The sequence below is a fragment of the Lepidochelys olivacea genome (genome assembly GCF_965140295.1).
Source record: "Lepidochelys olivacea isolate rLepOli2 genome assembly, chromosome: 10".
NCBI classification, from domain to species: Eukaryota; Metazoa; Chordata; order Testudines; family Cheloniidae; genus Lepidochelys; species Lepidochelys olivacea.
Genome location: NC_140420.1, coordinates 19,814,725 through 20,080,600, shown reverse-complemented (window position 1 = coordinate 20,080,600; position 265,876 = coordinate 19,814,725). Strand labels below are relative to the sequence as shown.

The window sequence follows — 265,876 nt, the reverse complement described above, 5'->3', positions numbered from 1 at the left end:
ACCCCCCTGTTCCCCACACTCTGACTGCCCCGATACCTATCCACACCCCCGAACCCTGATCACAGCCCCCGAACTCCCCTGTCCTCTATCCAACCCCCCTGCTCCCCACCCCCTTACCGCGCTGCCTGGAGCACCAGTGGATGGCAGCACTACAGCCATGCCGCCCAGAGCACCGGGTCAGGCTGTGGCTCTGCAACTGCGCTGACCAGCCGTCCAGAGCATTGAGCTGGCAGCGCGGCTCACTGAGGCTGCAGGGGACGGGGAACAGCGGAGGAGGGGCTGGGGGCTTGCTTCCCGGGCCAGGAGCTGGGCAGGAGGGTTCCGTAGGTCGGATGTGACCCACAGGCCGTAGTTAGCCCACCTCTGCTCTAGTAACTCATGTTCAACTGATTATCCACCAGCATCCCCCAAATTTCTTTGAGTCATTTCTTCTCAGGATAAAGTCCCCCATCTCGTAAATATGGCCTCCATTCTTTGTTCCTAGAGGTACAGAATACATTTACACTGAGCTGTATTAAAAAGCATAGTTTCCTTGCGCCTGGCTTCAGTATTTACTATTGCCCCAACTTTTGTTTCATCTGTAAACTTTTCTAGTAATGATTTTATGTTCTTTTCCAGGTCATTGATAAAAATGTTAACTAGCATAGGGCCAAGAACCAGTCCCTGCGGAGTCCAGTAGAAACACACCCACTCCATGATAATTCTGCATGTAGTTATATTTTGCATCCTATCAGTTAGCCAGTTTTTAATCCATTCAGTGTGCGCTACGGTGATTTTTGTATCATTTTAGTTTTTAATCCAACCATTGTGTGGTACAAGAGACCCGGACTGTTTCTTTGCACCTGACCAGCTGTTGGAGCCTTAGCAGAGCTGGACAAATAAAAGGGGGGTGGGGGGGGAAGAGTTATATGTGAATGGCTTATTTGAAAAACAATCACAAAATTTGTGGATGTCAGCAAATTATCTGACCAACTCTGGTCAGCGGGGAAAATTTGAACTTCCAGTGCAGGCAGGCAGGCTCTCCTTCTGTTTGCATCCTTTAGCTGCCGATGTAGGTCCAGATTCTACTCTGCCTTGCACCTTGAGTGATCATTTCCACCTGGGCAAAGTAAGAGCATAACCCCACCCAGGCTCTAGGTTTTTTGCTGCCCCAAGTTCAGAGAGCGCAATTGCCCAAGCAAAAGAAAAGAAAAAAGAGTGGCCGGAATGCCGCCCTTGGAGTTGTGCCACCCCAAGCACGTGCTTGCCTTGCTGGTGCCTACAGCTGGTCCCGACCCTACCAAAGTCAGAAAGGTAGCAATGTACACCCACTTTACACAAGTGTAAATGACTATGGCAAATCCAGGCAGAGGAAAATCAATCCCCAAATTAAAGAAAGCTAGGACCTCCTTGATAGTAAGTTATCTGCTAGGTAACTCACCCTGTATCTTGCAGTTCCTCTGCTGCTTCTTAGCTATTAAACAGAGAGGTAAAGAAAACCATGGGGCCCTCTGAAAAGTGTCACTGGATTATATAGCATTCATCAAAATTACCTTAAAATGTTCCCTACAAATGTATATAGCTGTGTCTCAAATATATATGAATTTTAATAGCAGCTTAAAAAGGAGTGGAAATTGTTCCTCCGGTTTGGTGAACTGCTGCATGCACACACGCAGGTTGCATGTTTAACAGAGTAAATGGTGGTGCGTGATGTATGATGTGATATTAAACTGACCTGGAAAGTTTACAAAAAGTTAGAGGGGGGGTATATATCAGAGTTACAACTGGAAGCCATACGTGATAGGAATTGCCACAGAGGCCGAGTTGCCAGCAAGCCATATATAAGATAAAATCTAAATAAGAAAATGTCAGTGGAATAGAATATGATCAGAGGCTAACTGTCACCTATCTCCTGAATACAAGGGCATTTACGAAACATAAATGTTGAGGCAAAATTAGACTTCTACTTTTAAAGCAAGGGATGTTGATATCCAACTATGTCCTTTTACAATGTCTTTGTGGTTTAAAAATTTTTTTGTCACCCCAGAGCCCCAAATGTAGGGTTTGCAAAAATATTTTCATGTCTATTTTCTAGAAAAAGTTTAGCTCATTGAGGAGATTGGATTTAAATATTTGACTGCTGGGTTTGCAGACCAAATATCCTGCTGCTGCTTCGGGGGGGAAAATTGGAAATGATTAGGTTCTAGGAATAAAAATGAAACTGACTAGTCTATTTTCCACTGCGCAACTTGAATGAAATGCAGAAAAGTAAGAGCATAAATAATGAAACATCAACTAAAGGCTCTAATATGTTGTAATGGCTAAATTATTGGTGGTTATACAGATTAGGAAACTTTTTTTTTAAATGACAGTTTACCTGTCACTGAGTCTCTCTTTAATCTAACAGATTTTGGGGTAGGACAGTAGTTTGTTAGGACTGGATCCTGCCAGGTGCTAAACAGTCTGCCTCCAAACCAGCAAAACAGTTAAGTATGTGCATAGTCCCAGTGCTTACTGTTGGATCAGAGTCAGAGTTCTCAATACTTTGCAGCATCAAGCCCTTATTGACCAATGCATGCAGACTGGCTGGGTCACACAGATCTAGTCTCTAAGCCACTCGGTGACCAGCTATTAATGGAAGAAGTTCTTTTAAAATATGAATACATGTTTCCAGGTTTTCTTTTTCAAAATGTTACCAGTGAGTGATAGTCACCCATCCAGCAAAGTGATTGTCTGGCTGCAGCCTGGAATAATGGGTGCTAAGGAAGGAACATGTAACTGAACTTGGGAGGTGTGCTGGCATGGATAGGAAAATTCTGTGCAATTAACAGAAGCTAATATCTCTGAAATTATATTGATGCTATGAATCCCATTAATGTAGCTTCCTCTGAATTTAAGGGACAGCAAAGATTTGGATATAAATATGTTTCCCTCTTGTGTGTAAATTGTTCTAAAGAACATTCCAGATCTGATAGCTGCATGGAAGTACTAAGGCTCCTTGTCACCTTAGTTTGTGCTATCATGCTAAGCACATAAACCCAGAATTCATTCTCTCTCTCTCTCTAGCTAAAACAAAACAAGACAAACAAAAACCCCTAGATCACTCTTGCACATAATATTCATATTAAAAGCATCCTCTTCAAAATAATTTGGAATTGTGCATTTGCTAGTAGCTGGTACTTTTAAAACCAGTTACTTAGCTATTTACTTCTATTTTTTATTTTCATTTTCTGATTTCTGTAGAAAGAACTTGGTCAGAAAATATCCCAAAGCCATCATACTTCAAGATTAATGTTACACTAGAGTAAATATATTTAACTGCAATTTGTGAAATCTGAGATCACTAATATGATCTATTTTTTAGTGCATGGAAGGTTGGGGTTTTTTTTAGGAATCTATACCTTAAGGTTTGACTTTTCAAGTACTTAATAAGAAAGCTTAGTTTACCTAAGCACGTTTTTTTTAAGGAAAAATATGAAATAAACACGTATACTGTGGAGGGAGTTGAACCTTCCCCCCACCACATCAGAATGGGGAAATCCCTTATGCACAGCATCCCTCCATGCCTGGATCTTGGTGGACGATCCATCTTTCATTATTATCAACTATTACGGTAAAATGCAAGTAGCAACACTTGTGGCTGGGCTGGTAAATGTTCATGTCAATGTTCCAAGGCTGTGTTATACAAATAAACATCACTAAGAGTGTGTTTTAGCTTTGGTTGCTACAATAATAAACTCGTCATATTCCAAAGAAAAATCAAGTTCCGTATATGTAAAAAGATTAAAGTACATACAAATTGAGTATCAGAGGGGTAGCTGTGTTAATCTGTATCCACAAAAATGAGGATTCCGGTGACACCTTAAAGACTAACAGATTTATTTGGGCATAAGCTTTCGTGGGTAAAAAAACCCACTTCGTCAGATGCATGGAGTGAAAATTACAGATACAGGCATAAATATCTGTAATTTTCACTCCATGTATCTGAACAAGTGAGGTTTTTTACCCAAAAAACCTTATGCCCAAGTAAATACAAATTAAGGGTTGGATTAAACACAAATGCTATGGCAGCTACCGCACCCCCAGATCAGTATGGAACCTCAGCATATTATTGAAGTTGGCTCCATATTACTAAACTTTTGTAAGAAAATAGCCCATCCATTTCCTTTGGTCCTAAAATGGATTTCTGGTTTGAATGCAAATTTAAATCCCCATTCCACAATTTAATGGAGTATATATGTTTAAAGTAAACCCCAATAGCCTTTCCTTTCCTGCATAGAGAGTACACAATTGTCTTTTTGGTGAGGAACAGGCAAGTACCAGCTTCACTACTGCCTCCATCCATGGGAGCAACATACATCTCCAATAAATTTCCATAAAAGTTAGTATGAACTCCCACATTGGAGTCCCCAGGCAACTTCTGTAGAAGTTGTACTGGGGGGATGAAAGGCTGCAGAGAAAAGTGCTTGTGTTGCATGGGAATTCTCCTTGTATATCTCATCTAAACCATTGGGTAGGGGAAGGTCCTTCCTGCAGGGGACCTTAACTCCTCACTCCTGACAGGAAGACATGATTGGAATTCTCAGATGATGCTTGTGGACTAAACTGAACCTCGTGTGTACACAAGAGAGTAGAATTTGGTCCTCTGGAGTTCAAACTCAGGCTTTTTAAGGTAGAAGTGCAAGGAGCATGTGATAGGGTGTCCACAGCACACAGCAGCGAAAGGGGTTAATGGAGGCCAGAAAATGGAGGTCCAATTAATCTGGTAGAATGAAGACTGAGGGGAAAGTCCTAATTAAAGAAACAGGCTCACCTGTATAAAGGCAGGAAACTGAGGGAGGGGTTGGAGGAAGTATTCTGTACCAACTCCCTGCATGGAGCGAGTTGGGAGCCAGATAGGGAAGAAAAAGTAATAAAGGATCAGACAGTACAGAGATCTTGGCTGCTTGTTATAAGGTCCCTGGCTGGAAGCGAGGGTTCGCCTGGGTTCCCTTACCAGCTACTTGGAAGTGGCAAGGGCGCTGGAGATGCCAGCCAGCAAGTCTAGAAGGACTCCAAATTCCTTGGAAGGAGAGGAGCTTTGTGATCTGGCTGGACGGCCAAACCATGAAGAGGAGACTGCAATTTCTGTAGTGAGAGGGGCTGCATGGCAAGACAGGATGGGGGAAGACCTCACTGGAGGAGGAGTACAAGTCTGGCAGAGCTAATTCCCAGGATGGCCAACAGGGAGGTGCCTCTGTGGTCAGTGGACCCTGTGAGGATAATATAATTGATATGTTATAAAATCAGGGACGTAGGGCATCTATTTTATTGACAATCCTCTCCTCTTTAAACCTGTAATTATCCTTCATGACTGTGGTTTCACATTACAGGTCACGATATTATATCCTAGTAAGGTCTTCTGAGTTCTGAAGGAACTCAAATATGAAATTGCAGAACTACTAACTGTGGTATGTAACCTATCACTTAAATCAGACTCTGTACCAGATGCCTGGAGGATAGCTAATGTGATGCCATTTTTTTTTTTAAAAAGGCTCCAGAGGCGAACCTGCAATTACAGGCCAGTACGCCTAACTTAAGTACCAGGCAAACTGATTGAAACTATAGTAAAGAACAGAATTATCAGATGCATAGATGTACATGATTTGTTGGAGAAGAGTTAACTTTTTGGCTTTTTTAAATGGAAATCATGCCTCACCAATCTATTAGAATTCCTAAAAGGGGGGTCAACCTATGTGCACAAGGGTGAACCAGTGGATATAGTGTACTTGGACTTTCAGAAGGTCTATGACAAGGTCCCTCACCAAAGGTTTTTAACCAAAGCAAGCAGTCATGGGATGAGAGAGAAGGTCCTTGCATGGATTAGTAAATGGTTAAGACAGGAAACAAAGGCTAGAAATAAATCCTCCATTTTTAGAATGGAGAGAGGTAAAGAGGTGTCCCCCAAGAATGTGTACAGGGACCAGTGCTATTCAACACATTCATAAACGATCTGGGAAAAAAGAGTAAACAGTGAGGTTGCAAAGATTGTAGATGATACAAAATTACTGAAGACAGTTAAGTCCAAAGTAGATTATGAAGAGTTACAAAGAGATCTCATGATCACCACCTGAAAGTGGGTGACTAGGCAACAAAATGGTAGATGAAATTCAATGTTGATAAATGCCAAGTAATACACATAAAATGATGGTATCATTAGCTGCTACCACTCAAGAAAGATCTTCGAGTCACTGTGGATAGTTCTCTAAAAGCATCTGCTGAATGTGCAACCGGAGTCAACAAAGCAAACAATGTTAGGAACCATTAAGAAAGGGATAGATAAGAAGACCATAAATATCATAATGCCACTACAGAAATCCATGGTACACCCACACTTTATGTGTGCAGTTCAGGTAGCGCCATCTCAAAAAAGATGTATTGGAATTGGAAAAGGTAGAGAGAAGGGCAACAAAAATGAAACAGCTTCCCATATGAGGAGAGAGAAGAAAGGCTGGGACTGTTCACTCTGGAAAAAAGATGACTATGGGGGGGATATGATAGAGGTCTATAAAATCATGACTGGTGTGGAGAAAGTAAATAAGGAAATGTTATTTACTTCTCACATAACACAGAAACCAGGGATCACCCAATGAATTAATAGGCCGCAGGTTTGAAACAAACAAAAGGAAGTACTACTTCATACAACGCACAGTCAACTTGTGGCACTCCTTGCCAGGGGACATTGTGAAGGCCAAAAGTACAACTAGATTTAAAAAAGAATTAGGTAAATTCATGGAGGATAGGTCCATTGGTAGTTATTAGCCAAGATGGTCAGGGATGCAACTCACGCTCTGGGTGTCCCTACCCACTGACTGCCAGAAGCTGGGAGTGGACAACAGGGGACGGATCACACTGATTGCCTTTTCTATTCACTCCCTCTGAAGCACCTGGTATTGGCTACTGTCAGAAGACCGAATACTGGGCTAAATATGGATTATTGGGCTGACCCAATATGGCCATTTTTATGTTCTAATCAAAAGAACACTTTTTAATATAAATGCCCACAGGTTCTAATCAGGATCAAGGCACAATTTTGTTGGGAAGTGTACGAACACAAATGAGAAGACAGTCCTCTCCTTGAGAGCTTACTAAATCAAAAGTTACCTGTGCTGCTATTTTATCTTATCTCCCCTCTCTTCACATACACTTAGGGTATGTCCACCCAGGAAATGCTACAGCAGCATAGCTGCTGGCACAGACACTCCCTACAACAACGGAAGAGGTTCTTCGTCGCTGTAGTAAATCCATCTCTCTGTGAGGTAAGTATCTAGGTCAATGGAAAAATTCTTCCGTTGACCTAATGGTGGTTACAATGGAGTGCAGGTTGGCTTAAATACATTGCATAGGGTGTGGGAATTTCACACAGCCCTCAGTGACATAGTCAAGCCAACCTAACTTTATACCATAGGTCCGCCTCAGGCTACACCAAGATAAAGGAAAAAAAAATGCAGTAAGGATCCAAATCTACAACCTTTACTCGGGCAAACCTCCTATTAATGCCATTGGGAGTTTTATTTAAATACACTTATTAATTCTGTTAAATCAAACTTGAGGCCCACTTACACAGACACATGCCTTTCAAACTCAGTTACTTATGTTTGGAAATTTAAGTACCTGGGGAAAATGAATGAATTTTCTGGGAACTGGTGGTTCACTATGTAGCTGTAGTTTTAACTTCCTCTAATTTTGATTCTTAAGCTGCTTAGGAAAAAAATAGGCCTTACAGTCCTCCCATTTGTGTGCTTGATACTAATTCCATACAATTTATAACAACTCCTACTGGAAAAGAAGACTTGACAATAGTTGTTCAATAGCATGAAGATAAATATAGTTGTGGCTTCCAGAGAAGTAAAAAAGTCAAACATTCCATCAGGCATTTTAGTTCTGTTTTCATAGTTAATTTTCCACTGATTATCTGTAGGAAGTGGTGAGGCTGCCACTTATCAAATAATGCTTAAAATATTAAGTTTACACCCTTGCAAGTCAAATGCAGCATAAAGTAAAACAGAAAATGAAGTTAGCTTTTATTCACATGTACAGTAATAGTAATTTCACAGGTGCAGAAAAAGTAGTGTAAAGTAATGAGAGTAAAGATTGAGTTAAATAGTGAGTTCTGGAATAGAATAAATACTCCTGAAAATTCTTATTTTTGTAGATGAAAACATTTTGGGCCCCTTCTTGCATAGCAGGAACAGGCCCTGAGCTAACTTTGCTCTTCCAGCAATTATTGTGGGCCTCATCCTACAGAGTCTGATTTATGAGTAGCCTTTACTCATTCAAGAAGTCCCACCAAAGCCAAAGGGACAACTTACGTAAGCAAGAACTATTCATGTGAATAAGGGTTTGCAGGATCCAGTCTTCATTGTTTAAATGAAAAATGGACAAAAAACTGAATTGTCATCTGTTTACACCCTGTAAAATTAGGGGATCTTCAATGCTAATGCCGGCCATCCTCCCTGGTTCTGGAATTGAATCTGAAAATTAATAAAAGATGTAGTATAAGTATTTATGCATCTGCAGAGTCAGGGGAGACATTTCTATGTAAATGTCATTGTCAACAAAATTTAGTAATCTGAACCTCAGTACACAGAACATTTTAAGACCGGACGAGCCTAGGAAGCTCATCCATGTCAGTTTTTGCATTAGCAGTTATGCACCATAAATTTGTCTATACAGCTATAACTTTTTGAATAAGTATTAATAGAATGAGCTTTCGGTCTTCTTACAGTTCTCAGACGCACCTTCAACTTGTACATATTGAACGTACTGGATTTATATATTGTAACATACTGTAAATTACAGTATATAGCAGGACCCCCATCATGATGTATCATGCTCAAAAGTATACTAGAACACTCACAGGACAACATGAAGAACAACATTTCTAACATGAAAAATAAAGGTCTGCTCTTCCATTGTTTAGCATATATGACTCATTAAGAGTTCTATTTATACAGAAAGGGAAAACAGATTCCAGAATGCTGAAATATTTGTTTTCTCAAGATGACTTATTTATTCTACTGGACTGATTTTGCTTCTTCATGGTAAGACTTACTGAAGAATTAATCAGACATCTGGTATCTTAAAACAATTGCTTTTTGTGGGCTCCTCAGCTGCGTTTTGCACATCAGCTTCTTCACAATACAAACAGGCTAAAGCTAAAGACTAAAGCTTCTTCTATGAAAATGTTAAGATATTCTTCTACAGTTATCATTCCTACATAAAGAGGTAGTAATGTCTAACTACTAATACCCCATCCTGTAATTGACTCCTGGTGTGGAGTCTCACTGAAATCAATGAGCTCTGCATAGGAGCTCTGGACCAGAGTCAAGGGCAAGACTGATGACTAAAGTCAGAGTTGTTTAAACTAACCAGCACAACACTGAACGTAAACACTTAGAGATAATATTGCACAGAAAGAGATGTAACTAAAATAGAAACTAGTTACTTATTGAGAAGCCCAGCTTCTGTACTGAGTGTTGCTGCTTTAGCACACTCTTGTGGCAGAAAGGAAACTAACTGTCACTGCCTCCCATTTTGACACCCCTACATGAGAAATAAATCTATATATAAAAATACAGCCTGTATACAATGTTTTTTATCTGTAGATAATGTAAGAGAATAAAACATTTCAATCTTCAGTAGGATTTTCAGGATTTACAATTAAGGGAAAGTATCAAATCTCAACGAACACATAAGTGAAATAAAACATGGCAGAGTGGCTTATCCAAGGAAAAAAATCAGGGAACAACTGTCCCTTTCACTCCCTTGTGCATAAAACACTAAGGGGGAAAATACACTGTATCTAGTCAGAATCAGTAGCAGGTGGGCAGAAAGGCTCAGATCCACAAGTGTTTAGGCCCCAACTTCCACTGATTTCAGTGAAAGTTAGGAGATTAAATACCTGTGTGGACCTGGCCAAAGTGGCTAGAAACAAACAGGAAAGTAAATACTGTGATATTACAGTATAACATGGCACGATCAGTTATGGCCTGATCTAAAGATGACTGAAGTCAGGGGAAAAACTCCCACTGATCTCAATGGGCTTTGGATCAGGCCCTTAGAGGGAATTGGGTGTTTAGGCCTAAAGGAGTAAATTAAACTTAAAGAAAGATGCCTGAACTAATGAGAACTTTCTACTGGAAATATTTTGATCAGAACATACAAATAATGTCTTTGCATAAAAATATATATTCATGTGTCTGTACCCCCAACCCTTTGAGAGTTTGGGATAAATTTTGCTCCTACTTATTCCAGCGTAAACTTGAAGTAATTCAACTGATGCTAGTAGAACTATTCCAGATTTATAGTTGTGTGACAAAGTGGAATTGGGGCCTTTTCCTCAGAAGCAAAATTGGAAAAAGGTTGTGGGTGACATTTTGGCACTGGGAGTTGGGATTTACTGATTCTCAATGCAAAATTAGTAACACTGGTAATCTTCAGCGTCAGCAAATCCTGACTTCTAAAACTACAGGAAAAATTGTACGTAACTCTTTTCCTACTATCTACCAACCAGAATAACTCATCTGTCTCTTGTTAATGAGGTTCAAGCGTTTGTAACTTTCTTAAAATTTTCATAGGCAGTAAAAAAAAACGTAACGTGTGTTTCAGTTGTCCTGGCTACTTGCAGCTATCACTGAAGACAATAGAAACCGCAGCATGCTCAGCAATACTTAACATAAGAAAGGCCATACTGGGTCAGACCAAAGGTCCATCCAGCTCAGTATCCGGTCTACTGACAGTGGCCAATGCCAGGTTCGCTCCCTCTGGGGCACCTAACAGGTAATGATCTAGTGATCTCTCTCCTGCCATCCATCTCCACTCACTGACAAACAGAGGCTAGGCACACCATTCCTTACCCATCCTGGCTAATAGCCACTAATGGACTTAACCTCCATGAATTTATCCAGTTCTCTTCTAAACCCCGTTATAGTCCTAGCCTTCATAACCTCTTCAGGCAAGGAGTTCCACAGATTGACTGTGCGCTGAGTGAAGAAGAACTTCCTTTTATTTGTTTTAAACCTACTACCCATTAATTTGATTTGGTGGCCCCTAGTTCTTATATTATGGCAACAAGTAAATAACTTTTCCTTATTCACTTTCTCCACATTACTCCTGATTTTATATACCTCTTTCATATCCCCCCTTAGTCTCCTCTTTTCCAAGCTGAAAAGTCCTAGCCTCTTTAATCTCTCCTCATATGGGACCCGTTCCAAAGCCCTAATTATTTTAGTTGCCCTTTTCTGAACCTTTTGTAATGCCAGTATATCTTTTTTAAGATGAGGAGACCACATCTGTATGAGTATTCAAGAAAGGGCGTACCATGGATTTATATAAGGGCAATAAGATATTCTCCCTCTCATTCGTTATCCCTTTTTTAATGATTCCAAACATCTCATTTTCTTTTTTGACTGCCGCTGCACACTGCGTGGACATCTTCAGAGAACTATCCACGATGACTCCAAGAGCTTTCTCCTGATTAGTTGTCACTAAATTAGCCCCCATCATATTGTATGTATAGTTGGGGTTATTTTTTCCAGTGTGCATTACTTTACATTTATCCACATTACATTTCATTTGCCATTTTGTTGCCCAATCACTTAGTTTTGTGACATCTTTTTGGAGTTCTTCACAGTCTGCTTTGGTCTTAACTATCTTGAGCAGTTTAGTATCATCTGCAAACTTTGCCACCTCACTGTTTACCCCTTTCTCCAGATCATTTATGAATAAGTTGAATAGGATTGGTCCTAGAACTGACCCTTGGGGAATACCACTAGTTACCTCTCTCCATTCTGAAAATTTACCATTTATTCCTACCCTTTGTTCCCTGTCTTTTAGCCAGGTCTCAGTCCATGAAAGGATCTTCCCTCTTATCCCATGACAACTTAATTTACGTAAGAGCCTTTAGTGAGGGACCTTGTTAAAGGCTTTCTGGAAATCTAAGTGCACTATGTCCACTGGATCTCCCTTGTCCACATGTTTGTTGACCCCCTCAAAGAACTCTAATACATTAGTAAGACATGATCTCTCTTTACAGGAACCATGTTGACTTTTGCACAACAATTTATGTTCTTCTATGTTTCAGAGTAACAGCCGTGTTAGTCTGTAATCACAAAAAGAAAAGGGGTACTTGTAGTACCTTAGAGACTAACAAATTTATTTGAGCATAAGCTTTCGTGAGCTACAGCTTATGCTCAGATAAATTTGTTAGTCTCTAAGGTGCCACAAGTACTCCTTTTCTTTTAACTGGATTCCTTTTTGTTCTTCTATGTGTCTGACAATTTTATTCTTTACTATTGTTTCAACTAATTTGCCCGGTACTGACTTTAGACTTACCGGTCTGTAATTGCCAGGATCACCTCTAGAGCCCTTTTCAAATATTGGCGTTATATTAGCTACCTAATACTTAAAATAAGGCTGTATATTTAACTTCACTGTGTGCAATTTTAAAAATGTCTGTTTTCTAGATAACATTCATTCCCATTTCAGATGAAAATTCTAACTATCAAGACATTTGATGGCAAAAACAAGATCTGTGAACAGTTTTCACATCTGCTTTCCAGTGTGTTTGGTCTTGGTAAGTCAGAAATGTATGTTTTTCTCCTACCTAGATGTTACAAGGTAATGTGTACGAATACTTCATTTTTAAAAGAGATCCATTAGACACTTTCAGAAGTGAAGGACTCTTGCTTCATAAAATTAGCAAAGATGTATGAGCAAAGATTTCTTTCATGTACATATAGCTACATCTAGTATTAATGTAGCACTTTGTAGCAGGATATATGCTGCAGCCCTGGATCTTAATATGATTAGCCAACAAGTTTTGAAAATATTAATAGTTCTATCAAAAACAATCACCACAAGAAAAACTGGAAAAACAAATCTCAGCCTTTATGCATTCTTTGCATAGAAGAGGTTATACACCAAGTGAATTTTATTTTGCATTCTGATGTGTTCCACTTTCATGTTCTTGATAACTTCATACATGCGTATAAATCAACTAGAGAAATAACTTAATATGGACTAGGCAAACTTTTGACTATAGAGATCTAGCTTGTGAATTCACTTTTACATGCAAAACACCTATGGATCTATGGCAATGACTGTTCCCAACTGTTAGCATCTTTGTTCTATAAAACCTCCATGTCAAGCTCAAAACTGGGCATGGGAGGTGGGGGGAATAGTGGTCAAGTTCTACTTGACAATACCAGATTATCTGGAATGGAGAACTCTCTCTAATAATTGTGCTAAACTACGCCCTTTTGAAGCATGAGAACGGATCAGAGCAGAGTCAGTGGTGGGCAGAGGGCACAGTGCTGGCTCTTCTTGTAGGACCTAAAAACTCCTGAGGGAAACCAAGCTGGAGATTAAGACATACACACCCTTTCGATTTCTTTCATTAGGTAGTTTGCTGAGGTTCTGTCCTGGAAACTGCAGTAAAGATCCTTTTGGAAACGTATCATGGATGTCTCCTTTACTACCATGTAAAAAATGAGCTATAATTCCATACAAGAGAGGGCTATTAAGAGAAAAAAAAAATAGTGTACACAGAATGTAAAGTGCTGAGCATAAGAATCCCCCCTTCCCTCTTTTTTTAATTTCAAAGAACATAAAGAGTCTGGGAACAGGAAAAGGCCATTTAGTCCTCAGTATTGGTTCCCAGAATGTAGACAGACAGATGTCTTCACTCTTCAGCATAACTATTTCCCAAACATTGTGTTTTTAACTCAAGGTTTATAATTCCTGTCTCAAAATTATTTAGCTTAAAACTGTCACAGCTAATGCTCTTTTTCCTTCTGTTTGTAAACAAATAAACCTAAAACACATTCCTCTAATTTTGTAAAAAGCAATCCTATTTGATCATCTTCCCTCATACAGGATGTCCTAAATCAGGGTAAGTAAAAAATTATCCTTTGATTCTTTATTCATATTTGTCAAAATTAGTAACTGTTTCTGTATTGGTAATCATTTAATTGGTTTATGAATGTCATGCCAAAGAGCACCACACAAATTCACATGTACATCTCAAAGCACAATTTTACAACTGACTTTGGAGTCAGTTGAAAGATGTGCGGAAAATCACAGCGAACAGATCTCTAAAGAGTAGCGTCTGAGGCTTGCATTTTGTGGTCCTAATGCGCAGTTTGGAGACTTTCACAAACCAGGTAGAACAGTTCAGCATATGTATTTCAGATGCTAACTGTGTATAAGTTACTACATAAATTGGTAACATGCTTGTGCAAAGCAGAATTACACCCTTGGAGCAGGTCAGTTCCTCCAAAGAAAATTTGCACGTTCCCCAAGACTTAAGACTGTAAATAGCATTTACATGGGTCTTAAACAAGTATTACAGCAGGCATAGAAAATGTGGCGCAAATACTGAATACAGTGCACTGTGATTTCAAAGCTACTTACACTGATCTTCTATTTGGATCTTCCATTATATTCAGCTCATGGACAAGAAATTGTCTATCCAATGGTACTTCAGGTTGACCAGATTCTGAGAAGTAAAATATTTTAAACATTTTCCCAAAGTTCTTAAATAACTAAACTAAAAGTTTGCTAATCTTTGTTTTGTTCGGTTTTTTTTTTTGTTTACATTAGCTCCTTACTTGAACATCTTTCATATTGCTTCACTCAACTATTTTCAATCTAATGATTGCATCTTTCCAGTTTAAATATTATTGCTCAGCACAATTGGAGCATGTTACATGTCTTTTTCATACTACATTTCAAACAGGCAACAGCAGCAATAATACCAATTTCAAATATGTATAAATATGTAGGACAGTTTTATTTTATGAACAGTGCAATTAAATAATATAACTATCATTCTAATATTTGAAATATAACCAATAGCATTAAAGCATAGGTGTAGTTGTTCAAACACCGGATTACTCCTTTTTACCCTCAATCCTACGTTTTACTGAGTATCCGCTAACCAAGCCTTGGGTGCAATTAGATAGTGTATTCATAGTACTCCAAGACATAAGACCGTCCTCCACCTCATTTGGAGTGCTAATATAGTTTGGAATCATTTGTTGACACCTGAATTTTCATCCTTCATTTATATTTCCACTTGGCACTTGACTTGATGGGAAATGGAAATATAAATGGGACTGTAAGCTTTAAAATACTCATTCTCATTTAAAAAAAAACAAGAGTACTTGTGGCACCTTAGAGACTAACAAATTTATTGGAGCATAAGTTTTTGTGGGCTACAGCCCACTTCATCACATGCGTAGAATGGAACGTATAGTAAGAAGATATTTTTTATATATAGATACACACCCCCACCCCCACCCCCATACAGTTTGTATGGCAACTTCCACCTTCTCTGTAAGATGCTAATTAATTAAGATGAGCTATTATCAGCAGGAGAAAAAAACTTTTGTAGTGATAATCAAGATGGCCCATTTAGACAGTTGACAAGAAGGTGTGAGGATACTTAATATGGGGAAATAGATTCAATATGTGTAATGACCCAGCCACTCCCAGTCTGGAGGAATTCCACCATGATTTCAACAATTTCCATCCCACCATCAACCTCAGCCTGGACCAGTCCACATGAGAGATCCACTTCCTGGACACGACTGTGCTAAAAAGCGATGGTCACATAAACACCACCCTATACTGGAAACCTACTGACCGCTATACTGACCTACATGCCTCCAGCTTCCATCCAGGACACGCCACACGATCCATTGTCTACAGCCAAGCTCTAAGATACAACTGCATTTGCTCCAACCCCTCAGACAGAGACAAACACCTACAAGATCTCTGTCAAGCATTCTTAAAACTATAATACCCACCTGCTGAAGTGAAGAAACAGATTGACAGAGCCAGAAGAGTACCCAGAAGTCACCTACTACAGGACAAGCCCAACAAAGAAAATAACGGAACGCCACTAGCTGTCACCTTCAGCCCCCAACTAAAACCTCTCCAGCGCATCATCAAAGATCTACAACCTATCCTGAAAAATGATCCCTCACTCTCACAGATCTTGGGAGACAGACCAGTCCTCGCTTACAGACAGCCCCCCAACCTGAAGCAAATACTCTCCAGCAACCACACAACAAAAACATTAACCCAGGAATCTATCCTTGCAACAAAGCCCAATGCCAACTCCGCCCACATATCTATTCAGGGGACACCATCATAGGACCTAATCACATTAGTCACATCATCAGGAGCTCGTTCACCTACACATCTACCAATGTGATATGCCATCATGTGCCAGAATGCCCCTCTGCCATGTACACTGGCCAACCAGACAGTCTCTACGCAAAAGAATAAATGGACACAAATCTGACATCCGGAATCACTGGTTTCAGAGTAACAGCCATGTCAGTCTGTATGCGCAAAAAGAAAAGGAGTACTTGTGGCACCTTAGAGACTAAGCAATTTATTTGAGCATGAGCTTTCGTGAGCTACAGCTCACTTCATCGGATGCATACCGTGGAAACTGCAGAAGACATTATATACACAGAGACCATGAAACAATACCTGTAGCTCACGAAAGCTCATGCTCAAATAAATTGGTTAGTCTCTAAGGTGCCACAAGTACTCCTTTCCTTTATCCGGAATCATAACATTCAAAAACCGGTAGGAGAACACTTCAACCTCTCTGGCCACTCAGTAAAAGACTTAAGGGTGGAAATTTTGCAACAGAAAAGCTTCAAAAACAGACTCCAACGAGAAATTGCTGAGCTTGGATTAATATGCAAACTGGATACCATTAACTTGGATTTGAATAGAGACTGGGAGTGGCTGGGTTATTACACATATTTAATCTATTTCCCCATGTTCAGTATACTCACACCTTCTTGTCAACTGTCTAAATGGGCAATCTTGATTATCACTACAAAAGTTTTTTCTCCTGCTGATAATAGCTCATCTTAACTAATTAGCCTCTCACAGTTTGTACGGCAACTTCCACCTTCTGTGTGTGTGTGTGTGTGTCTCCCTCTCTCCTTACTATATGTTTCATTCTATGCAACCGATGAAGTGGGCTGTAGCCCCCGAAAGCTTATGCTCTAATAAATTTGTTAGTCTCTAAGGTGCCACAAGTATTCCTGTTCTTTTTGTGGACACAGACTAACATGGCTGCTACTCTGATTCCCATTTCAGAAAATATTTGGACATTTCAGTGGTGGCAGTTTGCATTCCATATACTATATGTGCGTCACATGGGATTGGGCTTAACTGGCAAGAATGTTTCTCCACCTGCTATTGCAGACTGTTAATTTTTGCCTTAAAAAGCCATCCTCTCCTGTGCATCAGTTGCTACATCAAAGGATTTACCTTATGATAAGGAGCCTGGGAAATAGACACTTCTCAGAGACTAATGCCATTATTTAGCCTGATGTCTGAGGGAAAAGAGAGACGCTTACACTTTATTTATCTTCATTAACCTTCAAAAGACAAGCTGAGGGGAAGGGGGGGGGTGAGAAAGGGAAAGGGTACACACATAACCCTGAAGATTTTCTGACTTATGTCATCATTATGTAATACGATCAGATTTATTGCGCTAATCCACCTATTATACATTAAAATAGAGATTGTAACTAAAGCAGTTGAAGTCAGTAAGCCAACCCGATACCTGCTGTTAGAACAGATGCAGTGTATTTATATTTATTGTATTCCAAGTATTCACGAATTAGCTCATTGATTAGAAGATTTTCATGAGACAGTGGTGGCCGTGGTTCACTTTGGTCATCCAACGCATTAAAAACTTCAGCTCTGATTCTTGCTTTTATTTGTCCCAGTGCACCTCTCTTTTCCAACGTGTCCTTTAGTACTATTAAATACATAAAAAAGAATTTCTATTACTGCATATAGTCATAAACTTATGATTCAATACTAACCCCCAGAATCAGTCATTTTATGTAACTCAATCATTTAAAAAAAGTCAGTTGTCCAAACTATTTGGAATGGTGGTTAAGGATTATTAATTATGAAGAGAAATGCATGGGATCTGAAGCATGGACAAGGCGGCTAGCTTTTTAAGCACTGATTAGAGACCATCTCTGAGCAAAGCTCGATAACATGAAATTACAAACAATATCAGCCACTGGGAGCTCAAGTATACGAGAGTCCAGTGAAGGGCAACAAAAATGATTAGGGGACTGGAACACATGAGTTATGAGGAGAGGCTGAGGGAACTGGGATTGTTTAGACTACAGTAGAGAAGAATGAGGGGGGATTTGATAGCTGCTTTTATCCACCTGAAAGGTGGATCCAAAGAGGATGGATCTAGACTATTCTCAGTGATAGCAGATGACAGGACAAGGAGTAATGGTCTCAAGTTGCAGTGGGGGAGGTTTAGGTTGGATATTAGGAAAAACTTTTTCACTAGGAGGGTGGTGAAACACTGGAATGCGTTACCTAGGGAGGTGGTGGAATCCCCTTCCTTAGAAGTTTTTAAGGTCAGGCTTGACAAAGCCCTGGCTGGGATGATTTAGTTGGGATTGGTCCTGCTCTGGGCAGGGGGTTGGACTAGATGGCCTCCAGAGGTCCCTTCCAACTCTGTTATTCTATGATTCTATGAAGGTTCCCATGTTGCTAAAACCAGTAAGAAATTATTTCAAAACCCTAGTATAGGAAAGACCAGAGTATACTCGCATTGTATCTGATTTGGGTATTACCTATTGGCTGGTCAGCAATACATACTATGTATTGTGCTGCCAACCAAGTGTTCAAAAATCATGAGTCAGGGCCCAAAACTAATCATGATGTTGGTAAACAATAATGAATTTTGAGAAATATTTTAATGATGTCTATTTATTTGCCTTCTGGGGTCACTAGAATCCGTGTTTCCAAACCGTTCTCTGCAACATGAAGTCTAGATACTACTTTTTCAGCTATTTAAATCACCATGTGGAAGGCCTTGATTTAAATCAATTTTAATAAACTTTTTGTACTTCCTTTATTTTTCTAAAGAAAGGTGCACTCTCACTGGTTCATATAAAAATTAAAATGTTGATTTACAACTAAATAGTCTATACACTAGATTTGCTACATCTTTTTGTCACTTAAGAAGGTACACTATAATACATTTCTGCAATTATAGCTTAATTTTCAGATTCTTAATTGTACATTTATAGAATGTTAGAAAATGGTGAATATCTTGCTCATTTACTAGATAACTTTTTGCTCAAGCTGCATTAGATTGGAAACTAGAGTTACACAACAGCATATAAAATTTATTTTTTTATTAAAACCTTAAATGTTTTTGGATATGTTCTCATCAAAACATGTTTCACATTTTACAACTCAATCATTTATGAAAGAAACAGGTATTAACTGTAGTCAGTGACTGAAACTGATTTTGGGTCAGCTTTGGGAAAATTTTCCAATATGCCTAAGTGAAAGCGACTGGAGCTTAAAGTCCTAATTGCCTAAGTCTCCTGAAAATGAGACCTTTTAAGTTACTTAGGCTGTCCTTCAAACTTAAAACTGTTAGATCTCACCCCTCCCTCCTCATCTCTATTCACAGACTGTAAAAGACAAGCCTTTTTCCTGCTTTTTTTAACTCCCAATCAATTTTTCAACCTTGAATGAATTAGTCCAGATGAAGAAAATATATTTTCTGTGCCTGCAATAGAGACTACTGTGGTCAAAAGCTGGTTTAATACTTCAATAAGCTCTGTTTCAGGTGATTAGCTATGATTTCCACCAGTTCAGTAGCATGGCTATCTTTAAAACAGCAGCAAACAGCCCTGAAATGTATTATGGTTAGAATGATTGGGTGATTATTAGATCCCCATGTCATAGCTATATATTCTTTTTCAGCAATTAAGCATCTACCGTCATAGTTTGGGTTGAGAATATTGGCAAGGAAATGAGGTAGCATAGGTGCTTTATCCTTCTGCTAGTTTATGGCCTGCAATTTAACTTTGTTGTTGGCATTTCTTCAATGTCTGAATTCTTTCCACATTTCTTCTTCATCAGCAATACAGTAGCAATCTTTCTGCTGCAATTTGTCCAAGGTTATGAAAATAGGTTTCAGTACTTTCAGCATATCTTCTACATTCCTCTTTAGTCCGATGTTGACTACTTTAGGTGTAATAGTTCCATCCATTTTTGCCATTATTTTCTTCATAAAACGTCATCAGAATAGGCCAGTACTTAATAAATAGCTCAAAACAGTCAACCACTGAATTCCATCTTACATCTTAGGGGAGAATTAGCTTGGATCCTCCTGATCTTTTCAGTGAAGCAAATGAGCTTTTCAGCCATGTTACACAGTTTACAGGCTCCCTTCCTTATCTTCTAGATTTCTTCTCATCTTTACTACATCTGCATCACTGTCTGTGACCAAGTTATATACTTCACACTTGAATTTTTGCTGTTTTGTTACAGCTTTTACTGCTGCTACTTTTGAGTATTCTGCTATATGAGCATTTCCTGATGTATTGACTGTTTCTGTAAGATAGACATCACCATCTTCTGTTGCCACACAAACACATGTTACGGCATACTGTGTATATTGCTCCACTCATCAAGACTTAGGTTAACAAATTTCCTATCAATGCTTTTTGCACACTGTTCAATTTCCTTCTGATACACTGTATGCAGCAACCTTCCAGCAATGTCTGCTCCGCCTGGTGGCATGTAGCCTGGTCATGTCGATGAAATGGTCGGTCTGAACAAGATGGAAGGGCTAATTTGTTGCATAAATGAACTGAGCAATCATTTCATCTATGGAGTCTTTTATTTGCTGGCCCTGATTTATGAATTTATTCATGGCTTTACTGGAAGGAGTCTTTTTGTCGATACAGGTATTTACTGCCCGTATGTTTAGTTATAGCACTACTAGAGGTGCCAGCAGATGACTCTGAAGTTGTAGACATTGCAGATGATGGACCTTCATAACCCCTTATATCTAAAGTGGACCCTGAAACAAAACGGTAAAAAAAGTCACTCACTCACTATTACTCAGTGCACTGCTTAAAAAAAGATTGTAAATGAAAGTCTTCCTATTGCAGCTGTTTGTACAACTGTTTATAAAACTAGGTTTAGAATAAATCATATTTAAAGGAAAATGATTAAATCAAATACTCTAAATCTATTTAAACCCTTATCTGTAACAACATACCAAACAGCTTGAAATTTTTTCAAATTCACAAATGCCTAAGGAAATCTTCACATAGGATGTTTGATTATACTGAATGATAAACCATTTCAGAAGTCCAGTGTGAGAGGGGAATATAAACACTGCACTAAAAATGAAGGCATTAAAGAGCTACTCTGACCTTAGATGACCCTGCTCAGGAACACCTGTAGATAATGCTCCAGATGGAGAAGCTTAAAAGGAAGCCAGGCAACTCAGAAAGGGGCCTGACAAGACAGGGAAAGGAAGCTACCCTGGAAACTCATGAGGAGGGATGGTGTAGCAGCCTTTTCTTGGTAACGGGGAGCCTACCTGCTGGGCCCTGAGAGACTGAAGGTGCACCTAGTACCTTTTTTTTTCTATTACCTTTTTGGTACAGACTCGAAAACTTGATCAATAGAGGGAAGGTAGGAAGTGGCCCCGGGAGGGCAGCTGTAAGACACTCCTGGGTGCCAGACCTCATAGGGCACTGGACTGGCATCTAGTGTGGTGGGAGGGCCTAGGGTTCGTAAAACATTTCCCTTCTGTATTAAGCGCCTGACACCCCCCGACCCTAGCTGATGCTTCCAATAAGTACTAACCATCACATCCAGCAGTAAACAAACATACCAATTATGAATTTCAAAATATTTGTTTTCAAAATAAGTAATCTACCTAAAACATAAACTTATGACAATCTAAGTTATTTATTAGCACAGTAAGACATGGTAGGCAGCCCATATAAACGGTGCAAAAATAAGTTTACTAACCAGTTGATCCAGATGGTTCAGAAATGTCCACACCTTCAAAGTCATTGCCTTCTGAGTAACATTTTTCATAAGGTTTCATGTTGACAACCAGACCTTGCATCTTTGTTGCATTATTTACATTTGGCAGGTGTTCATTTTTAGCCAGAGGTACAGAAATTTATTGAAAATATTCCCAATTAGTGTATTTTTATGACTTGCAGCCATGGCAACTTTTTTCCTCCAGTTCCCAGGTGTTGAAATCCACCCTAGAGGTTGCATTCTGAAGAATGTTGTCCCTTCTTCAGTGTCCTGCTTTGCACCAATGCTGCTCCTTTTTGGTTAAACACTCTGCTCCTCTTCCCTTGTCACATAACTTCCCCACCGCCCACCCCCAGAAAACAAAAGAACTAACAATCCAAGACTTTTGCTTATATGACCCACATGTCTTTTGCACTGAAGTATTTTATTTGTTTAGAGACAAAAGGGAGGCCCTTAAACAAACCCGTTATTTTCTCATCTGGGTACAGATGCAAAGAGACAGAGCAAGGCCATTTACGTGAAGTGCCCAAAACTGTCCAGAAGCAAGGGCTGGTAATTACTGGGCAGATCAATTGTTTTTTTTTTTCCCCCTCCTTCCATGAAATGAGTAAGTTTCTGTGGTGGGAGGAGTCTTGAATATTCATAATTTAAGAACTGAGTCAATCATAACATAGGTGCAGAAAAAATCTAAAATAGGATTCAGAGTAGCAGCCATGTTAGTCTATATTTGCAAAAAGAAAAGGAGTACTTGTGGCACCTTAGAGACTAACAAATTTATTTGAGCATAAGCTTTCCTGAGCTCAGGAGTATGAGGCCATCCAGGCAAGCTCAGTGGATGATCCTAATGAAATAATAATGGTGTCTCCTGGAGTCTAAGGCTAGGTCCCAATGCCTGTGATGACTTTGCCAGTCTCTTGCACCCAATAGTATAGCCCCTGGGGCCCCCACCTGATCAAGCCCTTAATACAGTACATGACCTATTGTGCCATCTTTACAAAGCTTAACTTCAAATGTTAGATGTTTTTTCTCAATGTTCTTTATATTTAGTTGGTGGTGAGCAAGGGGGTTGGACTAGATGACCTTCTGAGGTCTCTTACACCCCTAATCGTCTATGATTCTATATAGAAAAAAAGCAGCCTTTAACTCAAAGATTTTGATGGGGGGGAGGGAGAACTAGATCCATGCCCTTGTTTGTTTCTATATGTATAAAGGAAACACGGTGAGGAGCTTTTATCCTATTTTTTTCTCTCCATTATAAATGCAGACTTGGTTGCCCTCTTTTTCCTGCCCAACGCTGGCGTTAGCCTCACTGCTAAGAGGTGGTGTGTTTATAACAAGGGGTAACTACTCTCTGCAAGACAGAGCGGAGAGAAGACAGACTACGGGTAGGGGGCGCAGCAGTGCCTTCATCACCTACCCCGGGGGCCTTGTCTACTCTAGGGCTAGGTCGGCCCTTGGGGCCGAGGAAAGCCGATTCAAGCACAGGCGCTGCCCACAGAGCTCCTCCAGCGGCTGTGGACGGCGGGCTGTGTCCACACGTGTGGCAACGCCCCGCCCCACCCCGCCGGGAGAGAGCGCTGTGCTACCGGGGGCAGGGCGAAGCCCCAGTGGGCCAGGCTGGGAGCGAATCTCCGCTTACGAAACCGGGGCCACCCGGCGCTCGCTGAGGAGGCGCCGCTCGACCTCCCTGGGCCCTGGCTCCAAGGATTTCCCCAGCAACGCCAGCCAGGCGCACACGCTGCCCCCAACGGCTCCCACTGCCAGCCTCTCGCCAGAGGCCGCCCCGGTGCGGGCAGGGGCTCCCGCACAGCGCGGGCGCTCCGGGAACAGCTGCTCCCTGCAGGTAGCCATTACCTGCTTTCAAATCGGCAATAGTCGCCATCTTCCAACGGCCACTACTCCGCTGAGGGGCGAGGACTAGGAGGAGAGTGAAAGGCCCCGGATGAAAACGTCACGATTAGGGCAACGGGCGCGCTGCGCAGGCCTACCGTGCTCAGCGGCAACGGGGAGGCGGAGCGAAAATGGCGCTTGTCTCAACGTTCTGTCCCTGAGTCACTCAGGGAGCGTGAAAAGAAACAGGAGGACTGGTGGCACCTTAGAGACTAGCCAATTTATTGGAGCGCATAAGCTTTCCTGAGCTACAGCTCGCTTCATGGGATGCAGCTGGAGCGTTCCGAAGTGTGGGGGGGTTTGAACGGCAGAAAGTGGCTCTCTGGGGCGGGACGGAAAGATGTTGTCCACTGAGCCTGGGGTGGAGCTGGTTTCTGCCCTTGAGTCTGGGTAGGTGGGAGGAGTGTTTGTTGCGGTGGATTTAGCCCTCTGTGTTTGTGAGGGAGGGAAGGGAAGGAAGCCAGCCAGCCCGCCCGCCCGCCCTTCGCATAAATCCCCAAGTTTTGGCTGCATTATATGAGTTTGTCATTAATCGCTTTGGCTGACAAAGAAATATACAACGATCTATTTCCTTCTGACCTCTCCGGGGGGCGGACCCTCTGCGGGGTTCAGTGGGGGAACTGGAAGGGAGGGAAGCCTAGCTACTCTTTGAGGAAGAAGAGAAAGCTAGGCGAAAGGGAAGGCCCTTTCTGGGGTGGAGGCAAGCATATGCAGAGAGGAAAAGTTCTGGAGGTCTTATTTTTAAATAATACACTTGATTATATATGCATCATGTTACTCATGGTGATTATATGCCTTTAGTGACTGACTATTCACTTTGTCTTCTCCAATAAATTGGTTAGTCTCTAAGGTGCCACAAGTACTCCCTTTTCTTTTTGCGAATACAGACTAACATGGCTGCAACTCTGAAATTTGTCTTCTCAGTTACCTTTTTTTTTTTTTAATGTTCTCTACCTGGGGGGTCTGTCCACATATATAGTCTTTGGTGTCTCTGTAGAGCCTTGGTTCTCAAACTTCATTGCAGTATGACTCTCTTCTGACAACAAAAATTACTACATGACCCCAGGAGGGACCAAAGCCGGAGTCTAGCTGAGCCCCCCTGCCTCAGGAGGGGTGGGGCAAAGCTCAAGCCCCACCACCGTGGGCAGGACTGAAGCCCCAGGACTGCCTGGAACCTGAGCCCTACCACCCAGAACTGAAGCCCTTTGGCCCCGGGCTTCGACCCTGGGCCCTAGCAAATCTAAGTCAGCCCTGGTGACCCCATTAAAATGGGGTTGGTACTAACTTTGGGGTCCTGACCCACAGTTGGAGAACTGCTGCTGTAGAGCAGTGGTTCTCAACCATGGGTCTGGGGCCCCCTGGGGGGCTGTGAGCAGGTTTCAGGGCAGCCTCCAAGCATGACCAGTGTTTGGCTTTCTACTCTGGGCCCCAGCAAGTCTAAGGCCCACTGCACGGGGTTGAAGCCTGGGACCCTGAACAGCTTAGCTTCATGGTGACCCCTATGGCATGGGCCCTGGGCAATTGCCCTGCTTGCTACCCCTTAATGCTGGCCCTGGCTTTTATATGCAGAAAACCAGTTATTGTGGCATATGTGGGCTGTGGAGTTCTTAATAGAATGTTTGGGGGGCCTCAGAAAGAAAAAGTTGAGAATGCCTGCTGTAGAGGGTCTGCCTACTCAGGCCCTGATCTTATGATTGGATTCAAGGTTGTTAGTAAAATCATATATAAAAATGATGAATATTATTGGAACAAATATAAGCGGGGACTTGCAACTATAGATTATCCCTACCATGGAAACTTTCATTTTTGGCCTCCCCCTGCCTTTTTTTTTTTTTTGTAATTGTATGGGGTGTCAATATTTTTCCTTATAAACATGGTACTGCTAGGAAGTGGATGATCTTTGCTTTTTAATTGTACCCCTTTATATTCAGTGATAAAAGGATGCTCTCTGTACTTAGGCTCACAATAAAAATGAGATTTTAAAAAACGTAAAAAGGACCTGTGAAAGTGGATGTTGTGAAATGTTGAAATCACTGGGACTCTGTGTGCATATAGAGTTCTGTTTGGTTCTCCATGCAGGATTGGGGGTGTGTGTGTGTGTGTGTAAAATGTGAAAGCAACTCAATCAGTATGGATAAATAACCTAGATTTGCTGAGATCTAAATAGATCAGTCTGCTTTTGGTTATGTGGGAACATGACTCCTTTATTTACAGTGTTTATTTTCTAAGTGTGTTGTTAAAGCAAAACATTTGTATTACACAACTGTTTTTGAACCCTACGGGTAAATCCAAACTGCCAGGGATGATTTAGCAATACCTTGAAAGGGAGGCTCTCCTCTAGCAGCAGCAAAATCACTTGAACCGTCCCTCTTTAATATGGTGGTAAAATGTCATCAACTTGTTCCTGATTGTTATAAAGAGCACCTTCTCTAGCATATTGAATTTATGCCTGATGTAAATAAATGGAGTTGCCCCATGGATGAAATTGGTCCCTTGTTTAACATGCATAGCAAGTTGGAAATCCTCGCTTTTCCCTTTGTTTGTCTAATACTTCCACCATGTGATGTGCATTTTTATTGATTACCCCTTAATTTCCAGCAGATGCACTGGCACTGTTCTCCTCCCTCCCCCCAGTACTCTCTCTTGGTCTCTCTGCCATTGATTTTTATCATTTTTTAGAAAATCTTAGAATTCAAAATAGAACTTTTTTTTTTTTCTGGTACCCCAAAGGCTATTTAATTTCTGTGTAATTTTGTGGTTTCTTTTGTATGTATTATCTTTCTGCAAAGCAGGTATAACCAACTGCTGATATACAAGTGTTTTATGAAATCCAAGTTGAAGTCCACACTGGGCTTCCCTGTAGTTCAGGATTTTGCTTTTGTATTTTTGCACTGCTTGAGTACACATTTGACCTTTTCAGTGGTTTTTTTTTTTTCTTTTTCCCCTTCATGATTTTAGTCTTTGGAATTCTATAATGCCTGTCTCTGAACTCCCCCCCTTTCATTATGGCAAAGTGCTCTGTATTTTTGGGGCAATGGTTCATTTTGGTGATGTGGTGTAGCCTATTTTGTTCAAAGTTTCTGTGGTGAATGAAGTGTATAGAAGTTTAATTTAAAGCCAGATCCAACTCCTGCTAAATCCAGCAGGATTTCATTTTCTCTTGATGCTTTTACATCTTTTATTGCCACTCATGTTGCAATACTAATCAGCCCCATAGACTTTTAAAATAATATTTAGTATACATTCTCTGTTATATTCCATTATATGTAGATGGGTTGGTTTAGATGCCATCTTCACTAAAGTTGGTACTGTCTGACAGAGAAATTTCAAGAATGCAAGCGGGTATAATTCTCAACAAATTATTTAACAATGACATAGATTTACACCTACTTGCATTCTTGAAATCCCACTGTGTCAGACTTTACCAATTTAAGCAGGATGGCATCTAAACAACCCATCCAAATATAATCTGAAAGCTGTATGGAAATACTTAAATTACACAAGAAAAAACAGGTTTCAGAGTAGCAGCCCTGTTAGTCTGTATTCGCAAAAAGAAAAGGAGTACTTGTGGCACCTTAGAGACTAACCAATTTATCTGAGCATAAGCTTTCGTGAGCTACAGCTCACTTCATCCGATGCATTCCGATGAAGTGAGCTGTAGCTCAAGAAAGCTTACGCTCAAATAAATTGGTTAGTCTCTAAGGTGCCACAAGTACTCCTTTTATTTTACAGGAAAAAACAATAATTAATTTATCAAGAAACAAAATCAGAATAAGTATAGTACTAAACTAACTTTCCTCAGATGTAGTAATAAAGAATCCAACTGCTGTAGGTTATTTAGCAGTACTGCAAAAAAGAATCCATCTATTTTGTCAAATTAGCTTGAAATTATGAGACCTATCAACCTAAATGCTCTCCCACCAAATACGATAGCACACCTGTTCCAGTTGAGAGGCTGGTGGAACAATGTACTGTCAATGTCTGTGGGGATTTTTTTATTAAATGTTTTGGATAAACTTTAGAACAACAAGAATACCGTCAACTCTGGTCATTATCATTGGTAAAATGACAGCCTGATGGTTCAAAGCAAATGGTCTTAATAAAATACTTTGGATCTTGAACATGGGCTTTGAAACTAAGTTTTGTGTAAAACCAATGAGGAGTCCTTGTGGCACCTTAGAGACTGACAAATTTATTTGGGCATAAGCTTTCATGGGCTAAAACCCACTTCATCAGATGCATGGAGTGAAAAATACAGTAAGCAGAACATATATTATAGTACCTGAAAAGATGGGAGTTGCCTTACCAAGTGGGGCGTCAGTACTAATGAGCCAATTCAATTAAGGTAGAAGTGGCCTATTCTCAACAGGGGTGAATATCAAGGGAGGGAAAATTACTTTTGTAGTGCTAATGAGGCCAGTGCAATCAAGGTGGCCCATTTCCAACAGTTGACAAGAAGGTGTGAGTATTTTTGTAGTGATGTAAGTTTTGTGTGGGCATCTTTGCATTTATGTTGTCTGGAGAGAAAGATGAGGAAAAGACAAATTAGGTATTGTCTTTCCACTTCTGACTTTGTCATAAATATAAAGGGAAGGGTAAACCCCTTTGAAATCCCTCCTGGCCAGGGGAAAGCTCCTCTCACCTGTAAAGGGTTAAGAAGCTAAAGGTAACCTCGCTGGCACCTGACCAAAATGACCAATGAGGAGACAAGATACTTTCAAAAGCTGGGAGGAGGGAGAGAAACAAAGGGTTTGTGTGTCTGTCTGTAGTCGTCTCGGCCGGGGACAGAACAGGAATGGAGTCTTAGAACTTTTAGTAAGTAATCTAGCTAGGTATGTGTTAGATTATGATTTCTTTAAATGGCTGAGAAAAGAATTGTGCTGAATAGAATAACTATTTCTGTCTGTGTATCTTTTTTGTAACTTAAGGTTTTGCCTAGAGGGGTTCTCTATGTTTTTGAATCTAATTACCCTGTAAGATATCTACCATCCTGATTTTACAGGGGGGATTTCTTTATTTCTATTTACTTCTATTTTTTTATTAAAAGTCTTCTTGTAAAACACTGAATGCTTTTTCATTGTTCTCAGATCCAAGGGTTTGGGTTTGTGGTCACCTATGCAAATTGGTGAGGCTTTTTATCCAACATTTCCCAGGAAAGGGGGGGGTGCAAGTGTTGGGAGGATTGTTCATTGTTCTTAAGATCCAAGGGTCTGGGTCTGTAGTCACCTAGGCAAATTGGTGAGGCTTTTTACCAAACCTTGTCCAGGAAGTGGGGTGCAAGGTTTTGGGAAGTATTTTGGGGGGAAGGACGCGTCCAAACAGCGCTTCCCCAGTAACCAGTATTAGTTTGGTGGTGGTAGCGGCCATTCCAAGGATAACGGGGGTAATATTTGTTACCTTGGGGAAGTTTTGACCTAAGCTGGTAAAGATAAGCTTAGGAGGTTTTTCATGCAGGTCCCCACATCTGTACCCTAGAGTTCAGAGTGGGGGAGGAACCTTGACATGGTGGCACAGTGGTGGGATTAACCTGAAATCATTTTGAGATCCAGTTGAGATTTTTTGAACTAGAAATACAGATTTTAAAAAGGAATTTTTAGGAAGTCCAGAAGGCAGCTTTGAAACTGAAAGCAGCTTGGTTTCTCTCTGCTTTGTGGCCAAGCAGAGACAAAAGGGGATTATCTTGTGAATTGCAGGTTTTTTTTGCCTGGAGGCAGGGTACTTAACTTCTGCAGGGAAATTCACAGTCTTCCAACCCAGAGGTTTTTTTTTCTTTTCTTCCTAAAAGTAAATAGGGGGTGTGTGCTCTACCCATTTGCCTGGAGACAAAAGTGGCAGGGTTTTTTTTTAGGATTTTGATTTTTTTTTGTTTTACAAGGAGCACAGGTTTGAAAAGAAATTTTTTTTTTCTTTGGGCTGGGTAAGCGGGTTTCCATATAGTTGGAGGTTTTTTGCTTTAATTTGGGCCCAGAGCAGAGACAAGGGAATTGTCTTTTTCTGTAGGCTGACAATCACTATCAGAGAATAGGTATTCTATTCCAGCACAGCAAAATTTTACAGCCAAGTTTTGTTTGTTTATTTCTAAACCTCGGGTGTAAAGTTAGTTTAAAAACAGAGAGGTTAGAATGGCCAAATCCTCGGCTCGACTACAGCTGGAATTAGCCAAATTTCAGGCTAAGGAAAAACAAAGGGAACATGAAAGACAGATAGAACTCATGCGGCTGGAGAAGGAGGTACAGGAGGCTGCCCACAAGAGGGAAATGGAGGCAAGGAAGCATGTGGAGGAGATGGAGAGGATAAAGGCCCAGCAGAATATACCAACAAACCCTAGCAATCCTTCTCCAGGTACCACTTCCCATCCCAGAAAGTTCCCCACCTACAAGGCAGGTGATGATACTGAGGCCTTCTTAGAAAACTTCGAAAGGGCCTGCCTTGGGTACAACATCTCTACTGACCAATACATGGTAGAGCTGAGGCCGCAGCTCAGTGGACCCTTAGCTGAGGTGGCAGCTGAAATGCCTAAAGAACATATGAACAAGTATGAACTGTTTAAATCCAAGGCGAGAGTCAGAATGGGGATAACACCCGAGCGGTCTCGTCGGAGGTTCCGAGCCCTAAGGTGGAAACCAGACATGTCATTTACCCGACATGCCTACCACATTGTGAAACATTGGGATGCCTGGATATCAGGAGCAAGTGTTGAATCTCCAGTAAATTTGCCCTTCCTAATGCAAATGGAACAATTCTTAGAGGGTGTTCCTGAGGAAATAGAAAGATACATCCTAGATGGGAAACCCAAAACTGTAATCGAGGCAGGAGAGATTGGAGCCAGATGGGTGGAGGTGGCAGAGAAGAAGAAAACTGGTCGCAGTTGGAGCGGAGACCAGAAGGGACCACCCCAGACCACACCCTATTACCGGGGGCCGCCCAAAGCCCCACCTACCTCCCAAAGAACCCTCCAGACCCCTTATCGTCCCACCACCCCGTTCTCCAGCAACCCACCTCGCCCCGGTGACCCGTCAGCTGGACGATGTTTTAAATGTAACGAGCTGGGACATGTAAAGGCCAACTGCCCCAAGAACCCCAACAGATTACAGTTCATTGCACCGGAATCACACCAGAGGTCCACAGGCCCAGATACCTCCCAGATACCCTTGGAGCGGAGGGAAACTGTGAGTGTGGGCGGGAAGAAGGTCACCGCGTGGAGGGACACCGGAGCACAAGTGTCAGCTATCCATGCTTCCTTAGTGGACCCCAATTTAATCAACCCAGAGATCCAAGTGACGATTCAACCCTTCAAGTCCAACTCTTTCAATTTGCCTACAGCCAAGTTGCCTGTCCAGTACAAGGGCTGGTCAGGAATGTGGACTTTTGCAGTCTATGATGATTATCCCATCCCCATGCTGTTGGGGGAAGACTTGGCCAATCACGTGAAGCAGGCCAAGAGGGTGGGAACGGTCACCCGCAGCCAGGCTAAACAAGCCGTGAGGCCTAGCTCTGTTCCGGAAACTTCTATCAGGACCCAGTCAGAGGTGATGGACCTGGACCCCAGGCCAATGTCTGCAACAGCAGTAGTGGATCCAGTCCCAGAGACCCAGACGGAACCAGTCCCAGAACCGGAACCAGCCGAACAACCAACACCAGACCCCGTGTCAGCACTGAATCCAGTACTTGCAACCTCAACACCAGAGAGCCCCACCGAACCTGAACTGGCAGCAGCCGATAACCCTACACAAGAGGCTCAGCCGGAGCCTGAATCCCAACATAGTGCACCAGCGGAGAGCGGTTCACAGTCAACAGAAACAGCTCCATCCCCTATATCGCTTCCAGAGGGACCAAGCCTATGTCTCCAATCCAATGAGGAACTGATGTCTCCAGCATCAAGGGAACAGTTCCAGACCGAACAGGAAGCAGATGAAAGCCTCCAGAGAGCGTGGACGGCGGCACGGAGCAACCCACCGCCTCTCAGCTCTTCTAATCGATCCAGGTTTGTTGTAGAAAGAGGACTTTTATACAAGGAAACTCTTTCTGGTGGACACCAGGGAGACTGGCATCCTCAGAGACAGTTGGTAGTTCCAACTAAATACCGGGCCAAGCTCTTGAGCTTAGCCCATGATCACCCTAGTGGCCATGCTGGGGTGAACAGGACCAAAGACCGTTTGGGGGGATCATTCCACTGGGAGGGAATGGGCAAGGATGTTTCTACCTATGTCCAGTCTTGTGAGGTGTGCCAAAGAGTGGGAAAACCCCAAGACCAGGTCAAAGCCCCTCTCCAGCCACTCCCCATCATTGAAGTTCCATTTCAGCGAGTAGCTGTGGATATTCTGGGTCCTTTTCCGAAAAAGACACCCAGAGGAAAGCAGTACATACTGACTTTCATGGATTTTGCCACCCGATGGCCGGAAGCAGTAGCTCTAAGCAACACCAGGGCTAAAAGTGTGTGCCAGGCACTAGCAGACATTTTTGCCAGGGTAGGTTGGCCCTCCGACATCCTCACAGATGTAGGGACTAATTTCCTGGCAGGAACTATGAAAAACCTTTGGGAAGCTCATGGGGTAAATCACTTGGTTGCCACTCCTCACCATCATCAAACAAATGGCATGGTGGAGAAGTTTAATGGAACTTTGGGGGCCATGATACGTAAATTCGTAAATGAGCACTCCAATGATTGGGACCTAGTATTGCAGCAGTTGCTCTTTGCCTACAGAGCTGTACCACATCCCAGTTTAGGGTTTTCCCCATTTGAACTTGTATATGGCCGTGAGGTTAAGGGGCCATTGCAGTTGGTGAAGCAGCAATGGGAGGGATTTACACCTTCTCCAGGAACTAACATTCTGGACTTTGTAACCAACCTACAAAACACCCTCCGAACCTCTTTAGCCCTTGCTAGAGAAAACTTACAGGATGCTCAAAAAGAGCAAAAAGCCTGGTATGATAAACATGCCAGAGAGCGTTCCTTCAAAGTAGGAGACCAGGTCATGGTCTTAAAGGCGCTCCAGGCCCATAAAATGGAAGCATCGTGGGAAGGGCCATTCGTGGTCCAGGAGCGCCTGGGAGCTGTTAATTATCTCATAGCATTCCCCACCTCCAACCGAAAGCCTAAGGTGTATCATATTAATTCTCTAAAGCCCTTTTATTCCAGAGAATTAAAGGTTTGTCAGTTTACAGCCCAGGGAGGAGACGACGCTGAGTGGCCTGAAGGTGTCTACTACGAAGGGAAATGTGCTGGTGGTGTGGAAGAGGTGAACCTCTCCATGACCCTTGGGCGTATGCAGCGACAGCAGATCCAGGAGCTGTGCACTAGCTACGCGCCAACGTTCTCAGCCACCCCAGGACTGACTGAACGGGCATACCACTCCATTGACACAGGTAATGCTCACCCAATTAGGGTCCAACCTTACCGGGTGTCTCCTCAAGCTAAAACTGCTATAGAACGGGAGATCCAGGATATGTTACAGATGGGTGTAATCCGCCCCTCTGAAAGTGCATGGGCATCTCCAGTGGTTCTAGTTCCCAAACCAGATGGGGAAATACGTTTTTGCGTGGACTACCGTAAGCTAAATGCTGTAACTCGCCCAGACAATTATCCAATGCCACGCACTGATGAACTATTAGAGAAACTGGGACGGGCCCAGTTCATCTCTACCTTGGACTTAACCAAGGGGTACTGGCAGGTACCGCTAGATGAATCTGCCAAGGAAAGGTCAGCCTTCATCACACATCTCGGGCTGTATGAATTTAATGTACTCCCTTTCGGGCTGCGAAATGCACCCGCCACTTTCCAAAGACTTGTAGATGGTCTCCTAGCGGGATTAGGAGAATATGCAGTTGCCTACCTTGACGATGTGGCCATATTTTCGGATTCCTGGGCAGACCACCTGGAACATCTACAAAAAGTCCTTGAGCGCATAAGGGAGGCAGGACTAACTGTTAAGGCTAAGAAGTGTCAAATAGGCCTAAACAGAGTGACTTACCTTGGACACCAGGTGGGTCAAGGAACTATCAGCCCCCTACAGGCCAAAGTGGATGCTATCCAAAAGTGGCCTGTCCCAAAGTCAAAGAAACAGGTTCAATCCTTCTTAGGCTTGGCCGGTTATTACAGACGATTTGTACCGCACTACAGCCAAATCGCTGCCCCACTGACAGACCTAACCAAAAAGAAACAGCCAAATGCTGTTCAGTGGACCGGAAAGTGTCAGAAGGCCTTTAACAAGCTTAAAGCGACACTCATGTCTGACCCTGTACTAAGGGCCCCAGACTTTGACAAACCGTTCCTAGTAACCACAGATGCATCCGAGCGTGGTGTGGGAGCAGTTTTAATGCAGAAAGGACCTGATCAAGAATTCCACCCTGTAGTGTTTCTCAGCAAAAAACTGTCTGAGAGGGAAAGCAACTGGTCAGTCACTGAAAAAGAATGTTATGCCATTGTCTACGCTCTGGAAAAGCTACGCCCATATGTTTGGGGACGGCGTTTCCACCTGCAAACCAACCATGCTGCACTAAAGTGGCTTCACACCGTCAAAGAAACTAACAAAAAACTTCTTCGGTGGAGTTTAGCTCTCCAAGATTTTGATTTCGACATCCAACACATCTCAGGAGCTTCTAACAAAGTGGCTGATGCACTCTCCCGTGAAAGTTTCCCAGAATCAACTGGTTAAAATCGTCCTTGAGATGTGGAAAATATTGTTAGTCTTTATGTACTTGGTAGTATATTTAGAGATGCATGTGTCTTATTAACTCTGTTTTCCTAGAGCTCCAGGAAGAAATCCCAGCCAGTGTTTCACCCTAGCTGAGATTTGGGGGGCGTGTCATAAATATAAAGGGAAGGGTAAACCCCTTTGAAATCCCTCCTGGCCAGGGGAAAGCTCCTCTCACCTGTAAAGGGTTAAGAAGCTAAAGGTAACCTCGCTGGCACCTGACCAAAATGACCAATGAGGAGACAAGATACTTTCAAAAGCTGGGAGGAGGGAGAGAAACAAAGGGTTTGTGTGTCTGTCTGTAGTCGTCTCGGCCGGGGACAGAACAGGAATGGAGTCTTAGAACTTTTAGTAAGTAATCTAGCTAGGTATGTGTTAGATTATGATTTCTTTAAATGGCTGAGAAAAGAATTGTGCTGAATAGAATAACTATTTCTGTCTGTGTATCTTTTTTGTAACTTAAGGTTTTGCCTAGAGGGGTTCTCTATGTTTTTGAATCTAATTACCCTGTAAGATATCTACCATCCTGATTTTACAGGGGGGATTTCTTTATTTCTATTTACTTCTATTTTTTTATTAAAAGTCTTCTTGTAAAACACTGAATGCTTTTTCATTGTTCTCAGATCCAAGGGTTTGGGTTTGTGGTCACCTATGCAAATTGGTGAGGCTTTTTATCCAACATTTCCCAGGAAAGGGGGGGGTGCAAGTGTTGGGAGGATTGTTCATTGTTCTTAAGATCCAAGGGTCTGGGTCTGTAGTCACCTAGGCAAATTGGTGAGGCTTTTTACCAAACCTTGTCCAGGAAGTGGGGTGCAAGGTTTTGGGAAGTATTTTGGGGGGAAGGACGCGTCCAAACAGCGCTTCCCCAGTAACCAGTATTAGTTTGGTGGTGGTAGCGGCCATTCCAAGGATAACGGGGGTAATATTTGTTACCTTGGGGAAGTTTTGACCTAAGCTGGTAAAGATAAGCTTAGGAGGTTTTTCATGCAGGTCCCCACATCTGTACCCTAGAGTTCAGAGTGGGGGAGGAACCGTGACAGACTTCATACTAGGTTTCCCTTCCCTCTGCTTGGAAATGCCTTCCTCCTAGTAAGGCATCTCCCTCTTCGTTGGAAGACCTGTCATCTCCATGAAGCATTCTGGCTATATCACCCTCTTGTCTGTTTGTCCTGCAATGTATTGCCTTATATTGTACCCACATGTGCCTTTTGATTGTAACCTCTTCAGAAGAAGGACTATTATCTTTTCAGCATATTTTACCTATTTTACAGTGCTATTAAAATAATAAATTACAAACTCCAGAACCTCAGTGTTTTCAACAAAAAGAAAAGGAGTACTTGTGGCACCTTAGAGACTAACCAATTTATTAGAGCATAAGCTTTCGTGAGCTACAGCTCACTTCTTCAGATGCATATTGTGGAAACTGCAGCAGGCTTTATATATACACAGAGAATATGAAACAATACCTCCTCCTACCCCACTGTCCTGCTGGTAATAGCTTATCTAAAGTGATCATCAGGTGGGCCATTTCCAGCACAAATCCAGGTTTTCTCACCCTCCACCCCCCCACACAAATTCACTCTCCTGCTGGTGATAGCCCATCCAAAGTGACAACTCTTTACACAATGTGCATGACAATCAAGTTGGGCTATTTCCTGCACAAATCCAGGTTTTCTCACATCCCCCCCACCCCCATACACACACAAACTCACTCTCCTGCTGGTAATAGCTCATCCAAACTGACCAGCTGCCTGTTTCCTCTTGTTTTTTCCTACCCCCCCCCCCCGATGTTCTGGTTTAACTTGGATTTAAACTTGAAGAGTGGTCAGTTTGGATGAGCTATGAGAGTGAATTTGTGTGGGGGGGGTGGAGGGTGAGAAAACCTGGATTTGTGCTGGAAATGGCCCACCTGATGATCACTTTAGATAAGCTATTACCAGCAGGACAGTGGGGTAGGAGGAGGTATTGTTTCATATTCTCTGTGTATATATAAAGCCTGCTGCAGTTTCCATGATATGCATCTGAAGAAGTGAGCTGTAGCTCACGAAAGCTTATGCTCTAATAAATTGGTTAGTCTCTAAGGTGCCACAAGTACTCCTTTTCTTTTTGCGAATACATACTAACACGGCTGTTACTCTGAAACCAGTGTTTTCAACTTAATCCTTAGTAGTTGTCAGTATTATTAAGGTGTATATCCTTCGTGGAGCAGCCACCACAGAGAACACATCTAAAACCATTGTAGTAGGGGCTCGTAGTACATATACACATTAAGTACTACTCTGTGCCCTTTTTTTTGGATATGGGTCATGGTAGACATGGAAGGGTTAAACAACTTCCAACTAGTTTTTAATATCTTAAAGAAAGAACAGGATGTATGAAATCTGATTTAGAAATATTTAATTATACTAAGTCCGTCAAAAGTTAATATTTAAACATTCGATTGTGGTGTGAATGGACCATTTTAGTTTTGTGTAAAGTGAATAAAGAACAATTACAAGTATAATGAGCTATGTAAATTCTGCCATTTGACTCTGCTGTGAAGGAGAGCTACATATCCTGGCTTCTACTAGAGTCTGTCAGTAATTCTTCTGCCTTGAAGAGCAGTAGGTGTGATAGATCACTGTGTACTGAATGCATACTCTCAGCCCTCCTGAGGTGGAGAGCTTGTGTGTGTGCCTGCGTGTGTGGGGGTCCATCTTGACCTTCAAACACGTTGCGTGGGACAGTAGCGTTCCATTGTCTGTCTGTGGTTATACACTACATCTCTATTTCCCCCGAAGGGTTTTGAGGCTATCTAAGTATAAGACAAGTAAGGGGAAACCAAGATATGGTATGTGGTGCTGTTGGAGAATACAAAGATTTCTGATTAACTCCACTTGTATTACCTGTAGTTAATCTGTGTTTTTACACAACCTTATTTAGCTTAACTATATAAGACATTACAAGGAAAATTAAATGCAGGTTCATTATGGGACCTGCAAAATAAATATTTCCAAATATATATTGCTTAATCACAGTAGTGTAGTATGTATGCTTATCACCCTTTCCTGCTGGGTATAGTGCCATTGCTGCCCAGGGATATTTTGCACTACATGTGCTATAGACTGTACACATTATCAGTTGAACACTGATACCATGCCTAAGAGATACTGTCTGAGCCCTACACCAGCTCTGCATATCAGATGTGTTTCATATAGTTGCTGGCTGTATAGTGTACATAAGGTAGCGAAGAAAAGTGGCCACATAGTGTGTGCTGTTCTACATGTTATGTACTCAAACATCTTCAGTGTTGCTCATATCTTCTTGCATTCACTATTAAAAACATGGTAACTACAGCACTTGCTTGCACTGAACATTTGGAAATGTAACATGGGGAAAGTATATGCATATAGCTGTGTTTTAGGCCAGTATTTGGTCTGTTTTGAAAAAAGTGAGGTATATGAACGACACTGGTTCATGCGGGGCCTGATCTAAATCCTCATCAAGCCCCTAGAAAGACTTCCCCTAGCTTCAGTGGGAAGTGGCCTAGGCCCTTAATTTACTCCTCCCAATAGTTCTGTTTCTCTCAACTGAAAATAGGGAGCACCAGCATCCTCTGACCCACTAGCTCAGGGTAGATCATCAGCAAATGCTCTGCAGCCCGCCACTGCGCACAGTTAGAGAACTTGTTACACTGCACTTATAGTATGTCATCTACACCTGGTAAATGTAACGTGCACCATGGGCCCTATAGCAGTGTAGAGTAGGTTACACTAGGGCAGAGGTGGGCAAACTACAGCCCGCCGGCCACGTCGGGCCTACCAGACCATTTAATCTGGCCCTCAGCTCCTGCCGGGGAGCAGGCTGGGGGTTTGCCCCACTCCGCATGGCTCCCAGGAAGCAACCGGTGTGACACCCTCCCCCTGCCCCGGCTCCTTCGTAGAACACAGATGCATGGCCAGGTGGCTCTATGCGTTGCCCTGTCCACAGGCGCTGCCCCCACAGCTCCCATTGGCCACGGTTCCTGGAGCTGTGGGGGGTGGTGCCTGCAGCCGGGGCAGCGCGCTGAGTCGCCTGGCCATGCCTCGGAGCCGGAGGGGGGGACTTGCTTCCTGGAGCTGCTTGTGGTAAGCGCCACCCAGAGCCTGCACCCCTGAGCCTGCCCCGCACCCCATCCCCTGCTACAGCCCTGATCCCAGACCAGAGCCCCCTCTTGTACCCCAAGCCCCTCAGCCCCACCCCAGAGCTCAACCCCCAGCCAGAGCCTCCTCCCCCCCCGTGCCCCAACAGCCTGCCCCATCCCTAATCCTGCCCCCCTCCCCGCCCTCTAAACCCATTGGTTACCGCCTGGAGCACTCTCTTGCACCCCAAACCTCTCATCCCTAGCCCCACCCCAGAGCATGCACGCAACCCAGAGCCCCCTCCAACACACCCACCCCGATTTTGTGAGTACTCACGGCCCCTCATACAACTTCCATACCCCGCTGTGGCCCTCAGGCCAAAACGTTTGCCCCCACCCCGCACTAGGAGCTGTGGCCCATGGGGGGGGGTAGTAATGACGTGACGCCCCCTAATGCCTATCGAGTCAAGGCTGCGTGGATCACTGCACTGCCCGGAGGCATTAAATCGCTTGACGCTGTAGCTGGGCGGCGCCTAGGCAGGGCCGGCCCGCGAGAAACCGCGCCCTGTGGAACGCGTGCGCACTGCACCCCCCGGGCATGGACAGCGGGCTCCCGCAGACAGCCTCAGCATCCCCGTGACCGAGGAGCCAATCAGGGAGCCCGGCAGCGGCTCGCCCGGCCGCCTTTCCCCACTTCCCTGCAGGCGCCGCCGCCGCCGCCGGCTGGGGAGGGAGGGAGAGCGAGCGAGCGTGGAGTGCGGGCAGCCCTAGCCGTCGCCGCGCTCCATGGCGATCCAGGGCTTGTGCAGCGCGGGCGGCTCGGAGCCCTTCTGGGTAAGAGCGGCGCGGGGTTTGCGGCTGCGTTTCCCCTGCCGCCGCGTGCTCCGCGGCTCCCGCACGCCGCCTGGCTGGGGTCCCCACGGGGAAGCCGGGCTAGGGTGTTCCTGGAAGGGATACAGCCTTTCCCCGGGTCAGGCCCTGTCTGGGAGGGTGCAGCCCCCTCTTCCCTTCCAGGAAGGGGGTGCCGGGAGCGGGGTTGCAGGGCCCCAGAGGGAACAGGTGTAGGGCCCTTGGTCTGAGGAAGGGGTAGAGTCTCTCTCGCCCATCCAGGGGAAGCGCCAGGGTACCAAGAGCTTGGCTGATGCCCGTTAGTTCTCTCGCCCTGTCAATCGTTATGTCAAGGGTGGTGGGGTTGATGGGCTGGGAAATGGGTTTGTGACTGATTAGTGTGGAGGCTGTGCCTTTCTCGGTGGTATAGGACTGTCTCCTAAACGTATTTACTCACTGCGAGATCTTGATAATCGCACCTAGGCTAAGCTTAGTTTCAGTTTAGGTAGCTCCGAGGTGAAAACGGGCGGCTCTGGCCCCATGAGGTGGTGGTGAGTCGTGCAATTGTATGGTACAGGCTGCTTTACAGGCAGAGCGTGAGGATGCATCACCTACATAAGGCTTATAGACTAACAAGCCCACAACTAAAGAGATTGTGAAGCCCACAGCACATGTTTATTGAGTAACAAACAGAGCTGCCTGTTCTGTGCTATGGCAGTTGTGACACCTGTTAAGAGAAAAAGTGCTTTTAATTGTTTTCTGTCTCATCAAGGTTAGATTGTGTATGTTAAGTAAATAAATTAGTATGGGTGGCTCTTTGTTGTGGTCTCTCAAAAGTTAATTAGCAAAGGTTCTTCTATCTTTATTGTTGTGGTTTTTGTGCCCCAAACTCTGATTCTCCTTCCACTTCTCTGTAAGCTACAATCTTATGTTGAACTGCACTTTGTATCTGGATATTTGAGTAGTTAGGACATGGGCTACATTCTGGTTGTCCAAATCATGTAGTGGAATGTGCTTTTCTTACACTATGGTTGGTTACATGGTTCTCTGCTTTGTATTGTTTTTTAAATATTAATATTCTGGTAGCAAGTCAGAATCGGGACTCCATTGTGCTAAACGCTGTACAAACACTTATATGTACATGGTCCCTGCTCTTAAAGCTGTTGTTAATGAATTTTTCTCTGGTTTTGCTTTCATTTGGTCTCTTTAATAAGACATGTAAGCTCACTTGCCTTGTCACCTTGAATGTAATGTAAACAAAGTAACTTTGGGTGTGAATAGAGGTTTATGGGAATGTTCCTCTTTATACCTGAGATTAAAAAAAACACTTGCTTTGTGGGTCAAGTGGAGCCCTAATCCTGAATGGGGCTTTCACTTGCTACTGCAAATATAGAATCCTAGTTTCTAGTGACACTTGAACCTGTGCTTTCTATGATTCCAACTTACGTGATATCTTGTTGACTAGATAAGTATTCAGGGTACTAGCCACAAAATAGAGTGGTGGATACATGTGGTCATTGTAATAACTGTTTCCTGCTTTGGTCAGATAAACTACAGCTTTGAATTCTCACGTTTTCAGTTACTTCAGTCATATAAATAGATATAGCTGACATGCTTTTTGTTGAAGGTTTGTAAATAGTTAAGGGTTTACTTGTGCTGGAACTTGTAATTCATTGTGCATTTACAAGTTGGGAACTTGCCTTGCTTACTGAAAAACAGTTCTTGTGCAAGCTGGAGCAGTTGTTAAACCAACTTGCTTGAAGTGAGAGAGAGTTCCTGGGAAGATACATCGTTCTGAAGTAGTAATCTGTGTTACTCATCAGACTATAATGGTAAGATTCATGATTGCTGAAAATGTTACCGGTTTGCATTAAGTGCATTGGATTGTTTGTAGATGAGTTCAGAGGACTTTCTCTGGGCTGACTTGTAGTAGCTATTGAGCGCTTGCTTTATTTCTACTTTTCCTGAAAATTTTGAGAGGTATTAAAATTTGTGACTGGGGCTTGAAAAATCCATTCTCCCGTGGCAGATAGGAGGCTTTCCCTGGCTTTTCCTTTCTGCAAAACATAAGTTTTCATTTTTAAAAAAAGGCTCCAGTTCTTATTGTTGTGAAGGTAACCTCCCAAATGTGAGCCACTTGTGTACAATGCAGTGTGTAGGTATGGGGTATATCTTGATAAATATGAAGACATACCACTTCAGTGCCTTTTCTGCAGCTTTATAGGTTTCCATTGCAGCAGAGAGGGAGCTATGAGAGGGGTTGAGTAGCAGAGACCCAACACGCATGCCCTTGTAGCAGCTAGGAGGCTACTTTTCATATTGGCCTCTGGCTGTTGCCGTGCTTTGTTATTGCTATTGCTCCGGCTGTTGGGTGTCTGGTAAAATTTCCAAGTGCAATGCATGGATTTGGTCAGAAAGGGTGGGAAAGAGACTGACGGGTATAAATTGGAGAAGTGAAGTACAATATATAGAGAACATGGAAAGGAGGCGGTAGAATGGACAATGTAGGAAAATAAAGGAAGAGAGAAGTGGGAATTCAGGGAGAGAATATGGAAAGAGGAAAACAGTGAAGGAAGTGAAGGAAAAATATATTGACGATTAAAGCAAAGAGAAATATAACAAAAGGAAGATATATTAGTAAGTAGGGATGGTTGAATAGAACTGAAAAAAATTCCATTAATTTCACATATCTGCCAAATATTTAAACATATAATAAGCTGATTGGCTACTTCAAGAGAGAATTTGTAAGATAAGTAATTCAACAATACTCATGAAATTTATTTGTTTGTTCTTTAGTGGTGTTGATCTTGCTCAATAGGTATTCAGAAACTATTCAGCAAATATGTTATCTATGAGTATTGGTGACATTCAACAAATATCTTGTTTTGTTTCTCAGCTATCCAAACATTGTTGCATTAGAAAAAGTTTATTGACAATATTACAGTTAAGCATATATGTAATAAACAGCACGCAACTGTTTTAATTAAATAGCAGGAGATGTGGTATGGTGGCAAAGCAAGGGAGTAGCTTTGGCAGGGTATATATTTCCCCCCACCTATTATATTTGAGTAAATAGATGTTGGGTACATTTTTAGAGTTTGTTGCCTGATTCAGTTTGAATAGGCACGTGCATACAGTGTGTGAACTCTTTCTTTTTTCTTTTTCAGGTTTCTAACTACCTGTTGGCTTTTCTCGTAACTTAAAATATCACAAATGCGAAATGAAAAATTCAGTTATAGAGCTTATTTTCAAGATTGATATGCCTTTGTATCACTTTTTACTAATTAGTTGGGTAACGCGCAATCACTTTGAGGATTTCAGACTCCCATTGTTCTTGGGTTTGTTCCAAAGCATGAGTACAAGAACAAATTCTTTCTTCTTGAGCTAAGCTGTGATCTGGTGGCCTTAATTAAAAAGGTAAAGGTTGCGATCATATACTTTTTAGAGTTAATTTACAGTCCTTCTAAAATTAATATGGATTGATTAATGAATAATAAATTATGAATAGTCAATTTTTTTTGTGAATAAAGGCAGATTTCTTTATTTCTTTAACTCTGCCATTGGTATGTTTATTTGGTGAGATTCTGTCCTTATTGTGAAATCCCTGACTTGAAAAATATGTGCAGTCTTTTCGGTGTTTTTCAAAAAATACAGTTGCCCGTAGGGAAAGGTTGATTCTTAGGGGCTGACCATTAGAAAGAAGCCTACTGGAATAGAATTTGTAGATCAGATAATTTTAGGAACCCACCCCTCTCCCCCACAAAAAATTTATAGGTCATATCCTTTCTGTTTGAAAGCTCTCGTAAAACATGAGCCCTGTTTGTGCACTTGTTTGTTGTGAAACAATTTGTCGCATTTTTTCTTCAATTACTTCAGGGGGTGAAAACTGAAATCAGGTTAGGAGACCAAGTGAGTCATGCCCCTTTTACAAATACATTGCTTCACAAAGAAACAAAAGATCTGTAATATATTTTTAAATAACATCTTTGTTCCATAAAATATAAAAAAGAATGCATCCGATGAAGTGAACTGTAGCTCACGAAAGCTTATGCTCAAATAAATTTGTTAGTCTCTAAGGTGCCACAAGAACTCCTTTTCTTTTTGCGGATACAGACTAACACGGCTGCTACTCTGAAACCTATAAAAAAGTAGTAGTTTAAAATGTCCTGTCTTTCATACAAACAATTAGTAATAGCGATTCTAATTCTAAAGTATTTCAAACTGTATGCGGAAAATCATACAACTTTTCTGAAATGTAGCCACTTCTTGGGAAGAGGCTGTAAGTCACTAGTGGATGCCACAATGTACTGGAATTTTTGTCCAAGCTGATGGATGGTCTAGAAACAAGCAGATAGGTAGATCATTACCATCTTCTTTCTTCCTGAGAATTAGAAATCCGTTGCAGTCTTCCTAACGTATCTTTGCACCATCCATTTCTGTGGTGTGGCCACCTGCTTTTTGGATTCTTCTTCTATAGAAGAGCCTCCTTAAATAGAAGGACTGTGTGCCCTTAGCTTCAGTTGCCTTCAGTGGCTGCTGTGATGGGGTGTCCTCTCCACACTTGCACTGAAAGAATTAATGCAGGCCAGTGGGGCCGATTAGCCTATAAGGCGGCAAGCTTGGGGGAATTAAGATTCAGACAGAAGCCTTCATTAGCAGAAGCTCACATCTGCAGGAACAGTGTGGCCAAGAAGCTGACAACAAATGGGGCTGCTGGGACAGGCTGCAGTTGGTCTCTGGGAAGAGGGAGGAGTGTTTGGATGCTGCACAGATATGTAGCTTGCAGTTGCTCCCTGGGAGGAGGGAGTGCTGAAGCTGGCAGACCCAGAGAAGGAAGGGAGAGCCAGAAGGTTAAGAAAGGGCTCAGGGAAATGCAGAAAGGTATGGGGTGGAACAGACTTGCAGTGGTTCTCAGCCAGAGGTCTGGGGCCCCCTGGGGGGCCATGAACATGTTTCAGGGCATCCTCCAAGCGTGGCTGGAATTAGACTCGCTAGGGCCCAGGGAAGAAAGCCAAAGCCCCACTGCGTGGGACTGCAGCCCAGGGCCTCGAGGCCCAGCACCCAAGGCTGAGGCTGAAGCCTGAGCAACTTAGCTTCGCGGTGCCCCCTGTGGTGTGCTGCCCTGGGCAATTGCACTTGTTGTGGCACAGCTTTTTATAGCATGTTGGGGGCGCGGGGGAGGGGACCCTCAGAAAGAAAAATGTTGAGAACCATTGGAACCTGCAGTAGAGGGCGGGCCTGGGCTCCCCAACCAGTGACTGGGAAGTGGCAGCAGCGGGGCAGTGCATAGGAAGACTGCCTGAGCCTGTTTGGGGGAAGAGACTCTCCTCCTCCTCTTCACCCCTCCCCCCCCCCCCCACAACTGAAGGGGAAAGCATGATAGTGACCTAGCCTGTGGGCTGCATAATGAAGAGGCCAAAGCAGCTCCTGGAGTGAGAGGGGACTGCAGACAAAAAGACAGAGGTGGAGGGATGGCTTTGACCTGGTGAGCTATTCCCCAGAATGGCCATGAGGAGGCGCCATAACATGTGATAGAGGGATATTCAGTACCCTTTGCAATAAAGCACATAGAATTCCATTTCATCTCCCTTTTGCACTTGTCTTCGGTATCTCTCCTCATTTCTACCATTGCTACCCACTGACAATAGTGTAAGACCAGGGTAGTCACTTGACCGGTATTTTCACTGCTCTGTTTTGCCGCATGGTAAAAATGTCTGGGCTCTGAATACACTAGTGCTCCCACCATTGTTGCCACCCATAAAGCTGAAATGGTGGTACAGTAGTGCAACACTGGGAAACATCCCTAAAATATTAGTGTAGAGGCTTTGTAAGTAACTGTCACAGTTATTGAGCAAACTGCACCTCTGATCTCTCTTGCTCTCATTGAATGCATCCCTCGTAGGTCTCTCTCCTTTATGGTTACATGTACGCAGCATGCAGCAGCCTGTGTCGGTGAGTCTCATAGTGTGGGTCTACAGGCTTGTGGTTCAGTACGAAAAAGAGCTGTGTAGACATTCAGATTCTGAAGCCTACGAAGGGGGACTGAGCTTTAGATCCCAAGCCTTGAACATCTACACAGCTCATGAGCCCTGCAATCCTGAATCTATAGACCCAGGCTCCAAGACTTGCTGTCAGGGTCCCTGCTTGCTGTTTAGACGTATCTTAACTGTCACCTGGCTCCAGATGAAATTAGAGTCTTCCACACTGACTGGGCCCTGGGTTGCAGTCCCGTGGTACTAACTGTGATTACATCAGCAGGTCAGATTTAGGCTAACACCCAGTAGTTCTGTTCCTTCAGACAAGATCCTTGAAGCTAACAGCTTGTCCTGTTATCTTTCAAGTATATTGCTGGGGAATCCTTATCTAGATCTATTGTGTTGCTTTTCTTTTTCTTCTTCCCAGAGCCCCCTATTAAGTCGGATCAGTAGTCATACAGGAAATTCTAATAACCCACCATAGTTAGACAGTAACTTTACCTCACTGACCAAAGTCATTTAAAAATATTACATATCGATATTCATATATTAATACATAGTAATTCACAGCAACCATACTGGAAACATGCATATAACATTTTGTAAATATTCAAATACTGCCACTTTAAACTCATACTTCTAAATTCTAGGTTGTATCATTGCTTGACTGTATACATTCACCCTGTTCTTTGTTTGAAAATTGGCTTTCTCGCATTTCTGTTGGTAAACTGGGGCCATGTCTACACTAGCACTTGTGTCGACAAAACGTTTGTCGCTCAGGGGTGTGGAAAAACACCCCCTGAGCGACACAGGTTTTGCCGGCATAAGTGCTCTTGTGCTCAGCGCAATGTCGGCGGGATAACTACTGCTGCTCGTTGAGCTGGTTTTATTATGTTGACAGGAGAGTTCTCTCCCACTGTCATAATGCTGCTACATATCAATATAGCTGTGCCACTGTAAGCTTGTAAGTTTAGACATGGCCTCCCTAAATGGTGTAACTAAAGCCCTCCCTAACCATTGTTTAACTGCAGCTTAAATGGTATTTACATAAAAACTTGACTAAGATAAAAGGATATTTCTGGCTTCTGGGAATCTGAAATCTGACTGTCCCAAGTGAAGTTTGTGGTTCAGTTGTCAGTAAATTACAAGAACTTGAGGGATGATAGTACAGAAAATACTACAGATTAATAAATTGTAACTGCATTATTTTCCGTGAAAGGCTGAAAGCCTGAATTGATTCTGTCAGGTTTTTAATCTTATCCAGGCAGCCTACATCTTCCTTGAAAATGAAATAATAGTTGCAAAGCTAAAATTAAAAATGAACATGGAAAGACAGATAATGGTGTATTGGAAAGGAAGAAAAGATAGCCAGAGTTGCAAGAGTAAAGGTGCTTATACAGGATTACTAGAGGGACTTAAAGAAATCAGTGCTAGTTGGAAGAAGAATCTAGAAATATACTTTTATATGTGCTTGTATCTCCACATTTGTAACTCTGAAAACTCCCTTGAAAATTGCTTTGAATACATTTGGATAATCATCTTAATGTTAAACAGTTTAGATAGTTTGATGTCTTTTTGTTGGTAAAAGTTATGTTCTTTCCCTCTGAAAGCCACTATTTAAGGACCATGTTAACTAACCTTAAGGAATTTTTTGTCATGTTAGTTTGTCACAACTTTAATCCTATTTAAATGTGGAAAGTAATTTCCTAGTTAATAAATACTATTTTTCTGGAGAGTAGACAATGTGTGTGTAGGACTGGATAATAAGGTTACACAACATTTTCCATTATGAAGCTGTGTGTTTGATTGCTTTGCCAAACTTCAAGTGTGTGTTGAAATTTTGCATGGCAGATGCCTCAGGCTTTTTTAATTTTGTGTAGGTCCCATCATACATTTGCTTTCAGCTTGATCTGAGCAGCCTCTGAAGGCCTTTCAGGTTAAGATGGAGCATTGTGTGCTGGGAAGCATTCTCGGTAGGGTATGCCTCAATAGTAAAGATGAGAGTAGCTGCAAACTGCTTCATTCTGTGGAAAATTAGGAGCCTGAGAAGAGTACTGTACTGTCAAGATGCTGATGCAACCTTTATTTTGGCAATGTTTGCTGCTTTAATAATAGAATTCTGATCTAAATATCTTGGAATTTCTGCACTTTTAGATAAGCAAATGTCCTCCTTAATTTGCATGTTAATAATCCTTCTGAACATTGCCAGCTGCTATTTTTCTGTACATTCAAGTAGTGTGTTAAACAGGATCAGTTTTCAGTTAATGTTCCATCTTTGAAACCTCTCCAGATCATACCTGTTCTTTATCTTCCTGTTTACTCTTTGCCATTTTCATTGTTTAACTCATCTTTGTTTAACCACTCAGCTTCTTAATTTTTACTTGTATCCAACTTAGCTTGCAGAACTCAGTGTTTCTCCCTCACTTCCCCTCAGACCAAATTCCCTTTTCATAAGGGCACTGTTTCTTCCTTACTCTCTTGCTTCAGTCAGCATTTCAAAGCTTGCAATGAATAATATAAAAAAAGGCAAGACTTTGTTTACAACAGGTAATTTTGCTTCTCATTTTATATAATTCTACACTTGAGTAAAAGGATTACAATACATTAAAAACTTAAAACATGCTTGGAGTGTGAATTTAATCAAGTTTCAGCTCTGTCATTTTTTAAGGGTCCTGTTAAACTGAAAATCCTGTTTGTGCTTTGAGATGGCTTTTATTATAGTATCATTAGTTTATGAATGCAGTTTAACTTTTACTTCATTATGCAAGCAGCAGCTCCCCTTTGCCTTTAGATGTTCAATACCAGCAGTATTATCAAAGCAGATCTAGAAGTTACTGCACACTGTGTAGCTGCTGACCTAGCTCTGTGTGTATGCTAAGTGAGAGCTCACAGTTGAGACTGTCTCAGTACAGTTACATTTTTAAATAGCTACTATGTTTAATTGCCTCCAACGTTATTGTCTCCAGTTTTAGTTTAACAGAGTTTAATTTTTCTATACATTTTTGTTGTGATCTATCAAATAACATTTGAGTCAAATTATTTACATTTTAAATCGTCTTGCATTTGGTGTGTGTGTATTGGAAGGGAAAGGTAAAAAAATTACCTCTGGCCTTCTCATGCCTGACTGACTTTCATATTGTTTGAAAAATTAAATGGTGGATAGGGCAACTACTAACCTGAGCCTTTTCCCAATATCTCCCCTTCTGCTTTTGCCATTAACAGTACTGGAGTCTCAACCTATCCATCCTAAGAAGCAGAATCTGATAATTTGCCTGATTTCCTAGGTTGAATTTAGGGGAGGAAAAAGGAAACATTACTTATTTTACGTAAGGACTACTTAGGTTATTCACAGCCAAAAGTATTTAATCAAAAAAGAGACAAGACAGAAGTTTATTTCTAATTCTTCTTCACTTTGGTGGGAACTTCCTGGAAATACAATGTCTCTGAATATGGTGGGTCCTCCGCCACAGTTTGTATTCATCAGAAGCATGAAGCCTGCCAAACAATCACTGGGACCACTAAAGAAGCACTAAAGGAAGAGACAACACCATTGTGAAGAAGCTAAGTGAATTCTTTGCATCCATCTTCATGGCAGAGGATCTGAGGGAGATTCCCACACTTGAGCCGTTCTTATTAGGAGTCAAATCTGAGGAACTGTCCCAGATTGAGGTGTCAGTAGAGGAGGTTTTGGAACAAGCTGATAAATTGGACAGTAATAAGTCACCAGGATCAGACGGTATTCACCCAAGCATTCTGAAGAAAATCACATATGAAATTGCGGAACTACTAACTGGTATGTAACCTATTGCTTAAATCAACTTCTGTACCAGATGACTGGAGGATAGCTAATGGGAAACCAATTTTTAAAAAAAGACTCCAGAGGTGATTCTGGCCATTACAGGCCAGTAAACTTAACTTCAGTACCAGGCAAATTGGTTGAAACTATAGCAAAGAACAGAAAGATTAGACACCTAGATGAACACGATATGTTGGGGAAGAGTCAAAACATGGCTTTTGTAAAGGGAAATCATGCCTCACCAATCTACCAGGGGGTCAGCAAACATGTAGGCAAAGTGATCCAGTCGACATAAAATACTTGGACTTCCAGAAAGCCTTTGACAAGGCCCCATACCAAAGGCTCGTAAACAAACTAAGCAGTCCTGGGATAAAAGGGAAGGTCCTCTCATGGATCAGTAACTGGTTAAAAGACAAGAAACAAAGGATTGGAATAAATGGTCAGTTTTCAGAATGGAGAGAGGTGAATAATGGTGTCCCCCAGATATCTGTGCTGGGACCATAGTGCAATTCAACATATTCCTAAATGATCTGGAAAAAAGGGGTAAATAGTGATGTGGCAAAGTCTGCAGATCGTACAAAGTTAGTTAAGATAGTTAACTTCATAGCAGACTGTGAAGAGATACAAAGGAACTCAAAGTGTGTCACTGGGCAACAAAACGGTCAATAAAATTCCAAGTTGATAAATGGCAAGTAATGCTTATTGTAAAACATAATCTAAATTGTATATACAAAACAATGGGATCTAAATGGCTATTAGCACTCAAGAAAGTCATTGTGGATGGTTGACTGTATCTTTTTCAAGAATGTGTAGTAGCAGTCAAAAAAGTTAACAGTGTTAAGAACCATTAGGAAGGGGATAGATAATAAGGAAGAAAATATCATAATGCCATAAGAACGGCCATACTGGGTCAGACCAAAGGTCCATCTAGCCCAGTATCCCATCTTTTGACAGTGGCCAATGCCAAGTGCCCCAGAGGGAATGAACAGAACAGGTAATCACTGAGTGATCCATCCCCTGTTGCCCATTCCCAGCTTCTGGCAAATGGAGGTGCCAGGGATACCATCCCTGTCCATCCTGGCTAATAGCCATTGATGGACCTATCCTCCATGAACTTATCTAGACTTTTTTTTTTAACCCTGTTAGTCTTGGTCTTCACAACATCCTCTGGCAAGGAGTCCCACAGGTGGACTGTGCATTGTGTGAAGAAATACTTCCTTTTGTTTGTTTTTAAACCTGCCTATTAATTTAATTTTGGTGACCTCTAGCTCTTGTGTTATGAGGAGTAAATAACACTTCCTTATTTAATTTTTCCACACCAGTTATGATTTTATAGACCTCTATTATATCCCCCCCTTCGTCATCTATTTTCCAAGCTGAAAAGTCCCAGTTTTATTAATCTCTCCATATATGGCAGCCATTCCATACGCCAACCTTTTTTCTTGCTCTTTTCTGAACCTTTTCCAATTCCAATACATCTTTTTTGAGGTGGGGCAACCACATCTGCACATAATATTCAGGATGTGGGTGTACCATGGATTTATATAGAGGGAATATGATATTTTCTGTCTTATTATCTATCCCTTTCTTAATGATTCCCAACATTCTGTTTACTTTTTTTGGCTGCCGCTGCGCATTGAGTGGCTGTTTTCAGAGAACTATCCACAATGACTCCAAGATCTCTTTCTTGAGTGGTAACAGTCAGTTTAGACCCCATCATTTTATATGTATAGTTGGGATATGTTTTCCAATGTGCATTTCTTTGCATTTATCAACTTTGAATTTCATCTGCCATTTTGTGCCCAATCACTCAGTTTTGCCACAGTAAGTGCACATCTTAAATACTGTGTAAAGTTCTGGTTGCCCCATCTCAAACATATATTAGAACTGGAAAAGGTACAGAGAAGGACAACAAAAATAATTAAGAGTATGGAACAGCTTCCACATGAGGAGAGACTTAAAAAGGCCAGGACAGTTCAGCTTGGAAGAAAGATGACTTAAGGGAGATATGATAAAAGTCTATAAACTTGATTGGTGTGAAGAAAGTGAATAAGGAAGTTATTTACACCTCACACAACATAAGAACCAGAGTTCACCCAATGAAATTAATAGGCAGCAGGTTTAAAAAAAGCAAAAGGAAGTATTTCTTAACACAATAGTCAACCTGTGGAACTCATTGCCAAGGGATGTTGTAAAGGCCAAAAATATAACTGGGTTCAAAAAATAATTAGATATATTGTGAAGGATAGATCCATCAGTGGTTATTAGATAAGATGATCAGGCTTGTAGCCCCACACTCTGGGTGTCCCTGAGCCTCTGACTGCCAAAAGCTGGGAGTGGATAACAGGGGATGGATGACAGGGCTATCATTGTCCTGTTCTTTTCCTTCCCCCTGAAGCACCTGGCATTGGCCACTGTCAGAAAACAGGGTGCTGATCTAGATATAGCACTGGTCTGACCAAGTATGGCTACTCTTATGAGTGGGGCTCTAAGAGTGATTAGCTGAAGTTTGCAAAGCTTCATAATAACTCTGTGAGGTAGGTGGGTATTGGTCCCATTCTTCATGTAGGAACACTGGATAAGAGAGAGAGAAGAATTTTCCTGATAAATATTGTCATAAAGGACAAATAAATGTCTTCAGTTTTTGTCTTATTTCAGATTTCATGGTGGATTTAAATTGAAAATATTTGTATCGTAATTTGTAGTAGTAATTTCGTTTAATTAGTTAAGTTCAACCCTAGAGTTCCAAGATAAGTGAGCTGCTCTTGGTGCATAGCAATAACCTTCTATTACTTATAGAAATAGATAACATGTCTGCCATATCAGATAATAATGTTTGTATAAGCAGCTATTGCACAGTGAAGCGTGGGGACACATTCACAATAGTAGGCTGCCAATGTCAAACTTTCAGGCACAAAAACAGCTGTGGTTTAAAACGGCCATAGCAAATGCTGAATTTAAAATAACTAACTAAATGTCCAAAGCAAATGTGTTCACAGTACGTGAAGTACATTTGGCTTTAGTCTTCGAGATAAAATCAATGTTTGTTGTGGAATGGGGCACCCTAGTTCCGTGAGAGAACCTGATTCAATATTGGGGGCGGGGGAATGACTGCACACCCCTAGCTGTCACCTACCCACCCCTCCCTGGAATCTTTATGGGATATCATCAAAGAATTACAACCTAATTGGGAGAATTACTCAAAGGAGAGCACATCCTGAAAGAAATCTTTCCCAAACTTCCTCTTTTGGCCTTCAGACAACTCCCCAACTTCACCAAGCTCATAATCAGAAGCAAACTCTCCAGAGACCATTACACACCAATACAAAGTGGCGCCAGACACTGCTGCCATAACAGATGCAAAACCTGCAGTCGTATCTCCTGTACTATGATGATCAATACCATCCACAACACCCCTTCCAAGATCCATGGGTGCTACATATGCCTATCAAAACATGTGGTGTACCTCAGCCAGTGCATCAAATGCTCCAACAACTATGTGGGTGAAACTAGACAATCACTACGCTCTCAAATGAACTCACCCGGAAAAATGATAAAAACACGCTATTACCTGTGGGTGAATGTTTTCCACAAAACAATCACTCCATATCTTACCTCTCAGTCCTTGCTTTCAAGGGAAACCTGCACAACACCTTCAAAAGATGAGCCTGGGAGCTTAACTTCATAATTCTGCTAGATACCAACAATTCTGGGCTCACTATAGATACTGGTTTTGTGTCTCATTTCAACAATCTGTAACCCACCCAACAATCTGTAAATTCTTTGTTTTATGACTGCAGAGGTGTTAATTGCCCACTTCATTTTGAATGCATCATGTTTCAGCTCCTTATGTGTAAAAAATCTGTTCCACTTTGTGTTTAGCTGTGATACTCTGATTATCTTTCCCAGGCCTGAAGAAATCATAGAAATGTAGGACTGGAAGGGACCCTGATAGGTCATCTAGTCCAGTCCCCTGAGGCAGGATTAAGTATTGTCTAGAGTCTGTACCACCCATGACAGGTGTTATGAACATACTGGCCGCTGCTTCCAGCAGCTCCCATTGGCCTGGAGCAGCAAACCGTGGCCACTGGGAGCCGTGATAGGCCGAACCTGCGGACAAGGCAGGTAAACAAACTGGCCCGGCCCGCCAGGGGCTTTCCCTGCACAAGCAACGGAACAAGTTTGGGAACCACTGCTCTATGTGATTATCCAGATCAGTTATGAATATATCAAAGAGAATTGGGCCCAGGACAGATGCCTGTGAAACCCACTCAATATGCCCTTCCAGCTTTACTTTGAACCATTGATAATTACTGAGTACAGTTTTCCAACCAGTTGCGCACCCACCTTATACTAGGTTCATCTAGGGTGAATATATTTCCTTAGTTGATTTGAGCAGGTCATGTGAGATGGTATCATAAGGTTAACTAAAGTTGAGCTATACCACATCTACTACTTCCCCCCGCCCCATCCACAAGGCTTGTTACCCTGTCAAAGAAGATTAAGTGGGTTTGATGTGTAGAGTCGTGCAAATCTGCAGATATCCATGGACCATGTTTGCTGATTGTGGATAGATGTGGATCCAAATTTTATATCTAGAGTCCCGCAAATCTGCAAACAGCCACTTTATATCTGCAGACCATGTTCGCGGATTGGATGTGGATAAAAATTGTGTGTCCAAGCAGGGTCTATTGACCTGATTTGTTCTTGACTGTTGACTTCCATGTTGTCTTCATTCCCCTTTTTATAGATATAATATATAGTACCTATGTCCTCTTCCAGTCCTCTGGGATCTCCCCTTGTCTTCCATGAGTTCTCAAAGATAATTGCTAATGGCTCAGAGATGTCTTCAGCTGGTTCCTTAAGTATTCTAGGGTGTATTTTTGTCAGGCCCTGCTGACTTGAAGACATCTAACTTGTTAAAAATTATGGTACTTGTTCTTTCCCTATTTTAGTCTCAGATCCTACCCCATTTACCTTGATGTTCCCTATGTTAGTCGTCTGACCACTGCTAAACTTTTGGTTGAAAACTGAAACAAAAAAGGCATTTAACGTTTTGGCCATTGCTGTGTTGTCTGTTGTCTTTCCCTTCTCAATGAATAATGGGCCTACCCTGTCCTTGGTCTTCCTCTTCTTGTAATGTATTTGTAAAACGTTTTTCTGTTACCTTTTATCTCCCTAGCTAGGTTAATCTTGTTTTATGCCTTGGCCTTCCTAATTTTGTCCCTGAATGCTTGTGTTGGTTTTTTTTTTTTTAATATAACCTTCATATAACTTGACCCAGTTTCTACTTTTCTGGTATGACGCTTGAGCTTCAGGTGGTTGAAGATTTCCTGTTTAAGCCAGAGTGGTCTCTAACTGTACTTACTATCTTTCCTACTCATTCGGCGCTTGGTGGAGTTTGAAAGCTGGTCTCATATACTAGGACCAACACAGCTACAACAACTCTGCAATAAACTTGTTCGACATGCTGGAAGGATAAAAGGAGTCCTAAGCAAAAATAGCTGTAAATAGTAATGATACCTAGCTCTCCGTCAGAATCAGCTCAATGTGCTTAATGCAGTAGCTCAGAAACACTATCCCCATTTTATAAATGGAGAAAAGGAGGCACAGGTAGATGAAATTGACTTGCCAAAGGTAACCCAAGAGGCCATTGGCAGAACTGGGAATAAAACCTAGGTATCCAGAGTGCTGGTTCACTTGTGTGTTGTGCTATTGTGGGTTATGAAGGTAGACCAGTATCAAGGCAGAGGGAGAATTGGAGAGTAAAAGAGATGCATATAGATATCTGAATGGAGAGGTATGTGTACCTTTTTATAGACTAATATGTGATAGATGTAGAGAACTCAAGGTGGAAAAAGAGTTCACACAGATGTTTTCATGATGGAATAATTATGTCAACTCATGGAGAAACTTCCTGTGATGGTGTCCTAATAACAGGACACTAATAACAGGGCCTAATAACATCAGCCACACTATCAGAGGATGTTCACCTGCACATCCACCAATGTGATATATGCCATCATGTGCCAGCAATGCCCCTCTGCCATGTACATTGGTCAAACTGGACAGTCTCTACGTAAAAGAATAAATGGACACAAATCAGATGTCAAGAATTATAACATTCATAAACCAGTCGGAGAACACTTCAGTCTCTCTGGTCACGCAATCACAGACATGAAGGTCGCTATCTTAAAACAAAAAAACTTCAAATCCAGACTCCAGCGAGAAACTGCTGAATTGGAATTCATTTGCAAATTGGATACTATTAATTTAGGCTTAAATAGAGACTGGGAGTGGCTAAGTCATTATGCAAGGTAGCCTATTTCCTCTTGTTTTTTCCTACCCCCCCCCCCCCAGATGTTCTGGTTTAACTTGGATTTAAACTCGAAGAGTGGTCAGTTTGGATGAGCTATTACCAGCAGGAGAGTGAGTTTGTGTGTGTATGGGGGTGGGGGGGATGTGAGAAAACCTGGATTTGTGCAGGAAATAGCCCAACTTGATTGTCATGCACATTGTGTAAAGAGTTGTCACTTTGGATGGGCTATCACCAGCAGGAGAGTGAATTTGTGTGGGGGGGTGGAGGGTGAGAAAACCTGGATCTGTGCTGGAAATGGCCCACCTGATGATCACTTTAGATAAGCTATTACCAGCAGGACAGTAGGGTGGGAGGAGGTATTGTTTCATATTCTCTGTGTATATATAAAGTCTGCTGCAGTTTCCACGATATGCATCTGATGAAGTGAGCTGTAGCTCACGAAAGCTTATGCTCTAATAAATTGGTTAGTCTCTAAGGTGCCACAAGTACTCCTTTTCTTTTTGCGACTACAGACTAACACGGCTGTTACTCTGAAAGATATTCTCCGTATCTTTATATCTACAGGATTATATCCTGCAGTCTTCGACCAGGGGACCTACCTGAAAATTTAGTAACTTGATTTTATTAAACTCTGGCTAATGTAAACAACACTGCAGATCTAGATACCACTAGTTTAGTTATTGGAAACAAGAAATCATTATATGGAATGGCTGCTAAAATTGAACACTTTCTTGAGCATACATAACCTGGAGATGTCTAATTTACTTTCTAGATCATTATTTGGCTTCATGTCTAAGTGAAATAGTAGTAGTACATTAATGCATTAGTAATAATGGTCTGGAGAATGAATATTTGGTCTCAATTGGGTTGTGAAAGGCAAACGGACTGGAAGAGCTAGTAATTCCACTTAATGAGGGCAATTCCTGCAAAAAGATGCCTCAAGGTTTTGTTTAACTTTAGTAGTAGTAAGATACTACTTACTTTGTACGATGGTGATTTCTGTGTATGCTAATTTATGCTGGTTTATTTAGTAATGTTTGATGTAAGAGGAGATAAAGTAATGAGAGAGCACTTTGAGATTGAGTTGATGTCTCTTGTTGTTTGTTTTCACTTGTCTCAGTGATTTTTGTATCATTTGGGTTCAAACTTGTTTGCAGGTCTGGGTGGGGTGGGGAGTTTCTGCTAAATATCTACACTAGTGTTTGGTGTTTTGATGTGTGTGGTGAAGTTACTAGTGCAGACTGAGTAACTTTGCCTGCTTTAGTGGTGGTAGGGTTTGCCTTTGTAATGTCTTGCACTGTGCAGCTGATAATTTGTACTGCTTTTAGACAGCTCTCAAGCAGGGTCCAGGCCGCCCCCCCTCCCCTCCCCCAGGGGGCTGCAAGCAGATTGCAGGGAATCTGCCAAAATAAACCAAAGAGCAGGGCCGGTGTTAGACTCTCTGTGGCCCGGGATAGAAAGATGAAGCTCGAGCCCCACTACCTGAGGCTGAAGCCGAAACCCGAGCAACTTAGCTTCGAGGGGCCACGGGCAATTGCACTTCTTGCCATACCCTAACATGGGCCCTGGGTTTTAATCTACTGGATGTGCAGAGAAAAAGTTGCTGTGGTGTTGCTGGGTTGTGGAATTTTTATAGCAGAGTAGAGAGCTCATAAAGAAAAAGGTTGGTTACTGCTGTTACACCATTTACTTCAGCCGACGGTAGAGGCTCAGATGTGCCCATAATTTGGGACCAAGACCAAATACAGGACAGTCTTTATTTTAAAAAAAAGAGAGAGGGAGGGAGGAGACTGGAAGCTTTAAACAATGTGGGGCTACCTTTATCATAAATAATTTTTTATAACTCATTCTCATGACTCAGTTGTTGGTTTTTACAGTCATGAAAGCCAGTGGCAGGATAAAAGATTAGTGTGGGATGGAAGCAAATTAAGTTTAAATGTGGGGAAGGTTGAGAGCTATATCACTACCACACCTGTCTGAACTGCCTTAGCTGAGAAACCAAAGATTTGAGCATGCAAAGAAATTACTATATCTCTGTCAACGTAGAGGTAGATTACTCCAGGACAGGAGTGGGGAAAGTGTAGCTTGATGCCCTTCTTCCATCTGTACTGTTTTAAGTTGAGGAGATCAGTCTTTATGGCCTTCAGTTCAAATGAGCACTTTCAAGATCACTCCAAAAATGCATAAGAAAAAAACATGTCCTGGCATATCTCTCTAGCTGCCAGTGCTCTGTGTGTGTGTGTGTGTGTGTGTTTAAAAAGCCTTGCTAATTCTGGCTTGGGTGAAAGTTATCTAGGCTGCAGTGAGGTTGTTCTGGGCCGTGTCTCAAAAAAGCTTGCCACAAGGGCTGACCTTTTCCTTACTTTTGATGGGCTCATATTATCATCTGTTGGAAAGAGAAGGGGAAAATAATACTGGTCTGGTAATAGATCACTTATACATTTAGGTCCTATAAACTACCTCTTCCTTCCTTCTGTCACAAGAAGTTACAAAAACTTGAAGCCCACTGTATAGTCTGACCTCAAGACTTGGTATCTTCACTGTCACTTTAGTTACGACATGAGAGAGGCTAACCCAAAAGACTGTCTTAGATGCAAAGTAATGAAGGCACAACTTATTTCGTATGTCTTGAATTGATCGTGGTTTAAAACCAAAGAGTTTCCTAGAATAATTAAAAGAAAGTCCATGTGGTTCTAAAAATACAGGCCTTAAATGACACAAGAATGACACATGGCCAAGTGTCTCCTCTAGCTGTACCATCAGGCAGCAGGATGTGGGGCTGTTAAACTGTCCATAGCTGGAGGATAAGTATTTATATTTTGAAAGTTTGTAAGTATCTTTTGTCACAATTTCCCTGCAATTAAGAACACACAGTGGACCAGAGGCTTTTTGATTCCTGGATTACAATGGCTAATTTTAGTGGCATGTAAAATCATGGAAATTGCTCTTTCTGAAACTTTTTAGGCATCTACTTCCCATTTTTTCAGCTTGGCTAAGCAAAAAATGCTGCTTTTTTATTAATTATTAGTTACTATTTCAGCAGATGTAATATTTTCTGTCACAGGAACTTGTAATCCTTATTTCTTTGGCCCTACATCAGGACCAAAGCAGAGTATGAGGAGTGCTTGATGTTTGGGCTCTCCATGAAAGGAAGTATGCTCTAGTGGTTAAAGCACAAGACTGGGAGTCATGAGATGCATGTTCTATTCTTGGCTGTGCTGCAGACTTGCAGTGTTAACATTATGCAAGTCCGTACTTTGGAGATCCTTTTTCTGGAAGGAGTTCTTGAAGTGTAAACTTACTTCTTCATTTATAATCTTCAAAATGCAATAAGGGAACCCGTAATGGTAGAGTCTTTTATAAATTTCCTGTTCCTTGGAGCACTTGTAGTGAAAGTAAACTGTAATAGACCAGATGGAGGTTTCAGAGTAACAGCCGTGTTAGTCTGTATTCGCAAAAAGAACAGAAGGACTTGTGGCACCTTAGAGACTAACCAATTTATTTGAGCATAAAGCTTTCGTGAGCTACAGCTCACTTCATCGGATGGAAGTGAGCTGTAGCTCATGAAAGCTTATGCTCAAATAAATTGGTAAGTCTCTAAGGTGCCACAAGTACTCCTTTTCTTTTTAGACCAGATGGATTATTTTTTCCTATCTCTTGCCATACACCATTTTATATTTCTGTTGGAGCACGGCTGATATTTGTTTTCCTTAAGCATTTTAGTTTTGGTTTGAAAGACATTAATGATGAGCCTTGTTTCTGTGTTTAGAGACACTCTGTAGTCCATGTGACAATATTAAAAAACAGTGAAAATAAACAATAGAAGTCTCTAGACTTTGAGTTCAGAGTGACTCAGGAATGTGGAGGTGGATGGGATGAAGCTCATCCCTCAACACCTTCTCTCTGTCTAAGGCCTGGTCTACCAGGGCGGAAATCAATCTAAGTTACGTAACTTCGGCTACATACTTAGATCTACTCACCAAAGCGTCTTCACTGTGGTAAGTCGACTGCTGCTGCTCCCTGTTGACTCTGTCTGCGCCTCTCACGCCAGTGGAGTACAGGAGGTGATGGGAGAGCTCTCTGGGGTCAATTTATCACGTCTAGACTAAATGCGATAAATCAACCCCCGCTGGATTGATTGCTGCCTGCCGATCCGGCGGGTAGTATAGTCCTACCCTGAGGCGCCTGAACAATTGCACCCAGCACGCCTATCAGTAACATTAAGGAGAATCAGCTGGAGGGCTTGCTCATCAGTAACACAGGCCTTGTCTTCGCTGCCACAAAGTTGGTTTTACAGTGAGATAACTATCACAGGTTAGTTACCTTATCATAAAATCCTAAATGGAGACTTCAGATACTTGTCCGGTTTACTGCAAGGTAGCTAGGTGAAGCCAGCACTGTGCCCCCAACCGTGGCTGACCTCACCTTGTTTTCCCTCTGGGTAAAACTACAGTGCCTTGTCTCCATGTTTCCGGTGTGAGATAGCCAAAGTGCATTAGTTACCATGTGGTAAAAACACATCTATTTTTATTTTTTTGGTCAGTGAGGACATGGTCTGAAACTCTCATGGTGGCTTAAACTTGAAACCCCATGTGCCATTAGAGAATCACCCTATTTTTAATTACTTAAAATGAGAAACACTCATGGCAGTCTCGCTTGTGGAAGCTGGGGAGTAAACAGGGAGAAGTAGGTTTATCTAAGCAGGCTGTTACCAGGGTGATGGGCTGTTTGATAATTTGGTGGAGGTGTGACTTTGAAGGCTATCTATTCAAAACACTCTGCGTGTGCGAGCATATGTGGAAGAAGCCATCTGCATATTTCATAGAGAAAAGGGGGACCCTACAAAAAGTCTGACCATCAGATCAGCAGCTAATCAGATGGAGTGTTGGTCCACAGGTTTACTGTATGTGATCAGTACTATAGTTCTACATAATTGCATAATTGATCATGAGTAAACAATACAGAATCTTTTGGAGATCTGGGAGAAAACTCTAGTGTTTGGGTGAATAGAATTCTTTTCTGTATGCTTTTAAAAACAAGAATGTTGTAAATTACTCCTAATGCCTGCTTCCCATACCCTTCTTACACATAATATGTAGCTATAAAAATGCATTTTTAAACTGTGTATAAGTATCTTAAACACTTCCTCTACTTGTCTAGGTAGAGACTTGAATATCTGTTATAAATAACCTTCTGACTCTTAGTAAGCTGCAGTCAGTCTTTCTTATTGCATATGGTTGGTATAAACAGAGCACCATTCTTCTGTGTAAAAAGGTTAGTCAAAAGATAATGTTGCCTTTAAAGAGTTGTCATTATTCTATTATTCCTTTGTCGTAAATATAAAGGGAAGGGTAAACCCCTTTGAAATCCTTCCTGGCCAGGGGAAAGCTCCTCTCACCTGTAAAGGGTTAAGAAGCTAAAGGTAACCTCGCTGGCACCTGACCAAAATGACCAATGAGGAGACAAGATACTTTCAAAAGCTGGGAGGAGGGAGAGAAACAAAGGGTCTGTGTGTCTGTCTATATGCGGGTCTTTGTCGGGGATAGACCAGGAATGGAGTCTTAGAACTTTTAGTAAGTAATCTAGCTAGGTATGTGTTAGATTATGATTTCTTTAAATGGCTGAGAAAAGAATTGTGCTGAATGGAATAACTATTTCTGTCTGTGTATCTTTTTTGTAACTTAAGGTTTTGCCTAGAGGGGTTCTCTATGTTTTTGAATCTAATTACCCTGTAAGATATCTACCATCCTGATTTTACAGGGGGGATTTCTTTATTTCTATTTACTTCTATTTTTTATTAAAAGTCTTCTTGTAAAAAACTGAATGCTTTTTCATTGTTCTCACATCCAAGGGTTTGGGTCTGTGTTCACCTATGCAAATTGGTGAGGCTTTTTATCCAACATTTCCCAGGAAAGGGGGGGTGCAAGTGTTGGGAGGATTGTTCATTGTTCTTAAGATCCAAGGGTCTGGGTCTGTAGTCACCTAGGCAAATTGGTGAGGCTTTTTACCAAACCTTGTCCAGGAAGTGGGGTGCAAGGTTTTGGGAAGTATTTTGGGGGGGAAGGACGCGTCCAAACAGCTCTTCCCCAGTAACCAGTATTAGTTTGGTGGTGGTAGCGGCCAGTCCAAGGACAACGGGTGGAATATTTTGTACCTTGGGGAAGTTTTGACCTAAGCTGGTAAAGATAAGCTTAGGAGGTTTTTCATGCAGGTCCCCACATCTGTACCCTAGAGTTCAGAGTGGGGGAGGAACCTTGACATCCTTAGAATATTGCAGCAATGAAAATGAACTTGTGTTTTTCAGATACAGAATCTGGTGCCCTGAAGAGTGTGCAGTCTAGGTAACATAACAGATGACTGGCTTTTGTGTCAACAAATGTAGACATTTAAAAGCCTTTTTAAAAACTTTTTAAGAAGGATTAACTGGTTTACAAATCCTTGTCAAGTTAATATCAGAAACAAACAATCATTACAACAATGTAATGTTTAAAGAGACACACAGGAAAATAGTAATCTGGTCTCTGTTTAACAGGGAGACCATATTGAGAGTCATTACATCACCTATAACATCATTCCTAGTGATATATATATTTTTTTAAAAGTGTAATCAGAGATTTCACTCAATTAACAGGCCAGGTATGTCTGTCAAATGTTAATATTTTAAAAAAATATATTTATTTATTTTTTGGCCAGTGAACGTATGTTGTGTGAGTTTTGAATAAAAGGTAACCAAACATGTAAGTATCTATTTGCCCTCAGTTTATTTGGCAGGGTATATAATCACAACCCTGTGTGTATGGTTGTGGGGTGGGTTTGTTTGTTTTTATTTAACCATTCCTCTGTGGTTGGACTATTTTTCTTTTTCCAATGAGACTATATCAATAGCTGAGCACCTACAAGGTGAATTCCGCATTTCCTTTTGGGTGACCCCTCCTCCCCCAACAAGTCCCAGGAGAATTACCAAAGGATCATTTGGTAATAAATAATTTGTAATATCTGATTACAGATTTAATAACTAGACATGCCCACCATATATGCATAAAATCCCTTCATCACAATTTCTCCAATATTTGTCCCTATTCAGTGTCTATTTTTTAACCTGACTGGTGTGAGGTACCATTGAAACAGTATCTTTAAATAAAGAATGTTTTGGTTGGGTGTTTTTTTTTTTTGTGTGTGTGTGTGTGCCACAGACTAAAGTTGCTGGTCCTCTTTTTCCAGATCAAACTCCATTCCTCTGGGGAAATTTGCATATGCAGGTCCTCTTCCCAGTGTGTCATATATGCACATCTTTCTTTAAAAAAAAAAAAAAAAATTGACTGCAAAGACGTAAATTATTTTTTGTTTCAGACCTGACCAGACACCATTGCTTCTATTAAAGTTAGCTTTCTGTATGAAAGAGGTTTTTCAAGAAAATTGAGAAACAGAATGTCTCTAATTTGAAAGTACTGATACCATGGGAGAGTAGGCAAGGGAAAGTTAGTTTTTGATCTCTAAATGGGAAAGAAACTTTTCTAACTTTAATCTTGAAAATTCTTTGGTTTGATTTGGTTAAGATCTGGATTATTTGCAATGGGTATCATTGGTGAGAGAAAATAATTTCTCTAGTTCTATTCCAAATCCAGTGTCTCCTTTGCTAAAGGATGTGTATACGTTTCTGGAGGGTGTGATTTTTTTTGTTGTTGTTAATCCATGGTAACCTAGCAGTGTTTACACTGTCACAATTTTCTTGTTCAATAAAGACCCAGAGTTTGGCTGGTTTAGAGCACCCCTAATCCACTACCGATTTGAGCGGTCTGTCTTAATAGTACCATAGGTATGTGGAACGGCTAGTGCACCCAGTTTAATGGGTCTGTACAAAGTATCTGCACTCACCTTTGGTCTTTTCTTATTCCATATAAATTCTAATATCCTCTGTATTCCTGCTAGGGTTTCATCTGGGATGATCTCAAGAAAGACTTTGAAACAGGAAAAGTGATCCTTGGCAAAACATTAATTCTTCTCAAGCAAAAAATTGCATCTGTCTCTCAGCACGCCATATCTTTTTTTCATCTGCTGAAGTAGTGGTTTGACATTTAAATCAAAGAGCTCTTCTAGATTAAGATTTGAATTTACTGCTATCTAATAGAACATAAAAAGAAAAGGAGTACTTGTGGCACCTTAGAGACAAATCAATTTATTTGAATATAAGCTTTGGTGAGCTACAGCTCACTTCATCGGATGCATACTGTGGAAAGTGTAGAAGATCTCTTTATATACACACAAAGCATGAAAAAATACCTCCCCCCACCCCACTCTCCTGCTGGTAAGAGCTTATCTAAAGTGATGACTCTCCTTACAATGTGTATGATAATCAAGTTGGGCCATTTCCAGCACAAATCCAGGTTTTCTTCTCCCCCCACCCATAACCCCCCCACTCTCCTTAACAATACTGCTGGGTGGGTTTACAACACACACTTTGCTTCTCTACAAAAGAAAAAGGACACTAAACTTTCTAAACTACTACATGCCACAAGGGGCCACAGCAATAGTTCCCTCAACCCACCCAGCAATATTGTTAACCTATCCAACTATACTCGCAGCCTAGCAGAAGCAGCTGTCCTATCTCGGGGCCTCTCCTTCTGCCCCCCAACCCCCACAAACATGATACAGTTCTGTGGTGACCTAGAATCCTATTTTCAACGTCTCCGACTCAAGGAATATTTCCAATATACCTCTGAACAACATACTAATCCACAGAGACCTCCCTACCAACACTACAAAAAGAAGGATTCTAGGTGGACTCCTCCTGAAGGTCGAGACAGCAGACTGGACTTCTACATAGAGTGCTTCCGCCGACGTGCACGGGCTGAAATTGTGGAAAAGCAGCATCACTTGCCCCATAACCTCAGCCGTGCGGAACACAATGCCATCCACAGCCTCAGAAACAACTCTGACATCATAATCAAAAAGGCTGACAAAGGAGGTGCTGTTGTCATCATGAATAGGTCGGAATATGAACAAGAGACTGCTCGGCACCTCTCTAACACCACTTTCTACAAGCCATTACCTCTGATCCTACTGAGAGTTACCAAAAGAAACTACAGCATTTGCTCAAGAAACTCCCCGAAAAAGCACAAGATCAAATCCGCACAGACACACCCCTAGAACCCCGACCTGGGATATTCTATCTACTACCCAAGATCCATAAACCTGGAAATCCTGGGCGCCCAATCATCTCAGGCATTGGCACCCTGACAGCAGGATTGTCTGGCTATGTAGACTCCCTCCTCAGGCCCTACGCTACCAGCACTCCCAGCTACCTTCGAGACACCACTGACTTCTTGAGGAAACTACAATCATCGGTGATCTTCCTGATAACGCCATCCTGGCCACTATGGATGTAGAAGCCCTCTACACCAACATTCCACACAAAGATGGACTACAAGCCATCAAGAACACTATGCCCGATAATGTCACAGCTCACCTGGTGGCTGAACTTTGTGACTTTGTCCTTACCCATAACTATTTTACATTTGGGGACAATGTACACCTTCAAATCAGCAGCACTGCTATGGCCCCACAGTATGCCAACATTTTTATGGCTGACTTAGAACAACGCTTCCTCAGCTCTCGTCCCCTAACGCCCCTACTCTACTTGCGCTATATTGATGACATCTTCATCATCTGGACCCATGGAAAAGAAGCCCTTGAGGAATTCCACCATGATTTCAACAATTTCCATCCCACCATCAACCTTAGCCTGGTCCAGTCCACATGAGAGATCCACTTCCTGGATACTACAGTGCTAATAAACGATGGTCACATAAACACCACCCTATACCCGAAACCTACTGACCGCTATTCCTACCTACATGCCTCCAGCTTTCACCCTGACCACACCACACGATCCATTGTCTACAGCCAAGCTCTGCGATACAACCGCATTTGCTCCAACCCCTCAGACAGAGACAAACACCCACATGATCTCTATCGAGCATTCTAACAACTAAAATACCCACCTGCGGAAGTGAAGAAACAGATTGATAGAGCCAGAAGAGTTCCCAGAAGTCACCTACTACAGGACAGGCCTAACAAAGAAAATAACCGAACGCCACTAGCCGTCACCTTCATCCCCCAACTAAAACCCCTCCAACGCATTATCAAGGATCTACAGCCTATCCTGAAGGATGACCCAACACTCTCACAAATCTTGGGAGACAGGCCAGTCCTTGCCTACAGACAGCCCCCCAACCTGAAGCAAATACTCACCAACAACCACATACCACACAACAGAACCACTAACCCAGGAACCTATCCTTGCAACAAAGCCAGTTGCCAACTGTGCCCACATATCTATTCAGGGGACGCCATCACAGGGCCTAATAACATCAGCCACACTATCAGAGGCTCGTTCACCTGCACATCCACCAATGTGATATATGCCATCATGTGCCAGCAATGCCCCTCTGCCATGTACATTGGTCAAACTGGACAGTCTTTACGTAAAAGAATAAATGGACACAAATCAGATGTCAAGAATTATAACATTCATAAACCAGTTGGAGAACACTTCAATCTCTGTGGTCATGCAATTACAGACATGAAAGTTGCGATATTACAACAGAAAAACTTCAAATCCAGACTCCAGCGAGAGACTGCTGAATTGGAATTCATTTGCAAATTGGATACAATTGACTTAGGCTTGAATAGAGACGGGGAGTGGCTAAGTCATCATGCAAGGTAACCTATATCCCCTTGCCCACTCCCCCAAACCCCCCCCCCCCCGCGACGTTCTTGTTAAACCCTGGATCTGTGCTGGAAATGGCCCACCTTGATTATCATACACATTGTAAGGAGAGTGATCACTTTTAGATAAGCTATTACCAGCAGGAGAGTGGGATGGTGGGAGGTATTTTTTCATGCTTTGTGTGTATATAAAAAGATCTTCTACACTTTCCACAGTATGCATCCAATGAAGTGAGCTGTAGCTCACGAAAGCTTATGCTCAGATAAATTGGTTAGTCTCTAAGGTGCCACAAGTACTTCTTTTCTTTTTGCGAATACAGACTAATACGGCTGTTACTCTGAAACCTAATAGAACATGTTTTTCATTTGTACCCTAACGTTTTCTGGCAAATTTGTAGCTAGCATTTGAGATCTGGTATACTTTACCTTAATTCCAGACGCATTGTCAAAATCATGGACTTCTTTAAAGACTAATTTTGGGGAAATATTTGTTAGATTTAAAAAAAAAAAAGACCTCATTTGCATCTAAAGCTGTTAACTGATGTGCTTCTGCAAGAGAGATTCCTGTGAGATTCATTGTTCCTTATCTTCTATGCAAAAGGCTCTGAAGCCAGTGCAAAAAGTAAAGAAAGTGGTGGACTTCCCTGCCCAGTCTCTCTCCTTTTAACTCTCAGGGTATGTCTACACTATGGAATAAGGTCAAATTTATAGAAGTCGGTTTTTTAGAAATCAGTTTTATATATTCGAGAGTGTGTGTCCCCACAGAAAATGCTCTAAGTGCATTAACTGGGCGGAGCGCTTCCACAGTACCGAGGCTAGAGTCAACTTCCGGAGCGTTGCACTGTGGGTAGCTATCCCACAGTTCCCGCAGTCTCCGCTGCCCATTGGAATTCTGGGTTGAGATCCCAATGCCTGATGGGGCTAAAACATTGTCGCGGGTGCTTCTGGGTACATATCGTCAGGCCCCCGTTCCCTCCCTCCCTCCGTGAAAGCAAGGGCAGACAATCATTTCGCGCCCCTTTTCCTGAGTTACCTGTGCAGACGCCATACCATGGCAAGCATAGAGCCCGCTCAGGTAACCGTCACCCTATGTGTCCTGGGTGCTGGCAGTCGCGGTACGGCTTTGCTGCACAGTAGCAGCAACCCATTGCCTTCTGGCAGCAGACGGTGCAATACGACTGGTAGTCGTCCTCGTCGTGTCAGAGGTGCTCCTGGCCATGTCGGCTGGGAACGCCTGGGCAGACATGGGCGCAGGGACTAAATTTGGAGTGACTTGACCAGGTCATTCTCTTTAGTCCTGCAGTCAGTCCTATTGAACCGTCTTATGGTGAGCGGGCAGGCAATACGGACTGCTAGCAGTCGTACTGTACCATCTTCTGCCAGGCGGGCAAGAGATGAGGATGGCTAGCAGTCGTACTGTACCATCTTCTGCCGAGCAGCCATGAGATGTGGATGGCATGCAGTCCTTCTGCACCGTCTGCTGCCAGCCAAAGATCTAAAAGATAGATGGAGTGGGTCAAAAGAAGAAATAGACCAGATTTGTTTTGTACTCATTTGCCTCCTCCCCTGTCTAGGGGACTCATTCCTCTAGGTCACACTGCAGTCACTCACAGAGAAGGTGCAGCGAGGTAAATCTAGCCATGTATCAATCAGAGGCCAGGCTAACCTCCTTTTTCCAATAAGAACGATAACTTAGGTGCACCATTTCTTATTGGAACCCTCCGTGAAGTCCTGCCTGAAATACTCCTTGATGTACAGACACCCCCTTTGTTGATTTTAGCTCCCTGAAGCCAACCCTGTAAGCCGTGTCGTCAGTCGCCCCTCCCCCCGTCAGAGCAACGGCAGACAATTGTTCCGCACCTTTTTTCTGTGCGGACGCCATACCAAGGCAAGCATGGAGGCCACTCAGCTCACTTTGGCAATTAGGAGCACATTAAACACCACACGCATTATCCAGCAGTATATGCAGCACCAGAACCTGGCAAAGCGATACCGGGTGAGGAGGCAACGTCAGCGCGGTCACATGAGTGATCAGGACATGGACACAGATTTCTCTGAAAGCATGGGCCCTGCCAATGCATGCATCATGGTGCTAATGGGGCAGGTTCATGCTGTGGAACGCCGATTCTGGGCTCGGGAAACAAGCACAGACTGTTGGGACCGCATAGTGTTGCAGGTCTGGGATGATTCCCAGTGGCTGCGAAACTTTCGCATGCGTAAGGGCACTTTCATGGAACTTTGTGACTTGCTTTCCCCTGCCCTGAGGCGCATGAATACCAAGATGAGAGCAGCCCTCACAGTTGAGAAGCGAGTGGCGATAGCCCTGTGGAAGCTTGCAACACCAGACAGCTACCGGTCAGTTGGGAATCAATTTGGAGTGGGCAAATCTACTGTGGGGGCTGCTGTGATGCAAGTAGCCCACGCAATCAAAGATCTTCTGATATCAAGGGTAGTGACCCTGGGAAATGGTGCAGGTCATAGTGGATGGCTTTGCTGCAATGGGATTCCCTAACTGTGGTGGGGCTATAGACGGAACCCATATCCCTATCTTGGCACCGGAGCACCAAGCCGCCGAGTACATAAACTGCAAGGGGTACTTTTCGATAGTGCTGCAAGCTCTGGTGGATCACAAGGGACGTTTCCCCAACATCAACGTGGGATGGCCGGGAAAGGTGCATGATGCTCGCATCTTCAGGAACTCTGTTCTGTTTCAAAAGCTGCAGGAAGGGACTTTATTCCCAGACCAGAAAATAACTGTTGGGGATGTTGAAATGCCTATATGTATCCTTGGGGACCCAGCCTACCCCTTAATGCCATGGCTCATGAAGCCGTACACAGGCAGCCTGGACAGTAGTCAGGAGCTGTTCAACTACAGGCTGAGCAAGTGCAGAATGGTGGTAGAATGTGCATTTGGACATTTAAAGGCGCGCTGGTGCAGTTTACTGACTCGCTTAGACCTCAGCGAAACCAATATTCCCGCTGTTATTAGTGCTTGCTGTGTGCGCCACAATATCTGTGAGAGTAAGGGGGAGACGTTTATGGCGGGGTGGGAGGTTGAGGCAAATCGCCTGGCTGCTGGTTACGCGCAGCCAGACACCAGGGCGGTTAGAAGAGCACAGGAGGGTGCAGTACGCATCAGAGAAGCTTTGAAAACCAGTTTCATGACTGGCCAGGCTACGGTGTGAAAGTTCTGTTTTTCTCCTTGATGAAACCCCCCGCCCCTTGGTTCACTCTACTTCCCTGTAAGCTAACCACCCGCCCCTCCTCCCTTCAATCACCGCTTGCAGAGGCAATAAAGTCATTGTTGCTTCCCATTCATGCATTCTTTATTCATTCATCACACAAATAGGGGGATGACTACCAAGGTAGCCCAGGAGGGGTGGTGGAGGAGGGAAGGAAAATGCCACACAGCACTTGAAAAGTTTACAACTTTAAAATTTATTGAATGACAGCCTTCTTTTTTGGGGCAATCCTCTGTGGCGGAGTGGCTGGTTGGCCGGAGGCGCCCCCACCGCGTTCTTGGGCGTCTGGGTGTGGAGGCTCTGGAACTTGGGGAGGAGGGCGGTTGGTTACAGAGGGTCTGCAGTGGCAGTCTGTGCTCCACCTGCCTTTGCTGCAGCTCAACCATACACTGGAGCATACTGGTTTGGTCCTGCAGCAGCCTCAGCATTGAATCCTGCCTCCTCTCATCACGCTGCCGCCACATTTGAGCTTCAGCCCTGTCTTCAGCCCGCCACTTACTCTCTTCAGCCCGCCACCTCTTCTCCCGGTCATTTTGTGCTTTCCTGCACTCTGACATTATTTGCCTCCACGCATTCGTCTGTGCTCTGTCAGTGTGGGAGGACAGTATGAGCTCGGAGAACATTTCATCGCGAGTGCGTTTTTTTTTCTTTCTAAGCTTCACTAGCCTCTGGGAAGGAGAAGATCCTGTGATCATTGAAACATGCAGCTGGTGGAGACAAAAAAAGGGACAGCGGTATTTAAAAAGACACATTTTATAAAACAGTGGCTACACTCTTTCAGGGTAAACCTTGCTGTTAACATTACATACATAGCACATGTGCTTTCCTTCCAAGGTTGCATTTTGCCTCCTCCCACCACGTGACTACCCCCTCAACCTTCCCCCCTCCCTGTGGCTAACAGCGGGGAACATTTCTGTTTAGCCACAGGCAAACAGCCCAGAAGGAACGGGCTCCTCTGACTGTCCCCTGAAGAAAAGCTCTCTATTTCAACCAGGTGACCATGAATTATATCTCACTCTCCTGAGGATAACACAGAGAGATAAAGAACGGATGTTGTTTGACTGCCAGCAAACACACACTGCAATGCTTTGTTCTACAATGATTCCCGAGTACGTGTTACTGGCCTGGAGTGGTAAAGTGTCCTACCATGAAGGACGCAATAAGGCTGCCCTCCCCAGAAACCTTTTGCAAAGGCTTTAGGACTACATCTAGGAGAACCGCAAATGCCAGGGCAAAGTAATCCTTTCACATGCTTGCTTTTAAACCATGTATAGTATTTTAAAAGGTACACTCACCAGAGGTCCCTTCTCCGCCTGCCGGGTCCAGGAGGCAGCCTTGGGTGGGTTCGGGGGGTACTGGCTCCAGGTCTAGGGTGAGAAACAGTTCCTGGCTGTCGGGAAAACCGGTTTCTCCGCTTGCTTGCTGTGAGCTATCTACAACCTCCTCCTCCTCATCATCTTCTTCGTCCCCAAAACCTGCTTCCGTATTGCCTCCATCTCCATTGAAGGAGTCAAACAACACGGCTGGGGTAGTGGTGGCTGAACCCCCTAAAATGGCATGCAGCTCATCATAGAAGCGGCATGTTTGGGGCTCTGACCCAAAGCGGCTGTTCGCCTCTCTGGTTTTCTGGTAGGCTTGCCTCAGCTCCTTCAGTTTCACGCGGCACTGCTTCGGGTCCCTGTTATGGCCTCTGTCCTTCATGCACTGGGAGATTTTCACAAAGGTTTTGGCATTTCGAAAACTGGAACGGAGTTCTGATAGCACGGATTCCTCTCCCCAAACAGGGATCAGATTCCGTACCTCCCGTTCGGTCCATGCTGGAGCTCTTTTGCGATTCTGGGACTCCATCATGGTCACCTGTGCTGATGAGCTCTGCATGGTCACCTGCAGCTTGCCACGCTGGCCAAACAGGAAATGAGATTCAAAAGTTCGCAGTTTTTTTCCTGTCTACCTGGCCAGTGCATCTGAGTTGAGAGTGCTGTCCAGAGCGGTCATAATGGAGCACTCTGGGATAGCTCCCGGAGGCCAATACCATCGAATTGTGTCCACAGTACTCCAAATTTGAGCCGGCAACGTCGATTTAAGCGCTAATCCACTTGTCAGGGGTGGAGTAAGGAAATGGATTTTAAGAGCCCTTTAAGTCGAAATAAAGGGCTTCATTGTGTGTACGGGTGCAGGTTTACATCGATTTAATGCTGCTAAATTCGACCTAAAGTCCTAGTGTAGACCAGGGCTCAGACCTCCTTTTGGGCTGGTGTAAAGAGCAGTTATCTGTTTAAGGAGTTGGAGGCAATGTCCTTGTGGGATAGGACTTGAAACAGGACGTTTTAGTCTGTTGCATCAAAGGCTTTCTCCGTGTGAAGTGAGAACAAAAGAAAAATGTCTTTTTTTGATCAGGCGTTAAGGATGATGAGGTCTGCAGCTGACACCGGAAATCAGTCTCTTATAACTGATGTGACTATGCATGTATTTGGCTTTTAAATCCAAAAATAAAATCATAGTTTGGGGTCCGATTTACATGCTGCTGTGCTTTTCTGAACCCCAAACCCTTGTACTCTCCCATGAACCACTTGGACATCTTCTCTCACAACCGAAAAGGTACATTCTCCACCTTTGGGACCCTAACCCCCGTTCGTAGGGGTAGATTAGCATCTGATCATTTGAGTTCCAGGGGGAGGATTTCCACAAAACCACTAAGGGATCTTCCTCATCTCCTCTTTATTTTCTTCAATCTCCTCCATTGCTCAGACTCCCCCTTATTGTCCTTTTTCCCCCCTCTACTTTTTAAAATACAGAAACCAGCTATCAGAGTTGTGATCACCCCAGTTAAACACACTTCATACTAGTTTCTTTATAACATTAACATAGTTACACTTTGCCTGTTTCAGAGTAGCAGCCATGTTAGTCTGTTTGCCTGTTGATTCTTGGTGACTTCCAGGAAGTCCCTTCTAGTTAATCTTTAGGCTACTCCGCAGGTGTCTGAGTTCTCTTGTTCAGCTTCACTTAATCATAGAATCATAGAATATCAGGGTTGGAAGGGACTTCAGGAGGTCATCTAGTCCAACCCCCTGCTCAAAGCAGGACCAATCCCCAATTAAATCATCCCAGCCCGGGCTTTGTCAAGCCTGACCTTAAAAACTTCTAAGGAAGGAGATTCTACCACCTCCCTAGGTAACGCATTCCAGTGTTTCACCACCCTCCTAGTGAAAAAGTTTTTCCTAATATCCAACCTAAACCTCCCCCACTGCAACTTGAGACCATTACTGCTTGTCCTGTCCTCTTCCACCACTGAGAATAGTCTAGAACCATCCTCTCTGGAACCCCCTTTCAGGTAGTTGAAAGCAGCTATCAAATCCCCCCTCATTCTTCTCTTCTGCAGACTAAACAATCCCAGTTCCCTCAGCCTCTCCTCATAAGTCATGTGTTCCAGACCCCTAATCATTTTTGTTGCCCTTCGCTGGACTCTCTCCAATTTATCCACATCCTTCTTGTAGTGTGGGGCCCAAAACTGGACACAGTACTCTAGATGAGGACTCACCAATGTCGAATAGAGGGGGACGATCACGTCCCTCAATCTGCTGGCAATGCCCCTACTTATACATCCCAAAATGCCATTGGCCTTCTTGGCAACAAGGCCACACTGCTGACTCATATCCACCTTCTCATCCACTGTCACCCCAAGGTCCTTTTCTGCAGAACTGCTGCCTAGCCATTCAGTCCCTAGTCTGTAGCGGTGCATTGGGTTCTTCCGTCCTAAGTGCAGGACTCTGCACTTGTGCTTGTTGAACCTCATCAGATTTCTTTTGGCCCAGTCCTCCAATTTGTCAAGGTCCCTCTGTATCCTATCCCTGCCCTCCAGCGTATCTACCACTCCTCCTAGTTTAGTATCATCCGCAAATTTGCTGAGAGTGCAATACACACCATCCTCCAGATCATTTATGAAGATATTGAACAAAACTGGCCCCAGGGCCGACCGCTGGGGCGCTCCACTTGACACCGGCTGCCAACTAGACATGGAGCCATTGATCACTACCCGTTGAGCCTGACAATCTAGCCAACTTTCTACCCATCTTATAGTGCATTCATCCAGCCCATACTTCTTTAACTTGCTGACAAGAATACTGTGGGAGACCGTGTCAAAAGCTTTGCTAAAGTCAAGAAACAATACATCCACTGCTTTCCCTTCATCCACAGAACCAGTAATCTCATCATAGAAGGCGATTAGATTAGTCAGGCATGACCTCCCCTTGGTGAATCCATGCTGACTGTTCCTGATCACCTTCCTCTCATGTAAGTGCTTCAGGATTGATTCTTTGAGGACCTGCTCCATGATTTTTCCAGGGACTGAGGTGAGGCTGACTGGCCTGTAGTTCTCCGGATCCTCCTCCTTGCCTTTTTTAAAGATTGGCACTACATTAGCCTTTTTCCAGTCATCCGGGACTTCCCCCATTCGCCACGAGTTTTCAAAGATAATGGCCAATGGCTCTGCAATCACAGCCGGAAATTCCTTTAGCACTCTCGTCCGGCCCCATGGACTTGTGCACGTCCAGCTTTTCTAAATAGTCCCTAACCACCTCTTTCTCCACGGAGGGCTGGCCATCTACTCCCCATGCTGTGATGCCCAGCGCAGCAGTCTGGGAGCTGACCTTGTTTGTGAAGACGGAGGCAAAAAAAGCATTGAGTACATTAGCTTTTTCCATATCCTCTGTCACTAGGTTGCCTCCCTCATTCAGTAAGGGGCCCACACTTTCCTTGGCTTTCTTCTTGTTGCCAACATACCTGAAGAAACCCTTCTTGTTACTCTTGACATCTCTCGCTAGCTGCAGCTCCAGGTGCGATTTGGCCCTCCTGATTTCATTCCTACATGCCCGAACAATATTTTTATACTCTTCCCTGGTCATATGTCCAACCTTCCACTTCTTGTAAGCTTTTTTTATGTTTAAGATCCGCTAGGATTTCACCGTTAAGCCAATCTGGTTGCCTGCCATATTTACTATTCTTTCGACACATCGGGATGGTTTGTCCCTGTAACCTCAACAGGGATTCCTTGAAATACAGCCAGCTCTCCTGGACTCCTTTCCCCTTCATGTTAGTCCCCCAGGGGATCCTACCCATCCGTTCCCTGAGGGAGTCGAAGTCTGCTTTCCTGAAGTCCAGGGTCCGTATTCTGCTGCTTACCTTTCTTCCCTGTATCAGGATCCTGAACTCAACCAACTCATGGTCACTGCCTCCCAAATTCCCATCCACTTTTGCTTCCCCCACTAATTCTTCCCGGTTTGTGAGCAGCAGGTCAAGAAAAGTTCCCCCCCTCATTGGCTCCTCTAGCACTTGCACCAGGAAATTGTCCCCTACCTTTTCCAAAAACTTCCTGGATTGTCTAGGCACCGCTGTATTGCTCTCCCAGCAGATATCAGGAAAATTAAAGTCACCCATGAGAACCAGGGCGTGCGATCTGGTAGCTTCTGCCATTGCCAGTACAGTCTCTAGAGTCTTTTGTTTTTTTCTTTTTCTCTCTTCCTTTTTCTTAGGTTTCATAGTCTGCTTAGAGTTTTTCAGCAGCTTGTCTTTAGTTACTACTCTGGAATATCCAAATGCACGTCTGAGATTTGAATTTGTATTCTAAGTGACTGGAGTGTATTTTTTGCTTATTTAAAGTCTCTTACTTTATAATAATGATTTTGGAAGCTGCGTGAGAGTTTAAATCCCCATCAGTAGAGGATATTTGCCACCTTGAGTGTTGCTGTAGTTTCCCTCTGCTCTTTTTTCTTTTAAAGTAAGGACAGAATTCATGGGGAAATTGCAGCTTGTGCTAGCACTCGTCATGCTAGAATGCTCCAGAGTGCCATTCTGGCACTTTTTGGGGGAACCAGAAAGGTGTTTATGTACTTCTGGTAATTTGTCTTTCACCTTTACCTTGTAGTGTGCCTGGCTGGGCATGTCTGTGGGCGCTCTGGTCAGTGACTTGACCTGTCAGTCTGAAATCATGCATTTTGCATGCATTCTGGCCATTTTTTTTTTTTTTTAAGGACTTGAGCACTGGCTTGTGGCCTTTTGAGTATGAGCTCTGAATGTTCTCTGGCTTTTTTCATAATTATTTCTTCTGCTAATCATGACATTTAACAATTACATCTTTGGGTCTATTACAAGGCCAAGGCAGGGAGAGCACCACTCTGTGTGCTTTCTCTGCTTTTACCTCTTCCTGAGAAGTCAGATGTAACAACTCCACAGTTAGTTTTTTACATACCAGATCGGATTTCTTCCTTCAGCATTTTCAGGCAGTCCTTTAGTTCTGGTGGTGATGGATTTTTTTTTTCTTGCTCTGTAAAAGCCTTTTTTAACGAAAAATCATGTGTTCAGGTAAGATGAAATGAGACACCAGGCTGCCTTAATTCAAACTATTGTCTTTAGAAATTTGAACTTCTGTCTGGCCTTTTAAGTAAGGCATGCAACAAGGTTTTGCGTGCAAGGCATGATCTAAAAAATGGCATTCTCCGTGCAGTCTGGCCTTGTACACACTGTGTGGAAGAAGCAATTTTGTTTTACCTGTATGTTTGGGGGCTTGGTGGAATCAGATCCAGTTGGGCAACTCACAGCCAGTCAGGCTTCTGTTGCCAAGGGCTTTCCGGTTGCAAGACTAAAAACATCAAGATCATGTTTGTTACGGCATTGAGGTCACTGCACTATAAGGTAACCAGAATTTTTGAAAGATCCTAGTACCATTAGGTGCCCAACTTACTTGGAATGAGGAACTTGTCTTTGTGCGTTAGTACCATGCCTCGAACTGATTCTGATGTTGTTGGAGGGAGCTGATATAATTGCTTAATACACCTGAAAGATGATAAAGCACTTTAACTTTCAATGCAATATTTTAAGTGTCTAATGACAACTGTACAAGAAATTGTGAAGGGGAGGGTGGGATGGGGTGGGGAGGGAAGAGCTATGGTAGTCTATAGTGTGACATACAGAGATTTGTGTAATGCCATCTCCACTAATGCTGCTTATGGGATGAATGTCTGCTTCTTACACGTGAGTACTAGTAATGAAACAGCAGAGCCTTTTTAGGCAGCAGATACAGGTTAGCAAATTGTATGGAGTTTTTTCTCTTCTGTGTCTGGAGCCTTTTCTATCAAAACATGATTAAATTCTAATATCTATCCACCTGTAGCCTCTTATAATTAACTTAAATAAATAAGCATTTTAGGGCAAGGACTTTACTCTAAGTTTCTAGCATCTTGCGTGATGGGATCCTGATCCCTAAGTGGGACCACTAGGTGTTACTGTAATACAAAGCCAATATCAAACCTTGTGAATGTTCCAGCATGTGGGATAGAAGCTCATCTCTTGGCCATTCAGTCTCCCTGCCCACTTTTTCTTCTCACCATTGCTGCTGCCCCTTGCACACTCGTGCCTCCTTGTCCAGTTTACTTATGGCCTGTAAGCTCTCATTTTAGACCGGGGTGGGCAAACTTTTTGGCCTGAGGGCCCCATCGGGGTTCCAAAACTGTATGGAGGGCCAGGTAGGGAAGGCCGTGCCTACCCAAACAGCCTGCCCCCATCTGCCCCTTGACTTCCCCCTCAGAACCTCCGACCTATCCAACCCCCTGTGCTCCTTGTCCCCTGACTGCCTCTGCCTAGGACCCCCCTGTGCCAGCTGCCCCCGCCTGGAATCCCTTCATCCGATCCCTCCCTCAAGCCTCTTTCGGAATGCAGCCCTGTGAACATGGGTGGAGGACTCAGGAGGAGCAGGGGCAGCCGCACAGCCGGAGAGAAGCGGTGGTTTCCCCTTCAAAGTGCCGCTTCTCTACGGTCGGCTGTGTGGCCACCTGCTGCTCCTCCTGAGTTCTCCGCCCATGTTCCTGTACGCAGCTCCTGCCTGCTTCCCTGAGGCTGCCTCCCTCCCTGCTCCTGCAGAGCAGCCCCCCTCTTCCCCCCCGGCGGAGGGTGTGCTGGTGCTGAGCTGCCCAAGTGGCCGGCCATGGGCCCCTCTGTTGTTTGCAGGGCCTGTGCCAGGGCACCCTGTGTTTACTGGTAAATCCGCCCCTGAGCTGCGCCACCCAGGCAGAGCCAACCACGCCGCCACACTGCCTGGCAGGAGCTCACAGCCCCGCTGCCCAGAGTGCTGACGGCACAGCGAGCTGAGGCTGCTGGGGAGGAGTGCCAGTGGTGGAGGGGCTAGGGGCCAGCCTTCCCGGCCTGGAGTTCAAGAGCTGGGTAGGATGGTCCTACAGGCCGGATGTGGCCCACGTGCCGTAGTTTGCCCACCTCTGTTTTACCTGTGTATAATTGTGTATATACTTGTGTATAATTTTTGAAAGCGTAAATCATATGCACACAACAACAAAACACTTAGGCTTCGAGCTAACAAGAAGAAAACTGAATAGGAAATTGAGTAGTGAGGGTGCTGAAAACGCCTGCCTGAGGCCTGGTCTATACATAACCGTTACATTGACCTAGCTATGTCACTCAGAGATGGGGAGAAATTGTGTCCTGTGCCTGATGTCATTTGTGTCTACAGTGGGGGTTAAGTAGACCTATTAGACCGCTGGAAGAATTCTTCCAGTATCAACCTAGCTAGTGTGTCTCAGAGAGGTAGATTACCTACATCAATGGAAAAACCACTTCCGTCGACATAGGAAGTGTCTGAACTGCAGTGGTACAGCTGCAGCAGCGTAGCTGAACCGCTGTAGCCATACCCTAAGACTTAATGGGGGTGAAGACTAGCCAGGGGTGTGTAAAGAAATGTATAATGAACTTAGATAAATGTATATTAAATCTTGAAGTAGGTATTCTATATTTAATAATGTTATAAGAAAATGTAAAAGGGAACTTTTCTTGTTGACACAGATTTCAAAGGTTGTTTTTTTTTAAAAAAAAACAAAAACAAAAAATACCAACCCTGAAAATTGGTTTGAGTCTTCTCTACTGTGGATTCTTGGTCTGTGGAGATAACAGGGCAAACCAAACCAGACAGTGTGATTTACTAGCCAGCTTTAGATCTCCCTAGAACGACAGAAGAGGGAGGATGGGTACTGACTGAACAGAGCTAGCCAACCCATAACTCCAAGGCCACAAAAGCAGATAAGTTAAAATAAGACAACTGTTGTAAGAAATGAAAGGACAGCTGGATTGAATGAGGAGGAGGAGGATAGCGAGGGTTAAAAAAATATAGATAAGGAGGCACCAATTACATTTTGACTTGCCTTCTAAAACTCTGTCAGTTAAAGGGATTTTGGATTAGGGGGTGTGTGAGGATATTTAGAGTAGAATGTTTTAATAGTTTTAATAATCCTGTGCCTATGGAGACAAGGTATAAAGGATACGTGTTTAACAAAGGGAGGGTGAAGCAATGCAGGAACCCCCACCAGATCAGCAAGGATTTAATGATAGAAACAGCGTACCTGTGCCCCAAGACAGAATAATTGATCCTGCTCTTTGTTTATTTATGCTTTATGCTTAACTAAGGTGATAAGAAAATTTTAGGACAATATGTTAAAGCTTTAAACTAGTTAACTAGTTAAGTTAATAGTTCGTGCAGACTCTGTTCTTCACTCAACAGGTGTCTGGAGTGGAGTTGTCCAGGAAGCAGGACTAAGGGAAGCTGTTGAACTAACCCACCAACAGGATCAATATTCTTCCGGCAAAGAGAGCTTTATCCAGTGTTCAAGCTTATATGCCTTGCTCTCAAAGCTTTCAGGCTGCTGTGTAGCTGTTTCAGATCTTTGACACACTTACTTTCAGTTCAACAATACTATCCTCTTCTGTGCGTTTGTTGGGAAGGATATAAGTATGCTGGTAGAGTGGAGTTTGATGGTAGAGGTCTAATGCTCAAATTGGCATGGTGTTACATAGGAATGTTGCCTTAATTTAAAATACCCTTTGTTTATATTGTTCGGAATTAAACTTGAGGTATCATAACTCAGATTTAGCAAGTGTGTGTGTAAATAGATGTTTGTTTATAAACCACTGCATTTCTAGTTTAAACTGACTTTAAACAGTGGTGGCTTGAGATATTTAAATCTCAATTTGTGTTCATCACAAAGATTTATCTAATGTGGAATTTCAGTTTTAAAATGTTTCTCCATTTAAAGTAGCTCATGAAACATGGCACTTATAGCATACCTGGCAGCCTGCACCTCCAGAGCACTAGCTCACTTTCAAGCCTGCTGTGTGCAAGTTTAATTTTTTCCTCTCTGACAATGGAAACTTTGAACCACGGCATATTTTAAGAAGGATTATTTACATGAGAACAGTAGGCATGTGGCTGCTCCTTTAACAGCAACTGTTGCATGCCAGGGATGAAGTCAGCCAGCTACAAAGTCAGACATAGTTTTGAATGTTTATTCCCAAAATTAGACATATTTAGGACACAACTTTCCTTAGTTTTTTCTCCCATCGATGGAGAGAACATTTCATAGGGCTTGTCTACACTGGCAAGTTTCTGTGTAGTAAAGCAGCTTTTTGCGCTTAAACTGCAGATGTGTACACACTGCCAAGCCACTTTGTGAGCAGAAACTCCTCCGTTGCAGCGCTGCAAAAAAACCATCTTGATGAGAGTTGTAAGGCTATTTGTGCAGAGGCTCCAGCGCTCTATTGCCAGTGTAGACACTTGATTGCTTTCTGCGCTGTAATTGGTCTCCGGAGCTGTCCCATAATGCCTCAAGTGACCACTCTGCTCATTGTTTGGAACTTGACTGCCGTGGAGACATGCACTCCTCCCCTTTCCAAGCACCATGTCTGACAGCCATTGAGTGCTGTGCTGATCTGCTCCGGGACACACATACTGGACACAAACCATTCATGTGGAATTCTCTTGCTGTTGAAAACTGTGTGTGTGTGAGAGAGAGAGAGGAAGAGTCTGTGCAGAGAGCCATGGGAAGGAGGCGGGAGCTGATGTTGGGGTTTCCCCCTCCCCCTGCCTCAGGATTGGTTGCTTCCTGTTGCTGTCTGAACTTACAAGACAGCATGTTGACACACTGTGTCCGTCCCCCGTCCCCCCCCACTTCTTCCCCCTCACCTCTCTTCAGTTGAAAAACAGCATGCCCATGGAACAATGGGATTGGGAAACCTGCATCATGTGATGCTGTGCCTGCCCCATGAGGCATTGCAAACCCTTCCCAGAGCCCCCTGCGGCCAGCTGCACAGTGGGATAGCTACCACAATGCACCGCCGCCTTTGCCATTGCACAAGGAGCACGGTGGATATGCAACAGCGGTTTAATTCTAGCGGTTTAATAAATGTAGTATAACTTGTGGCACAGAAACTTGCTAGAGTAGACATACCCTTAGTCTTGCTGCCAGCACCACCATCTTATCAGTCTAGGAAAGTTCAGACAGGAATTGCTTTTAAGTGAGTTGGTATTATAAGCATAGGCTTTATGGGGGAATCAACTATCAGAAGGAAGAGTTCAACACTCACGTCTGAGGAAATGCTTAACCCTTACTTTTTCAAACCTTATGCAGTTCCAGGTTTGATTAGTAGTAGTTAGTTTTTTCAGTGGGTCCATGTGAACGCTGGGTACCTGGTGCCAATTTCATTTCTTGCAAGGGTACTTTTTACTTAAATTGTGTTTTTGTTTTGTTTTTGTTTTGTTTTTGTTTTTTTTGAGGCCTTTTATGCTTGTGGAAGGAGCTATTACTTGGCCCCAAGACCTGTTTTAATCTCCGCCTGCATATTGTGCTCAGTATTAGTACCGACTTGGGACAGTATTTTTTGCAACCATAGAGCTAAAAATGTAACTTTTAAAACGGGTTAAAGAAATTGGTGGTAGATTTATTAATAATCAATATATAAGAAGTACTTATCTACTATTTTGCAGGGACTTTGACATTTTATTAAAATAATACAATAAAAACAAAACCAGCAGCCATCTCCAGAAAAACTGCTGCAAAATTCAATGCCCAATGCAACCTAAGAAGTGAGGTTCCACACTAGACTTCCTTCTCTTTTGACCAGTGGGTTCCTTCTGCCCCTATTTTTTTCCATGGGACAGTAATTTCAATTTGCAAACCACTTGCAACAGCTTCAGTCAGAGCACTGCAAGCTACAAAATTGCTGTTTTTATGAAGTAGTAATTCAGCACGCATGTGGAGCTCTTCGTTGTGCTAACAAGTAAATTTTTTTCACTTGAAAAATAGAAGCATTAAGTGTCATTAAATGGGGTGGGAAAAATAAGAGCTGTTCATCTTTGTTGGTACCCGCATGTGACTTGTTTTTGAGTAGCTACTGCCTCATTGCTTTTCTGAATCCAGCAGTAGAAATGCCATTTTCATATTTCACCGTTATTACTAACTTTGTCTTTAACTTCAGTTTATTCCACTAAGTTTTCTTTTTCTGCTACACTTTTCCTGACTTTTTTAGAGTCTTTGATTTGCACTAAGGATGTGAAACTATGAAACTGACACGGACTGCAAGAGGTATAGATATTTTATGATTGCCTGACTAACATCAATGGGTTGAATTTAAATCAGCTGCTTGCTTTTTTTTCATCCTCTTCCCCACATTATTAAATTCTCATGCTGTATTGCTCCTGTCCTCGCACCCAAGCCTTTAGCTGGAAGGAAAACTATTGCAGCACTCAGTTGCCCGCAAATCACAGTGATGATCTAGTATTAGTGAGGAAACAGACTAGACCGGGCGGGGAGCAAACTTTTTGGCCTGAGGGCCACATCGGGTTTCAGAAATTGTATGGAGATCTGGTTAGGGGAGGCTGTTCCTCTCCAAACAGCCAGGTGTGGCCTGGCCCCCTCCCCCTCGCTTCTCACCCCCTCTGTTCCCTGACACCTCTTCCCCCCCATAGGACTCCTGCCCTATCCACCCTACTCTGCTCTGTCCCCTTACTGCCTCCCTTCCGCCCCCCCACCCCCCCCCGACCCATCCAACAACCCCTTCTCCATGACCACCCCCGGAACCCCTGCCCTCATTCAACCCCCCTTTTCTCCGCCCTCTGACCGCCCCTGCCCTCTATCCAACCCCGCCCCCTTACCACGCAGCCTGGAGCACCAGTGGCTGGCAGCGCGGCTGCACCAGGACAGGCAGCTGTGCCGCCCGGCTGGAGCCAGCCACACACTGTGCAGCACAGAGCACCGGGTCAGGCCAGGCTCTGTAGCTTCGCTGCTCCAGGAACTCACAGGCCCGCCGCCCAGAGCATTGCACCAGTGGCGCAGTGACCTGAGGTTGCGGGGGAAGGGTCGGGGGCTAGCCTCCTGGGCCCAGAGCTCAGGGGCCGGGCAGAACAGTCCCACGGGCTGGATGTGGCCCGTGGGCTGTAGTTTGCCCACTTCTGGACTAGATTTACTGCCCTGGTTGAACTTCCCAAGGACTGAATGTCCTCACTGACATTATGGAGCCTTTCCTTTGCTCAGCTTGTTAAAACTGGCCTCTGGATTAAGGACTTTCCTGACTTTTGCAGCTGGGAAAAGCCTTCAGGAGTGAAGAAAAAACAAATTGGGATTTCCTTGTTTCACAAATGTCTAAAGTGTTAAGACTTCCCCATAATCCAGTATTTTGGTATTTCTTTGCTTAGTTACACTTGTCTGCCTAGTTCCTCGTTTTCCTCTGTGCCTTTTGCCCTGTCATTTTATAAATCTTTTATTTTGCCTGTCTTGTATTTTCTTTCTCAACCAAACTGATTACGGGGTCTTTTTATAGCCATTTCAGCGTTGGATAATTCTTCGTGAAAATACTTTCATTTTCTCCCTCCCTGGGGGCCTGATGTCAATGGGAGTATATGGGCTTTGAATTCAGCCTTGGAAAATGCATTGCTATTACAGCTGGTAACTTCTAGTAGCAGTCTAGCTCTTTCCTGAACCGTCTTGCCTTGCCTACGCTTTTCTTGTTTACTCCTTTGCTTGACTCTCACTAACTGTATTTATCTCTAAAGCGGTGTTCCCTTGCGTGATGTTTTGGGGATCACCCAACCAGTAAGGGGTTCTGTCTCTGCCTGCCATGTAACCTTGGGTGCCTTTTACTATACAGCTTTAGTCCAGAGCCCTGACACTACTAGCCTGTCCACAAGCACAAGGTCGCACCCTGGCTTCCACCAGCCTAGTGACTCCTTGCAGCGTGACACCGACAGTCCCTCCTTCAGAGTCTCCCCAAATCCATCCGTCCCCAGGCTGTTAATTACCAGACAATTTGAGCATTTCCCTTCTGGATCATCACTCCCGAAAGCATGAAATCAGCCCCACAGACACCAGCTTACTTTGGTGTGTGTACTCCGTGCAGTTTGCACACCAGAGACTGCTTGGGACATAAATAAAAGGTTTATTTAATAGCAAAATCTGATTCAAAGGTAGAATAGTAAGGAAAATAAACCTCAAGATGCAACCTTAGGCTTTACATCTCTATACTGAAGAAAATCCCTTTTCTAATACAAGTTACCGATTGCCTTGGAACAGTTTTCCAGCATAACCCCTTATCCCAGAGGAGATGGAGCACTTCAGAGGCAGCCCCCACCAAGTGACTGTTCCTCAATTTCTGGATGAAGACCTCAGTTTCAAGCTTTTTTTTTTTAAAGGGCTTTTTTTTTCTTTCTCTCTGATAGTGACTCATGCTTATTCAGAGTGGGAAATTTTAGCTGTCATGTCTGTCTCTTTCCGCTAACTCTGATGGCCCATCGTTTGTCTGCTCCTAATTTTGTACGATGCTAGGTGCTTGGAACTAGTCTCATCTGACTGGGGAGGCAGCCTGTCCTGCTTGACTGCACCACAAGTTCTGAGCGCAGTTTTCTATATACACAAACACATGCATTAATAATCACTGTGTACACATCTCAGGAGGTCGCGAGGTTATTACGTGGGGGGTGCGAGCTGTCAGCCTCCACCCCAAACCCTGCTTTGCCTCCAGCATTTATAATGGTGTTTATAAATTAAAAACCCTTTTTTATATATTTAAGGGGGGTCGCACTCAGAGGCTTGCTATGTGAAAGGGGTCACCAGTACAAAAGTTTGAGAAGTTTTAGTTTAGCTGCTTATTTTTTGGCAGGTGCGCCCCTCTGTTCTCTCCTTGGAGTCTCTGGGCTCTGATTGTCATACCTTGAATCTTTTTGCAAGCTATTTTGAGGTACAGCTGTATGAAAGACAAATGAAAATATAAAGGTCAGTTGAACTAAAAATTACATGCATGTTTTCAGAATAACCTCCTGCCACTGTGTACAGCAATAATGCATGGAGCACTTTCTGTCTGGTCAGTGACTTGGCAACAGTACAATGATTGGCTGCTAAGAAACCACTTTTCTGGTATGTTTCGTGGCAGGAGAAAGGTCAGATTTGTACAGATTATACCTTCCTCCTTTTTCGCCCCTCCACATGATATGTTTCAGAAATTGTGTTATTGAGGAGATGAAATAGATGTCAATGCCAGTTTTAGATACTTAATCCTTAATTATAGGTTTCAGAGTAACAGCTGTGTTAGTCTGTATTCGCAGAAAGAAAAGGAGTACTTGTGGCACCTTAGAGACTAACCAATTTATTTGAGCATAAGCTTTCGTGATCTACAGCTCACTTCATCGGATGCATACTGTGGAAAATACAGAAAATGTTTGTTTTTATACACACAAACCATGAAAAAATGGGTTTTTATCACTACAAAAAGTTTTCTCTCCTCCACCCCGCTCTCCTGCTGGTAATAGCTTATCTAAAGTGATCACTCTCCTTACAATGTGTATGATGATCAAGGTGGGCCATTTCCAGCACAAATCTAGGGTTTAACAAGAACGTCTGAGGAAGGTGGGGGGTTGGGGAGGGGTTAGGAAAACAAGGGGAAATAGGTTACCTTGCATAATGACTTAGTGACTCCCAGTCTCTATTCAAGCCTAAGTCAATTGTATCCAATTTGCAAATGAATTCCAATTCAGCAGTCTCTCGCTGGAGTCTGGATGTGAAGTTTTTTTGTTGTAATATTGCAACTTTCATGTCTGTAATCACGTGACCAGAGAGATTGAAGTGTTCTCCAACTGGTTTATGAATGTTATAATTCTTGACATCTGATTTGTGTCCATTTATTCTTTTACGTAAAGACTGTCCAGTTTGACCAATGCACATGGCAGAGGGGCATTGCTGGCACATGATGGCATATATCATATTGGTGGATGTGCAGGTGAACGAGCCTCTGATAGTGTGGCTGATGTTATTAGGCCCTGTGATGGTGTCCACTGAATAGATATGTGGGCACAGTTGGCAACGGGCTTTGTTGCAAGGATAGGTTCCTGGGTTAGTGGTTCTGTTGTGTGGTATGTGGTTGCTGGTGAGTATTCGCTTCAGGTTGGGGGACTGTCTGTAGGCGAGGACTGGCCTGTCTCCCAAGATTTGTGAGAGTGTTGGGTCATCCTTCAGGATAGGTTGTAGATCCTTAATAATGCGTTGGAGGTGTTTTAGTTGTGGGCTGAAGGTGACGGCTAGTGGCGTTCTGTTATTTTCTTTGTTGGGCCTGTCCTGTAGTAGGTGACTTCTGGGAACTCTTCTGGCTCTATCAATCTGTTTCTTCACTTCCGCAGGTGGGTATTGTAGTTGTTAGAATGCTCGATAGAGATCATGTGGGTGTTTGTCTCTGTCTGAGGGGTTGGAGCAAATACGGTTGTATCGCCTAATAACATCAGCCACACTATCAGAGGCTCGTTCACCTGCACATCTACCAATGTGATATATGCCATCATGCGCCAGCAATGCCCCTCTGCCATGTACATTGGTCAAACTGGACAGTCTCTGCGTAAAAGAATAAATGGACACAAATCAGATGTCAAGAATTATAACATTCATAAACCAGTCGGAGAACACTTCAATCTCTCTGGTCACACGATTACAGACATGAAAGTTGCAATATTACAACAAAAAAAATTAAAATCCAGACTCCAGTGAGAAAATGTTGAATTGGAATTCATTTGCAAATTGGATACGATTGACTTAGGCTTGAATAGAGACTGGGAGTGGCTAAGTCATTATGCAAGTTAACCTATTTCCCCTTGTTTTTTCCTACCCTCCCCCCCCCCCCCCCGATGTTCTTGTTAAACCCTGGATTTGTGCTGGAAATGGCCCACCTTGATTATCATATACATTGTAAGGAGAGTGATCACTTTAGATAAGCTATTACCAGTAGAAGAGTGGGGTGGGAGGAGGTATTTTTTCATGCTTTATGTGTATAAAAAGATCTTCTACACTTTCCACAGTATGCATCCGATGAAGTGAGCTGTAGCTCACAAAAGCTTATGCTCAAATAAATTGGTTAGTCTCTAAGGTGCCACAAGTACTCACTTTCTTTTTACATAATGAAAGTGGTAGGTTTTATTTTTCCCCCACTGGGAAAATGGTTTGTATAACTGATCACGTCTGAGGTGGTTGTTCATAAAATCAGGTACTGCTGTAACTGTCTCAACTGTTTTAAGGTCTGTAAATTGCTATCCAGTTTAATGAGAGATACTGTATTCTCTTGACTATTGTATGGGGAGCAGCAAAACTGAAATCTTTAAAGCAGGAAACAGTTGTGTGGTGGCAAAGCATGACTAAGCTGAAAATCCCAATGGTATGCAGTGTTGTTGTAGCCATGTTGGTCCCAGGATATTAGAAAGACAAGGTGGGTGAGGTAATATCTTTTATTGGACCAACTTCTGTTTGTGAGAGAAACTTTTGAGCCACAGAGACCTGAAGAGCTGTGTGTGGCTTGAAAGCCGGTCTCTGTCACCAACACACATTGGTCCAATAAAAGATGGGGTCATTCAGGGATAAGGAAATATATAAGCATGCTAGCTCAATGACTTTCACGTATAGCAACTGCATTCTCATTATAGCTTCTGCAGAATCATCAAAGGAGTTGTTTGACCCAGTGGTGCAGGGAGATCTCTTAACACAAATACACACACTGGAAACATAATTAGGGATTCAGGTTTTCCAGTTTTGAGATTTTACTTACTGTCAAAACAACGGGGAGTTCCTGTGGCACCTTAGGCTCTAACTCCTCATTGTTTTTGCTCATACAGACTAACATGGCTACCATTCTGATACTTATTGTCAGTGCCTGTTCTTTTCACTACTTCCTAGGAAAATCTGTGTGTGTTTATGTATTTACATTGAGTATGTATTTGATCAGAAACCTGTTATTTCACTGCTAACAAGATATAATTTTTTTTTTTAAAAAGCCTCATTTTGTTACTTGTTCTATAGTCCTGCTGTGTGACAGCCAAACATATCACTTTTTATGTGTAACCAAGAACTGAACTCTGAATAAAACAAAACCTTTCAGGCTGTGACTTGTATTAGATAACTGAAAAGGGTACAAATGTTGAATGACTCTCAAATGAGCATTGCTTCCTTCTGCTCTCTCTCTTCAGCTCCATGCTTAGGTTGTTGGTTTTGTTAAACACTAGTTCCTGAAGAATTAGGATAATTGCTTTTGGTTTAAACTGGAATGTCTCTATACTTTATAGGTTGTTTTTTTTTTTCCCCTGTAGAACTTTCTGGAGGAATTGAAAGTTCATAAAACAGCAATATGTTGTATGACACAGCACTTAAAATGATAGAGATTAGAACCCTGTAAACCTGGTACCTAGCTAGTCTAAAAAAGATGAACTAAAAATATTTCCGAGGTTACATCAGCCTCTGAATTCCTTCTGCCATTGGATAGGGAAGAATTTCAAGGTGGTAGTGTGGGCTGTTGACTAGTGGCCTGGGATTCAGGAGGGCTGAATTCTGTTCACAGCTTTGCCAGTAGATTGCTTGGTGGCTTTGGGCAGGTCACTCCACCTCCCTGTGCCTCAGTTTCCCCATACTATACAAAGGAGGTAAAGTGCTTTGAAATTACAGATAAAATGCTATGAGTTGTTGAATGAGACTATAGTTACTGACTTTCTACACAATGCTGTAAAATGTGAAGTCAACGGAAAACAAAATATTTTTTCTCTAAACTGTTAATTACAATAATCTTAAGTGTTGTAGTAATTAAAAAAAAACAAAAACGGATATGTGAAATATTGACCGTAAAACTCTAGCTGGCAAGTGTCTTTAACTGTAGCATACTCTGTTTTACTTTTGGCACAGCATTTTTGTCCTGCTGTATCATTCTGTATGTGAAAAAATTCAATTTTCAAAACAGGAAGTAACTGGTCTCTTCAAATATTTGAAGAGAAACTATCTGCTGCTGAATTAAATGCTATTTTCAGTTTTATAATGCTACTGTAGCTATTTACTATCCCAATACTTGATTTTGTTCATAATTCTATTTTCATCTTGGTAGTGATAATCATGTATGATTTCCTGCATTGTAGTCTCCTTTTCCTTAATTCAAACTAATGAGTTCTCCTGGACTAGGATTTCCTTTGATAAGGAGTATGTGTCACTTTGTATATAGCTTTGTGGTCAGTAATGAAAATGGTATCAGACTTCAATTATTGTGATGGTCAGTATTCTTTTGGCTTCTGTACAGGGTATCTTTAGATTAGACTCTGTTTATGCACCATGTTCAGAGCATAAGAAAAGTAACATCAAAGTGCACAACAGAACTTCTAGCACACTGTAGCAGTCACGTAGTGTCCACCTGGGACGTTACTATGTGGCAAGTTAGCGCACTGTTGATTTAACACCTTGGCTTGTGTCCCATGTGGACAAACTCTTAGGGGTATGTCTACACTACGTTTATGGCGGGGTGGGAGGTTGAGGCAAATCGCCTGGCTGCTGGTTAGGCGCAGCCAGACACCAGGGCGGTTAGAAGAGCACAGGAGGGCGCGGTCCGCATCAGAGAAGCTTTGAAAACCAGTTTCATGACTGGCCAGGCTACGGTGTGAAAGTTCTGTTTGTTTCTCCTTGATGAAACCCCCCACCCCTTGGTTCACTCTACTTCCCTGTAAGCTAACCACCCGCCCCTCCTCCCTTCAATCACCGCTTGCAGAGGCAATAAAGTCATTGTTGCTTCACATTCCTGCATTCTTTATTCATTCATCACACAAATAGGGGGATGACTACCAAGGTAGCCCAGGAGGGGTGGTGGAGGAGGGAAGGAAAATGCCACATAGCACTTGAAAAGTTTACAACTTTAAAATTTATTAAATGACAGCCTTCTATTTTTTGGGCAATCCTCTGTGGTGGAGTGGCTGGTTGGCCGGAGGCCCCCCCACCGCGTTCTTGGGCGTCTGGGTGTGGAGGCTGTGGAACTTGGGGAGAAGGGCGGTTGGTTACACAGGGGCTATAGTGGCAGTCTGTGCTCCAGCTGCCTTTGCTGCAGCTCAACCATACACTGGAGCATACTGGTGTGGTCCTGCAGCAGCCTCAGCATTGAATCCTGCCTCCTCTCATCACGCTGCCGCCACATTTGAGCTTCAGCCCTGTCTTCAGCCCGCCACTTACTCTCTTCAGCCCGCCACCTCTCCTCCCGGTCATTTTGTGCTTTCCTGCACTCTGACATTATTTGCCTCCACGCATTCGTCTGTGCTCTGTCAGTGTGGGAGGACAGCATGAGCTCGGAGAACATTTCATCGCGAGTGCGTTTTTTTTTCTTTCTAAGCTTCACTAGCCTCTGGGAAGGAGAAGATCCTGTGACCATTGAAACACATGCAGCTGGTGGAGAAAAAAAAGGGACAGCGGTATTTAAAAAGACACATTTTATAAAACAGTGGCTACACTCTTTCAGGGTAAACCTTGCTGTTAACATTACATACATAGCACATGTGCTTTCGTTACAAGGTTGCATTTTGCCTCCTCCCACCACGTGACTACCCCCTCAACCTTCCCCCCTCCCTGTGGCTAACAGCGGGGAACATTTCTGTTTAGCCACAGGCAAACAGCCCAGAAGGAATGGGCTCCTGTCAAGGTTCCTCCCCCACTCTGAACTCTAGGGTACAGATGTGGGGACCTGCATGAAAAACCTCCTAAGCTTATCTTTACCAGCTTAGGTCAAAACTTCCCCAAGGTACAAAATATTCCACCCGTTGTCCTTGGACTGGCCGCTACCACCACCAAACTAATACTGGTTACTGGGGAAGAGCTGTTTGGACGCGTCCTTCCCCCCCAAAATACTTCCCAAAACCTTGCACCCCACTTCCTGGACAAGGTTTGGTAAAAAGCCTCACCAATTTGCCTAGGTGACTACAGACCCAGACCCTTGGATCTTAAGAACAATGAACAATCCTCCCAACACTTGCACCCCCCCTTTCCTGGGAAATGTTGGATAAAAAGCCTCACCAATTTGCATAGGTGACCACAGACCCAAACCCTTGGATCTGAGAACAATGAAAAAGCATTCAGTTTTTTACAAGAAGACTTTTAATAAAAAATAGAAGTAAATAGAAATAAAGAAATCCCCCCTGTAAAATCAGGATGGTAAATATCTTACAGGGTAATTAGATTCAAAAACATAGAGAACCCCTCTAGGCAAAACCTTAAGTTACAAAAAAGATACACAGACAGAAATAGTTATTCTATTCAGCACAATGCTTTTCTCAGCCATTTAAAAAAATCATAATCTAACACATACCTAGCTAGATTACTTACTAAAAGTTCTAAGACTCCATTCCTGGTCTATCCCCGGCAAAGACCCAGCATACAGACAGACACAGACCCTTTGGTTCTTTCCCTCCTCCCAGCTTTTGAAAGTATCTTGTCTCCTCATTGGTCATTTTGGTCAGGTGCCAGTGAGGTTACCTTTAGCTTCTTAACCCTTTACAGGTGAGAGGAGCTTTCCCCTGGCCAGGAGGGATTTCAAAGGGGTTTACCCTTCGCTTTATATTTATGACAGCTCCTCTGACTGTCCCCTGAAGAAAAGCACTCTATTTCAACCAGGTGACCATGAATTATATCTCACTCTCCTGAGGATAACACAGAGAGAGAAAGAACAGATGTTGTTTGAATGCCAGCAAACATACACTGCAATGCTTTGTTCTACAATGATTCCCGAGTACGTGTTACTGGCCTGGAGTGGTAAAGTGTCCTACCGTGAAGGACGCAATAAGGCTGCCCTCCCCAGAAACCTTTTGCAAAGGCTTTAGGACTACATCTAGGAGAACCACAAATGCCAGGGCAAAGTAATCCTTTCACATGCTTGCTTTTAAACCATGTATAGCATTTTAAAAGGTACACTCACCAGAGGTCCCTTCTCCGCCTGCTGGGTCCAGGAGGCAGCCTTGGGTGGGTTCGGGGGGTACTGGCTCCAGGTCTAGGGTGAGAAACAGTTCCTGGCTGTCGGGAAAACCGGTTTCTCCACTTGCTTGCTGTGAGCTATCTACAACCTCCTCCTCATCATCATCTTCTTCGTCCCCAAAACCTGCTTCCGTATTGCCTCCATCTCCATTGAAGGAGTCAAACAACACGGCTGGAGTAGTGGTGGCTGAACCCCCTAAAATGGCATGCAGCTCATCATAGAAGCGGCATGTTTGGGGCTCTGACCCAGAGCGGCTGTTTGCCTCTCTGGTTTTCTGGTAGGCTTGCCTCAGCTCCTTCAGTTTCACGCGGCACTGCTTCGGGTCCCTGTTATGGCCTCTGTCCTTCATGCCCTGGGAGATTTTCACAAAGGTTTTGGCATTTCGAAAACTGGAACGGAGTTCTGATGGCACGGATTCCTCTCCCCAAACAGGGATCAGATCCCGTACCTCCCGTTCGGTCCATGCTGGAGCTCTTTTGCGATTCTGGGACTCCATCATGGTCACCTGTGCTGATGAGCTCTGCATGGTCACCTGCAGCTTGCCACGCTGGCCAAACAGGAAATGAGATTCAAAAGTTCGCGGTTCTTTTCCTGTCTACCTGGCCAGTGCATCTGAGTTAAGAGTGCTGTCCAGAGCGGTCATAATGGAGCACTCTGGGATAGCTCCCGGAGGCCAATACCATCGAATTGTGTCCACAGTACCCCAAATTCGAGCCGGCAACGTCGATTTAAGCGCTAATCCACTTGTCAGGGGTGGAGTAAGGAAATGGATTTTAAGAGCCCTTTAAGTCGAAATAAAGGGCTTCATCGTGTGGACGGGTGCAGGTTTACATAGATTTAACGCTGCTAAATTCAACCTAAAGTCTTAGTGTAGACCAGGTGTAGACCTAGTGATCCTTCTCCTGTTTAGAAGTTGTCAGCTTCATACAGGGAGCAGGAATCAGGCTAAAAGGGAAAGTATCTTCCCTCTTAGTTGTACAGATTATCTTGGAGAATTCTCAAGGATAGAGAGAATTTTCATGCTATTTAGTGATGCCCCGTGAAGCTGGCTTTACAGCAGCACTTTCAAGATTTCTTATTTAATCTTGGATTTTTAATCTTTACATATGTTTTTCACACAAATATTAAGTAATATTTCTGAAACAGGTGTAATGGGGACAGGAAACTGCTGCATTTTTCTATGGAGATATTTCTAAAATAACTAGTTAGTGAAGCTAAAGGTCTCAGTATGCCAGTTGAATAAGAAGATTGCTCAAGAAACCGCTATCAAAAAAACAAACAGGTAGTTGTTCTCTGTGCTGGTTTCACAACAGCTACCACGGCAATGTGAGGTGAAGCAAAACTTTAAATATTCTCTAGTCCTGAGCCATTTGATCTTAAACTAAATCTGGATTAAAGATTAACAGTCCAATAAAAATAAGACTCCTCAGGCACAAGTGGGTGGTGAGGTGTGTGGGGTTTTTTGTTTTTTTGTTGTTTTTTTGTTTTTTGTTTTTTTTTCTTTTTTAAAGGGGTGAATTTTTGCTTTTTCATTCACTAGTTATCTATTTTGTTTCCTCAGGATTGGAACCTGACCTGGCACACAGAAAATCCAGATTTCACTAAGTGCTTTCAGAATACTGTCCTTGTCTGGGTGCCTTGCATTTACCTGTGGGTTTGCTTCCCAATATACTTCCTGTACCTCCGTCATCATGACAGGGGCTATATCCAAATGTCTCATCTCAACAAAGCCAAAACAGTAAGTGTCTTTTACTTCAGAGTCTGTGTCATGTATTTTGGTTTTATTTTCAGGTTTGTACCAAATTGGCTTTTTGTTTTTAAATTGTTTAACTCCATGAAATGTTTGTACTGGGATGGGGTCCATTAATACAATTCACCTGAATTTGGTTTCCAAGTTTTATGCTGTCATGTCAATGGGCTGCCTGAAAATAAGTATGTCAGGTGTAAAAAAAAAAAAAAAAAAAAGGCGCCTATCCTTCAAGGTCCTTGAGTGTGCGCGGATACGTGTTACTGGCCCTTGGATACAGCCTCCACAGAGTGTTCCATGCCCTGAAGTTGGGAAGTACCTCATTGCATTGGCCACCTTGATCCTGAAGTTTCAACCCTTGAAATATAAGGATTTTATTAAACTAATCAGGTTTTTGACCATAAAGCATATATAATAGTGTATCTTTTTAGAAAAAAGAAAAGGAGGACTTGTGGCACCTTAGAGACGAACAAATTTATTTGAGCATAAGCTTTCGTGAGCTACAGCTCACTTCATCGGATGCATTCAGTGGAAAATACAGTGGGGAGATTTATATACCTGAAACAATGGGTGTTACCATACACACTGTAAGGAGAGTGATCACTTAAGGTGAGCTATTACCAGCAGGAGAGCGGGGAGACACGACCTTTTGTAGTGATAATCAAGGTGGGCCATTTCCAGCAGTTGAGAAATGGTGGGGGAATAAACATGGGGAAATAGTTTTATTTGTGTAATGACCCATCCACTCCCAGTCTCTATTCAAGCCTAAGTTAACTGTATTCAGTTTGCAAATTAATTCCAATTCAGCAGTCTCTTGTTAGTCTGTTTTCGAAGTTTTTTTTTTTTTTTGAAGAATTGCAAATTTTAGGTCTGTAGTCGAGTGACCAAAGAGATTGAAGTGTTCTCCAACTGGTTTTTGAATGTTATAATTCTTGACGTCTGATTTGTGTCCATTTATTCTTTTACATAGAGACTGTCCAGTTTGACCAATGTATATGGTAGAGGGGCATTGCTGGCACATGATGGTATATATCAGATTGGTAGATGTTCTCTATGTATATAAATCTCCCCACTGTATTTTCCACTGAATGCATCCAATGAAGTGAACTGTAGCTCACGAAAGCTTATGCTCAAATAAATTTGTTAGTTTCTAAGGTGCCACAAGTACTCCTTTTCTTTTTTCAGAATAGCAGCCGTGTTCGTCTGTATTCGCAGCCTATCTTTTTAGAGTAATTCTATTCATCCTGTTCCATTTCTCTCACGCAACTGGCATTTAACAATCTTTTAACAGAGTTTGTTTCTCTGTAAAACAAACAAGAGCCTTTGAGAGGAGCTGTGGTACCTTTTAATAGGTATTTTGGGGGATTTCTGCCCTGCTTGTAAACCTACAGTTTTTAAAGCGTTTCTTCCCAGCCTAAGTTGAGAGATACTCCAATCTTTTGCTTTGTTAGCGTGTGATATGACATTTAGAATAAATCTAAACTATATAACACAGTAATCTAAAATTCTTTTTTTTAATCGGGAACCTACAGAGAAGATTATCTTTTTACCTCATGTACTGCATAAATTGTGTATAGTTGGACTAATTTTAATTGCATAATAGGACCACACACATAGGGCAATTGCATTTGACTGTGTATGTATTAATTTGTTGTACCAAAAGACATTTTGTTACACTTGATAAGAGTTCACTTTCAATATTTATTCATACTTTTATGTTCCAGGCCTTGGGCTTACTATTGTGGATAATCTGCTGGGCAGACCTTTTCTACTCTTTCTGGGAAAGAAGTCAAAATATTTTCCGACCTCCAGTTTTTATCATTAACCCTACAGTTTTGGGCATAACAATGGTAAGTATAAATCATTCTACTCCGATTCCTTCTGTGATGCGAAATCATGACCATTAATTGGTCTTTCTCAATTGTACATGTTGCCTTTTTTTGCAGCTGCTTAGCATTTTCATTCCATTAGGTACAATCACCATTTGCAGATTTCACTTGATACTGAACTGAAATGCTGATTTTTGATTTATGTAAAGCAAACTGTGCGCTGAAAACTGCGTATCAGCATGTTGAGAAGCATACAGACTAGCTCTAGACATTTACACTTTTTCTGAGGTTAGAGGTGCCATTTACTCATGCACATGCTTGAGAACTTGATTTAATCCGGGGGCAAGTAACTCTAAATAGAAGTTCTTAAAACCATAAAATATAGTCAAGAGAGTTGCCAACGTTACTTAACTTTAAAAACAAAACTTCAAATTGTTATGAATATTTGTAATAGACCATTGAGTTCTCTGGGTCTGACTGAACTACTTGTGGTGTTCATGCTCAAACTCTTGATGCTGTGATAGAAAGTGTTAAAAAGTAAGTTTTCTGTGCACTGGGTGCTAGATGTTCAGGACTAGGAAGCTGGGAAGTGCAGGTACTATCCTGTTAGCTTTTCTTAAAAGCTGATTGCATTGTGCTTCTTCAGGAAAAAAATCAACTTGCTCCTTACTAAAGAGAGGTTTTTTTCTTTTTCTTCAGCCCAGGTTAGGAATAATACAAATTTAAAACTCAGTTAAAACAACACACTTGAAAAGAATAACCCAGGCCCATACCTGGCCATAATGTAATGCCAGGTTAATGATGTGACTAAAATAGGAAACCTTGGACCCATTGTAAACGTGCTTTATGCCACACGAGGGATACATGAGTTTCCTGAAGTGTACAAAAATTCCTCTAAACAGTGTGGAAATGGAAAAAAACAAACATACATACATCACATTGGTTAGTGTAACTTTATTTTAACAAGTATGAAAGATGAACTCTTGCTAAGACAGCTTTCAAGCGCTTAGCCCTGTGAAATCCCTTGGAAAGGTTAAAATACTTTCATAATTAGACATGGTTGTGTATGTTGATTTGTGACTTTTTTCCCCCCCCCTTTGGACGCTTTGAACATATTTTTGTCTGGTGCTCTGCTTGTAGGTACTATCAATCACTTTTCCTCTCTCTGTATTGTGTTTTTTAAACTGACACCCTTTGGAGTAGGAACTAGCTTTGTTATGTTTGTCAAGGGCCGAAGACACTGAGACATAGTTGGAACTTCTGAGTGATTCTCGAATAGAAACACTAAATCATGGTCTTGGATAGACATGCTTCTGCTTCATATATTGTGCTTGCTTTGTGTATTGTTTTATTTCTTAACCTTTATGAACATAACCTGCTTATGCTATCTTTTTATCTGTCTGTAGTTGCTTGCCACATTTTTAATACAATATGAGCGAATGAAAGGAGTCCAGTCTTCAGGCGTAATGTTGATTTTCTGGTTCACTGCACTGCTGTGCGCCACAATAATTTTCAGGTCCAAAATACTGCACGCCTTAAACCTGGTAAGTGATTACTTTTCAGTTAAGGTGAGTTAAGTGCTGCAATAACAGTGGCTACTTGTTTAATGATTTAATCTGTATTGCCCATCATTGCTTCTTAAGACACTGAGCAAGTTTATGATCCATTAAGTGTACTTTCATTCCTGAGCTTTTAAGCGCCATTAAGTTATGCTTGTTTTAATTTTTTTTAGTTTTCCATGTTTGAAACTAATCTGAGGTTTGGGCTTATAAATGTTGGCAAGGCAGTTTAAAAGCAAAACATTTTTACTGGAACTTCTAGAAACATTCAAAACCTATTTGAATGGAATGAAGGAGTGTACGGTTACATCTGAAACAATGCAGGCTAAAGTTTAGTTCTTTTTCCTGTTTATACAGAGGATTTCCTGAAGCGCTTGCTTTGATGGTAGCTCTGTTTCATGTGCCCATTTGGTCAAAGTGTTCTCTTGTATAGTTAGAATATTTTAGATCTTGCTCTGGTTGGGTAATAAAGAAGTTACCCTTGGCTAATTCATTAAATTATTGTGCTGGCTGAAAATGGAATGTAATTTTCTTGAAAAAGTTCCTCAACTTTGTGAGGTTTTTGGAAAAATTTGACCAGCTCCTATTAAGTTGGTATTGGATTTAGTAGTGGCCCTGTGCTTTCTTCAGCCTAAGTTGTCTTTACTTTCTTTGGGAGCACTGGATTGAGCTGTGCTGTGCATAAGCATAGGAAGAGGAAGCTGTGGTGACTGAACACAACATGGTGTAGTGGACTAATTTTTAATCCCAGGTCTGATACGTACTTCCTCTGTGGGCTTGGTCAAATCATGTACTGCTATGCTATGAAACGCCTTGTGATTTGATCCTGGCTTTAAACTGGAGTGAATTGCTCTGGTTCCAGTAATGGCTTAAACACCACATCTGTACTAGGTGATTGTACGTGTCGCTACTCCAGGGGCTGAAAACTCTAGTGTAGACAAGGCCTTAAAAGAAAAAGAGAAGGAGAAACTCAGGAATTCTGTTTGTGGTGTCCTCAGATGAACCTGGTGCAAAAAAGTTCCACAAAGATAAAGCTGTTCTCCTGTAATGTTTTGCATAGAAGTGGAGAGACAAGGTGGATGAGGTAATAGCTTTTATTGGCCCACCTTCTGTTGGTGAGAGGGAGGCAAGCTTTTGAGCTTTACACAGGTCATCTGAAGAAGAGCTCTGTATAAGCTCAAAAGCTTGTGTCTCCTTCTTTCCCTTTCACACACCCCCCCCCCCACCACCCAACAGAAGTTGGGCCTGTAAAAGATATTACCTCACCCACTGTGTCCCTCTAATATTCTGGGACCGACATGGCCATAACAACAGTGTATTGCATAGAGATGGCCAGACATTCTGTTTTATCCAGGCAAGTCCTAGAATGTTGTCAGTGATGCGTTTAGCCTAGAATGCCCAATATTCTCCTAAGGAATGCTTGCTGCTTTGTGGCTCCGTTTGACCAGCAGCACAGAACCCACCTTTTGCTTGGTTGACAAGAATATGTACTTCCTCTGATGCTTAGATGCTTATTTCCAAATAAAAGTATTTGCTACTTGGTCACTTGTTGTACATTAAGCAGTTGCTTTACATCTTCTAACCAGAATATCAAATCTTTTTTTAGGGTGCTGAAGTTGATGTATTTCGTTACGTTACCTTCTACAGCTACTTCGTCCTGGTGCTAATACAGCTTATACTGTCCTGCTTCCCAGAAAGACCGCCTCTGTTTTCTGAAACAGTTAATGATCCTGTAAGTGTTCAGTAATGTTTTTGCACAGGAGTAGACTGGAATATAGTGTCCTACCTGTAATATGTTTATAGTGAGTCATTGGGCCTGATTCTGGACAATGTTGCATAATTCAATTCCCATTTAATTAAACTGCAGTAGAAGGCACTTGCTGTACTTTTTTTAATTCTACCCAGTGCTTGTTTTTTGTTACTTGAACAGTTTCACATATATTTAACTCCAAGTCTGACTCTACATGTCAGCTACTCAAAATGGATTTTCAATGATAAAAGGGCATTTTCTTCCTTTTGCTGCACTGGTTTTTGGCAACACTTTATGCGGTGACACTAAAGATCTAGGCCTACTTGGCAGAGGGAGGAAGTAGGCTAACAGCATGGCTCCAGCTTCTGGAGACTGCTATGGGTTGTAAAGTGGAAATATTACGGACCTCTTCTGTGTATGGAAGTGCTACAGTCCTTGAGCTAGTAATGGCTGATGTAGTACGTCTGAAATTGGCGAAAGAAGGAATTGATATCACAGCTTACTGTTTTAGCTGCACATTACAGCAGTTGCTATCTTTAAAAGTTGCCATTTACCAAGTTACCACAATTACTTTTTATTTTAAATGCAGGGTGTAACTGGTATCTCAGGTATCACCCTTGGCAAGTGCTGACTTCATATGCATAACTTGTTGGGCGACATAATGCTGCTGATCCTTTGAGGTCTCCTAAGCAGATCAGCAGTCCAGGTCTTTTGGTCAATGTGACCACTCCAGAAAAAGAGATCGGGGTAAAGTAATACAGGTGGATTAAATGTCTGTTGCCATTAGGTTTTGTAAAAGGCTGAAATTGTAGCTCTAGATGTGAGCACCAATTGTGTCCAACAGAAGGACTAAATGTTGTCATTTTGTTCTCTTGTCAACTTGAATATCTGACAGACTGTGCCTTGGAAATGTTTTCTTCTCTGCTTTGGTCACAGTTGTCGTGTATAAAAGCTTTTCTCATAATCCAAGAGCTTTAAGAATGTACATGGTAATTAGTGAGCAGTAGGTATTAAACAAAACATAAGCCTATTTTTAAAGACTATTCTCTTTTTGAAATACTGTAACGCATTGTGCATATAAGTAAATGGTTTATCTTTTTATAATATTTCTTCCTAAATGCCCAGCATTTATTGAAGGGGAAAGGTTTGTATGTCTATTTGTATGTCTATTGAATAATTGACAATACTGGGGGATGCCAGGGTCTCTTCCACCCCCCCTTCCCCCCGTGGTGGCTGGGGGTGGCAGAGGTCCCCCTGAGCACGCACTCCCCCCCACCCGCAGCCAACTTTCTCAGGCAGTGGGGGAACCTTACAGCTCCCTGTCACTGCAGGAGGCAGCAGGACCTTGCAGCTCCCAGCCACCAGAGCTGAAGTCACGGAGGTCTTTGAAAGTCTCAGATTCCGGGACTTCTGCGACCTCCGTGACAAAACCGTAGTCTTACTTATAAGTAGACTGTAGAGATACACAGAGAAAATCTAATACTTTCCATATGCCTTCTTGAGTCAGTTTAAAACTGCCTTTTTTCCAGGAAGGCAGAGTGCTTCAATTGCTTGCAAGTAGCATTGTTTTTGATCTGGCAAAGTGCTAGAAGTGTTTAATACTTGGGAACTGTCGAGTTCCTTATCCCTCCCCCAAATGCAGTCTGTTTCATACATAAATATACTATTTTTATATTTCTCTGTGTGCTTCTTAACAGTATTAATTTTTTCTCAACTTCAATAGTTCATTTTTTCCCCTCCCCCCATAGGTCAGATGCTCAGCCCTTTGTAAGGGGGAAGAAATGCAGATCTGTTTCGTGCTGCTTTGTTGTAACATTTTTAGAATGCAGTTTAATGGAGAAGTTGAGTGAAACAAACATGAGACAAATATTAATCCTAAAAAAATTCAACTCTTGTATTTTTCACGTCATCTCTGTAATGGTGACAGATGACTTTGTAGGTGAAAGTGCATGAGCTGCTCTAATTTTATAATACACTGTGTTATGGTTATTGGTTACATGTGTCAAAGGAGTGGCCAACTGCGTTCTTGATATGCCGATGGTTTTGAGGGGGAACAATAGAGGGAGGGGAGTGTATAATTTCCTCTGGAATTTTGCACTGAATCCACAGTATTGCCTTTGAAATTCTTTCAAGATTTCTTTTTAACTTAATGCAACTACTGATATTTTTTTTTAACTAGCTAAGGCTAATGTTACACTTGATATAAACGGATAGAAAACCCAAACTAGGAATCCAGTGCTGACTTTGTGATGAGTCAGAGGGTGGAGACCAGCATAACTTCGATTGTGGTATTTCTATTTGGAATTTGCATATGTGATGTACAAGAAAACTTTCTTCATGGGTAACTTAATTTTCTTTGACCAATTGCCCTCTTTCATTCCTCAGGCTTGGGCTTTTTTGGGGTGAAAACCATGTTCTAATGTGGTTCTCGTTCTAAGAAGCCAGTTTTCACAGACTTAATGAAAGTCTGCTAGCTACTTGGGGGGGGGGGGGGGAAATGTATGAAAGATCAGAACAGTTGACTTAAAAATGGCCATGCACCAATGACTGCCTTAGTTTAAAAGCAGTTTCAGACCACATCACCAAAATCACCATCACAAGTGGCACACTGAGCAATATCCTTGCAGATAGTCTCAGCAGAGAAGCCATAAGTTCAATAGGCACAGAGACTAAACTAGCCACTTGCCCTAAGAGGGCTGAGAGACTTCAGGATTATATGCTGCTAGCCAGTGCTGTATACCTTGTTTTTAAGTCCTGCAGTCTCTAGGACAATCAGTTTTGGCACCTTTTGCAAGCACTGCAACTGCTTAAACATACATTTTCTCCTTGTTTCAATTAAATTTGCCAATTTTTTAAATAGGTTTTTAAAAGTGGAATTGTGGTGCTCAGATGCCTCAATCATTCCATTGTAGGTTTTCCCCATAGCTCCACTCCATCACCAGACTATCTTCTGCTAGTTACTGAGAAATAACATAGGAGGTTCTGCTTGGTTGTCGAGAGCAGGGGTTCTCAACCTTTTTCTTTCTGAGGGCCTCCCCCCCCCCCCAACATGCTATAAAAACTCCACAGCCCACCTGTGCTACAGCTACTATTTTTCTTCTTATAAAAGCCAGGCCTAGCATTAAGGAGTAGCAAGCAGGGCAATTGCCTGGGACCCCATGCCACAGGGGACCTGTGAAGCTAAGTTGCTCAGGCTTCAGCGCCGGGTGGCAGGGCATCGGGCCTTGCGATTCAGCCCCATGTGGTGAGGCTTTGGTTTTCTGTCCTGGGCCCCAGCAAGTCTAATGTCAGCCCTGCTTGTCGGCCCCCCTGAAACATGCATGTGGCCCCACCAGGGGGCCCTGGACCCCTGGTTGAGAACCACTGGTCTAGAGGTATATGTGTTGTAAAGTTCATGTAACTTCTTGATATTGTCTGAGTGTATTTTGCATTGGTCTGCGTCACTGAAATAGATTAAAGCTATTGTGCTACATTCTAGTAAACCATTGGCATCCTTGATGCCGTGCTATACCCTGTGAAGAATAACCTGCTTGAGGAAGGATGTTTAGGTTAAGAAAGGGAGACTTAATCCTGCTGAGGAATTGTTACAATAAAGTTGTAAATTTCATAAGGATAAAAGTAGTATTTTTTAATTTTCAATAGGTTTTATTTACATGGCTGACATCTTTCTCTCTCCTTTCCTTTAGAATCGCTGCCCAGAGTCTAATGCATCCTTCCTTTCCAAAATTACATTCTGGTGGATTACTGGGTAAGAGAATAAGTCATTGTATAATGCAGCAATCAAATGTCAACTTATTGTGCTTTCAGAAGATACCCAAGGCTCTCCTGACCTGTAGAGATTTTTAAGATTGTTCAATAGACACTTAACTACAAGAAACTGATAGGTGAATAATTACTTTTATTCTCTAATGACAGGTCTCTCCAATCTCTTGAATTCTGCTGATGTTGCATATGTAGCCTCATAAACATATATCATTAAGTGATGCATTTTAATGTTTGATGAATAGGAGTGGTGGAGTGGAAACAAACTTGCATCATTCTGACTGTTGAAAGATTCCTTTTTTCAAAGCCAATACACTGATCTATTTTTTAAAAAAATATCTTGGTTATCTGTAGTTTCGTTTTATTTATCTTCAACTGTGCTTCCTTTATTGTGATCAAATCCGCTATCTTAAGCTGTCTGATACCATTATTTGGATGGGAGAGCACTAAGGAATATATAAACACTTAAAGCATTATAGGTGATTAAGCAGGTGGTAACTTCTTTCTTAATCAGAATTTGGCCAGTGTCTCAGCGTGGTCTTAGGTAAAGGTAAAATGAAGGCTAATAAAAATTCTATCGTTCAGTTTATAAAATGAGTTTTAATTGCGTTGCTAAATTCCAAGTGGGATAATTTCATTCTGCTTCCTAAATTCTCCCTGCAGTTTCATTTAAACACTATATTACTACTCATCCTAATTTTTCTGTGCATTGTTAAATAAATTACTGCATCTCGCTTTGAGGCTGGCTGCATTTTGGGGGTGGATAAACATTTCTCTGTGTTACGAAATTAGATATACAGGGTATAACTTGCTTTGGCGCTCTCTGAAGAATGCTACTGCTGATGACGATCCTTTCCAATATAGGCTGATGATTCAGGGATATCGGCAACCATTGGAAGCTAAAGACTTGTGGTCATTAAACAAAGAGGACACATCTGAGGAGGTAGTGCAAGGTTTGGCTAGGTACTGGGCGAAGGAGTGTGCAAATACAAAGAAGTAAGTTCAGTTATGCTAACAGTTATTAATACAAAGTGGTAGCTAATAGAATATAGTGAACTTGGATGGTGTTGGTCAAGATCCATTTTATACAGGAACTTTTTCTTGAATTCCATTTATGTCAAGAAAACTGAATATGAAGGGGGAAACTATTTTTTATTTTATTTATATGTAAAATAAGCTGCTAACACTGAGAAATACTAGTGAAATGCAACTGATCACACGTTATGCTAGTGTGTGCTTTTATCCAGTCAGTTAATTCCATTTGCTATGGAAATATTTTTATGAACATGTTCCAGAAGTCCTTGACAATCAAAGTATCATAAAGCACCTAATGAATCCACTTGCCCATTAATGCCTCAAGGATAATAGTGAATAGGATAATAGTAAATAAGATAATATTTGGTTCTTACCCAGACAAATTTCCATAAGCTCATTAGACATTTCCTTGAATAAGGATCTCAGGATTTGCCCTTAAGTGCTTAGACACTGAGGAACAACCTTGTGAGTATATGTGTGAGAGAAGAAGGTTTTTTGTTTCTTTTAAATTTAGATTTTCTCACCTTGCAAATGGACTACAACCTTTGCAGTATTTTGTTTTGTATCATTTTCAACCAATGTTCATTTTGTCTACAAATTTTTCTCATGCTTATGTCATCACGGCATACTGAAGTCACTGTTCAGTGAAGGAAAAACTCTTTAAGTTCATACATTATTCTCAATTTAGTTAGGTGTATAGCAGGGGTGCTGGAACAGTTTGTATAGTGGGGGTGCTGAGAGCAATTGAACCAAACTATAAACAATGGAAACCACTTCAAGCCAGGGGGTGCGAGAGCACCCCTGGTTCCAGCACCTATGGTAGATAGTATACACAGAAACATAGTTTTACCTGCAGCCTGTTCTCACATACTGGGAAATATGGTTTGGCATACACCAGATGCATTAACTTAACTATGGTTTCATTCTACTCATTAGGGATGATTTAGCATCATTCTTTCTTAGGTTGTAAACTCTTAAGAACAGGGACTGTGTCTACTAACTCCATTTGTACAGTGTCTAGCACAGTGGGAATCTTGACTAGGATCTATGGCTTCTACAGTAATATAAACAATAAACTCATGTTTGAGTTTGCAACTCACATATAATTGTACACCTAACTGAGTATTCCATAGCTATAGGGTGTGGTTTTTAGGAACGTTTGTTCCAAGGAAAAAAAATCCACTTCTGAAGTGCTGCTCAGTTAACCGAAGGCTAGTAGCTTCTGATAAACAGATCCCTCCATAATGTTGTGAAACACTGGGTTACCAGTCCCAAAAGTGGCTGGTAAATTACCATCTCGGATGCAGGGACACTTGGAGCTACAGACAGGAATGATGGCAAATATCATGATGACTGCAAATCCCTGTGGTGGCAAGTATCTAAGGCTATGTCTACACTCATGGTGAAGTGTAGAGTACATGCACAGTTACACGCTGCAGTGGAAAGGCTCCAGCTGCAGTGAGCTGCCAGAGTGTTTCCCTGCTTACCTCCGTGCTGCTGGAGCCTTTCCCTGCTGTCTCCCCTGCCAGAGCCTTTCCCCACTGCTGGAGGAGTTCACTGCAGTGAGAGAGGCTCCAGCAAGAGGACACTGCACTGCTAAAAATAAAATGCTAGACGTGGGAGGCATGGCTTGGGCAAGTAGAGAGTCTGGGTAGGGTATATACCCTGGGATTCAGCTGTGTACGGCACTCTACTGTACCGTACCCATCTAAGTGCACCTCACCGACTACATTGCTATTTAAACTTGCACTAGCTGGGCATGCAGTGTTTGTACTCTGGACATCACAGTAAGTGTAGACATATCCTAAGCTAGTTTTTCTTGGCCACTGGAGTAGACTTCTCATTTTAAGACTCTTCATTCTTTTGTTCAATTTTACAGAAGTCACCTTCATTCATTTTAAATAGTTGTCAGTGCGATTCAATAGAATGTCCTAATGATTTAAAGAAATGTTTCATTATTATTATTTATTATTGTAGGCAACCCATAAAAATAGTGTATTCACCCAAAAAGCAAATGAAATCAAGCAACTCAGATGGCGATGTGACAGAAGAAGTTGAAGCTTTGATTGTAAAACCATCTCAAAGGAACTCTGCACCTTCTTTGTTGAAAGTGTTGTATAAAACCTTTGGACCATACTTCCTCATGAGCTTCCTGTTTAAAGCCTGTCATGATCTTATGATGTTTTCTGGCCCGGAAATCTTAAAGTAAGACTTCCTTTAATGCTTTCTTCAGTTTCTCTGTTTACGAAGTACCTAGGTAGATCTCTTTGATTCCTTCTTGCTATTATGAGGCTACTCTACCTTTAGCTGTGACAGCTGACAAGTTGCTTCCTTTTGCACTAGAGTTTTCATGCAAATGACTTTGCTTCACTGGTTTCCAATTTGGGATCTAGCATTCCAATTCCCTTCTGATACTCTGAGAGTGACCTTTCTGACAATGGAAGTTCAGATGCAGCAGGAATGCAGCTTCATCTAAGCTAATGTTAATCTATGACAGTTCATGGGATCACAGAGAAAGTCTAAAGGCTCCTGAAGCAAAAAGTAACCCTTAAAATCTGTAGTTGAAGCCTTGGAAGGGTGAGGGGGAAAGGTGTGCTGGTATAATGAAAGGGAAGAAGTGGAACACTAAGTGGAAATGATGTACCTTTAGTTTGGATGGTGATGAAACAATCCTGTGGCAGTAGCTCTGAGTCAGTGCAGAGCCTATGCAATATATTGCGCTCATTCTCTTTTTGAGATAGCCATGCACCTTACTAGTGATCACTTCTGTCAGTGCATCGAAGAAGACCTATATTAGAAGTTTCCAAGAAGGTTTGGTAATTCAATCTCCCAGATTATAGCTTGGGACACTTGGGAATGGGTGGTGGGATAGGAAGGTGGTGTGTGATGGGGGAATTTGGGGGACGTCTCAGTTACAAAGTCTGGGTAAAAATCTTGTGACTTGACTGAGGCCATACCCTAGTGTTCGCTATTGCCAGTTTGGTGCGTTTGTTGGGATATCGTGTCTGGAATAATCTAGTCATTGTCTGGAAATTTGATAAGCTCTGACACTGTGTATTAACCTCGCCAAATCCTCTCTTTGCAGGTTGTTAATTAATTTTGTGAACAATAAAGATGCCCCAAATTGGCAAGGCTATCTGTACACAGGGCTTCTGTTTGCATGTGCCTGTCTGCAGACGCTGATCCTCCACCAGTACTTCCATATTTGCTTTGTTACGGGAATGAGGCTTAAAACAGCTGTCATTGGTGCAGTCTACCGCAAGGTATGCATGTTTTTAAATGTTACATCATCACCAGGGTAATGGCGCCTCTGAAAATTGGAGCGGAGGAGCTGCAATAAAATCTTAATGATGAATTTGAGTAAATTACATAATTTTAACGAGTTGGAATGCTTTGCGCAGGCTAGTATCTAATGGTAAACAGAATGTAAGAGACCTCCTTCAGCCCACAGCTGTAAATTAAAGATACTTTCAGTTAAGAAGCTGCTTTTATTGATCATGTAGAACAAAACCCCAGCCTGTTTCACATCTTACCTTGGAATGGGAACTAAACTTCCATCTGCACAGAAATGGGACAGAGGTCAGTATAATGAGAGGATTATTAGCAACCAAGCAGGCACCAGTATGCATAGTTTCAGCCTGAAACAACCTGGAGCTATTTAAAAAAGCTTTAGACTAGCTGCTCTGCAGGAGGTGAGGCAGGAAAGCATATGACAAGAAGCCAGCACTCAACCCCTGGCACTAAAACCAAACAAACCCCAAACAGAAACAATTTGCTCATGTGTTTAACCCTGATTAAAACTGCATATTCAGTATACAGTGCTTTTTAGACATGCAGGGGAAAAAATTAGTACTGTACGCGAGAGAAGCATTGCCTGTGACCACAAATTAAACTCCAGGAAAAACTGTTCATGTTGCAGTATGAAATAAAGGCAAATAGAAGCTGTTTTGCCAACTATATTCAATGTCTTCCTTTTTATCTACACGCAGGCATTGGTTATCACAAATTCTGCAAGAAAGACCTCTACTGTTGGGGAGATTGTAAATCTAATGTCTGTGGATGCTCAGAGGTTCATGGACTTGGCTACCTATATAAACATGATTTGGTCTGCGCCTCTGCAAGTTATATTAGCATTGTATTTATTATGGCAGGTAATTATGTCATGCTTCTTGTTTCCTGTTTAATTATGGTAGGTAAAAGCAACTAGTGGCCAGGTATCTTCTTCTGAAGTTCAAGACTATAGATAGCTAATGTCAGACCATTGGAGGGTGTAGAGCAGGAGAGAGTGAGAATGTGCTACTGCATGGAGAACCACTTGGTGCTATATGCTGCCACTGTGAAGGAAGAGAGGAGGCAGAGGGCTCTCAATTGCAAATCTAGCCCAAGCCTCCTCAAGTACCCTGCTGGGACAAAGGCTTCTCTTACCCATTCCTTGTGTAGAAAGTGAGTGTCCTGTCAACAGCCCTTCCTTCACTCAGCAATCTTGAGCCCCAGTGGCTGGCCAGCTTGGCAACCCTTTCATATGCCATGTGAATTTAGGTGTCCTGTGCTTCCAGAGCACCCAGTTAACTGTTGGGACTCTGCTTACCCTGTGTCACTTGGTGGAGAAGTGGGCAGATGAAGGACCTCTTCATTTGATTCATCATCCCGACACCCATCATGCTGGGATAATGCCTGCTGTTTCTAGTCCAGGCACTTATCAGAAGGGCAGCCCCAGTTCTGCTTACAGCCAGGAAGTTAAGGCAGGATCTTAGAAACTCATCCCCCTATATTCTACCTTGAAAGAATAGCCCCAACAAAAAATTGAGAGGCATATGGGGAAGGACCTTGCATTTTAGCTTTCAAGAAGCAAAGATCATAATTATCTGCATATGTCCTTAGTCAAAAAAGGAGGGAGGAAAGGGATAGAAAAATACAGAAAAATTATATGTACACATGGGGTTTATGCTACATAGAATACTTTGATATAAGATCTTTAAAGGTGTATTCTAACATTTTCTAAATAACTAGTGTGTGTATTTTGTTTTTTCCTCTTAGAATTTAGGTCCTTCTGTCCTAGCAGGTGTGGCAGTCATGATTCTTTTGGTTCCAGTAAATGCTGTGATGGCAATGAAGACAAAAACATATCAGGTATGACGCTTCATGTTTGTATGTGCATATGCTTTAAGACATGTTACTATTTTACTATTCTATGTGACCCATTCGATTCTTGAAAGCTTACTGTTCAAATTCTTGTTCTGCTTGCCAGGGTGTCTTTTATAATGGGCCTGCCTGACAGTAGCCTTCCCACCAGTGACGAGCAAAGCTAATGCATAAAACACTTCCAAAGTAAAAATGCACCGATGTCCTGCAGTGTTGTGTTGCAGTGGGGGTTTGTTTTTTTTGAAGTCACATATAAAATGCAGTAACTTCCGATACAGTGGTAAGGTACCGTTATCCAACTCAACAGAATGCCTGAGATGATGGATTAAACACTTAACAGCACACATTTTAACTGGCCTTTAGCTGACTGTTCTAAGAAATGAAGTGAGAACTTGGTTCGATATGTAGTAAGCAGTAGTCCATTTTATGTGTGAAATATTTACATTTCCAGGATGATGCTTGTAAACATAGTTTTCTCTTTGTCACTGTGTGGGTCTGTTCTGTTTTTTTTTCTGTCCACAGATGGCTTTCATTTTCAGTGTTAGCAGTCCCTTTACTTCTAAAACCACACTCACACCCAGAAGTCACTTCCCCTACTGATAAACACATTTTGTTACAAAACTGATTGCTTGACAACAGGGGTGCTGGAACAGTTTGTATAGTGTGTTGCTGAGAGCCATTGAACCAAACTGTAAACTCTGCATATAACGGAAACCACTTCAAGCCAGGGGGTGCAATAGCACCCCTAGTGCCAGCACCTATGCTTGACAACTTTGTTGTATGGACTCTGACACAGATTTCTCTGATAGGCAATTAAACTTGTTGTTAGAAGAGGATTTTTAAGATACTGCCCCCTGTGGTGAGATTAATCTGATATAATTATTTTGATATACCAGAGTGTTTGGATCAAGTGTATTACTGAATTTGGGTCACCTACAAGCATCCCAAAGTTAAGTTTAACAGCATTCCAGTAGACTACTCTTCTTATGTTAATGTCAATCCATTAACAAACCTTAGAATACTTCCTGACACTCAGTTTTGGTTTTCAAACTAATCAGGACAAAGAATATAAATCCATTTAAATATGATCATTTTTTTTTGTGAACTATAGTTTGAAAATTAAGCCCAGAATACGAAATAGCTGAGATTTCCCAGGTATCAGTCTGGTTACTGTGGGTAAATGTTGACCCTTAATGGGGATCATTGCATTGAATCATATGACCCTGCTGCCACCCAAATAAAGTGAAACTCCTTTGAATTTTGCACTTGCATAGTGCATTCATCCAAGCCTCTTCAAGTGCCACATTTCACTGATGAAGCTTCCCAACGTTCCTTTGAGGAATAGTAGGTAGGTATTTTCCCTGTTGTAAGATGTCCTTTATGATGAAGGTAGTATCTGCATAATTTACTTATAAATAAGATACAGGTTTGATATGTGACTGGCCCAAGGTGACATAGTGTGAGTAGGTGGCGGAGCTGAGATTAGAACTCAGTATTCCTGACTGTTTTATGCTGAATCACATTCCATCCATGCCTAGAACTGTACATCTTTTCAAAGGTTCTTTTCCTTAATTTGGAAAGGCCTCTAGGAGGAAGGAGGCTTCTGAAGTGAACATATAAATGGTGTAGTGGAGGGGAAAATGCTCAAAGTTAAGTAACAAGAAGGGAAGGTGGTTTTGTTTCCGCTGCTGATTGGAAGACTTATCACCTGTTGGCTCATAGCCAACAGGAGTCTGAACAGAATGAAAAGTGTGTGGGGTGGCCGAGGGTTAGATACAACTCGTACATCAGTGAAGCTCAAGGGTATAATGGAGTTACTTTTTAAAACTGCATTTTGTACATAAAGTCAGACTTTTTAAGGCCAGTAGAGACCATTGAGTTCCTGAATTCTACAAAGATGTCTACAACTTTATTTTTGTGAAATTGTGTGTTTGCCTTTCCCCAAAACCACCCCTAATTAGTTAAAATATTTGTTTAATTCTGCAATTCTGTGTGTGATGGTAAGGTGGCACTTTTGTTGTTCGCTTGCATTTGTCAGTGGTCTTTCCCCATAATAATTAGGTATACTTCACCTACATAAAATATACAGTTAAGAAATTTGTATGGGCTAAATTGGTTTATTCAAATGGCTTTGTAGACATGCCAAGTATTGTGCTATGCTGATGACTTGTTTCTTTGTAATGGGATTTTAGGTAGCCCATATGAAGAGTAAAGACAACAGAATTAAGCTGATGAATGAAATTCTCAATGGAATTAAAGTGCTGAAACTTTATGCTTGGGAATTAGCTTTCAAAGAGAAAGTATTGGGGATCAGACAGGAAGAGCTGAAAGTGCTTAAAAAGTCTGCTTACCTTGCAGCAGCGGCTACGTTCACTTGGGTGTGCGCTCCTTTTCTGGTAAGTAAATCAGGTTTGAAGTTGTGCTTTTCTGGGTGGTAGAAGCCCAAAGAAACAGTGAGAGCGAAGTCCTGCTTTCCTATTAGTTACTGTACTGGTCTTTCACTATTCAGAGAACTCAGTCTTGTAAACAGAACTCTATCCACAGCAACATGCAGTTCAACAGTCAGCTTTTCAGCACTTTCAGAAAAGGTATTTCTCTACACTTTTTTTAATATTAACAACGTCCTCCAAGTTAAATGTTTCCTGATAGGCAGTGACTTGGTTCATTCTTGGGCTTTCATAATCACCAGTACTACAAATGTTGTTGAAACTTAAAAGGAGTAAATAGTAGTAATAGTAATTTGGTCACAAACCAGAACAAAATGCCCTCCAGGAGGAGGTTATTATATATAGATTATCTAGGTAGCGCCTCTTAGGACCTCCCTTTACATTAACATTTATACTTTGTAATTTTTTTCCAGAAAAATTACAATATTATAGAAGTGCATGCTACACAGATTCCCAGGTGAGAGCCTTGATCAAAATGAATATTCTGCATCTCCAACCACACCACATATTAGTCTTACATAGATGTGTGTGGATGCCTCTTTTTTCCCACCCACCCTGGTAAAGCTGATTTGGCCGGAGAGAGCTGTTCTGTAGCCTGGGATCATTCTAACTTTTAAAAAGGTTTTGTTCCACATTTAAATATTGTCTCTGACTATTTGTGACTAGTTTGAATTTGCACGGAAATGGAAGAGAGGAGACAAATTGTATTACAATTTCTTGTGGCCCTGATAGAACAAAGGGCAGTTGCTCTCATCATCTGGCAGAAGCAAACAAACCATGCCTACATTAGGGTAAAATATGTATGTTCCATTTGAAGGTGTTTAAGTGTTCTTTCCACTCATGGATTCCTTCCTTCTAAGTGCTGTTCGTGTTTACATGACATTATAGGTATGATAAAAGGCAGAAGAAGCAGCATCCTGCATGGGAGAAGTCAGAAGCATTCTTTAGTGAATGTTTTTCTAAAAGAAGGCTGAGATGGCTATTTTTAAAAGTTGATTTACTAGGTTCCTAAATACAGCTCCGTAGAGGGACTTTCCTTATTTCAATTTATCTCTGTTGAAGCCAAGAAGATTAATTTCCGTACCCAACTACCTAAACGTCAGTGTGTTTATGAATGTTTGTCAATGGGCCTGTTTGCATAGAAGTTAAAGGGAGTGGTGTCACTAGGCTTCTACAAGAGCAGGATTGGACTCTGAAGGAGGGGATATTTTATAACTTTCTCTTTCCCCGGTTTTTATCAGTCAGGATACCAACTTATGAAGAACTATAGGATTTTCAAATTGGTTCATTTCTTTCCCACACACCCTTTTCTTTTTTTGCCCTGCTTTGTTGCTCTTCTAACCAGGGATCTTTATAAAATTGTTCAGTATCTGTTTCATGAAACTGGTCACTTCATTGTATCTTTTTATGGCAGTGTGTGCTTATAACAGTGTATTTTAGCATAGATTCCAGTAACATAGGAGTGGGCAAACATTCTGCCTTTAAAGTTATTGTTTGGACCCGTCTTTGTTTTTAGTTCTCTCTACAGGAGGGCTTTTTTCTCTGTAGTAATCGGTCTGAATAAACGAACATATAAACAAGCTACCTTACCATGCACAGTTGAGTCAGCAGGCATAAGAAAAACAGTACAGGCCTTCATAGCAGTTAAATAGGTTTTTACATAAGTTTTTAAATAGACCTTATGCAGAATTAAAACCAGTCTATTCACTGTGCATTAAGTAAATAAAGTGGGGTTTAGTCTTTCTAACTAAATGTAACATTGTTGGCACTTTGATGTCTCAAACTGGATAGCAGGTGATGATTTTGCTGGGAAAGCGTTATTGAGTCCTGCTGATGTACTGAGGTACATGATTTATTATACTGCCTTGGTATAAGGCATGTGGGAGTGGCTGTCAGGGAGAAGAGGAGCTAAAAGGTGAGCTGAGCAGTCTTAAGGGATGAATTTTCGGAGCAGCCATGCTTGGCTTTGTGCCAGTCTTTGTTATCTTACTGTTTTCTTTGTTAGTACATAATGCCTTAGCCACACTATATGTTTAAATGTGGTTGATGACATAGTCAAGCATATAGTTTCTTTAAGTACGCACCCGGATGCTGGAACAATTGGTATAGTGGGGGTGCTGAGAGCATTGAACCAAATGGCAAACTCTGTATATGATGGAAACTACTTCAAGCCAGAAGGTGTGGCAGCACCCTTAGCACCTCTGGTTCCAGCACCTATGTGTGCACAGTAATTCTCTTCCTGAACTGGGTGGGATACTGTAGAGTTTTATTTTCTAGTATGCTTAAGAACACATTTTTTAAATGATTCTTCTACCCCCAGTTATGGAAGCTATGCTTGTGAAAACCAGGCTTGTTGGTAGTCATCTACAAAATGTAGTGTGGGCAAGATCTAAATCTTGTTAGTTACATTAGCTGTGCGCCCACCTTCAGAGCTGTGGTACAGTGCAGTGATTGTAACTAGCAGAGGGAAAAGGGGAGACTAGAAGGCAGAGAAAGCAAAAAATAAACACACAATCTGGTACACCTGAGTTAATCAGCATACTTTTTTCTCCTTTGCCTTGTCTCACCTTTGTTCTGTAAAGAGAGAGACACTTTCTCAGTTTTCCAAGAGAAGCCAGCAGCTGTTGAATAACAAAACAGTTAAGACCCAATACTTGTTTTGCAAAGGCTTATTCTGATTATTTTTTTGTTCTTAAGAATGAGTTTTTGTTTAATTGCCTTTCAGTGTGTAAATATGGCTCTAGTTATAAGAGAAGACATTGTATTTGAATTTAAAAATGTGAGAGAAAAGAATACAAATCGTGATTATTCTGTCTTTGTTTTTAGGTTGCTTTATCCACCTTTGCTGTTTATGTACTGGTAGATAAGAACAATGTCTTGGATGCTCAGAAAGCTTTTGTTTCATTAGCCTTATTCAACATCCTCAGGTTCCCACTGAATATTCTTCCTATGGTCATCAGCAGCATGGTACAAGTAAGATTTTAATATTAGTGATTGATCAACTCGAAGTGATATATCTATATATAGTGGCTTTTTTGAGGTGTGAATGCTTTAAAGCCTTACAGTCCTATGTGCATATAGAAGTCTCTACCCACCACTGAAATGCAGTCACCTTAAAAGGTAAAGTTTTTGGGTCTCTTATTTTCCTGTGTGTTTTGGCTTGATCTACACTTGAAAGTTACATTGACGTAGCTATGTTGGCATAGCTCTCCTGACCAACATAACCCCCAGTAGAGGCATAGCTACGTTGATGGAAGTGCTTCCATCAAGGTAGCCAATGTTGTTCAAAGAGGGGATGTTACTACACTGACAGAAAAACTCCTTCCCAGGTGTAGGCTGCATCTGCACTGGAGGCTATGCCAGCGTAGCTATGTTAACATAGGCATGTTGGTATAACCTCGTAGCATAGGTGTACCCTTTGTACAGTGCCTAGCACAATCAGAACCCAATCCTAGTTGTGCCCTCTGGGTGTTACTGCGGTACAAATAAACGCATGTCTGTTTTTTCCAGTCTGAGGAGGGGGTGGGTGAAGTGGCTTGTGGTGGCTATAGTAGGAGGAATATATTGGATTTAACATCTAGTTAAAAAAGCAAAATGAAACCGTATTTTTTATAAGCTGTGTGTAAAATAGTTTTTCAATTGTTTCATGTCTAGGCAAGTGTTTCCTTAAAGCGTCTCAGGTTATTTCTCTCGCATGAAGAGTTAGAGCCAGATAGCATAATCAGAGGTTCTATCAAAGATGGTAAGTCCTTATTTTGTATAGTTTTTATTTGCTCCTAGTTTGTGCTATGAACTACAAGTACTGGAGCCCAATAGAGCATGTTTTGAGAGGTTCTAAAGTGTCTTTGTGGGCCTTTTAAAATAATTTTTTGCAATTTGTGGGAGTTATGTATCTGGCAAGAGAGATCTGTGGGTTTTTCAATTCAATTTTTGTGCAATTTTTTCAAGTTTTTTTTCTTTTCTTCCTTCTTGTCTGTAGTATAAAATGCACATGTCCAGCGTCAGTAAGAAACAAGGAGGGTTATTGTAAAATTAACCAGCTTTAAATGGACACAGTGGACACCTTGCAGAAAAGTAATTTTCATTTAGCAGTCGGTGTAGGTCAGAAGATGGCAAAAGCATTCCTATATAGAAAACCCCTAGTCACTTTTGTGGAGAGCATCTAAACTCCACTCAGAAAGAGTAAGTGTCTCCCCCAGCATAGTGACACATACCTCTCTTCATTTATGGAATTGCATGTAGTCATCCAACTCTGCTTAAATACAATTAATACTACTACACTCCTCCAGTCTCCCATTCTATGCAGGGACAGTTATTCATTATGTTTGTACAGTATCTAGCACTGCAGGGCCCTACCTGGTGGTGACCTTTAGGTGCTGCTGCAATATAAATTTATGTCTCTGTGGATTTGTCACAGAACTGTAGGGTTTTGTAGAATCTTAATACCCCATGTTGTAAAATGCCCTGCTCTTATAGCTGGTTTAAACCTTGATAAGTGATTCCCTAGCCATCCTTTCTATAAAGGTAATACAATATTCTCTCATTCATGTTTTCTCTCTCTCTCTCTATGAATGCATTCAGGTGGGTTGTCCATTACTAGATCCACTTGGTTTTCCTGTCAGCAGAGTTTCATGCTATGACCCTTATTGTCTGCCTTCTTCCTTTTTTCAGTTGAATCACATGTCCGAATAGAATCCAGCTTCCTCAACTGGATTCTTTGTTGGCTTTACAGTGCTAAAAGGAATAAATAGTAACATCTCGATTTTTTTCTGCTCTGCTAGGATTGGTGGATATGAAAGTGTGTCCCTCTAAAGTAGTGGTGTCCAACCTTTTTACACCCAAGATAACTTTTTGAATTTAAGGGCAACCCAGGATCTACCCCACCCTTCCCTGAGCCCCCGCCCGACTCACTCCACACACACCCTCCCCGTCGCTCGCTCTCCCCCACCTTCACTCACTTTCACCAGGCTGGGGACAAGGGGTATGCTTTGTGAGAGGGGGCTCCAGGATGAGCCTGGGGTAGGGGGTTGGGTGTAAGCTCTGTGAGGGAGTTTGGGTACAGGAGGGGGCTCCGAGCTGGGGCAGGGTGTTGGGATAGGATGGGGGTGCAGGGTGTTGGCTCAGGCGGGGAGGGGGAGGTTTCATGGCTGGAGCAAGGGGTTGGGGTGGAGGAGGTGGTATGGGGTGCTGGTTCTGGGAGAGGGCTGGGGTTTGGGGTGCAGGAGGGGGTTTGAGGTGCTGGCTCTGGGAGGGGGCTGGGGGTCGGGATGCAGCCTCTCGCTGAGCGGCACTTACCTCAGGCCCCTTAGCTCCCATTGGCCACAGTTCCCTGCCAATGGGAGCTGCAGAGGGCGGTGCTTGCAGGCAGAAGCAGCATGCTAAGATGCCACAAGGCCGCAGTGGCCGCTTCCGGGAGCAGCGTCGGGCCAGGGCAGACAGGGAGCCTGCCTTAGTTGCACCGCTGTAGATTGCGATCAACTGGGAGAGTCCCCAGGATCGACCAGTCGGTGACCACTGCTCTAAAGTCTGAAAAGTGAATGTGCAATGTGGCATTGTAGGAACAGACAAATTGCTCCGTTTAAAAGTTAGGGCTGCTTTTTCTAATGTCAGTTTTGTTAACTCAGCCTTTAGTGCTTCCTTTGAATTGCATGTCCGAATAGAATCCAGCTTCCTCAACTGGATTCTTTGTTGGCTTTATAGTGCTAAAAGGAGTAAATGGTAAAATCTAATTTCTTGGAAAAGGAAGCAGCTTGACACCCTGTGTGTATTCAAAGTCCTGTCAGTTGAGTATCAAGGTAGTATTTTGATATTCTTGCTATACCTGTACTATGACCAGCAAATGATTGTAACTTGAAAACCTCAGCCCTGTTTGTAGAATCAGTCAAAAATGGAGCGTGAGCTATTAACGAAAACAGAGTGCTGGAGTTCTGTTCCTAAAATAGCATTGGACCTGCCTCTCTCTCTCTCTCTCTCTCTCTCTGTGTCTGGATTTACTTCCCATGGCACAGTGCAGTGTACATCATACAACTGTTTCCTTATTGGCCTGCATCTAAACATAATTTTTTTTTCATTATTTGCTAGCTGGAGGAAGCATTATTGTGAAGAATGCAACATTTAGTTGGTCAAGAAATGATCCTCCCTCACTGAACGAGTAAGAATTGGTATCCTAATTAGTTCTGGCTTATAATTGCACTAAATCTTTATCACTTTAATTATTTCTGTAGAGCTTGAAGTGTGTGCATCACTGCACAATAAATAAGCTCTGCTAAAATGGTAACTCTGTGCTCCAAACAGTTTACAACCTTGAAGGAACAGCAATACAAACCCATTTCACTTAGACATAGATAGGATGTTTCATGCTTTATAAGGTGTGTGGGTTTGGAGGGGAGGGGGGGCATGAGGAGAGAGAGACTGTTGAATGGGAATGGAGCTTTTGCATCCTCTAATTAGGAGTCTCTTTCAAGCATACAGGTTGGTATGAAAGAAGACCAAGTTATTAGTGGGGTAAGGAGTCAAAAGGAATAGCCAGGAGAAAATCTGGTGTAGAGCATGTGCAGGGCTAGGGTAGAGGAAGAGAATAAGAGAAGATGGAGGTAGGAGCAGAGTTCTCCGGAGGCTCAAAGTGATGAGAATGGTTTGTAATTAGTACAAGCTGCACAACTAACGAGCCCTTCTTGTTTTATGACTTCAACCATGGGGCTCCTTATACCTATATCTGCTTCCCTGCCATGCTTCCACCCTATCCTCCAAGTCTCCCCTTTAAACATTTTATCTGTAGCCCTCTTCTTTCGAGTACTGGGGATGGGTAGGAGAGGAACTTTACAAAATCCTCAGGATGCACACTGTGCTAACCAATGGACCTGCAGGATGTTACTGCTGGAAGCCTTCCCTTCTCCCTATCCTCTCCCTTAATTACGCTTGTTCTTTATCATATATTTTCTAGGACACAGACATTGTCTGGTGTTTATAAAACACCATGCATATTTATAGTGCTGTATAGACAATATGAGGCAAAGCTGGTGCAGAGAGTTTCAAGAAAGGGTGAGAGTATCAGACTGGTCGGCAAGAAGGATGGTCTTGGCAGCTGCTTTTTGGAGGACTGATCACATACTGAGACTATATGATTGTTTATGTATAAGCAGAGCTGGGCACATTCTGCATATAGAAGGTTGAATTCTCAGTCTCACGTTCTTGTTAAAGAATCAATGAACTATTGCAATTGTCAGCAGCTATAGAGTGGGTGTTCTGATTGTATCTGGTGTTTCTCTGTATTTGATACTACAATAAAATGCTCACCATTATTTGTGTGTGGTATTGTACCAAGGGAGGCTGAACTGTGTGTGATTTATTTCAGCATTAGTTTCACTGTCCCTGAAGGCTCCCTGATTGCCATTGTTGGACAGGTTGGCTGTGGAAAGTCTTCATTGTTGTCTGCCCTTCTAGGAGAGATGGACAAGAGGGAAGGATATGTGGCTGTCAAGGTAGGAATGTCTGGATAACAGTTCTGTTTGTGGGCACTTCTGAAGTGATGATACTTCCATAGCTTGGGGAGGGGGGGAGCCTCTCCAATTAACAAGTTTTTTTTATGCGTGTGGGGGGAGGAATTGTGCTTGTGCTGCATTATGATGTACATAGAGGCCTGAAAGTGTGCATGGTATTTAACATTTTGTTTTTATCATAGAAATATCGGGAATATAAAACTTTGTTCCTGTTTTTGCAGGGGGTCTTTGTGGAGGACCTAGAGAAATTATTTGGAAGCACTCTCAGCCCTAAACTGAAAGGGAGAGGGCAGGGTTGAATCTCTTACAAAGACCTTTTTTCAGCTGTAAATTTGTTCTTAATACAGATTTCAGTTGAAAAATCCAAAGTTCTTAAATTATCTGAAAAAAATCACTTCCCCTCTTAATTTTTTTTGACTTTCATTTCCTTTGTGCCTATGATGTAGTCTTATTAATTCTGTCATCCTTTGAATCTTCCTGGAAAAACAAAGTGGACAAGACATGAATTCTCATGTTGCAACCCCCATTCCCCTCTCTCCTCTTCTCCCCTTTTTTTTAACAAAATATATTCAATACAAGCCATCTTTTTCCTTACAGCTTGTTGTATGTGATGGGGAGAAATACTCCAATCTTTCATTTAATAATTCAGCAGTGACATGCATTTCTGAAGCATTCTTAGTCAAGATATGAGCCTGACTGCCTTTTTAGTAGGGCTGTCGATTAATCGCAGTTAACTCACACGATTAACTCAAAAAAAAATTAAGCACGATTAATCGCAGTTTTAATCACATAGTTAAACAGAATACCAATTGAAATTTATTAAATATTTTGGATGTTCTTCTACATTTTCATATATATTGTATTCTGTGTTGCAATTCAAATCAGAGTGTATATTTTTGATTACAAATATTTGCCCTGTAAAATGATAAACAAAAGAAATAGTATTTTTCAATTCATAGAATCACAGATGATTAGGGTTGGAAGAGACCTCTGGAGGTCTAGTCCAACCCCTGTTCAAAGCAGGACTAACCCCAACTAAATCAAAATTCATCTCATACAAGTACTGTAGTGCAATCTCTGTCATGGAAGTGCAATTTACAAATGTAGATTTTGTTCTTACATAACTGCAACAATGTAACTAAAAACTAAAAGTAAAACTTCAGAGCCTATAAGTCCACTCAGTCCTCCTCCTTGTTCAGCCAATTGCTAAGACAAACAAGTTTGTTTACATTTACAGGACCTAATGCTGCCTTCTCCTTATTTACAGTGTCACCAGAAAGTGAGAACAGGCATGTGCAAGGCACTTTTGTAGCCAGCGTTGCAAGGTATTTACATGCTAGATATGCTAAACATTTGTATTCCCCTTCATGCTTTGGCCACCATTCCAGAAGAAATACTTCCATGCTGATGATGTTCATTTAAAAAAAATGAATTAATTTAAATTTGACACTGAACTCCTTGGGGAGAATTGTATATCCTCTGCTTTATCCGCATTCTGCCGTATATTTCATGTTATAGCAGACTCGGATGATGACCCAGCACATATTGTTTATGTTAAGAACACTTTCACTGCAGATTTGACAAAATGCAAAGAAGGTACCAGTGTGAGATTTCTAAAGACAGCTACAGCACTTGACCCAAGGTTTAAGAAGTTGAAGGGCTGTCAAAATCTGAGAGGGATGAGGTGTGGAGCATGCTTTCAGAAGCCTTAAAAGAGGAATGCAGAAACTACAGAACCCGAACCACTAAAAAAGGAAAATCAACCTTCTGCTGGTGGCATCTGACTCAGATAACGAAAATGAACATGCGTCGGTCTGCACTGCTTTGGATAGTCATCAAGCAGAACCTGTCATCAGCATGGACGCATGTCCTCTGGAATGGTGGTTGAAGCGTGAAGGGCATACGAATCTTCAGAGCATCTGGCATGTAAATATCTTGCAACACCAGGTACAAAAGTGCCATTAGAACACCGGTTCTCACTTTCAGGTGACATTGTAAATATGAAGCGGGCAGCATTATCTCCTGCAAATGTAAACAAACTTGTTTGTTCTGAGTGACTGGCTGAACAAGAAGTAGGACTGAGTGGAATTGCAAGGTCGAAAATTTTACATTGTTTTATTTCTGAATGCAGTTTTTTTACATAATTCTACATGTCTATGTTCAACTCTCAGGTTCGAGATTGCACCATAGTACTTGTATGAGGTGAACTGAAATACTATTTTGGTTTTTTACAGTGCAAATACTTGTAATCCAAAAATAAATATAAAGTGAGCGCTGTACACTCTGTAGTCTGTTATAAGTGAAAATTACAAAACATCCAAAAATATTTAAATCAATGGTATTCTATTGTTTAACCATGATTTTTTTTTAAAATAAAATTGTGGTTTTTTATTTTGATTTTTTTAAATCACGCCACAGCCCTACTTTTTAGCACTCTCTACTTCTATAGAGCACGTGTGTTTGGATGGAGAATTCAGCAAGGTGGATGTTGGGGGGGAAGTGTCTTCCATTTGAAGACCATACCCCAAAACATACTTGTAACATGATTACATGGAAGAGAGGGCATGGATAACCAAAGCTGCCACAGCCACATGCTGTTTTAGCAGGCTAGCTCTCTTTAGCTAGCCTATCTATTTGCCTGCACTGGGAAGCACACTCCCAGCTGCACTATAAAACATACACTATCGCTGTTTGCCCAATTGTACGATGGGCCTCATACATATCTTACAAGGGTGTTGAGCGTAGATTATTGTTTGCATGGTGCTTTGAGTATGTCTAAGATGTTTAAATAGAGTGAAATCTGAATAGCTGACTTTTGTTTCTTATAGGGCTCAGTTGCCTATGTTCCTCAACAAGCCTGGATACAGAATGCAGCTCTGAAGGACAATATTATCTTTGGGAGGGAGATGAAAGAGAGCCACTATAAACGTGTAATTGAGGCTTGTGCACTTCTACCTGACATAGAGATTCTTCCTTCGGGAGACAGAACAGAAATAGGGGAAAAGGTATTGAGATACACCCCTGCATCCGAATGGATGCAGTCATTGGAGTTAAAGACACATACTTTCCATTCTAACTCCCTGTTTAGAATTGTACAGAACTTGAAAACCTTTTGGGCAGAAATCTTCCAGACCGGGTCTCCACCTGAAAGTGGGTTTTGGGTTTTTGGGTTTTTTTTCTCTCTCTCTCAAGGTTGAGCAAAAGTGGTGCTTTTAGAATGCTAGGAGAGCTGGGGAAGAGAGCCTGTCCCCATTAATAGATTGATGTAGTTGCAAGGATTTTCATTATTATTATTATTAAGCAGTCCAAGAGCTGAACCTTGACGAACAGTACGGAAATCACCCTCGTTGCTGCATGTTCCTGTGAAAACTGGTTCTGATTTTCAGAGTACTGACCCTTAGCACAAATTTAATTAAGTGTTGAAAAATGTGTAAACATATGTTAACAGGGACTGAGGCCACCTATGCAATTCGCCTGGAGTGACCATAGTTGTGGACTTGCTAAGAAAGACAGCTTGATGTTTCACTGGGCAGACTCTTTCCAGCAGCTGTCTCATTGGCCCCAAAGGCCCCTGGTGCCCGTACAAATCCACTTTCCAACCAAACTAAGCTAAGCACTCATCCAAGTACAGCCACCCCTCACCTGAAAGGAGCAGGCAGCTAGGTGAATTGGGCTGTTTGTCAATGGGGAAACAGGAGGAGAGCCCTTGAAAAGCCCTTACCTAAGCCCCTGCACACCATGCAAAGCATACAGCGGTGGAGGGAAGGCGCCTGCATGCTTTGTAAGGTGTACAGAAGGCGCTCCCACACTGGTGCATCCTGGGAGTATACAGTGTCTAAGGAGAGTGCATAGGGCTCACAGTTCTGGTGTGGGCTGACCAAATAGTTCCAGATTATGGAGTGTACGTGATCTGTCGCTAATTTTGCAAGATAGAGTGCCAGACCACAGAGGAGAGGATTTTTAAACAGGAATTCTGCACTTCTGTCTCTGAATAAGGCCCTTGCAAAACCTAGGGCTAGTCGTGCTTTGGCTTGCTCTCATGATAACTACAGAACTGAGTTTGCAAATGGATTATTTTTCAGAGTATATTTATTAAGCATTCCATTTTTCACTTGTAATATGAAATAGTTCCTATACAATCAAGAACTCCTCTTTTCATCATGGATACTAAATGCTTGTTTATCAGTACAGCACTGAAGTGGCTTCCCATCTTAGTAAGAAAACTAACTACAATCATGTTTAAAATGCTTTCCGAGCTCTGGGCAAAATGTAGGAGGTGCATTCCATTCACAAAACTCCCACTTTAATTCATGGAACTCCTGTGAATGTAACAAGTTACAGGACATGCAGTAGAGATGATTGTATTACAGTGGTGTCAAAAGTCCCTATCTGGAACTTCTTCCCTCTTGTGAGAGGTATTCTAGAGACCGATAGATATGGTCCGTGCCACTCTATGGTGTTTCACGTGTTTAGAGGCCTGGACAGACCTTAATTAATGTCTAGATTTTCCAGACATATCAGAAAAGGAGGCATTAGCCCGCGATTTTAAACACTATTAAGCTACTGAAATAATGTCTAATATTTGGTATGTTTATCATGAAGCTGAAGCTCCTCTAATGCCTTCACAGAAGCCTTCTATGACTTTTACCCTCCTTCACAAACTGAAACAATGTATTTTACTATAAAACCTAACAGCACTTCATTACCTTCCTCTCCAGGGCGTGAATCTCTCTGGAGGACAGAAGCAGAGAGTCAGCCTTGCTCGGGCAGTTTACTGTAACACCGATGTCTATTTATTTGATGATCCTTTATCTGCTGTTGATGCCCATGTTGGGAAGCATATTTTTGACAAAGTTATTGGACCAAAGGGAATCCTGAAAAACAAAGTAGGTATTTTTAAATGATGCTTTGGATCGGGGTGACTTTTCTGTGGAATGATCCTTTCTGTGATTTTTAAGGTTGGTTCAAAAGTGTCCAAGAACTAGAAAGCTCCTTTCAAACAATTTCATCCATTTTACTTCCTGGTTATCATCATTTTTATTCCTCAGTTCTATTTCCAGTTGGATCTGACTTGTTACATGATCTTGTGAAAGTCACATGAAACCTCTGACCTTGCTTTACTCATTTGTCAAGTGAAGAGAGGTGAAGATGTAGGCCCAGATATTTAAAAGTATTTAGGTGCTACTCAGTTCAGCATAGCAATGCCTAAGCCTTACTTTCAAAAGTGACTTAGGTGCTTATGTGCCTAAGTCCCAGTGACTTTCAGTGAAACTTAGGTGCCTAAGTCACTTTTGAAAATGAGAAACATGCTCCTATGTGAGATGTTGGAATACTGAGCAGAGCAATAGCTTTAAAAATCTGGGCTTAGTGTTTATTAAGTGCTTTGAGCCTCTCTGATGAAAGATACAGTAGCATCCATGCAAAGTATTATGAGAGAGTTCAGTGACTCCAAAGGCCTAAGATGTAGGTCAGCTGGAGAAAACAACAATTAAAAAACGAGAACTAATTTTTTCTAAAAATTACCATGTGCCTGTTGCGTGTGTCCTTATGCACATAATTAAAATCTGATATGCATCACTTACTGCAAGAATTTAACACTTAGTTACTGTTTAAAGAGAGCCTTGTGCTCAAAATATATATAATATATTATATTTTTAAATCTAGACTCGGGTTTTGGTAACCCATGGGGTCAGTTATCTCCCTCTCATGGATACAATTATAGTGATGACTGATGGTAAAATATCTGAGATGGGATCTTACCAAGAGCTGCTAAAGCAAGACGGGGCCTTTGCCGAGTTTCTTCGTACATATGCGAACGCTGACCAGGATGTGGAGAATGGAGGTAAGTTTACAAAGAAACTCCACTGAGCTAAAATGATGTGCTGCTTGCTAGTGGGTTTGTGGTAGCATACTTCCTCAAGTGCCTTTCCTTCCCCATGGTAGATCAAAATAGTCAGGGATCCTTGTTTCATGAAGGTATCCATGATTGGCTGGTAGAATTGAAAACCAGGTATTCAATATTCAGCATAACAGGTGAGGTCCGTTGGGCTGTAGAATAATCTCCTGTGGAAGCCCAATCGTTAATCCTTTCAGATTGTCCAATACAGCTCTGAAGTCAGTCTAAGGCTGGGCACCTGTTTATTTCTAAAAGTCGTGGAATCTCTGACTTCTTATCCACACAGCTGGTGAGTCCCGCACGTAAATAGGACCTTACTTAATCTGAGAGCAGGAAAGAGCAGCTGTTTCTTTTCCCGGCGCTTCCTGTTACAACACAGCTGCTTCCACACTTAGAGAACGTGGGGAATCTTTGTAACTTTCTAGTATTGCACCTTGTCTGCAAATCTCAGAAGAAGGATCTAGGCCTCCCAGTCTGATTTCTTACAAGACCTGCTCAAATTGTTTTCTGGCTCTGTTCCCTGCGTTAATGCTCAAATACAAGCAGTGTATTTAGTGTGCTTGGCTGGTGTTCTGCTGATATTCCCTCTGTGTGCACATAGGACGTGTTCTTTGGCATGCACCTTCTGCTGATGCTCACAAATGGCAGGTTTTGCAGGAAGTGGATTGCTCTTGCTGTTTTTTGCGTAATTCACACTGTCACCTGGAGTCCTGCATGGGTGCTTGGAGCTCTAATCCTCATCCTGCCTGAACATTACCAGTAGAATATGAGCAGTGCACTGAACCACAGAACATGAAAGAAGCTGTCAGAGAAGCAGTAGAGCTGTACTGACTTGCTGCCTGTTCTCTCAGCCAGGAGAGAAGTGAGAGTAGTTTTCTGCACTCTACCATGGGCCAGGAGAAGGAAGTGCAGTGCATGCATCCCCTTTCTGGCAATGGGAGAGGTGAGTGGGAAGGGAATGACAGGTGAAGAGAGGCTGAAAAAGAGGGTGACTTGGGAACAGGGTGGAGAGTGAGATCAGGTGAGAGGGTCTGTAAGGTAGGAAGCAGAGTTGCCCTATTTAGGCCCTGTCCTTCCCAGCCCGTAGAAAGCTATGACAGTGCCCCTCTGATTATTGGAGAAAGCAGAGCAGAATGTGCCTCCTTGGTGAGAGCATGTATTAATGCGTAGAAGAGCTCAGCTTGTCTTCTGAATGTGCTTGTTGAATCTGCTCCATTTAGGTTTGCCAGGTGTCCGGTTTTTGACTAGAACATCCGGTCAGTACCACTCAGAGTCAGTGCCACTGACCGAGCTGTTAAGTCTGGTTGGCAGGGCTGGCAGCCTCCTCACCTGGCTTCGCGTGCCTCCCAGAAGTGGTGATGTGTCCTTCTGGTTCCCAGGCAGAGGAATGGCCTGTGGATTTCTGCACGCTGCCCCTGCCCTGTGTGCCAGCTCTGCAGCTCCCCTTGACTGGGAACCACAGCCAGTGGGAGCTGCGGGAGTGGCGCCTGTGGGCAGAGGCAGCACACACTGCGCAGAGCCACCTGGCCATCCCTAGGCCTAGGAGCAGAGGGACAAGTCGCCGCTTCCAGGGAGGCGCCCCCCCCCCCCCCCCCCGAGTCAAGTGCTACCCGGAGCCCACAACTGTCCCATACCCTAACTCCTTGCCCCAGCCCTGAGCCCCCTCCTGCACCAAAACTCCCTCCCAGAGCTTGCATCCCACACTCTCCTTCCATATCCCAACTCCTTGCCCCAGCCCTGAGCCCCCTCCCACACCCTGAACCCCATCCCATGCCCCAACTGTATGCCTCAGCCCTGAGCCATCTCCCACACCCTGAACCCCTCAGCTTCATCTCCCAGCCTAGAGCCCCTTCCTGTACCCCAAGTCCCTCATCCCCAGCCCCATCCCAGAGCCCGCACCCCAACCCCCTGCACCAGCTCAGAGCCCCCTCCTGCATCTTGAACCCCTCATTTCTGGCTCCACCACAGAGCCCGCACCCGCAGCCGGAGCCCTCACCCCCCTCCTCTGCCCCAGCCCACTGAAAATGAATGAGTGAGTGAGGGTGGGGGAGAGCGAGTGACAGAAGGAGTGGGGATGGAGTGAGCAGGGTGTGGGGCCTCAGAGAAGGGGCAGGACCTTGAAGGGGTGGGGCAGGGGCGTGGCAAGGGTGCTCACTTTTGTGCAATTAGAAAGTTGGCAACCCTAGTTCCACTGGACCTTTTGTAGGCACTGGCGTTCTGGGGGAGGTATGATCCTCTGGCTAACGCGCTGAGCCGAGACTGTGAAGATCGGTCTTCTGTCCCTGTCACAGTATGATTTTGGGCACGTCACTTAATCTCTGTCTCAATTCCCATTCTCTCATGCTGGGAGAGCTGTGGGGCAAAGTAAAGATTGTGAGGTTCTCACCTACCACTGGGTCAAGTGCCACAGAGAAGCCTTTACAATAGAAGAAATATGGTTAACTTGCACACTGTATAGAATTAAAGAAATAATACTTTAAGTTTAAGCAGCTAGATGTACTCTTATTTAAAGGATAGCTGATACAGACTTCAATGTATGAGCAGACTTCAAAGAGAAGGATTAATCTGTCTTTTTCTTTTGTAGTCTCAATAAAATTTAATACTTTGCAATTTGAACAGGTATTTCCTGTAAGTTGCTGGTTCTAGCCTTTGTCAGCTCACCTAGGCAGTTTTTTTTTTCTTTTTTGAAGGCTTTGTACATGTAAACGTGCTTGACAAGTATGCCCTTGCTTTTGTTGGAAAGTCTTTTCCCACTGGTGTGTTGGGTATCTTGTTTTGGAAAGAAATCCAGTATTTTTAGTATGCTGCACTGATTTGCCATCACTGCATGTAATTCTTCTTAATTACTATGACCCAGATGCACATGGGGCACCTTTGTGGTGTTTGCTAGTGCAATGTAGTATCATAGTGTTTGATCACTATTTGTCCTTTAGTTTTGGGCAAATCTCTTTATCTCTGCTTTAATTTTTCCCTATCCATAAAATGGAGGTATTGCTCTCTCTACTTAGTTCACATGGACTAATGTAAATTAACAGGGCCATATAAACGAGAAGTCTTCATTTCTAAAGTCAAATTACTGTGTATCTCTATCTGTAGTCACATAGGCAGACTGTATAGGTCTATGGAAACTAACAAAAAGGAGTCACCACTATATAAATAAGTGTTCTAAACTCCCGAGGCCTTAGTACTTGTCTGCCACCTCCAAAGCTCAGTTTGGCTGCCTGTCCTCCCATGTTGTCTTAATGCTGTCTCAGCCTTACACAGCTTTCCGTCCACCCTCCCATAGTTTCTTTCCAATTTACCTGTTTCCTGCTCCTCTGTTGGTGCAGTAATTGGGCTACCCATTAGTCTAACCTCTTCACCTGTTCCTTCCACCCAACTTGACTTAGAATAGCATAAATGTCTCATGCTTTCATCTCAACATATTTATGAAGGGCTCCAGCATTAACTCTGAATTTTTCTTTATAAGCCTGCAACTAATTTTGGAAGGTTGGGGGCAGGGCAGCTGTTTTAGTAAACTTTCATAGCAAGTAATCATTTTATTTTTTTTAAATCCCACTCTTTTTACCATTCTCTTCTTGCTTCCATTAATATACAGCTGCAAAGAAAGGAGAAGGTTTGTCTGAGTCTTATTTTATAGCCTTTAACTGTTTCATCACCTTCTTCCCCCTTTCTCCCTCTCCCTCCCCCCCCCCCCAATCCTGAACACAGATCCAAAGACAGGAGAAGACAAGGAAGGTTTGTGTTGGTTTGCTCAGGTGCTTTTCTGCATGTAGATAGTGGAAATAGTTGACTGTGCTATAAAAGATGTGCATGGTTTTGGAAAAGTCAGTGTATACGTTTAAACTCGAAATATTCATTACAATACCCCCTTCCAGATGTTAATGGCCCCTCTTAGTCCATTTCACAATGAGGAAGATTGGTATGTTTCTAGATCTGGTGAGAGTAAACACTGTAAAAAGTCTTAAACTTTTACTATTAGGTTTTTAAGTTTATTTCAGTGCAGCCTAATCTTTTGGCAGGGTGGGAAAATAAATATGAAAGATGGAAATCCTTATTGAATATCCCATTGACAGGGTGAGATGGGTCTTGTCTCTTAAACATCAAACCTGTCAGGAATAGAGAAATTGAGGGCCCAATCTTGCAAATGTTTATGCATGTGAGTAATCACATGGAATTAAACGAGACCACTAACATGCATGAGAGTTTGCAGGATTGGTGCGTTAATGATTCCTTCATTTCCTTTCTCTAATGCCTGTTTAGTATTCTAACTATATGACCTTATGATTTGAAAAGGAATTCTTCAGTGGTGACTAAGACATGAAATAAGGATAGTTGTTCGTGAGTTTGCATCCTCACTGGTATGGTGCCAGATTAATTATACTTCTGAGAGCTTTCCTTGTTTCTCAAATACTGTATTCAACATGCGCAGAAATATTTATTGTGTACAAAATTAAATCGGACTTTGAAGAGCTGTTTGGGAGCTGTGGGCTTTTTTAAAGTGGAATAAGGGTTGCCATTAAATTCAGTGTTTGCAATTGAAAGGAATTTTGAATGCTTGAAGTTCTCCTAAAAAAATACTGTCTGGGTAAAACCCAAAAACTTAAAATATTTTCTCACTTTTAAAAACGTCATTTGTAAATTTCTTAGTTTTAATACTGTAAAGTTTTCATTTATGCTGTTTTATTCACTGTTTGCACTTCACTCATGATGGACAGTGAAACAGCACCAATCAGTTTAGCTTTCTGACTTTCTGGCGTTAGCACAATGTGTCAGTGTTTCATTTGCAAACGCAGTAGAGAATGCCATAAGTCAAACAGCTGCGATTCAGTGGAGTTAGCTGTTTGTTGTTCAGAAAAATAGTTCATGGAAACAGTTAACATTTTCATTTTTAACAAAGCAAACATTTTTAGGTCTAAATAATTGTCTCCCTGTTAAATGCTTTTTTTCCCCTAATAGGTACAAACTGACTATTTTTGGCTGTATTCAGCCTCTTTAAGATTGTGTGTGTGCAGAATTCCTTCTGGGTTAAACACTGAACAGCCCTGCATACATGGAAACATTATTGCCCAGACTAAGAGAAGGTACTTCTTTAAGGGAAAAAAGTTGTTTGATTTGTGTGTGGAAAATGGTGAAATATAAATGTCAGGAGCTAATAGCCACACTAGACACTGTTTCATAGAGTTTCATTAAAGAATCCCAAAGAAAGCTTTGAAATTAATTCTTGTTGTTTATCTTTACTGTTTCACAAGCTACATAAACTTCAAATTTTGAGTTGGTTTTCTAAGAGTTTCGGGTTAACTTGCCTAAATGCAATACTGCCTCTTCTTAATAGAATGGATATATATAGATGTATTAAGGGGGAACTGAACATCTATTTTTTGCTTAATGTTAGATTTATAGAAATGCCTTTCTAGTTACTCAGCCTCAGTAGCATGTACTTGATTAATCCTGCTGGAAAATTTGTTGCCTGCTGTGTAGTGTGTGTGGTGTTTTAGGGTGCTGAAGGAAAGCTAGCATTCTCCAAGTTATTCTGAACGTATCTTCTACCTCTGCACTAAAAATCCAGAAAAAGCTTTTGTGTTATTTCTGGCTTGCTCTAAAATAGTAACTTTTTGCCTTTTTATGAATAGTCAAAGCACGAATTCTTGAAGAGTAGAAAAAGCTTAGAGCATCCTCTGAATTAGCCCTAGCATGTACTGTACTATGAAGTTGATGTGTGCTTTAGTGTCAAACACTTCTCTTAACTCTATTTCAAACTATTAAAATTAGTGTGCATTGAGTAGGGAAAGGAGCATAATATTCTGTTGTCTTTGCATTTGCTCATAAGATTAAGATTCAAACTAGTGCTAAAAAGTATGATTGTTAAAACCTATTAGAAGTAATTATCATATTGAGTATTAATTGCTTAATTGTGTTCTCCCCTTTGGGTGCAATTTTGGTGTGAAATATTTGACTGGGTTTTGACTGACTTCTCTAGCTGAGGCCAACTTTGTTCATTTTTGCTTTTCCTACAGATGCAAACAGCCCAACTGTGAAAGAAGGAAAGCATATGGAAAATGGTGTTCTCGCAAATGAAGCAACAGGAAAACCGATACGTAGGTGTGTAGTTGTTTCAAAGTAGAGTAGGTCAAAGTGCACTAGGGAACTGTTAGTGCGCAGCACGCTAGTATGTTGTACATTTACAGCCCAGTGTTCTGTGCACTTTCTCTTCACCTAGACAAGCCCTTAGTCTTTTACTTCTGCTTTATGCTGGACAGTTTGCAGCCTACTTTTACTGTGCAAAGTACAGTATTTCTGCTCTTCATGAGAATTAAGATTTTTAATCATTTAAGGAAACTCAATGTCTTTTGACCTGAGCAAAGACCTGGAAAATAGTCTCTCTCCTTCATGCTTCCCAAAGAGAACATCTAAGGTTGTTTTGTTGTTCCGTAGTGTAAGCCTTGCGCTTAGGAAGTTCACGTGCCAGCAAAAATTGAATATCCCATGAAAATCTGAGCCTGTTCCATGCATGGGTTTGCATTTTGTAGGGAAGCTTCAATTCAGGATACCCACAAGTCATTCCATTTCTCCTTTAAACATCATAGAGATGAATATGCCCATTTCTGGAAGTAGTTTGACTGCAAATTTTGAAGACTGATGAGTAATGTATTCAATGTATTTAATTTTCCAGTCCTGCTGATGATGGGAATACTCTTGAATCCGTGCATCTGCACAATACAATGGCAGGATACAGAAAGGCTGATCATTTTAAATCAAGGAATCTTTCTTGCTTGAGTTTGATTGCTCAAGCAAGAACCCCTCTCTGGCTTGTTAGTCCATCATTTTGTACTTATTCTGAAGCATTTGTCTTCAGGTGGTAAGGAAGTGCAATCAGGTAGAGAAAAGTGGGTTATTGCTGAACACTCTCTCATGCATTCTCCTGCTAGGGAGGTTTCTGTCTGGCTCAGCGAAGCACAGAGTAAGATTGTATCCAGACTTGTAGATCTAGGTCATTGAAATCCATTTGCCAAGTAAACAACTGGTCCCTGTTATGATGGCTTGTTTAAAAATGTTTTTTCAGACAACTCAGTAACTCATCAACTTACAGTGGAGAAACAGGGAAGTCTTTGAACCAGACTAGTACAACAGAGCTTCAGAAGGCACCAGCAGAAAAGAATGCTTGGAGACTTACAGAGGCTGATACAGCAAAGACTGGGAGGGTGAGATTTAATTATTTCTTTTCATTTCCAAATTTAGTTGATCAAAAATCCGTATGATTTAGGAGACAATAGCATTCAAACGTACGTGCTGGAACTAGCAGTGCTTGGGGTGTGGCAGCACCCTCTGGCTTGAAGTGGTTTCCATTATATACAGCAGGGGTCTCAAACATGCTGACCATGGGCCGCATACAGCCTGTGGGATTCTTCCCTGCGGCCCGCCAAGCTCCCTGCACCCCCCCCCACCCACCCCCAGTCCCCTCCCCAGCGCGCCGCATCCCCAGCCTCCCTCCAGGCCAGGGGTGGGCAAACTATGGCCCCGGGCCAGATCTGGCCCCACAGGGCTTTGGATTTGCCAACCCCGTGATGCTGAGGGCCCCGCGCCGCTCCGGAAAGCGGCAGTGACCCTGTGACCACGGGGGGGCGGAGAGGGAGCAGAGAACTCCGTGAGCTGTTCTTGCCTGTGGTTACCTCCCCTGAAGCTCCCATTGGCCAGGAACGGGGAACTGTGGCCAATGGGAACTTCAGGGGAGGTATCCACAGGCAAGAACAGCTCACTGAGTTCTCTGCTCTTCCCCTTCCCCCTGGGGCTGCAGGGACAGGGTGCCTGCCGCTTCCTGGAGTGGAGCGGCACGGGGCCAGGTGTAAGCGGTGCTGGGCCAGAATCCGAACCCCTCCTGCACCCCGGACCCCAACCCCCTGCCCTGAGCCCCTTGCCACACTCCGAGCCCCTTGCACTGCACTCCCTCCTGCACCCCAAGCCTCTGCCCTGAGCCCTCTGCTGCACCCAGCAGGCAGGGGCGGGGATGGAGTGGGGGTGATGCGGCCCTTGGGCCAACGTACGAGTCTTCATGTGGCCCTCCTGGTGATTGGAATTTGAGACCCCTGATATACAGGGTTTACAGTTTGGTTCAGTGCCTCACAGCACTCCCACTATACAGATGGTTGCAGCATCTCTGCAAAGAGCAAGTAACTAGTTTTGGGAAGGAGGGTGAACACACTTTTTTAGTTGACTTCATTGTAACTTCATTGATTGTTTCTATGCTATTAAACCTGTGTCCCAGGTTTGTTTGAAGGCCCAGAAAGGGCAGAGAGGGAGGAAATGAGAGCTTCACTTAAACTGGTGTGGCTGGCACCATTACCTGGCAAGCTGGAAAAAATAAGGTGAAAATTTCAGCTGCTAATTATAACTCTATTGCGGTCACTTCTTGGAAAGAGGCTACAAGGTTGTGACCAGCTCTGTGACCCGAGCCACACTCTAGAGGGATTGGAACTGACAACTGGATGAAAACCAAGTTTCCACTGTCAGATCGAAGTGCTGAATCCCAGCACATGGAGGGTTTTTGTAAGAGATCTGTAAGCTAGTGCTTTAAGGGGAAAATACTTCTCTGCTACAGCATAGATGACAACTATTTCACTTGAATATTTCTCTAAATGTAGCTTATAAAAAGTCCAAACCATACATATTGGGAAGTAACCTTGGGCTCAGTTTTTCCTTTGGTTGTGGTACCCCCATCTGCCTATGGTTGGATCCTCCGGTTAAAAGGTGGGAGGATTTTATGGCTAAAGCCCAGAAACTGAAATTCTATTCCTGGCTCTGCCATAGATCTCCTGTGTGAGCTTGTGGAAGTCGCTTAATCTTTGTGTTGCTTTCTCCATGTGTGTTAAGGCAGCAGTGCCTACCAACATCCCAGGGCAGTTGTGGGTCACTGAGCTAACCTTTGAAAGGCATTCTGTTAGAATGTGCACTGGTGCTGCCAGGCATTATCTTTCTGGGACAGGACTCGTAGGTATTTTGTGGCCCGCCATAAAGATGTAAACTGTGTAATCAGTATGTTGACTTCACCATCCTGTAGGTGGTGTTTACATATGAGTGTTTTCATATGTGGGTGTTTTAGGCCTTACACTTCCTGTGTAAAGTGACCTTTATTTTTTTCCTCTTGCATCTTTAGGTAAAGGCGACAGTGTACTGGGAATATATGAAAGCCATTGGACTCTTTGTCTCTTTTCTGAGCATCTTCCTTTTTATGTGTAACCATATAGCCGCCCTGGCTTCCAACTACTGGCTAAGTTTATGGACAGATGATCCCATTATTAATGGGACTCAGCAGCACACGCACGTCCGGCTAGGAGTGTATGGAGCACTGGGAATGTCTCAAGGTTTGCCTGGAATTATCTGTTAAGCTATTTTAAAACTAACTGACTGGTTCAAAATATTAAGCCAAATGTTAAAAAGATCAGTGACTTGGTGTGTCCAGCACTGCACAAAGGCTTCCTCAGGAGTCTTTCGCTGCCATGAATTTTATTTTGCTTTTTATGGGAAGGTTTAACTAATGGCAATAAACTATTCAGTTAGTGAATTTGGTTTTCTTTTAATGTAAGAAACAAAGCTAGAATGCATATGGTTGTGGGATCTGGAACCTTTAGCCTCTGGGTGCCTGGTTCAAATCCATCCCAGGTCTGTGATGACTGAAAGTTACCGCCATCCGATGGCTCTTTGACCTGTATGAAATGAATTGAGTCTGTCCAGTTCCCAGTGGTCAGGAGCTGCCACACCTTTTGATCTTCTTTGGCAGCCTTACTGGTAGTTCTAGAGCAGCAGCTAAGGATTGCCAGAGCCATGTGGACTACTAAACTATCCTCTCACTGCTACATGGGTCCTGCCACCTCAGGATTCAGACACGCTGACAGAGTATCCAAGAGAAGCTTGCACAATTGCTGCCTGTTAGGTCTGTTCTGTGCATAAATAGGCTTTGTCTGACCTGAAATTAAGCACACGATATCCCACTTATCTTCAGAATTGCCTCATCCAGTCTTGCAACAAGAAATAAACAGCTTTTTAAAGTGGAGCAGAGTGTAAGCAGGCCACGTGTGCAAATACTCTGAAAACACATGTTGAAAGGCAAACACTTCCTTCAGATGAGCTTACCTTTTTCACTGAAGAGTCTTTTACTGCTCAGTCCAACTAGATCAGATCACCATCTGCCTTCTTCAATGAGGATTGATTGATTTGAATTTGTGTTGACTAAATTTTACTATGGTTTAGATTTCATTGATTACAAACAAAGAATAAACATAATTAGGAAAAACGTTTCTGCTCAGGGAGGGGAAAAAAAGTTGTCAACTTGGTTTTCTTTTTCAGGTATTGCTGTGTTTGGCTACTCAATGGCTGTGTCAGTAGGGGGGATATTTGCCTCACGACACCTACACATTGGCCTGCTTCACAGTGTCCTTAGGTCTCCAATGAGTTTTTTTGAACGAACACCCAGTGGGAACTTAGTGAACCGGTTCTCTAAAGAGATGGACACTATAGACTCTGTGATTCCTCAGATAATTAAAATGTTCATGGGCTCACTGTTTAACGTCATCGGGGCCTGCATCATCATTCTCTTGGCCACACCAATAGCTGCCATCATCATTCCGCCGCTGGGACTTGTCTACTTCTTTGTGCAGGTAGGGAACGTCGGCCATTGAGCTCTCTCATCAGCGTGTCTCTCTCCTCTCCTTTTGTTACTTAGGTTTTAGATTTTAATGTGTCTTGAGTCCATGTTTGACTGACCATTTTCGGATACTATCTGAAATGCACAGTGCATGGCAGGCCCGTCAGCTTGCTGGATTTCCAGTAGCTGAGCATTCTCTACTTGTCCTGTCTGAATAGGACACTGGAAAGAAACTCCTATAATTCAAGCAGTGAGTGTGTGCTTTGGAGAGGCACAGCTGTAGAAAGTGCAGGTATAGTCAGAAAAGTGAGCCTAAAACAGGGAGAAGATAGGATTGACAGCAGCCTTTTTTACTCTCCAGTCTTGCTCCCTGTGTTTGTCATTCCTGCTTACTTTAGTGGCAACCCCCCCAACCCCCTCCCCCCCCCCCAAAAAATCACTTCATTGCTTTACTCTGGTGATCCCTGCAGAGCCAGTACAGCCATGGGAAAGGGAATTGGCTTCTCTTTTGGCTCCTGTATCAGTGGGTTTGTTCGCCAAGTTCCAGTTGTGGAATCCTTTTTTTCCTGGTGGTGGTGCCTGAGACAAACAGAACTCAGCTTGACTCTCAGATCCCAGACTGAGCTTGCAGGACTGGCATTTGAGGGGAAAATAAATCTTCCTGGTGTGAGGAAAATGTGATCTTGGGCCATTTGGAGATCACAAACACGGGCCCCCACAATACTATTTTTACCATGCTTCTTAAAAGCGCAGTCAGACTAGATAATCATATGGTCTCTTCTGGTTTTAAAATCCATGAATCAGTGCATTTTCATAGAAGCAAATTGGATTTCTCTAAGTGATATGTAGTACTCTTATCCAGAGTAATAAGGGTGAGAGTTGGCTGCCTTGACTCCCTGTAGTTGAAGTCGTGTCCAGGCTGTGCTGCACCTTTGAACTTAGTGTTCTACTCAACTTGATTTCCAGAGATTTTATGTGGCCACCTCTCGCCAGCTGAAACGTCTTGAATCCGTCAGCCGCTCTCCAGTGTATTCTCACTTTAACGAGACTCTCCTGGGTGTCAGTGTCATTCGAGCCTTTGAGGAGCAGACGCGTTTCAAACAGCAGAGTGACTTAAAAGTGGATGAAAATCAGAAAGCGTACTTTCCCAGCATTGTTGCAAACAGGTAGATGGGCGTGAGTGTTGGGTCAGCACATAGACAGCAGCGGCATAGTGAGGGTGCAGTTGTGCAGTCCTCGCTCCATTACTCAGGTACAACCCATTGATTTCAGAGGAAGTTTTGCTCCTCCCTTCACTTTCTCTGCACATTGTTCATTTAGCTGAACTGTGGCTGTGTTGGGTACCTGAGACCCCACATTTTCAAGGTTAAAACAGGAATTTCTGCCCCTAAGAGTTAGTTTCATGTGCTTCTGTGCCCCATGCTTCTGGAAATGATCAGATAGCTCCAAATGTGTCAGTTCCCATGTCACTGGCAAAGAAGGGGATGAGTAGATGTAAATGCCTCAGTGTAACCATATATTTAAAAAAAAATACGAATTTAAGCATGTTCACCCTGAATTTTTGTTTGTTTAATCAGATATTTCTGGAAAATGGAATCACTTGTCTGTGTCTTGCAGGTGGCTGGCTGTCCGGCTAGAATGTGTGGGGAACTGTATAGTCCTCTTTGCGGCGCTGTTTGCAGTGATTGCTCGCAACAGCCTCAGCCCTGGATTAGTTGGACTGTCAGTGTCCTATTCATTGCAGGTAATATACTTCAGGAAATCTTTCTGCACTTTTAAGACCACATCCACCCGGTATCAGGATATAAATCTGTAATGGAATTAGAGTTGAGAATTGATTTGTCGTCTATAGTCATAAATAGGCTTTGTCAGTACTAACTGAATCCCCATATACTTCATGAAACTAAACAAGTCCTGGAGAGAGAACTGATACGTGGAGCATGTGATGGGGAAAATGTTTACAGATGAGATTTGAAAAGAGATTTAGAGCCCAGGTGGGATGGGGCTTTCTTATGTGGGAGGGGCTGAAAGGAGAAACCTTTTGAAATAATGAAACAAAATTGTGATGTGAGACACTGACTCCAGCAGGACAAATGGGGAGCTGGTTTCGGGGTCACACTAATGGCCAAGTTCTGCTCTATACTTATACAGCTCCCATTGCACATGTGTATCTGAGGGTAAAAATTGGTCCTAGTTGTATTTCATAAATGGGCGCGTTGTTCTCATCCCATCCAGGTAAAGCCAAGTGGTGTGTTGTGCGTTTAATGAGCAGATGGCACTTCGAGTTTTCATCTCAGTATTGCATGCTAAATGTTCTTTTCTATGCTGATGTCCATTTGTATTGTAAATGCTCCATTTAGGAATTTTCTGCAGGTTACAACATACTTAAACTGGCTGGTTCGCATGTCATCTGAGATGGAAACTAACATTGTCGCTGTGGAAAGAGTCAAAGAATACTCTGAAATGGAGAAAGAGGTACATTGTGGCTAGTAGGTTGTATAATTACGTCTAAAGATCTTCCCTGCTATTAACCAATGCTTCAGGCTTGCATTGTACTGTCACTGCCTTTCTAATGGGACAGAAGGGGGACTTTCTTTCAAATCAGTCAACCTGCCTCCTAACTGGCTAGACGACAGTATTGGTTTCTGAACAGAAGAATTTACTCTAAGATGTTTCTTGCCATTCTGCTAGTGGGCTGAATTTGCTGCATTCATGGAATCTCAGCCCTTACTGATATGGGAATCCAGAGATACTTGTACTTGGAATTTGTTTTTTAAGAGCTAGTTGTTTTCTTCATCCTTAATGCTGAGAGTGCCCCCTAGTGGCAGAATGTTAACTTTGCAGGTATTTTTCTTCACTTCTGGCATTTGTTTCCTCTATCACTATATGCACTTAATTTGTAGGAAGCCTTTGTCATCTGTCTAGTCCATATTAAATTAACAAATGGAGCTATGCAAAATTCATTTTCAATCTGATGATGACTCATGTAAACTACTTTTGGTCATGTGTGTTTCTCCTCTTAACCTTCTTCCCCCACGTTATTTATTTTGGGCAATGTGTTCATAGGAAGCCCAAACCCTCAAATCAAAACCCAGCCCAGTGTGAGTTATGTCTGGGGTGGGGTACAAACCAGAGAGTTCCTCCTCCCTCCTTTCCACTTGTGGTTCCTCCAAACTAAAAACTTTTGGAAAATTTCCTGATTTTAAGAATGTTTGTTTTTAATTGGCTCTAGTAATGAACCCACTGGGATCTCTGCTTTAATATAACTGCTGATTAGGGTGAAAACCCTGCTCTGTTTACACACCCACTGAAGTCTGAGTCAGAACTCATTCATTACCAACATGCAAAGTGTTCAGTTTCCTCTGTCTCAGGCAAGCTTCTTCTAGTTCTAAACCTGGCTCTCTGGGTTGGCACAACAGTGTGTAACTGTTGCATGACCATTTTTTAGAGTGGTAGCCGTGTTAGTCTGTATCAGCAGAAAGAATGAGGAGTACTTGGCTTTAGCCCACGAAAGTTTATGCTCAAATAAATTTTAGTCTCTAAGGTGCCCCAAATACTCCTCATTCTTTCTGTTGCATGACCAGTTTGTCATAATATTTGCTGTCTGCTGTTCTCACATCAGCAATTGTAGAGAGACTTATCCCGGGAGGTGAGGCTTGTTTTAGTCAAGACACACATTTTTCATAGCTTTAGAGTCGAATCTTGCCCTTGATTATACCTTGTAACCTCATTGTCTTCGATGCAGCCGAATTTGCCCCTTTGATTTTCCAGACAGCCCTTTTTGAAAATGAGACTTCTGCCTCTTCTTCCTTATTCAACCCCTGGTGGAGCTATTTCTTCGTTTGCTCAGTCAGATGGGTCAAAAGGGTAATAGATCTATTAATGATCTAGCTGAATGGGTGGGCAATTGTTCTTTCAGGCTCCATGGTGTACTGAGCAAACTGCTCCACCAAACAACTGGCCTCATGAAGGCAAAGTGGAGTTCAGAGGCTATGGCTTACGTTACCGGGAGGACTTGGATTTAGTTCTGAAAAACATAAATGTTACTATAAACGGAGGAGAGAAGGTAAGTAACATGGCTTGCTGTTTATATCCACACTGCGTTTTATAAGCTATCATATATATATATAGCACTTCAGCTGACAATGGGATTTGAGCCCTGAGACTTTCAGCACTAAAAGGATGAGGTTCTACCATTGGAGCTAAAAGAATGAGTCCTTCAGTGGCTGGTCTTTATAAGACAATAAGAGCCCACTACAGCTGCCAGCTAAAGTGGGACAAGACCCCTGTTGTGGGTTGCACGTGCTCACTGTTTTCCTGGGCGTGTGCTCTTCTGGTATAGAAATACAAAGGACTGTACTGGAGAACGTGACCGTAACCAGTTGCCCTTTTTATTCAACACAAGCAAAATGAAATGGCCAATTGATGAAGTTTAAATTGCACTTCTAAAAACCTAAGTCATGTACCACATTTTACTGACTTGTGCATCCTTTTTTTATGTAGGTTAGTATGTATTTTATTTAAAAATAAATACAAGGCAGTTTATATTAGTATGCAAGCACAAATCCAAAAAAGGCACAAGCTTATGTAACTTCCTAATCAGACATGCAATTGTGTATTATGTTAATGAGCACAATTGTAGCCTGAATTCAGGTGGAAAAACAAGATCAAAACCTATAGCTCCACAACTGTAACTACAAAACACATACAAAAGAAAGGAACAGGTGTGATCTGAACTTTGTCAGCACTTCCTACTTCACATTTTCACCACAATTCCATTTTCCTGTCCAGAAAAGTCCCAAAGCTTTTCTAGGTGCACTGAAATTTCGATGTGCTGTTTGAAGGATATTTTCATTTTCTGTATATATGCACCATCAGTTGCTTGTGCCAACTTAGTTCTCCATTTTCTTAACATAGTTGCTTTGTACTGGGTAAATGTATGGATTACATCTGAAATTGTGTCCACTTCAGGAGATTCTCAGTGGCACTTTGACTTTATCCTTTCCCGCAGAATTATTAAATGATAACTTCTTTCTGTGTGCCTTCTAATAGGTGGGAATAGTTGGAAGAACAGGTGCTGGAAAATCCTCCCTTACTCTGGGTTTATTTCGAATCAATGAATCAGCAGAGGGAGAGATTATTATTGATGGAGTTAATGTGGCAAAAATAGGGCTCCATGACCTGCGGTTCAAGATCACCATTATTCCCCAGGTAGGTGCAAAGTTCCTGCCAATACCATAATTGATTTCTTAAGGCTATTGAGGCTTTAATCAACTGGATGCGTATTTTATTAATACCTTATTAGTGTCTGATTCAGCACCCAGTGGAGTTGATGGGACTCCTTCCATTGACTTCAGTTGACTTTGGATCAGACTTTTGTGCTGGCTTAGGCATGTTTCCTTTTCTTTATGTAACAAATCAAACTTGGATCTGAATTGGTTTGCTGGCATGGAGGCAGGATCCAGGGCGTTCTGAAATTATGAACTCATTTAGTTAACGCCTTGTAATAGATTTTCAATAGTCACATAGGACCTGATGCTGCGAATTGCTCAGCATGAGTGTGGAGGTCTGACCAGGTAGTGCAGCTGGCATGATGTGGGCCTTAGTAGGTTTAGAACCCTCTAGCTCTTCTGGACCAATAGAGGACATATATAGACTGCATATTACAAGGTGGAGACTTCTCACTACAATTACACAAGGACACAATAAATTTCACTCTGTTTTGACAATAACTTGGCAGATCAAGTCTGGTCTCCGCGGTTCACTTCTGTTTAGGAACAGTAAGAAACAACGTCAATCATATGGAGCTATGCCACAGGGCACTCTAGTTTTGAGGGTTCAGGCTCATGTTATTGTTTTGGGCTTGATGTCTGCTTATCAAATTGCCACGTGACTGAGTCAGTTCCGCATCCTAGGCTTGGTGGTCAAATGTCTTTGAATTCAGTTTTTAAAACTATTATGTTAATAAATTACTTGCTTTTAGTGTACATGCTTTTCTGCCTATTTATAGTAATGCAAGAAGGAACTGGATTTAAATAATTGCAAAAGTTTTTCTGCAATTCATCTGTCTAGGATCTGGTTGAGGTTTGAGGTCGGGGATTATATTGCTTTTGCCCTTTTTTGATCATTCCATATTAGATTTCAGCTTTGCTATCACTAATTGCCATAAGAGGAAATGGAATAAGTAGATTGTAGACACCATGCATTTACTGATGCAGCCAGTTTGGACTTTGAATCTTGTGGGAGTGTATTTTGAAGTTTGTTTTTCACATGCCATTTTATTTGAAAAAAATGTTTTGGCATTTAAATTGAAGCTGTTTCTATGTATTCTTTGGTATTGCAACTAGTCTGAGGATCTTTCTGCAGATTCATTTTCCAAGAAAGAAACGAGTCACTTTATTTAAAAACAATTGAACTCAAAAGATCTTTTGTTATAATTAATTATATTCCTTGGGTTGCTTACCAAATACACCATTTCCTTTGCCATTTTAAATGAAATCTCTTGAACATTTGCCATATTTCTTTGTATGTAGAAGTGTTGAGTGCATGTTATTTTCTGACTAGGATCCAGTATTATTTTCTGGCTCTCTGCGTATGAATCTTGACCCTTTTGACAAATACTCTGACGAAGAAATTTGGACATCTTTGGAATTGGCTCACTTGAAAAATTTTGTTTCGTCTCTTCCTGATAAACTTAATCATGAGTGTTCTGAAGGTGGAGAGAATCTAAGGTACAATAAAACTTTTCAGTGAAAATTTTCTGTTAAAGCTAAAACTTTTGACAGCATATGAGAAACGTATGCTTGTATGTTCTTCCCACTTTATTTCAGACTGCAGGTTCAATTTTACTACTTGTGACGTGATTGGTGCAGTACAAACATGAGATCACTGACCCATGGACCTTAAAATACATCTCAGACATCAAAACAGACCTAAAAATATAAATATTGTAGTTTTTATTCACTGCATAAGACTGGATTATCTTGTGTTGGGGAAACAGAGAAATTTTAATGTGAAATTGCCAAAGAGACAATTAGGTGTTTTTTAAAAAAAATATTTTAAGCTTTAAGCCACGTAAGTGAAAGTACATACTTAAGAAATAGTAAGTTAAATATATTAATATTAATATTAAATATATAAATATATTAAATTGGCTTGGGCAATTTTGGGAAATTTTTGGTTAACTTCAGGCTGCTGTAGTGCTTATAATTTGGAGAGAAAATTGTACCTAACGAATGCAGGTTTCATACTGCAGCTGTAATATAACTGCAGTACTAATCTTAAATACATTTAATCTACTGATTGTAAATTGGCCACCAAACCAGTTCAAATTCAAAACTATGGAGAACTTTGCCACAGTCTGCACTGTTTAAATACTATAGTCTGGTGTACTTACACATTACAAATGGTTTCCATGTACCTTTTTAAAAACAAAAGTTCTTCAAAAATTGAAGAATTAGGAAGCTGTAGTAAGACACCCTCTGTTTATAGAGAAGAAATAACAGAACTTGAAGTTAATTCCATATCTAAAGCTTGCTAGACTCTCGGCACCTAAAATTCACAGAAGATTGTGCAGGTAACAAAGTTAGGATGTGAAACAAAATACAAGTTTCTTCTTACAGTTAACTTTTTTGTTTTTTTTACAAAGTGTCGGACAGCGTCAGCTGGTGTGCCTCGCTCGGGCTCTACTTCGGAAGTCCAAAATCTTGGTTTTAGATGAAGCCACTGCTGCTGTTGATCTTGAAACTGATGACCTTATACAGTCAACAATAAGGACTCAATTCGAAGACTGCACTGTTTTAACTATAGCACATCGTCTAAACACTATTATGGACTATGAAAGGTAAAGTGATGCAACTTTTGCAAAGGGAGAATGGTCTTTAGTGTCCGTATCTTACATGAATAGGAATTGATGTTAACCAAAAATGGACACCAATCAACTTTTAAAAATATTTTTTCCTTACGTTTGTTAGATCTGTTATCAGCTGAAATTTGTGAGTTTGTGTGTGTCTGTATTGCTAGTGTAAGTATGCTGAGGGTGAAGTTCTGTCCTGGGTTATGGTTGTGCAACCCCATTGTCCACAGGATGCTTGCACAGATGTGGCTGAGGGCAGCACTTGTTCTTACAATTGAAACATAGATTTATAATGTTACCTCTTTCTCTGAGTGGGGGGAGGAATCAAAATTTGATAAGCCCCTGACTCAGGTGTTCTACTCTTCCACTTTTTCTGTGACCCCTGTAATTGGACTGGGAAGCCACACTATGGATGGGACAAAGCAGGAGAAGTGGGCATTATATCCCCACCAAACTTGCAGTTGTTCACCACCTCTATTAACACTCACTCAGTACTAATTCAGGCATTCCAGCCATTCATGCAGCGGAAGCCCCCCCACATTTGGTCGATGCTCCCTCTTGGGGGTACTAGCAGTATTTTTCTCCCAGCTCTCAGCAAGTTGGGGGTAGCATTTCGATTCTGAACGCTGGGTTTCCTGACTTCTTAGAGCTTGCTTTCACAGCCTTAATGTTACAGTAACACTGTTGCTTCGCTTAGGCAGTCTAAGCACAGAGTAAATCGGTGCATCTGCGGTAGGATTAGTGAGGTTGGGGAAAAATTTCACCTTTTGTGAAAGCTCTTGCAAATAACCATGGGAAAATAACGCAGGCTGAGATGCTATGCTAAGATGGCTAAAATTCCAAATAAGTCAGTATTTTGACCATTTTCTCTTTTCTTGTTTTAGAGTTATAGTCCTTGATAAAGGTGAAATTGTGGAGTGTGATTCCCCAGCCAATCTACTTCAGAAGAAAGGCATTTTCTATAGTATGGCCAAAGATTCGGGTTTGGTATAATACAAGAACTTAGCTTGTATGTGTGGGGGAAAAGGGGTGGAAATTGACTGACTATACACATTGAGAGGATTTTGAGAATTCTGACTTCCTTTGTTCTGCTACTCAAACCAAACGCTTTCACCTCAGACCCGGAAAAATCTAAGTTTAGCATGAAGAAGATAAAAGTAACAAAAATGCAAGTCTTTTTTCTTAAGGATTTATTTTGCAAGGAGTAGAAGTTCTGAATGTACTGTGCTAAAGACCCAACTTAGACCTGTTTGATAGATTTGAGGCAAAAGATTAAACTGCAGTCCAAAAAATGTATGTTAGGATTTTTCTTGCTTTCAGAAGACATTCTTTTGAGTTGCTTATGTTCTGAAGGTCCATTTTGTTTGAAAAATCGTTGTAAAATACTACCTATTTGTTCAGTTGAGAACCATCTGGTGTGGGATGCACTCAGGACATTTTATGGAATAGCAATATGGCTCAACGTTTTTATTCCTTATGAAATACTGTCATGTATCCGGTCTTGTCTTGGCACTTATTGTATGTGGTCAGTGCTTTTATGCATCACGTTAAAGTTTTCATATGTGTTCATACTTTATAGCAGCAAGTTTGCAGAAATATGTCCATCTCATTGATGTGAAAAAGCACAATCATCGTCAGAAGTCACTATAACATCAAACTCTTGCTTGAATGCAAAAATGAATGTATTTCAATATTAAGTACCCAATTCTGTACTCTCTGTTCACTCAATGATTCTTTCTTATGTGAAAAGTACCAGTGGGGGCAGGGTTATTCTTATGAGTAAGGATTTACCTGAGTGAAGGCTTCAGAGTCAGTTATATTATAATTTGGTTGTAGTATTACTGGTCATTGCATTTCACTGTCTCATTTAATACAGAAGCCATGCCACATCCAGGACTGTTAGCCCTATGGAAACGGAGAAACCTTCTCTAGAGACTGCTGCTGCTAATAACTGTTGTGCAAAATGCTCTTACTGTTCCAAAAAATATACATATTTTTACTAATCAAAATGCGTGGGTTCCAGAGTAGCTTGACAGAGCTTAATTCACAATAGAGTCTAGCTCCAACTTAAGTGTGTTCTGTTTTTTTTGTTTTTTACTTAGTAGGAAAAAGAAAAGTTCCATACAGTCTTATTTTATAGAAAGATTGCTGAATTACTGTAGTTTGAGTTGAGATGGATCCAAATATCTACCACTCTGGAAATGTGGACTTTGGAAGTTATGTTGCCGACCTTAAAACTAGACAAGTGTCTCCCCTTAGAATAAAAGCTATTTATTTTTTTGTAATTTATGATTCTTTAAAATTGAGTATGCTGAAAATTCCTTTGGTATTTTTTGTAACGACTATAATGGAAATAGGAATATTTGCAAAGAACTTGGAGTAAATTTTCTTTGGTTGAAAATGATTGTCCCGATTTTTATACTCCTTTTGTAATTTTTTAATGACAAAAGTGTTTGCGTCATTATTGACAAAGGGCTTAAGGCCTGGAGAGCTGTGGGTGCATCGGAGATTGATGATCATGCCTTGAAAACTAAGCCTCTAAAATATCATCACCAGTTAAAGAATTAATAGATGAGAATAATCAGCCTTGTTCTGAGGCCTGTTTTGAGAGGAATGTGGGGAAGTGTGTGCTTTGGATGAGCAGATCATAGTACTCCGATTACATGGTAACTCTGTTACCATGGCAGTACTACAATGTGAAATAAGCAGAGAGCGCTTCTCAGAAGTGGCACGTAAAAAAGATTGGCTCCCCAATGTGGGTGCTTTGCAGTGCCCAAGATGTCCAATTGATGATTGCTGCTCTTTTCAGGTGGCGCTTTCACTGCATAGCTGTTCCATTAAAATAACATTTTCAAATAAAGGTGGTTCTTCTGGTTACCAAGGGCTGACTTTTAGACTAAGGGATGTGGTCATTGATCACCAGGGGTAGTTTCCAAGGCCTTTCCTGGATTTTTACCAGACCTCCCTGCTCTACAGCCCGGGAGCTGTTCTCCTACGTGGTCTGTTGGTGAATTACGCTCTGAACACGCTGGGCCAGACATGAGTGGTGTTGCCACCCCATATGCCAGGTCACTACAAAACTCGCTCAAATTTGGCCCGGCTTGCCCATCTGTCATGAGGAGGAATGGCCGGGCCAAACCTGAGTAGAGCCTACATCTCAACAGTACCTAATGATGTCACACACTTTAAGACTTAGTTACCTATTGGTGTGTCTCGCACACATCTGATGTTAATTATGACTAGAAAGGAGTGTCATAAATGTTGAATCATGCAGCACTGCTTAAAAATAACTACATCCCATGACATGTCTAACTTTCTCGATTCCCTTTTTTGGGTTTGCTGAATGTTTTTTTGTGTTGCTCATGCAAGCATGGCCTGGGTGAAAGATACATTTTCCCACTTCACCGCCTCTTTCTTTTGATGGTGGTTGGTAAGCGGGCACAGTCCTGGCATAAGGGGGTGAATTAGAACAGTACTGTTTGTACTGTTTGTTCTGTTCCCTTGATTCCGAACACCCACTGCTAACTTTTGTTCCTGTGTAACGCATACCGTGTTTGGTCTCCTCCTGTGGGGCTGTTGCCTTGTAAAAGTCTCATCACATCTCAACTCTGTTCTCTCTTGGCAGCATATAAATTTCACTACAGCCACTTCTGTTTGTTGCTTGGAACCTATGCCAAGACCTGTTTTCTCCATGGAGGAAGAGACAATCCTATATGCGCTACTAAAAAGGCCCAACCTTGTTGTAAAGCCATTAATGTTAACTTCTTTGGAGGGGGGAAGGTTCTCCATTTCTAGGGGGGATTTTTCCAATTGGTGTGCATTTTGATGGGGCTGGGAGCTCCGAATAACCCCCCTTTCTCTGCGGAGCAGAGGGAACCATGTTTTGAGGCAGACGAGTCACCATATCAAGAGAAGTGCAGGATCTAGAGGATGAGTTGCCACGTGAACCAGGAGTGTCTGTCAGTACTGTGCAGTGATAAGACAAACCAAAAACTGAATAAAACAAAAGTTAATATCTTAGAAGTTGGGATCCAAACCTACAAGAAAAACTCAATAAAAAGACCAGTAGATGTTTCTGCACTGGCTGCTCCAAGAGTGAGACAACCCACGCAGAAGTAACGTTTACAGTATAACCTTTTGTTTTGAATTTGCGTCTCCCAAATTCACCGCACCTGTGGAGTGTAGTAATAATAATAATTAATAAAAAATATCCAGCTCCATGCTGCCCTGTCAAACCCCTTTTCATCTTGCTGCTTAACTCCTTGACTTCTCACACACACAACTGCAGCAGAACATGGTGGCATCTTCTGCAGAGCTGGGATTGCGACACAACATGTGTGGGGCAGCCCTTGAAGCATCTTGTTCTATGTACCATTCATGAATTCTGCTGCATTCAAGTATCCTCCTTAGCTTACACACTCTCATTATAGCGTGTTAGTTGCTCTTATCTGTGTTCCACAACCTCAAAGCAATATTACACACCATAACCTATAAAGTCCTATCATCATATTGCTTGCACCCTTGGTGCAAACTACTGTTTGTTCACTGCTTTAACAGCTGAGATCAAATGGGGGTGCTCCTGATTTGAAAGTGGGAGCAGGAGTCTTATCCTCTGGAACTGGCTTCGCATGCAGCTCCAAGGAGCTTGCATCAGTTCTTTGGGGCACATTTAAGATATTTGCTAGAAGGGATTGACAGGGTAATGTGTCAGGTGGGAGGCTTTCAGGATGTGTTCTAAACATCGCTTGTTGGAATGGAACAATCTGTTTAGTACAAGCTCTTGGAACATATTTCTAACTCTTTTCATAGAATTTAAAGCCACAAAGGACCAGCAGTTCATCTACTCTGACTTCTTGTAATATCACAAACTACCCATGCTAGCTGTCCATTCACCTTTAGGATTCCTACCAAACCATCTCCAATGCATCTGTGAAATTTGTAGTTTCACATGCAGTTGATTTAAAAGAAAAAAATGAAAGGAATGCAGTACGTGTTCTATGAACTAAGTACCAATGGCCTATTAAATGCAAGCTTGTAGTAAGAAAACTATCTACCTTTCAGATGCACAGCGATATGTAAATATATAGGAATAATGTGAGATAGGGTCATGTTAATGCAGGCCTTTGCTCTGGCTATTTTTAGAGTTCTTGTTAACTACTAACAAGTAAACTGCAGATGAAAGCTTGAAATAAGACTAACTCTGAAAAACAATCCTTCCGGATCTTGTCTGCACACAAATCCAAAAGCATTTTGCATGTAGTGGATGGCAATTACTTTTCATTATGATGGCTTTGTGGCTTAAGTGATTCAGAAAAAATGTGGGTAAGTTAGTTTTGTTTGTATTTAGTGTGACCAAATCATGGAATGAATTTTTTCAAGTTACTTCAGGCTTTCAACGTGGGTTAAGAGTCTGACAAAGTCCTGTTAGTTTTTTTTGTACTGAATCCTTGTTACTGTATCAGAATAACATGCATTGCTAATAGAAATCTTACACATAGTGAGGGTTGACTTTTACTTCATCTATTCTGTATAAAGCTCATTCTAATCCATATTGCAAAGTTACTTAAAGGTGGAATGACTTGCCCTGTTTTCCTTTGTATGTAATCCTTTTGTGTACTTTTGAGTAGAGAAAGCAAAGCAGTCTACACTGCCCTGTGGTCTGTACTATAGGGGTGTGAATAGAAGTGTGCGCCCAAGTGCTATGCTGTAACTGTGGGAGTGAATTAAAAGGTTCCTAGTTCAGTGTCCTCTTCAGACAGAATTACATTTATGTGAACCTTTTAGTCTGTGCCCTCAGCATCCACATGGGGAAGTTACTTGGGTTTGCAGTGCAATTCATGCCCCCATAGTCCAAACTACAGGGTAGTGTAGACATAGCCTTAGATTGTAAGCTTCTGCCATGGGACGAAGTGCATTGGGACAGAAGGGGAGTCTGTGCAAGGCACAGGGGAATCCGCAGCTCTTGTAGCTGCTCCCATGGTGCTGGCTCCCTCTGGTCTTGCACACCTTCCAACTGTGCTATACCTGTTCTCCTTCGAAGGTGTCTCATAGTGAGATGTTTCCTGCTTTTGGGTGGACACCTTCCTATGGCATTTGCCCATTAGATTGGCTTTTACTACTTTCATGTTTCAGTGGCCTGTCAACATGGGACAATGTAAAAAATGAAAGGCCATGCTCTTGTACCCACTGGCCTAACTGGGTTGGGGGGAATGTAGTTGTTCAGTGCTAGTAGGATGCCAGCCACTACCATTTTAAGAGTCACTGAAGTCATTTTGGCTGATCCTTGCCCTAAGAGGTTAGAATCAGGGTTAATAGATGACATCAAGACCTGTTTTCTGTACTTCCTAAAATACATGCAAATATTTTGTGTATGCCTTCAGAGTGGTCCTGGCTGCTCTGAGGGGATGTTCCATATAGAACTGGGGTAGAACATTCCCTTTCCACACAGAAGTATAAACAAACTTGGGCTCTGATGGGCCAGTGGTGAAAGCTAATTCCAGAGACCCATGAATACCTTCGTCCCCCCCATTGCGGTGAGAACACCCAGCCCCCATTCCAGGAACTGTTGGCAAGTGGGTGTCTGCAGATCTCTATTCTCAGGATGGAGTGATGAGAAAAGAGGTAGTCTCCAGTTCAGCTTTGAAGTGATCCTCTTCTTTGTTTAGTTCCATTGACCAAACAGTAGCCCAGGTGAAGTGGATTACTGCGGAGCAGAAGCAGCAAGCTGATGAAGCAGAGATTCCCCAGAAAAGCCAAAGGGTTCAGTTGGGTCTGTTTTCACTTCTGCAGATCCTGTGTAAAGTATTCAGTGCTCAGTACCTGAAGACCTCACTCTTCATGGCCCTATACAATGTGCTCTTGTTTTGCAGTCTGTATTTGAGGATGTAATTCATGCAGGTCAGTAGGCCACAAAAGAAATTCTGTTTTAAGAAAAAGGAAGTAAAAAGGTTTTACTGTGAGACTGAGTCAAGTTCTCAAGCTTGGAGACGCTGATCCCACTTCTTTTTTGTGCGGGTGAGTGTCAGGTTACAAGGAGCCAATCCCCACCCTGTGAGGAATTGGGGCCATATCTGTACAATTGATGAAAGCTGATTGATATTGTGAAATTGTATTATGAAAAAAGTTGAGGTATGAGTCTGTGTCTGTCTCTCTCTCTCAAAATGTGGATTCATATAGAATGTATGTGGATCCACCATTGTTGATAGGACCTGTAGCATGTATACCCCAGATAAATAACACCCCAAAAATTTTACATTAAAAACTCAGTATCTTCTCCAGACTATATTGAGCATAGTGCTTTATGAGCGCAACTCGTATTTTCTTATGGTTGGATCGTTCTTCATAAAAGTCATCTCCCAGGTATAGAACATGAGTCAATTAATCCCATGAAGAATTTCATTGGTCAGGTTGATTATGGTATTCTTTGGTCTCACCTGTCATTCCTGTCAGAAAAACTCATATTTCAGAAATAAGCTGAACAGGTTGAATTCTAATTGCAGATGAATACTTGGACAGCTCTGCTAAGCTTAATGCAGCCATTTAGCACAGGATTTAAATGGTCCTATAACTGAGATTGGAATTAATCCTCATTCTCTCTGAGTAGTAACCTAGAGCCAGTAGAAACCCACAGCCAGCTGAAAGATCAACCCCTATTTTAAACCCCCTACCTAGCAGCCCCTAAAAATTCAATTCCCCTGGAGGCAGGATGAACATATCTGCACGCAAATCAGGCCACTACCAATAGAGTCAGCATCTTGAAAAAAGACATTATTGTCCTCACCTGCTGGAGCATCTGTATTGCCACAGCTCTGATCGGAGGCCTGGACCAAGAAGGCACCACAAGAGTTCATCAGTTTCTGCACATCGGAGATCGGATTTATAGTCTCTGCAGAAGGTGAAGTCTGTCTTGCTGCTTTTATAATGACCAAGGACTGCAGGAAAATAACTTGAGGTAAAGTTTAAAAAACAAAGCAGCAACCCTAAATGCATTCTTCATACCTCAGTCTACTGCTTTTTGTGCACAGGCTACATAGCTATCCAGTGGATAACCATGAGTCCTTCATTACCCTGAAGTATGAAGGAAGTGTCAGCTAGCTATGCCTCTGCCAGTTGTTCCTCCCTGACCCCCTTTATGCACTTCATTAACCAGACCAAGAGCACAGTGGGCTAAGAGGGCAAAGGCCAAGCTATTACCTCCTGCCGCTGAATTTCTTTCTTTGTGAACACCTTGCTCTCGCGGTGTTTGGAGTGCACGTCTATAGCATGTATATTAGATACAGAGACAACCTTAGTTACCCTATTGTTTGAGTCCCTCATGCACTTCGGTGCTGTTCACTAAAAGTTTTGTACATGGACGGTGGGTGCTCGCAATGCTACGAGTCCCTGTTTTCTTTTTATTTTTTTGGTTTCTATAATGTAACCTGCTGGCACAATTTTTTCCCCTCCTCAAGTCATTTGTCTCCCTGAAGTGTCTGGCTGAATTTTTCTTGCAAGATGAATTATTACTGGATGTGGTGGATAAAGGCTTTGATGTGGACAGCGGTCATCAGAGTTAAATAGGAGGGAAGCTGCTCTGTTTAACTGATCTCAATAGCCTCAGTCCAGCAAAGCACTTACGCTCCTGCTTAACTTTAAACCTAACTACTTCGAGCACGTGAGTAGTTCTACTGAATGTAAGCACATGCTTTGGCGCTTTGTATCCAAATCTTTGAAAACCTGTTTCAGCAGCCAAAAGATTTGGGGACAAATATCTGAGGAAACAACTGGATGGCACAAAAGGGTGTCTGAAATCCGTGCAGTTGACATGGATGGATGTGGGATCTTTCAAAAGACACCTTAAAACTGGGGTGATGTCTACTTTTGCATGACTGTAGGATTTTTTGAAAGAATATGCTTTCAGCCTAGTGCCCTCATTAAAAACAAACCAACTTTCCCTGCCTTGGTTTTGAGCTGATGTTCTGCTGGGCTGCCCTCGTTCACCCCAAATCTGGTCGTATGCTTACTTAGTGCCCAGTCTGGTTTCCACCTGGCAATCAATAGGCATTTTTACTTTGAGGTAATAGTTTGTAAGGTACTTTGGGATCCTGTGAGGGTAAAAGACGTACATTAATGTAAAAGCCTGTTACTGTAAAAACCCTGTTCTCCATGCTGTGCTTTTATTTTCACCTTTGACTGTTTCCATTTGAACAGGTGAGTGCTATAGAAGATGGGACATTCTCTTGGTCTTTGTTGGATTCTCCGTGTCTCAGAAGGTACTTCCGTGCTGTCACTTAAGGGGAGATCTCTCAATTAGTTACAGGCAAAGAGCAGCTACTAGCAATCATGGAAGTTATGCACCTACATATAAATGATTTTCAGCCCAGCCAATGGTCAGGCAGAAGTCAGACTTCCTTGGTAAGATTAACAATAATAACTAGGACCCTACAAAATTCCCAGTCCATTTTGGTCAATTTCATGGTCACAGGATTTTTAAAATGATACATGTCACTATTTTGGATATTTAAATCTGAAATTTCATGGGTGTTGTAATTGTAGGGGTCCTGACCCAAAAAGGAGTTGTGGGGGATCACAAGTTTACTGTAGGGTGGGGGGGTTGTGGTACTGCTATCCTTCTGTGCTGCTGCTGGCAGGGCCCTATCTTCAGAGCTGGGCCCCCGGACAACAGCCACCGCTCTCCAGTCACCCAGCTCTGAAGGCAGTGCAGAAGTAAGGGTGGCAATACTGTGACCCTCCCCCGCAAAATAACCTTGCGACCCTCCCCCTTCCACTGCAACTTCCTTTTGGGTCAGGACCCCCAATTTGAGAAATGCTAGTTCCCCCCATGAAATCTGTATAGTACAGTAACTCCTTGCTTAACGTTGTAGTTATGTTCCTGAAAAATGAGACTTTAAGCGAAACGATGTTAAGCAAATCCAATTTCTCCATAAGAATTAATGTAAATGGGGGGGGTTAAGTTCCAGGGAAATTTTTTTCACCAGACACAGACACGCACGCTTTTAAACAAACCATGTAATACTGTGCACAGCAATGATGATTGTGAAGCTTGGTTGAGGTGGTGGAGTCAGAGGGTGGGATATTTCCCAGGGAATGCCTTGCTGCTAAATGATGAACTAGCAATTGGCTGAGCCCTCAAGGGTTAAAACATCGTTGTTAATGTAGCCTCACTCTACGATGCAGCACGAATGGAGGGAGGGGAGACAGCATGGCAGACAGAGACGCACCCTGTATGTGTGTGTGAGAGAGAGAGAGAGAGAGAGAGATGCGCATTGCTCCTTTAAGTATGCTGACCCCACTCTTAAGTACATTTCCTTTTTAAGTAGATCAGCGATCTCCCTCTGTCCTGAGTCCTGTCCTGTGTCCACCCTGCTCTATGGAGATGGGGTAAGCAGAGTGCAGGAGTAGGGGGGAGGGAGACACCCTGACATTAGGCCCTCCCCACCCCAACCCACACACACCCACATGCAGCAAGCAGGAGGCTCCCGGGAACAGCTCCAAGGCAGAGGGCAGGAGCAGCACACAGCAGTGTGGGGCGGGACAGCTAAACTGCCAGCAATTGATAGCCTGCTGGGCAGCTGCTGCACAAGGAACTTAAGGGGCTGCTGGTCCACCCTGGTTCCAAGCCCCCCCAGCTAGCTCCACCGGGCTGCTCTTTCTGCAAGCAGTGGACAATGCAGGCGGCTGCCAAATGTTATAAGGGAGCATTGCGCAACTTTAAACGAGCATGTTCCCTAATTGATCAGCAACATAATGAAACAACGTTAACTGGGACAACTTGAAGTGAGGAGTTACTGTGTAGGGTTAAAGCAGACAAAAGACCAGATTTTATGGGGGGAGACCAGATTTCACCATCCATGACGTGTTTTTCATGGCTGTGAATTTGGTAGGGCCCTAATAACTGACCGCTGCCTCTCTTCCAAACCACTCTGCCTCACTTTTACTAGCACTAGAGAAGAGAAAGGGGTCTGATTCAGGAGACAGGTAAAAGAATAATAAACTGAGTGCAGGCTGAAGGGACCTGGGCTGCTGCTGCTAAGTCAAATTAAATCTTCCTTGAATATCATCTGTTTTCTTAGTAGTAATAATAATAGCAAGTTCTTAGTGCCTTTTACATATCAGTGGATCTCAAAATGCTTTACAAAGGTCAGTATTTTACAGATGAGGAAACTGATGTACTGGGAGGTGAAAGATTTGCTCAGGCCGCGGCAGAGCCAGGAATATAAACCAGGTTTCCTGAATCCTAATCCAGTATTTTAGCAAGTAGGCAAACCTGCCTCCTATTTAACTGGGTATGGCTAGCTTGCTACAAAACCCTAAAACACAAAGTGGAATTTTTCCCCCCAGGTGTAGAAATATTTTATTGTTTAATGGAAAATGTTGCTTAGAAATTGTTAGCATTTGTTGAGTGGCATGTATTTTATGAAAGAATTTGAACCTATGGTTTTGACAAATTGTTGGGCTAGATTATTTCTTGACACCACTCCTCTGCCAGTGCGGGGGAAAAGGGACTAAATTTCAGTTGAAATGCAATGTCAGGAACTATGCACTATATCAGTCTTACAAATAAAGAGTTTGACAAAGCTACCAAAATTAATTTCCTTAGTCTTGTAACAAAAAGTATAATCCTATCTTCTTACTAGAATCTACATATTCATGAATATACTTCCCTGAATTTCCTGTTTCAATATACTCCTTGTTGCTGTATTTTTGATTGAAGAGACTATACCTATTTCATTCTTGCTAGAAGTGAGAATAATATATCATCTTAATTTCTTCACTGGGATTAAAGAAAATGACCCTGAAAAGCTACTTTGTAATCAGAGGAAATGTAACAATTCAGCCATATCTCCAGAGTAATAAATATTCAGTACAATAGTTCAAGCTGAAATGGTAAATTGAGGTTGTGCTCACAAAGTATAGTGATAGTAACGCTGCAAGGATCTGAAAGAGTTTTATTAACTTGTAAGGAAGATAATTAGTCTAAAATGTCATTGTTTGTTAAATGTTAAGCAAAAATAAGCAATGCATGGAATCCAGATTTGTGTGCTCCTGTTAATTAGGCTGTTCTGGGGTTCAGCACAGGAATACACTTCACTTAACCTTTTTATTTCTTTTAAATGTTCCATTTGGTAATTCCTGCGTCACTGAAGCTGTTCTAGTTAGTGCACAGCACAGAAATCTGTTCTGAAGCTGGAAAACAAAACTGAAAAAAGAATAACTCAATCTCTAGGTCTCTCTCCGGTATTTGCCTGAGACATCTTTCTTAGGAAAAGGACATGAACATCACCCAACAACCCTGTCCTCTTAAACTTTCCTTCCTGCTTTTTCACCCAACCTTCAAGCCATAATAAAATTTCAGTAGTACATAAACTGCTTTATACACTTGGTTTAACTTTTGTATGCAACAGATTTAAGTTCCTTATTTATGCCTAGGTAGTGGCGGGGGAGGGGGCGTTTGTTCACATTATCAGTAGGGTCATAAAATCAGGCACTTGTATTTATTTTAAAAATGGTGTTTCATCACCATGATCAACCCCTTCTCCAAAGTCCCTTCTTTTTCAACTGTTCTTTTCCTAGACTCTTGAGACCTAGTAGTATTTGGTCCTGCTGCATTCGCCAAACCAGTTAGAATATCTGTTCTGCTTTCAAAAGCCTGGTCGCCTCTGTGAGTCACTGGGCTACAAACCTGCACAGATTAAAAAATTACACAGTTGAGAAAGATTCGTTTTTATTTCATATGGGAGAGTGTTAGGTGAGCAGCTTACGGACATTTTTTAAATGACTAACATATTCATTAAAATCTGCATGGGATTGAAAACACTTGTGTCGTCATTTGTTACCAATAAAAATGCTATTCATTGTCCATTAGAACATTACCTGTCTAGTATGATTTTTTTGGCATTCCTAGAAATATCCACAGCACTCCCATAAATGTTGCAATGTGTATTTTACCATTATTTATATTCTAAACAGAGCCGATTGGAAAGCTCAGTTATTTTGCCATAAATGCGTAAGATGTGAGTCCATATTTTTTATGCCTACTTTAGAATTCTAACGGGCTCATCTGATTAATTGGACATAACTGAGTTTTTGGTATTTCATTTTGAAAACTAAGCCAATTAATTTGGAGCTGCATAAAACATTATACAGCATTCATTGCTCCCTCGAGAGAGTGACGACAAACTTGGTAACTAACATTCAGTTGCAACCATAATTTAATATGCTCCAATGACTGAATGTGAAAACAGGACTCTTTCTCCATAGCCACCATCTCAGCTATAGCCTGTGATATACACCGGCATAGATGTATTATTTTCCAAATACACCAAGGCAGTTTCCCTTCACATATCCAGTGTAGTTTGGGGCTCAGTTTCAAATAAGATTTGGTTACATATCAGGCATTTTCTAGCCAAACCGATGTAGCTGAATTAAGAACAGATCTGTTATCTCAGATGATGCTGGTAGTATAGTGTCTTCCTTGGGTGACAATCAGACAAGGCCTGATTCTTCAACCAGTCTGTAGAACAGTCCCTTCTGAGCTATTAATTTCTCTGGAGAATCAAATTCAGCAACCTGACCGTTTTCCAAGACACAAATCCTGTGAATATTAAAAAAGCAATGTAAGCACTAGGATACACAACAGTCACACTGAACTCAAACAATATCTAAGCTACCATTATTCGAGCATGCCTCAGTTCCACCCCTATACCCCCCAGGGTTATTTCTTGGAACCATTTGTAGGATAGTGGGCTTCTGAAGAGAGCTACTCATGATGGGATACTCCCTTGGAGAGACTAGGAATGGAGTAAATCTGGACTTTAATTCTTTGGTTTAACTCCAAACCACCGAGTTGTAACCGAGCAGGGGAGAGGAGCTCCAGTGAGGAGACATTCAGCAGTTATGATTTATCTGTGAGTGGGCAAAAAAGGGCTATGTAGAGCACAAAATGGACACGGATCTCACTTTCCCTCTGATTAACCCGTGGTTAATGGCAAGAAGGCCCATCCTAAGCAGAGCCTTGGATGAGGTAAACAAAAAACAGACAGAAATGAGACCTAAGTGGCTCCAAGGAGATGTCACTCTCTAAAATGCTACAGGTTCTGTCCAGTTTATAAAGCCTGCCTCTGTCTTTCTCTAGCCTTGTGAAAATGAACGTGAACAACTATGCCAGTGAAAGGTTACCTGTCGTAATCTAGAATGGTGTTTATACGGTGAGCTATTGTTAACACAGTCCACTCTTTGAACTGAGTCCTTATGGTCGATTGAATCTGAAGATCAATTTCCAGATCCACCGCTGCAGTGGCCTCATCTAGCACCAGGATTTGGGCTTTCCGCAGGAGTGCCCTGGCCAGACAAACGAGCTGCTTCTGACCAACACTGAAAGCAAGAAGGGCAGGTGGTGAACTAACAGGCTGTTGCTTTTCCTCGGGTTTAATCATAGAAGATTAGGGTTGGAAGAGACTTCAGGAGGTCATCTAGTGCAACCCCCTGTGCAAAGCAATGATGAGTCTGAAAACAGCATAGCAGCTGCTGGCTGCCTTTCTCCAGTGAGGCAGGTGCTGGGAATGTCCGGAGTGCACCTGGTCTGGTTCTGGGGCGAAGACCGAGGGGCCCCATGTGCAACACGTGGTGCTGGTAGCACTGCAGAGAGCAGCATGAAGCGAGCCAAAGAAACGAGGGGATTATTTGTATTGCAGTAGCATCCAGGAGCCCCTGTCCTGGGCCAGGAGCCCACGGTGCTAGGTGTTGTACAAACACGGAACAGACTGCCCTCCACCCCCAAGAGAGTTTACAATCTAAGCAGTTCCACAGTGCTAAGGATTATACTGCTATAGCAAGATGGCTCTGTGCTGACTATTGCTTTTACTAAATTAGATTTTTCTGTTTAAGTGGTTTAACTTAATTTAGGACCTTTTACAAATTGTGCACCCTCCGACACAATGTGCACTGCCTTTCTCTTTTTGCATTTATGGTACCTCAGGTTTTCCCCTCGCTCAGAGCACTCATGGTTCAATTGATCAGGCAGCTCCAAAACGAAGTTCTTGAGCTGAATCAGTTCCAAAACTGTCCAAATGGCTTCATCCGAGTGCTGGTTAAAAGGATCGAGGTTCATTCGTAGAGAACCAGCAAACAAAACTGGATCCTGAGTAGAGAGACAGCATAAAAGATTCTTGAAATGATTGTTACAAAACAACATAGCTCCTTAACTTCCTTCCACTGCAGGAATCCCAGGGCAAAATGCTACAGCCAGTGTTATGTGGAAGATCTCAGTGTGGTTACAGTGGTTACTTTTACCTTTTAAAAGCAATGAATTTACCTCTCTGTGACCTGTTTAAGCCTTCCTGCGTGTCATGGACATAAATGGAAATACCCTACAGAATTGATAAATGCCTTTAGAAATTAACTTCATACCTGGGGGATAATAGTTATTTTGGCTCTAAGATCCTGGAGGCCTATTTGGGCAATATTCACTCCATCAATTAAGATCTTGCCTTCTGCAGCTTCTATTAATCTCAAAAGACCCATGGCAAGAGTTGATTTCCCAGCTCCTGTTCTTCCAGCTATGCCAATCTAAAAAAATACAATGAAGGTTAGAATCAGAGAATATCAGGGTTAGAAGGGACCTCAGGAGGTCATCTAGTCCAACCCCCCCTGCTCAAAGCAGGACCAATCCCCAACTAAATCATCCTAGCCAGGGCTTTGTCAAGCCTGACCTTAAAAATTCCTAAGGAAGGAGATTCCACCACCTCCCTAGGTAACGCATTCCAGTGTTTCACCACCCTCCTAGTGAAAAAGTTTTTCCTAATATCCAACCTAAACCTCCCCCACTGCAACTTGAGACCATTACTCCTTGTTCTGTCATCTGCTACCACTGAGAACAGTCTAGATCCATCCTCTTTGGAACCACCTTTAGGTAGTTGAAAGCAGCTATCAAATCCCCCCTCATTCTTCTCTTCCGCAGACTAAACAATCCCAGTTCCCTCAGCCTCTCCTCATAAGTCATGTGTTCCAGTCCCATAATCATTTTTGTTGCCCTCCGCTGGACGTTTTCCAATTTTTTTCCACATCCTTTTTGTAGTGTGGAGCCCAAAACTGGACACAGTACTCCCAGATGAGGCCTCACCAATGTCAAATAGAGGGGAACCATCACGTCCCTCGATCTGCTGGCAATGCCCCATCTTATACATCCCAAAATGCCATTGGCCTTCTTGGCAACAACAGCACACTGTTGACTCTCATCCAGCTTCTCGTCCACTGTAACCCCTAGGTCCTTTTCTGCAGAACTGCTGCCTAGCCATTCGGTCCCTAGTCTGTAGTGGTGCATGGGATTCTTTCGTCCTAAGTGCAGGACTCTGCGCTTGTCCTTTTTGAACTTCATCAGATTTCTTTTGGCCCAATCCTCTAATTTGTCTAATTTGTCCCTCTGTATCCTATCCCTACCCTCCAGCATAACTACCTCTCCTCCCAGTTTAGTGTCATCTGCAAACTTGCTGAGGGTGCAATCCACATTATCCTCCAGATCATTAATGAAGATATTGAACAAAACCGGTCCGAGGACCGACCCTTGGGGCACTCCATTTGATACTGGCTGCCAACTCAACATGGAGCCATTGATCACTACCCGTTGAGCCCGACAATCTAGCCAGCTTTCTATCCACCTTATAGTCCATTCATCCAGCCCATACTTCTTTAACTTGCTGGCAAGAATACTGTGGGAGACCATGTCAAAAGCTTTGCTAAAGTCAAGGAACAACATGTCCACTGCTTTCCCCTCATCCACAGAGCCAGTTATCTCAACATAGAAGGCAATTAGATTAGTCAGGCATGACTTGCCCTTGGTGAATCCATGCTGACTGTTCCTGATCACTTTCCTCTCCTCTAAGTGCTTCAGAATTGATTCCTTGAGGACCTGCTCCATGATTTTTCCAGGGACTGTGGTGCGGCTGACTGGCCTGCAGTTCCCAGGATGATCCTCCTTCCCTTTTTTTAAAGATGGGCACTACATTAGCCTTTTTCCAGTCATATGGGACCTCCCCTGATCACCATGAGTTTTCAAAGATAATGGCCAAGGTTTAGGATGTATGTTTTACACCATTTGGCTCATAGCCATAGTTAAATTTTAGGACCATGGAATTGCCAGGTAACAAACTGCTGGTTAAATTTGTCCAGCCTTTGACCATATCAGTTAGAGAAAAACACCTCATTAAGCACTTATTCCTTCAGTTCCATGCCCTGGATACAGTGGTGGTGCTGACACATGGACTTATAACTTTCCTTTGCATTTTTCAACTACAAGCTATTCTCCCTTCATCTGCTGCTCTCCTTGGGCCTCTTTGAGAGCCATCCAATATCTTTCATCAGATTACAAAGTAAAGGCACTATTCCTTTGCTTAATGGTGGAGAAGACAAGTGGATCTGTGTCTAACAGCCTATCCTATGTAGATCCTGGGTGCAATATCTGCCAGTCTTTCCTGTTCCAGGCCAGGGGATTTAATTCCTTTTCAATGCAGCCTCATGGAATAGCTGTTGAGGACTGGCATGAATTGGCATCACTTTTGGTTACAGTTTGGGGGTACACATGATCAGCCATGTGGATTCCAGCATAAATTCAACACACAGTCATTAGGACCAGGACACATGTGAGTTGAAGGGATCTGACTGTTTCTCCAAGAACCTTTGGCCTCACATTGTCAAAATATTCACCTAACATTCTTACAGTTGGGTAACAACCCATAGGGAACTTTCCAATTGTTTTTTATTGGAGAGGGAAATCATTAAAAGCCTTAAATGGAGAAAAAAACGAATAGCTGCCAAATATAAAGGAGCTTTGATGTTATACTAGATTAAAATAAACATCAAATTCCTTTAGAGCTGCTCTGCCAACTTCGTATAAAATAACAGGATCTGACTCACCAGAATTCCTAACACACAGCATCAAAACTGAAAACTAAGCCATATATTAAGAAGGGGTTCCTCAGTGCGCTAGGAGACTATGAAGGCCAAACATCCTGTGTGTTCAAGCCCTAAACTCTTTGAGACAGGGGTTGTTTTCAGTTTTGTAGCAGCTGCCTATTGTAAAGCACTATTTACACTTGCAGCCCCAAAGAAATAAATGGCCTTGCTTACCTTCTCTTGCCCATTTATTTTTAGATTGATGTTTTTCAGTGCGAACTCTAAATTTGGCCTGTACTGCACACTATAGTTTCTAAATTCAATTGCTGCTGCAGTTGGCCAAGCCTGACTTGCAGAATTACTGCCCAGAGTCCAGGGAGCCTGTGTAAAAGAGAAACAAACAGCACCTTCGTAAGCTGTTTTAAGACTTCAAGTAATATGGCTATAATCAAAATGGAAAACTTCTCAAAGCATGCGTGTCAACATTCTTTCTGGATCTCTCTTTACAAGCTTCTTTAGAGGCAGCATTTATTCTTCATACAGGAATTGTTGAAATTAAAATTAGTTTCTTTATGCAAAAATCCAGATTACTTTATTAACTGAAGTTTGGGTATCAGCATTTGTATATACATCAGATTAATTACAGGTTTCAGAGTAACAGCCGTGTTAGTCTGTATTCGCAAAAAGAAAAGGAGTACTTGTGGCACCTTAGAGACTAACCAATTTATTTGAGCATAAGCTTCAAATAAATTGGTTAGTCTCTAAAGTGCCACAAGTACTCCTTTTCTTTTTGCAGATTACATTATCAGGAAACCATACAGACCGTTCTAACTATACTCAGATTAATAGATCCTCACAAATGTCCCTTTGTGAAAATCTGCTCTGACACTCTCAGTTCAATCTGTGGTGATATGATAAACATGAAGAGATAGTACCTGTTCATTTTTAATGATTGAGATTCTCAGTCATTAAAAGGCCAGCAACTGTCAACACTTAAAACATCAGATCTGAGATGCCACAATTAGCCCCTATTCTAAGCATGGAGAAAACCTTACAGTGTATTCCACGGATGTGATAACTGTTAACAAATTATACTTTTTTTAAAATGCCAACTACAGCTTCACTGGTTTAAGGAAATAAATTAAGCAGAGGTTATAAAGAACACCTAGTTATTTTAAAGTAACCTAACCGGGTCTCTGGGAATTTAAAATGGGGAGGTGTTGATCCTTCAAATAGAAAAATTGCTGATCTGGTTTGTGACAAATTCCAGTTCAAAGGGTGAGAACAATGGTTGGTTAGTTACCTCTTTTGGAGTTTTTGAATACTCTCTCACTCTCTCCACGGAAACAATGTTGTTTTCTATTTCTGTCCAGGAGCGCACCATCCAGTTCAAAATGCCCGTTATCTACAAAAGGAAAGAGGACTGGCTAGAAATGAAATACAGACTTTGACCCTGTTCTTACAAAGTACTTGGCACTTTGTAGGATCAGGCCCAGTGTTTGCACAGGGGACCTCCCGGGATAAGCTATTAAGAGAGTGTCTACAAATTTGTTTTGCAAGACAAAATAAAATAAAATAAATCCTGATGACACCAGGCCTCTCTGGAAAAGGGAACATGAAATTTTGCCAGGCCACGTTGGAGGAGCTTTGTCAGCTCGCCCTGACGCTACCTTAGTGCCAATTTACCAAGAATTAGATGTTACTGCCTGTCTGTCTTCCAGCTCTTAAAAGATTAAAACAGTTCAAGATAATCTGCAACTAGTCACATGAACATGGAAAATAGACACTGAAGAAAACCATTTGGCTGTTAAACTACAGTGACCATTTAAGCTTAAATTCAAATGAACAAGATGGATGTTGCATGTATTTGAGACTCGTGTAAGGTCCTATAGTCTATAAATAATAGTGACAGGGTTACTGAGACTAAAAAAATAAGGAAGTCTATAAAAACTAGCTTAATATCTGGAAAGGAATAGAAATATTTCCAAGCTTTTTTTCAAAAGTCAATGGAAGCATCTTGTTTAAAATAATAAAAAATTCCCTTCCAGTATTTGCAACTCAAATGTTGCACAATTGTGCTGGTACTTGAGAGTTTGATATTGCCTAGGAAATCTTAAGAGTAGGAGGCTGGTTAATCTATTCTCATTGTCCAAGCTGAGAAATGTCCAACATAAACGGCACAACTAGTGGAAAGGAAATTAGGGTCTTTAAAATTCTTCCAGTTTTAATTCTCTAGAGCCTGATGCTAGCAATCTATGTGCTAATCAAATGACTGAGGGCTGCAGGATTGGATCCTTACAGAGTTATCTGTGATAGAGGTAAGGATTTTAAAAAATGATTTGTAACCTGACAGTCCCTTCTGATGAGATAGCAAAATCATGCACTGCTGCTTTGCATTACCTGAAGAGCACCCGAAATGGAAAAGCCAACAATCCCTGGACTAAGATGTGTTTTGCTAATCACAGCAAACAGGGCTGCAAACAACACGATACCATTACCTAGAAACTCTAGGTTTGTAGCAAGCCACCTGCAAGCAAAGAGGAGAGGATTTAGCCCACCTCCATTCTCTTTACGTTCTTGTTTCCTCTCAATTTCATATACCATCTGCAACTATTTTTGTAAAATGGTTTTGGAGCCTTCTCCGGAAAGGGTGTTAAATAAGGTCATTATGATCATGGGGTTGGCTTTTTCCCATAACCACTAGCAAGCCTCTGGAATTGACAGCCGTGCTGGTCTGTAAATGGCCCATGCTCTGTGCCACAGCTTTTCCACTGAGCAGCTTTGGTTCAGAGCCTGGAATTGTTGCTCTGAGCCTGGCACCAGTCACGAATGGCTCATCCCTTGGCGTTAGTTCTGATGTAAGCTGGGTCTGAAGGAGTTCCCCCCCGGCATCTAGTGATGCACTAGGGGTGGGGGGCGAGACTTCAAGATCAGAGCTTGTTTGCATAGACATGCCTGCTCTGCCTCAGTGCCCAGCATGATGGAGCTGCTTTGCCAAAGTGATCAATTTTGGCTGGTTTGGGTTACAAATCACTCTAGTATTCAAATGCAGGGATAATGAAATGTTGTAATCCATATTGTATGAGTAAAGGGCAGCAGAACTGTGCTTAGCATGCCCTGATTGAGGGGATCACCCTAAACTGAACCTCTCTTGCTAAGCAGGGGGTAGGATGCCAAATTCCAGTGATGAGTGGATGAGGACAAGTGTTCCTAACTGGTAGCGTGGACGCTGCCTAAAGAGTCCTAGACACTTTTTGACCTTCCCCTCTCCAGCGTTTAATGACAGAGCTGCTTAGACTCAATTAAGAGGCCTTGTTTCCAGGTGGTGATTCCTAAAGCTTGTCCTCACTGCTGAGCAAGTGTAAGGCTAAGCCCTGGATCTTGTGTGGGAACAGGTAAAGGCAACACAGAAACTGCCCTGGCAGTGAGGTTCCCTGCTACCTGCTGAAATCACTGAGAGCTGGGTGAAGTGGTGGAACCTCAGAATGTGACATTGCAGAAGCTCAGCAGCACCGAGATGGCGGACAGTGGGAGTGGCGGCAGAGAGTCAGAGGTAGCAGTGGGAGGCGACTAGCAGCAGCAGAGAGTGGTGAACCCCACCCCCTCATGAATGCACCTCTGAACTCTGGGTCTTTGCTAACCAAGGACCATCAACTGTGAGTGGGGTGCCAGGGAGGGAAAGGGGAGTGGTGTGTTAAGGGACATTTGTTCATTGGACTTTGTGACGTTATCTGATTAAAATATGACCATGCAAAATCACAGTTGCTACCATTGTTATATAATTGCAACGAATCTTTTATCAAGTATGACACGTGGCCAGATAGGGTTAAGCAGCTTGCAAGATAAATGGCCCAAAGTCAACCATTAGAGACGTGTTAAAGTATGTGAAAGGTAATTAGGGCCACTCCATGCTAGATAAGCTAGAACTTTGAAATGCAAACCTGTATTATTAGAGAATTGGAGGTGATACTAAACATATGTGTGTACTTAAGTCTTGTAGCATGTTAGCCATGTAAACAGACAGTTCCTGTCTGTCTCTATAGCTATTGATTCAGAGCTCAAAAGGACATGTTAACATTTAAATGAACTGTAAACATAGTAACATCACTGTATTCATCGCTCTTTGAAATGTATATCAAATCATCTGTTAATCTGTGTGGCTAATTACCGGCAATGTTTAAGAAACAGGTCTACTTCAAAATCCCCATGATTGCCTATTGTTCGCTGAAGGACGCTGACTGTCAAAGAAGGCCTGAAACGGTCTAAAGATGCCTTGGGTCCCAATCCTTTGGATCTCAGATCTGCTTGATGCTTCATGCAGGGGAAGTTTAAGCCCAAAATTGAGATCTCCAGTCCTAATCTGGAATCACCCTGAATATGAACATTGGACTATAACCTATGGAATATTTCTGAAAGAACTCTTTAACTACAAAGCTCACCATCTCTGCTATGAATTTGATCTCAAGAACGGTACTCATGTTTGTATGTATACTGATCTTTTAACCATACTCTTTTCTTAATAAATTTTAGTTTAGTTAATAAGAATTGGCTGTAAGCGTGTATTTGGGTAAGACCTGAAATATTCATTAACCTGGGAGGTAATGTGTCCGATCGTTTGGGATTGGTAGAACCTTTTTATATGATTTAAGATTTTCAGTAATCCAAATCAAATGTGATGTGGTATCTGGGTGGAGACCTAAGGCTGTGGTGTTGGCTTCTGGGTAACCAGCGAGGTATCATAGAAGATGTTTTATGCTGGGTTGGTGAATCTAAGCATTGGAAATCCACCAGCTTTGGGGATTGTCTGCCCCATTCTTTGCTGTTCATCCTAACTGAGTGACCTCAGTTGGCTCCCCTGGGACTCCGGTCACAGATTTTCACACCACAAGGGGAGAAACTGAGGCAAAGGATGCTGCCCAACACACTGTGGGGGGAGTGTTTGCATATGGTCACATGCTTTTGTATTGAGGTTGTGGTGGTTTCCCAAATTTAATGTTGGACCCTCTTTTCCCTTTTAATCAAAGTTGTATTTTGTTGTACACAGACTCAGTGCTGGTGTGACAGGGTGACAACTCACGGCTGTGGCACCTCCTGCTGGTTGTCCCGAGAATTAGCTCTCTTCAGCCAGGAGCACCCTCTGCTGGTCGGTGTCTCGCCTGCCGCTGGCCCTGTGCCCCTCCTGGACCCCGGTGCCCTTCTAGATTAGGGTTCTGCCCCCTAGCAGTGCCCCCTCAGTCTGGGTATCCCCTCCCCGAGAAACCCTCCTCAACCCCCATCCCTCCCTTGTCTCAGTGGCTACTGTAAGTCATCATCTGGCCCCCGCTCCCTGGGGCGGACTGCAGTCAGTACCACTCATCATTGGCAAGGGGGGTCGAACCACCTGCCTCTGTCTAGGTCTGGGCTGCTCCTCTGCAGCCTTAGTACCCTTTCGTGGGCCTTTCCTTTGGCCTGCAGCCTGGGACTCTACTAGGCTGGAGCTCCCCAGCTCCTTCTGCCCTTCCCCAGCACTAGGTACCCACCTTAGCTTCCCAGGCAGCCAGGTCCTCCTCTCTCCATGTAGCTAGAGAGAGTCTCCCTCAGCTCCTGGCTAATAGCCTTCTCATAGGGCCAGCTGTGGCCTGATTGGGGCATGGCTCCACCTGTGGCTACTTCCCCTGATCTGCTTAGCTTTCCTCCAGCTACAGCCCTCTTACAGCTGTTTTAAGCCCTTCGAAGCATGGTGGGGTGATCACCCTGCCACAGCTGGCGAGAGGGGAAGTACCGCCACTTAGAGGCACCAAGGGGGAGTGGTGTTTAGCTTTCCCAGATTACTGAGTGGGGACTCAAGCCAGTTCTATTGTCTTTTGTTAAGAGAAACCCTGTGATACTGAACCCAGCCCTTGTTGCTGTCGACTCCACCTGGCAGAAGGGTTGCACTAATCTCTAGCTTCATGAGAATAACATGATTGTGTTCCCTACATTTGCAGCTCCATACCTGTCAGCGACGACCCCAGGGAAGCATGTTCTCTGGTTCTCATCCACTCTGGAATCATTCTGTAAAATAAACCTCGGTTGCTCCTTGTAAGCACGAATCACGCTGCTCCCTTGGAACGTCTCTGAAATGTGGGAATAGACGGGCGAGCGACTCGCAGCTTCCAGGCGTCTCAGCTGGCGGGAGGTGGCAACGTAGAAGTTCTGAGACAGAGGGAAATGGAAAGGATATGTGATTACCAGTATGTTTCCCCCACTAGGCTAATTCATCAGGCGAACTGATCATGTTCAGAAAATTAGAAATGATGCAAAAATACAGCAGTGCACATTAACCTGATGTTACAAAACCTAATGTGCGGGCAGCATGTGTTTATTGGGCGAGATAACGTGCCTTTAAGAGGCACGGCGTAGAACTTGTAGCCTGGGAGACTGGGGTATAAGGAGGCCTTTGTGTCCTTGGGGGCACTGTCTAAGTTCTGGCAGCCTCTCCAGGTTGCCCTATGGGTTGCAGCATTACCTGGAATCTCCACAGTGCTGCATGCTGCAGTCCCATCCCCCTGGCATGCCCCCTGTCATAAATATAAAGGGAAGGGTAAACCCCTTTGAAATCCCTCCTGGCCAGGGGAAAGCTCCTCTCACCTGTAAAGGGTTAAGAAGCTAAAGGTAACCTCGCTGGCACCTGACCAAAATGACCAATGAGGAGACAAGATACTTTCAAAAGCTGGGAGGAGGGAGAGAAACAAAGGGTCTGTGTCTGTCTGTATGCTGCGCTTGCCAGGGACAGAACAGGAATGGAGTCTTAGAACTTTTAGTAAGTAATCTAGCTAGGTATGTGTTAGATTATGATTTCTTTAAATGGCTGAGAAAAGAATTGTGCTGAATAGAATAACTATTTCTGTCTGTGTATCTTTTTTGTAACTTAAGGTTTTGCCTAGAGGGGTTCTCTATGTTTTTGAATCTAATTACCCTGTAAGATATATACCATCCTGATTTTACAGGGGGGATTTCTTTATTTCTATTTACTTCTATTTTTTATTAAAAGTCTTCTTGTAAAACACTGAATGCTTTTTCATTGTTCTCAGATCCAAGGGTTTGGGTTTGTGGTCACCTATGCAAATTGGTGAGGCTTTTTATCCAACATTTCCCAGGAAAGGGGGGGTGCAAGTGTTGGGAGGATTGTTCATTGTTCTTAAGATCCAAGGGTCTGGGTCTGTAGTCACCTAGACAAATTGGTGAGGCTTTTTACCAAACCTTGTCCAGGAAGTGGGGTGCAAGGTTTTGGGAAGTATTTTGGGGGGAAGGACGCGTCCAAACAGCTCTTCCCCAGTAACCAGTATTAGTTTGGTGGTGGTAGCGGCCTGTCCAAGGTGTAATATTTTGTACCTTGGGGAAGTTTTGACCTAAGCTGGTAAAGATAAGCTTAGGAGGTTTTTCATGCAGGTCCCCACATCTGTACCCTAGAGTTCAGAGTGGGGGAGGAACCTTGACATGGTGGCACAGCGGTGGGATTAACCTGAAATCATTTTGAGATCCAGTTGAGATTTTTTGAACTAGAAATACAGATTTTAAAAAGGAATTTTTAGGAAGTCCAGAAGGCAGCTTTGAAACTGAAAGCAGCTTGGTTTCTCTCTGCTTTGTGGCCAAGCAGAGACAAAAGGGGATTATCTTGTGAATTGCAGGTTTTCTTTGCCTGGAGGCAGGGTACTTAACTCCTGCAGGGAAATTCACAGTCTTCCAACCCAGAGGTTTTTTTTTTTTCTTTTCTTCCTAAAAGTAAATAGGGGGTGTGTGCTCTACCCATTTGCCTGGAGACAAAAGTGGCAAGGTTTTTTTTAGGATTTTGATTTTTTTTTTTGTTTTACAAGGAGCACAGGTTTGAAAAGAAATTTTTTTTTCTTCTTTGGGCTGGGTAAGCAGGTTTCCAAGTAGTTGGAGGTTTTTTGCTTTAATTTGGGCCCAGAGCAGAGACAAGGGAATTGTCTTTTTCTGTAGGCTGACAATCACTATCAGAGAATAGGTATTCTATTCCAGCACAGCAAAATTTTACAGCCAAGTTTTGTTTGTTTATTTCTAAACCTCGGGTGTAAAGTTAGTTAAAAACAGAGAGGTTAGAATGGCCAAATCCTCAGCTCGACTACAGCTGGAATTAGCCAAATTGCAGGCTGAGGAAAAACAAAGGGAACATGAAAGACAGATAGAACTCATGCGGCTGAAGGAGGAGGAGAAGGAAAAAGAGAGGAAGCATGTGGAGGAGATGGAGAGGATAAAGGCCCAGCAGAATATACCAACAAACCCTAGCAATCCTTCTCCAGGTACCACTTCCCATCCCAGAAAGTTCCCCACCTACAAGGCAGGTGATGATACTGAGGCCTTCTTAGAAAACTTCGAAAGGGCCTGCCTTGGGTACAACATCTCTACTGACCAATACATGGTAGAGCTGAGGCCGCAGCTCAGTGGACCCTTAGCTGAGGTGGCAGCTGAAATGCCTAAAGAACACATGAACAAGTATGAACTGTTTAAATCCAAGGCGAGAGTCAGAATGGGGATAACACCCGAGCAGTCTCGTCGGAGGTTCAGAGCCCTAAGGTGGAAACCAGACATGTCATTTACCCGACATGCCTACCACATTGTAAAACATTGGGATGCCTGGATATCAGGAGCAAGTGTTGAATCTCCAGTAAATTTGCCCTTCCTAATGCAAATGGAACAATTCTTAGAGGGTGTTCCTGAGGAAATAGAAAGATACATCCTAGATGGGAAACCCAAAACTGTAATTGAGGCAGGAGAGATTGGAGCCAGATGGGTGGAGGTGGCAGAGAAGAAGAAAACTGGTCGCAGTTGGAGCGGAGACCAGAAGGGACCACCCCAGACCACACCCTATTACCGGGGGCCGCCCAAAGCCCCACCTACCTCCCAAAGAACCCTCCAGACCCCTTATCGTCCCACCACCCCGTTCTCCAGCAACCCTCCTCGCCCCAGTGACCCGTCAGCTGGACGATGTTTTAAGTGTAACGAGCTGGGGCATGTAAAGGCCAACTGCCCCAAGAACCCCAACAGATTACAGTTCATTGCACCGGAATCACACCAGAGGTCCACAGGCCCAGATACCTCCCAGATACCCTTGGAGCGGAGGGAAACTGTGAGTGTGGGTGGGAAGAAGGTCACCGCGTGGAGGGACACCGGAGCACAAGTGTCAGCTATCCATGCTTCCTTAGTGGACCCCAATTTAATCAACCCAGAGATCCAAGTGACGATTCAAGTCCAACTCTTTCAATTTGCCTACAGCCAAGTTGCCTGTCCAGTACAAGGGCTGGTCAGGAATGTGGACTTTTGCAGTCTATGATGATTATCCCATCCCCATGCTGTTGGGGGAAGACTTGGCCAATCATGTGAAGCAGGCCAAGAGGGTGGGAATGGTCACCCGCAACCAGGCTAAACAAGCCGTGAGGCCTAGCTCTGTTCCGGAAACTTCTATCAGGACCCAGTCAGAGGTGATGGACCTGGACCCCAGGCCAATGTCTGCAACAGCAGTAGTGGATCCAGTCCCAGAGACCCAGACGGAACCAGTCCCAGAACCGGAACCAGCCAAACAACCAACACCAGACCCCGTGTCAGCACTGAATCCAGTACTTGCAACCTCAACACCAGAGGGCCCCACCGAACCTGAACTGGCAGCAGCCGATAACCCTACACAAGAGGCTCAGCCGGAGCCTGAATCCCAACATAGTGCACCAGCGGAGAGCGGTTCACAGTCAACAGAAACAGCTCCATCCCCTATATCGCTTCCAGAGGGACCAAGCCTAGGTCCACAATCCCATGAGGAACTGATGTCTCCAGCATCAAGGGAACAGTTCCAGACCGAACAGGAAGCAGATGAAAGCCTCCAGAGAGCTTGGACGGCGGCACGGAGCAACCCACCGCCTCTCAGCTCTTCTAATCGATCCAGAGAATTAAAGGTTTGTCAGTTTACAGCCCAGGGAGGAGACGACGCTGAGTGGCCTGAAGGTGTCTACTACGAAGGGAAATGTGCTGGTGGTGTGGAAGAGGTGAACCTCTCCATGACCCTTGGGCGTATGCAGCGACAGCAGATCCAGGAGCTGTGCACTAGCTACGCGCCAACGTTCTCAGCCACCCCAGGACTGACTGAACGGGCATACCACTCCATTGACACAGGTAATGCTCACCCAATTAGGGTCCAACCTTACCGGGTGTCTCCTCAAGCTAAAACTGCTATAGAACGGGAGATCCAGGATATGTTACAGATGGGTGTAATCCGCCCCTCTGAAAGTGCATGGGCATCTCCAGTGGTTCTAGTTCCCAAACCAGATGGGGAAATACATTTTTGCGTGGACTACCGTAAGCTAAATGCTGTAACTCGCCCAGACAACTATCCCATGCCACGCACAGATGAACTATTAGAGAAACTGGGAAGGGCCCAGTTCATCTCTACCTTGGACTTAACCAAGGGGTACTGGCAGGTACCGCTAGATGAATCTGCCAAGGAAAGGTCAGCCTTCATCACACATCTCGGGCTGTATGAATTTAATGTACTCCCTTTCGGGCTGCGAAATGCACCCGCCACTTTCCAAAGACTTGTAGATGGTCTCCTAGCGGGATTAGGAGAATATGCAGTCGCCTACCTTGACGATGTGGCCATATTTTCGGATTCCTGGGCAGACCACCTGGAACATCTACAAAAAGTCCTTGAGCGCATAAGGGAGGCAGGACTAACTGTTAAGGCTAAGAAGTGTCAAATAGGCCTAAACAGAGTGACTTACCTTGGACACCAGGTGGGTCAAGGAACTATCAGCCCCTACAGGCCAAAGTGGATGCTATCCAAAAGTGGCCTGTCCCAAAGTCAAAGAAACAGGTTCAATCCTTCTTAGGCTTGGCCGGTTATTACAGACGATTTGTACCGCACTACAGCCAAATCGCTGCCCCACTGACAGACCTAACCAAAAAGAAACAGCCAAATGCTGTTCAGTGGACCGGAAAGTGTCAGAAGGCCTTTAACAAGCTTAAAGCGACACTCATGTCTGACTCTGTACTAAGGGCCCCAGACTTTGACAAACCGTTCCTAGTAACCACAGATGCATCCGAGCGTGGTGTGGGAGCAGTTTTAATGCAGAAAGGACCTGATCAAGAATTCCACCCTGTAGTGTTTCTCAGCAAAAAACTGTCTGAGAGGGAAAGCAACTGGTCAGTCACTGAAAAAGAATGTTATGCCATTGTCTACGCTCTGGAAAAGCTACGCCCATATGTTTGGGGACGGCGTTTCCACCTGCAAACCGACCATGCTGCACTAAAGTGGCTTCACACTGTCAAAGAAACTAACAAAAAACTTCTTCGGTGGAGTTTAGCTCTCCAAGATTTTGATTTCGACATCCAACACATCTCAGGAGCTTCTAACAAAGTGGCTGATGCACTCTCCCGTGAAAGTTTCCCAGAGTCAACTGGTTAAAATCGTCCTTGAGATGTGGAAAATATTGTTAGTCTTTATGTACTTGGTAGTATATTTAGAGATGCATGTGTCTTATTAACTCTGTTTTCCTAGAGCTCCAGGAAGAAATCCCAGCCAGTGTTTCACCCTAGCTGAGATTTGGGGGGCGTGTCATAAATATAAAGGGAAGGGTAAACCCCTTTGAAATCCCTCCTGGCCAGGGGAAAGCTCCTCTCACCTGTAAAGGGTTAAGAAGCTAAAGGTAACCTCGCTGGCACCTGACCAAAATGACCAATGAGGAGACAAGATACTTTCAAAAGCTGGGAGGAGGGAGAGAAACAAAGGGTCTGTGTCTGTCTGTGTCTGTCTGTATGCTGCGCTTGCCAGGGACAGAACAGGAATGGAGTCTTAGAACTTTTAGTAAGTAATCTAGCTAGGTATGTGTTAGATTATGATTTCTTTAAATGGCTGAGAAAAGAATTGTGCTGAATAGAATAACTATTTCTGTCTGTGTATCTTTTTTGTAACTTAAGGTTTTGCCTAGAGGGGTTCTCTATGTTTTTGAATCTAATTACCCTGTAAGATATATACCATCCTGATTTTACAGGGGGGATTTCTTTATTTCTATTTACTTCTATTTTTTATTAAAAGTCTTCTTGTAAAACACTGAATGCTTTTTCATTGTTCTCAGATCCAAGGGTTTGGGTTTGTGGTCACCTATGCAAATTGGTGAGGCTTTTTATCCAACATTTCCCAGGAAAGGGGGGGTGCAAGTGTTGGGAGGATTGTTCATTGTTCTTAAGATCCAAGGGTCTGGGTCTGTAGTCACCTAGACAAATTGGTGAGGCTTTTTACCAAACCTTGTCCAGGAAGTGGGGTGCAAGGTTTTGGGAAGTATTTTGGGGGGAAGGACGCGTCCAAACAGCTCTTCCCCAGTAACCAGTATTAGTTTGGTGGTGGTAGCGGCCTGTCCAAGGTGTAATATTTTGTACCTTGGGGAAGTTTTGACCTAAGCTGGTAAAGATAAGCTTAGGAGGTTTTTCATGCAGGTCCCCACATCTGTACCCTAGAGTTCAGAGTGGGGGAGGAACCTTGACACCCCCTATGCCAGGATTTGTGAGAGAGTCCTCGGAGAGCAGCTGTAGGGCTGTGCTCCACATACCTGCATTGGGGCAATCTCTGGGTCCTAAAAGCCCTGGTTCTGGCTGTTTTAAGCGGGAGCAGGGGGTCAGGATCTCACCCATCATTTCTATACTTCCTCCATTTTAAAATCTCTCCTGATCTCTTAAACTTTGCCTCTAGTTCAAGACTGTAGATTGGTTCTCCTAAGCTGTAGGTTGCTATTCACCCAGTGCAACAGACTATGCCCGAGAGCAGGGTGTCTTGCTGCAAACTGAGTGTACCAGGTCAACAAGAGCTCTCCAGAAAGAATAGTCTGTTGAAGTGCTGCATGGCGCTGTGACGGGGCAGGAAATAATCTGGCCCATTTCATTATGTCCTGTGTAACTGGTACACCGATAGCAGAATACCATGGTGTGAATGGAACTGCAGGGTGGTACTGACTGCTTCAATCCCATCCTTCCCTGCTCAGGTGGGATTTCTTGATGAATCCCTTGTTGTTTACCTGCCTTAGTCATTAAAGTAGCAAAGCAGACTGATCTTAATTTACTTGTTACAGAAAAAGTACTCAAGATTTTTGATATTCCCCCAACGAACCCCCTCCTCTGCCCCCAGTCCTCCCTGGCAAAGTTACGACATTTCAGAGAACCAGACTGGGAGAATAAATGGGTGCATTGAAAAGCAGCTGCCTCTCTGACACACCTTTTATGTTAAAGGTGGCACGGGAAGACTGAAGAAGAGGAAAAACACTTTGGGCCTTAGTCTGATCTCCTTTACACTGATGTCAATCAGGAATCTCCACCATGTTCCATCATGATATCTCAGGCCTTCTAGTAAGGCTTTGGAGACCGATACTGAGAGCCTGGATTCTGTGGGAAGACTCTCTTCCTAAGATTAGTGACTGGTAGTTTTGGTTCTGGCATGAAATCAGAGGTGAAAAAACACTGACTGAAAATTTCAGCCCCTCAGAACAGTCTTGGTCTGGTTCAATGGGAGCAGGTTCCTGCAGGAAAGGGTGTAGGTGGTTTAGATCAGCCATGTATCTCAAAATCCTACCTGGAACACGGCATACAGCACTGTCAGTGGAATTATTGCCACCACCGCTATTGGCGTGGCCACTAGAACAACTATGTAGATCTCCAGTAAACTGAACAAGAATCCCAGCAGGGACTTCAGTTTATCGGGGATAATGGAATCAATGGCATCGGTTTCTTTGGAGAATCGGTTCAGCAAGTTTCCGATGGGCGTCTGCTCAAAGAACATCATTGGGGATCTGGCAACGTTCTCCAGTAACTGCTGAAAGAGCTTGTGTGATGCAATCACTCCTCCTAGCAGGACGGCTGCAGTTGATCCGAATTTGCCAATGGCTGCAATGGAAGGGAAGGGAAGTCACACAACCTGGACTCTGATTTCTCACCTGAAAGCACGTTAAGGGGAGTTTTTTTTGAATGTGACTTTGGTGCTGGTGAAAGGTGCTGGTCTATTATTATTGCTATTTTTTTATTTATATTGAGTTGGTGTCTCGGAGCCCCAGTCATGAACCAGGAGCTCATTGTGTTTGGCAGTGTGCAAACACAGAACAAACACACAATCCCTGCACCAAGGGGTTTACAGTCTAACAGTCACTCCAGAGCCCAAGGGCTTGTGTCTGCAGAATAGCTATAAAATGGGCATCAGCACGTGTAAATTTGATTGAACAGTTAGTTCTGTCTCCTACCAAACAGCCCTGAAGATAGATAGCCCTATGTTCTCCAGTGAATGGTGCACATAACTGGGATTATGCTGAATTAAATTAACTCTCTTGAGTTGGGTAGACTCCCATGTATCCAGTTACAGATTCACTATTACAGCAGGAACAGTGCTATAGTTAAGGTTGCCTAACAGCTTCTATTCTAATCCCCTGTTTTAACTAGTTCAAAACTCTCATCACTTGGGCTTACATTTTTCAGATTTTGTTTCTGCCCTAAACTGATTTTTTGTTGTTGAAAGTTTCAGCAAAACATTTTAGCTATATTTCATTAGGAGAAGAATTAAACAATGTACACATTTCAAATAATACAAATTTTTGCAGCCTTTTTCTAACAACTTTTTAGATCCAAAAGGCCTAGGGCTGTAAAAAGATTAAATCTGGCCCTCATTGAGAAATGAGATTTTAATTTGGCTAAGTTATGATTTGAGTGAAGAGAGGATGGGAAGGGAGTAAGAGGAGGGGAGGGGAGATAAAGGGGGAGTAGTGAATGAAATTGGGAGAGATGGAAAAGTGAAACTGACATCATAGTCTCCCCCAACATGTGAATTTTTCATGGGTACCGGATCATACAGTTCTGACAAAGAGAGGCAGGCTGGCTAAAGATGGGGGAACCACCCATCATGCTCAGTTGCAATGCACACTAGAGAGAAGAACTCAGTGCACACACAAGCAAGCCAGAGTTTTATGCAGTGACACTGGGAATATTGTTCAGATACCGTTACAAAAAAAAAAAACCATCAAAAAAATCAGCTCACATTGTGCAAATGTGTGTCAGAACCTGTTTTTTTAGGTTCTGTGCCAAGCCTTTTCATTTGTTGCCAAAAGCCCAGCAGACTAGCACCTCTAGGACATGCCTAAGTTTGTATGATGGGAAAATTTCCTGGGAATGGGAAAGAGGGAGGCAAATGATATGCAGAAGAATTAGGTGACCAGGTCAAGCAAACCTTGAAGGACTCCAAGAACACCGAAGACTCCAACTCGCAGCTCTGTGTGCTGCTGCGTTCTGTTATGAACAGGGTCATCTGCCCACATGCTGAGCCAGTAACCATGACAAAATGAGGCAGCTTGCTGACACGTGAACAAGAGCACAATGTACAAACAGATCAGAGGCCCTGTGGTCCTCAGGTAGTCCAGATAAATGGAAATATTGACCTGGAGTGAAGCAATCAAAAAGAAGGAGGGAAGGAAGAGTCAGGCTTATTAAGCGGTCTGTTCCTAAGCGAAGGAATGCTGTATGGTGTATGTTCTCTGTTACGCATCGCATACCATGACAGCCTAATTAATCTTTGTCCTATCAATGCAGGATGAATAATTTGAAGGCATATTGACCAAGCTCAAGGCTTTAACCAAGGTATGCAAACAATGCACAAATGCTTAGTGGGCTGAAAGTATCATTATTTGCAGTAACGAATGTTACTATCTCTTTGAGCCATATTATGATCCACTTTATTCCCATTTGTGAGTGATTATTTGACAAGACCCATTAACTACTCATGTGAGTAACTGATCACCAGCAGGAGTGCAGGGATTGCCATCTGGCCCTTAAGGTGAAAGCAACATCTTTTGAATGTGCTTCCCTCGGACACGACTCTCCTTAAACACAACTCCATCCCCCTTTGGTACTTAGACCTCCCATTTGCCTCTGTTCTCTGTAACTGGGTTTAAACCTTTGACCCTGACTATTCTTTCCCCTCCCACATCTTCTAAGTCTCCTCCTCATCACCCCCCCATAGCCCGCATATACCGTCCTCTGGATTCCATTTCTGCTGAAATCTTCATCCATGCTTGCATCTTCTCACCTGGGTTTTGACCTCTACAAGACCCATCTCTACCTTCACCCGCAGCCATGGAAGAGCAACATCATCACTTCTAACCATACATTTCAGGACATGGTTCAACTGCCCTCCATGAACCTTATCTGACCTTATGAGTCTCCTGTCACTTGCCTCACCACTTCCCCCCGGTTGACTCAAAAGACTTTCCCTCTGCAGCACAAGCCACTTGAAACAGCCTTGTATCTCTCCACCCATCATAATGGAAAGACTTTCCTCCTCATCTCTACAATTTTCTCTCCCTCTCTTGCTGTTTTATTCTAATTTTCTAGATACACTTTAGCTCTATAAAGCATTTTTGGGGATACGGCTTGTATGAAAGATGCTACACAAAACAGAATTGAATAGGACCAGACCTTCAACTGGTGCAAATTGGTGTCACTCTGACTTGCATGGTGTTATGCTGACTTATACCAGATAAGGATCCTAGTATAAGTTCCTGTTGCAGTGACAGGTTTATTGTACATTTCATTACTCTAACAAGAAATTGCTGCAGTTACCCTGCTGGTTTGAACTTTCTCCCCTTCTGTTAATCTTCCTACATCTTTTGGGGCTGCAGCAGCTGTGCAGTCTTGATTTATGGCTTGGGCTCCATCTCTCATAATAGAAGATCTGTCAATTTATAAAAGCAAAACAAACACCATTATTTTTTATCCCAGACCATGAAGTTTTTAAGCCTTACTTAGAGGGCTGTGGTTTCTCTGGTTCACGGAATTACTCAGAGCATTCCTTGCATTCAGGGCACACCTCCAGCAGTGTGAATCCGGAACAGATTGGTGATGAACAAAACTTCTTAGCATCCAACTGTGGATTGGATTAAATGTTTGGTCTCGGTCTGTTTCCCAGTGGACAGATGTTCACATTCCCCAAACTCGCAGCTACTGTGGAGTCTCAGCAGAGAGGCCAAGGATTAAATGGGTACAGAGACTGAATACTCTCTCACGCAGGGAGGTGGCACATTGCATACAGAGAAGCTTGCAGTGCTGCTGCCAGTGCTTTTACTGTTCTGAGGATAATCTACGAGACTTCAGCCTTTAATGCTGTCAATCCAGCACCATCCAAAAGCAATGAAGATTTAGTTAACTATGTGATGCACCACATAAGTGAGGGCTAATGACCTTGGCGAATCAAATATTTCAGCAAACTTTACTAATAACAAGTATCGGGGGGTAGCCGTGTTAGTCTGTAAGTCTATCTTCAACTTATCCTAGAAAATGATCCCTCGCTCTATCTTTACTAATAACAGTTCACTTGTTAATGGGGTCTGAACCTGCCTCCTACCGGAGCTGTCTGTCAGTTACTGTGACTGACAACCCACTATGGCTTCAGTCAAAAATGTGTACTCCTTGTTTACCTTGCCATCTCTTACCTCCCTTTAACAGCTGCTAGTTGATCTGTGGTTTTAATACTAGAGGAGTGACTCTACCAACCTCATGGTATGGAAGTGCCCATCATCTGAACTCTGGGGAGGAAACTTACAGCTCCCCTTGGGAAGTATATAGAGAAAATATTATTAAAAGTGCTCAGGTGGTGGTGCCTGTTCACAGCCATGCATTCCATCCATGTGCACATCCTATTCATTTACAGCCTGGTCCAAACTCCACTGAACTCAGAAGGAATCTTTCCATCGACTTGAAGGGGCTTTGGAGCAGGCGCTTGCTTTGGTGTCTGAGGCACGTCTACACTCACCTGCAGAGTTTTCCTGGGGACACAGCATTTCTGGCAGCGATGATGTCCTTGGTGCTTCCTGCGGCTGTGGAATAAATATTCTTGTAATACCTTTCATCCTCCTTTGTTCTGTTTAGCCTCTGAGAGAACGAGGGGGTCATTGGAAAGAACTCCCGATAAACGTAAGTGCAAAGCTGTAGTGATGGCGCAGGCATTAAGTAAGTCTGTGTTAATAGCATTATCCTTGCCTAATAAGATGGTAGCATTCATGCATTGTGCATAATTAGCCCCATTTAGTGGGATGCATCGCAGTATGGGATCTCATAGGAAAATGCCTGAGATTCCATGAATAGGAAAAAGCTAATGTTTGATTGGCTCTTCCTGATCTGCTCTTTCAGTTGCTCTTCCCCTGTGTGAACAGTAGTGGATCCCCACTGAGACAACTTTCATTAATCAGAAAACACATGAGAGTTATTCAGTTGGTGTACCTTGTAAATCACAGCCCTCTTTCTCTTCTGCATTGTTATATGAATGGAGAAAGTCTGCAAAAGCCCCGTTTCTCTGTAAAAGTTCTTGGTAGGAGCCAGTTTCGGAAATCTCTCCATCCACCATCAGAACAATATTGTCCACTTGGGGCAAAATGTTGATTGCATGAGTCACCAGAACACGAGTCTACTTTAAATAAATAAATACCAGTTATGATTGCTCCAGCCTTCTGCTGCCCTGCGCAGCCTCTCTTGTCTACGGAAGGGACTGCACAGGTGAGCGCCTCTGGCAGTGTGATTGATCTAGTCAGTTTCACCACTGATGTTACCACCAAGGCTGAACCTCTCAACTTGGATGACATTCCTCAGATTCTGTGTCAGATTTATTATCACTGACTTGAATGTCTTAGAGCCCAATTCATCCCTTCTGCAACTCCATTAACTTCAGTGAAGTTACACCTGGTATGAAGTTTCCCTTTGATTTGAAATTCCAAGGATATTTCCACACAACTGTATGTCAGTAAAGTCAGTAAAGATTTTTTTCAAAATAAGACTCGACCATGTCTCTCTTTCTAATATATAATCAAACTCTTTGCGAGTGCTGACTAAGTATAAAGTCAGTTCTATGTGTGTCTTTCTGAATTTCAATCTCATAATTACACTGACAGGCTGATAGATCTAATTGTGAATACAAATTTGACATTTGTAAGCACTGATTGCTTGTTTTAATATAGCTTTTAACTGAACTCTTACACTAACTGGACTAATAATCAGCACTTCCAGAATCCATTCTACTTACACATTAATGTTGGACTTTAATCTTGGTTTTGTCAGAATGCTCTTCTCCATATTTGTCCAATTAAAAAAGAGTGCAAACCAACAAAGCGCAGGCACTTAGAACTTACATACTAATGAAAGGTTTCAGAGTCGCAGCCGTGTTAGTCTGTATTCGCAAAAAGAAAAGGAGTACTTGTGCCACCTTAGAGACTAACCAATTTATTTGAGCATAAGCATCCGATGAAGTAAGTTGTAGCTCACGAAAGCTTATGCTTAAATAAATTGGTTAGTCTCTAAGGTGCCCCAAGTACTCCTTTTCTTTATACTAATGAAACAAAGTCCATGCCACAGCATAGATTGCAAAACTACCCTACAACCGACCAGTTCTCCACTCTACTGCACTGAGAGGTGATATTCAGATTGTTTCTGACAAGAATAAGGACTGCAAAGAGCATCCTTCAGAAAGCAGAAAGAGAAGAGAAACACTTAGAATAGATATTACGACAAAGTCTTTAACGCACAAGCAATCGGGCTGTGGGAGTGGTCAAGGTTCCATCGCTGTAGATATTCAACAAGGGCATAGAGCAAATAGATATGATCTAGTGATTATTCCTACCAAATGCAGGCATTGAAAGAGGCTGGATGACCAAAACCATTTTTTTTCATTTATTATTGATGGTGGGGGATATTAATTTGTTTACATACCCTGTCCTTCAGTAAGCCATTGGGTCCAATGACGTGTTCAAAAATATGCTGTCCAACCTCGGCATCCACAGCTGAAAGGGGGTCATCCAGCAGGTAAACCCCTGCCTTCTTGTACACCGCCCGAGCTAGGCTCACTCTTTGTTTCTGCCCTCCAGATATGTTTATCCCCTGTTGAAACATAATGATGTATTTCATATGCTCCAGTATGTGTTTTGACCCTTTTCACTATCTTACACTGAGACTTAACGAGTTTAATGGCACTTTCTACATTTCCTGTATGAAGTGCTGTCATTACTAAAGGCAGAATCAGTCAGCCCTGTGTGATCAATAAATGCAGCCATGCGAGAGGGGACCCTATAACAGCTTGGAGTTATTGATTTTGGCCTACGTTTTCAACCATTTCTCCAAGTTTGGGGTGCCTCAATTTTCAGGTGGCCAGTCTGACACCTTTAAATTAGAGCCTGGTTTTTCAGCAAGTGCTGAGCACCTGCCCTCTCCCTCAAGCTGGGCACCCACACTCACTAGGCACGCATGGAAAGCTTGGCGGGAGATAGTAACTGGTCAAATACCTTCTCTCCTATTTCACTTTTACTTCCTGCAGGGAACCTCTCCAGGTCTGGCTGCAGTGCACAAGCATCAATCACGCTGTTATACCAGCTTTCGTGCATCTCTTCTCCAAAGATGATATTCTCTTCCACGGAAGCATTTTGTATCCAATCTTGCTGGGGGACATAAGCTACTGTGCCCTATAAAATGGAAATGGGTGAAATCACTAATGCATTTCTCTCTTTCATAAGCAAAAAAAATATATGTTCGATAGAGCAGAAATATGGTGTTTTACGATCACCTCCCTAGATTTACCTTATTGCCATTGTGTAATGTAAAAATATGAGAGCCCAAGGACTAACAGTAAGTGGCTCTTACAGCGTGCTATTTCCCCATAGATCTCAAAGCACTTTGCAAAGTAAGGGAAGTGTCATTAGCCCCATTTTACAGATGGGAAAACTGAGACACAGAAAGGTGAAATGACTCACCCAAGCTGGCACAGAAGGTCAGTGCCAGAGCAGAGAATAGAACCCAGCCCCCCTAGTCCCAGGTCATTGTCTAAGTCACTGGAGGAAATTGACAGGCAAACTTGCAGCCAGCCCAGGGCTCCTTGCTCAGCTGCCCCTCCTCCCTCAAAGTTTGGCAGAAGACGGATTTTCACCAAATATCTGTAACTCCATGTGCAACCTTGTCAGCATGGTAACTGTTCATATGTGCTAACTGGAAGCAAACACTCAGGGAGAGCTTTACCTTAATAGCCACGTAGCCATCCAACTTCTGCAGCTCACCAAGTAACGCATACAGCAGGGAAGACTTTCCAGCTCCCACCTGGCCAACCACAGCAAGTAGGCAGCCTTGGGGAATGGTTAGATTTATCCTGCAAAGAGACCGCCCCGCATGTCCCCAAATTAGTACCTTTTCAGATGCAGCGTTTGCAAGGGAAACTAGCCACATTTTTGCTATTGTCTCTTAAAGAGAGAAGAAAAAATTTGCTTCCTTTTCCTTCTGTCAGTTGTCAGGCCCCTGTTATACAGGACAATCGAACTACCTCCTTCTTCCACACTAACTTTCCATCCCTTTCTACTGACAGCTCAAAACTCACCCTGTCAAAGCTGTCTCTGGCCAGGACGCCACTGTCCCATTCTGCTCACTGCTGCTTTTTATCATCTAGAGATGGGCTCTTCTAAACAAAACCTCAGCTCTAACCCTGTCTGAGGCTATTTGAGATCTAGATTTTAATGTTAAAACAGGCCCACCTATTTGTGATTGGTCTAAGCCAACGTTGTCGTCGTCATGTTCCCCTTGTGCCTCTGGCGTTTAGGGCAGTGAGGAAGCTCCTCCACTCCTGTCTGTCTCTAGTAAGTCTTTCAATGGTTCCCCAGCTGTGCCCCAGGTTTTTCAGCTCGGCCAAAGTACTGGATCTTTATATCCTTGCACTTTGGCATGCTCAAAATCAGGATTCAGATCCAAATTTGTTACTTGAGCCCATCTCAGCTACTATCAGCTTCTTACATCCCCCTCTTCCACTGCATACGCTTAACTCTTTGTTATTACATTTTATAATATTATCCATTTCTGGAACTGCTGTGCAGTGTGAGGTCAGTGTAAGCTGATATGGAATGGCATAAAATGGATTTCACTGTAAAGGAAAGACACATGACTGTTCTAGTTTTCAAAGGAAGCTGTCTTATTAAAGAGACAAGGTGGGTGAGGAAATATTTTATTGGACCAACTTCTGTTGGTGAGAGAGAGAAACTTCTGAGCCACACAAAGTTCTTCGTTGGGTCTGGGAAAGGTACTCAGAGTGTTGCAGCTAAATGCCAGGTGGAACAGATTGTTTAGCATGCTGTCTTAAGACACCTGAAGCTCATCTTTGGACAAGTGGGTGTTTGGGCAGATAATTGCCAGTCTGACACACCAATGTGCCTAGTTGAGAATCCAGCTATACAGTTGGGACATCCTACTAGTGTGTCCACATTTGGACTGGACACAGGTATCATAAATGTCCTGCACGACTTGATTTTGCAATTTAATCTGAACTATGTTTAGAAAAACAAAATGTAGGAAATTTAGATCTGAAATCCCTCTAACTATCCTGTACTGGCCTTGCTGGATTCACTCTGCAGGGCTGTTGATCAGCACGGATGATGATCACTGCATCGCTGGAAATATTTATTTGAAATAAAAGCCTGTACCTTTTAATGCAAGGAGAGCTTCCTCTGCACCAACTGAATGTTCCATTCCTTACCGTGATACTATCCTGTACTAACAGATAAAGAGACATGAAAGGCATATATGCGTATTTAGAGATGGGTACATAAATGTACCTGTTTCTATTTGCAGATGAAAAAAATCAATAGCTTAAAAAGATAAATGCAGTTCCATTATCACCAAACTGAGTGCACACAGTAAACTGGATATACACTAGCAACTAGAGTGGGATCACCAAACCAATAGATAAAGTGCATATCAGCCAGGGGCTAGATTTGTCCTAATGACTTAAAGACAAGATTCTGTTGGTCTGGTCCTCAGCTGGCTAACTATCCTGATTCACACTAGCCGAGGATGTGGCATGCAGGCCTCTCACCAATTCCTTGAGTTATTCACTGACCCTTAAGGGCCGCATTCTAGGAAGTTAATTATTATAATTAAGACTATTTTAATGTTAACGCTATCAAATCTTCTCTTGGGAAATACACATGGAGGATAAAAATTGTGTCTGTCAAATGATCAATATCCAGGAGAGAGAACCGAATGAAACTAGTAGCTCTAATGGCAATGCAGCCACATTTTACACGGCGCACGCTCCCTGTGCTGTGTGTAACTAATGCTAGTGGAAGCTGAGTGCTATGCGTTCCTCATGGAGGGCAATCACCCTAGGTCAATGCTTACAGTGGTCCGAGGTAACTGTGCTCATGTTGTTTGGATCCAGCTCTTCAAGACTAAGAAAGGCACCTAAACGGCTTAAGGAAACCTTGGCCTGAAATTAAAAACACATAAATCAGCCAATGGATGTAAAATAGTAAATGGTCATGGAGTGGGGTGGGGTGGCCACCCACTACTGCCATGAAGGGCTTGAAATCAGCCCTGGGAGAGGGCTGAGGCTGTAAGAGGGCTGCTGCTAGGAAAAGCAGCAAGCCTTGGCTGATTGGGGAACCAGCTGCAGATGCCGCCACACCCCAATCAGGGCCCAGCTGGCCCTTATAAGAGGGCAGTGGGCCAGGAGCAAACAGAGTCTCTCTCTCGATGTGGAGAGGGATGGGCCTGGCTGCTAGGAGCTAAACCAAGACTGGAGCAGGGCTGGGGGAAGGCCAGAGGACCTATCCCTAAGACTGCCCCTGATCTTAATAATCCTTGTTGTTCCATGTGAATGAATATAAATCCAAATAAGTTACATTACATTACATTACGACAGCCCAAACACCATGAAAAAACTGCTCTTGCTAACCCCCTCAATACACTATGAAACATTGACTACACAGCACTACCCAGAAGGCTCCATGCATTTGGATGGCTGCATGCCCTCATGCTCCACTCCCCAATTCCCATGCCCTTCCCCACATGACCTAAGGTAGGAGTGTCCTGCTCCTTAAGAAATCCCACCTCGCAACAGTGATGTGCAAAAGAAAGTAACAACCAAGCAAATGAGAACGTAGCCTGCAACTAACCTGTATAGCAGCATTTATGGAATACGGCAGGAAAGAGTGAGCAGTATTGAGAATGTTGATCAGCGTCAAAGAAACAAAGGCTTTCTGAACATCTAGGACATGTTGCTCGTCCACCAGGGTGTAGACCGCAAACATGACAAATGCAATCTGCAAGGGAGCAAAGGGACAGCAAATTAGTATTCACAGACAGGCAAAACAGTGCTCAGATGGTGCACCGTTCTCCCAGGACTCATTTTTGTAAAACCCCAGTGGCATCAGCCACACCCATTCACGTTGTTCTGTGAGTTCTAGAAGCAAAGTTTTTATAATCTGGTGACAGTGAAGGCAATCTGATTATGTGCCATTTATTGTGCTTTTGAGATTGTTGCAGCACTGCAAATACAGTGAGATAGTGACATGAACATTCCCCTCCAGAGAGAAGGCTATCACAGATAGTGTATGTTGCTGGGCTGGGACAGCAGCAAATGCAACAGTGCATTATAAAAAAATACTGAGGCCCTGATCCTGCAGTGAGCTCCATGTGGGTGGACCTCTGGACTTTCACATAGCCCCAGGGCCTCGTGGGCTCTGTATGGGTGTAGGGATCGGCCTGCAGGGAACCCATTGCTGAATCAGGCGAATAGACTATACATTTCTCTGGACAGGCATCTGTCTATTGGATTTGTCTATCAAGCGCCATGCACAGCTATGGTGCTGAGGGAATAACAGGCTGTGTGCTATGAAGGAGAGTGAACTGCTCACCAGGAATGTAGATGAGTGGAAGGAAGACAGAGACAGCGAGAAGAGGATCTGAGAACTTTTTAAAGCTTGAAGCTCTTGCTTTCGGATACAGAGTACTTTCTCCATAAAGGCTTTCTCCCAGCCATAGAGTTTGATGATCTTAATGTCACTGAGGATGGCATTGGTGAGTCTCGCTCGGTTATCTTTATGGTTCATCTGGTCCTCCTAAAATAAAGGCCCATTGAGGCTGTCATTAAGAATGCTGAAAATGTCTCTGTTCCATCTTTGTGAACACCACTTTGAACCTGGCTGTAAATTCGGAATGGATCTCTGGGCAATTAAGTAACATGTGGGCCCTTTGCTTGTAGTTGGATATTTACTTTTGGAGCTTCAGGCAAGTTAATTGTTTAGTAGTAGCGGAAAAACATTAAAATTTTGGTCTATGAACCTGCAAAATACAATCCTATTAGAGAGCTCTATAAGCAATCTTCGGAGGCTTTGAATGTCTGGGATCCTTTCAAACAGAACGATTAGCATGGATAAACACTGAGCGATCACTTAGTCACATCTCAGAGCAATGCATTCTGTTACAGTATACCTACATGTAATCACCTCTGTTTTGTTCCTTATCCTTGGGCTCCATGGGGCCCTTACTTGGGTGAGAATGATGGGATTTAATCTGTGATACTAGACCTTGAATCCCAGAAATTCACATGCCAACAACATTTTGCATTTTTAGGAGGCAAAAAAGTACCTGAAAGTGACTTCTCTTCTTGGTGATCACAAAATTCAGAGGCAAAAGAATTAAAAATACAGCAATTGCAGTCAAGGCAGATGGTCCCAGGAGCTGCCAGGAGAAAAGAGGTGAGACTGCTATAGAAACTCAAGAAACGTTGGTGAAATATTTGTAGAGATGCTAGTTTTCCTGGTCACCTTGTTCTTTGCCTGTTTTCCCACTTAAGGCTTGTGTCTAACACCCCTTTGGGTAATCCTAGAACTTTCCTCCTCCTCTGCCTTCAGGAGTATTTTGATTAAGACACTGTGACCAATTCATCCTTCTGCCGCCTCCACCTTCCAGGAGAATTCTGGAGTGATCATGGTCCTTACTCAACTGTTCTGATGCAAAGCACCTGAGTACTGAATTCACAGAGGCAAATCCTCCTCTCACATACCCCACGGTAAGCCCATTGAAGCCAATGATATGGGTGGAGATTTGGCCCAGTGATTTTATTTTCATAGACTGTCTCATAGGTGGTAATGTTTTTTATTTTGCTGAATTATATTTATTTCCCTGAAGGAACAAAGTCATGTCTGTGAGAGATCCAGGAACATGCTTGAGAACAACACTTCATTGCTAATTCCTCTAGCACAGGGGTGGGCAAACTCTGGCCCACGGGCCGGATCCAGCCCGCATGCCTTTTTAAGCTGGCCCCTGAGCCATACCAAGCAGTTGCAGCCCCGCTCTGACTGGTGCTGGGTCGGGGGCCGAGCCCACAACACGCGGCTCGGCCCTACTTCATGGGGAGCTGGGTCGGGAGCCACACCCCTGAGCCTCTCCCCATGCCCCAACCCCCTGCCCCAGCCCTGATCCCCCTCCCGCTCTCTAAACCCCTCGATCCCAGCCCAGAGCACCCTTCTGCACCCCAAACCTCTCATCCCCAGCCCCACCCCAGAGCCCACATCCCCAGCCAGAACCTGAACCTCTTCCCGCACCCCTGCCCCAGCCCTGATCCCCCTCCTGCCCTCTGAACCCCTCAGTCCCAGAACAGTATCACAATGATCTCTCTCATCAAATTGCTTCACTGTCTCACTGACTTCATGAGAATCAGCCTTTAGGATAAAGTGTAGGAAAGTTCACGTTGCAGGTCATACTCATTGCTATGTTTTAAGGCTGTGCCAGATAACTGAACACCAGAACCCTGAAAGTCAGAGAGCTGAAAACAGTTATAGTATTTGTGACGGTGCTCCCCATAAGGCTTTATGGAAATATGCTTATGAATATATATGACATAACTGGAATATGTTCTATGCTACATATGCCATGTAACATATCTATGTAAAGGTTATGATCTACTGAATCTATTAATCCTATTTGTGTGCATATATTATTTTTGTATTCAAAGTTATGAATATTGGCCGTGTACTGGCTTGATTTCCTAATAACCTTAGTAGAGCATTTAGTCAGGTCCTGGAGAAAGGAATTCGCAAAGTTAAGTGCCCGATCAAGAAGCACTTAAGGAACAATGCATCTTGGAATGCTCCAATCCGCATAAGAAGTCTTCCTGGAGACATTCAAGATACCATGTGGCTTCTGCCTGTAAAAACGGTGAGTCATGCATGGACATGTGACTTGCCCAGGTGACTCCAGAACTCCATCTTGGAGCTGGACTTTGCATAGGAGAGAGGAGGAGGTCTCCACCCACAAGAGAAGGTCTATTTAAGCCCATGGGAGACCCCTCCATTTGGTCTTCAGCTGGCTAAAGAAAGAAACTGGAACAAAGGACAATAACTACAGGGGGTGTGAGTGATTGCTGGACCCGGACTAGAAGGAGATCAGTCTGTAAAAGGAAGCTTACTGGAACTGGTGAGGTTTTGCCTGTATTCAATTTTATTAGACATAGACTTGAGGGTTTTAGTTTATTTTGCTTGGTAATTCACTTTGTTCTGTCTGTTACTACTTGGAACCACTTAAATCCTACTTTCTGTATTTAATAAAATTACTTTTTACTTTATTAATTAAGCCAGAGTATGTATTAATACTTGGGGGGGGGGGAAACAACAGCTGTGCATATCTCTCTATCAGTGTTATAGAGGGCGAACAATTTGAGTTTACCCTGTATAAGCTTTATACAGGGTAAAGCGGATTTATTCAGGGTTTGGGCCCCATTGGGAGTCGGGCATCTGAGTGTCAAGGACAGGAACACTTCTGTAAGCTGCTTTCAGTTAAGCCTATAGCTGTTAGGGGACGTGGTTCAGACCTGGGTCTAGGTTTGCAGCAGGCTAGTGGGTCTGGCTCAAACCAGTCAGGGCACTGAAGTCCTAAGCTGATAGGGCAGGAAATCAGGAGCAGAATTAGTCTTGGCACATCAGGTGGCAGCTCCCAGGGGGTTTCTGTGATCCAATCCGTCACAGTATTGATTGTGAAAGGACAACATATTTTTCTTCTAAATGGCACCACCAGAAGGAGAGCCGATGCTAAAAGACCCCCTTTTTCCATGAGCTGGTTGTAAGAACAGTCACACACTGTCTTTATCTAGGAGATCAGACTGAACACTGGAATCACAAAAATTAAGCCAGGACCTGTGTGTTGTGTGGATGGAAGGATGAATCAAAGCAAGGCATCTAGTGAAGAATAACAAACAACAATGAAAAGACACATTTAAATGTGTGGGGAAACTCATTTATCCTTCTAATGAGTGTGTGTGTTTGTGTGTGTGCGCTTTATACCACAGAGCTCAAAGATGGATGGGAAAGGAGACAGATGGAAATTTCAGATTGTTCTGGGCAGCAAACTTCACACCTGACTCTTAACAACTTCTCTTTGCCCTTGATCTCATGAACAGGAATGGTTAGATGTGACCATCTCTTACCTGCCACAGGAAGACAAAGCAGATGATGATCCGAATGGGAGCAAGCCAGGTCCCATTAAAATATATAATGAGATCCATTAACCTCTGCACATCGACACATACCAGATTGACAATTTCTCCTACAGTTGCTGCTCTCCTTGCTGCATTTGACATGACCAAGACCTGGGGGTGGGATGGGGTGGGGATGGGAGAAGCAAGAGCCCAAACAGTCAAAATCAGCTTCTGTTCAGAAAATAAATAACCAACATTCATGCTGAGGTCAAAGGGAAGAAGGATCAGCCTCATAAAGAGGCCAAGTCCTAGTCACCGTAATATCAAGAACGAAAACATCATTCAGGATCATGTGACTTCACCCTGTAGATGAGTCTATTCACTGCCCAACAAGAAATGAAATGTCTAGCTTGCTTGGTAAAGCACAGCTTTCACCTCCTGCTCTTCAGTCCATTTTTTAGATGCAAAAGCTACTCCATGAACCTCACAATAGCAAATAGGACAATGCTTTCCCCAGATCTCATGGAGATTTATGCAGCTGCCCTTCACATGCAGTGTAACCAAGGAATTATTTGCTAAAAATAGCTCTTAACTATTATTCATATTTGGGGTAGCAGTTATTAAATACCATCTCTTAACACATTAGTGGTTGATAAGAAAATCAACTCCCAAAGGGAAAAGCTGGCTTACCTTCCTATACACTAGGCCTGTGACTGCAGTCTTCAGCCTCATTCCCAATACAAGACACATGTACATGTAACGTTGTTCAAACAGAGTCTGGAGGCAAGCTAATAGGAACAGTAACGTTGCATAAAAATAACCTTTCCAGTCTGGAGCTTCTCGGTCTGTGATGAACTCCAGGAAAAGGCTGCAAGAGAACTTTAAGCAGGTGGATGCAAACTGAGATGACAAAATACATGGCCCTTAGAGCAGGCAGTATTTTTAGAAAGGCCTAAACAGTCGGGATATTTTGTCTTGTCTTTAGCAAGGCTTCGGCTTTGTAATTCTCACTGGCTGATATTTGTCAGTAAATCAATAGAAGGCTGGACAAACAGCTCAGCATCCTAAGTATGTACAATGGCAGCACGCAACCTAATTTTTGTTTTATTTTACTGCAGCTCAGAACATTCAACCGCTCCTTCTCATGCTGGAGAAGAGATGTCCTAGCTTAACAATCTACTACATTTAGGGCTGTTGATTAATCACAGTTAATTCACACTATTAACTCAAAAAAAGTAATTACAATTAAAATAATTAATTGCAATTAATCACAGTTTTAATCGCACTGTTAAACAATAGAATCCCAGTTGAAATGTATTAAATATTTTTGGATGTTTTTCTACATTTTCAAATATATTTACTTCAATTACAACACAGAATACAATTGTATAGTGCTCACTTTATATTATTTTTTATTACAAATATTTGCACTGTAAAAATGATAAACAAAAGAAACCGTATTTTTAATTCCCCTTATACAAGTACTGGAGTGCAATCTCTTTATCATGAAAGTGCAACTTACAAATGTAGATTTTTTTTTTTTTACATAACTGCGCTCAAAAACAAAACAGTGTAAAACTTTAGCTCGTACAAGTCCACCCAGTCCTACTTCTTGTTCAGTCAACCACTAAAACAAACAAGTTTGTTTACATTTATGGGAGATACTGCTGCCTGCTTCTTATTTACAATGTCACCTGAAAGTGAGAACAGGTGTTCGCATGGCACTTTTATAGCCAGCATTGCAAGGTATTTACGTGCCAGGTTTGCTGAACATTCATATGTCCCTTCATGCTTCAGCCACCATTCTAGAGGACATGCTCCCATGCTGATGACGCTTGTTAAAAAAAAAAAAAGTGTTAGTTAAATTTGTGACTGAACTCTTTGGGGGAGAATTGTATGTCCTCTGCTCAGTTTTACTCACGTTCTACCATATGCTTCATGTCATAGCAGTCTCGGATGACGACCCAGCACATGTTGTTCATTTTAAGAACACTTTCACTGCAGATTTGACAAAATACAGAGAAGGTATCAATGTGAGATTTCTAAAGATAGCTACAGCACTCAACCCAAAGTTTAAGAATCTGAAGTGCCTTCCAAAATCTGAGTGGGACGAGGTGTGAAGCATGCTTTCAGAAGCCTTAAAAGAACAACACTCCGATGCGGAAACTACAGAACCCGAACCGCAAAAAAAGAAAATCCAACCTTCTGCTGGTGGCATCTGACTCCGATGATGAAAATGAACATGCGTCGGCCTGCTTTGAATCGCATCGAGCAGAACCTGTCATCAGCATGGATGCAAGTGCTCTGGAATGGTGGTTGAAGCATGAAGGGACATATGAATCTTTAGCGCATGTGGCACGTAAATATCTTGCGATGCCGGCTACAATAGTGCCATGCGAATGCCTCTTCTCGCTTTCAGGTGGCATTGTAAACAAGAAGCAGATAGCATTATCTCCAGCAAATGTAAACAAACTTGTTTGTTTGAGTGATTGACTGAACAAGAAGTAGGACTGAGTGGACTTGTAGGCTCCAAAGTTTTACATTGTTTTATTTTTGAATGCAGGTTTTTTTGTACATAATTCTACATTTGTAAGTTCAACTTTCATGATAAAGAGATTGCACTACAGTACTTGTAATGGAAGAATTAAAAAATACAATTTCTTTTGTTTTTTACAGTGCAAATGTTTGTAGTAAGAAATACATATAAAGTGAGCATTGTACATTTTGTATTGTTGTAATTGAAATCAATATATTTGAAAATGTAGAAAACATCCAAAATATTTAAATAAATGTTGTTCTATTATTGTTTGACAGCGCAATTAATCGCGCGATTAATCGCACATTTAATCACGATAAATTTTTTTAATAGCTTGACAGCCCTAACTGCATTTCTTTTTTTGTTGCATGAGTTGATTGGAAATCACAGAGAAATCAGTGGCCAAATTCATTGCTGGTATATATAAAAGTAGTATAAATGCCACTCTACTGCAGTCAATGGTATTTCAATCTCTTATTCCACCTGTGAACTGGGTTTGACTCATCTGAAGTGATACTATAAATGCATTTTGGTGCTGAACCAATACTGTTCATGCAGCAGAAAAATACTTACCCGAAGAAGGTTTTTGGTTTTTTTTAAAACAACTGTAGGGGGGCATTATTTTACTATTTATAATTTATCGTCGGATACAGAGCACAGAGTCATTCAGTTCTACAGTTACAAGTGTGTTGTCTGCTCCCACAGTTTCATATGGAGTTTCATGATATCTGATGTGTTCCTTAAAGCCCCAGCTCCTGGAGTCATACAATTAAGAGCCTCGGCTTTCATTTTAAAAATAAGGAGTAAGTTTCTAGTCCTCTGGTCACAGAGGGAAGCTTGAAAACATGACCTGAGTGCACTGCACCCTAAAAGCTCAAATCCCACAAGCCAAATAAAAAGAAACCTAAAGATATTAGACATGATTTTTACAACAATTTCCTTAAATTTAGGAGCCTGACTCATGATTTTTAAAGACTTGGATTTGGCAATGCTGCAACAGTTTGAATCTTGTTCCTATCAGTGTTGACTAAAAGTCCCTGCCATCTGATGGCTGTTTGGCAGCCTGTTTAAAATCACTTTTGTGATGTGCATGTACTACACTGAGACCATTATACTGGCTCTAACTGCCACCTTAACAAAGAGGCCAACCATTTTCAGGACTTAGAGGTTTAAGTCTCTCTCTATGTGACAGAGATTGGAGTACCCTGGCAGAAAAGTGCAAGGAACCTTGTGTTATGTGGCCAATACCACATTTGCTTAGCAAATAAACAGAGGATTTAATGATCCAAGGATGCCATATCTGACCCCTTTCATCAGCACAAAAAATTAACGTAAGGAAAAAGTAGCCAATCTATGGGTATGAACATTTGGGGGAAGGATAGCTCAGTGGTTTGAGCATTGGCCTGCTAAAACCCAGGGTTGTAAGTTCAATCCTTGACGGGGCCATTTAGGGATCTGGGGCAAAAATTGGGGATTGGTCCTGCTTTGAGCAGGGGGTTGGACTAGATTATAGAATATCAGGGTTGGAAGGGACCTCAGGATGACCTCCTGAGGTCCCTTCCAACCCTGATATTCTATGATCTAATGTACAGCATTTCCTTCTAGACAGTCATTCCTGAATGTGCACGTACCTCAGTATCTTTGGGACAGAAAACAGGAAGACGTCACAGATGACTAAGCTGAGGGTACCAAGAAGGAAATAGGTTCCAAACATGTTCCAAAATGCTTTCAACAGTGGCTCACTCTGACTCTGTTCTGGCTGCACTAGAACCTGGGTCTCTTCTGTCTCAACCAAACCAGCTCCACTTTGTTGATCCTTCTTGTATTTGATGGATTCTGTGTTTCTGAAGAAACAAACACAAAGAAAATTGGCTGCAATCCAGAGAAGGCCAGAAGTGTTTGACTTGGGCTGTCAACAGCACTTTAAATACCCCACACTTGGAATCAGGGCTTCCAAAGTGGCCTGAATAGTGAATTACTTATTTATATTGTGGCAGCACTTAACAGCTCCAGTCATGGAACAGGACTCCTTTAAAAATTCAGAACAAAAAGACGGTCCCTGCCCCAAAGCAGTTCTGGTCTGGATATCTGGACATTAAAGGATGTCCCCCAATAGATTTCAACATAGTTAAGGTCAGATTTAGGATCTAAATGATAAACAGCCAAAAGATCACCGGGCAGTGGAAAGAGCCCAAGGGAAGGGAAACTCCACAGAGTTCTCCTTGCCGAGTGTTCTGTCCACAGGGGCTGCCTTCCACTAGTTGAATGAGTTGAGAATTCAATGGCAGTGACTCCATTGGCCATTCTCTTGTGCAAATAGGGAGCACAATGGCCCTGGGGCTCCTTCATCTCTGAAGCTATAGAAACAGCAGCAGTGCAGCTTCCTTGGCACCCTACCGCACTCAGTCTCCCCCTCCCGGTGATCTCCAGCACACAAGCCTTCACATGGGCTGATTCCTGACATCCAGGATTTGGCCCTATCCGCATAAACCCCATGATCTAGTCTTTAATGAGAACAAGATGGTGTCAAATGGGGCTCTGATGTGGTGTGTTAGCACCTGGGATGTTGAACATGCTAGCTCTGGACTAGCTAGAGGAGAAGCTCCCACCCTCTAGAACAGGTACTTACTGCTTGGCTCTGTTACAGTACTTTTTCCATTCTCTTTCAAGCTGGGAAACAATTTCCTCAGAGGAGTTTTCTTTCATCAGTGACCATAAGTCGTCTGCTTGTAATGGCTGCTGATAGCCTTTCCAGACTAACCTGTAAAATAAACGGTTAACACACAAGCACAGAGCGATGTGTGTCCTAGAAAAATGTTCAGTTGATTGGCCTTAAATTAGTCCTACATATTGAGCCTAATTCTCAGTTATTCCGTTCTTGAGCTTGGGGCAGGGACAGAAAGGTGGGGACAAAGATGTCTTTAAGCCCACTGTGCAACTTCCATATTCTTGGGGCCATTCAGGGGCCTTGTCTCCCCTCCAGCATAAATTAGATCAGCCCTGAGGTTGTTCAAACTTGCATTCTGCTTCCCATGACTCCTGTGAAACAGAGACAGGGCCTTGGCATAACAGAGCGGGCCCATTGTATGCGTGTACCTGGCAGTGTCCTTCCATTCTGCATGGTTGCTGGCTGCCTCACCCCCTAAACAGGCCAAGTGTTAACATACAAGAATATTTGAAGTATTCTCAAAAATTTCAGGAACCACTCTGCTCATGAAAACTAAGCAGCAGGATGGTGCAACTTCATGATCTCTAGCCACCCTGGTGCCCCGTAGAGATTGGAAGAGGCTCTCCTGGCAGAAAGCTGGGATGTTAGCAGGATTGTAGTGATCATTTTGAAGAATGGCTGGATTTTAACACGTCACAAAGGACGTTTAAAAAAAAACCAGTTACCTGGGGAAATTCTACACTCAAGTCCCCTTCAAATCCAGGTATGAAACAGGCTTCTACTGCGCTAGTGTAACTCAGAGCACAGTTTGAGCCACGGGGAGTAGAATATAGGTGTCTGAGGAAAGAATTACACTTGTTGCAAGGAGCTTTGAGCTTGTCAGCTTTGCCACTATCCCTTACACTTCAGCCCAGACCCTAAAAAGTATAGAGGTGACTGTTTCCCATTTAATTGAAAAGGAGCTAGGTGCCTAAATACCAGCAAAGATCTAGACCCTTCTGCCTTAGGCTGATGGAGCTTATCTGATAGTTTAGAGTAAACATCGCTTGCTTCTTGTTTTCTTACCCAGAGAACCACCAGAAAGTGATTTTGGAAACAAAAGAGGCACCAAGTTCTGGACATGGATTCTGTGAGAGGAAAAACAGACAAGTTTCAAATGTAGAAATAGCCATATACTGCATAAACACAATACAGTACCCTGCTTTTGCCCCACCAAGAAATGATGTGCAACTTGCTTGTGTTAAGGTATTAAGACCAGGACTGCTGTAAGCAGCAGATCTTTACTAATTCAAATCTGAATAAGGCCTGAGCTGGGAGCAAGCAGTACTCTTTTCTTCATACTATGACCCACAAACACTAATTTCATGCATGAGTTGGGCTCTGACTTGTTTACAAAAGATCAAGTATATCTGCCATGATTGTAGTGAAGGGAGATGCAATGCTGGCTGCACTGGGAAGGCATGTAGCAAATGTCAGCACGGTATGGTAACAGCACTGAAAATGGAGGTGTGTGGATAGGGATAGGTCACTAGTTTTTCAGAAGGTACATATGAAGCATCAGTATGCCAGGTTCAGTCCAGGCAGAGACATGGTCCTGTGGCACTGGTTTTATATTCTGTCTGGGCATTTGTACTGTAAACCCTTTTCTCCAATTTGTCCTGTGCAGGGCAAAGTGGAAGCATGTTAAAAAAAATACACTTGATTCTGAAAAAGAAAAGGAGTACTTGTGAGCTGCTCACGAAAGCTTATGCTCAAATAAATTTGTTAGTCTCTAAGGTGCCACAAGTATTCCTTTTCTTTTTGCGGATACAGACTAAGACAGCTGCTACTCTGAAACTTGATTCTCAGGATCAATTATTTCAGGGAGTGACTTTCCGTACTCTCCCTGTGGAGAGATCCACTTACATCTCCCCCTGTCATCTCAGATCTTCCTGAGCAAGGCAGTGAAAATAACTTGGAATGCGCCTCAATTTGCCATCAAGATCTAATTTTGCACTTTTAGTGAGAGCTGTTGTTTCTAGATAATTGCCTCTATTCCGCTACATTAATCTCATATGTGGGACTATATATAGAATTGGTTAAAGCCGCTTTGTTTTGGCTGTCAGACACAAAATGGAATCCTTCATCATACTCTGTGTGTACAGTACAGAACATATGATGCTAGTAGGAATAACACTTGAGGCCCATTTCTACTACTGCAGGCTGACATGCAACCTTCTTATATCAGATAATTTGTTTTAAATTGCCTCACTAGCCAGTTCTGTTGTTTGTAATATTTTATTACAGAACTACTGAGGAATTTCATGCAAGTGTCAGGGCCCAGATACAGGGAAGAAGTATAAAACCACAATCCTCACCCCAATGAGTTCACAATGTGAATGCAATAGGGTGCGAAAAACAGACAAAAGAAGGGTTGATGAATCAATAAGAGCGTTTAGCAAAAATTTTAGATGTATGTTTTCAACCATGTCACCTGCCTTAGACTGCCTTTGTTTTTCGGTACCAAACTGAGATAGCTCGGGACTGCATCTTAGAGCTGCAGAGCACTTGGAATTCCAGTTGAAGTCAATGGGAACTAGAGGTGCTCAATAAGCTCCAAGGGCTGCAAGTTTAAGCTGGTCAAATTTATACTAGATATAAGGTGCAATTTTGTAACGGAGAGGTTAATTAACCAGTGCGACAAATTACCAAGCGTGGTGGTGGATGCTCCATCACTGGAAATTTTAAAATGAAGGTGGGATGTTTTTCTAAAAGACACGTTCTTGTTCAAACAGGCATTAATTCAGGGAGGTCCTATGCTCAGTGCAATGCAGGAGGGTAGACTAGATGATCATAGGTCCCTTCTGGCCTTCTAATCTATGAAACCTCTGAAAACCAAGCTGGGGATCCAGAAATCCTGGCATGCCAAATTACTAGTTAAAAACTAGTCTGTACGTAAGCTGCCACATTTTCATCTCAGACATTCATCTGAACTGCCCATTTCCAGTGGGTTTTAGACAAGGGACTGATGAGCTTTTAAGAAGTCAAATATACTTACAGAGTCATTGACAGCTTTTGAAAAGAAGGGAGGCCAATCAGTAAAGAAGAACAGTATGACCTCTACTAGCAGCAGGATAAAATAGATGTAAGAGGTGACATGACGGAAGGGGTCCTCTGGGAAGCCCTACAAAAAAGAGAATTGCTGAGGTTGAGGTAAAATACTTCATGTGAAATCACTAAAGAAAGGTGGATTCACACACTGTATAAGCCGTAAGCTCTGAGTGTTGCTGTGGATGTGTGCCATGTGTATCTCTTGCACCAGTTTCTTAGAGTGTACTATATTAGAGTTAAATTACTGCTATTGATACAGAAAACTCACGCAATTGCAAAATCACAACACATGTACTAATAAACCACTGAGGGGAACTGGAGTGTAACTGTAGTTTAGAGTAAAGATTTCAGCTTGAGGTTTTCCAAGGAGCCTAAAAGAGCTAGATGCTGGAATCCCATTGTAATTCAGGGGGATTTGGGTGCTGAACTCCCTTAGCCCGCTTTGAAAATGGCAGTGTGAGGTTTTGACCTGGCAGATTCCAGTAAATGTTTATGGCTGCTTAATTAAACTAAGGCAAGGGGTTGAGTCCTGTGAGGATATAAATTCCCCATTCACCTAAAGCTCTGGGTAGACTTCAAAATGGAAAAAGGCTATTTCCTAGTTTTATTCTAAATAGTGTGTTCTGGAGCTGGTTGGGGAACCTCCCCTTGGGCCTCATAATCAGTTCAGTGGGGAAGAATGACCTGAGTGGGAAATTATATCATGGCAATAAAAAGAAGATGGGAGGTCAAATGCCTAGAGTGTGGGACTAATTAACATTAATTAATTCAGTCACTATTAATTCAATACAGTAGTGAGTTCCCACCATCTTCGTCTCGTGGGAGTGTATCATTCTTCTCTCTGTCCATGAAATATAGGTGCTGATTTGAACCTCTGATCATTCCCTGTTGTTACAGAAAGATTCACCTGCTGGGTTTATCACGGAGGAGAATGACCAGTACTGATAAGTATCAGATCCATAAATCTACCCCAGTGAATTTTAACATATAAATGCTCATCCTAATGAAACCAAAACAGCTGGTATAAAAGATCTACAGCAGAAGTGGCTCTCTGAAATCAAGTTGATCTGCCTTGTCTACACACACACATGTTATACCTCCTTATTGATAGCAGTATAGTTAATACAAAAAGAAAAGGAGTACTGGTGGCACCTTAGAGACTAACCAATTTATTTGAGTATAAACTTTCGTGAGCTACAGCTCACTTCATCGGATTGCATCACTGTAGCTGTTATAAATATAAAGGGAAGGGTAAGCCCCTTTAAAATCCCTCCTGGCCAGAGGAAAAATCCTCTCACCTGTAAAGGGTTAAGAAGCTAAAGGTAACCTCGCTGGCACCTGACCAAAATGACCAATGAGGAGACAAGATACTTTCAAAAGCTGGGAGGAGGGAGAGAAACAAAGGGTCTGTGTCTGTCTGTGTGCTGTTTTTGCTGGGGATAGACCAGGAATGGAGTCTTAGAACTTTAGTAAGTAATCTAGCTAGGTATGTGTTAGATTATGATTTCTTTAAATGGCTGAGAAAAGAACTGTGCTGAATAGAATGACTATTCCTGTCTGTGTGTCTTTTTTGTAACTTAAGGTTTTGCCTAGAGGGATTCTCTTTGTTTTGAATCTAATTAGCCTGTAAGGTATCTATCATCCTGATTTTACAGAGGGGATTTTTTTAATTCTATTAAAAGTCTTCTTGTAAGAAAACTGAATGCTTTTTCATTGTTCTCAGATCCAAGGGTTTGGGTCTGTGGTCACCTATGCAAACTGGTGAGGATTTTTACCAAACCTTTCCCAGGAAGTGGGGTGCAAGGGTTGGGAGGATTTTGTGGGGGAAAGACATGTCCAAACTATGTTTCCCAGTAAACCCAGTTAGAGTTTGGTGGTGGCAGTGGAGATCCAGGGACAAGGGATAAAATTAATTTGTACCTTGGTGAAGTTTTAACCTAACCTGCTGAAGGTAAGCTTAGGAGGTTTTCATGCAGGTCCCCACATCTGTACCCTAGAGCTCAGAGTGGGGGAAGAACCTTGACAGTAGCTCAAGAAAGCTTATGCTCAAATAAATTGGTTAGTCTCTGAGGTGCCACAAGTACTCCTTTTCTTTTTGCGAATACAGACTAACACAGCTGTTACTCTGAAACCTATAGTTAATACAGTCTCTCTAGTATGGACACAATCATACTGGTATAAATGTGTTTATACAGGTATAGCTATTCCCAAATGGGAAAGGGAATAAGCTTTAACAGCGCTGTGGGGCCTGGAGATTAAATTGCTCTTTTCACCCATAGAACAGATGAAGCCTGGGTAGTGGCAGTGCTTGTTTCTTTCAAATTGCCTGGCCAATGCTTCTGAACTCTAATTCAGTGTGGCTCCTTGGAGAGAGCAATTCAGTCTACTGCCCTCTTTCATTCTTGGCCTCATGGCCAAGACTGCAAACAAGAGGGCCAAATGGAGCCATGCTGTTGTTAAGGCTATGGCTACACTACGCTTTTGTTGGTAAAACTTTTGTCAGTCAAACTTTTGTCGGTCGGGGTGTTAAAAAAACATACACCCTGACCAACAAAAGTTTTACCAATGAAAAGCGCAGGTGTGGACGGTGCTTTGTCGGTGGGAGATGTTCTCCTGCCCACAAAGTTACCGCCTCTCACTGGGGATGGTTTTATTTTGCTGGCAGGAGACCTCTCGTCTGCCGGCAAAGAGTGGCGACACGGGAGACCTTACCAGAGGCACATGCTGAAACTAGAAAGTTCTGCTTACCCCTTCCAGGACCTGTTGAACTTTAGAACTAACAGTCACAGTAGCAGCCAGGAATGACAGCAGCCAAAAAATCAACAAGATGCCTGAAGACTGAACACCTTTCAGCCTCTCAAACTGGGTGAGAAACACTGCAGGGATCTGGGAAGAAGAAGAAAGAAACAATGAACAGTTTCAAGTTAATGGTCAATAGAGTTTATTGTCCGCTGGTGTCAGATCAGTTTAATGTTAATGGGCTGAGCTATTGTTCCCATAATGGTGACATTTAATTCACCACATGTAGGCTGTGGGAAATGGAATCCTCTCTCCTGTTTGCATGGGGCCACTCTGCAGTCACTACCGCAACCTCAGGGATGCCGTAGCCTCTGCTGCATCAGCTCCCACGTGGTGTTTTGGGTCAGTGGAGCCATACAGGTGCGGATTAAGTGACCACACCACTATGCCAACCCGGGCCTGCCACCACTTCATGCAGCACCATAGGGGAAGCCTCATAGAGCACAGCTCCACAGTGCACAAGGTTTTGCAGACAACCCCAGCTCGCCTATAGAACCCCATCAGTCCTGCTGTCTGTTGGGTCTTCTGCACCCACCGATGGTGAGGGGGAAGAGAGCCAAGACCAACTTTGCCCCATAATAGTTAAATTGAAACTTATGTTTATTAAAAAAAAAAAGGAATTACCATTGTAATCCCCAGAACTGCTGGGCTAATGAAGAACACTGGAGCTCGCAGGGTTCCTTGATTTGTTTCCCAAAGGGTGTAGAATAGGTTCGAAAAACACAGTAATATCAATATGAATCCAAGTACCTGGGACAAGGGAACAAACATGCCAGAATGGACTGTAAAGGGACAAGTATGATAACAGTAGTCTGTGTACTGTAAGGTATCTGAGTATTAAAGGGGCGTTTGGGACACACTGTGATTGGAAGCAGTTTGGGAAGTAGAGGCAGGCTAAGATGGAGAGTGCTACAAGGATTGTTGTTCCATTTTAGGCCAGATCCTGAAATCCTTACTCACTCACTCCTTGGCTCAGTGATCTTACCTGATTAAGGAGTAAAAACTAGGTAAGGCTCTCCGGTTCTGGCACTTATATGGGAGAACCACAATCAGACAAAAGCAATGTAACCTATGCAGTCATACTAGCCACCAAGCAGGAGAAGGACTGGGGGATTCAAAGGATATTATCAAGACAGTTTTAATCATTATGAAAAATAAAATTCTTCATACCAGTCACAGTAAACTTAGCATCAAAAACTCAGCCTCTAATACTAGATAGTGTGACCCTAGTGGAACAAGCACCAGACTGGGGCTCAGGAGATCTGACTCTGCACTGGCCTACTTAGAGACCTGGGTCAAATCCCTTTACCTCTCTGTGCCTCCGTTTCTCCATCTGTAAAATGGGAATAATGATATTGACCTCCTTTGCAAAGTGTTTTGAGATCTACAGATGAAAAGTGCTATATTGCATAGCTAGGTATTATTTTTATGATCATTACCATTTTAGTTTTGAAGAGGTGCGACATTCTGATATATCCTCTGCTGTTGTGCTCAAGAAACAGGTAATAGAATGGAAAACAGATCCAAAGATAGGCACAGGGAATCCAAGCAATGACTGTATTCTGAAAGCACTGGGTAAAGCTTGGGTTACCTGTATACCACGTCTGATTCCAGTCCTGCAACAACACACACAAAGAAATGGTTTAGCACAGCCATAGCCTGCTATCGACCATACCCCTATCTTGAACTGTAAGGAAAGACAGAGAGAAGGGAGCAGATCCTCAGCTGGAGTAAATCACTGTAGCTTGGTTGAGGACTACACTGATTTACACCAGCTGAGGAGCTGTTTTTAAACATTTACAATTTAAAAGGAGTTTGAACAACAGAGATTCAAGGGGGCTGGGGGAATGACATGGTTAAAGAGATGGGAGAGAGAGGTGGATTTAGCATTAGCATTTTAGATAAACTGGAGGTGGGAGAGGAGGGAAGGCTAAAAAGGAGAGATTGGTAAAACTGGGACTTTTCAGCTTGGAAAAGAGACCACTAAGGGGGGAGACGATAGAGGTCTATAAAATCATGACTGGTGTGGAGAAAGTAAAGAAGGAAGTACTATTAACTTCTTCTCATAACATGAGAACTAGGGGTCACTAAAAGAAATAAATAAGCAGCGGGTTTAAAACAAATAAAAGGAAGTATTTTCTTCACACAACGCACAGTTAACCTGTGGAACTATTTGCCAGGGGATGTTGTGAAGGCCAAAACTATAATAGAGTTCAAAAAAGAACTAGATAAGTTCATGGAGGATGGCCACTGTCCAGGATGGACAGGGACGGTGTCCTTAGCCTCTGTTTGCCAGAAGCTGGGAATGGATGATGGGATGGACCACTTGATGATTACCTGTTCTGTTCATTCCCTCTGGGGCACCTGGCATTGGCCGCTGTCGGAAGACAGGATACTGGGCTAGATGGACCTTTGCTCTGACCCAATATGGCCGTTCTTATGTTTTTGAGAGAGCTCCAGAAAGCAGAGTAAGAAATAAGCAGGGAATGGCCAGGAATTTTAGCAGTTGAGATAAAGGACAGACTGTGGCAAAACTAGAGAGGATTAAGGACAAAACTGGATGTGGAGGAGAAAGAGAGGTTAGACTCAAAGATTACTCCAAGGTTGTGAACCAGGGAGACAGGAAGGTCTTGTGGAGAGCTCTCAGTTAAGGAGAGGGATTAAGAGGAAAGATAAAGTCTGTTAAATTCAGTCTATAAACTGCATTCTGTTACTTCCTTTCCCCCCACCCCGTGAAATCTTAAATGTATAATCTCATGGAATGTATTTTTAAAATGCCATGATCAGATAGTTAGATGTAGGGAGTTAGCGTAATGAAATTGAAAGAAGAATGATTTTTTTTTATATTTGAAAAATTTTAAGTATGTGGATTACAAAAATTGCACAATAACAGCAAAGGTTCCTTCCCACAGGGATCTACAGGGAGAAATAACTGCCAGGCACGCTGGGGACAAGTCTGAGCATGTGGTATCTGAAAGGGGTATTCAGCAGGTAACTGCTGTGCTAGTCAGATGCTTACACTGGATAATGCTTTGCTTTCATGGGCCCTGGTGTTTGTACAAAAATTGGGCCTGAAGGTGGGAGGAAAACTTTACACAGAGAAATAAAACCAAAACTTTTAAATCTCAGCGACTGAACAGAGGCTCCCAAATCTGTATTTAGGCACCTGAATAAAAGTGGCCTGATTTTCAAAATGCTGAACATCTGCAGTTCAGAGTTGCTAATTTTGGTTGGATATAGATTCATAGATACTAAGGTCAGAAGGGACCACTATGATCATCTAGTCTGACCTCCTGCACAATGCAGGCCACAGAATCTCACCCACCCACTCCTGAAAAAACCTCTCGCCTATGTCTGAGCTATTGAAGTCCTCAAATCATGGTTTAAAGACTTCAAGGAGCAGAGAATCCTGCAGCAAGTGTCCTGTGCCCCATGCTACAGAGGAAGGTGAAAAACCTCCAGGGCCTCTTCCAATCTGCCCTGGAGGAAAATTCCTTCCTGACCCCAAATATGGCGATCAGCTAAACCCTGAGAATATGGGCAAGATTCACCATCCAGATACCCAGGAAAAAATTTTCTGTAGTAACTCAGATCCCACCCCATCTAATATCCCATCACAGGCCATTAGGCTTATTTACCATGAATATTTAAAGATCAATTAATTGCCAAAATCATGTTATCCCATCATATCATCTCCTCCATAAACTTATCGAGTCTAATCTTAAAGCCAGATAGATCTTTAGCCCCTACTGCTTCCCTTGGAAGGCTATTCCAAAACTTCAGTCCTCTGATGGTTAGAAACCTTCGTCTCATTTCAAGTCTAAACTTCCCGATGACCAGTTTATATCCATTTGTTCTTGTGTCCACATTGGTACTGAGCTTAAATAATTCCTCTCCCTCTCCGGTATTTATCCCTCTGATAAAGAGAGCAATCATATCTCCCCTCAAACTTCTTTTAGTTAGGCTAAACAAGCCAAGCTCCTGGAGTCTCCTTTCATAAGACAGGTTTTCCATTCCTCGGATCATCCTAGTAGCCCTTCTCTGTACCTGTTCCAGTTTGAATTCATCCTTCTTAAACATGGGAAACCAGAACTGCATACAGTATTCCAGGTGAGCTCTCATCAGTGCCTTGTATAACGGTACTAAAACCTCCTGATCTCTACTGAAAATACCTCTCCTCGTGCATCCCAAGACCGCATTAGCTTTTTTCACGGCCACATCACATTGGCAGCTCATAGTCATCCTATGATCAACCAATACTCCAAGTTCCTCCTCTTCCTCCTCCTGTATTCCTGGAGGTTTCATCATATGACATAATCTTTAATTAAAGATTAATTTTTAATTCCTGGAGATTCCAGGACAATCCTGGAGGCCTGGCAATCCTACTGCAGCTCTCATTGATATCTGAGAGATTTGTGGGTGTTCAGCACCTCTGAGAATTGTGCCCCTTTTATTAAGATATCTAAAGATACTTTTAGAACCCTAATTTTAGGCAGCCATGTTTGAAAATCTTGGCCTACATTGCTTGAAGCCTTCCTGTTCTACCTTCTTCCAGAGTAGAACAGATAGGACTGGGTGGATATTTTTGGTTCTCCTAGAGCTTTTAGGGGGTAATGAATAGGAGGAGAGAGAGAGTTATGGCAGATTCCAGGCTGGTGCTCAAGTGACTGAAGGATTTAATGTTGAAGCTTTTGCTGCTAGATATGTCTCTGGGATTGACAATCCAGCAGTCGCCTGCATTGCTCATATTCAGTGGATTTGTTTCAGGTTGCTGCGTCTATGATTCCCTAAGCCCCTGAATGGTCTTGGGTCTTGATCCTGTGTTGTGATGTGCCCAGCTGGAGGGATTCCATGTGAACCCATCAATTTATTTGTGTAGGTCACACTACAGTGCACAATTGGGGCATTAACTATTAAGAACAGCCACCTGCACTAGTTGGACCTGTGCTTGGGTTGGTTTCAAAAGACCTGTGCTAAGATCATTTTCACAGGATTAGAGAGACAGGTGTGGATATAGATGGGAAATCACATAAATTTGTTTTAGCTCCATGCAAGTGAAGTCTGTTATCTTGCCTTTAGCAGCTTGTTAGGGTGGTATCAGTGCTTTCATCAGTTAGGGGGCTACTGACACCTGATAGAAGGGAAGGCTGAGAAGAAAGCAATCACTTGATGAGGAGAGAAAGTGGATGATGGTTTGTTAATTACTATGAGGCTTTATCAGTTTTGAGCAAGGAGACTGTAAAGTGTGTCCCTTTAGGTTTCTATTCCCCATAGCCCTTTTAAAAGTATTTCTCTTATGAATAAATAACATTACAGGTATATACTGAAGTAAAGTTAATATAAGGAGGGCTAAAGACATTTTAATATCCTTCTGTCATAAATATAAAGGGAAGGGTAAACACCTTTAAATCCCTCCTGGCCAGAGGAAAAACCTTTCACCTGTAAAGGGTTAAGAAGCTAAGATAACCTTGCTGGCACCTGACCAAAATGACCAATGAGGAGACAAGATACTTTCAAAGCTGGAGTGGGGGGAAACAAAGGGTTCTGTGTGTGTGTGTGTGAGATGCTTTTGCCGGGACCAGAGCAGGAATGCAGGTCAGAACTCCTGTAAAGAGTTAGTAAGCAATCTAGTTAGATATGCGTTGGATTCTATTTAGTTTAAATAACTGATAAAATAAGTTGTGCTGAAGGGAATGTATATTCCTCTTTTTGTAACTTAAGGTTTTGTCTAGAGAGATTCTCTGTGTTTTGAATCTGATTACCCTGTAAGGTATTCACCATCCTGATTTTACAGAGGTGATTCTTTTACTTTTTCTTTAATTTAAAATTCCCTTTTAAGAACCTGAGTGCTTTTTTATTGTTCTTAAGATTCAAGGGTTTGGGTCTGTGTTCACCGATGCAAATTGGTGAGGATTTTTATCAAGCCTTCCCCAGGAAAGGGGGTGTAGTGCTTGGAGGGGGGGGATATTTTGACGGGGAGACATTTCCAAGTGGGCACTTCCCCTGTTCTTTGTGTAACACTTTGGTGGTGGCAGCGTTTAATCTAAGCTGGTAAGAATAAGCTTAGGGGGTATTTCATGCAGGTCCCCACATCTGTACCCTAGAGTTTAGAGTGGGGAAGGAACCTTGACACCTTCCATCCAAGGACTCCTTGGACCTTAACTCTAGTTAAGCCCTACTGAATGATTAGTGTAATTCAGAAAATAATAAAAAAGGAGTACTTGTGGCACCTTAGAGACTAACCAATTTATTTGAGCATGAGCTTTCGTGAGCTACAGCTCACTTCATCGGATGCAGTGAGCTGTAGCTCACGAAAGCTTATGCTCAAATAAATTGGTTAGTCTCTAAGGTACCACAAGTCCTCCTTTTTCTTTTTGCGAATACAGACTAACACGGCTGCTACTCTGAAACCTGTCAGAAAATAATCTGGCCCATTATATATTGAGGGTGAAATTCTCCCCCATTGAAGTCAACTTCAAACTCCCATTGAAGTCAATGGGAAAGGGTTTCATCCTTAATATTTTGATACTGTTTTTTGTAATATTAATGTGTTTATTTCCAACCACCATTATATAAAAATTGTGGTACCTGTAGCTCTAGTTAACAGTAATTTCAGTGTCTTGGGCCGCTACACAGTTAGTTTGATGTAAACTGCCTTGCATGGGTGGGAGCCAAATGTAAGTGAAGACACTTCCACAGCTAGGTCGATGCAAATGCCTCTCTACACCGACTTAATAACATCACCTCCCTGAGTGGTGCAGAGTCATGGTCCATGTAACTAGGTCAACGAAGTGTCAGTGTTGACACTGTATTACTTACATCGATTGTTACTGGCTTTCAGGAGCGGTCCCATAATGCCCAAGGCTGACACTACAAGCAGGGGTGCTGGAACAATTGTTTTAGTGGGGGTGCTGAGAGTCATTGAACCAACCTGTAAGCCTGTTATATAATAGAAATCAATTCAAGCCCATGACAGCAGCCCCAGCACCCCTAGTTCCAGCACCTATGAGTATAAATGATCCTGGTGTCAGCTCACTGCTGACCTAAGAAGCCAAGCGTGTGCACATTCAAGCGATTTAATAATTGCAGTGGCTATATGCTGATGTAAATTAAGTTGACAATTTTGTGGCGTAGACATGGCCTTATACATTAGAAGGGTTGCAAATATTTTTGCCACCAGTCATAGGTAGAGACAATGTATGATGCAACCAGCATAACACTTTATTAAAGATTTTGACTGCATTCCACCTATGGTTGTTGTAGCTTATATTTTCAAATATTAAAGTCCAGAATGGTGTATTAGCTTTGGACCGTGCCCAAAGCTAAGGGCTTCTGGGAAAGGGTTTCAGCTTCCACGAGTCCAAAGTTTCTTGAAGCAAGGAAGGTCAGTGAAGCGGACAGGTGCCATCTATGAATGGGGGGAGCTCTATAACACTGCTGGGCAGGTGTGGGCGTTTTTTTCACTCTCAGCTCTAGTTCTCTTTGTTGGATCTCTCCCACACGCTCCAGCAGTTGTTCTCCCCCCTTCAGGTAACTGTAGTTTGCTTTCCTCCCACCCCCCGCGGCAAGGGGTAATGAACCATTTGCCTACAATGATTGAGAGGAGAAACGGCTGGAGAGTGGGCAAAGGTCTGGACTCTGCAGCTGGCGATAAACAGGGCCCTGTCATATAACACTGCAAACGGGGAAACCCGAGAGCGAGAGAGAAAGAAGCCAGCGAGCCCTGAGTAGCTGGGAAGTTGCCGCACTTCTTGCAGGGCTAGGCAGAGGGAATGGTCCCCTTCTCCAGGCACGAGGCAGCGTTTAAGTGCCCCACCCCCACCGCACAGACCCCAGTGACGGACTATGCACAAGCACTGCAACCGAGCTACCAGACGTAGCTGCTGTTGCCACCTGGAGCCTGCTCTCAGATCCGAATCGTGCCCAGCGGCAGCTGCAAGATCCGAATCGTGCCCAGGGGCAGCGCGGGGCGGGGAGCGGCTGGTGCGATGCCCCGCTGCAAAACGAGCAGCTGCCGCCTGGGGGAAGGGGGATTTTGGGAAACCGCCTCCGCAGCCGGGGGCGCGGGGAGCTCACTCACCCAGAGGCCCGCGAAGCCCTCTCGGGAGCCGCACAGCCAGCCGCCCCCGGCCATGGTGCGTGCCCCGGAGCGCGGCGGGGGCTGCGGCCGGCCTGGGCCCTCCTGCGCTGGCTCCGGCCGCCCGCGTGGCTCGCTGGCCAGGGTGGTTAATGTGTGACGAGAGCCCGGGCCTGTTCGCCGAGCCAATGGCCTTCGGGGTTGGGCCTGGACAGACCGGCCCCGAACCCGGGGAGAGTTTGGAGTGGAGGCGGCGTCCCGCGGGGAACGTCCCCTAGAGACTATAAAGGCCTCGGTCCCAAAGGGCAGATCCAAGCGCGCGCCCAGCTCCAAATTAGCAGGTTTGGGAGTCAGACTCCACTCCCTGCTCCATTATATCCACCTACCTATCTCCCTGACTGCTGGGGAGCGACAGACCCCAAAACTGCCTAGGATTGGCCCCCAGGGTCAGATTTCCAAGGCTAACCTCACAGCCCAGAGCAAGCTGTATCAATTTCACTAATTAACACTAATGACCCCTTTTAGGTCTGTGTACACTGGAAAGCTATAGCAGCATAGGAATGTCGGTTCGAGCCCAGGGTGTGGAAAAACCACACCTCTGAATGACTTTGCTGTGCTACATTAACCCCTGTGTAGATACAACTGTGTCAATGGAAGGGGGCATCTAGCAACTAGTTAACTTCATTCAGCAACCTGGTGTTTCTACACCAAAACCCTCTTCTGTTGGTGTTGGCTCTGTCTATGATACAAAGCTCTGCAGGTATAATCTCTGCGGTGTAGACATACCCTTAATTAACTCAGGAAGGAATCAAACTAAATTGCTCTAAAGCACTGTTAATCTGAAATCCATGGAGGTTGCGCTGATTAAACTAAATCAGTTTCTAAGGGATTGTCTACTACACTTAATATGCTACAGCTGTGCACTGTAGCACTTCAGTGTAGACATTGCTATGCTGATGGTTTTTGAATGTTATAATTCTTGACATCTGATTTGTGTCCATTTATTCTTTTAGGTAGAGACTATCTGGTCTGGCCAAATCAGATGTCAAGAATTATAACATTCAAAAACCAGTCAGAGAACACTTCAATCTCTCTGGTCACTCGATTACAGACCTAAAAGTGGCAATTCTTCAACAAAAAACCTTCAAAAACAGACTCCAACAGAGACTGCTGAATTGGAATTAATTTTCAAACTGGATGCCATTACATTAGGCTTGAATAAAGACTGGGAGTGGATGTATTATTACACAAAGTAAAACTATTTCCCCATGTTTATTCCCCCCGCCCCCCTTCTTGTCAGCTGCTAGAAATGGTTCACATTGATTATCACTACAATTTTTTTCCCCCACCTCTCCTGCTGGTAATAGCTCACCTTACCTGATCACTCTCCTTACAGTGTGTATGGTAACACCCATTGTTTCATGTTCTGTGTGTATATAAAGTCTCCCCACTGTATTTTCCACTGCATGCATCTGATGAAGTGAGCTATAGTTCAGGAAAGCTTATGCTCAAATGAATCTGTTAGTCTCTCAGTTGCCACTAGTCCTTTTCTTTTTGGGGATATACTAGGATCCTGGGGTGGAGGGGGACAGGGCCGATTAGGGGATGGGGATGGGGCCGAGTCCGGGATCTCAGGCGTGGGAGCCCTCCAGGCCAGCAGATGGCAGCAGGCTGCGGTTTCAGGTCCTACTCCGCGGCCCTTCGGGCCCTCTCCGCGAGCCGCCTGTCGCAGGGCCGGAGAGCGCGGCTGCGGGGCGTGTGTCAGCGGCGCTCCGGTCCCGGCGCGCGTGGGCCGCCGGCAGGGGGGCGGGATGCGGCGGGGCTGGGCGGCCGCGCTCTGCTGGGCCCTGTGCTGGGCCCTGGCGCGGGGCTCCGAGGACATCGTGGTGGGGTGCGGGGGCTTCGTCAAGTCCGACGTGGAGATCAGCTACTCCCTGATCGAGGTGAGCCGCCCGGGTCCCCGCCTCCGGGGCGCCCTCTGGGGCCTTCCCTGCTTGAGCCCCCCCCCCCCCCCCCAGGGAGCCTTCCCCCCAGGGATCCTCCTCGCCCCCCAGCCGGGACCCCTCCCATAAGGGAACCCCCCCGCAGCCGGCCTCACCCCCAGGCGGGGTCATTCCTCCCGGCTGTGAGGTTCCCCCAGGCACCCCCGAGGCGCCCCTATGCCCAGCCGTGTGCCCCGTACTTCCCTAGCGGGAATCCTCCCCCACGTCCCCGGTTCTCCTCAGTGCCGGGGTCCCTCTCCTCGGAGCCCGGCTCGGAGAGCAGCTGGCACATGCCTTCCCCTTTGCCCCACTCTCCGGGCAGCCAGGCCTCCGCGGGGGGCAGCAGGGTCCGCCCGTTGCCTGGGGTTGTGTGTGTCACGCTGGAGAGCCTGTATCTGAACTCGCCCAGAGCTGGAGGGCAGCTGGTTCAGGCCCATTTGTGGTTCGAATGGTGGATTTCATCTGCCCATCGAGGTTTTTCCAAGGTCACCCAGCGCCCCTGTGTCAGCGCCTTCCGTGTAAAATGGTCCCAAAGTTGTTCCTCTCCCGAGTTAGCGTTAGGGTGTTTTGGGAAGTTGGCGGATGCTGGTGCGTTTGGAAGGATTGTTACGATTCTTTTTTAAATGGGCTTTGTTGTCTTTAAATCCCATGTGTTTCTGCTGTCTTTAAGGTCCATCTTATGTTGCGGAGAATTGTGTGGGTTTTAAATCGCCGTTTAAAGGGAGGCTGTCAACTTAAAAATCAAACTTTGCCTGAATGTTTTTGCCCACCATAGTTAGTAAGACCTAACCTTGTTTGAACTGACAGACTACAGAGATAATATTTTTTCCCATTTTGTGCATTTGACAGCTTTTTGTGTTTAGCAGGGTTTGTTGTTTTTCCCTGAATAGTCAGTCAATTAATTTCCATTTTGTTTGTCAGTTTTGTATCACGGGGGTGGAGAGAGCAATTAAAAAAACCCCAAAACCCTAGGAAATTGTGATTGTAAAATCACAAAAGAGATTGCGTGGGAATTTGTGGATTTGTGTGAAACTACTTTAACAATTTTTTTTATGTTGACTAGATTTCACGTTGACAGTATTCCTTTAATGTATTTTCCTTCTAAGCTGGGTTCTTTTAAAAACATTCATCCATTTTTTCCCAAGTCTGAGATTCACCTTTTTGTGTGATTTTTATTTATTTTTTTTCCCCCTGTAAATTTTCCCTCTCTTATCCCCAGGGAACTGTGCAATGGTTTTGTGGTGCAAAATCCACTGGGAATTCCTCTTTCAGATTTCACTTACATGTATATTTTTCAGAGACAACTTTTCATCTTTTTCTGTTTCTTGTAGATTAAATTATATACAAAGCATGGGACTCTGAAATACCAAACAGATTGTGCCCCAAATAATGGCTACTTCATGATTCCCTTGTATGATAAGGTAAGAAGCCAGAGCTGTTGTGCTCTCTTGCCATGCAGTAACATAACGGGCTAATTTAACATTCAGTCCTGTTTGCAGAATGAAATGTCTTTTTAGAGTTTGATGCAAAGTTACACTGGGAAAGCTGATGCTTACATTTGGGGAAAAAAAATGGAAATCAGCCTCAAATGTTCTAATAATAGCTTAATGTTTTTTAAAAAATTTAAATTAAATTATCTAAATTAACAAAAAATACCCCCCTTCTCCTCATAACTTGAAGGCTTTCAGATTTCCAGTGTTTAGGCCCTAATCCTACAATGAACACTGCACAGGTAGACCCGTGAGTGCCTGTCATACCCTGTTGACTTCAGTGGGGTTCTACATGGATATATGGGTCTATCTGCATGGAGCTCATGGCAGGACTGTGGTCTTAGTATCTTCCATAGGCCTCCTGGGGGTACTGTCACTGAAATGGAAGTCCCTGTTGAGAGAGGCCCCTGACCTATTTCCTGAATGGTGATGCTCAAGCAGTCACAGGGATTTTGAAAATAATGCTTTGGATTTTTTAATGTGTTCTTAAATACTCTCTGCAACATTGAAACTGTGCACTGAATGTTTTTCTTTAAGCTAGCTGATTCCATTTAAATCAACAGGTCCTCGTTATGCTCTTTTTCTAGGGGGATTTTGTTCTTAAGATTGAGCCACCTCTTGGCTGGAGTTTTGGTGAGTACTTGGTCTGCTGTAGAAATGGTGCAATTGCACATGCAGCTGTTCCACTGCCTCCTTTAGACTGGCTCTGATTTGTAGGCTGGAAAAAGCAATTGTTTCAAATGAGCTAAGCTCTACTTAGGTATGTCCTAGTTATGGTTTAAATGTCTAAAATGTACCTTTCTGTGAAAATTAGTTTGGTTTCATCCCAATCCTTATTGTTCACATAACAAAAACCACCTACTGGACATTCTGGTCACCTGTATGGGCTAAGCCTAGTACTGCTTTAGGAGGGTGGGGTTTTGGATGGAAATTAGAATGGTCAGGGGAATAGGGTATTTTTATTTTTGGGTGGTTTGCCTTGGCTAAGGATTAGGCTGCTGGATTTGTTATATTTTGCATTGGTTGAAATGCATGGACTGTATAGGCCTGACTTTCAGAAATGCTGAGTGCCCATCAATTAACTGAGGTCAATAGGAGCTGTGGATGCTCTGTACTTTTGAAAATCAGACCATGTCTTTTTTTAAAGATGTCAGAAATGTCTAGAGGTTGGGATAGGAGCTTCTTATTTATATAAAAATAAATGGTAATAGGGCAGTTTTGAGTGCATTGGCAGAAATAGTGACCATTTTAGAGTGTTTGTGGCATCTTGAATGTGTTCAGTGTGTCCTGAAACTCTTTTAAAGCTTAACTGTAGAAAGAGGGGACTACGGAACAGCAACACATAACGTGTTTTTTAGTTCTAGTTTATAAAGATGTTACTCTTCCTGCTTCTGGGAAGAAAAATTTCCCAGAAGACACTGAGATCTTTCATTTTATAGAATTAAGGTGCATGGAGTTTTGGAGCTTGTAATAGAAGTTTGAATGAGCTGTGGGTGAGGGAAGCGGTTCATGAGGCTCTTACTATGGGCCTTGCTTTGGGGTGGTTACTGCTATGGACTCCTTCAAATGTTGAAAATGGCTGCTGCAATATTGGCACTCCAGTGAAACACTGAATTGTAGGTTGAAGAAAGAACATAGAAACTAGCATTAAGGATTTTCAGTAAACAAAATAAGTTTGGTTTTCCTAATTAAATATCTTGCTATCTAAAATGAACTCCCAGACTGAAGCTCCAGCCACATGACTTTTCCCTTTTACCACATTATAGGAAAACATGCACATTGACTTTAACTGTATTCCATTGAAGAAACGTAAGTTGCTAGGTGGGAGAGGGAAGAAGACCTACTAGCTTGATTCTAATGTGCCTGTGAGGTGGATATTTTCAAGGCAACTTCAAGTGGTTGACAGTGGCGGGTCTTTATATTCTAGCACCTCTCTAATTAGAAAGTTTTATGACTTCATTATTCAGTCTCTTGTTTCTGAGAAGCCAACCATTTAAATGATTTGCTTTTTAAAGAAGCTTACAACATTTCAGTAAATACAATCAAACAGTAAAAGTAGTGTACGAAATAATGAGGCTATTCACTCATTTGCCCGGGGAAAGTAACTTTTTGATTGGTGAGTCAAACATCTGTAGTTTCTTCACATGGTAAGGGTTGGCAAGCTGATATTGGGCTTGGGCTAGTAAATTTCCATTATGATTCTGCAAAGCTGCAGTAAAATAGACCCACAATTCCCATGTCACTAATGTAGTTTGCGATTTCATATTTTTTTTTTTTTCCAGAGCCAACTAGTGTGGACATCCACGTGGATGGTGTTAATGACATTTGCACAAAAGGAGGAGATATTAACTTTGTGTTTACAGGGTTTTCTGTGACTGGAAAGGTTAGACTCCTTTTATGTTCTTTTGCCACATCTCAGTTTAACAATGCATGTCTATTTCATAGGAGCAGTACACTGCTGCTTGGCAAGTTACTGTTTGTGCCTCTTGACAGGTTCTCAGCAAGGGTCAAGCATTAGGTCCTGCAGGAGTCCAGGTTGTACTGAGAAATCCTGGTACTGAAGTAAATATACAAGCTACTGTGACCCAAGCTGGAGGAAAGTGAGTTTTGTGTGCGCACGCGATTGATTAAGTTTATACTGCATTAGTAGATTTGGGAACAAAATATTTTAAATTATTTGGGATTCTTGCTAATGATTTTGGTTTTTTGCTTAAATATTTTTTCTAATGTATGCCCATATCTGGTTGTTCTGTGAATGTGCTGGAAATGCTGAGAAAAAATAACATTTCATGTTGCACAGGTTTGCTTTTTTCAAAGTGCTTCCTGGAGAATATGAAATCTTTGCATCTCATCCTACCTGGACGTTGAAAGAGGTTAGTGCCCAGAAAGCACTGGTAAAAGAGAGGTGACTTTCGGCTTATTGCTGGTGTATATCGATTAGTGCACCACTCTGTTTTAAGTAATTAGGAATGAACATGAGAGAAGATCTGAATCAGTGAAAGAAGTTTAGATCAATGTTTTTTGTAAATTTCACTTAGAGGGTGGTGGGAAACAGCCTTGTCAGGCTGGGCTTGAAAGATACAGGACTAGCAGGCTGAATGACTATGCATAATGAAAAATGCATGTGCACAGCCTGCACCTTCCTACTTGTATTTGTAAACAGAAAGTTTGCAGTCCAGTCTGATGTTGAGATCGCCAGTGGTGACCAGGCCTTTGTAGTAGTGACAGTTACTTCCCATGGACTTATGTCCATCTCAATCTCCCGTTAAAGCAACTTAATGGTGGTTTTTCAGCGGGGTCCTTTGTCTGACACATTGCTTGTTGCTGTGTTGTCATCTTCACCCTGAATAACGATGCTGTGGATTAGAAATCCTTTCTGAATATTATGTATGTAATTGCATCATTGTTTAGCTGTCTTGCTTTTGTTTAATGTTGTGTCTTAGTGGTAGTTATAAAAGGCATCCTATTATTATTATTTGATTGCAATGTATCGGCTTCTACATTTCAGGCAAACACAATGGTGAGAGTGACCAATTCCAATGCCTACGCTGCTGGCCCTCTAGTTGTTGCTGGCTACAATGTTTCAGGCTCTGTGCGGAGTGATGGGGAACCCATGAAAGGGGTCATGTTTCTTCTTTTCTCCTCCTCAGTCACCAAAGAGGTAGTGTAAGATCAGACACATTGTATTCGTAATAAGGATGTGAATGGAGAACATTTGTAGTCTGATAATGAATAATGCTCCTTTAATTATTCTTTTGCAAAAAGGCCCTGATTTTATGCACACGTCTGCATGTGCTTAACTTTACTCGCATGAGCTCAGTGAGACTGAGCATGTGCGTGAGCTCTAAGGTTGCAGTACATACAAAACTAAGTGTTCATGTTTATGTCAGAGTCGTAAGATTTTTGTTGGGATGGCAGGGAGGGGGATTTAACCACCTACATTTTTCTTAAGTCATATTTGTCCAGTTATCTATCTCTGCATGCTAAGCTCTGGGTGACAAATCCTGGGTTTCTCCAGCAATGCAAAAGCTCCACAGGGGTCAGGAAAGAACTTCTGGCACAGCATTGTGCAGTGCTAGGGTTTTTCATCTTTCTGTGAAGCATCAGATCTTAGCCTCAATTGGAGGCAGGATACCACACTTGATGGACCTTGATCTCATCTGGTATGGCAACTCCAACACCACCCTCTTCCCTCCCCCGGTAGCATAGGACTAGGAAAACTTATGTTCTGGTTCAGAAAGCATTTGTTCTTAAGTGTTTATTTTCAAGTGCTTATCACTCTTCAGGGAGAAAAACACCAAAACGCACCTCTAGCCTAAAATATTAATCCTGTCTACAGTATTACAGATAGCACTGTACAGACATGCAGTGCAGCTGTTAGATATTGAATTTCTTGATTCTTTTGCCTTTAAACTTGCTAGTATATCATTTCATTTATGTAGTATTCTCTGGTGTGTACACACTTTCAAACTCTGCCCCTAAAGCCACGCACAATTCTCCTGTCACATTTAAACATTCCCCCCCCCCCAAAAAAAAAAAGTGTGCACAAGAACTTGGGGTGCAAATTTGCAGTTTTAATTTTAGAGGCTGCTTTTGAAAATCTATCCCTTTGTATGAAGTGTAACTGTTTTTCTCCACTCAGGAGGATACAGAATGTATGGGAGAAAGAAATAATATTGCTTTTTATTTGCACAGGATATTATGGGCTGCAACATTTCTCCAGTTGATGGGTTCCAAGCAAGAGACGAGTCTCTTTACTATCTGTGCAATGTTATATCAAAAGAGGACGGATCTTTCACCTTCCTGTCTTTACCAAGTGGGGAATACACTGTGGTAGGTAACTAGAAAGTTCATCGCTTTTTTGTACACTAGATTGCTGTTGGGTTTCTTATTTTTTCTAAACCAGAATTCATAATTTTATAGCTGCCAAAACAGCGCTAATGGAAGCTTTCTAAATTGGATGAAATAGCTGGAAAAGAGCTGTGCAGTGTAAAAAGTTGGGCGCTGAAGTAAGTTGGGGTGGAAGAGCTATGTGGTTGTGTTTCTGAGGCTGATGAAGCCAATCAAGTTCTCATCTGGATAGCTCAGCTGGTCACAGACCACCCCTGAAGCTTGGACTGGGCTGGAAAGCTGCAGATAGTCGCTGCTGGATTGCATCCCTAAAGTTCTCCTCTTTAGTTCACTCACAACTCCTAATAAACATATTCACTCTCAGCCAGGGAGGAAAAGTCCTTGCAAGTCTTCTAATTAGGTCTCATGCTAGGCCTGGTATAGAGCATTTTGGCATTGCAATCTGTAAAATGGTTGGACTGCACCATGTATCCATTCCCTTACCTTTTTCTAGTGGTGTAGAGGCACCTGCAGTTGTGATTGCACTAACACTGTACTTTCCTGTCAGGACATATAAGTGAGGCAGCTGCATCAGTGCATTTGATCCTCCCATTGTAATCCCAAAGCATCCCTGCCCCACTGACCAGCGATTGTTCTGACAAGCATCTGTCACCTGCCAAGCCTCTCCCCTTGGGGTGAACTAAGCCATGAGCAGTCACGAGACTTGGGCGAGGTATCCAGAGTGTCGGTGACAGAGGTGAAAAATAGGATGCAGAAGTCCTGGCTGGTTCCCTCCTCTCACCGCTAGAAAGTGCGGAAATCCAGTCTTTATCCAAACCCTGGCAAATCTTCAGTGCCTCTCTGATTTTTGTCCACCCAGATAACTTCTTGAAAAGTTGTCGGACTGACGACTAGGACAAGATCCATCCTAACCTGAGGGCAAACAGTGAGGAAATGACCCCCTTCTGTATTTCCTCTTTACAATGGCTGCTTGCTTTGTAGCTGGGTGTGTTAGCAGGAAACAGCAAGCATAGTATTCCCACAGTATTCTTGCCAGCAAGTTAAAGAAGTATGGGCTGGATGAATGGACTATAAGGTGGATAGAAAGCTGGCTAGATTGTCGGGCTCAACGGGTAGTGATTAATGGCTTCATGTCTAGTTGGCAGCCGGTATCAAGTGGAGTGCCCCAGGAGTTGGTCCTGGGGCCGGATTTGTTCAATATCTTCATAAATGATCTGGAGGATGGTGTGGATTGCACCCTCAGCAAGTTTGCAGATGACACTAAACTGGGAGGAGTGGTAGATACACTGGAGGGTAGGGATAGGATACAGAGGGACCTAGACAAATTGGAGGATTGGGCCAAAAGAAATCTGATGAGGTTCAACAAGGACAAGTGCAGAGTCCTGCACTTAGGATGGAAGAATCCCATGCACCGCTACAGACTAGGGACCGAATGGCTCGGCAGCAGGTCTGCAGAAAAGGACCTCAGGGTTACAGTGGACGAGAAGTTGGATATGAGTCAACAGTGTGCCCTTGTTGCCAAGAAGGCCAATGGCATTTTGGGATGTATAAGTAGGGGCATTGCCAGCAGATCGAGGGACGTGATCGTTCCCCTCTATTCGACACTGGTGAGGCCTCATCTGGGAGTACTGTGTCCAGTTTTGGGCCCCACACTACAAGAAGGATGTGGAAAAATTGGAAAGAGTCCAGTGGAGGGCAACAAAAATGATTAGGGGACTGGAACACATGACTTATGAGGAGAGGCTGAGGGAACTGGGATTGTTTAGTCTGCAGAAGAGAAGAATGAGGCGGAATTTGATAGCTGCTTTCAACTACCTGAAAAGGGGTTCCAAAGAGGATGGCTTTAGACTGCTCTCAGTGGTAGCAGATAACAGAACAAGGAGTAATGGTCTCAAGTTGCAATGGGGGAGATTTAGGTTGGATATTAGGAAAAACTTTTTGACTATGAGGGTGGTGAAACGCTGGAATGCATTACCTAGGGAGGTGGTGGAATCTCCTTCCCTAGAAGTTTTTAAAGTCAGGCTTGACAAAGCCCTGGCTGGGATGATTTAGTCGGGGATCGGTCCTGCTTTGAGCAGGGGGTTGGACTAGATGACCTCCTTAGGTCCCTTCCAACCTTGATATTCTATGATTCTATGAAGCAGTTGCAATGAGGCAATCTTCTCAGTGTGTGCTGTAATTCGTCCTCTGCACAAGACGCCAGGACTACCAGTGAAAATATTTTGGCTTGAATGCCAGCTTTTAAATACCTAAGAACAGAGTATAACATTTATATAACCATTTGTATTTGCTGTTCTTGACTGTGTGGACAACGCTTATCAATTCCCTGCCATGTGTGATTGCGTGTGAGTCTTACAATGAAGCTTGGGTTGCCTGATTTAATTTCTCCTCTATTGTGCTTAAATATAAGACTGCCACACCAAAAAAATTCTGAAAGGTTAACTCATTCCATGCCACTATCCCTCTGAATTATTTCTCCAGCAAATTTTCAACTCCATTTCAGAAAGGCAACAAGGGGTGCCAGCTTTGTGCAGCATAACTTTGTCTAATGTGCCACATAGGACACAATGCCTTGATTATACCACAGCTACATAGGACTCAAAGAAATTTATCTTCTTCCAGATACCATTCTACAGGGGAGAGAGAATTACCTTTGATGTTGCTCCATCTAGACTGGACTTCTTGGTAGAACATGACAGTCTGAAAATTGAGGTAAGGGGTTAATTTCAGATATTTACAGAGAAAAACTTCCCTGTAGAGTTATACCTATAACAACTGAATTTGTTTTAGTAGAAAGCAGATTTGTTCCACCAGAGTTTTCTTCCTAATGATCAGTGTTAAGCAAATTCCTAATGCATGTTTGGGTAGGTAGCAAACTGTAGAGCATGTAATCTGATAATGGGGAGGATCAAGCACATTTCATGTCCCAATGCTCTGACATGGTGTTTTGACACTTGAGGCTGGTTTTAAAGAAAAAAGCAAAATTGGGAAAATAATCCTACAGATCAGTGAACTTGTTCTCTCCCTTTTGCAACTGCACAGTAACCTTTTAAATTGGTTGTGTGAGCTCCTTAAATGGTAAACTCTTTGGACAGGGACTGTCATTTTGTTCGGTGTTTGTACAGAGCGTAGCGTAGTGAGTCCCGTTCCATGACTTAGAGGCACTACAATAGTAAAAGAATGAACTGAAAACCATCCTGCTCCTGCAGCTGTTGATATAAGTTGCTTTGATTTTGATCTGAATTTATGTAGCAAACACATCAGAGAGATTTAGTTCTAAAAGTGAAAATAATTTTTTTTCTAGATTCCCTGTGTTAGGACATACAGAACAGATTGTTTTTAACTATAAATGTACAGCCAAACACTGTTATATGGTGGATACAAATGTTAAGCTATTTTTTTTTCCTCCCCAACAGCCTGTTTTCCATGTAATGGGCTTCTCGGTCACAGGCAGAGTATTGAATAGCCCTGAAGGAGAAGGTGTTGCTGATGCTATTGTGACACTGAATGACCAAATTAAAGGTGCACAGTGATCTTGATTTGTGGTGCTATGGGGAAGTCTAAACTATGGGAATAGGGCCTGAGATTGAACTAAAGACTAGAGGGCAATAAGGTACTTTCATTGTGGTTTATTTGGCAAGTTAAAGGGATTTTCAGTCGCTGGATTAATTTTCCATTTGCGGTCTGTTGTTATCGTATTGTTTTGCTTTTTTAAATCTTTGTCACAATTTCTCTTGTGACACTTGCCAAATCAAGGACAGAGCTGTAAGACATAGAAACAAAAGCTGTGTTAATAAGAAACCCTTTAACTATTTCTTGCCACACAATGCTCGTTAAAAGTAACCTGGAGCTTTGAAGGCCATTTCAGAATTTTTTATTAATGCGGACAAGAAAATACACTTTACACACCTTTTCCTCACTGTCTTGTCTTTTTGTTACAGTAAAAACAAAAGCTGATGGCTCTTTCCGCTTCGAAAACATAACAACAGGCACATACACTATTCATGCACAGAAAGAGCACCTCTTCTTTGATACCATTACAGTGAAAATTGCACCGAACACACCACAGCTGGCTGACATCATAGCAACAGGGTGAGTACGATGTTAAGGGTAGAAATGTGAATCAATTTAAAAAAAAAAAAAACAACCCAAATCTTTAATAGACAGGTTTAGATTTTCAAAGTTTTGAGTGCATGACCTGTAGTACCAGAGGCATAGATACTGCTTAGCATTGTGCGAACAATGAGCTGTTGTAACCAAAGAGAAATGTGTTCAGTGTTTAGTTTTGGGAAACACTTATCTTATTATGGGATGGTGCAGTTCAATTTAAAACATACATGTTAGGCAGTAACTGCATGGTGACTCCATTAAGAATAAAGTTGATTATACAGTAACTTGCATTAATGCTACTGGATTCTCTTGTGGTAACTAAGAGGAGTGCACTGCACTGAACATCTGTCTCTCCAACTTAGTGATATTTCTTTTTTAATGGGGTTTGAATGCACATGTTTTACATGGGATCTGTGTGTTCAGGCTAATGGATGGCAATCTCATTTGTAGATTCAGTGTGTGTGGTCAGATCTCGGTAACTCGCTTCCCTGACACAATCAAACAGTTCAATAAATACAAGATAATCATGATGCCACAAGACCAGGACAAAGCATCTTTGGTTACAACAGAGACTGACCCTCATGGAGCGTTTTGTTTTAAGGCAAAATCGGGTACATACAGCATCCAGGTGAGAGCAAGCTTCAGTTTCTCCTTTTCCAGTGAAAAGCCAGGTTATTTTCTAGACACTAAAATATTGACTTTTTTGGGATGTTTTATTTTGTGTTTAAGAAGCTGAAAAGGTGTCTTCCCCAGTCCTTTTATCCCCTTTACACTGGGGAAAACAATGTTTGCTGTATTCTAATGGAGTTGAAGTTCCTGTGGTCCTTTTTGCTTACAGCTGGTAAAAGTAGGAGACCAGACTACACAGGATGCATGTTGTTTTTTATCTGTCTTTGGTTTGAAATCCTGTCTGCTACTCCTTGTCCTGTTATATTGCCGTGTGAGTGAGAGTTGTCAGACAGCTTGTTGCATCTGCCTCTTCCTGCTCTCTATGGCCTTCTCCACACTGGTGATGGTGTGTAGGGTATGTGTAGCTACGTGCAGCAGCGTAAGGCTCTGGCAGCAGGGAGGCAGTGGGGAAAGGCTCCAGCAGCTCCCTGATTTCACTTTGACAGGGAAAGGCTTCAGCAGCGGGACACAACACTGCTAAATATAGTGGTTTAGCTGTGAGAGGCACTGCTTGGGTGTGCAGAGAGCTGCGTAGGGTACATATCCTAAGGTTTTGGTACGGCTTTACTTGCCGAAGCAGTACCTCACTGTCTACACTGCTATTTATACCTGTTCTGGGGGAGAGCAGTGTATGTACTCTACACACCAGCATAAGTGTAGACATAGCCTAAGCATCTGCTTGCAACTAAGGCTGACGCACACCGTGATTCCCTTCCAGCTGAGAGCTCGGGAACTTGCAGCTGTTTCCCACTGGAAAAGGATTAGGAAACATGCTATAAGGAGATGGTTGGAGACTCATAGGTATAGGCTGCCCTAGTCCTCACAGAGTTGACACTTACCAAAGTGGTGGTTCCTATCAGTTGCCACTTGTGGGATTGGCAGGTCATCAGGACTGAACTGTTGGGAGGGTTCCTGGCGCACAGGTATTCCAGACGCTTTTAGGAGGCAGCTAGACTGGATAGTGTAAGAAAGAGGAAGCTTTCTTCCAAGCGTTTTCCCCAGGGTATGACCTCCCTCTCTCTTATCTGTGTCTCTGTAGAACTGTATATTTGTCGTAGTGACCAGATAATCCTGAAAAGCAAATGTACCGAACGGCAAGTTCTGTTTTCTCTGAGATGTACAGTACATTTCCAGCCACTAACCCCTGAAAAATGAATTGTGTGCAGTACAATTACTGTAGCATTTAAATAAAAGCCTCTGGTGCTGTGATGTACCCTGCAGGTAATCGTTCCGGAGGCTGAAAGCAGAGCAGGACTTGCTTTGAAACCCAAAATGTTCCCTGTGACGGTTGCAGACAGGCCAGTGATGGATGTGACCTTTTCTCAATTTCTAGCATCAGTTTCAGGGAAAATCTCCTGTTTGGGTAAGACCTGCCTTGAAAGTAAAAGCATCGGTGGTGACTTTTTAGCAGCATACATGGTCAGTGTGATATCCCTGCACCTGAGCAGAACATGAGCATTGTTGTAATCAGTACTAGTTACCAATCTGCAGGCAGAGCTAACCCAGGTAAATGCTGACTTCTTACTGTTTGGCGCCAGGGGGTGCTTCGTGTTGTGCAAAACACTGATGGAGATAATCTCTGCTCTGAAGACCTTACAGTCCAATAAGACTCCTCTTTGATGGGCCATTGGGGTGTCTTGCATTAGTAAAGTTATGTATGTACTTAAGTGTGTGCAGGATCAGGGGCTCTTTGTCTATGTGTCCTGTACTGCACCAAACACACTGCCAGCACTAATTAGTTTATCTTTTACCTTCTGTAGCCCCACCAGTTGATAGATGATAATAAGTCTTGATTGCAGGTGTGTATCTTTCCGGTGCAAGGATAGTGTATTGAATGTAAATGCTGCCACAACAACAAACTTCACAAATAGTTACTTGTACACATGAGTGTTTGTAGGATCAAGGCCTAAGCCACCGACAAGCGTACTTACAGAGTACACAGTTGTTAGACTGTGTCCCTGTTCCTCCCAGCGAGGTCCCTCAAGCCTGCACATGGTGTCCTGAGATTCCCCTTAAATCCCCCTCTCCTCCCCTCTTTCCCCCCCATCCCTCCATCTTCAGCAACTTCATCAGAAAGGACTGGGGTCAGAACTCTGTGGAATTGGTCATAGTTGCACCTAAATTGTTCCCCATGGCCTTCCCCAGGGACTGACCATTCTGTCTCGGCAGTGTTTCTAGGCCCTGCAACTTGTGTATAGAGGCTGAACCCAGGAGTCTAATCTGGGCCTCTGCTTGTCAGCTCCCAGTAGATCAAAAGCTGGTCCCCAAGAATATATTGTGGTTTAATGAACTAAAACTTTCTCAAAAATACAGCAAAGATCTGGTAAATGAGTGCCCAAGAAATAATCCCCTTAAAAGATTAATTTCCTGAAGTTATAGTGCTCAGAAAGTGAAAAACGGGTTTGGTTTGCAAACTAGAAGTCATTATAATTCCTTTGTCTGTCTTGCTTGTTTTCACAGACTCCTGTGGTGATCTGATGGTGGCTCTGCAGTCTGTGAGCCGCCAGGGAGAAAAGCGCAACCTCCAGCTCTCTGCCAAGATGGACTCTGTGGCTTTCACATTTGAGAATGTGCTACCTGGCAAATACAAAAGTAGGGATTAGAGAGAATTTCTCAATACGCTAGTTCAGTAACTAAATTTGTAACTGTAATCTGCTTCCTTTCCTTAAACTGGCTCTAGTCCTTAAACTGGCTGTACTACAGTATTTGCCTCACAAGTCAGATATACGATGTTTGAGAGTAGTTGGAAAATATTACAAATAAATATCCTCAACTTTTCTTGCCGTTTTTATCCAACCCTGAAATCAATCTACAATCAAAGACCCATGGGCTCTGGGAATTATACATGCAGGTCTGGGTCTTTAGCTGGTGTAAATCAAAAGGCCATTGACTTAAATGTAGCTATGCCAAAACTGATAGCATTGATCAGGCCCTAATTCTTCCACCTGTCACTCTCCCAACTCCTGTAGTGATTGAGTGACTATCATTAACAGTGTTTTAGAAACCCTTACCAGGCCACCGTAAAATGTTTGCTCTCTGATATTTCCCTCTTAAACCTGGCACTGAAACGTAGTCTTATAAGGAGAGATTTTCAAAGGATCGCAGCTCCTCTAGGCACCTTTCACAGTGTCACACCCACAATGAGATCAGGACATTGGAACAGCTTGGAGGTTTTGCTGTTCAGTTTTTCAGTTGCAAAATGTGCTTGGATTAGCAGTGATGCTGCATGGCTATGTGCTGCTGGTTAGGTTGCCCCAAACCTATTGTCACATCTCTGGGCAAGTTTTTGTTGGGGAGCAGAGTCATATGAGACATCCATGCAACAAGGACAACCTTTGTTCCCACCATTATAAATCACAAAGAGTTTCTCTGTCGTGCATGTTTTCTAGTAAGCATTGTACATGAAGACTGGTGCTGGAAGAATAAATCTTTGGAGCTGGAAGTTCTGGAGGAAGATGTGTCTGGAATAGAATTCAGGCAGACTGGGTATATGCTGAGGTGTTCTCTTTCCCATGCAATTACACTGGTATGTACATGACACATTCACTTACATTTTCTTACAAACACAGTTTAACAGTCTGACGTGTATGCAGTTTGGAATCTCTGCAGTTATTCTCCTGTTTGAAAGCTCTGTCCAGCATATTTCACAGGTGTTAGAGTATTAGGTAGACTTGTGTGAGGGTCACTGTGGAAAGTGGAAGCCCCCTGCCCTTTGCAAATAGCAGTAGCTGAGGTCTGCATTAACCCATTCTCTTTTGATCACTGATCTACAAGCACACTATCAGAGAGCTTGGGTTTCAGTGGGGAGCGAACCGATCAAGGCTTTTGCAAAGTGGGTGGTAAAGTTTTCCCAAAAAGTACACCATGGTCCTATGGCTAGAGCGGCCACATTTTGGAGGTTCTAGGGACTCTAGGATATGGTTACATTGACTTGGGTCTGTGCACTTCAGTGTGGATGCCAGATCCCTAGGTTTGAGCATGAGTTAGAAAAGGCTTAATGTAGGGTTAAAATACAATGTAGATGATGCTCAAGTCCAGGGTTCCCTAACCATGGGTCCACTGACTTGAGTCCCACTAACCCTGGGTTTACATTGTAGTGTAGACATACCCATAGTTGCAGCGCAGGAATGGGAGTCAGGAGATCTGAGTTCTGTTCCCAGCTATGCTACTGACTTCATATGTGACAGTGGCAAATGATCTCTCTTCCTGTCACTGCCCCTCTCCCCGGGATTGTAAAATAAGGACAATATTTAATTCACAAGAGTATTTAGGTTTAGAGCTCTTTGAGATTTGCCTCACAGCATTTGTAAAGGGCTTAGAGATCTTTGGTTGGAAACTGTTGTAAAAGTGCTATAATTAGTATTTGCCATGTAAATACTGTTGTGTTGGTACCTGCTGATAATCTTTTGTATTGGGGTCCCTCATTCAGGAATTTTACCAGGATGGAAATGGACCAGAGAATGTTGGTGTTTATAACCTGTCCAAAGGAGTTAACCGATTCTGTCTTTCAAAACCAGGTAGCTTCTTTATAATGTTGATTTTAAAACATTGCTGGAAGTTTAACATTTTTTTAAGGCAACTAATCTTCTGGGGTCTCTCAAATCTCTGAGGGGTGTTTGCTGTAGTCCTGTTCATATAGAAATACATTGTAAGGCTGATGAAGTCTCTCATACTATTTAGTTCTTCAGTTAGGGGTAGTGTATTCTTCACAAACAAATTGAGGTCAGAAACTTTCATTGAACTGGATCAGAAGCACCGATCTTTGACCATTTACATTTAGCAGGCTAAAGGTTCATATATTTTGTTCATAACTGGGCTTTCCCTTACTAGAATGTGACATCACAAATCCCATAGGTCTCATCGCAATCCAGGGTATATTCTGGGATAGGTTTGAAATAGAAGATACCAAAAAATTTTCAAAGCAGAAAAAGGAACTTCAGAAAGTTTGAATTAAAGCTTTTTTGTGCTGAATGCCCTAATAGCCTGATTAGTAGGGACATCAACACACAACTCTGGGTTTAACTCATTGTTGGGCTTTGATCTTCAGTTGTCTTATTGATACTGCAGTGGTCAGTAACCAGTTGGAGACTGGTCACCTTAATGGGTTACAAGTAACCCTGTTCAGTTTGCATCCACACAAGTATCACAACAGAATGTGCATGTCCCCACCTGCCATGCTGCTTAATTTTGTTTGTATCAGTGTAGTCTGGGAAAATCTGGGAACTAGCCCATAGTGCCTCTCTAGTGAGATATTCAAGTGAGATAAAACAATTTGTTAGTGCCCATAGAAGGGGTTTCGCTGATTTAACTAACTGCTTTAAATGGTGCAATTTTGGCTATAAGCTGTCCTTAGAATTCTGCTGAATATTAACATAAAAAACTTCAGTCTTTTCAGTGCTTCTGTCTTTGACTCTTCAGGTGTGTATGAAGTGACCCCACGTTCCTGTCACCGGTTTGAGCACGAGTACTACACTTATGACACGTAAGAACAAATGTTACCCGATGTATTTGACATGTATCTTCCATAATACGCTTTCAAGATGCTTTCCTCACCAGGGACTTCATCAAATCAAAGCTTAAAATGTTGACAGAGAGTAATTTTAACCAGTAGAGGGAGTCCTTATCACAACAATGTTCGAAAGAGGCGAGACACATTCATGTTCATTAGATATGGCCAAAAACTTGCCTCATCCATATTTTAAAACTAGTAAGCTTTCAAAATGTTTTTGTCATTTTAAACTGATATTTTTTACAGCTTTGTTTCTCTGAATAATGATTTTTTTTTTTCTTCGTAACAAACATCAAAATGGCTTTTTACATAGAACATTGATCACTTGTCAGGATTGGCATGCAAAAGATTTGTAACAAAGTGCACGAGAAGATGAATTGCGCTCTGTGTAACTACCCATAGTGTTGTGACTAAATTCCAGCCGTGGTAGTTACATTCTACCTCCATTGCTTTTGCCTGCTGTCTTTATTGAATAAAGTATTCACCTTAAACTGCTGTTGTGTAGTGGTGAGCTACCTGAGCTGATTGTGCCTGGCTGGTGGGTGGAGTAGTTTTACTCTTGTATTCCACTCGCATCCAGAGATACTAACCAAGAGCGGGACACCATTGTGCGAACGCATAGTGGGAGACCTTGGTTCCAAGAGCATACAGTTGAAATAGACGAGACAGACAAAGATTGGAAGGAGGAGCAGAGGCCCAGAGTGAGGCAGTGACTTGCCCAAGGTTATAGAACAGATCAGTGACAGCACTGTGAATAGACTTCCAGACCAGTGTCCTATTAGCTAGACCTCATTGCCTTTCCTATATTAACTTGTATTCCTAAGTTTGTAAAGTGCATGGGACTTTTGGGGGAAAATTCAGCTAAATGAGATGCTTTTGTTTCAGTTTTTTAAAAGGGGAAGATACTTAGTTCACCTCTTTGCTGCTTTGATTTTCAGGTCTTCTCCCACTATTCTGACACTCACTGCAGTTCGACACCATGTCCTGGGAACAATAACAACAGATAAACTGATGGAGGTGACTGTTACAATTAAGTAAGAACAGAGAAATCTTGGGGTAAAAAAAGGACATCTATTGCATAAAGTTTTATTCAGCTTTTTAATACTGCATTCTCTAGCACAGCAGCGTGACTGACTGCTTCTTGAGTGATCCCACTTTTAGCCACAGAATTCTTGAGTGGCAGGTCGTGCTGTGTGCTTGGGATTCTCTATGGATGTATAAGTGTTTATTGATGCATGTTTTGAACGTTATCTCCTGATTTCCATTTAGCCCCTTTATACTTATTTATACCAGGGTGTAAAAAACCTGGATTATGTTTTTCCAAGAATTCATATTTTTAGTGACTTGCCCCTTAGCTGGAATCTAAAGGGGAATTGACATATTAGCCTGTTCTGAACTCTCTAATCCTGGGATCTGTTTTTCTCTTTTAATACTTCAAAGAGAGAGTCTTCTGTTTTAGAGGCCTGTTACTGATGTAAAGAGGGCTATAAAAAGAGAACCATGCAGAGTGATTACACACTAATGTGCCCATTTATGTTCAGCTAAACACACAGTGCACAAGGGAGCACTGATTTGTGAACACTGGTAATTGTTTGAGGTGCCAGATCTGGCTGGATGAGGCTGCTAATGATCAGAGCTTTACCAGAGCTTTGCTGATATTCACATGTTCTAGACTGGGGTTCTTAGGCTTTCTTATAGTATGGAAATCATCTTAACAGAGAGTGCTTTTCCCTGCAGGGCCCCACCTCTCTTAGTATAACAAGCCTGTGGCAGCTATAGCAACGACTAACATGGAAAAGTAACAGCAAAGAATTGTTAGCTTTTTAAAATACAGTTCTTAGCAGCCACAAACAAGGAGATACAATACCATGCAACCAGCCAGCTTGCCATAGACCACCAGCAAGTGCTCTGCAGACTGCTGCTGGTCCACCCAACATGTCTGCTCTAGTCTGTTCCAAGCTTTCTGGCGAAAGTGCCTTTATGAAATGAAGGAGAACATGTCCCAGATCTTAAAAGGACAGTTCTTATGTTAAAAACCATCTCTTTGTTTTAACAATTCCTACTTCCTGGGATCTGAAGCATGGGCAAGACTACTATAATGGAACTAAATGTAAAAGAAGGAATTGACTTTTCACAGTTACGGTTTGCTTTTTCCTATGTACATTTTCTTCAGCTTGGAAAATAAAAGTAGACTAGCCAGCTCAGCTTTCAGGTTCAAGCTCATTTTCCACGAGGGAATGATCATACAGTGCTGTGTCTAGTTCTAAAGCACCACCATATGCACCCAGAATGCTGTACAAATGTTAATGCTACAGTGTTTGGGATTCAGATGCTGCAGGGGATTGTATTGTTTAAATATATAGTGCATGCATATATTGTCTAAATAGAAACGTTTCTATTGATCTTAATTTCTGCCAAGTTTGTTTTCACAACTTGAACAGGGGGCCAAACCTGACTTGAAACGTTGTTTATGAAGACTAGTTACTTGAAGTTATTGGAGCATAATGACGAAGTGGGTATTCACCCACGAAAGCTTATACTCCAATATGTCTGTTAGTCTATAAAGTACCACAGGACTCTTTGCTGCTTTTATAGATCCAGACTAACATAGCTACCTCTCTGATGCTGGAAGTTACTGTCCTTCAGCATCAGCATTTGGTCCCCTTGATTTTAGTTTTGTAGCTATTTTGCCCATGCACGCTTTGCACCTCTAAGCAGGGCTCTCACTAAGGTTTTTAAAGTTTCAGAGCACTGGCAAATGAAATATGAGCTCTCACAGGCTTGCATTTATTCTGTGTAACAGAGCTGCTATGGCCAAGTAGCTTCAAAATGTGAAGCCTCAATCTTTCCCCATTCTAGAGTAAACCAGGCAATTTTTCTCTAGGCCAAGTTGGTGGTAAGCTTTCTGTGTCTTTTGTGAACATGCATGTCTAGGACTAGCTGGCTGGTATGCGGGAGGGAAGTTGGTTCTGCTTTTGAAGTTGCTTTCGTTTTGCTTGCACTTGGAATAGGTAGGAGCATCAAAGGAGGATGGATAAAGAAAATGAGGGAACTGGAGAGATTTGAGCAATATCGTAACAAGCACATGGCCTCAATTCCAAAGAGACTGTTTCGTTTTTCTATTTCCACTTTCAGGTCTTCAATTGACAGTGAACCTGACTTAGTTCTAGGACCCCTGAAGTCACTGCAAGAGTTGCGTAGAGAGCAACAGCTGGCAGAAATTGAGGCTCGCAGACAGGAGAGAGAAAAGAAGGGTCTGGAAGAGGAAGGAACAAAGCCACCAGTACAAGAAATGGTGGAGGAACTTCAAGGGCCATTCTCATATGAATTTTCATATTGGGCAAGGTACTAAGGCACACAGATGAGCAGCACCATTTTCTTGGTGCTATTATCTAATGTTATCCAACTTGCATCCTCCCACACTGTGTGTGCAACCACTGTCATCTGGGTGGAACGTGTCCAAGCTACTTAAGTGCCTGTGGTAATGTTCTGTGGCTGCAGCCTAAAGAGGAAATTGTACGACAGTGTCGGTGTTTAATAGCTTACTGTTAGTTGATTTTTCTAAAGTCTCTTGATGGGCATTATAATCACTAGGCAGTGTTATGAGAGCTGCTAATTTTGGTCTTGTTTGAGTTGTCTAGGTCTGGAGAGAAAATCACTGTGACACCTTCATCAAAAGAGCTGCTTTTCTATCCACCCTCTGTGGAAACAATTGTCAGTGGAGGTAAATATGTGTAGTATAGTAAAAAATGTACAAGGTATAGCCAAGTCACGTTCCCACAGACCGATTTATAAACTGTTGTTCTAGGGTTGTTCTGGCATTACATAGCCCCTTTTAATTGCAGCACAGTTTCTATATGGCCTAATTTCACTTACTGAACATTGAAAATGTTAGTGTTTGAGCTACAGGTTCATAAAGAGAGATGTTTTTCCTTCAGGAGTCCTTGTTCCTACCCACTAGGTGCTATAACAATATCAATAATAATAAATTGAAAAAAATGGGTGCAAGTTGTGTTGTAAGGTAGGGTTACTAAAGCAATAGCTGAATGTCCAGGTCTTTTTCTTTCATTATACGGATGAGGAGAGAATACATCTGTAGTGGAATGGACTTTAGCTTTTGATCGTGATTAGATCTATCAATTAGCTATTGATAGATTTTTATTCTGTTTCTATTTTTTCCTTCATCTTACAGTTCAACTGGCAAATCTCAGTTTCTGTTGCCAGAGATTGTTTGTAATGAATTAATAAAAAATAGTCCTCATGAAACAAATCCGTTTATAATATCATTGCCATCTACAGGTAGTTTGCTGTACAGTTACAAATTCTCTGCCTAGGCCCAATATGCCATGGGTTCTTAGGTGAATAGCTTCTGATATTTGATACCTCCAAGAAAGTGTTGGACTGCCTTTGTGTCTCATACACATTTGAATGCTGTCGCAGGCTGCACTGTTTTTGATTCTTGCGCACAAATGGGTTTAGACTCTTTTTTCCAGATAATGTTGTTCTTAATGTGGCATGAGGTGTCTCCCTCCCTCATGCTGCCTCCTCCCCACCTCCCCCAAACAATAAATGCTTGCCAAGCTTTGAAATACTAAAGTCACTTGTGGGTGTATTATGGCCTTTTGATTCCTCTCCAAGCCTGTATAATACACAGTGCTTTATCTAAGAGTTAATCTAGTAAATCTAGAACTTCAGAGTTGGGTACATGTGGGTTAAGTTTTGAAATTCAGTTAACTGATTTGAGCGTGGGCAATGTTAATAGAATCTAAGGCCAGAAGGGACCTTGACGATCATCTGGTTTGACCCCCTGCATAACTCAAGCCAAAGAACCTCAGGCAGTGACTTCTGTTGATGTTGAGATATTGCTGTTACTGTCTGTTTTCTTTCCTTTCCAAGAAAGCTGCCCTGGGAAACTGATAGAGATTCATGGAAAGGCAGGCTTATTTTTGGAAGGGCAGATTCATCCTGAGTTGGAAGGCGTTGAGATTATCATTGGTGAAAAGGGAGTGACTTCACCCCTCATCACAGTTTTCACTGATGACAGAGGTGCCTATAGGTAAATAGCACAATTGTTTGTGTCTTTTGGGTTGTCCTAGTTTGAACGCTGCGGGGACTATAAAATTGAAACTGTGTGTGTGTAGTATTTGAATGCTTCTTGGTAGTTTTTTTTTTTTTTTTTCTTTTTAACTGGTTCTTGTTTCCTTTTTACTTGCAGTGTTGGCCCACTCCACAGTGACTTAGAATATACCATTACTGCACAGAAAGAAGGGTTTGTTTTGACTGAAGTAGAGGGAACAGTTGGGGACTTCAAAGCTTTTGCTCTTGCTGGAGTGACTTTTGAGGTAATGTTCTTCACGCTTCAAGTTCCTCACAAGAGAGTATGCAGTCAGAGCCTCGAGAGCATAAAACCCAAATGCAGATGCAGAGAAATAATTGTGGGGTATGGGCAGATTTTGCCCTGGGATGATTTTGGTGTCACTAATCAGTGGAACAAATCTCCCTGGTGGACTGACTTGCCATGCCGAAATTATATTGCATGTATTACAGTGAAGGTGTTAGAATCGCTTACAAAATACTGGCTTTGTGTGTTTTCCTAATTTAGGCCATTGTTTTCATCACTACTTTGATACTGTCAGTAATTTCCTGATGGTGTTAATGCCTTATGAAGTAAATTGCAGAGTTCAGTAGCATTGCTAATGTTCATTGATCACTGCTGTTTTTTAAAAACAGATTAAAGCTGAAGATGACCAGCCTCTTGCTGGAGTGCTCTTATCCCTTAGTGGAGGGGTGTTCCGGTCTAACCTCCTTACCCAGGACAATGGCATGCTGACCTTTTCCAACCTGGTAATGTTCATGCAGTTACGCATCCACAATAGAGAAAATTGTATCTGTATGTCTGTGTTCAGTCGCACCTTGCCCTCCAAAATGGAGATGTTAGCAATACCCCTCAATACTGGGAGCCCATATTCTCTCTCCACTTGTCTTACCCATCCATGATAGACATGAGTCCCCCAGCAAGTGGTGAGTTACAATTTTATAAGCAACACCCCAAATTTCAGTGAGTGGAATGGGAGAAAACTAACCAGGAAAGACTGTGTTTCTTGACACCTACTATGGCCCTCCCCACATAGCAGGCAGACTAGGCTGGCCTGCAGTTCTAGATGCAGCTTGTAAACACAAAACAACCACATTAGTTTATAATACTCTTGGATTCTTTGAGGATAGAATCCAGTTAGAGTATTGTCCACACCAGTATTTACATCATGGGTGGGCAAACTTTTTGGCCTGAGGGCCACATCAGGGAATAGAAATTGTATGGCGGGCCAAGAATGCTCACAGAATGGGGGTTGGGGTGCCGGAGGGGGTGAAGGCTCTGGTTGGGGGCATGGGCTCTGGGGTGGGGCTGAGGATGAGGAGTTTGGGGTGTAGGAGGGTGCTTCAGGCAGGGATCGAGGGGTTTGGAGACCGGGAGGGGGATCAGGGCTGGGGGAGAGGCTCAAGGGGTGCAGGCTCCGAGCGGCGCTTACCTCAAGCGGCTCCCGGAAGCAGTGGCATGTCCCTTCTCCATCTCCTACGCGGAGGCGCGGCTAGGCTGCTCTGCACGCTGCCCCATCTGCAGGCACCGCCCCTGCAGCTCCCATTGGAGCATGTAGGATCTGGAGCGGGGACATGCTGCGGCTTCCGGGAGCTGTGTGGTGCGGCCCCGACCCTGCACTCTGGCTGGAGCACCGGAGCAGGGCAAGCCCCAGACCCTGCTCCCCAGCGGGAGCTTGTGGGCTGGATCCAGCTCGCGAGCCATAGTTAGCACCCCCTGATTTACACACATGAGCCATGTTTCCTCCCATAAATCTCTTTTTTTCCTGGTCACTCACCTGTTGCTGAGGTCTTGTAATAAAGGTGACACTGCAGTTCCGTCTCACTTTGTATTTCACACTCTTTTCCAGCAGAGCTGCATTGGTTTATGGTCCCATATGTTCCCTGTTCTTCTCAAGTGCTTCTCACGTTTTTCTTTTTTGTTCTGAAAAGACAGCATGGCATGTGGCTGTTGGGGGGAAACCTTACCCTATATAGCATGGAACTCTTCAGAAAATGCAATTGGTAGGAGCCAAGTGAATTATTATGGGTATATTAATGGCATTAAACTGAAATTGTTTGATGCCTCTTTGCAGAGCCCAGGGCAGTATTACTTTAAACCTATGATGAAGGAGTTCCGCTTTGAACCGTCATCTCAAATGATTGAAGTGCAGGAGGGACAGAATCTTAAAATCACAATAATGGGTCACAGAACAGCTTACAGGTGAGTAGAGCTGAGATACCTTATTGTCCTGCTTAGCTTGTGTACCCAGAACTGCTCCCAGGTCTGCATGGATGGTCATGAAGCCAAACTTTCACATTTTCTCCTGACGTACCTCTATACCAGTTGCTTATGGGGGCTTTTCAAGGTAGAACTTAACTTCCTCACACTGTGCATCATAAAAGCAGTTTTCATTTAAAAATGCATACTACATGGATGTGGTTTCATGATTGAATGAGCATGGGTTGAAGCATTTCTAGGAAGGGCATTGCTTTGAAAGAGTTTTGGCAATTGCAGTGCATCGGGTTTGCACCACAGCCAGTGGGAGACAGAGATTTGTCTGTTAAACCATTTCCTTTTAAGATGTGATTCCCATCAAGAAGCTTGGAACCAGCCCAAGTAAATGATACAACAGATACACTATTTCCTTTGGATCTTTGTAATAGTGGAGTGTCTTAATGTGTGTGTCAGCAGCAGCAGCCCCACACTTGTAGTAATGGATCCACCTTTTCCACCCCTAGCTGCTATGGTACAGTTTCTTCTTTAAATGGGGAACCTGAACAAGGAGTTTCAGTAGAAGCTGTGGGGCAGAAAGAGTGTAATATCTATGGAGAAGACACAGTAACAGACGAAGAGGGTAAATTCAGACTTCGTGGACTTCTGGTAAGGATTGTAATACATCCAGCGTTGTTTACTTTTATAGTGTTGTGTGTGAACAGAATTATAAAATGCATTTTATAGTTAGTCACAGCTTAGTATTTCCCCATCACAGTTGCCTGATAAGACTCCCTTGGCTCTGTCTGTGGTAGGAAACATGGAGGTATAGTAACTGTTAACTCTAGTAAAAGAGAAATGTTCATTAGTGAGTGTACATCCTACAGAACTTTCTGTCCGTATCCTCTGGGGGCCTTGGGAGAATCCTTTTGCACTTCCCTTGTTCAGCTAGAATAACACACAGTATGTGTGATATATCTAATGGGTATGACTATACACATGGATAGTACTAGTATCCTAGGCAAAGAGAGTGATTACTTTCTTATCTGAAATTATTACCACAGTAACATATCTGTCTTATCAGGCTGTTGTTCATGCATATTTTAAATACAGTAAACTGTTCTGGATGAAGACCTGAAAGCAGAAGTTTTGGACTAGCATGTCTAGGATCAGCTATAGAATACTGGATCATAAACAGAAGCCTTGCTTCCTGTATTTTGTCATGCATTGCACAGCTCAAGGTGTGCTGTCCTTACTTCATTGATGGCAGCTTAAATTAACCTGACATAGTTATGCTTTTCAAAAGTCCAAATTGCAGAGTGTTTTTTGAATATAGACAGAGACTATTTGATCTGTTTTTAAATCTTGTCTAATGCATTTTCTTTGTAAGTAAAATGTTGCACAGCAGACAGTTCCTTCTAATAAACCACTGGAAGTAAAGTCCTGGGCCTTTAAAACTTCTCTTGTCTCTGCAGGAAGGGAGCCTCTCTTTTTAGATAGTGTTATTCAGTGACATTTTTATTGCAGGGCAGTACTTTCAGTGATTAGGGCTGCATCCATTTATGGTGGTGAATTATGAACTAAATGTGCTCAACTTTTTAAAGCCCTTTGAGTATCTCAGTTCTGTTAATGATAAAGGTTCTAACGTAACTGAACAATGGGATTTGTCTGAATTTTGTTTTTTAGCCTGGTTGTGTGTATCATGTCCAGCTCAAAGCTGAAGGCAACGATCATATTGAAAGAGCCTTACCACAGCATCGTGCAGTTGAGGTAATTTCTTCTGGCATCTTTTTAAACCTGAACCTTTCATTAAAAGGCATCAGAGTTGCTGGTTGTCTCTGCTAGGTTTCATTTAATGTTGGATATTTCAATGGGAGCTAGAGTCTTACCCTACTGAGGTGCATTTGAAAATACCAATAGGGGCCTATCTGCATCTTTAGGCACCGCATTAACTTTGAAATTCTGGCCCTAGACCTGAATTTTAAGATGGCACATTGACTCAAACTGAGGCAGTCAGCAAGGGATTATATTCAAGAGAACACGGTTTATAACCAGAAATAAAAACAAGGTAACATAAATACAAATAGAAAAGGAGTACTTGTGGCACCTTAGAGACTAAGAAATTTATTTGAGCATAAGCTTTTGTGAGCTACAGCTCACTTCATCGGATGTACTCCTTTTCTTTTTGCGAATACAGACTAACACGGCTGCTACTCTGAAATAAATACAAATAGTACCTGAAGTTCATCACCTCCATCCCTGAAGTTAAATGCAACCCTATGACTTTGGATGTGGAGTCCAGCCTTCCCAAAGGGCTCTCTCCCCTCTGAATCCATTGTAACCAAACTGTAGTCCTTCCTTTCCCCAGAGCATCTGTATAAGGAAATAAACAAAAGGTTGATCTTGGCTCATTAGGGATCAGGTAGGTCACTTGCACTTGGTCACTGTAATAGGTCATATTAGAATAACAACAGTGCCGGGAGAATTCTTCGATAGCTCTGCACACTGATCTGGAATCCTGGGTCTGTCCTTGCTTGCACTTTAAGAAAGTTCAGATCTCTATATGAGCTGTACACATCTTGAGTCTGTTTTGGTATTTGGCATGTCCTCCATCAGTGGAGTATCTGAGTGGACTCTGTTTTAAACCATAGGGTTCAAACAAGGTACCCTCACCAAATCCATGTCTTCATGCTGGATATTGGCACCAAAGCTTAAACTAAATGAAGCCCCAATAGGAACCAAGTTTGAAATAAGTGATCTTCAGTCACCAAGTACCTGAGTCTAGGGAATTAACACAGGACACTGTTTCTGGATTTTCTTTACCATAGACAATGAAACATTAGCTAGCAACTCTGAAGGATTTTGTTTCTTAGCATGTGCAAGTCTTCAAATTATTTATTGTATGCTTATATTTTACACTTAATTACACATGGTAGATATCTTTTCTGTTTTCGTTTGTTTATGTGGTCCAAATCATGAAGTCCTCATGCAGGCAAAATTACCAGTTCAGCTCTGTAGATCTTCATAAAATTTAATAAAAACCTCCTGAATTTAAAACTTATCAGATTTCATGAATATTCCTCCATTGTTAAAGATTCAGATTAGTTGCCTCTCATTTATCTCTTGACATCCAGCAAAGGTTAATTAGCCTGCCATTAGTTGTTTAAAATCTTTATGTGGAGATGGTCATTACTCAAGCTAAAACGGTTGCCTGACCAGGCTTTCCTTCACTGCAGCAAAAGAAAGGAGCAGAATTCTTTAAGCATTTGCACTCTTCATTCTAATTGTGCCTGCTCCTTAGGTGGGAGGGAAGAGGCCACCCAAGTTATAGACAACAAATCAGTGCTAGTGTGCTGTGAATGATAGCCAATGTACACCAATGTGTCCTACTCTCATCTTAGCTAGCATGCTATTTCCTTCCTGCTGGAGAAGAGCTCTGGGTTCTGTCTTTCAAACGTATAAGACCCTCTAGATTCCGCCTACTCATGATATAGCTAGTTTTGAGGTCTACCACCCCTTGACCAGTGTCCCTTTTTGATATGGAAAACCAGAAGCACCCGTTCTACACACAACCACTTTTTTTAATTGAGGTTATTTAGAAAAAATATTTTTGTCTCACATCAATCAGAATCTGGTGTTAAAAGCACATAGTATTTAAATTTTAACTCTGCTGGAAAGGCCTGGTGGAGAGGTCATGTCCAGTCTTGCTTTGCTGCCTCTCCCCCCCCCAAAGAGGTTAGACTGTTTCAAGGATGGTGGTCTTACAATTTAGCCTACATGTTCTATACTTCTCTATGCTGGTCCTAGTTTAGTAATACAGTGCTTGTTACCATGGCACCAAGCAGCCTTATGCTGATAATGCATGGCCCGGTATTTATAAATGAGCATGCTGTGCTCAAGCAATGGAGAAAAACCAGTTGTGATTGGAAACAGATTTCAAGTTTCCATGGGACTATGATAGTAGGAAAACCAATGTTTGTTTCAAATTCTGAGCAGCATCTGTGTTCTGTTAATTTTCCCTCCTAGCAGTGTAAATGTTCCAGTATTTGTATATTGCAGGTTGGTAACAGTGACATCGATGATGTGAATATTATAGCATTCCGACAAATTAACCAATTTGATTTAAGTGGAAATGTGATCACATCTTCAGAGTATCTCTCTACATTATGGGTAAGTGTAAAGTCAGCCCTTTGATCTTACTCCAGCGTATTTTCCTTCAACTCCAAGATAACTACGTCTTAGGTCGCTAGCAATTGGTCAGTAACCAGACTATAAATTATATTCGGATTAGTAGTGACTCTCCAACTACTTACTAAAGGTGAATTTGCACCAAATGCACAGAACAGGAGTAAAGGAAAAATGCCTTGCTCTATGGCTGTGTGTGTGAATGATTCTCTGCTCTTTCAGGGGAATTCATAACCTACAAGTTAGTCTGGGTGACTAAGGCAGCTTATTCTAGAATGAAATATATTTTCAAGTTTTTAAGCCTGCACGTATGTTCTGTTGTTAGTTTTGATCTTACACCCTTTGATTCTTGCATGCATCCTGCAGGTGTGGGTGACTATAGCTCTTGTATTTTAATGCAGAGGTTTTTATCCTGGAGAGAGATGCATTCAGGATTGGCATAAACACAAGTCAGAGGTTTTGTGACCTCAGTTTAGCCTGTTGTGGATGCATAAGCTGACAGAACAGCCGGCAATCGCTGCTCTGGTTTGAGTTGAAATCTCAGAGATAAAGGGCGGAATTGATGAGAATTAGCTGTCCTGCATCTGAAAGGACTGTACATGGCCCTTCCAACTGCTTGGTCAATGGAAAAGGAAGAGGTTATGTTTGAGCATGCAAAATTCATTAAATTGTAAGGGGAAATATAGAAAACAAATTACCGTGAAGGTGCAGAAGTAGTTTTTATAAAAATATATAAAATCCAAAGCCCTAGTAGGTACTTAGGAGCAGACGAGCTTTTACAAGCCTAGAGATCTCAGGTTACAAGATACCAAGCCAGTTTGTGGGATTTTAAACTTCTGTAGTTTGACAGTGCCAGGTGTTCTAAATTGCTGGGTTGCCTTCAGCATTTTCTTTTAAAATCTGTGCACTGTACTTTGAAGTGCTGTTCTCCCTTAATACAGGCGACGTCTACAATATTTATCACAGTACACCCTCGTAACTGTCTTTCTCTTCTGCTTTTTCCCCCTCTCCCAGGTGAAGCTTTACAAAAGTGAAAATCTTGACAACCCAATTCAAACAGTCTCCTTAGGCCAGTCCCTATTTTTCCATTTTCCACCACTGCTCCGGGATGGAGAGGTAATATTAATGATTAATTATTGGTTTTATTCATTTCCGTTTTTTGTAAAGATGTTAGCGTTATTTCCCAAGTGCTTGTGGAACAAATGCGATCTGTGCGTGGTGCTGGAGCAAAAGGTGCCTCGGAAGGCTTGCGGCTTGTTAAACTGACTCTTACATTTGAATCTTCTCCTGGCTGTGAACCTGATATTTTCTACTGGAGCTGGCAGTTGATTTTATTTTTTACACCCAGAATTATGTGGTGCTCTTGGATTCCACACTGTCCAAATCCCAGTATGATTACACCCTACCGCAAGTTTCGTTCACGGCCACTGGATACCACAAACACATCACTTTGGTCTTCAGTCCCACTGTAAGTATCTAGTGTTCTAACTTTTTCATTTCCAAAGTTGAACTTGAGGTATTGTGCCTGGGTATTGCAGCTCGTACGCTTCTCTAGACTTCCATTGAAGCCTATGGCAAGACTTTCATTAATTTCGTTGTCTCCCGTGGAAGTCTTGCCATTGATTTCAGTGCAAGTTGGATCTGGTGCACAGAGGAACATGCGTACATATGAGGCCTCAAACGACAAGTGACCTAATACTTGTCATATAAGCTGCCATACCTAGCGCCTGTGTAGTAAGTGATGGCAGTGGCATGAAAGAGTTGCAGCCATGACACTGTAATTCAGATCTGCTAATGGCTGAAATGTGTTGGGGTTTAAAAGGTAAAGAAGTTGCCATAGTAATTCCACAATGACTCTTAGCCGGGTAAGGAGTGCCACTTAGGAGAGTCCTTAGTTATCACTGGTAAAGAATGTGACTTGGAACCAAGACTGTCGGTTAAAGCGGGGGGATTCTCCAAACTAACATGGAGTAAAACTCCCTCCCTCCTGGGCGGGGGGGGGGTCTTAAAATGTATGATCATGCTCTGCCTCTGTAGTCATGTTTTCTGTGTGTGGTACTTAAATTGATGGTTTCTTTTCTGCTTTAGTGTACATCTAGACCCCAGTGGAATAAGAGGGAAACATGAAATGACAGTTTTGGGTGAAGGATGCAGGTGTGCCTGAATGCTCCTCTGGTAGTGTAGTTGTTGTAGAATAGTCCATGCGACTGGCGATATTTAGGTATTGTGTCAGGTAAATCACAATGTACCTTGTTAAAAGCAGTGTAGTGACTCACCTTAATGCATGAGCTTTAAAAACAAACTCCCCAGCTAACAGGTGAGCTGAGCTGAATGAAGATTGCTTCTACACTGGAGGACGTAGTCCTCCTACAATGTCACTTGAACAGGAATTGGTCACATAGTAAGTGGTGAACAACTCTATTGTCAATCCAGTTTTTAGTCATTTAAAGTTGAGAGATTTAATAGGTAAAACAGCAAGAAACTTTCTGAAAACCAGTGGTCATTGTGGTTTGCAGAGAAAGTTGCCTGAACAAGATATTCCCCAAGGATCCTACATTGCATTGCCTCTGACACTGCTCCTGCTGTTAGCTGGTTACAACCACGATAAGGTAGGAAATGTTCTGTTTTTTACTATTCTAATACTCCCCAGACCATTTTGTACTGCGTTGCGTAAAATGGGGGTACGCTGATGTGGATGTCTCGATAGAAGTAAGAAAACAGAGTTAAATGTCAGTCAACAAAAGAAACAAAATGCTTTAGAGTTTCTTAAATACCTGCATATTTAATTTTAGTGCTAGTGTTTTAGTCCCTTTGCTGCTTCTGTGTTTGGGTCAGCTGGTCTCATGATAGTCCTGGAAAGAACAATGCCAAGTAACCAGTCACAGCTGTCCTTGATGTAAGTTTATTGTACTTCCTTCATAGTGACCAAAACCTCTCTTCTCTTTGGGATCAGAACACCAATGCCGTTACATGTTTTGCTTGTTGGAATTCAAAGTAGGCATTAATTATTTAATTTCAACTAGACAGAAACAATATTTGAGCATTTAAGATTTCCAGGAGGTTTGGATTAGACCCCTTCCCACTCAGCTTACCATGGTCTGGTCTTTGAACCTATTGCACAAAGGGCATGTCTACAGTTTGTTTGTAAAAATGCTTGGCTGAGAATTACTACAGTGTTATAATTCTAAATGCATATACCATCATAATTATGTCCTGCTTCCCCTTTCTTTCCCAGCTTATTCCCTTGCTGTTACAGCTGACAAGTCGACTGCAAGGAGTGCGGGTGCTTGGGCAGACAGGTTCAGACATGGGTGGCCCAGAGGATGCAAAGAGACAAGCAAAAAAACAGAAAACAAGACGGACGTGAGGTGAAAGGAATGATTGCATGAAGTGACACTTCTGTCAGGTTGGAGCCCAAGGAGTTTGAGAAGCATGGCCACTAAACCATATTTTTGATGAATCTGTGGACTTTATTGACTTGAAATTTTTATTATACTATGTGAGCCCTTTGTCAGTCACTACATTTTGGCTGTAAATTTTCTATGGCATCTACAGATTGTCTTGTTTTAAAATAATGAATTGAATGGCTCTGTTGTCACTCTGAGCAGTTCTTCCATGGCGAAGACCATTTTTGTCTCCTTATTGGAAGCCTCCTGGTGGTCTAAAAATGTAACAAATGAATCTTCACAGATAACTTTGAAGGGACAGTTCTAATAAAAATGGTTTTGATTTACCTCTCAGCCTTTATTATTGGGAGGGGACGGGGGGTGTCAGCTTCCTTATCTTTCCACCCAGCCACTTAATTCTATTAGATCAGCTATTTGGGAGTTCTGTTAAATCAGTAGCTCCATGAAATATGAAGTTTATATGGATCTGTATGAACTGGAGAACTATATCTTGGGTGTGTAAATAGCTCAAAAACTCAATTTAAGGTTAGCTGTCATTTGCACAGCAGTGTAATCAATGCTTGCCCAGTGACTAAATTATCTTTAGTTAAATGCCAAATATTTGCCTGGCAAAGATGAAGACAGTGCTTGGCTTGATGACTAGTGTTAATATCTGATATATATGCCCATGTTCTCACTGCAAAAGTTGTGTAAATCTCAAGTTTATGTACATAATAAACCCAGGGTTGTGAGTTCAATCTGTGCCAAAAATCTGGGGCAAAAATTGGGGATTGGTCCTGCTTTGAGCAGGGGGTTGGACTAGATGACCATCTGAGGTCCCTTCCAACCCAGCTATTCTATGATAACATCTATGATAATGTGAACTGTGTAGACCTCCAGTTTTTCATGAAGTGAATGCAGCAAGTTATACCTTCCTTCCTGAAGCATGCATCATAACTGCATCATAACTGCAATATGCATGGCCTATGGTCCTGCCTTTTCTGAAACTCTCATGCCACATGTGACCGTTTTGCCAGCTGGAAGGCTGCCTTTAAGTTGTTGTAATTGTTTTATTTATTTATTTAAATTAGAAGAAATTTGAACTGTTGGAATTCTCAGACAAATGCAGTCCTAGTAAAATAGAGCACAATAATTAACTCCTACTTCTTGATGACTCTCTCTTCTGATTCTTGTTTGAAGTGGGCAGTTAGGCATATAGAGTTTAAATGTTAACGGGGCTTTTTACTGACAATTACCATAAAGGTTTAGAGCTTTTGAAAGATGCACATAAACATTTCTTAATTGTGCACTGACATTGATGCTGCCAGTGAGTGGCGATGTTCCTCTTTACAGGACTTGAAAGAAAGTTAGGTTACATTAAACATTTAAACCCAAAAGACATTACCACTGTCAGAAGAAGAGATCTGGATGCTAAAGGTTTCAGGATAGTTTTGTGAATACTTTTTACATTAGTGTGGGCCGAAGTAATTAAAGTTCAGTACATTCAGTGAACATTCTCCGTCAGCTACTGTCATTGCAACACACACACAGCCTCTCCTTTGGAGAGAACCTGTGTTAAGAATATAAAATGAAGAATGTTGGGAATGCGATGGGAAAGTGGTTTACAGCATTTGAACTTTTGGGATGCATTTTCAATAAATTATGCTCTATTTATTGACCTCTTACTTTATATTGCCATGATATATAAATATATAGATATCCTTTGTTTTCCTATATAACTTATTCTAAAAGCAAGCTTGAATTGTTAACATTTTGATTTTTGTTTTTAGTGTAGTAAATATTAACTTATGAAAGGCTGGTCTGGGGAGGACAAAGATGCAGATTTAAAAAATACCCGAGGGAAGTTTAAATGTTCTAATTTTGGTCTTGTGGAATTTACTGATGGATTGACATTTTAAGTAGTATCCACTTGCCTCAGCCAAATAGCTCCTATCTTAGGGTAAATCTACACATATGATTGAAAATGTGATTGTAGCACAGGTAGGCAGCCCCTGTCCTAGCTTTAACCTAGTTAGCATGGGTAGCAACAGTAGTGTAGGTGGGTTAGCAAGCCAAGTATGTACCCAGATTTCCTGCATACTTGTATACGTGCAGCTAGTCCATGCACCACGTCTTCACTACTATTGTTACCTATGCGAGGCAGGTTGAAGCTGGCACAAGTGTAACGACCCATGCTATAATCACATCTTTACTTGTAGTCTTGACATAGCCGTAGGCCCAACTCTGGCAAAGGACTTACATTCAAGGCTCTAGGATGCCATGAGGAGGACCATGTGAGTGCAGTGTATGGGTCTGTCTCTACACTCTACAGCCCTCTTCCCAGGATTGGGCCCACACTAAGTTTATACATAGATCTTTCATTGCTGGGAACTGTAAGAAAAATCTAAATGCTACTAGCGTTCTCCGATTATATGAACACATCTTAGAAGGGCAAACCTGATGTTGAGAATACGAGACTCACGAAAATTACAGCTTCAAATCGAAGGAGGCTTCATTCTTTTAAATGTATTCTGTTGTGGGGGGGTCTTTCACGTGACTCCTCAGAGAGAGGCTGTCTGTTCTGTACGTCACCAGGCTCTCTGGTAAGGAGGGGTATGCCCCAATGTCCATGACCAAAATTCCCTCTCCTCTTCCCTTCTTGCAGCACATCAGCTGCCTATTCAGCTTAAAGTGCTTTGGAATGAAGGGTGCAGCACAAGTGTGAAAAATTAATTCTAATGAGGATCTAGCTCTCTCTTTTCAGGTTGGCAGAAAAGTCAGAATACATTTGCAGAATGGGAAAAAATAAAGCGTGTACTAAGAGCCAAGACTATTTTCAGAAGCTCACCTGACACACTAAAAGCAAGGAACTGGTGCCCTAGGTCAGTGCCTCAAATTTCATGCGGAAAACCTGCCATCAAATTTATAACAGACTCAAGGAGAAGACTGTTTTCAGTTGAGTGTTGATCAGAGCTCTTTGCATATTGACTCTCCATCTCTCTCATTTACACTGTATGCAGATATTATAAGGTTTTTCAGAAATTCACAATTCAAATGCAGAAACCAGTGCGCCAGTTTAGGAGTATACTTCGCATCTGAGTGCTTAAATAGACTTCCATGGTACCAGGTCTGCCTCTTTCTGTAGACTTAAATATGGGTTGGATTGGACCTTTGCCCTTACCTTCTATTGAAAATGTCAGTGTTGCACATGGGTGTGAGCTCCTAAGTGGATCCCTGTTTGACAGTTTGCATGTAGCACAAGTGCATCAGTGTACTGGCAACTGTCAGACTGATGGATGGGTCATGTATTTAAATCATCAATAGGATGTGTGAGCATATTTCACTTTAAAGATCTGGTTATCAAAGGACTTCTTTAAAGAATTGTATCCACATACATGGGAACAGACGATATAGACTTGAAAATCTTGGATTCCCCCTCTCCCAACCAAAGAGATGACTATACAAATATGCTGCAAGTTATGACTGATATAATACTTCTCCAATTCATTTTACATTAACATAAGGAATTAAAAACAACATGGAAAAATAACACACAGGAGGTATATCTTACTAGGGAAAAAGTCATCTGTTTTTCTCAGATACCAAATCTAAGACCTAGCTAATTTATTCACTCTGGTTACTTGAAATATGACAAATGTCTGAGTCTTAGTGGCAATGGGACTTAGAATTAGAAGTGGTCTTCAGTTTTGTTTTTTTCCATAACATTTTTTTCCAACTGCAGCATTGGTTCCTGTATATTATTTGTGTGATTCTTCAACAGTGTAGCACATGTGCTTAAGATTCTGTTGTTTAAAAATGAAATGGATCATTAAGATTGAATGTTTACAGTGTATTATCTCAATGATTCAGTTTAAATCATAATGCAGCCTTTTTATTACAGATGACAAATCAAGGCATATTCCAAAAGCAAAAAATACTTTGTTTCAAAAATAGCTAATGTTGATTTAGTAACACCTGTGTAGTTGTGACAGATAAGGATATTTACAGGAAATCTCCCTGAAAGACCTTATTTCATATAATTTATGTATTATATGGGCCAGGATTGTATGTAACTTCTCTAGGGAGGACATGTGAGACCTGGGAGTTGAAAAGACTATATTGAAAATGTGTCCAGACAAGTATGGACTTCGGGGATAATAAGTGTTAAGTGGATTTCCTGGGGAATTCTTAGGGAGAGGTTAAAATTCCCCAATTTGGATTATGCAAAATCCAGCCCTTTGAAGGCTGAAGACAGAGTAGTTGGCTGCTGATTACCTGTTTCAGAAGACCAAGATCAAAGACCTGAGCTTTATACAGAAATGGCTGATCTGCCTAGCCTTTGTTCTGGATCTAAGAGGGATGAACATATAACCACAGGGAAAACTCAGTTGTAGGGTTTGAAGGACTAAAACCTACCAGAGCCATAAGTTGGAGTTGAGGGTGACTGCGGGTAAGATTTTAGCATGCCTGTAGGTTCTATTATTGTTGTTAATGTTATCTCTGTAATGCTTTTTACCTTTAGAAGAAATATGCTTTTAAGGAACGATGTGGTAACATCACTGTGGGCAACACACACTGGTCATAGCCCTCAGAGAGAAAGCAAAGTAGAGGCGCTGGCTTTTTAGGCAGTCTGGCTTGCTAGGGCATATCACAGTGTCAGGAAGGGAGCTGTGCAGCATTAAAACTCCCCAGTCAGCCAGTAGTGAGAGACAGGTCTCCACTCAAGAGAGATGGCTGGGAGCCAGTGAGTGTCCACGAGACAGCACCGAGAGGGCATACAGGTGCAGTTACCCTGAAACTGTGATTGATAACTATTGTTATTTATAAAACAAAAACACTTTAAAAGCAAGGCAATGAATAGTTAAAGATGTCAAGTCTTGCAATGTCCATGAAATAAGTATACGTTTTAATCAAGTATAAAGAAATATATATTTCTTAATAGTCCAGTAACCTTAACTCCAATCTAAGGACTTTAATGTACTCTCTTGATCTGGATTTCAATATCAGAATGTTTTCTAAATGAGTTCCCATTGACTAGGGGAGAAATACATTTTTCAAATGACTATTTTTTGGATAGCAATTTCTTGAACATTATATATGTAGGTCAGGAGGAAAAGTAAGATTAGTGATTTATGCTCAAATGCGGTAGGTATTTCTGAAGTACAGGGTAAAGAGCTGGTTATAGTGATTGATACACAATAGGACATCCCAGCTTTACCTAGGCTAGGAGATCCCACAGCAGGAAATGAGGGATCCATGCAAACCTGCCAAAACAAGAGAGAAAGATAAGGGAAGAAATGTGAGGCCAGCCCAGGCTGACCACAGATGTCCTATGTGACCTGGATAGCCAGAGTTGTCCTTAGGTGTTTTGATTTCTGCTGGCGGTATGTGAACAGGAAGGTGTGTTGTTAGTGCAACACCCTCCTCCATTTATCTCAGACTCCCATTTGAATCATGCTGTACTTCTCTTCTTTCATTGCAGAAATCATATGCTCTGCAGAGTTGAAGTGTAGCTAGAAAATTTGCATTTATTAATTTGAGAAATTAAAAGGCCCCCTCCCCAGCTCCAACCTGCTGAATTCAGGACTAGATTCCATACTACTGGTCTTAGAAATTCTACAGAATCTATAAGAAATCAGTGAGAGTTAGGCACCTAGGCAGTTTTGAAAACCCCCCCAGGCACCTATTGGCATTTTTAGGTGCCTAAATACCTTTAAAATCTGGGTCTAAGAGATTTACTCAATCAGAGAGAGTCTGGGGCAGAACAGGGAATGAAACCCAGACTAGCCACCTAATTACTGAACCATCTTCCCTCCATCAGTGCGGGAGTGTTCCCTACAGTGTGTTTTGCCTGTACATTTTCAACCTTCAAGTAATAATATTATGAGCTGGGTGAAATTGTGTCATTTCAGGAGGTCGGTTTAGATGATCTGGTGGTCCCTTCGGGCCTTAACCTCTATGACTTGTTGAGATTGAGAGGTGTGAGCTCATCTTTCTGTTAACCTAACTGTAAGGATAAGCCCACACCTAGGACAAAAGAAGTGAGTGAACCTGCGCAGGAGTTTTTGCTGAGTATTGGGGCGTGTGTATGTAATTCCTGTATATGGATAATGTGTTTATCGCCTAGCTCCTTTGGCTTCCATTATCATTTTAACTCTTTGTTTTTACTGGAATCAACATTATTGCCCTCTTATTTAAATAATCTTCCATTGTCTTCCCCCTCAATAGTCTGTGGCTTTTGAGGTCATTTGAGCCTAAGAATTTCATTTCACTGGACAATTGTCTGAAGCCTTTTTTTTCCCCCCATGGTTCGTATTTTATGTTCCCTTTATAGCTTAAAACTATGTTTACTTGAAACCCAGTGATATATTATGATAAAACATCAAACACTCACCAGAGGTTACAGAATTTATCCTATCTAGAAGCTCACTAAACAGTGAACAATAAACCTGTTCTTTATTGCCTCCAGGAGCAGGCCCAGTGACTCTTTCTTTACTACTTATTCTTGTGGACACCAGTGAAATTAAACCTCCACCACCAAGATTCTAGCTCCTTTGCTTACCACTGTGAGCTTAGTCACTTTGAATTTATAAAAACATGTTTTTTGTAAACCATTAAACTGCCTCCAAAAGCTGCCCTAATATCTGGCAGGGAAAAAAATCACAGGCATTTTTATTTAAAAAGGCAATTATTTTGGTTTTATGGTCTCTAGTTTTTTCTACATTATAGAATATCCTGCAAATCCTAAGATTTCAATTAAAGAAAGTTAAGATTCCCTCCAGTTCTACAGTGGGAGGCATGGGGGTGAACCTTCTTAGATGGTCTTGGAGCTTCATCTAGGCCCAAGGGTCGGCCTCTGCACATCTCCTTGCAGGATCAAGGCCTGGATTGCTTTCTGCTGTTAAGATATGTGGGCCAACTGGCTCCAGCCATTCTAGTACAGCAGCACTGTTGGGACATGGAGACTTTCTTAAAAGGAGAACTTGCCTTTGCTTAATAAACAAGGAAACCAAATAAAAAAAATTAATGTCAGAAAAAGTGTTTGCATTCTGCCCACAGCTACTGTTGTGCACCCCATTAACCTTCACTGGGGACTTGGATTGGATAGTACTATAGTCAATAAGGGCAGAATGTAGCCTGCAGAATCTTTGTTACTGGTGATGATGAATGGGAGCAGGGAAAAGCCACCTTGACTATTAGGCCTCAGTGCTGCTATGAACTGCATGTGAAGCCTACTGCTATCAAATAGGTGCTGTGTAGACACAGGTCCACCCACGTATTGCTCATGGCAGAATGAGGCTCTTAGAATCTAGAAGGAATTTGCTGTCACTTTCCAAGTGAAAAGGATGGCTTCTCAAACGGAGACAAACCATGTCATAGTGACACACAATAAAACTGGAACTTGTGATGCCACTTTGCAGAGGAGAAGCACACTTTAAATGTTGTAGTTGTCTTTTTTCACATGTGTATATATAAAATCTGCCAGGGCCTGTGCCTGTCTATAATTTTCCTCACCAGCTGCATAGCTGGTTATCTCCACCTTCCACATCTTCCGTCATGCCTCATCTACAGTAACATGTCATTTATCTCTGCAGCCCTGTTGAACAGTTTGAGCCTCCACTTATGGCTGTCAGTAACTCTCAATGTAGTACTTCGTTCCTTTATATTTAGATACCTGAACCTTATCTTTAGTTTATGGAGGTGATGGTATGATGGGACTGCCTGCAATGGCATGTAGTCAATCTGAGACTGCTAGCAGCAAATAACTTCAGTGGTTGGTGATGGGACGCTAGATGAGGAGAGCTCTGAGTTACTACAGGTAATTCTTTCCCAGGTGTCTGTCTGGTGGGTCTTGCCCACATGCTCCAGATCCAACTGATCACCATTTAGGGTCGGAAGGAATTTTTCTCCAGGTCAGATTGGCAGAGAACCTTGACGGGGGGGGCCACCTACCTCTGTAGCATGGGGATTGTCTGCAACTTGAATCATGATTTGAGGACGTTAGTAACTCAGCCAGCGGTTACGGGTCTATTAAAGGGGTGCGTAGGCGAGGCTCTGTCGCCTGCAGTATGCAGGCGGTCAGACTAGATAATCATGACAGTCCCCTCTGACCTTAAGTCTCTGAGAAGTTGCTGTCTCATTTGCATTTCTTTCAATGTGTACCAACAAACTGAGTGCTCTCATCATTTTGAATTAACGTGGTTATCCTTTTCCTGATGCACTTTGTTACCTTTCCAGCCAATAATTCACAATCTCTCAGTTGGCAAAGCAGATGGGCTGCAAGGAGTAGCAGAGACTCTACAACTGCTGCATTCACTGGCTCTCTCTATTGCTAGCCTTTTAACTTTTATTATTTCTATTCTACCTGAGACATTTGCCTTAATCTGCCCCCCTCTGGATCACCTTGTCTGTCATCACATCTATGGCATACAGCACTGAGCCTCAAGTCACTCTAGAATGGTTTTGTTTCTGATAAAAGACAAGTGGCTGAGTGGACAAGAAACTATTTATGCAACAGGACCATTAATCTATCAAAAGAGGGACCCAAATGAGGTGTCAGCATGGTAAGAACAAGTGTACTCAACATGGCCATGAAGAAGTGAATGGCTCCAGTCCCTGAAAGAAACTGCTCCTAAAATGCTCAGAGTTGGTCACTGATTCTAATTAGAGCCGTTCTCTGTTGCTTATATGATAAGGCCATGTTTCAGCAAGGTACTTAAGCATGTGCGTAGGCTTACTGAAATCAATGGGATTATTAACATCATTAAAACTAGGCACGTCTTACGTACTTTGCTGACTTTGGGTTTAGTAAGGTGGCGGCTGCTATTTTTGCAGGATTGCGCGTGCTTTGCTGTAGGAAATGGCACCTATTTGGTGAGGGCAAGTTTAAGGATGGGATTCTCAAAAGAATCCAAATGATTTAAGAACACCGGTCCCATTGGCTTTCAATAGTGCTTGTGCATCCAAGTCACTTAGGTGCTTATGAAAATGTCACCCATTTAGTAAATAGGATTCAGACTCTAGTGTGGGTACTGAGAGCTCTTGGGTTGTGTCTTGATTGTTTAGAATGGTGGATACTGGCTGTTGGATTGAAAGAAGAGAGTGAACTTCATTTTTACTGGTTGTAGGACCTGACGAAGAGACAGTTTGTCTTTCCTCGAATACGCTTGCTTCTCTGTAAATTCCCATGTAAAGAGAGCCAAAGTTCATTTGACTGATGCTATTTGTGCTTTGGAAATAATGTCTTTATATTTATCTGTGTCATTTCTGAACTATACAGCTTCCAGAGTATGAGTCTATGAGCTTACTATCCTGATGGGAGGGTGGCATATGAAGCCAGTTTACAGGATTGGGCCCCACATTTAAAAGAGACTGAGGTATTGTGAGGAAGAAAAAGAAATTCTACCCACTCACTTCCACATCATCAGCATTTCAAAGAGAAGCAGCGACAATGAATAAATTTATAATAATATGTAAATAATACGTGAAACAATAATATGCACCAGTAATTGTCAAGGTATAATAGGGTAATATTTTCAATGAGTCATCACTGAATTTGATTTGCATGCACATATAAAAGAATCCAGCTTAATAAGAGCCAAAGGAGTTGCTCCTGTGCTTCTCCAAAACGATAGTTTCATACAATTTTAACCATTTAGTCTGGGATTTTCAAAGGTGTCTAAGGGAAATAGAGCCCAACTAGCACTGAATTTCAGTGGAAGTGGGCACCTCGCTTCCTTTGGTTCTTCTGAGAATCCCAACCTTATTTGTCCGGATTTTCCTCCCCACACTTCCTCCCCAAATCATGAAAAAGGAGAGGCTCCTTGAAAAACTGGCTAGCCAGCTAGCTGGACACTGTGCTACCTCACGCTGGTGCTCTATTAGCTTGGCTGTTCTTGTTTTAAATAAAGAGTAGGCTCTTAACTTTTACTGTAGCAAGGCTTCCTGGAGCATTGAGGGCCAGATTTTAAAGGGATTTAGGTACCTAAAGATACAGCTCGGGCCTTAGAGAGATTTTCACAAATGCTTAAACAGATTAGGAATGGGAATAACAACTCCCATTATTAATACTTCGCTCTTATAAAGCTTGATCCTGTGCCATTGAAATCAATGGGAGTTTTGCCATTGACTGGAGTGGGAGCAGGAGTAGGCCCTTATAGCACTTTTCAGTGATAAGTCTCAAAGCAATTTATAAAGTGGTGGCATTAAGCTCATTTAACAGGTGGGGAAACTGAGGCACAGACACTTACCCAAGATGACAGAGCAAGTCGGTGGCAGAGTCAGGTTCCCTGATTCCCAGGCCACTGGACCACTTTGCATTCTCATAAGAACATCATCACTTCTCAGTGGCAGCCTTAGGCACCTGCCACATGCAATCGCTGGGGGCAATGAGGGGGCCCCCTGACATGGTGACTCAGTTACTTGTCCCCGGTAACAAAGAGTTGTAGTGGAGCCAGAATGTGCCTACCTGGGGGGAGGATGCCATTTTGCTCTCCATTTTCCTCCCCACAGATAGGAACCCCAGAACTGAGCTGCAGGGCCTTCCCCCTCCCCACAGGACAAAGGCCACAACTGACACTCCTCGAAAAGAGGGAACAGAAAATATATAAATGGAGTAGTACAAGACAAAAATCTCCTCAGTGGTCCAGCTAGCTTCCCTGGTCTCCCATTTTATTACCTTTCTGGACAGGAAGGCTGGATGTAGCTACCTTTGGACCTCGTCCTGAATCAACCAGAAGTGTTTCGCAGTGCTTTCTTCCCTCATGGGACAGGCTAACGGCTTCACTCTATTTAAAACAATGCAGTGGCGTCACCGTTCTCCCATTGCTGTTGGTACTCCAGCTTCCCGAGAAGAGGTTCTCCCTTCGTCCTAGTTGTGTCTATACAACACCGACAGACCCTGGTCGTCAGCGGGCGTGATCGAACCTGGGGCCTCTGGGGCTTAGTGCATGAGCTAAAAGCCAACTGGCTGTTAAGCAAACTCATTAATCTCTCACTCTCAAAGTGGTCTCGCTGCCACTAAAGAGGACAGAACACCACACCTAGGAGGTGTGTTGGTTACATACTTCCCCTAGCTGAGGAAGTACAGCCTGGGCTTTAGAGACTTCACCGTTGAAATCCAGGCCGAGCCCCCACTTTTAATAACGACAGACCCCCAGTTGTTAGGATTGAACCTGGGAACCTTGGGAGCTAAATGCATGAGCCTCTACTGCATGAGCTAACAGCCAACTTTCTGTAGAGCACACTCCTTGTCTGTCTGTCTGTCCGTTGCCCTCCCCCTTGTCCTTCCCCCCTGGGAAAGACCACCACACTCAGGAGTGTGGGTTACATCTACACCAGGGAGTAGGTCGGTTTAAGTGTATCACTTAGGGAGTGTGGATTTTTCACACCCCTGAGCAACGTAGTTATGCTGACCTAATTTCGTAGTGTAGACCAGGCCTGAGAGTAAACGTTTCTGAGAGAACCTAGACTTCCTCACTGAAATCGTCCTCATGTCAGTGGGAGCGCTTCTGGTTCCTAATGTCATATTGCCTGGATGCTGGCACAACATCTCCAGATCACTCAGGGCTTGTCTACACAGAGACATCCAGGAAAGTTCATCCAAATGAACTAAAGGTGTGAATTTGAAGTGGATTAGTTAAACAAGTGGCTCGCAACCTTTCCAGACTACTGTACCCCTTTTGGGAGTCTGATTTGTCTTGCGTGCCCCAAGCTTCACCTCACTTAAAACCTACTTGCTTACAAAATCAGACATAAAAATACAAAAGTGTCACAGTGAACTTTTACTGAAAATTTACTTACTTTCTCATTTTTACCATATAATTATAAAATAAATCAATTGGGATATAAATATTGTACTTACATTTCAGTGTATAGTATACAGAGCAGTATTAACAAGTCATTCATTGTCTGTATGAAATTTTTGTTTGTACTAACTTTGCTTGTGTTTTTTATGTAGCCTGTTGTAAAACTATCAAATACCTAGACTAGCTGATATACCCACCGGAAGACTTCTGCATCTCCCAGGGGTACACATTGAGAACCAAGGAGTAAACCACATGAAACCTCTATGTGAACAATCTCATTCAAAATTAAAGGGGTATTAATTTGGTTTAGTTTAATTCCAAAGTGAATTCAATTGAATTTAATTAAGGCCACTTTAATTCTGAATACCCGCCTCCACACAGGGATTTAATGTGGTTTAACTCATCCACTTCAAATTCACACCTTTAGTTAATTTGGATTAATTTTCCTGGATGTCCCCATTTAGAGAAGCCCTGAGGTTCTGATCCAGCACTTAAGCACAAGCTTTAAACTTGTGCTTAAGTGTTTTGCTGCACTGAGCATTTGTGACTAAATAGGATGTCAATCTCCAAGGTTATCAGGTTGGTACCTTTTGTCAGCACGTAGACAGCTCTTCTACAATAGAAAATACAAACACTTCATGCAGCCCTGTTTTTCTGTAAACAAAGGTTGGACTATGCAATCAAAAGCTTTCCCCCTTTGTTTGCTGTCTTCATTTGTTCAAGTACTGGGCAAATAAATGGAGACGAGAAGTGACATGGAAGTTAGAAAAGGCAGAAAGTACAGAAATGCTCTTGGTTATTAGTTTTTATTCCATATTATACCATGCAACATTTTTCTTCTCTGTCAAACTAATTAGCAAGAAACTCTATCCATAAAAAGTGCCTGAGCTTTTTGCTAGGTCACTGAGTACATGTTCTTTCTGGTAGCCAGTGTTGTCTGTGATTATTGTGTTCATTAATTTTAATAATGGAAATAATACCCTTGTGTTGGTATATATTAGCATGTCAGTTTCTGTCCCAAATGGAACTTCCTCCATGTCCTTTGTCAGTGCAGGGCGGGGGGACCACAGCAACTAATGCAATGTCAAATCAGCCTCAAAAATGCAATTTTATTTTAACTGAACAATAATTTAGTGTCCGTTGTGGTATGCAGGCTGAACTAGGGTAGTAATGGTGCACTGTTATGTTTTGGATGTGATTTTAGGGCACATAAAACATATTTGAAAAAAAGAAAATCAGAAAAATTGTTAGGATCTGAAAGCAAGATATTAAATATGTAGCCTTGTAACTTTGGTTTATGTCTACACACCTGGGTTCTGTTCCATAAGCTTAAAATGCATTATTATATGTTGTCTTGTACATCAGCCACACATGTTTTGGTAGCACCAAACGTAGATTCTTCAAAGAGATTGCTTCAGTACCAGGGATTAAACTCAGTGTTTTATTTGTTTGTTTAGTGTCTATCACCCTGTAATGAAAATAAAGCTGGCTCAGAGAGAACGGACCACTCTGCCAGTGGAAGGCTAAAGCATATGGGATCCAAAACAGTCTTGTAAAATCAGCTGACCCAAGTACAACAGCCAAACCAGATGAACTACGCCTTGATGATGACATCTGCTCCAAGGAGAGGGTTGCTGCATCTCCTGAAAGGAAACTGAGCAACTACTGTACGAGTTACAGTACTACTGGGCCTACTCCACTCCCGTGAAGCACTACTGCAAGAGGCTGTGGAATCTAGCTGCATAGTCCCTTGAACTTCCGTGTCCTGAGGGATGAAAGCACCTGTGGGGCAGAGGGGAAGGAAGAGGAACTGCGGCAGAATTGGGCAGTGCAAAGCAGGTGTAACAAGGACAGGAGGAGCTGGGGAAGAATTAAAGTTGCGTCATTCCCTGCTGTCATTCCCACTGGGTTCTAGCTACCACAGGACTTGTCCATTTTTCCACACTCACCTGCTAGGGTGTGATCCAGTGCCATCTACTGTCCTATCTACAGCACCAGCAGAGAACTCTTCCTATAAACTATCCCCCTCTGCCTAAATCCTACAGCATGCTTTCTGCTCAAGAACGAAAGGTAACTCAGTCTGACACCATGCTAGGAGTGGGATGCAAATCATATCACAATCGCTAGCAGATGTAGTTTAAGAGCCTTCTTGCTATTGCGGTGCTTTAGACGGCTCTGGTACCTGGTTCATTTTGCTATCCAGCCATTAGAGTGTCACTCTGAACTAGAAACTGCAAACTATGGCTTCCTCAGCTCTGATATGGATCTGCTTAGATGCTCTTCCATCCTCTTTTCGTGTATTTTTCTTTAATTGTTTAAACCTGGGTAGACTTAATCATACAGCTAGCAAGACTCCTGCTGCTGGTTCTGGTGATCAGAATCTAGCTGTGCAGCTGAAATCATTTTTGCCTAACAAAGCTCATTAAATAAATTAGAAATTATTGTGCCTTATTAACTTTATTAGTTTGAATAATTTCTCCAATAATTATATTAAGCGTCAAAGTCAAAATTCTACATCCAGTAAATTTGAATGGTTTTGCATATTCTACGTGCCCTGAGAATCATCTGCATTCATTTGCCTGGTAGCAACATATCTTTAAGGGATAACATTGTCATGGGCTATGGAAAGGCTACTTAGGAAGGATCTTTGACATCACTTTTCAGGATGAGGTGTAGTCATGCTCCGGAGGAGTAGGAGGGGTTACCTTTGCTTTTCAGATACATTCTTTTTAAAGGTATTTAGGTTTTGCTGTGCTCCGTGTTGTGACACCTAACTGATCTAGAAGCCTCTATCATTTTCAAAAGGCATTTAGGAGCCAAACAGCCCATTGAGAGTTTATGGGATTTAAACTCCTAAGTGGCCTAAATCCCTTTTGAAAATGAAATATAGGTTTCTAAATCAGCTGGGCATTGCAAAGCTGAGCACAGCAATGCCTAAATACCTTAAACATTGGGACTTATTAAACATTAGATTTGTCTTTAGAAAATATTGGTTTGCATTTAATTAAGCTAGAAGGGAGCTGAGAACCATGGCATAAATACTGTTTCATTATTATTGTTATTTAGTATTTGCAGTGGCACCTAACAGCCCCAACCACAATGGAGACCCACTGTGCTAGTCTGACTCTGAGGCCCCTGGGTGGTTTGTTACTCTGTGTCAACAAATATGTTCAGGCCTGGCAAACTCATTACATGCAACACACTGTTTTCATAGTGTTTATCCAAAAATGTGTCTTGTAAGGTATCTACTGAAAGCTGGGAGCACACTGGTCATTAATATCCCTGTGCAGTGTATGCATTACCACTGTCTGAGGAATTATGTACACCTATTGACATTATGCTTTAAAGTCTGTAACAGGGCAGAGTGGACAAACAGGTCTTCTGCCAGGCAAAAGCATGTCTATGCAACTCTCCCTGTCTTTGTAAATTAAGCATTGTGAGCTGAAGACAAGGGGAGTTACATCTGCAAGTGAAGTAAACAGGAAAAATGAGTTAACATGGGGACGTGAAGGTAGCAGGGCACCAATGCACTGCAGAACAAGTGACGGCGATATGCTTCAAAAGGAGACATTTCAAAGGTTTACTGGACTATAAGAAGAAGGCAAAAGAACCCCTTTGTTCCCCATTGACTGAAGAAACCCCTTGTAGTGTATAGTGGAATCAAGAAATCTGGATCCTGGTGTGACTGAAAACCAGCCAGCTCTGCAGAAAAGCGTTGGTGAGAGACAGTTTTAGGCAAAGGTTTGTACAGTAGCTTGTTAAGGTTTAGACTCTCAAAACTGCATTATACTTTTGTTTTATTTGTAACCTGTTGCTCTCATTATTTTTGCTCACTACAGCTTGGATTCTCTGTTCTTTGTCACTAAACTTATTCCCTTTTTATTATAAACAAGGGGGCTGTGAGCCATTGCACCAACCTGTAAATCCTGTATATAATGGAAACCACTTCAAGTCAGGGAGTGCTGCAGCACCCCCTAGTTCCAGCACTATGATTATAAATTCATCTCTCTGCTGTGATATTAAGTAAAACGGGCATCATCAGTTGAATCCAGCAATCTGGTGTGTACACCATCTCTTGGGAGACAGTGGCCTTGGTAATTACTGAGAGTGCCCAATGGCAGGGGCTGGACTCTACAGTGAGACGCTTCTGAAGTATTTGGGAACTGGAGTTGTTATCTGAACCCACAGCTGTGGTAACTAGTCTCTGTTTTTTTAGGCGGTGTCAGCATATAAATCAATGGGGGACACAACAACTCCGTCTGATAAATGATTAGTACACACGAGAGCGTCCATCCCAAAATCGTTTTTATTGAAGACAAAGTACACATCTAAAATTGCAATTGGTGCAGAGCACCCCACAGAAATATAGTTACTCAAAGTCTTAGGTGGTGTTGAATGACAGCAGCAGGGTTCCCATGGCCAGCCTTCTGCCTAGCTCCTGTGGAGTTTTTAGGTCAGTGACTCCTTGCTCGTAGAAAATCCAAACTTCTCCAAAGTACGCTTTCTAACTAAACTCCTGATGTGCTTTGTCCGGAGAAAACCTATAACTCATGATAGCCCCAACACGCTAATATTTCCTTAGCAACAGCCAATAATAATTCATTATTCTACTTAGCAGCAAAGCAGCTTCAGCCAAAAAAACAAACAAACAAAAAATGCCCACTTCAAAACCCAGACACTCTATCTATCCCAGTCAGTAAAACTGCAGCTTGCAGCTGTTTGTGTTCTGTCTGTCTGACCCCAGGCCAGATTATTCCTATGTGCCTAAATGCTGGAACTTGGGGTGCTGCCACACCCCCTGTCTTGAAGTAATAATGATCCAAATACATGGTTTCCACGTTCAGCACCCCCACTATAAAAATTGTTCCAGCACCACTGCATATGTGGTGTCGTGCTTCCAGCCAATGGGGGTTAAGTGCACAAAATGTCCGCTTTGTACCTCAATTTCCCTTTACCAACGGATATGGTGATACTTAATTCTGCCTCAGCTAATGTGTGTGCAACTCTGAGTGAAACCAGGGGGAGTTGTGTTTGCAGACTGGAAGGCTGTACTTGGCCCTTTATACAACTCTGTGAGGTTCTCAGGTGACAGGTGCTAGGTAAGTTCAAAGTGTTGTAATTATAAACAATACATTAATGTCATAATCACCTAGCTAAGGTAGCTCTGACTACTATAAATGATGTTTAGAAAGAAACCAATTTACAATGAATTACCCGCTGATGGAAAAAGTAAACAAAAGAATGCAGGAAGGACACTATCAAGGCTTGGAAATATAGTTTGATTTATATTAAAAATTGTGATGAGGAAAGTCCTTCAGATAATAAATATTTAGGGCCTGATGTCCAGAGGGGCAGGGCAGCTGCATGTCTCATTGACTTCAATGGAAGTCATGGGTTCTTAGAAAATCAGGACCTTAATATTTAAAAAAAAAAAAATTGCACTTCATCTAGAAATTTGCCCCCAACACCAATTTTATAGGCCCTTGTAAAACAGAGTCTAATGTGAAATGAGAAGGTGCTAAGAACTAGGCTGTTCTGAGTCTTGTGTGCCTTACTGCATTTATGCAGCATAACAGAAGTGTGGTGGCTGGCTTCTTAACTCACACAGAGCCTGATCATCAGCTCGTTTTCCTAACACAGAATCTTAAAGATTTCCCTTCCTGTTAGCACTGTCCCTTTTCAGTCATGTTGGCTTCATCCTGCACATCACAAGAGGAGAACAGCAGCAAATGAATATCCTGCAACTGTGCCTTTCCATTCTCCTCACGGTCTTCTCGTATCTCTTGACAGAGGGCTGTTTGCTAGTTTCTGGTTTTTTCTAATTTCCTTCTGTTTGACAGTAAAGGGTATAATACGAAGGGCCATCTGTACCTCTCTGCTGAGGATTATTTGGTTTGTGGGAAGCTCAATGGAATTCTGAAGAATCAAATCTGCTTTTCATTGTAGGGAATAGGCTTACATTTCTGCTTTAAAAATCCAACTAGAAAACAAAATCTATCCAGTGTGCTCAAATGCTTACCAACCCAGGAAAAATGCATTTCTTTGACCTGCTGGTCCTCTTGCCATTTATAAAACAGACCCCAAAATGATAGCTTTAGTTATTAAAACTGAAGGGAAAGAGTCCAGCTGAATCACCAATGTGTTCTCCAGCAGGTGTTAATATATCATCTGTTAAGATGCCTCTGTTGGTAAAGGTTACTTTACTTTAGCTGAAAATATTTCCTAGCTTTATAGCATGTAATCACCAGCCTACATAAGCTAACCTCTCAGGTTTACAGCTGCTTGACATTTTGGATCTAAAGAGGATGGAATGTTCTTCTAATGTTCTGATTTTTTTCTTTCAAAATTATTTTTTGTTTCCAAATGGATTTGATATTATATTATAAATTATAATCTAAAATTGAAATTAGAATAAAACAGGTAGATTTTATCAAGATGGGACATGTGGTTGATCCAAAATCAAATTTTTTTAATAAATTTTGTTTTGCAGGAAATTTCAAAAGTTTTTGGTTTTGGCCCAACAAACTTCAAAATGTCAGAATTTCCCACAGAACAGAAATTCTAAATCTTAACCAACTCTGAAAAAGAGTTGGGGATCATGGTGGATAAGCAACTGAACCTGAGTTCCCAGTGTGATACCGTGACTAAAAAAGCTAGTGCAGTCTTGAGATGCATAAACAGGGGAATCAGGAGCAGGAGTAGAGAGGTCATTTTACCTTTGTATTTGGCACTGGTGTAACCACTGCTGGAATACTCTGGCCAGTTCTGGTGCCCATAATCAAGAAGAATGTTGAAAAAGTGGAGAGGGTTTAGAGACGAGCCATGAGAATGATTAAAGGCTTAGAAAACATGCCTTATAGTGATAGACTCAAGGAGCTCAATGTATTTAGCATAACAAAGGGAAATTTGAGGTATTTAATAATGGGCTTTTTAATGTATCAGAGAAAGGTAGAACACAATCCAATGGCTAGATGCTGCAGCTAGATGATTTCAAACTGGAAATAAGGTGTAATAAGGTGTAAATTTTTAACTATGAGAGTAATCATTGGAACAATTTACGAAGGGTCGGGGGGGATTCTCCATTACTGGCCATTTTAAAATCAGGATTGGAAGTTTTTCTAAAAGATCTGTACTGGAATTATTTTGGGGAAGTTCTATGGCCTGTGTGATATCATAGGAGGTCACATTAGATTATCATAATGTCCCTTCTGGCTTGGAATCTACAAATCTATGAAAACTATCGGAGCATGCAGACCATACAGCACAAGCCCAAAACATTTATCAGAACCTTATTGTTCTGAAGGACAGCCCTAAAAGCTGAGAAATTCAGCTGGATATATGATATATTTGGGACCACGTGGCCTTCATTGGTAGGTGATGGATTCCCTTAAATATCCCTTTCGCCATTATTATAAACAAATAAACTTCACTCCCTGGAAAGGCCTAAGGCCTCACTCTCACCCAGAGTGGGGAAACAAGGGGAGAGGATAAAGCAGATCAGCTGCATCCATCTCAAGGCAAGCCAATCTGAACCCAGGGCTGAGCCCCAGCACCTCTGGGCTTGGCAATTCATAGCCCTGGCACCTCTGGGCTTGGCAATTCAGTTATGAAAATAAAAAATTGCTTGAATCCCGGCATCTCTTTCATTACAAAATAAGCACTGGGTCCCCTATTTGGAGTCAAAGTGGATTGGTTGAGCACTCTGCTTACCAGACCTGTGGAGGGGAGGCACCATAGGAAATACCTCAGGGAGTTTTGCTTCTGACAGATTGATTAATTGAAAGCTCCAAATTTGAAATGTCCCCCTTATACCATTTTCGGGCAATTTGGCAAAAGAAGGAAAGCTGCTTTTTTGCAAACTGAAATCTGATTAGTTTCACATAGTTCTGGGCTCTCAAACTCTACATGTTATTGTCTGAGTTGGACTGATATGGTGCTTCTCTAGCTTCAAATCCTCGACACAGAGGAGTAACTCTTGAGTTGCTTACTATGCAGCCTACTTACTCTAGCTCTGGAGGAGGACTTCAAAGGCTTGGGTTCTATTCCCACCTCTGCCATGGTCTTCTCTGCCTCAACTTTCCCATCTGTAAAAGGGGAATGATACTGACCTCTTTTGGAAAGTGCTTTGGTATTTACTGATGAAAAATGCTATGAAAGAGCTAGGTATTACTATTAATATACTCTTCTGGGCCTGTGTGGTGGGAGTTACACACACACACACACACACACGCTCATGTTCTGTAATCTTGGAAGTGAATAAGCATTTCTGACAAAGAATTGAAATGCAGTGCACATTATGCTAATTATTTCCTCCTTATTTCATCTTTTTTGATTCTTGCTGAGTTTCCTGTCACAGCCTTAAATCTCCTTTTTGAAGTAGTTTCCTTAACTGGGGGGAATCTTTTTGACTAAGCTCATGGTATCATTCGGGTTGCCAACTTTCTATTTGCAGAAAACTGAACACTGTTTCCCCACCCCTTCTCTGAGGCCACACTCCTGTCCTGCCCCATCTCAGAGGCCCCACCCCCGCTCACTCCATCCCCCCTCCCTCCACCGCCCATTCTCCCTCACCCTCTCTTACTCATTCATTTTCACTGGGCTGGGGCAGGCGGTTGGGATGTGGGAGGGGGGGTGAGGGCTCAGTCTGGGGGTGTGGGTTCCAGGGTGGGGCCAGAAATGATGGGTTCAGAGTGCAGGAGGGAGCTCTGGGCTTGGGCAGAGGGTTGGAGTGTGGGAGAGGGTGTGGGTTCTGGGAGGGAGTTTGGGTGCAGGAGAGGGCTCAGGACTGGGGCAGAGAGAGGGGGTGTGGGCTCCGGGCAGCGCTTACCTCGGGTGGCTCCCAGAAGCGGCCGGCATGTCCCTCTGGCTCCTAGGTGGAGGGGCAGCGAGATGGCACCGCCCCCACAGCTCCTATTGGCTGTGGTTCCCAGCCAATGAGAGCTGTGGAGCTGGTACTCAGGGCGGGAGTAGCATGTGGAGGCCCCTTGGCCACCCCTGTGCCTAGCAGCCAGAGAGACATGCCGTCCGCTTCCAGGAGTTGCATGAAGCCCGGCAGGCAGCCTGCCAGCCCCGCACCAACCGGACTTTTAATCGTTGAAAACTGGATGCCTGGCTACCCTAGGTACCATGTGTTCTGCAAAAGTTTGTAATGATAATATCTTTTTTAAAGTAAGGATCCGTAATGTAGAAGTGTTTTAATGGTCCAGCCTGATGGGACCATGAGGATGTTTAATCAGGAACCAAAATAAAGAGCCAGATAGATTTATAACAGCTCATAATGTGTAAAGTACCAGAAAGGATTTTACTCAGAGCATGTGTGCCAGGAGTCTTCTGATAAATCACAATGCATCACATGTGCTGCATACTGTACTAGTGAGATTATTTAACCTGCAATGTATGCACTGCAGTCAGATTGGGACACAGCCTCTTGCTACTTCATATAATATTTTCCTTACACTATAAGTGGACTTATTGAATTTGCAAAAGAAGAAATATCCCTTACACTTCCCCACCTTGCCCCCAGATCAGCAGTAAACATGAGGCTCAATTTACATGTTCTATATAAAAGTCTAGTGCAAAATAGTAGCATACATATGCATGGAAGCAGTATATTTTATATACTCATAAAATTGCCTCCATAACAAACAAAATAATTTCAGACAGGTGAAGAGGCATCTGCTTCCCTCTCATTTTTAATGTCTAATTTGCACAATTCTATTACCTGAATTTAGACCAATGAAATTTTGCTCCTACAGTATTTAGTGCCATATCTCAGATTACATTGTCACAGGGATGTGCTGCCCCTTTAAAATGGCTGGCTTGACCCAGTATGTCCCAGTGCTGTACTGGCCCTTTTTGTATAGGCATTCTGGGAATTGTAGTTCCCAAAGGGGTCAGGTGACTGTGGGAAACGGGGCTAGGCTATAAAAAGGCTGCTTGTGGTTGAAAATGAAGGGAGTTATGGTGTCTCTTTATGATGAGTGGATGAAGGAGCCTGGGTAGGGGCTGTAGCTAGAAGCTGGATAAAAGGCCAGGATGAGGCCTAGGGAAACCTGAGGATGGAACCTGAGCTGGGCTGTCTGAAAGAAGCCTAAGGAGAGCTGGTAAGCCTTTCAGTTTTTAACGCTAATCAGTCACTCTGAACTTCTCGAACCCTAAGTAACTGGACCTTGTTCAAGTTACTACAAATAACCACCATTTGGTTGGAAAACTAGATAGTAGCTTGGGGACTTGATTATTGCGGAACTAAGTTTTACTTACAAAATTGCAAGCTTTTTACTGTGGAATCCTTTGAAGACTAAATATGCTCACAAGTGAATTGCGTCTTATGTGGTTTTTTGCATTTAATTTTGAAACACCTGTGTAGTATTTTTTTCAGCTGTCTTTTTGTAGTTGTTCTTTTTTCCCCTCCACCCCCTTATCCCTGGGAGGCGTGAACAGTAAATTGGTTTAGGTTTGAGGGGGAAATTGCAACAACCCTACTATTTACACACTGTCATGGCCTACTGTGATTTGGTGGAGTACTTGCTCCAGCAGGTGGTATTGCCACCTGTGGCTGAACATATATTGTACTGTACATATAGTGTAAGGTGCCACAAGTACTCCTGTTCTTTTTTGTATATTGTACTGCCATGTCATTCTCAGATCCTTCTTTTGATCCTTCCCTCTGTGTACATGTTCTGGGGACTGGCCAAAGATTTTTCTCTGACTCAGTTCTCTGTGAAAACACAAAGAAAACTCATACAAATCAAACATTAGAACAGTGATATTTCCACTGCCTGGTTGCTCATTTAGTTATGAATATGATAAACCTTAAACTACAGCAGCTTCAATATGAAGTAAATTATCTGTGTGTAGCAAATTAAAATTAGACACATTCTCAAGGCTGGGAATTTATCCAGATAGAGAATGAAATTTGCTTCCGATCAAAGTGCAGTTCTACTCTCCTGGGTTTAGAATTGGCTGTCCTCCGTTCTGGAGAGGCATTGATTTGACAACCATGGAAAAGCATTGAATTCTCATTCCATAGTCCAGCTGCGGAGCAGTTTTGCTGAAGCGAGAGCAATTGAGAAGACACTTGTTCCATTGGTTAAAATATCAGGTGAAATCCTCACCCCACTGAAGTTGATGGGGGAATTTTTCCATTGCCTTCAGTGGGGTCAGGATTTCACCCATTGACATAAGTCTGTAACAGTTCATACAAATAGTTAATTTAAAACACACTTGCATTGTGGGGAGTCCGAGATGTTCATTTCTCCATTTCCTTTTAATAGCAAAACCAAGTAAGAATAGGAACAGCTGAAGTGGAGCGCATAAGTGAAATCAACAGGCTTACATTTAAAAAGGAGAGACCCTGCCCCTTTCATAGGATGTGTGTATGTATCCAAAACTGTAGGTTGTTTTGATGGTTTTCAGAAGTAATTGCTTTATCTATAATCTAGACTATGGAATAAGACTCTGGTAGAAAATGGAGGCAGCATGGTCTACTGTCTAGAGCACTGGCCTGGGAAGTGGGACCTGGACTCTTATCCTTAACCTGCTCTTTGACCTTGTGCTTCTGTTTCCCGTCCTACCTTTGCCTGTATTGGGCATCTAGACTGCAAACTCTTTGGAGCAGGAGCTATCCTCTCACTGTGTTTCTAAAATGCTTGGCATCATGAAGTCTGGTCTTGGTCACGGAAGGTGGGTGTCTCCAGATGCTACTAGAATATAAATCACCATAGCATGCTTCAGCCATTAGTGTATGGAAAGATACACTGTGAAAACAGCTGAGATATCCATCTTAATGATAATGGAAACTGATGCAGGGAAACCTGCAAACTGGGATTGTTTTTTCTTATTATATTTCTGTGGGATTTTTGTCCTTCCTGATCATACTCTTCAGAATATAATGTATGAACTATTCAAGGAGTAAAAGGTTTTACCACATACTGTGTGGATCAAATCCCCCTGTGGCTTACTCCCTATCTCTCATAAATGCATAGTTTGTGTTTCCAATGGCTTTGACAGAATATTCAGAAGTTGCCAGAACTTCCAGCTTCAACTCTGAGTCCAGAGGGAAGAATTTTGAGCTGATAATGCAGTAGGTTGCGCTTACGTTACTTTCTGATACTGCATCAATTATTTTACAACCTACCCAGCCACTGGCCTTGAGACTGTCAATAGAAAGTATATCAGAATGAATCTGATGGCATTTGAGTGTCCCTTAATTGTTTTGCAATGCTGCTTTCCCCTTGGCAATTTGAAAGATGGAGGATGTGCAGGAGAGGAAGGTCTGAAAGATAAAGTCAAATGAAGCATTCTGTTCTGAAAGAAAGAATGGGAGTTCTGCATTTCTTGTGCCCTGGGATCAGCCCCACACTGTTAAATTTATTGTGGCCTGGATTGTGTCTTTAGGCATAATCCTAGCAACAGGTGTTGTGAAAGCTCCCTTCCCTTAGTGGTAGGCCATTTGGTGTGTCTCAGCCATCTTTGAAGTACAGTGGTGTGTTGGCTCTCCCCTTGCTCCAGGGGCATGATTTGCTGCTGGCTT

General features: G+C 42.5%; 4 protein-coding genes across 8 annotated transcripts; 2 read left to right on the top strand and 2 right to left on the bottom strand.

The window, feature by feature from the left end:
• Nucleotides 1-8,018: 8,018 nt before the first annotated feature.
• CEP20 (centrosomal protein 20) lies at nucleotides 8,019-23,889 on the bottom strand. Of its 3 annotated transcripts, none has more exons than XM_084642094.1 (6): nucleotides 23,755-23,842; nucleotides 19,828-20,917; nucleotides 17,621-17,818; nucleotides 14,434-14,518; nucleotides 13,401-13,537; nucleotides 8,019-8,492 (listed from the first exon to the last, which is right to left on the bottom strand). In XM_084642094.1, the coding sequence occupies exons 2-6, from the start codon at nucleotides 19,871-19,873 to the stop codon at nucleotides 8,416-8,418; spliced, it is 543 nt and encodes a 180-aa protein (XP_084498220.1). In that variant the 5' UTR covers nucleotides 19,874-20,917; nucleotides 23,755-23,842; the 3' UTR covers nucleotides 8,019-8,415. The 3 variants fall into 3 exon arrangements, with proteins under 3 accessions (XP_084498220.1, XP_084498221.1, XP_084498222.1); XM_084642095.1 differs by lacking the exon at nucleotides 23,755-23,842 and adding an exon at nucleotides 21,883-22,007; XM_084642096.1 differs by lacking the exon at nucleotides 19,828-20,917 and having other exon boundaries at nucleotides 23,755-23,889.
• A 10,658-nt stretch (nucleotides 23,890-34,547) lies between these two features.
• Nucleotides 34,548-145,151, top strand: LOC311527065 (multidrug resistance-associated protein 1). Of its 3 annotated transcripts, none has more exons than XM_084640670.1 (31): nucleotides 34,548-34,835; nucleotides 93,149-93,325; nucleotides 95,059-95,184; nucleotides 96,570-96,707; nucleotides 98,329-98,454; nucleotides 102,159-102,220; nucleotides 103,099-103,230; nucleotides 105,247-105,474; nucleotides 106,355-106,532; nucleotides 107,259-107,420; nucleotides 108,307-108,399; nucleotides 110,604-110,807; nucleotides 113,685-113,831; nucleotides 114,513-114,600; nucleotides 116,940-117,009; nucleotides 118,213-118,339; nucleotides 121,186-121,362; nucleotides 123,076-123,243; nucleotides 124,022-124,199; nucleotides 130,271-130,355; nucleotides 131,317-131,455; nucleotides 133,405-133,612; nucleotides 134,595-134,905; nucleotides 135,859-136,058; nucleotides 136,510-136,636; nucleotides 137,266-137,367; nucleotides 138,812-138,958; nucleotides 139,945-140,103; nucleotides 141,457-141,623; nucleotides 142,541-142,735; nucleotides 143,632-145,151. In XM_084640670.1, the coding sequence occupies exons 1-31, from the start codon at nucleotides 34,719-34,721 to the stop codon at nucleotides 143,738-143,740; spliced, it is 4,647 nt and encodes a 1,548-aa protein (XP_084496796.1). In that variant the 5' UTR covers nucleotides 34,548-34,718; the 3' UTR covers nucleotides 143,741-145,151. The 3 variants fall into 3 exon arrangements, with proteins under 3 accessions (XP_084496796.1, XP_084496797.1, XP_084496798.1); XM_084640671.1 differs by lacking the exon at nucleotides 34,548-34,835 and adding an exon at nucleotides 39,203-39,417; XM_084640672.1 differs by lacking the exon at nucleotides 34,548-34,835 and adding an exon at nucleotides 41,226-41,243.
• Nucleotides 145,152-155,454: 10,303 nt separating this feature from the next.
• On the bottom strand, nucleotides 155,455-208,440 carry ABCC6 (ATP binding cassette subfamily C member 6; the record flags this gene model as incomplete). Its single annotated transcript, XM_084641928.1, is given in 32 exon segments — nucleotides 155,455-156,341; nucleotides 156,926-157,120; nucleotides 157,720-157,886; nucleotides 158,156-158,314; nucleotides 160,871-161,017; nucleotides 161,940-162,041; nucleotides 163,037-163,163; nucleotides 166,611-166,810; nucleotides 174,222-174,532; nucleotides 175,860-176,067; nucleotides 177,248-177,359; nucleotides 178,437-178,500; nucleotides 178,904-179,087; nucleotides 180,383-180,550; nucleotides 180,952-181,128; nucleotides 181,679-181,805; nucleotides 183,124-183,193; nucleotides 183,821-183,908; nucleotides 184,597-184,743; nucleotides 185,338-185,541; nucleotides 186,071-186,163; nucleotides 188,907-189,068; nucleotides 189,588-189,765; nucleotides 193,065-193,277; nucleotides 194,063-194,194; nucleotides 195,167-195,228; nucleotides 197,139-197,264; nucleotides 199,940-200,077; nucleotides 200,615-200,740; nucleotides 201,430-201,606; nucleotides 208,071-208,415; nucleotides 208,417-208,440. Coding segments are annotated over 32 exon segments (4,842 nt in total). The 3' UTR covers nucleotides 155,455-156,232.
• Nucleotides 208,441-209,833: 1,393 nt separating this feature from the next.
• LOC311527870 (BOS complex subunit NOMO1) lies at nucleotides 209,834-241,884 on the top strand. The gene is made up of 31 exons (XM_084642269.1): nucleotides 209,834-210,010; nucleotides 211,381-211,470; nucleotides 212,127-212,172; nucleotides 213,822-213,922; nucleotides 214,033-214,139; nucleotides 214,340-214,412; nucleotides 215,048-215,200; nucleotides 216,235-216,372; nucleotides 219,013-219,102; nucleotides 219,807-219,912; nucleotides 220,332-220,482; nucleotides 220,951-221,128; nucleotides 222,391-222,532; nucleotides 223,630-223,761; nucleotides 224,559-224,695; nucleotides 225,599-225,686; nucleotides 226,588-226,651; nucleotides 227,617-227,712; nucleotides 229,814-230,023; nucleotides 230,320-230,402; nucleotides 231,575-231,734; nucleotides 231,894-232,020; nucleotides 232,409-232,522; nucleotides 233,848-233,975; nucleotides 234,494-234,635; nucleotides 235,653-235,736; nucleotides 238,026-238,136; nucleotides 239,166-239,267; nucleotides 239,500-239,619; nucleotides 240,668-240,760; nucleotides 241,387-241,884. Exons 1-31 carry the CDS (start codon nucleotides 209,879-209,881, stop codon nucleotides 241,516-241,518), a joined length of 3,630 nt encoding a protein of 1,209 aa, XP_084498395.1. The 5' UTR covers nucleotides 209,834-209,878; the 3' UTR covers nucleotides 241,519-241,884.
• Nucleotides 241,885-265,876: the final 23,992 nt, after the last annotated feature.

Excerpts from the sequence above, each read along its gene's own strand:
- CEP20 (XM_084642094.1), bottom strand. The coding sequence starts at position 19,873 with ATGCTACCTCATTTCCTTGCCAATATTCTCAACCCAAACTATGACG. Across the intron at positions 17,819-19,827 it reads TCTCAACCCAAACTATGACG|TACTAAAGGACACGTTGGAA; the intron begins GTAGATGCTTAA and ends TGTATTTAATAG. Across the intron at positions 14,519-17,620 it reads TGCATCTGTTCTAACAGCAG|AATCTGGTCAACCTGAAGTA; the intron begins GTATCGGGTTGG and ends TTTACTTCTCAG.
- LOC311527065 (XM_084640670.1), top strand. The coding sequence starts at position 34,719 with ATGAGGAGACAAGATACTTTCAAAAGCTGGGAGGAGGGAGAGAAACAA. Across the intron at positions 107,421-108,306 it reads CATTGTATTTATTATGGCAG|AATTTAGGTCCTTCTGTCCT; the intron begins GTAATTATGTCA and ends TTTTCCTCTTAG. Across the intron at positions 110,808-113,684 it reads GGGTGTGCGCTCCTTTTCTG|GTTGCTTTATCCACCTTTGC; the intron begins GTAAGTAAATCA and ends CTTTGTTTTTAG.
- LOC311527870 (XM_084642269.1), top strand. The coding sequence starts at position 209,879 with ATGCGGCGGGGCTGGGCGGCCGCGCTCTGCTGGGCCCTGTGCTGGGCC. Across the intron at positions 220,483-220,950 it reads GCTGACATCATAGCAACAGG|ATTCAGTGTGTGTGGTCAGA; the intron begins GTGAGTACGATG and ends TCTCATTTGTAG. Across the intron at positions 235,737-238,025 it reads CACAGCATCGTGCAGTTGAG|GTTGGTAACAGTGACATCGA; the intron begins GTAATTTCTTCT and ends TGTATATTGCAG.